At 54.9% G+C, this 209,748-nt stretch overlaps 74 non-coding genes across 74 annotated transcripts; all 74 read left to right on the forward strand.

Moving 5' to 3' along the window:
• The first annotated feature begins 1,458 nt into the window (after positions 1–1,458).
• Positions 1,459–1,551, forward strand: LOC137750977 (small nucleolar RNA SNORD116). The gene has a single exon (XR_011070665.1). It is a non-coding gene; the product is annotated as a small nucleolar RNA SNORD116 (small nucleolar RNA).
• A 2,660-nt stretch (positions 1,552–4,211) lies between these two features.
• LOC137754345 (small nucleolar RNA SNORD116) lies at positions 4,212–4,304 on the forward strand. The gene has a single exon (XR_011071818.1). It is a non-coding gene; the product is annotated as a small nucleolar RNA SNORD116 (small nucleolar RNA).
• A 2,690-nt stretch (positions 4,305–6,994) lies between these two features.
• On the forward strand, positions 6,995–7,087 carry LOC137751190 (small nucleolar RNA SNORD116). The gene has a single exon (XR_011070714.1). It is a non-coding gene; the product is annotated as a small nucleolar RNA SNORD116 (small nucleolar RNA).
• A 2,660-nt stretch (positions 7,088–9,747) lies between these two features.
• On the forward strand, positions 9,748–9,840 carry LOC137753880 (small nucleolar RNA SNORD116). Its single transcript, XR_011071615.1, has one exon. It is a non-coding gene; the product is annotated as a small nucleolar RNA SNORD116 (small nucleolar RNA).
• A 4,557-nt stretch (positions 9,841–14,397) lies between these two features.
• Positions 14,398–14,490, forward strand: LOC137776601 (small nucleolar RNA SNORD116). Its single transcript, XR_011076266.1, has one exon. It is a non-coding gene; the product is annotated as a small nucleolar RNA SNORD116 (small nucleolar RNA).
• Positions 14,491–17,180: 2,690 nt separating this feature from the next.
• LOC137751195 (small nucleolar RNA SNORD116) lies at positions 17,181–17,273 on the forward strand. The gene has a single exon (XR_011070715.1). It is a non-coding gene; the product is annotated as a small nucleolar RNA SNORD116 (small nucleolar RNA).
• A 2,660-nt stretch (positions 17,274–19,933) lies between these two features.
• Positions 19,934–20,026, forward strand: LOC137753883 (small nucleolar RNA SNORD116). Its single transcript, XR_011071616.1, has one exon. It is a non-coding gene; the product is annotated as a small nucleolar RNA SNORD116 (small nucleolar RNA).
• A 4,558-nt stretch (positions 20,027–24,584) lies between these two features.
• On the forward strand, positions 24,585–24,677 carry LOC137776605 (small nucleolar RNA SNORD116). Its single transcript, XR_011076267.1, has one exon. It is a non-coding gene; the product is annotated as a small nucleolar RNA SNORD116 (small nucleolar RNA).
• A 2,689-nt stretch (positions 24,678–27,366) lies between these two features.
• On the forward strand, positions 27,367–27,459 carry LOC137751200 (small nucleolar RNA SNORD116). Its single transcript, XR_011070716.1, has one exon. It is a non-coding gene; the product is annotated as a small nucleolar RNA SNORD116 (small nucleolar RNA).
• Positions 27,460–30,119: 2,660 nt separating this feature from the next.
• On the forward strand, positions 30,120–30,212 carry LOC137753873 (small nucleolar RNA SNORD116). Its single transcript, XR_011071612.1, has one exon. It is a non-coding gene; the product is annotated as a small nucleolar RNA SNORD116 (small nucleolar RNA).
• Positions 30,213–32,902: 2,690 nt separating this feature from the next.
• LOC137751133 (small nucleolar RNA SNORD116) lies at positions 32,903–32,995 on the forward strand. The gene has a single exon (XR_011070698.1). It is a non-coding gene; the product is annotated as a small nucleolar RNA SNORD116 (small nucleolar RNA).
• A 2,660-nt stretch (positions 32,996–35,655) lies between these two features.
• Positions 35,656–35,747, forward strand: LOC137778698 (small nucleolar RNA SNORD116). The gene has a single exon (XR_011076977.1). It is a non-coding gene; the product is annotated as a small nucleolar RNA SNORD116 (small nucleolar RNA).
• Positions 35,748–38,437: 2,690 nt separating this feature from the next.
• On the forward strand, positions 38,438–38,530 carry LOC137777575 (small nucleolar RNA SNORD116). Its single transcript, XR_011076564.1, has one exon. It is a non-coding gene; the product is annotated as a small nucleolar RNA SNORD116 (small nucleolar RNA).
• Positions 38,531–41,188: 2,658 nt separating this feature from the next.
• LOC137778703 (small nucleolar RNA SNORD116) lies at positions 41,189–41,280 on the forward strand. The gene has a single exon (XR_011076978.1). It is a non-coding gene; the product is annotated as a small nucleolar RNA SNORD116 (small nucleolar RNA).
• A 2,689-nt stretch (positions 41,281–43,969) lies between these two features.
• Positions 43,970–44,062, forward strand: LOC137778726 (small nucleolar RNA SNORD116). Its single transcript, XR_011076985.1, has one exon. It is a non-coding gene; the product is annotated as a small nucleolar RNA SNORD116 (small nucleolar RNA).
• Positions 44,063–46,724: 2,662 nt separating this feature from the next.
• LOC137753714 (small nucleolar RNA SNORD116) lies at positions 46,725–46,817 on the forward strand. Its single transcript, XR_011071557.1, has one exon. It is a non-coding gene; the product is annotated as a small nucleolar RNA SNORD116 (small nucleolar RNA).
• A 2,688-nt stretch (positions 46,818–49,505) lies between these two features.
• Positions 49,506–49,598, forward strand: LOC137778731 (small nucleolar RNA SNORD116). The gene has a single exon (XR_011076986.1). It is a non-coding gene; the product is annotated as a small nucleolar RNA SNORD116 (small nucleolar RNA).
• A 2,662-nt stretch (positions 49,599–52,260) lies between these two features.
• On the forward strand, positions 52,261–52,353 carry LOC137753397 (small nucleolar RNA SNORD116). Its single transcript, XR_011071471.1, has one exon. It is a non-coding gene; the product is annotated as a small nucleolar RNA SNORD116 (small nucleolar RNA).
• A 2,690-nt stretch (positions 52,354–55,043) lies between these two features.
• Positions 55,044–55,136, forward strand: LOC137778736 (small nucleolar RNA SNORD116). The gene has a single exon (XR_011076987.1). It is a non-coding gene; the product is annotated as a small nucleolar RNA SNORD116 (small nucleolar RNA).
• A 2,662-nt stretch (positions 55,137–57,798) lies between these two features.
• LOC137753403 (small nucleolar RNA SNORD116) lies at positions 57,799–57,891 on the forward strand. Its single transcript, XR_011071472.1, has one exon. It is a non-coding gene; the product is annotated as a small nucleolar RNA SNORD116 (small nucleolar RNA).
• Positions 57,892–60,580: 2,689 nt separating this feature from the next.
• Positions 60,581–60,673, forward strand: LOC137778738 (small nucleolar RNA SNORD116). Its single transcript, XR_011076989.1, has one exon. It is a non-coding gene; the product is annotated as a small nucleolar RNA SNORD116 (small nucleolar RNA).
• A 2,663-nt stretch (positions 60,674–63,336) lies between these two features.
• Positions 63,337–63,429, forward strand: LOC137753693 (small nucleolar RNA SNORD116). Its single transcript, XR_011071552.1, has one exon. It is a non-coding gene; the product is annotated as a small nucleolar RNA SNORD116 (small nucleolar RNA).
• A 2,690-nt stretch (positions 63,430–66,119) lies between these two features.
• LOC137778744 (small nucleolar RNA SNORD116) lies at positions 66,120–66,212 on the forward strand. The gene has a single exon (XR_011076991.1). It is a non-coding gene; the product is annotated as a small nucleolar RNA SNORD116 (small nucleolar RNA).
• A 2,662-nt stretch (positions 66,213–68,874) lies between these two features.
• Positions 68,875–68,967, forward strand: LOC137753408 (small nucleolar RNA SNORD116). Its single transcript, XR_011071473.1, has one exon. It is a non-coding gene; the product is annotated as a small nucleolar RNA SNORD116 (small nucleolar RNA).
• Positions 68,968–71,656: 2,689 nt separating this feature from the next.
• Positions 71,657–71,749, forward strand: LOC137778749 (small nucleolar RNA SNORD116). The gene has a single exon (XR_011076992.1). It is a non-coding gene; the product is annotated as a small nucleolar RNA SNORD116 (small nucleolar RNA).
• Positions 71,750–74,412: 2,663 nt separating this feature from the next.
• On the forward strand, positions 74,413–74,505 carry LOC137753700 (small nucleolar RNA SNORD116). Its single transcript, XR_011071553.1, has one exon. It is a non-coding gene; the product is annotated as a small nucleolar RNA SNORD116 (small nucleolar RNA).
• A 2,690-nt stretch (positions 74,506–77,195) lies between these two features.
• Positions 77,196–77,288, forward strand: LOC137778757 (small nucleolar RNA SNORD116). The gene has a single exon (XR_011076995.1). It is a non-coding gene; the product is annotated as a small nucleolar RNA SNORD116 (small nucleolar RNA).
• Positions 77,289–79,951: 2,663 nt separating this feature from the next.
• Positions 79,952–80,044, forward strand: LOC137753703 (small nucleolar RNA SNORD116). The gene has a single exon (XR_011071554.1). It is a non-coding gene; the product is annotated as a small nucleolar RNA SNORD116 (small nucleolar RNA).
• A 2,690-nt stretch (positions 80,045–82,734) lies between these two features.
• On the forward strand, positions 82,735–82,827 carry LOC137778764 (small nucleolar RNA SNORD116). The gene has a single exon (XR_011076997.1). It is a non-coding gene; the product is annotated as a small nucleolar RNA SNORD116 (small nucleolar RNA).
• Positions 82,828–85,490: 2,663 nt separating this feature from the next.
• On the forward strand, positions 85,491–85,583 carry LOC137753708 (small nucleolar RNA SNORD116). The gene has a single exon (XR_011071556.1). It is a non-coding gene; the product is annotated as a small nucleolar RNA SNORD116 (small nucleolar RNA).
• Positions 85,584–88,273: 2,690 nt separating this feature from the next.
• LOC137778770 (small nucleolar RNA SNORD116) lies at positions 88,274–88,366 on the forward strand. The gene has a single exon (XR_011076998.1). It is a non-coding gene; the product is annotated as a small nucleolar RNA SNORD116 (small nucleolar RNA).
• A 2,663-nt stretch (positions 88,367–91,029) lies between these two features.
• LOC137753412 (small nucleolar RNA SNORD116) lies at positions 91,030–91,122 on the forward strand. The gene has a single exon (XR_011071474.1). It is a non-coding gene; the product is annotated as a small nucleolar RNA SNORD116 (small nucleolar RNA).
• A 2,689-nt stretch (positions 91,123–93,811) lies between these two features.
• LOC137778776 (small nucleolar RNA SNORD116) lies at positions 93,812–93,904 on the forward strand. Its single transcript, XR_011076999.1, has one exon. It is a non-coding gene; the product is annotated as a small nucleolar RNA SNORD116 (small nucleolar RNA).
• A 2,663-nt stretch (positions 93,905–96,567) lies between these two features.
• On the forward strand, positions 96,568–96,660 carry LOC137753416 (small nucleolar RNA SNORD116). Its single transcript, XR_011071475.1, has one exon. It is a non-coding gene; the product is annotated as a small nucleolar RNA SNORD116 (small nucleolar RNA).
• Positions 96,661–99,350: 2,690 nt separating this feature from the next.
• LOC137778782 (small nucleolar RNA SNORD116) lies at positions 99,351–99,443 on the forward strand. Its single transcript, XR_011077000.1, has one exon. It is a non-coding gene; the product is annotated as a small nucleolar RNA SNORD116 (small nucleolar RNA).
• A 2,663-nt stretch (positions 99,444–102,106) lies between these two features.
• On the forward strand, positions 102,107–102,199 carry LOC137753421 (small nucleolar RNA SNORD116). The gene has a single exon (XR_011071476.1). It is a non-coding gene; the product is annotated as a small nucleolar RNA SNORD116 (small nucleolar RNA).
• A 2,689-nt stretch (positions 102,200–104,888) lies between these two features.
• LOC137778788 (small nucleolar RNA SNORD116) lies at positions 104,889–104,981 on the forward strand. Its single transcript, XR_011077001.1, has one exon. It is a non-coding gene; the product is annotated as a small nucleolar RNA SNORD116 (small nucleolar RNA).
• A 2,663-nt stretch (positions 104,982–107,644) lies between these two features.
• LOC137753425 (small nucleolar RNA SNORD116) lies at positions 107,645–107,737 on the forward strand. Its single transcript, XR_011071477.1, has one exon. It is a non-coding gene; the product is annotated as a small nucleolar RNA SNORD116 (small nucleolar RNA).
• Positions 107,738–110,426: 2,689 nt separating this feature from the next.
• LOC137778793 (small nucleolar RNA SNORD116) lies at positions 110,427–110,519 on the forward strand. Its single transcript, XR_011077002.1, has one exon. It is a non-coding gene; the product is annotated as a small nucleolar RNA SNORD116 (small nucleolar RNA).
• Positions 110,520–113,182: 2,663 nt separating this feature from the next.
• Positions 113,183–113,275, forward strand: LOC137753431 (small nucleolar RNA SNORD116). Its single transcript, XR_011071478.1, has one exon. It is a non-coding gene; the product is annotated as a small nucleolar RNA SNORD116 (small nucleolar RNA).
• A 2,689-nt stretch (positions 113,276–115,964) lies between these two features.
• On the forward strand, positions 115,965–116,057 carry LOC137778795 (small nucleolar RNA SNORD116). The gene has a single exon (XR_011077007.1). It is a non-coding gene; the product is annotated as a small nucleolar RNA SNORD116 (small nucleolar RNA).
• A 2,661-nt stretch (positions 116,058–118,718) lies between these two features.
• On the forward strand, positions 118,719–118,811 carry LOC137753443 (small nucleolar RNA SNORD116). The gene has a single exon (XR_011071480.1). It is a non-coding gene; the product is annotated as a small nucleolar RNA SNORD116 (small nucleolar RNA).
• Positions 118,812–121,500: 2,689 nt separating this feature from the next.
• Positions 121,501–121,593, forward strand: LOC137778801 (small nucleolar RNA SNORD116). Its single transcript, XR_011077010.1, has one exon. It is a non-coding gene; the product is annotated as a small nucleolar RNA SNORD116 (small nucleolar RNA).
• Positions 121,594–124,256: 2,663 nt separating this feature from the next.
• LOC137753451 (small nucleolar RNA SNORD116) lies at positions 124,257–124,349 on the forward strand. Its single transcript, XR_011071485.1, has one exon. It is a non-coding gene; the product is annotated as a small nucleolar RNA SNORD116 (small nucleolar RNA).
• A 2,689-nt stretch (positions 124,350–127,038) lies between these two features.
• LOC137750042 (small nucleolar RNA SNORD116) lies at positions 127,039–127,131 on the forward strand. Its single transcript, XR_011070352.1, has one exon. It is a non-coding gene; the product is annotated as a small nucleolar RNA SNORD116 (small nucleolar RNA).
• Positions 127,132–129,794: 2,663 nt separating this feature from the next.
• Positions 129,795–129,887, forward strand: LOC137753457 (small nucleolar RNA SNORD116). The gene has a single exon (XR_011071486.1). It is a non-coding gene; the product is annotated as a small nucleolar RNA SNORD116 (small nucleolar RNA).
• Positions 129,888–132,576: 2,689 nt separating this feature from the next.
• LOC137750045 (small nucleolar RNA SNORD116) lies at positions 132,577–132,669 on the forward strand. Its single transcript, XR_011070353.1, has one exon. It is a non-coding gene; the product is annotated as a small nucleolar RNA SNORD116 (small nucleolar RNA).
• A 2,662-nt stretch (positions 132,670–135,331) lies between these two features.
• LOC137753462 (small nucleolar RNA SNORD116) lies at positions 135,332–135,424 on the forward strand. The gene has a single exon (XR_011071487.1). It is a non-coding gene; the product is annotated as a small nucleolar RNA SNORD116 (small nucleolar RNA).
• A 2,689-nt stretch (positions 135,425–138,113) lies between these two features.
• Positions 138,114–138,206, forward strand: LOC137750049 (small nucleolar RNA SNORD116). The gene has a single exon (XR_011070354.1). It is a non-coding gene; the product is annotated as a small nucleolar RNA SNORD116 (small nucleolar RNA).
• A 2,662-nt stretch (positions 138,207–140,868) lies between these two features.
• Positions 140,869–140,961, forward strand: LOC137753468 (small nucleolar RNA SNORD116). Its single transcript, XR_011071488.1, has one exon. It is a non-coding gene; the product is annotated as a small nucleolar RNA SNORD116 (small nucleolar RNA).
• A 2,689-nt stretch (positions 140,962–143,650) lies between these two features.
• On the forward strand, positions 143,651–143,743 carry LOC137778807 (small nucleolar RNA SNORD116). The gene has a single exon (XR_011077011.1). It is a non-coding gene; the product is annotated as a small nucleolar RNA SNORD116 (small nucleolar RNA).
• A 2,662-nt stretch (positions 143,744–146,405) lies between these two features.
• Positions 146,406–146,498, forward strand: LOC137753470 (small nucleolar RNA SNORD116). Its single transcript, XR_011071489.1, has one exon. It is a non-coding gene; the product is annotated as a small nucleolar RNA SNORD116 (small nucleolar RNA).
• A 2,689-nt stretch (positions 146,499–149,187) lies between these two features.
• On the forward strand, positions 149,188–149,280 carry LOC137750035 (small nucleolar RNA SNORD116). The gene has a single exon (XR_011070351.1). It is a non-coding gene; the product is annotated as a small nucleolar RNA SNORD116 (small nucleolar RNA).
• A 2,662-nt stretch (positions 149,281–151,942) lies between these two features.
• On the forward strand, positions 151,943–152,035 carry LOC137753475 (small nucleolar RNA SNORD116). Its single transcript, XR_011071490.1, has one exon. It is a non-coding gene; the product is annotated as a small nucleolar RNA SNORD116 (small nucleolar RNA).
• Positions 152,036–154,724: 2,689 nt separating this feature from the next.
• On the forward strand, positions 154,725–154,817 carry LOC137750054 (small nucleolar RNA SNORD116). The gene has a single exon (XR_011070355.1). It is a non-coding gene; the product is annotated as a small nucleolar RNA SNORD116 (small nucleolar RNA).
• A 2,663-nt stretch (positions 154,818–157,480) lies between these two features.
• Positions 157,481–157,573, forward strand: LOC137753479 (small nucleolar RNA SNORD116). Its single transcript, XR_011071491.1, has one exon. It is a non-coding gene; the product is annotated as a small nucleolar RNA SNORD116 (small nucleolar RNA).
• Positions 157,574–160,262: 2,689 nt separating this feature from the next.
• On the forward strand, positions 160,263–160,355 carry LOC137778817 (small nucleolar RNA SNORD116). Its single transcript, XR_011077013.1, has one exon. It is a non-coding gene; the product is annotated as a small nucleolar RNA SNORD116 (small nucleolar RNA).
• Positions 160,356–163,017: 2,662 nt separating this feature from the next.
• LOC137753485 (small nucleolar RNA SNORD116) lies at positions 163,018–163,110 on the forward strand. Its single transcript, XR_011071493.1, has one exon. It is a non-coding gene; the product is annotated as a small nucleolar RNA SNORD116 (small nucleolar RNA).
• A 2,689-nt stretch (positions 163,111–165,799) lies between these two features.
• Positions 165,800–165,892, forward strand: LOC137750064 (small nucleolar RNA SNORD116). The gene has a single exon (XR_011070360.1). It is a non-coding gene; the product is annotated as a small nucleolar RNA SNORD116 (small nucleolar RNA).
• Positions 165,893–168,555: 2,663 nt separating this feature from the next.
• Positions 168,556–168,648, forward strand: LOC137753491 (small nucleolar RNA SNORD116). The gene has a single exon (XR_011071495.1). It is a non-coding gene; the product is annotated as a small nucleolar RNA SNORD116 (small nucleolar RNA).
• A 2,689-nt stretch (positions 168,649–171,337) lies between these two features.
• Positions 171,338–171,430, forward strand: LOC137750070 (small nucleolar RNA SNORD116). The gene has a single exon (XR_011070361.1). It is a non-coding gene; the product is annotated as a small nucleolar RNA SNORD116 (small nucleolar RNA).
• Positions 171,431–174,093: 2,663 nt separating this feature from the next.
• Positions 174,094–174,186, forward strand: LOC137753503 (small nucleolar RNA SNORD116). Its single transcript, XR_011071497.1, has one exon. It is a non-coding gene; the product is annotated as a small nucleolar RNA SNORD116 (small nucleolar RNA).
• Positions 174,187–176,875: 2,689 nt separating this feature from the next.
• LOC137750494 (small nucleolar RNA SNORD116) lies at positions 176,876–176,968 on the forward strand. The gene has a single exon (XR_011070464.1). It is a non-coding gene; the product is annotated as a small nucleolar RNA SNORD116 (small nucleolar RNA).
• Positions 176,969–179,631: 2,663 nt separating this feature from the next.
• Positions 179,632–179,724, forward strand: LOC137753506 (small nucleolar RNA SNORD116). Its single transcript, XR_011071498.1, has one exon. It is a non-coding gene; the product is annotated as a small nucleolar RNA SNORD116 (small nucleolar RNA).
• Positions 179,725–182,413: 2,689 nt separating this feature from the next.
• On the forward strand, positions 182,414–182,506 carry LOC137778823 (small nucleolar RNA SNORD116). Its single transcript, XR_011077014.1, has one exon. It is a non-coding gene; the product is annotated as a small nucleolar RNA SNORD116 (small nucleolar RNA).
• A 2,664-nt stretch (positions 182,507–185,170) lies between these two features.
• LOC137754054 (small nucleolar RNA SNORD116) lies at positions 185,171–185,263 on the forward strand. Its single transcript, XR_011071720.1, has one exon. It is a non-coding gene; the product is annotated as a small nucleolar RNA SNORD116 (small nucleolar RNA).
• A 2,688-nt stretch (positions 185,264–187,951) lies between these two features.
• LOC137750902 (small nucleolar RNA SNORD116) lies at positions 187,952–188,044 on the forward strand. The gene has a single exon (XR_011070635.1). It is a non-coding gene; the product is annotated as a small nucleolar RNA SNORD116 (small nucleolar RNA).
• Positions 188,045–190,708: 2,664 nt separating this feature from the next.
• LOC137753511 (small nucleolar RNA SNORD116) lies at positions 190,709–190,801 on the forward strand. Its single transcript, XR_011071500.1, has one exon. It is a non-coding gene; the product is annotated as a small nucleolar RNA SNORD116 (small nucleolar RNA).
• Positions 190,802–193,490: 2,689 nt separating this feature from the next.
• Positions 193,491–193,583, forward strand: LOC137778827 (small nucleolar RNA SNORD116). The gene has a single exon (XR_011077017.1). It is a non-coding gene; the product is annotated as a small nucleolar RNA SNORD116 (small nucleolar RNA).
• A 2,663-nt stretch (positions 193,584–196,246) lies between these two features.
• LOC137753391 (small nucleolar RNA SNORD116) lies at positions 196,247–196,339 on the forward strand. Its single transcript, XR_011071470.1, has one exon. It is a non-coding gene; the product is annotated as a small nucleolar RNA SNORD116 (small nucleolar RNA).
• Positions 196,340–199,028: 2,689 nt separating this feature from the next.
• LOC137778833 (small nucleolar RNA SNORD116) lies at positions 199,029–199,121 on the forward strand. The gene has a single exon (XR_011077018.1). It is a non-coding gene; the product is annotated as a small nucleolar RNA SNORD116 (small nucleolar RNA).
• A 2,664-nt stretch (positions 199,122–201,785) lies between these two features.
• On the forward strand, positions 201,786–201,878 carry LOC137753515 (small nucleolar RNA SNORD116). Its single transcript, XR_011071501.1, has one exon. It is a non-coding gene; the product is annotated as a small nucleolar RNA SNORD116 (small nucleolar RNA).
• Positions 201,879–204,567: 2,689 nt separating this feature from the next.
• Positions 204,568–204,660, forward strand: LOC137778839 (small nucleolar RNA SNORD116). The gene has a single exon (XR_011077019.1). It is a non-coding gene; the product is annotated as a small nucleolar RNA SNORD116 (small nucleolar RNA).
• Positions 204,661–207,324: 2,664 nt separating this feature from the next.
• Positions 207,325–207,417, forward strand: LOC137753521 (small nucleolar RNA SNORD116). Its single transcript, XR_011071502.1, has one exon. It is a non-coding gene; the product is annotated as a small nucleolar RNA SNORD116 (small nucleolar RNA).
• Positions 207,418–209,748: the final 2,331 nt, after the last annotated feature.

A 209,748-nucleotide genomic window follows, 5' to 3' on the forward strand; every position in this document is an offset into this window, starting at 1 on the left:
TCGCTAGTGTCACTGTGGCAGTGGAGAATTACCAGGATGCATGGGGTGGGATCAGCATCAAAGAAGGAGACAGGCTTGCGGTCCGTCTTCCCTGGTGTTCAGTGTTCCCGTGTTCTGAAGATGTTTGTGGTTTCCAGTAGGGTCGTGTCGCACTTTGGGCTGGAGGAGGGCACGTAGGACGAGGCTTTCAAGGGTTTGAGCGTTTCCTTAGGGGTCAGGGCCGTGAACATTCAAGATGGGAGCTGCCTGAGATGTGGCTGGGAATGTGGACTAGTTTCCACCTTGGGGATCCGACATGGGTCATGGTGGCTGAAGCCCACCACTTCCTGTGGTGTGCATTCCCACGGGTCAATGGAAAGTGATTAGGCCTAGTTGGCGAGAAGTGGCACGTCGGCCCACGTTCGTTAGCCCCTTGAGTAGTTTCAGGCTGCATCTTGGCAGTAGACAGCTGCCGGTCGGTGTCGGCCCAACCATGGGAGTTCCCTTGCTTCCGGAAGTGCTGCGAGTGACCCCAAATGCCCATCAGATATACTGGTAGCTGAGAGAGTCTCGAGGTGCACGTAGATGTCACAGCCAAGGCCCAGAGGCAGGTCTCGTCGAGAATTTGTGTTTTGGTCAGAAGGCGTGGCTGTGGGAGAGCGGGAGTCCGTGGACCCTTTCAACAGCCCCTGGGGTCAAAGTGTGCCCACGGCCTCTTGAAGCTGAAAGGGGTCTTTCTCCTTTCAGTTGGGGGTCTAACCAGGGTTCTGTGTATAAACTATTTCTTTTACTTTTGGACTCCTCTTCACAGGGCCATAGGGACACACAGAGACCAAGACGCGTATTCAGCGGCACACAGAGAAACCCACAAGCACGTCCGCAAGCCCAGTCACAGTCTCACACGCCCACACGCGTGAACACACACATACAGCCTCTCACACACCAGCCAACGTAGGTGCCTAACATCCTGCAGTCGTACTATCAGATATGCAGTCAATTCTCGGTAAGGGATAGAGGTCCTTGGGAAGCAGTTTCAGAGCTCAAGGCCAGGTAAATGTTTGTATGGATCATGTCCTCTGAGGACACCGGTCCACTTAGGAAGCCTCGGTGATTTCTGTCCACTTCTCAGGTGCAGTTGCTGGGAAAGGCTGGCCATCGGCACAAACAAGAAAACCTTCGTGTGCTCTGATGCCTGGAGGTGCTAAGAAGACCTGGAAAAAGTGAGGCGGGCCCATGTCCCCGAGCATGTTCGTGGATAACTCAGGACGGTAGGTATTCAAGCACCCCAAGATGTGCCATTAGATATTAGGTTTTCCTCAGACGGGCCCAAAGGCTGCAAGAGTGGATTGATTGTTCCTCTTGTTGACTGGCCTGAGGGCTGTGGATTCACCAGGCTTTTGGGGTAGCCCAGGCTCATGGCTCCTGTACAGAGCCCCGCGCACACCCCGGTTGTGTGCTGCAGCGTCCCAGCATGTGCTTGGATCGATGATGACACACTTGCATGCATTCCTTGGAAACTCTGAACCAAATGAGTGAGAACACTCTACCGTCTCCTCATCGAAACTGAGCTTCAGCACGTTTCCTCTCTCAGGGGGAGAGGACAGTTAGGAATGAGGGCCAGCGTCCCCCGCCGACATGCATGCATACACCACCAAGGGCTCCAGGATTGGAAGGGCTCCTGTCTGAGTGTTGACCGTGTCTGCACATAAGCTGTGTTATCTGTGAATCCCGGGTCCCTGCTGAATGGCTGTTGAGGGAATGCGAGGGGGCAGGCTCTCCTGCTGGTCTTAAGAGTCGGAGTGTGTGCTGGTCTAGGCCCAGTTAGCTTGCAGTTGGGAGGTGAGTTTTGGCCAGGTTCACGCTTCGTGCATGCCATTTTGGGTGTTGATTCTGGATGCCAAAATGAGCAAGCGTCCCTGGTTGGTGCCTGGAACCTCAGGCCAGGCCTGTGGCCCTCCCTGTTCTTGCGTTTTTCACGGTGAGGTTCTTGAGTGCCTAGGGAGGCTGGAGCAATGGGCTGGGCTGAGCTCGTTTGGGCATCGGCGGAAAGGGGCTGATGGATTAGGCCTCGCTGCTGCCCTTGTTGGCTTCTCTACTTTAACTCCCGGCACAGTGTTGATGCCAAGTGGGTCATCGTGGAGTGGGGAGAGGAACGAGTGCTGTATTTCAACCTGCGTGGATCACTGATGGCCCGCACAGGAAGGGAAGGGAAGATGAGGACATGTCCTTTGTGATGTCATGGAATAGGCTATCATAATTGGGTTGCAGGTGCAGGCCTCGGCTTCCCAAGGATGTGTCATGTTCGTGATTGGCTGGCATCAGCTGCCTATGGAGGGGATGGCTTTGGCAGTTGAAGTGGATGAGGTGAGGTAGGTAACCTGTGTAGAGTTGCGATCCCGTTGCCATAGGAAAGACTCCCAAAGGGTGTCTTGCGAGGGGTGGAGAAGATCGACACGGTGTCGCATCTGTGCCGGCCTCCTTGGAGGATGGTTAGTTATGCGAACATCCCCTTTGGCCGCTTTGTTCCCTTGTTTGGGAATGTGTAAAGCGAAAGGGCTTCTCCCGGGGGGGATGACTCGGCTTGCGAACAGCTAGAGGTGTATCTGGAGCAGTCCTTTGGCGGGACAGAGGTGGGGGCACTGTTGTGACGCCAGGTGCACTGACGTGGAGAGCCCCTGTGCCCTTTCAAGTTTCCAGGTCCCCTCGTGTGGCAAAGGTTTTCCATTGAAAGTCTGTCTGTGGTCCTCGGGGACAGTGCCTTTGATCACTGTGAGTTCCTCGGTAGTGTCGCTGTGGCAGTGGAGAATTGCCAGGATGCATGGGGTGGGGTGGGCATCATCCAAGCAGACAGGCTTGCGGTGTGTCTTCCCTGCTGTTCAGTGTCTCCGTGTTCGCATGATGTCTGTGGCTTCAAGTCGAATCGAGTTGCCCTGCAGGCAGGAGGAGGGCACTTAGGACGAGGCTGTGGAGCGTTTGAGCGTTTCCTCAGTGGTCAGGGCCGTAAACCCTACCAGTTGGATGCTTGCCTATACGTGGCCGGGAAGGTAGCCTAATTTACTCTGTGGGATTCCAACCTGTGTAATGGTTGCTGAAGCCCCACACTTCCTATTGAGGGCATTCCCATGGGGTCATGGAAAGTGATTTGGTCTAGTTGGCGAGATGAGGCACTTGGGCCGAAGTCCGATAACACCTTGAGAATTGCCAGGCTGCATCTTGCCTGTCGGCAACTGCAGGTCGGTGTCAGCCCGCCCATGGGAGGTTACCTTGCTTCCGGGAGCACTGGGAGTGACCCCAAGGGCACATCAGATGTGGTGGTAGGTGGCAGGATCTTCAGGTCCACATAGGTGTGACACCATCGGCCGGGAGGGAGGTCTCGTCCAGTATTTGTGCTTTGGTCAGAAGGCGTGGCTGTGGGAGAGCGGGAGTCTGTGGCCTATTTCGACAGCCCTGGGGGTCAAAGTTTGCATGCGGCCTCATGAAACTGACAGGGTCCTTTCGCCTTTCAGCTGGGGGTCCAACCAGGGTGCTGTGTATAAACTATGAGGTTTACTGTTGGAGGCATCTGCAAAGGGCCACATGGACACCCAGAGACCAAGACGCGTATTTAGCGGCACACACAGGAATCCACAAACGCATCCTCGTGCACAGTCACAGTCACACACGCCCACACGTGTGAATACACACATACAGCGTCTCACACACCGACCAACGTACGTGCGTAACTTCCTTCAGTCATGCTGTGAGACACACAATCAGTTTTCGGTAGGGGATAGTGGTACTTGGGAAGAAGGTTCCAGGCTCACGCCCAGGTTATGTGCTCATAAGAATTATGTTCTCTTAGGACCCTGGTGCAATTCAGAAACCTGCGTGATTTCTGTCGACTTCACAGGTGCAGTTGCAGGGTAAGGCTGGCTGTCGGCAAAGAGAAGAAGACCTTCGCATTGTCTGATGACTGGATGTGCTAAGGAGAACTGGAAAAAGTGGGGCGGGTGCAAGTTGCCGAGCATGTCTGTGGATATCTCAGGACGGTAGGCATTCACCCAATGTTCCATTGGATATTAGGTTTTCCACAGATGGGCCCAATGGTTGCAAGAATGGATTGATTGTTGGTCTTGCTGAGTGGCCTGAGGACTGTGGATTCCCCAGGCTGTTGGAGTACTTCCAGGTCATGGCTCCTCTGCAGAGCCCCACAGCCTTCCCTTTTGTGCTCTGCAGCATCCCCGCATGTGCTTGGATCAATGATGACACCCTTGTATGCATTCCTTGGAAAATCTGAACAAAATGAGTGAGAACGCTCTGCCGTCACCTCATCGAAACTGAGGTCCAGCACGTTTCCGGTCTCGGGGGTATGGGACAGTTAGGAATGAGGGCCAACTTCTCCTGCTGAGAGGCATGCAAACACCACTAAGGGCTCCAGCATTGGAGGGGCTCCTGTCTGAGGGTCGACCATATCTGCCCATAAGCTGGGTCATCTAGGAATCCCCGGTCCCTGCTAAAAGGCCGTTGAGGGAATGCAAGAGGGCAGGCTTTCCTGCTAGTCTTCAGGGTCGGAATGTGTTCTGGTGTAGACCCAGTAAGCTAGCAGCTTGGAGAGGTGATTTTTGGACAGGATCACGCTTTGTGCATGCCGCTTCCGAGGTTGATTATGGAAGCCAAAATGAGCAAGCTTCCTTGGTTGCAGCCTGGAGCCTCAGGCCAGGCTTTTGGCCCTCTCTGCTGTTGTGTTTCACGCGTTGAGGTTCTTGACTGCCCGGTGTGGCTGGAGCAGTGGGCGGGCGTGTGCTGGAGTTGGGCGATGGCGGAAGGGGGCTGAAGGTTTAGGCCTCAGTGCTGCCCCTGTCAGCTCCTCTGCTGAAGTTGCCAGCACACTGTTGGCGCTAAGTGGAGGTTCGTGGAGTGGGGTGTGGTTCGAGTGAAGCATTTCAACCTGGGTGGTGGCTGCTGGCCTGGAGAGAAAGGGAAGGTATCATGAGGAAAGGTCCTGTGTGATGTCGTGGGATGAGCTGTCACCATTGGGTTGCAGGCGCTGGCCTCGGCTTCCCAAGAATGTGTCTTGTTCGTGATGGGCTGGCATTAGCTGCCTATGGAGCAGATGGCTTTGGTAGTTCAAGTGGGTGAGTTGATGTAGGTAACCTGTGTAGAGTTGTGATCCCGTTGCCCGAGGAATGACATACAAAGGGTGTCTTGTGGGAAGTAGAGAAGATCGACATGGTGAGGCGTCTGTGCCGGCCTCCTTGGGGGTAGTTGAGTTATGCGAATATCCCCTTTGGCCGCTTTGTTCCCTTGTTTGGCAATGTGTAAAGCGAAAGTGTTTCTCCCGTGGGGCAATGACGCGACCGGCCAGTGTAGCACGCAGGCCTTTCGAACAGCCTGTGGTTTATCTGGAGCAATCCATTGGTGGGGCATAGATGGGGGTCCAATTGCCATGCCTGCTGTGCTGCTGTGACCAGCCACCGTTCCCTTTCAGGCTTCCAAGTCCCGTCGCATGGCAGAGGTCTTCCGTTGAAAGTCTGTCTGTGGTCCTCAGGGACCATGCCTTTGATCATTGTGAGTTACTCGCTAGTGTCACTGTGGCAGTGGAGAATTGCCAGGATGCATGGGGTGGGATCAGCATCAAAGAAGGAGACAGGCTTGCGGTCTGTCTTCCCTGGTGTTCAGTGTTCCCGTGTTCTGAAGATGTTTGTGGTTTCCAGTAGGGCCGTGTCGCCCTGTGGGCTGGAGAAGGGCACGTAGGACGCGGCTTTCAAGGGTTTGAGCGTTTCCTTAGGGATCAGGGCCGTGAACATTCAAGATGGGAGATGCCTGAGACGTGGCTGGGAATGTGGACTAGTTTCCGCCGTGGGGATCCGACATGGGTCATGGTGGCTGAAGCCCACCGCTTCCTGTGGAGGGCATACCCACGGGTCAATGGAAAGTGATTAGGCCTAGTTGGCGAGAAGTGGCACGTGGGCCCACGTTCCTTAGCCCCTTGAGTGGTTTCAGGCTGCATCTTGGCAGTAGACAGCTGCCGGTCGGTGTCGGCCCGACCATGGGATTTCCCTTGCTTCCGGAAATGCTGCGAGTAACCCCAAATGCCCATCAGATATACTGGTAGCTGACAGAGTCTCGAGCTGCAGGTAGATGTCACAGCCAAGGCCCAGAGGCAGGTCTCGTCGAGTCTTTGTGTTTTGGTCAGAAGGCGTGGCTGTGGGAGAGCGGGAGTCCGTGGACCCTTTCAACAGCCCCTGGGGGTCAAAGTGTGGCCGCGGCCTCTTGAAGCTGACAGGGTTCTTTCTCCTTTCAGTTGGGGGTCTAACAAGGGTGCTGTGTATAAACTAATTCTTTTACTGTTGGACTCCTCTTCACAGGGCCATAGGGATACACAGAGACCAAGACGCGTTTTCAGCGGCACACAGAGAAACCCACAAGCACGTGCGCAAGCCCAGTCACAGTCGCACACGCCCACACGTGTGAACACACACATACAGCCTCTCACACACCAGCCAACGTAGGTGCCTAACTTCCTGCAGTCGTACTATCAGACATGCAGTCAATTCTCGGTAAGGGATAGAGGTCCTTGGGAAGCAGTTTCAGAGCACAAGGCCAGGTAAATGTTTGTATGGATCATGTCCTCTGAGGACACCGGTCCACTTAGGAAGCCTCGGTGATTTCTGTCCACTTCTCAGGTGCAGTTGCTGGGAAAGGCTGGCCGTCGGCACAAACAAGAAAACCTTTGTGTCCTCTGATGCTTGGAGGTGCTAAGAAGACCTGGAAAAAGTGTGGCGGGCCCATGTCCCCGATCATGGTCGTGGATAACTCAGGACGGTAGGTATTCAAGTACCACAAGATGTGCCATTAGATATTAGGTTTTCCTCAGATGGGCCCAATGGCTGCAAGAGTGGATTGATTGTTCCTCTTGCTGAGTGGCCTGAGGGCTGTGGATTCTCCAGGCTTTTGGGGTAGCCCAGGCTCATGGCTCCCATAAAGAGCCCCGCACACACCCCGGTTGTGTGCTGCAGCGTCCCAGCATGTGCTTGGATCGATGATGACACGCTTGCATGCATTCCTTGGAAAATCTGAACCAAATGAGAGAGAACACTCTACCGTCTCCTCATCGAAACTGAGGTTCAGCAGGTTTGCTCTCTCAGGGGGAGAGAACAGTAAGGAATGAGGGCCAGCGTCCCCCGCCGACATGCATGCAAACACCACCAAGGACTCCAGGATTGGAGGGGCTCCTGTCTGAGGGTTGACCGTGTCTGCACATAAGCTGTGTTATCTGTGAATCCCGGGCCCCTGCTGAATGGCTGTTGAGGGAATGCGAGGGGGCAGGCTCTCCTGTTCGTCTTAAGAGTCGGAGTGTGTGCTGGTCTAGGCCCAGTTAGCTTGCAGTTGGGAGGTGAGTTTTGGCCAGGTTCACGCTTCGTGCATGCCACTTTGGGGGTTGATTCTGGAAGCCAAAATGAGCAAGCGTCCCTGGTTGGTGCCTGGAACCTCAGGCCAGGCCTGTGGCCCTCCCTGTTCTTGCGTGTTTCACGGTGAGGTTCTTGAGTGCATAATGAGGCTGGAGCAATGGGCTGGGCTGAGCTCGGTTGGGCATCGGCGGAAAGGGGCTGATGGATTAGGCCTCGCTGCTGCCCTTGTTGGCTTCTCTACTTTAACTCCTGGCACAGTGTTGATGCCAAGTGGGTCATCGTGGAGCGGGGAGAGGAACGAGTGCTGTATTTCAACCTGCGTGGATCACTGATGGCCCGCACAGGAAGGGAAGGGAAGATGAGGACATGTCCTTTGTGATGTCATGGAATAGGCTATTATAATTGGGTTGCAGGTGCTGGCCTCGGCTTCCCAAGGATGTGTCATGTTCGTGATTGGCTGGCATCAGCTGCCTATGGAGGGGATGGATTTGGCAGTTGAAGTGGATGAGGTGAGGTAGGTAACCTGTGGAGAGTTGTGATCCCGTTGCCAGAGGAAAGACTCCCAAAGGGTGTCTTGCGAGGGGTGAAGAAGATCGACATGGTGTCGCATCTGTGCCGGCCTCCTTGGAGCATGGTTAGTTATGCGAACATACCCTATGGCCGCTTTGTTCCCTTGTTTGGGAATGTGTAATGCGAAAGGGCTTCTCTCGGGGGGGATGACTCGGCTTGCGAACAGCTAGAGGTGTATCTGGAGCAGTCCGTTGGCGGGACAGAGGTGGGGGCACTGTTGTGACGCCAGGTGCACTGACGTGGACAGCCACTGTGCCCTTTCAAGTTTCCAGGTCCCCTCGTGTGGCAAAGGTTTTCCGTTGAAAGTCTGTCTGTGGTCCTCGGGGACAGTGTCTTTGATCACTGTGAGTTCCTCGGTAGTGTCGCTGTGGCAGTGGAGAATTGCCAGGATGCATGGGGTGGGGTGGGCATCATCGAAGCAGACAGGCTTGCGGTGTGTCTTCCCTGCTGTTCAGTGTCTCTGTGTTCGCATGATGTCTGTGGCTTCAAGTCGAATCGAGTCGCCCTGCAGGCAGGAGGAGGGCACTTAGGACGAGGCTGTGTAGCGTTTGAGCGTTTCCTCAGTGGTCAGGGCCGTAAACCCTACCAGTTGGATGCTTGCCTATACGTGGCCGGGAAGGTGGCCTAATTTCCTCTGTGGGATTCCAACCTGTGTCATGGTTGCTGAAGCCCCACACTTCCCATTGAGGGCATTCCCACGGGGTCATGGAAAGTGATTTGGTCTAGTTGGCGAGATGAGGCACTTGGGCCAAAATCCGTTAACCCCTTGAGAATTGCCAGGCTGCATCTTGCCTGTCGGCAACTGCAAGTCGGTGTCAGCCCGCCCATGGGAGGTTACCTTGCTTCCGGGAGCACTGGAAGTGACCCCAAGGACACATCAGATGTGGTGGTAGGTGGCAGGATCTCCAGGGCCACATAGGTGTGGCACCCACGGCCGGGAGGGAGGTCTCGTCCAGGCTTTGTGCTTTGGTCAGAAGGCGTGGCTGTGGGAGAGCGGGAGTCTGTGGCCTATTTCGACAGCCCTGGGGTCCAAAGTTTGCATGCGGCCTCATGAACCTGACAGGGTTCTTTCGCCTTTCAGTTGGGGGTCCAACCTGGGTGCTGTGTATAAACTATGACGTTTACTGTTGGAGGCATCTGCAAAGGGCCACAGGGACACCCAGAGACCAAGACGCGTATTTAGCGGCACACACAGGAATCCACACACGCATCCTCGTGCACAGTCACAGTCACACACGCCCACACGTGTGAATACACACATACAGCGTCTCACACACCGACCAACATACGTGCGTAAGTTCCTATAGTCGTGCTATGAGACACTCAATCAGTTTTCGGTAGGGGATAGTGGTACTTGGGAAGCAGCTTCCAGGCTCACGCCCATGTTATGTGCTCATAAGGATCATGTTCTCTGAGGACCCTTGTGCAATTCAGAAACCTGCATGATTTCTGTCCACTTCACAGGTGCAGTTGCAGGGTAAGGCTGGCTGTCGGCAAAGAGAAGAAGACCTTCGCATTGTCTGATGACTGGATGTGCTAAGGAGACGTGGAAAAAGTGGGGCGGGTGCAAGTTGCCATGCATGTCTGTGGATATCTCAGGACGGTAGGCATTCACCCAATGTGCCATTGGATATAAGGTTTTCCACAGATGGGCCCAATGGTTGCAAGAATGGATTGATTGTTGGTCTTGCTGAGTGGCCTGAGGACTGTGGATTCCCCAGGCTGTTGGAGTACTTCCAGGTCATGGCTTTTCTGCAGAGCCGCACAGCGTTCCCTTTTGTGTTCTGCAGCGTCCCAGCATGTGCTTGGATCGATGATGACACCCTTGTATGCATTCCTTGGAAAATCTGAACAAAATGAGTGAGAACGCTCTTCCGTCACCTCATCGAAACTGAGGTCCAGCACGTTTCCTGTCTCGGGGGTATGGGACAGTTAGGAATGAGGGCCAACTTCTCCTGCTGAGAGGCATGCAAACACCACTAAGGGCTCCAGCATTGGAGGGGCTCCTGTCTGAGGGTCGACCATATCTGCCCATAAGCTGGGTCATCTAGGAATCCCCGGTCCCTGCTAAAAGGCCGTTGAGGGAATGCAAGAGGGCAGGCTTTCCTGCTAGTCTTCAGGGTCGGAGTGTGTTCTGGTGTAGACCCAGTAAGCTTGCAGCTTGGAGAGGTGACTTTTGGACAGGATCACACTTTGTGCATGCCGCTTCCGAGGTTGATTATGGAAGCCAAAATGAGCAAGCTTCCTTGGTTGCAGCCTGGAGCCTCAGGCCAGGACTTTGGCCCTCTCTGCTGTTGTGTTTCGCGTGGTGAGGTTCTTGACTTCCCGGTGTGGCTGGAGCAGTTGGCGGGCGTGTGCTGGAGTTGGGCGATGGCGGAAGGGGGCTGAAGGTTTAGGCCTCAGTGCTGCCCCTGTGAGCTCCTCTGCTGAAGTTCCCGGCACACTGTTGGCACTAAGTGGAGGTTCGTGGAGTGGGGTGTGGATCGAGTGAAGCATTTCAACCTGGGTGGTGGCTGCTGGCCTGGAGAGAAAGGGAAGGTATCATGAGGAAAGGTCCTGTGTGATGTCGTGGGATGAGCTGTCACCATTGGGTTGCAGGCGCTGGCCTCGGCTTCCCAAGAATGTGTCTTGTTCGTGATGGGCAGGCATTAGCTGCCTATGGAGCAGATGGCTTTGGTAGTTCAAGCGGGTGAGTTGAGGTAGGTAACCTTTGTAGAGTTGTGATCCCGTTGCCCGAGGAATGACATACAAAGGGTGTCTTGTGGGAAGTAGAGAAGATCGACATGGTGAGGCGTCTGTGCCGGCCTCCTTGGGGGTAGTTGAGTTATGCGAATATCCCCTTTGGCCGCTTTGTTCCCTTCTTTGGCAATGTGTAAAGCGAAAGGGTTTCTCCCGTGGGGCAATGACGCGACCGGCCAGTGTCGCATGCAGGCCTTTCGAACAGCCACAGGTTTATCTGGAGCAATCCATTGGTGGGGCAGAGATGGGGGTCCAATTGCCATGCCTGCTGTGCTGCTGTGACCAGCCACCGTTCCCTTTCAGGCTTCCAAGTCCCGTCGCATGGCAGAGGTCTTCCGTTGAAAGTCTGTCTGTGGTCCTCAGGGACCATGCCTTTGATCACTGTGAGTTACTCGCTAGTGTCACTGTGGCAGTGGAGAATTGCCAGGATTCATTGGGTGGGATCAGCATCAAAGAAGGAGACAGGCTTGCGGTCTGTCTTCCCTGGTGTTCAGTGTTCCCGTGTTCTGAAGATGTTTGTGGTTTCCAGTAGGGTCGTGTCGCCATGTGGGTTGGAGGAGGGCATGTAGGACTAGGCTTTCAAGGGTTTGAGCGTTTCCTTAGTGGTCAGGGCCGTGAACATTCAAGATGGGAGCTGCCTGAGACGTGGCTGGGAATGTGGACTAGTTTCCGCCGTAGGGATCCGACATGGGTCATGGTGGCTGAAGCCCACAACTTCCTGTGGTGTGCATTCCCACGGGTCAATGGAAAGTGATTAGGCCTAGTTGGCGAGAAGTGGCACGTGGGCCCACGTTCGTTAGCCCCTTGAGTGGTTTCAGGCTGCATCTTGGCAGTAGACAGCTGCCGGTCGGTGTCGGCCCGACCATGGGAGTTCCCTTGCTTCTGGAAGTGCTGCGAGTGACCCCAAATGCCCATCAGATATACTGGTAGCTGACAGAGTCTCGATCTGCAGGTAGATGTCACAGCCAAGGCCCAGAGGCAGGTCTCGTCGAGTCTTTGTGTTTTGGTCAGAAGGCGTGGCTGTGGGAGAGCGGGAGTCCGTGGACCCATTCAACAGCCCCTGGGGGTCAAAGTGTGCCCACGGCCTCTTGAAGCTGACAGGGGTCTTTCTCCTTTCAGTTGGGGGTCTAACCAAGGACTCCAGTATTGGAGGGGCTTCTTTCTGAGTGTTGACTGTGTCTGCACATAAGCTGTGTTATCTGTGAATCCCGGGGCCCTGCTGAATGGCTGTTGAGGGAATGCGAGGGGGCAGGCTCTCCTGCTGGTCTTAAGAGTCGCAGTGTGTGCTGGTCTAGGCCCAGTTAGCTTGCAGTTGGGAGCTGAGTTTTGGCCAGGTTCTCGCTTCGTGCATGCCATTTTGGGGGTTGATTCTGGAAGCCAAAATGAGCAAGCGTCCCTGGTTGGTGCCTGGAACCTCAGGCCAGGCCTGTGGCCCTCCCTGTTCTTGCGTTTTTCACGGTGAGGTTTTTGAGTGCCTAGTGAGGCTGGAGCAATGGGCTGGGCTGAGCTCGGTTGGGCATCGGCGGAAAGGGGCTGATGGATTAGGCCTCGCTGCTGCCCTTGTTGGCTTCTCTACTTTAACTCCCGGCACAGTGTTGATGCCAAGTGGGTCATCGTGGAGTGGGGAGAGGAACGAGTGCTGTATTTCAACCTGCGTGGATCACTGATGGCCCGCACAGGAAGGGAAGGGAAGATGAGGACAGGTCCTTTGTGATGTCATGGAATAGGCTATCATAATTGGGTTGCCAGTGCGGGCCTTGGCTTCCCAAGGATGTGTCATGTTCGTGATTGGCTGGCATCAGCTGCCTATGGAGGGGATGGCTTTGGCAGTTGAAGTGGATGAGGTGAGGTAGGTAACTGTGTAGAGTTGCGAGCCCATTGCCAGAGGAAAGACTCCCAAAGGCTGTCTTGCGAGGGGTGGAGAAGATCGACACGGTGTCGCATCTGTGCCGGCCTCCTTGCAGGATGGTTAGTTATGCGAACATCCCCTTTGGCCGCTTTGTTCCCTTGTTTGGGAATGTGTAAAGTGAAAGGGCTTCTCCCGGGGGGGATGACTCGGCTTGCGAACAGCTAGAGGTGTATCTGGAGCAGTCCGTTGGCGGTACAGAGGTGGGGGCACTTTTGTGACGCCAGGTGCACTGACGTGGACAGCCACCGTGCCCTTTCAAGTTTCCAGGTCCCCTCGTGTGGCAAAGGTTTTCTGTTGAAAGTCTGTCTGTGGTCCTCGGGGACAGTGCCTTTGATCACTGTGAGTTCCTCGGTAGTGTCGCTGTGGCAGTGGAGAATTGCCAGGATGCATGGGGTGGGGTGGGCATCATCGAAGCAGACAGGCTTGCGGTGTGTCTTCCCTGCTGTTCAGTGTCTCTGTGTTCGCATGATGTCTGTGGCTTCAAGTCGAATCGAGTCGCCCTGCAGGCAGGAGGAGGGCACTTAGGACGAGGCTGTGTAGTGTTTGAGCGTTTCCTCAGTGGTCAGGGCCGTAAACCGTACCAGTTGGATGCTTGCCTATATGGGGCCGGGAAGGTGGCCTAATTTCCTCTGTGGGATTCCAACCTGTGTCATAGTTGCTGAAGCCCCACACTTCCCATTGAGCGCATTCCCACAGGGTCATGAAAAGCGATTTGGTCTAGTTGGCGAGATGAGGCACTTGGGCCGAAGTCCGTTAACCCCTTGAGAATTGCCAGGCTGCATCTTGCCTGTCGGCAACTGCAGGTCGGTGTCAGCCCGCCCATGGGAGGTTACCTTGCTTCCGGGAGCACTGGGAGTGACCCCAAGGGCACATCAGATGTGGTGGTAGGTGGCAGGATCTCCAGGTCCACATAGGTGTGACACCCAACCCCGGGAGGGAGATCTCGTCCAGGCTTTGTGCTTTGGTCAGAAGGCGTGGCTGTGGGAGAGCGGGAGTCTGTGGCCTATTTCGACAGCCCTGGGGGCCAAAGTTTGCATGCGGCCTCATGAACCTGACAGGGTTCTTTCGCCTTTCAGTTGGGGGTCCAACCTGGGTGCTGTGTATAAACTATGACGTTTACTGTTGGAGGCATCTGCAAAGGGCCACAGGGACACCCAGAGACCAAGACGCGTATTTAGAGGCACACACAGGAATCCACAAACGCATCCTCGTGCACAGTCACAGTCACACACGCCCACACGTGTGAATACACACATACAGCATCTCACACACGGACCAACGTACGTGCGTAACATCCTTCAGTCGTGCTGTGAGACACACAATCAGTTTTCGGTAGGGGATAGTGGTACTTGGGAAGCAGGTTCCAGGCTCACGCCCAGTTTATGTGTTCGTAAGAATCATGTTCTCTGAGGACCCTGGTGCAATTCAGAAACCTGCATGATTTCTGTCCACTTCACAGGTGCAGTTGCAGGGTAAGGCTGTCTGTCGTCAAAGAGAAGAAGAGCTTCGCATTTTCTGATGACTGGATGTGCTAAGGAGAACTGGAAAAAGTGGGTCGGGTGCAAGTTGCCGAGCATGTCTGTGGATATCTCAGGACGGTAGGCATTCACCCATACTTAGATGTGCCATTGGATATTAGGTTTTCCACCGATGGGCCCAGTGGTTGCAAGAGTGGATTGATTGTTGGTCTTGCTGACTGGCCTGAGGACTGTGGATTCCCCAGGCTGTTGGAGTACTTGCAGGTCATGGCTCCTCTGCAGAGCCCCACAGCCTTCCCTTTTGTGTTCTGCAGCGTCCCAGCATGTGCTTGGATCGACGATGACACACTTGTATGCATTCTTTGGAAAATCTGAACAAAATGAGTGAGAACGCTCTTCCGTCTACTCATCGAAACTGAGGTCCAGCACGTTTCCTGTCTCGGGGGTACGGGATAGTTAGGAATGAGGGCCAACGTCTCCTGCTGACAGGAATGCAAACACCACTAAGGGCTCCAGCATTGGAGGGACTCCTGTCTGAGGGTCGAGCATATCTGCCCATAAGCTGGGGCATCTAGGAATCCCCGGTCCCTGCTAAAAGGCCGTTGAGGGAATGCAAGAGGGCAGGCTTTCCTGCTAGTGTTCAGGGTCGGAGTGTGTTCTGGTGTAGACCCAGTAAGCTTGCAGCTTGGAGAGGTGATTTTTGGACAGGATCACGCTTTGTGCATGCCCCTTCCGAGGTTGATTATGGAAGCCAAAATGAGCAAGCTTCCTTGGTTGCAGCCTGGAGCCTCAGGCCAGGCCTTTGGCCCTCTCTGCTGTTGTGTTTCGCGCGGTGAGGTTCTTGACTTCCCGGTGTGGCTGGAGCAGTTGGCGGGCGTGTGCTGGAGTTGGGCGATGGCGGAAGGGGGCTGAAGGTTTAGGCCTCAGTGCTGCCCCTGTCAGCTCCCCTGCTGAAGTTGCCAGCACACTGTTGGCGCTAAGTGGAGGTTCGTGGAGTGGGGTGTGGTTCGAGTGAAGCATTTCAACCTGGGTGGTGGCTGCTGGCCTGGAGAGAAAGGGAAGGTATCATGAGGAAAGGTCCTGTGTGATGTCGTGGGATGAGCTGTCACCATTGGGTTGCAGGCGCTGGCCTCGGCTTCCCAAGAATGTGTCTTGTTCGTGATGGGCTGGCATTAGCTGCCTATGGAGCAGATGGCTTTGGTAGTTCAAGTGGGTGAGTTGATGTAGGTAACCTGTGTAGAGTTGTGATCCCGTTGCCCGAGGAATGACATACAAAGGGTGTCTTGTGGGAAGTAGAGAAGATCGACATGGTGAGGCGTCTGTGCCGGCCTCCTTGGGGGTAGTTGAGTTATGCGAATATCCCCTTTGGCCGCTTTGTTCCCTTGTTTGGCAATGTGTAAAGCGAAAGTGTTTCTCCCGTGGGGCAATGACGCGACCGGCCAGTGTAGCACGCAGGCCTTTCGAACAGCCAGAGGTTTATCTGGAGCAATCCATTGGTGGGGCATAGATGGGGGTCCAATTGCCATGCCTGCTGTGCTGCTGTGACCAGCCACCGTTCCCTTTCAGGCTTCCAAGTCCCGTCGCATGGCAGAGGTCTTCCGTTGAAAGTCTGTCTGTGGTCCTCAGGGACCATGCCTTTGATCACTGTGAGTTACTCGCTAGTGTCACTGTGGCAGTGGAGAATTGCCAGGATGCATGGGGTGGGATCAGCATCAAAGAAGGAGACAGGCTTGCGGTCTGTCTTCCCTGGTGTTCAGTGTTCCCGTGTTCTGAAGATGTTTGTGGTTTCCAGTAGGGCCGTGTCGCCCTGTGGGCTGGAGAAGGGCACGTAGGACGCGGCTTTCAAGGGTTTGAGCGTTTCCTTAGGGATCAGGGCCGTGAACATTCAAGATGGGAGATGCCTGAGACGTGGCTGGGAATGTGGACTAGTTTCCGCCGTGGGGATCCGACATGGGTCATGGTGGCTGAAGCCCACCGCTTCCTGTGGAGGGCATACCCACGGGTCAATGGAAAGTGATTAGGCCTAGTTGGCGAGAAGTGGCACGTGGGCCCACGTTCCTTACCCCCTTGAATGGTTTCAGGCTGCATCTTGGCAGTAGACAGCTGCCGGTCGGTGTCGGCCCGACCATGGGATTTCCCTTGCTTCCGGAAGTGCTGCGAGTAACCCCAAATGCCCATCAGATATACTGGTAGCTGACAGAGTCTCGAGCTGCAGGTAGATGTCACAGCCAAGGCCCAGAGGCAGGTCTCGTCGAGTCTTTGTGTTTTGGTCAGAAGGCGTGGCTGTGGGAGAGCGGGAGTCCGTGGACCCTTTCAACAGCCCCTGGGGGTCAAAGTGTGGCCGCGGCCTCTTGAAGCTGACAGGGTTCTTTCTCCTTTCAGTTGGGGGTCTAACAAGGGTGCTGTGTATAAACTAATTCTTTTACTGTTGGACTCCTCTTCACAGGGCCATAGGGATACACAGAGACCAAGACGCGTTTTCAGCGGCACACAGAGAAACCCACAAGCACGTGCGCAAGCCCAGTCACAGTCGCACACGCCCACACGTGTGAACACACACATACAGCCTCTCACACACCAGCCAACGTAGGTGCCTAACTTCCTGCAGTCGTACTATCAGACATGCAGTCAATTCTCGGTAAGGGATAGAGGTCCTTGGGAAGCAGTTTCAGAGCACAAGGCCAGGTAAATGTTTGTATGGATCATGTCCTCTGAGGACACCGGTCCACTTAGGAAGCCTCGGTGATTTCTGTCCACTTCTCAGGTGCAGTTGCTGGGAAAGGCTGGCCGTCGGCACAAACAAGAAAACCTTTGTGTCCTCTGATGCTTGGAGGTGCTAAGAAGACCTGGAAAAAGTGTGGCGGGCCCATGTCCCCGATCATGGTCGTGGATAACTCAGGACGGTAGGTATTCAAGCACCACAAGATGTGCCATTAGATATTAGGTTTTCCTCAGATGGGCCCAATGGCTGCAAGAGTGGATTGATTGTTCCTCTTGCTGAGTGGCCTGAGGGCTGTGGATTCTCCAGGCTTTTGGGGTAGCCCAGGCTCATGGCTCCCATAAAGAGCCCCGCACACACCCCGGTTGTGTGCTGCAGCGTCCCAGCATGTGCTTGGATCGATGATGACACGCTTGCATGCATTCCTTGGAAAATCTGAACCAAATGAGAGAGAACACTCTACCGTCTCCTCATCGAAACTGAGGTTCAGCAGGTTTGCTCTCTCAGGGGGAGAGAACAGTAAGGAATGAGGGCCAGCGTCCCCCGCCGACATGCATGCAAACACCACCAAGGACTCCAGGATTGGAGGGGCTCCTGTCTGAGGGTTGACCGTGTCTGCACATAAGCTGTGTTATCTGTGAATCCCGGGCCCCTGCTGAATGGCTGTTGAGGGAATGCGAGGGGGCAGGCTCTCCTGTTGGTCTTAAGAGTCGGAGTGTGTGCTGGTCTAGGCCCAGTTAGCTTGCAGTTGGGAGGTGAGTTTTGGCCAGGTTCACGCTTCGTGCATGCCACTTTGGGGGTTGATTCTGGAAGCCAAAATGAGCAAGCGTCCCTGGTTGGTGCCTGGAACCTCAGGCCAGGCCTGTGGCCCTCCCTGTTCTTGCGTGTTTCACGGTGAGGTTCTTGAGTGCATAATGAGGCTGGAGCAATGGGCTGGGCTGAGCTCGGTTGGGCATCGGCGGAAAGGGGCTGATGGATTAGGCCTCGCTGCTGCCCTTGTTGGCTTCTCTACTTTAACTCCTGGCACAGTGTTGATGCCAAGTGGGTCATCGTGGAGCGGGGAGAGGAACGAGTGCTGTATTTCAACCTGCGTGGATCACTGATGGCCCGCACAGGAAGGGAAGGGAAGATGAGGACATGTCCTTTGTGATGTCATGGAATAGGCTATTATAATTGGGTTGCAGGTGCTGGCCTCGGCTTCCCAAGGATGTGTCATGTTCGTGATTGGCTGGCATCAGCTGCCTATGGAGGGGATGGATTTGGCAGTTGAAGTGGATGAGGTGAGGTAGGTAACCTGTGGAGAGTTGTGATCCCGTTGCCAGAGGAAAGACTCCCAAAGGGTGTCTTGCGAGGGGTGAAGAAGATCGACATGGTGTCGCATCTGTGCCGGCCTCCTTGGAGCATGGTTAGTTATGCGAACATACCCTATGGCCGCTTTGTTCCCTTGTTTGGGAATGTGTAATGCGAAAGGGCTTCTCTCGGGGGGGATGACTCGGCTTGCGAACAGCTAGAGGTGTATCTGGAGCAGTCCGTTGGCGGGACAGAGGTGGGGGCACTGTTGTGACGCCAGGTGCACTGACGTGGACAGCCACTGTGCCCTTTCAAGTTTCCAGGTCCCCTCGTGTGGCAAAGGTTTTCCGTTGAAAGTCTGTCTGTGGTCCTCGGGGACAGTGTCTTTGATCACTGTGAGTTCCTCGGTAGTGTCGCTGTGGCAGTGGAGAATTGCCAGGATGCATGGGGTGGGGTGGGCATCATCGAAGCAGACAGGCTTGCGGTGTGTCTTCCCTGCTGTTCAGTGTCTCTGTGTTCGCATGATGTCTGTGGCTTCAAGTCGAATCGAGTCGCCCTGCAGGCAGGAGGAGGGCACTTAGGACGAGGCTGTGTAGCGTTTGAGCGTTTCCTCAGTGGTCAGGGCCGTAAACCCTACCAGTTGGATGCTTGCCTATACGTGGCCGGGAAGGTGGCCTAATTTCCTCTGTGGGATTCCAACCTGTGTCATGGTTGCTGAAGCCCCACACTTCCCATTGAGGGCATTCCCACGGGGTCATGGAAAGTGATTTGGTCTAGTTGGCGAGATGAGGCACTTGGGCCGAAATCCGTTAACCCCTTGAGAATTGCCAGGCTGCATCTTGCCTGTCGGCAACTGCAAGTCGGTGTTAGCCCGCCTATGGGAGGTTACCTTGCTTCCGGGAGCACTGGAAGTGACCCCAAGGACACATCAGATGTGGTGGTAGGTGGCAGGATCTCCAGGGCCACATAGGTGTGGCACCCACGGCCGGGAGGGAGGTCTCGTCCAGGCTTTGTGCTTTGGTCAGAAGGCGTGGCTGTGGGAGACCGGGAGTCTGTGGCCTATTTCGACAGCCCTGGGGTCCAAAGTTTGCATGCGGCCTCATGAACCTGACAGGGTTCTTTCGCCTTTCAGTTGGGGGTCCAACCTGGGTGCTGTGTATAAACTATGACGTTTACTGTTGGAGGCATCTGCAAAGGGCCACAGGGACACCCAGAGACCAAGACGCGTATTTAGCGGCACACACAGGAATCCACACACGCATCCTCGTGCACAGTCACAGTCACACACGCCCACACGTGTGGATACACACATACAGCGTCTCACACACCGACCAACATACGTGCGTAAGTTCCTATAGTCGTGCTATGAGACACTCAATCAGTTTTCGGTAGGGGATAGTGGTACTTGGGAAGCAGCTTCCAGGCTCACGCCCATGTTATGTGCTCATAAGGATCATGTTCTCTGAGGACCCTTGTGCAATTCAGAAACCTGCATGATTTCTGTCCACTTCACAGGTGCAGTTGCAGGGTAAGGCTGGCTGTCGGCAAAGAGAAGAAGACCTTCGCATTGTCTGATGACTGGATGTGCTAAGGAGACGTGGAAAAAGTGGGGCGGGTGCAAGTTGCCATGCATGTCTGTGGATATCTCAGGACGGTAGGCATTCACCCAATGTGCCATTGGATATAAGGTTTTCCACAGATGGGCCCAATGGTTGCAAGAATGGATTGATTGTTGGTCTTGCTGAGTGGCCTGAGGACTGTGGATTCCCCAGGCTGTTGGAGTACTTCCAGGTCATGGCTTTTCTGCAGAGCCGCACAGCGTTCCCTTTTGTGTTCTGCAGCGTCCCAGCATGTGCTTGGATCGATGATGACACCCTTGTATGCATTCCTTGGAAAATCTGAACAAAATGAGTGAGAACGCTCTTCCGTCACCTCATCGAAACTGAGGTCCAGCACGTTTCCTGTCTCGGGGGTATGGGGCAGTTAGGAATGAGGGCCAACTTCTCCTGCTGAGAGGCATGCAAACACCACTAAGGGCTCCAGCATTGGAGGGGCTCCTGTCTGAGGGTCGACCATATCTGCCCATAAGCTGGGTCATCTAGGAATCCCCGGTCCCTGCTAAAAGGCCGTTGAGGGAATGCAAGAGGGCAGGCTTTCCTGCTAGTCTTCAGGGTCGGAGTGTGTTCTGGTGTAGACCCAGTAAGCTTGCAGCTTGGAGAGGTGACTTTTGGACAGGATCACACTTTGTGCATGCCGCTTCCGAGGTTGATTATGGAAGCCAAAATGAGCAAGCTTCCTTGGTTGCAGCCTGGAGCCTCAGGCCAGGACTTTGGCCCTCTCTGCTGTTGTGTTTCGCGTGGTGAGGTTCTTGACTTCCCGGTGTGGCTGGAGCAGTTGGCGGGCGTGTGCTGGAGTTGGGCGATGGCGGAAGGGGGCTGAAGGTTTAGGCCTCAGTGCTGCCCCTGTGAGCTCCTCTGCTGAAGTTCCCGGCACACTGTTGGCACTAAGTGGAGGTTCGTGGAGTGGGGTGTGGATCGAGTGAAGCATTTCAACCTGGGTGGTGGCTGCTGGCCTGGAGAGAAAGGGAAGGTATCATGAGGAAAGGTCCTGTGTGATGTCGTGGGATGAGCTGTCACCATTGGGTTGCAGGCGCTGGCCTCGGCTTCCCAGGAATGTGTCTTGTTCGTGATGGGCAGGCATTAGCTGCCTATGGAGCAGATGGCTTTGGTAGTTCAAGCGGGTGAGTTGAGGTAGGTAACCTTTGTAGAGTTGTGATCCCGTTGCCCGAGGAATGACATACAAAGGGTGTCTTGTGGGAAGTAGAGAAGATCGACATGGTGAGGCGTCTGTGCCGGCCTCCTTGGGGGTAGTTGAGTTATGCGAATATCCCCTTTGGCCGCTTTGTTCCCTTCTTTGGCAATGTGTAAAGCAAAAGGGTTTCTCCCGTGGGGCAATGACGCGACCGGCCAGTGTCGCATGCAGGCCTTTCGAACAGCCACAGGTTTATCTGGAGCAATCCATTGGTGGGGCAGAGATGGGGGTCCAATTGCCATGCCTGCTGTGCTGCTGTGACCAGCCACCGTTCCCTTTCAGGCTTCCAAGTCCCGTCGCATGGCAGAGGTCTTCCGTTGAAAGTCTGTCTGTGGTCCTCAGGGACCATGCCTTTGATCACTGTGAGTTACTCGCTAGTGTCACTGTGGCAGTGGAGAATTGCCAGGATTCATTGGGTGGGATCAGCATCAAAGAAGGAGACAGGCTTGCGGTCTGTCTTCCCTGGTGTTCAGTGTTCCCGTGTTCTGAAGATGTTTGTGGTTTCCAGTAGGGTCGTGTCGCCATGTGGGTTGGAGGAGGGCATGTAGGACTAGGCTTTCAAGGGTTTGAGCGTTTCCTTAGTGGTCAGGGCCGTGAACATTCAAGATGGGAGCTGCCTGAGACGTGGCTGGGAATGTGGACTAGTTTCCGCCGTAGGGATCCGACATGGGTCATGGTGGCTGAAGCCCACAACTTCCTGTGGTGTGCATTCCCACGGGTCAATGGAAAGTGATTAGGCCTAGTTGGCGAGAAGTGGCACGTGGGCCCACGTTCGTTAGCCCCTTGAGTGGTTTCAGGCTGCATCTTGGCAGTAGACAGCTGCCGGTCGGTGTCGGCCCGACCATGGGAGTTCCCTTGCTTCTGGAAGTGCTGCGAGTGACCCCAAATGCCCATCAGATATACTGGTAGCTGACAGAGTCTCGATCTGCAGGTAGATGTCACAGCCAAGGCCCAGAGGCAGGTCTCGTCGAGTCTTTGTGTTTTGGTCAGAAGGCGTGGCTGTGGGAGAGCGGGAGTCCGTGGACCCATTCAACAGCCCCTGGGGGTCAAAGTGTGCCCACGGCCTCTTGAAGCTGACAGGGGTCTTTCTCCTTTCAGTTGGGGGTCTAACCAAGGACTCCAGTATTGGAGGGGCTTCTTTCTGAGTGTTGACTGTGTCTGCACATAAGCTGTGTTATCTGTGAATCCCGGGGCCCTGCTGAATGGCTGTTGAGGGAATGCGAGGGGGCAGGCTCTCCTGCTGGTCTTAAGAGTCGCAGTGTGTGCTGGTCTAGGCCCAGTTAGCTTGCAGTTGGGAGCTGAGTTTTGGCCAGGTTCTCGCTTCGTGCATGCCATTTTGGGGGTTGATTCTGGAAGCCAAAATGAGCAAGCGTCCCTGGTTGGTGCCTGGAACCTCAGGCCAGGCCTGTGGCCCTCCCTGTTCTTGCGTTTTTCACGGTGAGGTTCTTGAGTGCCTAGTGAGGCTGGAGCAATGGGCTGGGCTGAGCTCGGTTGGGCATCGGCGGAAAGGGGCTGATGGATTAGGCCTCGCTGCTGCCCTTGTTGGCTTCTCTACTTTAACTCCCGGCACAGTGTTGATGCCAAGTGGGTCATCGTGGAGTGGGGAGAGGAACGAGTGCTGTATTTCAACCTGCGTGGATCACTGATGGCCCGCACAGGAAGGGAAGGGAAGATGAGGACAGGTCCTTTGTGATGTCATGGAATAGGCTATCATAATTGGGTTGCCAGTGCGGGCCTCGGCTTCCCAAGGATGTGTCATGTTCGTGATTGGCTGGCATCAGCTGCCTATGGAGGGGATGGCTTTGGCAGTTGAAGTGGATGAGGTGAGGTAGGTAACTGTGTAGAGTTGCGAGCCCATTGCCAGAGGAAAGACTCCCAAAGGCTGTCTTGCGAGGGGTGGAGAAGATCGACACGGTGTCGCATCTGTGCCGGCCTCCTTGCAGGATGGTTAGTTATGCGAACATCCCCTTTGGCCGCTTTGTTCCCTTGTTTGGGAATGTGTAAAGTGAAAGGGCTTCTCCCGGGGGGGGATGACTCGGCTTGCGAACAGCTAGAGGTGTATCTGGAGCAGTCCGTTGGCGGTACAGAGGTGGGGGCACTTTTGTGACGCCAGGTGCACTGACGTGGACAGCCACCGTGCCCTTTCAAGTTTCCAGGTCCCCTCGTGTGGCAAAGGTTTTCTGTTGAAAGTCTGTCTGTGGTCCTCGGGGACAGTGCCTTTGATCACTGTGAGTTCCTCGGTAGTGTCGCTGTGGCAGTGGAGAATTGCCAGGATGCATGGGGTGGGGTGGGCATCATCCAAGCAGACAGGCTTGCGGTGTGTCTTCCCTGCTGTTCAGTGTCTCTGTGTTCGCATGATGTCTGTGGCTTCAAGTCGAATCGAGTCGCCCTGCAGGCAGGAGGAGGGCACTTAGGACGAGGCTGTGTAGTGTTTGAGCGTTTCCTCAGTGGTCAGGGCCGTAAACCGTACCAGTTGGATGCTTGCCTATATGGGGCCGGGAAGGTGGCCTAATTTCCTCTGTGGGATTCCAACCTGTGTCATAGTTGCTGAAGCCCCACACTTCCCATTGAGGGCATTCCCACGGGGTCATGAAAAGCGATTTGGTCTAGTTGGCGAGATGAGGCACTTGGGCCGAAGTCCGTTAACCCCTTGAGAATTGCCAGGCTGCATCTTGCCTGTCGGCAACTGCAGGTCGGTGTCAGCCCGCCCATGGGAGGTTACCTTGCTTCCGGGAGCACTGGGAGTGACCCCAAGGGCACATCAGATGTGGTGGTAGGTGGCAGGATCTCCAGGTCCACATAGGTGTGACACCCAACCCCGGGAGGGAGATCTCGTCCAGGCTTTGTGCTTTGGTCAGAAGGCGTGGCTGTGGGAGAGCGGGAGTCTGTGGCCTATTTCGACAGCCCTGGGGGCCAAAGTTTGCATGCGGCCTCATGAACCTGACAGGGTTCTTTCGCCTTTCAGTTGGGGGTCCAACCTGGGTGCTGTGTATAAACTATGACGTTTACTGTTGGAGGCATCTGCAAAGGGCCACAGGGACACCCAGAGACCAAGACGCGTATTTAGAGGCACACACAGGAATCCACAAACGCATCCTCGTGCACAGTCACAGTCACACACGCCCACACGTGTGAATACACACATACAGCATCTCACACACGGACCAACGTACGTGCGTAACATCCTTCAGTCGTGCTGTGAGACACACAATCAGTTTTCGGTAGGGGATAGTGGTACTTGGGAAGCAGGTTCCAGGCTCACGCCCAGTTTATGTGTTCGTAAGAATCATGTTCTCTGAGGACCCTGGTGCAATTCAGAAACCTGCATGATTTCTGTCCACTTCACAGGTGCAGTTGCAGGGTAAGGCTGTCTGTCGTCAAAGAGAAGAAGAGCTTCGCATTGTCTGATGACTGGATGTGCTAAGGAGAACTGGAAAAAGTGGGTCGGGTGCAAGTTGCCGAGCATGTCTGTGGATATCTCAGGACGGTAGGCATTCACCCATACTTAGATGTGCCATTGGATATTAGGTTTTCCACCGATGGGCCCAGTGGTTGCAAGAGTGGATTGATTGTTGGTCTTGCTGACTGGCCTGAGGACTGTGGATTCCCCAGGCTGTTGGAGTACTTGCAGGTCATGGCTCCTCTGCAGAGCCCCACAGCCTTCCCTTTTGTGTTCTGCAGCGTCCCAGCATGTGCTTGGATCGACGATGACACACTTGTATGCATTCTTTGGAAAATCTGAACAAAATGAGTGAGAACGCTCTTCCGTCTACTCATCGAAACTGAGGTCCAGCACGTTTCCTGTCTCGGGGGTACGGGATAGTTAGGAATGAGGGCCAACGTCTCCTGCTGACAGGAATGCAAACACCACTAAGGGCTCCAGCATTGGAGGGGCTCCTGTCTGAGGGTCGACCATATCTGCCCATAAGCTGGGTCATGAAGGAATCCCCAGTCCCTGCTGAAAGGCCGTTGAGGGAATGCAAGAGGCAGGCTTTCATGCTAGTCTGCAGGGTCGGAGTGTGTTCTGGTATAGACCCAGTAAGCTTGCAGCTTGGAGAGGTGATTTTTGGACAGGATCACGCTTTGTGCATGCCGCTTCCGAGGTTGATTATGGAAGCCAAAATGAGCAAGCTTCCTTGGTTGGAGCCTGGAGCCTCAGGCCAGGCCTTTGGCCCTATCTGCTGTTGTGCTTCGCGCGGTGAGGTTCTTGACTGCCCGGTGTGGCTGGAGCAGTGGGCGGGCGTGGGCTGGAGTTGGGTGATTGCGGAAGGGGGCTGAAGGCTTAGGCCTCAGTGCTGCCCCTGTCAGCTCCTCTGATGAAGTTGCCGGCACACTGTTGGCGCTGAGTGGAGGTTCTTGGAGTGGGGTGTGGATCGAGTGAAGCATTTCAGCCTGGGTGGTGGCTGCTGGCCTGGAGAGAAAGGGAAGGTATCATGAGGAAAGGTCCTGTGTGATGTCGTGGGATGGGCTGTCACCATTGGGTTGCAGGCGCTGGCCTCGGCTTCCCAAGAATGTGTCTCTTTCGTGATGGGCTGGCATAAGCTGCCTATGGAGCGGATGGCTTTGGTAGTTCAAGCGGGTGAGTTGAGGTAGGTAACCTGTGTAGAGTTGCGATCCCATTGCCCGAGGAATGACACCCAAAGGGTGTCTTGCGGGAAGTAGGGAAGATCGACATGGTGATGCGTCTGTGCCGGCCTCCTTGGGGGTAGTTGAGTTATGCGAATATCCCCTTTGTCCGCTTTTTTCCCTCGTTTGGCAATGTGTAAAGCGAAAGTGTTTCTCCCGTGGGGCAATGACGCAAACGGCCACTGTAGCAAGCAGGCCTTTCGAACAGCCAGAGGTTTATCTGGAGCAGTCCATTGGTGGGGCAGAGATGGGGGTCCAATTGCCATGCCTGCTGTGCTGCTGTGACCAGCCACCGTTCCCTTTCAGACTTCCAAGTCCCGTCGCATGGCAGAGGTCTTCCGTTGAAAGTCTTTCGGTGGTCCTCAGGGACCATGCCTTTGATCACTGTGAGTTATTCGCTAGTGTCACTGTGGCAGTGGAGAATTGCCAGGATGCATGGGGTGGGATCAGCACCAAAGAAGGAGACAGCCTTGCGGTCTGTCTTCCGTGGTGTTCAGTGTTCCCGTGTTCTGAAGATGTTTGTGGTTTCCAGTAGGGCCGTGTCGCCCTGTGGGCTGGAGAAGGGCACGTAGGACGCGGCTTTCAAGGGTTTGAGCGTTTCCTTGGGGAGCAGGGCCGTGAACATTCAAGATGGGAGATGCCTGAGACGTGGCTGGGAATGTGGACTAGTTTCCGCCGTGGGTATCCGACATGGGTCATGGTGGCTGAAGCCCACCGCTTCCTGTGGAGGGCATTCCCACGGGTCAATGGAAAGTGATTAGGCCTAATTGGCGAGAAGTGGCACATGGGCCCACGTTCGTTAGCCCCTTGAGTGGTTTCAGGCTGCATCTTGGCAGTAGACAGCTGCCGGTGGGTGTCGGCCCGACCATGGGAGTTCCCTTGCTTTTGGAAGTGCTGCGAGTGACCCCAAATGCCCATCAGATATACTGGTACCTGACAGAGTCTCGAGCTGCTGGTAGATGTCACAGCCAAGGCCCAGAGGCAGGTCTCGTCGAGTCTTTGTGTTTTGGTCAGAAGGCGTGGCTGTGGGAGAGCGGGAGTCCGTGGACCCTTTCAACAGCCCCTGGGGGTCAAAGTGTGGCCGCGGCCTCTTGAAGCTGACAGGGTTCTTTCTCCTTTCAGTTGGGGGTCTAACAAGGGTGCTGTGTATAAACTAATTCTTTTACTGTTGGACTCCTCTTCACAGGGCCATAGGGATACACAGAGACCAAGACGCGTTTTCAGCGGCACACAGAGAAACCCACAAGCACGTGCGCAAGCCCAGTCACAGTCGCACACGCCCACACGTGTGAACACACACATATAGCCTCTCACACACCAGCCAACGTAGGTGCCTAACTTCCTGCAGTCGTACTATCAGACATGCAGTCAATTCTCGGTAAGGGATAGAGGTCCTTGGGAAGCAGTTTCAGAGCTCAAGGCCAGGTAAATGTTTGTATGGATCATGTCCTCTGAGGACACCGGTCCACTTAGGAAGCCTCGGTGATTTCTGTCCACTTCTCAGGTGCAGTTGCTGGGAAAGGCTGGCCGTCGGCACAAACAAGAAAACCTTTGTGTCCTCTGATGCTTGGAGGTGCTAAGAAGACCTGGAAAAAGTGTGGCGGGCCCATGTCCCCGATCATGGTCATGGATAACTCAGGACGGTAGGTATTCAAGCACCACAAGATGTGCCATTAGATATTAGGTTTTCCTCAGATGGGCCCAATGGCTGCAAGAGTGGATTGATTGTTCCTCTTGCTGAGTGGCCTGAGGGCTGTGGATTCTCCAGGCTTTTGGGGTAGCCCAGGCTCATGGCTCCCGTACAGAGCCCCGCACACACCCCGGTTGTGTGCTGCAGTGTCCCAGCATGTGCTTGGATCGATGATGACACGCTTGCATGCATTCCTTGGAAAATCTGAACCAAATGAGAGAGAACACTCTACCGTCTCCTCATCGAAACTGAGGTTCAGCACGTTTGCTCTCTCAGGGGGAGAGAACAGTAAGGAATGAGGGCCAGCGTCCCCCGCCGACATGCATGCAAACACCACCAAGGACTCCAGGATTGGAGGGGCTCCTGTCTGAGGGTTGACCGTGTCTGCACATAAGCTGTGTTATCTGTGAATCCCGGGCCCCTGCTGAATGGCTGTTGAGGGAATGCGAGGGGGCAGGCTCTCCTGCTGGTCTTAAGAGTCGGAGTGTGTGCTGGTCTAGGCCCAGTTAGCTTGCAGTTGGGAGGTGAGTTTTGGCCAGGTTCACGCTTCGTGCATGCCATTTTGGGGGTTGATTCTGGAAGCCAAAATGAGCAAGCGTCCCTGGTTGGTGCCTGGAACCTCAGGCCAGGCCTGTGGCCCTCCCTGTTCTTGCGTTTTTCACGGTGAGGTTCTTGAGTGCATAATGAGGCTGGAGCAATGGGCTGGGCTGAGCTCGGTTGGGCATCGGCGGAAAGGGGCTGATGGATTAGGCCTCGCTGCTGCCCTTGTTGGCTTCTCTACTTTAACTCCTGGCACAGTGTTGATGCCAAGTGGGTCATCGTGGAGCGGGGAGAGGAACGAGTGCTGTATTTCAACCTGTGTGGATCACTGATGGCCCGCACAGGAAGGGAAGGGAAGATGAGGACATGTCCTTTGTGATGTCATGGAATAGGCTATTATAATTGGGTTGCAGGTGCTGGCCTCGGCTTCCCAAGGATGTGTCATGTTCGTGATTGGCTGGCATCAGCTGCCTATGGAGGGGATGGATTTGGCAGTTGAAGTGGATGAGGTGAGGTAGGTAACCTGTGGAGAGTTGTAATCCCGTTGCCAGAGGAAGGACTCCCAAAGGGTGTCTTGCGAGGGGTGAAGAAGATCGACATGGTGTCGCATCTGTGCCGGCCTCCTTGGAGGATGGTTAGTTATGCGAACATACCCTATGGCCGCTTTGTTCCCTTGTTTGGGAATGTGTAATGCGAAAGGGCTTCTCTCGGGGGGGATGACTCGGCTTGTGAACAGCTGGAGGTGTATCTGGAGCAGTCCGTTGGCGGGACAGAGGTGGGGGCACTGTTGTGACGCCAGGTCCACTGACGTGGACAGCCACTGTGCCCTTTCAAGTTTCCAGGTCCCCTCGTGTGGCAGAGGTTTTCCGTTGAAAGTCTGTCTGTGGTCCTCGGGGACAGTGTCTTTGATCACTGTGAGTTCCTCGGTAGTGTCGCTGTGGCAGTGGAGAATTGCCAGGATGCATGGGGTGGGGTGGGCATCATCGAAGCAGACAGGCTTGCGGTGTGTCTTCCCTGCTGTTCAGTGTCTCCGTGTTCGCATGATATCTGTGGCTTCAAGTCGAATCGAGTCGCCCTGCAGGCAGGAGGAGGGCACTTAGGACGAGGCTGTGTAGCGTTTGAGCGTTTCCTCAGTGGTCAGGGCCGTAAACCCTACCAGTTGGATGCTTGCCTATACGTGGCCGGGAAGGTGGCCTAATTTCCTCTGTGGGATTCCAACATGTGTCATGGTTGCTGAAGCCCCACACTTCCCATTGAGGGCATTCCCACGGGGTCATGGAAAGTGATTTGGTCTAGTTGGCGAGATGAGGCACTTGGGCCGAAATCCGTTAACCCCTTGAGAATTGCCAGGCTGCATCTTGCCTGTCGGCAACTGCAAGTCGGTGTCAGCCCACCCATGGGAGGTTACCTTGCTTCCGGGAGCACTGGAAGTGACCCCAAGGACACATCAGATGTGGTGGTAGGTGGCAGGATCTCCAGGTCCACATAGGTGTGGCACCCACGGCCGGGAGGGAGGTCTCGTCCAGGCTTTGTGCTTTGGTCAGAAGGCGTGGCTGTGGGAGACCGGGAGTCTGTGGCCTATTTCGACAGCCCTGGGGTCCAAAGTTTGCATGCGGCCTCATGAACCTGACAGGGTTCTTTCGCCTTTCAGTTGGGGGTCCAACCTGGGTGCTGTGTATAAACTATGACGTTTTCTGTTGGAGGCATCTGCAAAGGGCCACAGGGACACCCAGAGACCAAGACGCGTATTTAGCGGCACACACAGGAATCCACACACGCATCCTCGTGCACAGTCACAGTCACACACGCCCACACGTGTGAATACACACATACAGCGTCTCACACACCGACCAACATACGTGCGTAAGTTCCTATAGTCGTGCTATGAGACACACAATCAGTTTTCGGTAGGGGATAGTGGTACTTGGGAAGCAGCTTCCAGGCTCACGCCCATGTTATGTGCTCATAAGGATCATGTTCTCTGAAGACCCTTGTGCAATTCAGAAACCTGCATGATTTCTGTCCACTTCACAGGTGCAGTTGCAGGGTAAGGCTGGCTGTCGTCAAAGAGAAGAAGAGCTTCGCATTGTCTGATGACTGGATGTGCTAAGGAGAACTGGAAAAAGTGGGGCGGGTGCAAGTTGCCAAGCATGTCTGTGGATATCTCAGGACGGTAGGCATTCACCCAATGTGCCATTGGATATAAGGTTTTCCACAGATGGGCCCAATGTTTGCAAGAATGGATTGATTGTTGGTCTTGCTGAGTGGCCTGAGGACTGTGGATTCCCCAGGCTGTTGGGGTACTTCCAGGTCATGGCTTTTCTGCAGAGCCGCACAGCGTTCCCTTTTGTATTCTGCAGCGTCCCAGCATGTGCTTGGATCGATGATGACACCCTTGTATGCATTCCTTGGAAAATCTGAACAAAATGAGTGAGAACGCTCTGCCGTCACCTCATCGAAACTGAGGTCCAGCACGTTTCCTGTCTCGGGGGTATGGGACAGTTAGGAATGAGGGCCAACTTCTCCTGCTGAGAGGCATGCAAACACCACTAAGGGCTCCAGCATTGGAGGGGCTCCTGTCTGAGGGTCGAGCATATCTGCCCATAAGCTGGGGCATCTAGGAATCCCCGGTCCCTGCTAAAAGGCCGTTGAGGGAATGCAAGAGGGCAGGCTTTCCTGCTAGTGTTCAGGGTCGGAGTGTGTTCTGGTGTAGACCCAGTAAGCTTGCAGCTTGGAGAGGTGATTTTTGGACAGGATCACGCTTTGTGCATGCCCCTTCCGAGGTTGATTATGGAAGCCAAAATGAGCAAGCTTCCTTGGTTGCAGCCTGGAGCCTCAGGCCAGGCCTTTGGCCCTCTCTGCTGTTGTGTTTCGTGCGGTGAGGTTCTTGACTTCACGGTGTGGCTGGAGCAGTTGGCGGGCGTGTGCTGGAGTTGGGCGATGGCGGAAGGGGGCTGAAGGTTTAGGCCTCAGTGCTGCCCCTGTCAGCTCCTCTGCTGAAGTTGCCAGCACACTGTTGGCGCTAAGTGGAGGTTCGTGGAGTGGGGTGTGGTTCGAGTGAAGCATTTCAACCTGGGTGGTGGCTGCTGGCCTGGAGAGAAAGGGAAGGTATCATGAGGAAAGGTCCTGTGTGATGTCGTGGGATGAGCTGTCACCATTGGGTTGCAGGCGCTGGCCTCGGCTTCCCAAGAATGTGTCTTGTTCGTGATGGGCTGGCATTAGCTGCCTATGGAGCAGATGGCTTTGGTAGTTCAAGTGGGTGAGTTGATGTAGGTAACCTGTGTAGAGTTGTGATCCCGTTGCCCGAGGAATGACATACAAAGGGTGTCTTGTGGGAAGTAGAGAAGATCGACATGGTGAGGCGTCTGTGCCGGCCTCCTTGGGGGTAGTTGAGTTATGCGAATATCCCCTTTGGCCGCTTTGTTCCCTTGTTTGGCAATGTGTAAAGCGAAAGTGTTTCTCCCGTGGGGCAATGACGCGACCGGCCAGTGTAGCACGCAGGCCTTTCGAACAGCCAGAGGTTTATCTGGAGCAATCCATTGGTGGGGCATAGATGGGGGTCCAATTGCCATGCCTGCTGTGCTGCTGTGACCAGCCACCGTTCCCTTTCAGGCTTCCAAGTCCCGTCGCATGGCAGAGGTCTTCCGTTGAAAGTCTGTCTGTGGTCCTCAGGGACCATGCCTTTGATCACTGTGAGTTACTCGCTAGTGTCACTGTGGCAGTGGAGAATTGCCAGGATGCATGGGGTGGGATCAGCATCAAAGAAGGAGACAGGCTTGCGGTCTGTCTTCCCTGGTGTTCAGTGTTCCCGTGTTCTGAAGATGTTTGTGGTTTCCAGTAGGGCCGTGTCGCCCTGTGGGCTGGAGAAGGGCACGTAGGACGCGGCTTTCAAGGGTTTGAGCGTTTCCTTAGGGATCAGGGCCGTGAACATTCAAGATGGGAGATGCCTGAGACGTGGCTGGGAATGTGGACTAGTTTCCGCCGTGGGGATCCGACATGGGTCATGGTGGCTGAAGCCCACCGCTTCCTGTGGAGGGCATACCCACGGGTCAATGGAAAGTGATTAGGCCTAGTTGGCGAGAAGTGGCACGTGGGCCCACGTTCCTTACCCCCTTGAATGGTTTCAGGCTGCATCTTGGCAGTAGACAGCTGCCGGTCGGTGTCGGCCCGACCATGGGATTTCCCTTGCTTCCGGAAGTGCTGCGAGTAACCCCAAATGCCCATCAGATATACTGGTAGCTGACAGAGTCTCGAGCTGCAGGTAGATGTCACAGCCAAGGCCCAGAGGCAGGTCTCGTCGAGTCTTTGTGTTTTGGTCAGAAGGCGTGGCTGTGGGAGAGCGGGAGTCCGTGGACCCTTTCAACAGCCCCTGGGGGTCAAAGTGTGGCCGCGGCCTCTTGAAGCTGACAGGGTTCTTTCTCCTTTCAGTTGGGGGTCTAACCAGGGTGCTGTGTATAAACTATTTCTTTTATTGTTGGACTCCTCTTCACAGGGCCATTGGGACACACAGAGACCAAAACGCGTATTCAGCGGCACACAGAGAAACCCACAAGCACGTCCGCATGCCCAGTCACAGTCGCACATGCCCACACGTGTGAACACACACATACAGCCTCTCACACACCAGCCAACATATGTGCGTAACTTCCTGCCGTCGTACTATCAGACATGCAGTGAATTCTCGGTAAGGGATAGAGGTCCTTGGGAAGCAGTTTCAGAGCTTAAGGTCAGGTAAATGTTTGTATGGATCATGTCCTCTGAGGACACCGGTCCACGTAGGAAGCCTCGGTGATTTCTGTCCACTTATCAGGTGCAGTTGCTGCGAAAGGCTGGCCGTCGTCACAAACAAGAAAACCTTCGTGTGCTCTGATGCCTGGAGGTGCTAAGAAGACCTGGAAAAAGTGAGGCGGGCCCATGTCCCCGAGCATGGTCGTGGATAACTCAGGACGGTAGGTATTCAAGCACCCCAAGATGTGCCATTAGATATTAGGTTTTCCTCACACGGGCCCAATGGCTGCAAGAGTGGATTGATTGTTCCTCTTGCTGACTGGCCTGAGGGCTGTGGATTCACCAGGCTTTTGGGGTAGCCCAGGCTCATCGCTCCTGTACAGAGCCCCGCGCACTCCTCGAATTTGTGCTGCAGGGTCGCAGCATGTGCTTGGATCGATGATGACAACCTTGCATGCATTCTTTGGAAAATCTGAACCAAATGAGTGAGAACACTCTACCGTCTCCTCATCGAAACTGAGCTTCAGCACGTTTCCTCTCTCAGGGGGAGAGGACAGTTAGGAATGAGGGCCAGCGTCCCCCGCCGACATGCATGCATACACCACCAAGGGCTCCAGGATTGGAGGGGCTTCTTTCTGAGTGTTGACTGTGTCTGCACATAAGCTGTGTTATCTGTGAATCCCGGGTCCCTGCTGAATGGCTGTTGAGGGAATGCGAGGGGGCAGGCTCTCCTGCTGGTCTTAAGAGTCGGTGTGTGTGCTGGTCTAGGCCCAGTTAGCTGGCAGTTGGGAGGTGAGTTTTGGCCAGGTTCACGCTTCGTGCATGCCATTTTGGGGGTTGATTCTGGAAGCCAAAATGAGCAAGCGTCCCTGGTTGGTGCCTGGAACATCAGGCCAGGCCTGTGGCCCTCCCTGTTCTTGCGTTTTTCACGGTGAGGTTCTTGAGTGCCTAGTGAGGCTGGAGCAATGGGCTGGGCTGAGCACGGTTGGGCATCGGCGGAAAGGGGCTGATGGATTAGGCCTCGCTGCTGCCCTTGTTGGCTTCTCTACTTTAACTCCCGGCACAGTGTTGATGCCAAGTGGGTCATCGTGGAGTGGGGAGAGGAACGAGTGCTGTATTTCAACCTGCGTGGATCACTGATGGCCCACACAGGAAGGGAAGGGAAGATGAGGACGTGTCCTTTGTGATGTCGTGGAATAGGCTATCATAATTGGGTTGCAGGTGCAGGCCTCGGCTTCCCAAGGATGAGTCATGTTCGTGATTGGATGGCTTCAGCTGCCTATGGAGGGGATGGCTTTGGCAGTTGAAGTGGATGAGGTGAGGTAGGTAACCTGTGTAGAGTTGTGATCCCGTTGCCAGAGGAAAGACTCCCAAAGGGTGTCTTGCGAGGGGTGGAGAAGATCGACATGGTGTCGCATCCGTGCCGGCCTCCTTGGAGGATGGTTAGTTATGCGAACATCCCCTTTGGCCGCTTTATTCCCTTGTTTGGGAATGTGTAAAGCGAAAGGGCTTCTCCCGGGGCGGATGACTCGCCTTGCGAACAGCTAGAGGTGTATCTGGAGCAGTCCGTTGGCGGGACAGAGGTGGGGGCACTGTTGTGACGCCAGGTGCACTGACGTGGTCAGCCACTGTGCCCTTTCAAGTTTCCAGGTCCCCTCGTGTGGCAAAGGTTTTCCGTTGAAAGTCTGTCTGTGGTCCTCGGGGACAGTGCCTTTGATCACTGTGAGTTCCTCGGTAGTGTCGCTGTGGCAGTGGAGAATTGCCAGGATGCATGGGGTGGGGTGGGCATCATCGAAGCAGACAGGCTTGCGGTGTGTCTTCCCTGCTGTTCAGTGTCTCCGTGTTCGCATGATGTCTGTGGCTTCAAGTCGAATCGAGTCGCCCTGCAGGCAGGAGGAGGGCACTTAGGACGAGGCTGTGTAGCGTTTGAGCGTTTCCTCAGTGGTCAGGGCCGCGAACCCTACCAGTTGGAAGCTTGCCTATACGTGGCCGGGAAGGTGGCCTAATTTCCTCTGTGGGATTCCAACCTGTGTCATGGATGCTGAAGCCCCACACTTCCCATTGAGGGCATTCCCATGGGGTCATGGAAAGCGATTTGGTCTAGTTGGCGAGATGAGGCACTTCGGCCGAAGTCCGTTAACCCCTTGAGAATTGCCAGGCTGCATCTTGCCTGTCGGCAACTGCAGGTCGGTGTCAGCCCGCCCATGGGAGTTTACCTTACTTCCGGGAGCACTGGGAGTGACCCCAAGGGCACATCAGATGTGCTGGTAGGTGGCAGGATCTCCAGGTCCACATAGGTGTGACACCCACGGCCGGGAGGGAGGTCTCGTCCAGTCTTTGTGCTTTGGTCAGAAGGCGTGGCTGTGGGAGAGCGGGAGTCTGTGGCCTATTTCGACAGCCCTGGGGGTCAAAGTTTGCATGCGGCCTCATGAATCTGACAGGGTCCTTTCGCCTTTCACCTGGGGGTCAAACCAGGGTGCTATGTATAAACTATGAGGTTTACTGTTGGAGGCATCTGCAAAGGGCCACAGGGAAACCCAGAGACCAAGACGCGTATTTAGCGGCACACACAGGAATCCACAAATGCATCCTCGTGCACAGTCACAGGCACACACCCCCACACGTGTGAATACACACATAGAGTGTCTCACACACCGACCACCGTACGTGCGTAACTTCCTTCAGTCGTGCTGTGAGACACACAATCAGTTTTCGGTAGGGGATAGTGGTACTTGGGAAGCAGCTTCCAGGCTCACGCCCAGGTTATGTGCTCATAAGAATCATGTTCTCTGAGGACCCTGGTGCAATTCAGAAACCTGCGTGATTTCTGTCCACTTCACAGGTGCAGTTGCAGGGTAAGGCTGGCTGTCGGCAAAGAGAAGAAGACCTTCGCATTGTCTGATGACTGGATGTGCTAAGGAGAACTGGAAAAAGTGGGGCGGGTGCAAGTTGACGAGCATGTCTGTGGATATCTCAGGACGGTAGGCATTCACCCAATGTGCCATTGGATATTAGGTTTTCCACAGATGGGCCCAATGGTTGCAAGAATGGATTCATTGTTGGTCTTGCTGAGTGGCCTGAGGACTGTGGATTCCCCAGGCTGTTGGAGTACTTCCAGGTCATGGCTCCTCTGCAGAGCCCCACAACCTTCCCTTTTGTGTTCTGCAGCGTCCCAGCATGTGCTTGGATCGATGATGACACCCTTGTTTGCATTCCTTGGAAAATCTGAACAAAATGGTGAGAACGCTTTTCCGTCACCTCATCGAAACTGAGGTCCAGCACGTTTCCTGTCTCGGGGGTATGGGACAGTTAGGAATGAGGGCCAACGTCTCTTGCTGATAGGCAAGCAAACACCACTAAGGGCTCCAGCATTGGAGGGGCTCCTGTCTGAGGGTCGACCATATCTGCCCATAAGCTGGGTCATCTAGGAATCCCCGGTCCCTGCTAAAAGGCCGTTGAGGGAATGCAAGAGGGCAGGCTTTCCTGCTAGTCTTCAGGGTCGGAGTGTGTTCTGGTGTAGACCCAGTAAGCTTGCGGCTTGGAGAGGTGATTTTTGGACAGGATCACGCTTTGTGCATGCAGCTTCCGAAGTTGATTATGGAAGCCAAAATGAGCAAGCTTCCTTGTTTGTAGCCTGGAGCCTCAGGCCAGGCCTTTGGCCCTCTCTGCTGTTGTGTTTCACGCGGTGAGGTTCTTGAATGCCCGGTGTGGCTGGAGCAGTGGGCGGGCGTGGGCTGGTGTTGGGCGATGGCGGAAGGGGGCTGAAGGTTTAGGCCTCAGTGCTGCCCCTGTGAGCTCCTCTGCTGAAGTTGCCGGCACACTGTTGGCGCTAAGTGGAGGTTCGTGGAGTGGGGTGTGGATTGAGTGAAGCATTTCAGCCTGGGTGGTGGCTGCTGGCCTGGAGAGAAAGGGAAGTTATCATGAGGAAAGGTCCTGTGTGATGTCATGGGATGGGCTGTCACCATTGGGTTGCAGGCGCTGGCCTCGGCTTCCCAAGAATGTGTCTTGTTCGTGATGGGTTGTCATAAGCTGCCTATGGAGCGGATGGCTTTGGTAGTTCAAGTGGGTGAGATGAGGTAGGTAACTTGTGTAGGGTTGCGATCCCGTTGCCCGAGGAATGACATCCAAAGTGTGTCTTGTGGGAAGTAGAGAAGATCGACATGGTGAGGTGTCTGTGCCGGCCTCCTTGGGGGTAGTTGAGTTATGCGAATATCCCCTTTGGCCACTATGTTCCCTTGTTTGGCAATGTGTAAAGCGAAAGTTTTTCTCCCGTGGGGCAATTACACGACCGGCCAGTGTAGCACGCAGGCCTTTCGAACAGCCAGAGGTTTATCTGGAGCTGTCCATTGGTGGGGCCGAGATGGGGGTCCAATTGTCATGCCTGCTGTGCTGCTGTGACCAGCCACCGTTCCCTTTCAGGCTTCCAAGTCCCGTCGCATGGCAAAGGCCTTCCGTTTAAAGTCTGTCTGTGGTCCTCAGGGACCATGCCTTTGATCACTGTGAGTTCCTCGCTAGTGTCACTGTGGCAGTGGAGAATTGCCAGGATGCATGGGGTGGGATCAGCATCAAAGAAGGAGACAGGCTTGTGGTCTGTCTTCCCTGGTGTTCAGTGTTCCCGTGTTCTGAAGATGTTTGTGGTTTCCAGTAGGGTCGTGTCGCCGTGTGGGCTGGAGGAGGGCACGTAGGACGAGGCTTTCAAGGGTTTGAGCGTTTCCTTAGGGGTCAGGGCCGTGAACATTCAAGATGGGAACTGCCTGAGACGTGGCTGAGAATGTGGACTAGTTTCCGCCGTGGGGATCCGACATGGGTCATGGTGGCTGAAGCCCACCACTTCCTGTGGTGTGCATTCCCACGGGTCAATGGAAAGTGATTAGGCCTAGTTGGCGACAAGTGGCACGTGGGCCAACGTTCGTTAGCCCCTTGAGTGGTTTCAGGCTGCATCTTGGCAGTAGACAGCTGCCGGTCGGTGTCGGCCCAACCATGGGAGTTCCCTTGCTTCCGGAAGTGCTGCGAATAACCCCAAATGCCCATCAGATATACTGGTAGCTGACAGAGTCTCGAGCAGCAGGTAGATGTCACAGCCAAGGCCCAGAGGCAGGTCTCGTCGAGTCTTTGTGTTTTGGTCAGAAAGCGTGGCTGTGGGAGAGCGGGAGTCCATGGACTATTTCAACAGCCCCTGGGGGTCAAAGTGTGCCCGCGGCCTCTTGAAGCTGACAGGGGTCTTTCTCCTTTCAGTAGGGGGTCTAACCAGGGTGCTGTGTATAAACTATTTCTTTTACTGTTGGACTCCTCTTCACAGGGCCATAGGGACACACAGAGACCAAGACGCATATTCAGCGGCACACAGAGAAACCCACAAGCACGTCCGCATGCCCAGTCACAGTCGCACATGCCCACACGTGTGAACACACACATACAGCCTCTCACACACCAGCCAACATATGTGCCTAACTTCCTGCCGTCGTACTATCAGACATGCAGTCAATTCTCGGTAAGGGATAGAGGTCCTTGGGAAGCAGTTTCAGAGCTTAAGGTCAGGTAAATGTTTGTATGGATCATGTCCTCTGAGGACACCGGTCCACTTAGGAAGCCTCGGGGATTTCTGTCCACTTATCAGGTGCAGTTGCTGCGAAAGGCTGGCCGTCGGCACAAACAAGAAAACCTTCGTGTGCTCTGATGCCTGGAGGTGCTAAGAAGACCTGGAAAAAGTGAGGCGGGCCCATGTCCCCGAGCATGGTCGTGGATAACTCAGGACGGTAGGTATTCAAGCACCCCAAGATGTGCCATTAGATATTAGGTTTTCCTCACACGGGCCCAATGGCTGCAAGAGTGGATTGATTGTTCCTCTTGCTGACTGGCCTGAGGGCTGTGGATTCACCAGGCTTTTGGGGTAGCCCAGGCTCATCGCTCCTGTACAGAGCCCCGCGCACTCCTCGAATGTGTGCTGCAGCGTCCCAGCATGTGCTTGGATCGATGATGACACCCTTGCATGCATTCTTTGGAAAATCTGAACCAAATGAGTGAGAACACTCTACCGTCTCCTCATCGAAACTGAGGTTCAGCACGTTTCCTCTCTCAGGGGAGAGGACAGTTAGGAATGAGGGCCAGCGTCCCCCGCCGACATGCATGCATACACCACCAAGGGCTCCAGGATTGGAGGGGCTTCTTTCTGAGTGTTGACTGTGTCTGCACATAAGCTGTGTTATTTGTGAATCCCGGGTCCCTGCTGAATGGCTGTTGAGGGAATGCGAGGGGGCAGGCTCTCCTGCTGGTCTTAAGAGTCGGAGTGTGTGCTGGTCTAGGCCCAGTTAGCTGGCAGTTGGGAGGTGAGTTTTGGCCAGGTTCACGCTTCGTGCATGCCATTTTGGGGGTTGATTCTGGAAGCCAAAATGAGCAAGCGTCCCTGGTTGGTGCCTGGAACATCAGGCCAGGCCTGTGGCCCTCCCTGTTCTTGCGTTTTTCACGGTGAGGTTCTTGAGTGCCTAGTGAGGCTGGAGCAATGGGCTGGGCTGAGCTCGGTTAGGCATCGGCGGAAAGGGGCTGATGGATTAGGCCTCGCTGCTGCCCTTGTTGGCTTCTCTACTTTAACTCCCGGCACAGTGTTGATGCCAAGTGGGTCATCGTGGAGTGGGGAGAGGAACGAGTGCTGTATTTCAACCTGCGTGGATCACTGATGGCCCACTCAGGAAGGGAAGGGAAGATGAGGACGTGTCCTTTGTGATGTCGTGGAATAGGCTATCATAATTGAGTTGCAGGTGCAGGCCTCGGCTTCCCAAGGATGAGTCATGTTCGTGATTGGCTGGCATCAGCTGCCTATGGAGGGGATGGCTTTGGCAGTTGAAGTGGATGAAGTGAGGTAGGTAACCTGTGTAGAGTTGTGATCCCGTTGCCAGAGGAAAGACTCCCAAAGGGTGTCTTGCGAGGGGTGGAGAAGATCGACATGGTGTCGCATCCGTGCTGGCCTCCTTGGAGGATGGTTAGTTATGCGAACATCCCCTTTGGCCGCTTTATTCCCTTGTTTGGGAATGTGTAAAGCGAAAGGGCTTCTCCCGGGGCGGATGACTCGCCTGCGAACAGCTAGAGGTGTATCTGGAGCAGTCCGTTGGCGGGACAGTGGTGGGGGCACTGTTGTGACGCCAGGTGCACTGACGTGGTCAGCCACTGTGCCCTTTCAAGTTTCCAGGTCCCCTCGTGTGGCAAAGGTTTTCCGTTGAAAGTCTGTCTGTGGTCCTCGGGGACAGTGCCTTTGATCACTGTGAGTTCCTCGGTAGTGTCGCTGTGGCAGTGGAGAATTGCCAGGATCCATGGGGCGGGGTGGGCATCATCGAAGCAGACAGGCTTGCGGTGTGTCTTCCCTGCTGTTCAGTGTCTCCGTGTTCGCATGATGTCTGTGGCTTCAAGTCGAATCGAGTCGCCCTGCAGGCAGGAGGAGGGCACTTAGGACGAGGCTGTGTAGCGTTTGAGCGTTTCCTCAGTGGTCAGGGCCGCGAACCCTACCAGTTGGAAGCTTGCCTATACGTGGCCGGGAAGGTGGCCTAATTTCCTCTGTGGGATTCCAAACTGTGTCATGGTTGCTGAAGCCCCACACTTCCCATTGAGGGCATTCCCATGAGGTCATGGAAAGCGATTTGGTCTAGTTGGCGAGATGAGGCACTTCGGCCGAAGTCCGTTAACCCCTTGAGAATTGCCAGGCTGCATCTTGCCTGTCGGCAACTGCAGGTCGGTGTCAGCCCGCCCATGGGAGGTTACCTTGCTTCCGGGAGCACTGGGAGTGACCCCAAGGGCACATCAGATGTGGTGGTAGGTGGCAGGATCTCCAGGTCCACATAGGTGTGACACCAACGGCCGGAAGGGAGGTCTCGTCCAGTCTTTGTGCTTTGGTCAGAAGGCGTGGCTGTGGGAGAGCGGGAGTCTGTGGACTATTTCGACAGCCCTGGGGGTCAAAGTTTGCATGCGGCCTCATGAATCTGACAGGGTCCTTTCGCCTTTCAGCTGGGGGTCAAACCAGGGTGCTGTGTATAATCTATGAGGTTTACTGTTGGAGGCATCTGCAAAGGGCCACAGGGACACCCAGAGACCAAGACGCGTATTTAGCGGCACACACAGGAATCCACAAACGCATCCTCGTGCACAGTCACAGTCACACACCCCCACACGTGTGAATACACACATAGAGCGTCTCACACACCGACCACCGTACGTGCGTAACTTCCTTCAGTCGTGCTGTGAGACACACAATCAGTTTTCGGTAGGGGATAGTGGTACTTGGGAAGCAGCTTCCAGGCTCACGCCCAGGTTATGTGCTCATAAGAATCATGTTCTCTGAGGACCCTGGTGCAATTCAGAAACCTGCGTGATTTCTGTCCACTTCACAGGTGCAGTTGCAGGGTAAGGCTGGCGGTCGGCAAAGAGAAGAAGACCTTCGCATTGTCTGATGACTGGATGTGCTAAGGAGAACTGGAAAAAGTGGGGCGGGTGCAAGTTGCCGAGCATGTCTGTGGATATCTCAGGACGGTAGGCATTCACCCAATGTGCCATTGGATATTAGGTTTTCCACAGATGGGCCCAATGGTTGCAAGAATGGATTCATTGTTGGTCTTGCTGAGTGGCCTGAGGACTGTGGATTCCCCAGGCTGTTGGAATACTTCCAGGTCATGGCTCCTCTGCAGAGCCCCACAACCTTCCCTTTTGTGTTCTGCAGCGTCCCAGCATGTGCTTGGATCGATGATGACACCCTTGTTTGCATTCCTTGGAAAATCTGAACAAAATGGTGAGAACGCTTTTCCGTCACCTCATCGAAACTGAGGTCCAGCACGTTTCCTGTCTCGGGGGTATGGGACAGTTAGGAATGAGGGCCAACGTCTCTTGCTGATAGGCAAGCAAACACCACTAAGGGCTCCAGCATTGGAGGGGCTCCTGTCTGAGGGTCGACCATATCTGCCCATAAGCTGGGTCATCTAGGAATCCCCGGTCCCTGCTAAAAGGCCGTTGAGGGAATGCAAGAGGGCAGGCTTTCCTGCTAGTGTTCAGGGTCGGAGTGTGTTCTGGTGTAGACCCAGTAAGCTTGCAGCTTGGAGAGGTGATTTTTGGACAGGATCACGCTTTGTGCATGCAGCTTCCGAAGTTGATTATGGAAGCCAAAATGAGCAAGCTTCCTTGTTTGTAGCCTGGAGCCTCAGGCCAGGCCTTTGGCCCTCTCTGCTGTTGTGTTTCGCGCGGTGAGGTTCTTGAATGCCCGGTGTGGCTGGAGCAGTGGGCGGGCGTGGGCAGGTTTTGGGCGATGGCGGAAGGGGGCTGAAGGTTTAGGCCTCAGTGCTGCCCCTGTGAGCTCCTCTGCTGAAGTTGCCGGCACACTGTTGGCGCTAAGTGGAGGTTCGTGGAGTGCGGTGTGGATCGAGTGAAGCATTTCAGCTTGGGTGGTGGCTGCTGGCCTGGAGAGAAAGGGAAGGTATCATGAGGAAAGGTCCTGTGTGATGTCGTGGGATGGGCTGTCACCATTGGTTTGCAGGCGCTGGCCTCGGCTTCCCAAGAATGTGTCTTGTTCGTGATGGGCTGTCATAAGCTGCCTATGGAGCGGATGGCTTTGGTATTTCAAGTGGGTGAGTTGAGGTAGGTAACTTGTGTAGAGTTGCGATCCCGTTGCCCGAGGAATGACATCCAAAGGGTGTCTTGTGGGAAGTAGAGAAGATCGACATGGTGAGGTGTCTGTGCCGGCCTCCTTGGGGGAAGTTGAGTTATGCGAATATCCCCTTTGGCCACTTTGTTCCCTTGTTTGGCAATGTGTAAAGCGAAAGTGTTTCTCCCGTGGGGCAATGACACGACCGGCCAGTGTAGCACGCAGGCCTTTCGAACAGCCAGAGGTTTATCTGGAGCTGTCCATTGGTGGGGCCGAGATGGGGGTCCAATTGCCATGCCTGCTGTGCTGCTGTGACCAGCCACCGTTCCCTTTCAGGCTTCCAAGTCCCGTCGCATGGCAGAGGCCTTCCGTTTAAAGTCTATCTGTGGTCCTCAGGGACCATGACTTTGATCACTGTGAGTTACTCGCTAGTGTCACTGTGGCAGTGGAGAATTGCCAGGATGCATGGGGTGGGATCAGCATCAAAGAAGGAGACAGGCTTGTGGTCTGTCTTCCCTGGTGTTCAGTGTTCCCATGTTCTGAAGATGTTTGTGGTTTCCAGTAGGGTCGTGTCGCCGTGTGGGCTGGAGGAGGGCACGTAGGACGAGGCTTTCAAGGGTTTGAGCGTTTCCTTAGGGGTCAGGGCCGTGAACATTCAAGATGGGAGCTGCCTGAGACGTGGCTGAGAAGGTGGAGTAGTCTCCGCCGTGGGGATCCGACATGGGTCATGGTGGCTGAGGCCCACCACTTCCTGTGGTGGGCATTCCCACGGGTCAATGGAAAGTGATTAGGCCTAGTTGGCGAGAAGTGGCACGTGGGCCCACGTTCGTTAGCCCCTTGAGTGGTTTCAGGCTGCATCTTGGCAGTAGACAGCTGCCGGTCGGTGTCGGCCCGACCATGGGAGTTCCCTTGCTTCCGGAAATGCTGCGAGTGACCCCAAATGCCCATCAGATATACTGGTAGCTGACAATGTCTCGAGGTGCACGTAGATGTCACAGCCAAGGCCCGAAGACAGGTCTCGTCGAGGCTGTGTGTTTTTGTCAGAAGGCGTGGCTGTGGGAGAGCGGGAGTCCATGGACTATTTCAACAGCCCCTGGGGGTCAAAGTGTGCCTGCGGCCTCTTTAAGCTGACAGGGGTCTTTCTCCTTTCAGTTGGGGGTCTAACCAGGGTGCTGTGTATAAACTATTTCTTTTATTGTTGGACTCCTCTTCACAGGGCCATAGGGACACACAGAGACCAAGATGCGTATTCAGCGGCACACAGAGAAACCCACAAGCACGTCCGCATGCGCAGTCACAGTCACACATGCCCAAACGCGTGAACACACACATACAGCCTCTCACACACCGGCCAACATATGTGCCTAACTTCCTGCAGTCGTACTATCAGACAGGCAGTCAATTCTCGGTAAGGGATAGAGGTCCTTGGGAAGCAGTTTCAGAGCTCAAGGCCAGGTAAATGTTTGTATGGATCATGTCCTCTGAGGACACCGGTCCACTTATGAAGCCTCGCTGATTTCTGTCCACTTCTCAGGTGCAGGTGCTGGGAAAGGCTGGCCGTCGGCACAAAGAAGAAGACCTTCGTGTGCTCTGATGACTGGACGTGCTAAGAAGAATTGGAAAAAGTGAGGCGGGCCCATGTCCCCGAGCATGGTCGTGGATAACTCAGGATGGTAGGTATTCAAGCACCCCAAATGTGCCATTAGGTATTAGGTTTTCCTCAGACGGGCCCAATGGCTTCAAGAGTGGATTGATTGTTCCTCTTGCTGAGTGACCTGAGGGCTGTGGATTCTCCAGGCTTTTGAGGTAGCCCAGGCTCATGGCTCCTGTACAGAGCCCCACGCACACCCCGGTTGTGTTCTGAAGCGTCCCAGCATGTGCTTGGATCGATGATGACACCCTTGCATGCATTTCTTGGAAAATCTGAACCAAATGAGTGAGAACACTCTACCGTCTCCTCATCGAAACTGAGGTTCAGCACGTTTCCTCTCTCAGGGGGAGAGGACAGTTTGGAATGAGGGCCAGCGTCCCCCGCCGACATGCATGCAAACACCACCAAGGACTCCAGTATTGGAGGGGCTCCTGTCTGAGGGTTGACCGTGTCTGCACATAAGCTGTGTTATCTGTGAATCCAGGGTCCCTGCTGAATGGCTGTTGAGGGAATGCGAGGGGGCAGGCTCTCCTGCTGGTTTTAAGAGTCGGAGTGTGTGCTGGTCTAGGCCCTGTTAGCTTGCAGGTGGGAGGTGAGTTTTGGCCAGGATCACGCATCGTGCATGCCATTTTGGGGGTTGATTCTGGAAGCCAAAATGAGCAAGCTTCCGTGGTTGGTGCCTTGAACCTCAGGCCAGGCCTGTGGATGTCCCTGTTCTTGCGTTTTTCACGGTGAGGTTCTCGAGTGCCTAGTGAGGCTGGAGCAATGGGCGGTGGTGAGCTCGGTTGGGCATCGGAGGAAAGCGGCTGAAGGATTAGGCCTCGCTGCTGCCCTTGTTTGCTTCTCTACTTTAACTCCCGGCACAGTGTTGATGCCAAGTGGGTCATCTTGGCGTGGGGACAGGAACGAGTGCTGAATTTAAACCTGCGTGGATCACTGATGGCCCGCACAGGAAGGTAAGGGAAGATGTGGACATGTCCTTTGTGATGTCGTGGAATAGGCTATCATAATTGGGTTGCAGGTGCTGGCCTCGGCTTCCCAAGGATGTGTCATGTTCGTGATTGGCTGGCATCAGCTGCCTATGGAGGGGATGGCTTTGGCAGTTCAGGTGGATGAGGTGAGGTAGGTAACTGTGTAGATTTGGAATCCCATTGCCAGAGGAAAGACACCCAAAGGTTGTCTTGCGAGACGTAAAGAAGATTGACATGGTGACGCGTCTGTGCTGGCCTCCTTGGAGGATGTTTAGTTATGCGAACATCCCCTTTGGCCGCCTTGTTCCCTTGTTTGGGAATGTGCAAAGCGAAAGTGCTTCTCCCGGGGGGGCATGACTCGGCTTGCGAACAGCCATAGGTTTATCTGGAGCAGTCCATTGGGGGTCAGAGGTGGGGGCACTGTTGCGACACCAGGCGAACTGTCGTGGACAGCCACTGTGCCCATTCAAGTTTCCAGGTCCCCTCGTGTGGCAAAGGTTTTCCGTTGAAAGTCTGTCTGTGGTCCTCGGGGACAGTGCCTTTGATCACTGTGAGTTCCTCGGTTGTGTCGCTGTGGCAGTGGAGAATTGCCAGGATGCATGGGGTGGGGTGGGCATCATCAAAGCAGACAGGCTTGCGGTGTGTCTTCCCTGCTGTTCAGTGTCTCCGTGTTCGCATGATGTCTGTGGCTTCAAGTAGAGTCGAGTCGCCCTGCAAGCAGGAGGAGGGCACTTAGGACGAGGCTGTGTAGCGTTTGAGTGTTTCCTCAGTGGTCAGGGCCACGAACCCTACCAGTTGGAAGCTTGCCTATACGTGGCCGGGAAGGTGGCCTAATTTCCGCTGTGGGGTTCCAACCTGTGTCATGGTTGCTGAAGCCCAACACTTCCCATTGAGGGCTTCCCACAGGGTCATGGAAAGTGATTTGGTCTAGTTGGCGAGATGAGGCACTTGGGCCGAAGTCCATTAACGCCTTGAGAAGTGCCAGGCTGCATCGTGCTTTTTGGCAACTGCAGGTAAGTGTCAGCCCGCCCATGGGAGGTTACCTTGCTTCCGGGAGCACTGGGAGTGACCCCAAGGGCACATCAGATGTGCTGGTAGGTGGCAGGATCTCCAGGTCCACATAGGTGTGACACCCACGGCCGGGAGGGAGGTCTCGTCCAGTCTTTGTGCTTTGGTCAGAAGGCATAGCTGTGGGAGAGCGGGAGTCTGTGGCCTACTTCGACAGCCTTGGGGTCAAAGTTCGCATGCGGCCTCATGAAGCTGACAGGGGTCTTTCTCCTTTCAGTTGGGGGTCCAACCAGGGTGCTGTGTATAAACTATGACGTTTACTGTTAGAGGCGTCTGCAGAGGGCCACAGGGACACCTAGAGACCAAGACGCATATTTAGCTGCACACACAGGAATCCACAAACGCATCCTCGTGCAGAGTCACAGTCACACACGCCCACACGTGTGAATACACAAATACAGCGTCTCACACACCGAGCAACGTACGTGCGTAACTTCCTTCAGTCGTGCTGTGAGACACACAATCAGTTTTCGGTAAGGGATAGTGGTACTTGGGAAGGAGGTTCCAGGCTCACGCCCAGATTATGTGTTCACAAAAATCATGTTCTCTGAGGACCCTGGTGCTATTTAGAAACCTGCGTGATTTCTGTCCACTTCTTAGGTGCAGTTGCAGCGTAAGGCTGGCTGTTGGCAGAGAAGAAGACCTTCGCATTGTCTGATGTCTGGATGTGCTAAGGAGAACTGGAAAAAGAGGGGCTGGTGCATGTTGCCGAGCATGGCTGTGGATATCTAAGGACGGTAGGCATTCACCCATACTAAGATGTGCCATTGGATATTAGGATTTCCACAGATGGACCCAATGGTTGCAAGAGTGGATTGATTGTTGGTCCTGCTGAGTGGCCTGAGGACTGTGGATTCCCCAGGCAGTTGGAGTATTTCCAGGTCATGGCTCCTCTGCAGAGACCCACGGCCTTCCCTTTTGTGTTCTGCAGCGTCCCAGCATGTGTTTGGATCGATGATGACACCCTTATATTCATTCCTTGGAAAATCTGAACAAAATGAGTGAGAACGCTCTACCGTCTCCTCATCGAAACTGAGGTCCAGCACGTTTCCTCTCTCGGGAGTACGGGACAGTTAGGAGTGAGGGCCAACGTCCCCTGCTGACAGGCATGCAAACACCACTAAGGGCTCCAGCATTGGAGGGGCTCCTGTCTGAGGGTCGACCATGTCTGCCCATAAGCTGGGTCATCTATGAATCCCCGGTCCCTGCTAAAAGGCCGTTGAGGGAATGCAAGAGGGCAGGCTTTCCTGCTAGTCTTCAGGGTCGGAGTGTGTTCTGGTATAGACCCAGTAAGATTGCAGCTTGGAGAGGTGAATTTTGGACAGGATCACGCTTTGTGCATGCCGCTTCCGAGGTTGATTATGGAAGCCAAAATGAGCAAGCTTCCGTGGTTGGAGCCTGGAGCCTCAGGCCAGGCCTGTGGCCCTCTCTGATGTTGTGTTTCACGCAGTGAGGTTCTTGACTGCCCGGTGTGGCTGGAGCAGTGGGCGGGCGTGGGCGGGAGTTGGGCGATGGCGGAAGGGGGCTGAAGGTTTAGGCCTCAGTGCTGCCCCTGTCAGCTCCTCTGATGAAGTTACCGGCACACTGTTGGCGCTAAGTGGATGTTCGTGGAGTGGGGTGTGGGTCGAGTGAAGCATTTCAGTCTGGGTGGTGGCTGCTGGCCTGGAGAGAAAGGTAAGGTATCATGAGGAAAGGTCCTTGTGATGTTGTAGGATGGGCTGTCATCATTGGGTTGAAGGCGCTGGCCTCGGCTTCCCAAGAATGTGTCTTGTTCGTGATGGGCTGGCATAAGCTGCCTATGGAGCGGATGGCTTTGGCAGTTCAAGTGGGTGAGTTGAGGTAGGTAACTTGTGTAGAGTTGCAATCCCGTTGCCCGAGGAATGACACCCAAAGGGTGTCTTGCGGGAAGTAGGGAAGATCGACATGCTGAGGCGTCTGTGCCGGCCTCCTTGGAGGTAGTTGAGTTATGTGAACATCCCCTTTGGCCGCTTTGTTCCCTTGTTTGGCAATGTGTAAAGCGAAAGTGTTTCTCCCGTGGGGGAATGACGCGACCGGCCAGTGTAGCACGCAGGCCTTTCGAACAGCCAGAGGTTTATCTGGAGCAGTCCATTGGTGGGGCAGAGATGGGGGCCCCATTGCCATGCCTGCTGTGCTGCCGTGGCCAGACACTGTTCCCTTTCAGGTTTCCAAGTCCCCTCGCATGGCAGAGGTCTTCCGTTGAAAGTCTGTCTGTGGTCCTCGGGGACCATGCCTTTGATCACTGTGAGTTACTCGGTAGTGTCACTGTGGCAGTGGAGAATTTCCAGGATGCATGGGGTGGGATCAGCATCAACGAAGGAGACAGGCTTGTGGTCTGTCTTCCCTGGTGTTCAGTGTTCCCGTATTCTGAAGACGTTTGTGGTTTCCAGTAGGGTCGTGTCGCCCTGTGGGCTGGAGGAGGGCACGTAGGACGAGGCTTTCAAGGGTTTGAGAGTTTCCTTAGGGGTCAGGGCCGTGAACATTCAAGATGGGAGCTGCTTGAGACGTGGCTGGGCATGTGGAGTAGTCTCCGCCGTGGGGATCCGACATGGGTCATGGTGGCTGAGGCCCACCACTTCCTGTGGTGGGCATTCCCACGGGTCAATGGAAAGTGATTAGGCCTAGTTGGCGAGAAGTGGCACGTTGGCCCACGTTCGTTAGCCCCTTGAGTGGTTTCAGGCTGCATCTTGGCAGTAGACAGCTGCCGGTCGGTGTCGGCCCGACCATGGGAGTTCCCTTGCTTCCGGAAGTGCTGCGAGTGACCCCAAATGCCCATGAGATATACTGGTAGCTGACAGAGTCTCGAGGTGCACGTAGATGTCACAGCCAAGGCCCGGAGGCAGGTCTCGTCCAGGCTGTGTGTTTTTGTCAGAAGGCGTGGCTGTGGGAGAGCGGGAGTCCATGGACTATTTCAACAGCCCCTGGGGGTCAAAGTGTGCCTGCGGCCTCTTGAAGCTGACAGGGGTCTTTCTCCTTTCAGTTGGGGGTCTAACCAGGGTGCTGTGTATAAACTATTTCTTTTATTGTTGGACTCCTCTTCACAGGGCCATAGGGACACACAGAGACCAAGACGCGTATTCAGCGGCACACAGAGAAACCCACAAGCACGTCCGCATGCGCAGTCACAGTCACACATGCCCAAACGCGTGAACACACACATACAGCCTCTCACACACCGGCCAACGTATGTGCCTAACTTCCTGCAGTCGTACTATCAGACAGGCAGTCAATTCTCGGTAAGGGATAGAGGTCCTTGGGAAGCAGTTTCAGAGCTCAAGGTCAGGTAAATGTTTGTATGGATCATGTCCTCTGAGGACACCGGTCCACTTATGAAGCCTCGGTGATTTCTGTCCACTTCTCAGGTGCAGGTGCTGGGAAAGGCTGGCCGTCGGCACAAAGAAGAAGACCTTCGTGTGCTCTGATGACTGGACGTGCTAAGAAGAACTGGAAAAAGTGAGGCGGGCCCATGTCCCCGAGCATGGTCGTGGATAACTCAGGATGGTAGGTATTCAAGCACCCCAAATGTGCCATTAGGTATTAGGTTTTCCTCAGACGGGCCCAATGGCTTCAAGAGTGGATTGATTGTTCCTCTTGCTGAGTGACCTGAGGGCTGTGGATTCTCCAGGCTTTTGAGGTAGCCCAGGATAATGGCTCCTGTACAGAGCCCCACGCACACCCCGGTTGTGTTCTGCAGCGTCCCAGCATGTGCTTGGATCGATGATGACACCCTTGCATGCATTTCTTGGAAAATCTGAACCAAATGAGTGAGAACACTCTACCGTCTCCTCATCGAAACTGAGGTTCAGCACGCTTCCTCTCTCAGGGGGAGAGGACAGTTCGGAATGAGGGCCAGCGTCCCCCGCCGACATGCATGCAAACAGCACCAAGGACTCCAGTATTGGAGGGGCTCCTGTCTGAGGGTTGACCGTGTCTGCACATAAGCTGTGTTATCTGTGAATCCCGGGTCCCTGCTGAATGGCTGTTGAGGGAATGCGAGGGGGCAGGCTCTCCTGCTGGTTTTAAGAGTCGGAGTGTGTGCTGGTCTAGGCCCAGTTAGCTTGCAGGTGGGAGGTGAGTTTTGGCCAGGATCACGCATCGTGCATGCCATTTTGGGGGTTGATTCTGGAAGCCAAAATGAGCAAGCGTCCGTGGTTGGTGCCTTGAACCTCAGGCCAGGCCTGTGGATCTCCCTGTTCTTGCGTTTTTCACGGTGAGGTTCACGAGTGCCTAGTGAGGCTGGAGCAATGGGCGGTGGTGAGCTCGGTTGGGCATCGGAGGAAAGCGGCTGAAGGATTAGGCCTCGCTGCTGCCCTTGTTTGCATCTCTACTTTAACTCCCGGCACAGTGTTGATGCCAATTGGGTCATCTTGGAGTGGGGACAGGAACGAGTGCTGAATTTAAACCTGCGTGGATCACTGATGGCCCGCACAGTAAGGTAAGGGAAGATGTGGACATGTCCTTTGTGATGTCGTGGAATAGGCTATCATAATTGGGTTGCAGGTGCTGGCCTCGGCTTCCCAAGGATGTGTCATGTTCGTGATTGGCTGGCATCAGCTGCCTATGGAGGGGATGGCTTTGGCAGTTCAGGTGGATGAGGTGAGGTAGGTAACTGTGTAGATTTGGAATCCCATTGCCAGAGGAAAGACACCCAAAGGGTGTCTTGCGAGACGTAAAGAAGATAGACATGGTGACGCGTCTGTGCTGGCCTCCTTGGAGGATGTTTAGTTATGCGAACATCCCCTTTGGCCGCCTTGTTCCCTTGTTTGGGAATGTGCAAAGCGAAAGTGCTTCTCCCGGGGGGGCATGACTCGGCTTGCGAACAGCCATAGGTTTATCTGGAGCAGTCCATTGGGGGTCAGAGGTGGGGGCACTGTTGCGACACCAGGCGAACTGTCGTGGACAGCCACTGTGCCCTTTCAAGGTTCCAGGTCCCCTCGTGTGGCAAAGGATTTCCGTTGAAAGTCTGTCTGTGGTCCTCGGGGACAGTGCCTTTGATCACTGTGAGTTCCTCGGTTGTGTCGCTGTGGCAGTGGAGAATTGCCAGGATGCATGGGGTGGGGTGGGCATCATCAAAGCAGACAGGCTTGCGGTGTGTCTTCCCTGCTGTTCAGTGTCTCCGTGTTCGCATGATGTCTGTGGCTTCAAGTAGAGTCGAGTCGCCCTGCAAGCAGGAGGAGGGCACTTAGGACGAGGCTGTGTAGCGTTTGAGTGTTTCCTCAGTGGTCAGGGCCACGAACCCTACCAGTTGGAAGCTTGCCTATACGTGGCCGGGAAGGTGGCCTAATTTCCGCTGTGGGGTTCCAACCTGTGTCATGGTTGCTGAAGCCCAACACTTCCCATTGAGGGCTTCCCACGGGGTCATGGAAAGTGATTTGGTCTAGTTGGCGAGATGAGGCACTTGGGCCGAAGTCCATTAACGCCTTGAGAAGTGCCAGGCTGCATCGTGCTTTTTGGCAACTGCAGGTCAGTGTCAGCCCGCCCATGGGAGGTTACCTTGCTTCCGGGAGCACTGGGAGTGACCCCAAGGGCACATCAGATGTGCTGGTAGGTGGCAGGATCTCCAGGTCCACATAGGTGTGACACCCACGGCCGGGAGGGAGGTCTCGTCCAGTCTTTGTGCTTTGGTCAGAAGGCGTGGCTGTGGGAGAGCGGGAGTCTGTGGCCTATTTCGATAGCCTTGGGGTCAAAGTTCGCATGCGGCCTCATGAAGCTGACAGGGGTCTTTCTCCTTTCAGTTGGGGGTCCAACCAGGGTGCTGTGTATAAACTATGACGTTTACTGTTAGAGGCGTCTGCAGAGGGCCACAGGGACACCTAGAGACCAAGACGCATATTTAGCTGCACACACAGGAATCCACAAACGCATCCTCGTGCAGAGTCACAGTCACACACGCCCACACGTGTGAATACACAAATACAGCGTCTCACACACCGAGCAACGTACGTGCGTAACTTCCTTCAGTCGTGCTGTGAGACACACAATCAGTTTTCGGTAAGGGATAGTGGTACTTGGGAAGGAGGTTCCAGGCTCACGCCCAGATTATGTGTTCACAAAAATCATGTTCTCTGAGGACCCTGGTGCAATTTAGAAACCTGCGTGATTTCTGTCCACTTCTCAGGTGCAGTTGCAGCGTAAGGCTGGCTGTTGGCAGAGAAGAAGACCTTCGCATTGTCTGATGTCTGGACGTGCTAGGGAGAACTGGAAAAAGAGGGGCTGGTGCATGTTGCCGAGCATGCCTGTGGATATCTAAGGACGGTAGGCATTCACCCATACTAAGATGTGTCATTGGATATTAGGATTTGCACAGATGGACCCAATGGTTGCAAGAGTGGATTGATTGTTGGTCCTGCTGAGTGGCCTGAGGACTGTGGATTCCCCAGGCAGTTGGAGTATTTCCAGGTCATGGCTCCTCTGCAGAGACCCACGGCCTTCCCTTTTGTGTTCTGCAGCGTCCCAGCATGTGTTTGGATCGATGATGACACCCTTATATGCATTCCTTGGAAAATCTGAACAAAATGAGTGAGAACGCTCTACCGTCTCCTCATCGAAACTGAGGTCCAGCACGTTTCCTCTCTCGGGAGTACGGGACAGTTAGGAGTGAGGGCCAACGTCCCCTGCTGACAGGCATGCAAACACCACTAAGGGCTCCAGCATTGGAGGGGCTCCTGTCTGAGGGTCGACCATGTCTGCCCATAAGCTGGGTCATCTATGAATCCCCGGTCCCTGCTAAAAGGCCGTTGAGGGAATGCAAGAGGGCAGGCTTTCCTGCTAGTCTTCAGGGTCGGAGTGTGTTCTGGTATAGACCCAGTAAGATTGCAGCTTGGAGAGGTGATTTTTGGACAGGATCACGCTTTGTGCATGCCGCTTCCGAGATTGATTATGGAAGCCAAAATGAGCAAGTTTCCGTGGTTGGAGCCTGGAGCCTCAGGCCAGGCCTGTGGCCCTCTCTGTTGTTGTGTTTCACGCAGTGAGGTTCTTGACTGCCCGGTGTGGCTGGAGCAGTGGGCGGGCGTGGGCGGGAGTTGGGCGATGGCGGAAGGGGGCTGAAGGTTTAGGCCTCAGTGCTGCCCCTGTCAGCTGCTCTGATGAAGTTGCCGGCACAATGTTGGCGCTAAGTGGATGTTCGTGGAGTGGGGTGTGGGTCGAGTGAAGCATTTCAGTCTGGGTGGTGGCTGCTGGCCTGGAGAGAAAGGTAAGGTATCATGAGGAAAGGTCCTGTGTGATGAGGTAGGATGGGCTGTCATCATTGGGTTGAAGGCGCTGGCCTCGGCTTCCCAAGAATGTGTCTTGTTCGTGATGGGCTGGCATAAGCTGCCTATGGAGCGGATGGCTTTGGCAGTTCAAGTGGGTGAGTTGAGGTAGGTAACTTGTGTAGAGTTGCAATCCCGTTGCCCGAGGAATGACACCCAAAGGGTGTCTTGCGGGAAGTAGGGAAGATCGACATGCTGAGGCGTCTGTGCCGGCCTCCTTGGAGGTAGTTGAGTTATGTGAACATCCCCTTAGGCCGCTTTGTTCCCTTGTTTGGCAATGTGTAAAGCGAAAGTGTTTCTCCCGTGGGGGAATGACGCGACCGGCCAGTGTAGCACGCAGGCCTTTCGAACAGCCAGAGGTTTATCTGGAGCAGTCCATTGGTGGGGCAGAGATGGGGGCCCCATTGCCATGCCTGCTGTGCTGCCGTGGCCAGACACTGTTCCCTTTCAGGTTTCCAAGTCCCCTCGCATGGCAGAGGTCTTCCGTTGAAAGTCTGTCTGTGGTCCTCGGGGACCATGCTTTTTATGACTGTGAGTTACTCGCTAGTGTCACTGTGGCAATGGAGAATTGCCAGAATGCATTGGGTGGGATCAGCATCAACGAAGGAGAACGGCTTGTGGTCTGTCTTCCCTGGTGTTCCGTGTTCCCGTGTTCTGAAGATGTTTGTGGTTTCCAGTAGGGTCGTGTCGCTCTGTGGGCTGGAGGAGGGTACGTAGGACGAGGTTTTAAAGGGTTTGAGAGTTTCCTTAGGGGTCAGGGCCGTGAACATTCAAGATGGGAGCTGCCTGAGATGTGGTTGGGAATGTGGACTAGTTTCCGCCGTGGGGATCCGACATGGGTCATGGTGGCTGAAGCCCACCACTTCCTGTGCTGGGCATTCCCACGGGTGAATGGAAAGTGATTAGGCCTACTTGGCGAGAAGTGGCACGTTGGCGCACGTTCGTTAGCCCCTTGAGTGGTTTCAGGCTGCATCTTGGCAGTAGACGGCTGCCAGTCGGTGTCGGCCCGACCATGGGAATTCCCTTGCTTCCGGAATTGTTGCGAGTGACCCCAAATGCCCATCAGATATACTGGTAGCTAGACAGAGTCTCGAGGTGCACGTAGATGTCACAGCCAAGGCCCGGAGGCAGGTCTCGTCCAGGCTGTGTGTTTTTGTCAGAAGGCGTGGCTGTGGGAGAGCGGGAGTCCATGGACTATTTCAACAGCCCCTGGGGGTCAAAGTGTGCCTGCGGCCTCTTGAAGCTGACAGGGGTCTTTCTCCTTTCAGTTGGGGGTCTAACCAGGGTGCTGTGTATAAACTATTTCTTTTATTGTTGGACTCCTCTTCACAGGGCCATAGGGACACACAGAGACCAAGACGCGTATTCAGCGGCAAACAGAGAAACCCACAAGCACGTCCGCATGCGCAGTCACAGTCACACATGCCCAAACGCGTGAACACACACGTACAGCCTCTCACACACCGGCCAACGTATGTGCCTAACTTCCTGCAGTCGTACTATCAGACAGGCAGTCAATTCTCGGTAAGGGATAGAGGTCCTTGGGAAGCAGTTTCAGAGCTCAAGGCCAGGTAAATGTTTGTATGGATCATGTCCTCTGAGGACACCGGCCCACTTATGAAGCCTCGGTGATTTCTGTCCACTTCTCAGGTGCAGGTCCTGGGAAAGGCTGGCCGTCGGCACAAAGAAGAAGACCTTCGTGTGCTCTGATGACTGGACGTGCTAAGAAGAACTGGAAAAAGTGAGGCGGGCCCATGTCCCCGAGCATGGTCGTAGATAACTCAGGATGGTAGGTATTCAAGCACCCCAAATGTGCCATTAGGTATTAGGTTTTCCTCAGACGGGCCCAATGGCTGCAAGAGTGGATTGATTGTTCCTCTTGCTGAGTGACCTGAGGGCTGTGGATTCTCCAGGCTTTTGAGGTAGCCCAGGTTCATGGCTCCTGTACAGAGCCCTGCGCACACCCCGGTTGTGTTCTGCAGCGTCCCAGCATGTGCTTGGATCGATGATGACACCCTTGCATGCATTTCTTGGAAAATCTGAACCAAATGAGTGAGAACACTCTACCGTCTCCTCATCGAAACTGAGGTTCAGCACGTTTCCTCTCTCAGGGGGAGAGGACAGTTAGGAATGAGGGCCAGCGTCCCACGCCGACATGCATGCAAACACCACCAAGGGCTCCAGGACTGGAAGGGCTCCTGTCTGAGTGTTGACCTTGTCTGCACATAAGCTGTGTTATCTGTGAATCCAGGGTCCCTGCTGAATGGCTGTTGAGGGAATGCGAGGGGGCAGGCTCTCCTGCTGGTCTTAAGAGTCGGAGTGTGTGCTGGTCTAGGCCCAGTTAGCTTGCAGTTGGGAGGTGAGTTTTGGCCAGGATCACGCATCGTGCATGCCATTTTGGGGGTTGATTCTGGAAGCCAAAATGAGCAAGCGTCCGTGGTTGGTGCCTTGAACCTCAGGCCAGGCCTGTGGATCTCCCTGTTCTTGCGTTTTTCACGGTGAGGTTCTTGAGTGCCTAGTGAGGCTGGAGCAATGGGCGGGGGTGAGCTCGGTTGGGCATCAGAGGAAAGCGGCTGAAGGATTAGGCCTCGCTGCTGCCCTTGTTTGCTTCTCTACTTTAACTCCCGGCACAGTGTTGATGCCAAGTGGGTCATCGTGGAGTGGGGACAGGAACGAGTGCTGAATTTAAACCTGCGTGGATCACTGATGGCCCGCACAGGAAGGTAAGGGAAGATGTGGACATGTCCTTTGTGATGTCGTGGAATAGGCTATCATAATTGGGTTGCAGGTGCTGGCCTCGGCTTCCCAAGGATGTGTCATGTTCGTGATTGGCTGGCATCAGCTGCCTATGGAGGGGATGGCTTTGGCAGTTCAGGTGGATGAGGTGAGGTAGGTAACTGTGTAGATTTGGAATCCCATTGCCAGAGGAAAGACACCCAAAGGGTGTCTTGCGAGACGTAAAGAAGATTGACATGGTGACGCGTCTGTGCTGGCCTCCTTGGAGGATGTTTAGTTATGCGAACATCCCCTTTGGCCGCCTTGTTCCCTTGTTTGGGAATGTGCAAAGCGAAAGTGCTTCTCCCGGGGAGGCATGACTCGGCTTGCGAACAGCCATAGGTTTATCTGGAGCAGTCCATTGGGGGGACAGAGGTGGGGGCACTGTTGCGACACCAGGCGAACTGTCGTGGACAGCCACTGTGCCCTTTCAAGGTTCCAGGTCCCCTCGTGTGTCAAAGGTTTTCCGTTGGAAGTCTGTCTGTGGTCCTCGGGGACAGTGCCTTTGATCACTGTGAGTTCCTCGGTTGTGTCGCTGTGGCAGTGGAGAATGCCAGGATGCATGGGGTGGGGTGGGCATCATCAAAGCAGACAGGCTTGCGGTGTGTCTTCCCTGCTGTTCAGTGTCTCCGTGTTCGCATGATGTGTGTGGCTTCAAGTAGAGTCGAGTCGCCCTGCAGGCAGGAGGAGGGCACTTAGGACCAGGCTGTGTAGCGTTTGAGTGTTTCCTCAGTGGTCAGGGCCGCGAACCCTACCAGTTGGAAGCTTGCCTATACGTGGCCGGGAAGGTGGCCTAATTTCCGCTGTGGGGTTCCAACCTGTGTCATGGTTGCTGAAGCCCAACACTTCCCATTGAGGGCTTCCCACGGGGTCATGGAAAGTGATTTGGTCTAGTTGGCGAGATGAGGCACTTGGGCCGAAGTCCATTAACGCCTTGAGAAGTGCCAGGCTGCATCGTGCTTTTTGGCAACTGCAGGTCAGTGTCAGCCCGCCCATGGGAGGTTACCTTGCTTCCGGGAGCACTGGGAGAGACCCCAAGGGCACATCAGATGTGCTGGTAGGTGGCAGGATCTCCAGGTCCACATAGGTGTGACACCCACGGCCGGGAGGGAGGTCTCGTCCAGTCTTTGTGCTTTGGTCAGAAGGCGTGGCTGTGGGAGAGCGGGAGTCTGTGGCCTATTTCGACAGCCTTGGGGTCAAAGTTCGCATGCGGCCTCATGAAGCTGACAGGGGTCTTTCTCCTTTCAGTTGGGGGTCCAACCAGGGTGCTGTGTATAAACTATGACGTTTACTGTTAGAGGCGTCTGCAGAGGGCCACAGGGACACCCAGAGACCAAGACGCGTATTTAGCGGCACACACAGGAATCCACAAACGCATCCTCGTGCAGAGTCACAGTCACACACGCCCACACGTGTGAATACACAAATACAGCGTCTCACACACCGAGCAACGTATGTGCGTAACTTCCTTCAGTCGTGCTGTGAGACACACAATCAGTTTTCGGTAAGGGATAGTGGTACTTGGGAAGGAGGTTCCAGGCTCACGCCCAGATTATGTGTTCACAAAAATCATGTTCTCTGAGGACCCTGGTGCAATTTAGAAACCTGCGTGATTTCTGTCCACTTCTCAGGTGCAGTTGCAGCGTAAGGCTGGCTGTTGGCAGAGAAGAAGACCTTCGCATTGTCTGATGTCTGGATGTGCTAAGGAGAACTGGAAAAAGAGGGGCTGGTGCATGTTGCCGAGCATGGCTGTGGATATCTAAGGACGGTAGGCATTCACCCATACTAAGATGTGCCATTGGATATTAGGATTTCCACAGATGGACCCAATGGTTGCAAGAGTGGATTGATTGTTGGTCCTGCTGAGTGGCCTGAGGACTGTGGATTCCCCAGGCAGTTGGAGTATTTCCAGGTCATGGCTCCTCTGCAGAGACCCACGGCCTTCCCTTTTGTGTTCTGCAGCGTCCCAGCATGTGTTTGGATCGATGATGACACCCTTATATGCATTCCTTGGAAAATCTGAACAAAATGAGTGAGAACGCTCTACCGTCTCCTCATCGAAACTGAGGTCCAGCACGTTTCCTCTCTCGGGAGTACGGGACAGTTAGGAGTGAGGGCCAACGTCCCCTGTTGACAGGCATGCAAACACCACTAAGGGCTCCAGCATTGGAGGGGCTCCTGTCTGAGGGTCGACCATGTCTGCCCATAAGCTGGGTCATCTATGAATCCCCGGTCCCTGCTAAAAGGCAGTTGAAGGAATGCAAGAGGGCAGGCTTTCCTGCTAGTCTTCAGGGTCGGAGTGTGTTCTGGTATAGACCCAGTAAGATTGCAGCTTGGAGAGGTGATTTTTGGACAGGTTCACGCTTTGTGCATGCCGCTTCCGAGGTTGATTATGGAAGCCAAAATGAGCAAGCTTCCGTGGTTGGAGCCTGGAGCCTCAGGCCAGGCCTGTGGCCCTCTCTGTTGTTGTGTTTCACGCAGTGAGGTTCTTGACTGCCCGGTGTGGCTGGAGCAGTGGGCAGGCGTGGGCGGGAGTTGGGCGATGGCGGAAGGGGGCTGAAGGTTTAGGCCTCAGTGCTGCCCCTGTCAGCTCCTCTGCTGAAGTTGCCGGCACACTGTTGGCGCTAATTGGATGTTCGTGGAGTGGGGTGTGGGTCGAGTGAAGCATTTCAGTCTGGGTGGTGGCTGCTGGCCTGGAGAGAAAGGTAAGGTATCATGAGGAAAGGTCCTGTGTGATGTTGTAGGATGGGCTGTCATCATTGGGTTGCAGGCGCTGGCCTCGGCTTCCCAAGAATGTGTCTTGTTCGTGATGGGCTGGCATAAGCTGCCTATGGAGCGGATGGCTTTGGCAGTTCAAGTGGGTGAGTTGAGGTAGGTAACTTGTGTAGAGTTGCAATCCCGTTGCCCGAGGAATGACACCCAAAGGGTGTCTTGCGGGAAGTAGGGAAGATCGACATGCTGAGGCGTCTGTGCCGGCCTCCTTGGAGGTAGTTGAGTTATGCGAACATCCCCTTTGGCCGCTTTGTTCCCTTGTTTGGCAATGTGTAAAGCGAAAGTGTTTCTCCCGTGGGGGAATGACGCGACCGGCCAGTGTAGCACGCAGGCCTTTCGAACAGCCTGCGGTTTATCTGGAGCAGTCCATTGGTGGGGCAGAGATGGGGGCCCCATTGCCATGCCTGCTGTGCTGCCGTGGCCAGACACTGTTCCCTTTCAGGTTTCCAAGTCCCCTCGCATGGCAGAGGTCTTCCGTTGAATGTCTGTCTGTGGTCCTCGGGGACCATGCCTTTGATCACTGTGAGTTACTCGGTAGTGTCACTGTGGCAGTGGAGAATTTCCAGGATGCATGGGGTGGGATCAGCATCAACGAAGGAGACAGGCTTGTGGTCTGTCTTCCCTGGTGTTCAGTGTTCCCGTATTCTGAAGACGTTTGTGGTTTCCAGTAGGGTCGTGTCGCCCTGTGGGCTGGAGGAGGGCACGTAGGACGAGGCTTTCAAGGGTTTGAGAGTTTCCTTAGGGGTCAGGGCCGTGAACATTCAAGATGGGAGCTGCCTGAGACGTGGCTGGGCATGTGGAGTAGTCTCCGCCGTGGGGATCCGACATGGGTCATGGTGGCTGAGGCCCACCACTTCCTGTGGTGGGCATTCCCATGGGTCAATGGAAAGTGATTAGGCCTAGTTGGCGAGAAGTGGCACGTGGGCCCACGTTCGTTAGCCCCTTGAGTGGTTTCAGGCTGCATCTTGGCAGTAGACAGCTGCCGGTCGGTGTCGGCCCGACCATGGGAGTTCCCTTGCTTCCGGAAGTGCTGCGAGTGACCCCAAATGCCCATGAGATATACTGGTAGCTGACAGAGTCTCGAGGTGCACGTAGATGTCACAGCCAAGGCCCGGAGGCAGGTCTCGTCCAGGCTGTGTGTTTTTGTCAGAAGGCGTGGCTGTGGGAGAGCGGGAGTCCATGGACTATTTCAACAGCCCCTGGGGGTCAAAGTGTGCCTGCGGCCTCTTGAAGCTGACAGGGGTCTTTCTCCTTTCAGTTGGGGGTCTAACCAGGGTGCTGTGTATAAACTATTTCTTTTATTGTTGGACTCCTCTTCACAGGGCCATACGGACACACAGAGACCAAGACGCGTATTCAGCGGCACACAGAGAAACCCACAAGCACGTCCGCATGCGCAGTCACAGTCACACATGCCCAAACGCGTGAACACACACATACAGCCTCTCACACACCGGCCAACGTATGTGCCTAACTTCCTGCAGTCGTACTATCAGACAGGCAGTCAATTCTCGGTAAGGGATAGAGGTCCTTGGGAAGCAGTTTCAGAGCTCGAGGCCAGGTAAATGTTTGTATGGATCATGTCCTCTGAGGACACCGGCCCACTTATGAAGCCTCGGTGATTTCTGTCCACTTCTCAGGTGCAGGTGCTGGGAAAGGCTGGCCGTCGGCACAAAGAAGAAGACCTTCGTGTGCTCTGATGACTGGACGTGCTAAGAAGAACTGGAAAAAGTGAGGCGGGCCCATGTCCCCGAGCATGGTCGTGGATAACTCAGGATGGTAGGTATTCAAGCACCCCAAATGTGCCATTAGGTATTAGGTTTTCCTCAGACGGGCCCAATGGCTTCAAGAGTGGATTGATTGTTCCTCTTGCTGAGTGACCTGAGGGCTGTGGATTCTCCAGGCTTTTGAGGTAGCCCAGGCTCATGGCTCCTGTACAGAGCCCCGCGCACACCCCGGTTGTGTTCTGCAGCGTCCCAGCATGTGCTTGGATCGATGATGACACCCTTGCATGCATTTCTTGGAAAATCTGAACCAAATGAGTGAGAACACTCTACCGTCTCCTCATCGAAACTGAGGTTCAGCACGTTTCCTCTCTCAGGGGGAGAGGACAGTTAGGAATGAGGGCCAGTGTCCCCCGCCGACATGCATGCAAACACCACCAAAGGCTCCAGGATTGGAGGGGCTCCTGTCTGAGGGTTGACCGTGTCTGCACATAAGCTGTGTTATCTGTGAATCCAGGGTCCCTGCTGAATGGCTGTTGAGGGAATGCGAGGGGGCAGGCTCTCCTGCTGGTCTTAAGAGTCGGAGTGTGTGCTGGTCTAGGCCCAGTTAGCTTGCAGTTGGGAGGTGAGTTTTGGCCAGGATCACGCATCGTGCATGGCATTTTGGGGGTTGATTCTGGAAGCCAAAATGAGCAAGCGTCCGTGGTTGGTGCCTTGAACCTCAGGCCAGGCCTGTGGATCTCCCTGTTCTTGCGTTTTTCACGGTGAGGTTCTCGAGTGCCTAGTGAGGCTGGAGCAATGGGCGGGGGTGAGCTCGGTTGGGCATCGGAGGAAAGCGGCTGAAGGATTAGGCCTCGCTGCTGCCCTTGTTTGCTTCTCTACTTTAACTCCCGGCACAGTGTTGATGCCAAGCGGGTCATCGTGGAGTGGGGACAGGAACGAGTGCTGAATTTAAACCTGCGTGGATCACTGATGGCCCGCACAGGAAGGTAAGGGAAGATGTGGACATGTCCTTTGTGATGTCGTGGAATAGGCTATCATAATTGGGTTGCAGGTGCTGGCCTCGGCTTCCCAAGGATGTGTCATGTTCGTGATTGGCTGGCATCAGCTGCCTATGGAGGGGATGGCTTTGGCAGTTCAGGTGGATGAGGTGAGGTAGGTAACTGTGTAGATTTGGAATCCCATTGCCAGAGGAAAGACACCCAAAGGGTGTCTTGCGAGACGTAAAGAAGATTGACATGGTGACGCGTCTGTGCTGGCCTCCTTGGAGGATGTTTAGTTATGCGAACATCCCCTTTGGCCGCCTTGTTCCCTTGTTTGGGAATGTGCAAAGCGAAAGTGCTTCTCCCGGGGGGGCATGACTCGGCTTGCGAACAGCCATAGTTTTATCTGGAGCAGTCCATTGGGGGGACAGAGGTGGGGGCACTGTTGCGACACCAGGCGAACTGTCGTGGACAGCCACTGTGCCCTTTCAAGGTTCCAGGTCCCCTCGTGTGGCAAAGGTTTTCCGTTGAAAGTCTGTCTGTGGTCCTCGGGGACAGTGCCTTTGATCACTGTGAGTTCCTCGGTTGTGTCGCTGTGGCAGTGGAGAATTGCCAGGATGCATGGGGTGGGGTGGGCATCATCAAAGCAGACAGGCTTGCGGTGTGTCTTCCCTGCTGTTCAGTGTCTCCGTGTTCGCATGATGTCTGTGGCTTCAAGTAGAGTCGAGTCGCCCTGCAGGCAGGAGGAGCGCACTTAGGACGAGGCTGTGTAGCGTATGAGTGTTTCCTCAGTGGTCAGGGCCGCGAACCCTACCAGTTGGAAGCTTGCCTCTACGTGGCCGGGAAGGTGGCCTAATTTCCACTGTGGGGTTCCAACCTGTGTCATGGTTGCTGAAGCCCAACACTTCCCATTGAGGGCTTCCCACGGGGTCATGGAAAGTGATTTGGTCTAGTTGGCGAGATGAGGCACTTGGGCCGAAGTCCATTAACGCCTTGAGAAGTGCCAGGCTGCATCGTGCTTTTTGGCAACTGCAGGTCAGTGTCAGCCCGCCCATGGGAGGTTACCTTGCTTCCGGGAGCACTGGGAGAGACCCCAAGGGCACATCAGATGTGCTGGTAGGTGGCAGGATCTCCAGGTCCACATAGGTGTGACACCCACGGCCGGGAGGGAGGTCTCGTCCAGTCTTTGTGCTTTGGTCAGAAGGCGTGGCTGTGGGAGAGCGGGAGTCTGTGGCCTATTTCGACAGCCTTGGGGTCAAAGTTCGCATGCGGCCTCATGAAGCTGACAGGGGTCTTTCTCCTTTCAGTTGGGGGTCCAACCAGGGTGCTGTGTATAAACTATGACGTTTACTGTTAGAGGCGTCTGCAGAGGGCCACAGGGACACCCAGAGACCAAGACGCGTATTTTGCGGCACACACAGGAATCCACAAACGCATCCTCGTGCAGAGTCACAGTCACACACGCCCACACGTGTGAATACAGAAATACAGCGTCTCACACACCGAGCAACGTACGTGCGTAACTTCCTTCAGTCGTGCTGTGAGACACACAATCAGTTTTCGGTAAGGGATAGTGGTACTTGGGAAGGAGGTTCCAGGCTCACGCCCAGATTATGTGTTCACAAAAATCATGTTCTCTGAGGACCCTGGTGCAATTTAGAAACCTGCGTGATTTCTGTCCACTTCTCAGGTGCAGTTGCAGCGTAAGGCTGGCTGTTGGCAGAGAAGAAGACCTTCGCATTGTCTGATGTCTGGATGTGCTAAGGAGAACTGGAAAAAGAGGGGCTGGTGCATGTTGCCGAGCATGGCTGTGGATATCTAAGGACGGTAGGCATTCACCCATACTAAGATGTGCCATTGGATATTAGGATTTCCACAGATGGACCCAATGGTTGCAAGAGTGGATTGATTGTTGGTCCTGCTGAGTGGCCTGAGGACTGTGGATTCCCCAGGCAGTTGGAGTATTTCCAGGTCATGGCTCCTCTGCAGAGACCCACGGCCTTCCCTTTTGTGTTCTGCAGCGTCCCAGCATGTGTTTGGATCGATGATGACACCCTTATATGCATTCCTTGGAAAATCTGAACAAAATGAGTGAGAATGCTCTACCGTCTCCTCATCGAAACTGAGGTCCAGCACGTTTCCTCTCTCGGGAGTACGGGACAGTTAGGAGTGAGGGCCAACGTCCCCTGCTGACAGGCATGCAAACACCACTAAGGGCTCCAGCATTGGAGGGGCTCCTGTCTGAGGGTCGACCATGTCTGCCCATAAGCTGGGTCATCTATGAATCCCCGGTCCCTGCTAAAAGGCCGTTGAGGGAATGCAAGAGGGCAGGCTTTCCTGCTAGTCTTCAGGGTCGGAGTGTGTTCTGGTATAGACCCAGTAAGATTGCAGCTTGGAGAGGTGATTTTTGGACAGGATCACGCTTTGTGCATGCCTGCTTCCGAGGTTGATTATGGAAGCCAAAATGAGCAAGCTTCCGTGGTTGGAGCCTGGAGCCTCAGGCCAGGCCTGTGGCCCTCTCTGTTGTTGTGTTTCACGCAGTGAGGTTCTTGACTGCCCGGTGTGGCTGGAGCAGTGGGCGGGCGTGGGCGGGAGTTGGGCGATGGCGGAAGGGGGCTGAAGGTTTAGACCTCAGTGCTGCCCCTGTCAGCTCCTCTGCTGAAGTTGCCGGCACACTGTTGGCGCTAAGTGGATGTTCGTGGAGTGGGGTGTGGGTCGAGTGAAGCATTTCAGTCTGGGTGGTGGCTGCTGGCCTGGAGAGAAAGGTAAGGTATCATGAGGAAAGGTCCTGTGTGATGTTGTAGGATGGGCTGTCATCATTGGGTTGCAGGCGCTGGCCTCGGCTTCCCAAGAATGTGTCTTGTTCGTGATGGGCTGGCATAAGTTGCCTATGGAGCGGATGGCTTTGGCAGTTCAAGTGGGTGAGTTGAGGTAGGTAACTTGTGTAGAGTTGCAATCCCGTTGCCCGAGGAATGACACCCAAAGGGTGTCTTGCGGGAAGTAGGGAAGATCGACATGCTGAGGCGTCTGTGCCGGCCTCCTTGGAGGTAGTTGAGTTATGCGAACATCCCCTTTGGCCGCTTTGTTCCCTTGTTTGGCAATGTGTAAAGCGAAAGTGTTTCTCACGTGGGGGAATGACGCGACCGGCCAGTGTAGCACGCAGGCCTTTCGAACAGCCAGAGGTTTATCTGGAGCAGTCCATTGGTGGGGCAGAGATGGGGGCCCCATTGCCATGCCTGCTGTGCTGCCGTGGCCAGACACTGTTCCCTTTCAGGTTTCCAAGTCCCCTCGCATGGCAGAGGTCTTCCGTTGAATGTCTGTCTGTGGTCCTCGGGGACCATGCCTTTGATCACTGTGAGTTATTCGGTAGTGTCACTGTGGCAGTGGAGAATTTCCAGGATGCATGGGGTGGGATCAGCATCAGCGAAGGAGACAGGCTTGTGGTCTGTCTTCCCTGGTGTTCAGTGTTCCCGTATTCTGAAGACGTTTGTGGTTTCCAGTAGGGTCGTGTCGCCCTGTGGGCTAGAGGAGGGCACGTAGGACGAGGCTTTCAAGGGTTTGAGAGTTTCCTTAGGGGTCAGGGCCGTGAACATTCAAGATGGGAGCTGCCTGAGACGTGGCTGGGCATGTGGAGTAGTCTCCGCCGTGGGGATCCGACATGGGTCATGGTGGCTGAGGCCCACCACTTCCTGTGGTGGGCATTCCCACGGGTCAATGGAAAGTGATTAGGCCTAGTTGGCGAGAAGTGGCACGTGGGCCCACGTTCGTTAGCCCCTTGAGTGGTTTCAGGCTGCATCTTGGCAGTAGACAGCTGCCGGTCGGTGTCGGCCCGACCATGGGAGTTCCCTTGCTTCCGGAAGTGCTGCGAGTGACCCCAAATGCCCATGAGATATACTGGTAGCTGACAGAGTCTCGAGGTGCACGTAGATGTCACAGCCAAGGCCCGGAGGCAGGTCTCGTCCAGGCTGTGTGTTTTTGTCAGAAGGCGTGGCTGTGGGAGAGCGGGAGTCCATGGACTATTTCAACAGCCCCTGGGGGTCAAAGTGTGCCTGCGGCCTCTTGAAGCTGACAGGGGTCTTTCTCCTTTCAGTTGGGGGTCTAACCAGGGTGCTGTGTATAAACTATTTCTTTTATTGTTGGACTCCTCTTCACAGGGCCATACGGACACACAGAGACCAAGACGCGTATTCAGCGGCACACAGAGAAACCCACAAGCACGTCCGCATGCGCAGTCACAGTCACACATGCCCAAACGCGTGAACACACACATACAGCCTCTCACACACCGGCCAACGTATGTGCCTAACTTCCTGCAGTCGTACTATCAGACAGGCAGTCAATTCTCGGTAAGGGATAGAGGTCCTTGGGAAGCAGTTTCAGAGCTCGAGGCCAGGTAAATGTTTGTATGGATCATGTCCTCTGAGGACACCGGCCCACTTATGAAGCCTCGGTGATTTCTGTCCACTTCTCAGGTGCAGGTGCTGGGGAAGGCTGGCCGTCGGCACAAAGAAGAAGACCTTCGTGTGCTCTGATGACTGGACGTGCTAAGAAGAACTGGAAAAAGTGAGGCGGGCCCATGTCCCCGAGCATGGTCGTGGATAACTCAGGATGGTAGGTATTCAAGCACCCCAAATGTGCCATTAGGTATTAGGTTTTCCTCAGACGGGCCCAATGGCTTCAAGAGTGGATTGATTGTTCCTCTTGCTGAGTGACCTGAGGGCTGTGGATTCTCCAGGCTTTTGAGGTAGCCCAGGCTCATGGCTCCTGTACAGAGCCCCGCGCACACCCCGGTTGTGTTCTGCAGCGTCCCAGCATGTGCTTGGATCGATGATGACACCCTTGCATGCATTTCTTGGAAAATCTGAACCAAATGAGTGAGAACACTCTACCGTCTCCTCATCGAAACTGAGGTTCAGCACGTTTCCTCTCTCAGGGGGAGAGGACAGTTAGGAATGAGGGCCAGCGTCCCCCGCCGACATGCATGCAAACACCACCAAAGGCTCCAGGATTGGAGGGGCTCCTGTCTGAGGGTTGACCGTGTCTGCACATAAGCTGTGTTATCTGTGAATCCAGGGTCCCTGCTGAATGGCTGTTGAGGGAATGCGAGGGGGCAGGCTCTCCTGCTGGTCTTAAGAGTCGGAGTGTGTGCTGGTCTAGGCCCAGTTAGCTTGCAGTTGGGAGGTGAGTTTTGGCCAGGATCACGCATCGTGCATGGCATTTTGGGGGTTGATTCTGGAAGCCAAAATGAGCAAGCGTACGTGGTTGGTGCCTTGAACCTCAGGCCAGGCCTGTGGATCTCCCTGTTCTTGCGTTTTTCACGGTGAGGTTCTCGAGTGCCTAGTGAGGCTGGAGCAATGGGCGGGGGTGAGCTCGGTTGGGCATCGGAGGAAAGCGGCTGAAGGATTAGGCCTCGCTGCTGCCCTTGTTTGCTTCTCTACTTTAACTCCCGGCACAGTGTTGATGCCAAGCGGGTCATCGTGGAGTGGGGACAGGAACGAGTGCTGAATTTAAACCTGCGTGGATCACTGATGGCCCGCACAGGAAGGTAAGGGAAGATGTGGACATGTCCTTTGTGATGTCGTGGAATAGGCTATCATAATTGGGTTGCAGGTGCTGGCCTCGGCTTCCCAAGGATGTGTCATGTTCGTGATTGGCTGGCATCAGCTGCCTATGGAGGGGATGGCTTTGGCAGTTCAGGTGGATGAGGTGAGGTAGGTAACTGTGTAGATTTGGAATCCCATTGCCAGAGGAAAGACACCCAAATGGTGTCTTGCGAGACGTAAAGAAGATTGACATGGTGACGCGTCTGTGCTGGCCTCCTTGGAGGATGTTTAGTTATGCGAACATCCCCTTTGGCCGCCTTGTTCCCTTGTTTGGGAATGTGCAAAGCGAAAGTGCTTCTCCCGGGGGGGCATGACTCGGCTTGCGAACAGCCATAGGTTTATCTGGAGCAGTCCATTGGGGGGACAGAGGTGGGGGCACTGTTGCGACACCAGGCGAACTGTCGTGGACAGCCACTGTGCCCTTTCAAGGTTCCAGGTCCCCTCGTGTGTCAAAGGTTTTCCGTTGGAAGTCTGTCTGTGGTCCTCGGGGACAGTGCCTTTGATCACTGTGAGTTCCTCGGTTGTGTCGCTGTGGCAGTGGAGAATGCCAGGATGCATGGGGTGGGGTGGGCATCATCAAAGCAGACAGGCTTGCGGTGTGTCTTCCCTGCTGTTCAGTGTCTCCGTGTTCGCATGATGTGTGTGGCTTCAAGTAGAGTCGAGTCGCCCTGCAGGCAGGAGGAGGGCACTTAGGACCAGGCTGTGTAGCGTTTGAGTGTTTCCTCAGTGGTCAGGGCCGCGAACCCTACCAGTTGGAAGCTTGCCTCTACGTGGCCGGGAAGGTGGCCTAATTTCCGCTGTGGGGTTCCAACCTGTGTCATGGTTGCTGAAGCCCAACACTTCCCATTGAGGGCTTCCCACGGGGTCATGGAAAGTGATTTGGTCTAGTTGGCGAGATGAGGCACTTGGGCCGAAGTCCATTAACGCCTTGAGAAGTGCCAGGCTGCATCGTGCTTTTTGGCAACTGCAGGTCAGTGTCAGCCTGCCCATGGGAGGTTACCTTGCTTCCGGGAGCACTGGGAGAGACCCCAAGGGCACATCAGATGTGCTGGTAGGTGGCAGGATCTCCAGGTCCACATAGGTGTGACACCCACGGCCGGGAGGGAGGTCTCGTCCAGTCTTTGTGCTTTGGTCAGAAGGCGTGGCTGTGGGAGAGCGGGAGTCTGTGGCCTATTTCGACAGCCTTGGGGTCAAAGTTCGCATGCGGCCTCATGAAGCTGACAGGGGTCTTTCTCCTTTCAGTTGGGGGTCCAACCAGGGTGCTGTGTATAAACTATGACGTTTACTGTTAGAGGCGTCTGCAGAGGGCCACAGGGACACCCAGAGACCAAGACGCGTATTTTGCGGCACACACAGGAATCCACAAACGCATCCTCGTGCAGAGTCACAGTCACACACGCCCACACGTGTGAATACACAAATACAGCGTCTCACACACCGAGCAACGTATGTGCGTAACTTCCTTCAGTCGTGCTGTGAGACACACAATCAGTTTTCGGTAAGGGATAGTGGTACTTGGGAAGGAGGTTCCAGGCTCACGCCCAGATTATGTGTTCACAAAAATCATGTTCTCTGAGGACCCTGGTGCAATTTAGAAACCTGCGTGATTTCTGTCCACTTCTCAGGTGCAGTTGCAGCGTAAGGCTGGCTGTTGGCAGAGAAGAAGACCTTCGCATTGTCTGATGTCTGGATGTGCTAAGGAGAACTGGAAAAAGAGGGGCTGGTGCATGTTGCCGAGCATGGCTGTGGATATCTAAGGACGGTAGGCATTCACCCATACTAAGATGTGCCATTGGATATTAGGATTTCCACAGATGGACCCAATGGTTGCAAGAGTGGATTGATTGTTGGTCCTGCTGAGTGGCCTGAGGACTGTGGATTCCCCAGGCAGTTGGAGTATTTCCAGGTCATGGCTCCTCTGCAGAGACCCACGGCCTTCCCTTTTGTGTTCTGCAGCGTCCCAGCATGTGTTTGGATCGATGATGACACCCTTATATGCATTCCTTGGAAAATCTGAACAAAATGAGTGAGAACGCTCTACCGTCTCCTCATCGAAACTGAGGTCCAGCACGTTTCCTCTCTCGGGAGTACGGGACAGTTAGGAGTGAGGGCCAACGTCCCCTGTTGACAGGCATGCAAACACCACTAAGGGCTCCAGCATTGGAGGGGCTCCTGTCTGAGGGTCGACCATGTCTGCCCATAAGCTGGGTCATCTATGAATCCCCGGTCCCTGCTAAAAGGCCGTTGAGGGAATGCAAGAGGGCAGGCTTTCCTGCTAGTCTTCAGGGTCGGAGTGTGTTCTGGTATAGACCCAGTAAGATTGCAGGTTGGAGAGGTGATTTTTGGACAGGTTCACGCTTTGTGCATGCCGCTTCCGAGGTTGATTATGGAAGCCAAAATGAGCAAGCTTCCGTGGTTGGAGCCTGGAGCCTCAGGCCAGGCCTGTGGCCCTCTCTGTTGTTGTGTTTCACGCAGTGAGGTTCTTGACTGCCCGGTGTGGCTGGAGCAGTGGGCAGGCGTGGGCGGGAGTTGGGCGATGGCGGAAGGGGGCTGAAGGTTTAGGCCTCAGTGCTGCCCCTGTCAGCTCCTCTGCTGAAGTTGCCGGCACACTGTTGGCGCTAATTGGATGTTCGTGGAGTGGGGTGTGGGTCGAGTGAAGCATTTCAGTCTGGGTGGTGGCTGCTGGCCTGGAGAGAAAGGTAAGGTATCATGAGGAAAGGTCCTGTGTGATGTTGTAGGATGGGCTGTCATCATTGGTTTGCAGGCGCTGGCCTCGGCTTCCCAAGAATGTGTCTTGTTCGTGATGGGCTGGCATAAGCTGCCTATGGAGCGGATGGCTTTGGCAGTTCAAGTGGGTGAGTTGAGGTAGGTAACTTGTGTAGAGTTGCAATCCCGTTGCCCGAGGAATGACACCCAAAGGGTGTCTTGCGGGAAGTAGGGAAGATCGACATGCTGAGGCGTCTGTGCCGGCCTCCTTGGAGGTAGTTGAGTTATGCGAACATCCCCTTTGGCCGCTTTGTTCCCTTGTTTGGCAATGTGTAAAGCGAAAGTGTTTCTCCCGTGGGGGAATGACGCGACCGGCCAGTGTAGCACGCAGGCCTTTCGAACAGCCAGCGGTTTATCTGGAGCAGTCCATTGGTGGGGCAGAGATGGGGGCCCCATTGCCATGCCTGCTGTGCTGCCGTGGCCAGACACTGTTCCCTTTCAGGTTTCCAAGTCCCCTCGCATGGCAGAGGTCTTCCGTTGAATGTCTGTCTGTGGTCCTCGGGGACCATGCCTTTGATCACTGTGAGTTACTCGGTAGTGTCACTGTGGCAGTGGAGAATTTCCAGGATGCATGGGGTGGGATCAGCATCAACGAAGGAGACAGGCTTGTGGTCTGTCTTCCCTGGTGTTCAGTGTTCCCGTATTCTGAAGACGTTTGTGGTTTCCAGTAGGGTCGTGTCGCCCTGTGGGCTGGAGGAGGGCACGTAGGACGAGGCTTTCAAGGGTTTGAGAGTTTCCTTAGGGGTCAGGGCCGTGAACATTCAAGATGGGAGCTGCCTGAGACGTGGCTGGGCATGTGGAGTAGTCTCCGCCGTGGGGATCCGACATGGGTCATGGTGGCTGAGGCCCACCACTTACTGTGGTGGGCATTCCCACGGGTCAATGGAAAGTGATTAGGCCTAGTTGGCGAGAAGTGGCACGTGGGCCCACGTTCGTTAGCCCCTTGAGTGGTTTCAGGCTGCATCTTGGCAGTAGACAGCTGCCGGTCGGTGTCGGCCCGACCATGGGAGTTCCCTTGCTTCCGGAAGTGCTGCGAGTGACCCCAAATGCCCATGAGATATACTGGTAGCTGACAGAGTCTCGAGGTGCACGTAGATGTCACAGCCAAGGCCCGGAGGCAGGTCTCGTCCAGGCTGTGTGTTTTTGTCAGAAGGCGTGGCTGTGGGAGAGCGGGAGTCCATGGACTATTTCAACAGCCCCTGGGGGTCAAAGTGTGCCTGCGGCCTCTTGAAGCTGACAGGGGTCTTTCTCCTTTCAGTTGGGGGTCTAACCAGGGTGCTGTGTATAAACTATTTCTTTTATTGTTGGACTCCTCTTCACAGGGCCATACGGACACACAGAGACCAAGACGCGTATTCAGCGGCACACAGAGAAACCCACAAGCACGTCCGCATGCGCAGTCACAGTCACACATGCCCAAACGCGTGAACACACACATACAGCCTCTCACACACCGGCCAACGTATGTGCCTAACTTCCTGCAGTCGTACTATCAGACAGGCAGTCAATTCTCGGTAAGGGATAGAGGTCCTTGGGAAGCAGTTTCAGAGCTCGAGGCCAGGTAAATGTTTGTATGGATCATGTCCTCTGAGGACACCGGCCCACTTATGAAGCCTCGGTGATTTCTGTCCACTTCTCAGGTGCAGGTGCTGGGAAAGGCTGGCCGTCGGCACAAAGAAGAAGACCTTCGTGTGCTCTGATGACTGGACGTGCTAAGAAGAACTGGAAAAAGTGAGGCGGGCCCATGTCCCCGAGCATGGTCGTGGATAACTCAGGATGGTAGGTATTCAAGCACCCCAAATGTGCCATTAGGTATTAGGTTTTCCTCAGACGGGCCCAATGGCTTCAAGAGTGGATTGATTGTTCCTCTTGCTGAGTGACCTGAGGGCTGTGGATTCTCCAGGCTTTTGAGGTAGCCCAGGCTCATGGCTCCTGTACAGAGCCCCGCGCACACCCCGGTTGTGTTCTGCAGCGTCCCAGCATGTGCTTGGATCGATGATGACACCCTTGCATGCATTTCTTGGAAAATCTGAACCAAATGAGTGAGAACACTCTACCGTCTCCTCATCGAAACTGAGGTTCAGCACGTTTCCTCTCTCAGGGGGAGAGGACAGTTAGGAATGAGGGCCAGTGTCCCCCGCCGACATGCATGCAAACACCACCAAAGGCTCCAGGATTGGAGGGGCTCCTGTCTGAGGGTTGACCGTGTCTGCACATAAGCTGTGTTATCTGTGAATCCAGGGTCCCTGCTGAATGGCTGTTGAGGGAATGCGAGGGGGCAGGCTCTCCTGCTGGTCTTAAGAGTCGGAGTGTGTGCTGGTCTAGGCCCAGTTAGCTTGCAGTTGGGAGGTGAGTTTTGGCCAGGATCACGCATCGTGCATGGCATTTTGGGGGTTGATTCTGGAAGCCAAAATGAGCAAGCGTCCGTGGTTGGTGCCTTGAACCTCAGGCCAGGCCTGTGGATCTCCCTGTTCTTGCGTTTTTCACGGTGAGGTTCTCGAGTGCCTAGTGAGGCTGGAGCAATGGGCGGGGGTGAGCTCGGTTGGGCATCGGAGGAAAGCGGCTGAAGGATTAGGCCTCGCTGCTGCCCTTGTTTGCTTCTCTACTTTAACTCCCGGCACAGTGTTGATGCCAAGCGGGTCATCGTGGAGTGGGGACAGGAACGAGTGCTGAATTTAAACCTGCGTGGATCACTGATGGCCCGCACAGGAAGGTAAGGGAAGATGTGGACATGTCCTTTGTGATGTCGTGGAATAGGCTATCATAATTGGGTTGCAGGTGCTGGCCTCGGCTTCCCAAGGATGTGTCATGTTCGTGATTGGCTGGCATCAGCTGCCTATGGAGGGGATGGCTTTGGCAGTTCAGGTGGATGAGGTGAGGTAGGTAACTGTGTAGATTTGGAATCCCATTGCCAGAGGAAAGACACCCAAAGGGTGTCTTGCGAGACGTAAAGAAGATTGACATGGTGACGCGTCTGTGCTGGCCTCCTTGGAGGATGTTTAGTTATGCGAACATCCCCTTTGGCCGCCTTGTTCCCTTGTTTGGGAATGTGCAAAGCGAAAGTGCTTCTCCCGGGGGGGCATGACTCGGCTTGCGAACAGCCATAGGTTTATCTGGAGCAGTCCATTGGGGGGACAGAGGTGGGGGCACTGTTGCGACACCAGGCGAACTGTCGTGGACAGCCACTGTGCCCTTTCAAGGTTCCAGGTCCCCTCGTGTGGCAAAGGTTTTCCGTTGAAAGTCTGTCTGTGGTCCTCGGGGACAGTGCCTTTGATCACTGTGAGTTCCTCGGTTGTGTCGCTGTGGCAGTGGAGAATTGCCAGGATGCATGGGGTGGGGTGGGCATCATCAAAGCAGACAGGCTTGCGGTGTGTCTTCCCTGCTGTTCAGTGTCTCCGTGTTCGCATGATGTCTGTGGCTTCAAGTAGAGTCGAGTCGCCCTGCAGGCAGGAGGAGCGCACTTAGGACGAGGCTGTGTAGCGTATGAGTGTTTCCTCAGTGGTCAGGGCCGCGAACCCTACCAGTTGGAAGCTTGCCTCTACGTGGCCGGGAAGGTGGCCTAATTTCCACTGTGGGGTTCCAACCTGTGTCATGGTTGCTGAAGCCCAACACTTCCCATTGAGGGCTTCCCACGGGGTCATGGAAAGTGATTTGGTCTAGTTGGCGAGATGAGGCACTTGGGCCGAAGTCCATTAACGCCTTGAGAAGTGCCAGGCTGCATCGTGCTTTTTGGCAACTGCAGGTCAGTGTCAGCCCGCCCATGGGAGGTTACCTTGCTTCCGGGAGCACTGGGAGAGACCCCAAGGGCACATCAGATGTGCTGGTAGGTGGCAGGATCTCCAGGTCCACATAGGTGTGACACCCACGGCCGGGAGGGAGGTCTCGTCCAGTCTTTGTGCTTTGGTCAGAAGGCGTGGCTGTGGGAGAGCGGGAGTCTGTGGCCTATTTCGACAGCCTTGGGGTCAAAGTTCGCATGCGGCCTCATGAAGCTGACAGGGGTCTTTCTCCTTTCAGTTGGGGGTCCAACCAGGGTGCTGTGTATAAACTATGACGTTTACTGTTAGAGGCGTCTGCAGAGGGCCACAGGGACACCCAGAGACCAAGACGCGTATTTTGCGGCACACACAGGAATCCACAAACGCATCCTCGTGCAGAGTCACAGTCACACACGCCCACACGTGTGAATACACAAATACAGCGTCTCACACACCGAGCAACGTACGTGCGTAACTTCCTTCAGTCGTGCTGTGAGACACACAATCAGTTTTCGGTAAGGGATAGTGGTACTTGGGAAGGAGGTTCCAGGCTCACGCCCAGATTATGTGTTCACAAAAATCATGTTCTCTGAGGACCCTGGTGCAATTTAGAAACCTGCGTGATTTCTGTCCACTTCTCAGGTGCAGTTGCAGCGTAAGGCTGGCTGTTGGCAGAGAAGAAGACCTTCGCATTGTCTGATGTCTGGATGTGCTAAGGAGAACTGGAAAAAGAGGGGCTCGTGCATGTTGCCGAGCATGGCTGTGGATATCTAAGGACGGTAGGCATTCACCCATACTAAGATGTGCCATTGGATATTAGGATTTCCACAGATGGACCCAATGGTTGCAAGAGTGGATTGATTGTTGGTCCTGCTGAGTGGCCTGAGGACTGTGGATTCCCCAGGCAGTTGGAGTATTTCCAGGTCATGGCTCCTCTGCAGAGACCCACGGCCTTCCCTTTTGTGTTCTGCAGCGTCCCAGCATGTGTTTGGATCGATGATGACACCCTTATATGCATTCCTTGGAAAATCTGAACAAAATGAGTGAGAATGCTCTACCGTCTCCTCATCGAAACTGAGGTCCAGCACGTTTCCTCTCTCGGGAGTACGGGACAGTTAGGAGTGAGGGCCAACGTCCCCTGCTGACAGGCATGCAAACACCACTAAGGGCTCCAGCATTGGAGGGGCTCCTGTCTGAGGGTCGACCATGTCTGCCCATAAGCTGGGTCATCTATGAATCCCCGGTCCCTGCTAAAAGGCCGTTGAGGGAATGCAAGAGGGCAGGCTTTCCTGCTAGTCTTCAGGGTCGGAGTGTGTTCTGGTATAGACCCAGTAAGATTGCAGCTTGGAGAGGTGATTTTTGGACAGGATCACGCTTTGTGCATGCCTGCTTCCGAGGTTGATTATGGAAGCCAAAATGAGCAAGCTTCCGTGGTTGGAGCCTGGAGCCTCAGGCCAGGCCTGTGGCCCTCTCTGTTGTTGTGTTTCACGCAGTGAGGTTCTTGACTGCCCGGTGTGGCTGGAGCAGTGGGCAGGCGTGGGCGGGAGTTGGGCGATGGCGGAAGGGGGCTGAAGGTTTAGGCCTCAGTGCTGCCCCTGTCAGCTCCTCTGCTGAAGTTGCCGGCACACTGTTGGCGCTAATTGGATGTTCGTGGAGTGGGGTGTGGGTCGAGTGAAGCATTTCAGTCTGGGTGGTGGCTGCTGGCCTGGAGAGAAAGGTAAGGTATCATGAGGAAAGGTCCTGTGTGATGTTGTAGGATGGGCTGTCATCATTGGTTTGCAGGCGCTGGCCTCGGCTTCCCAAGAATGTGTCTTGTTCGTGATGGGCTGGCATAAGCTGCCTATGGAGCGGATGGCTTTGGCAGTTCAAGTGGGTGAGTTGAGGTAGGTAACTTGTGTAGAGTTGCAATCCCGTTGCCCGAGGAATGACACCCAAAGGGTGTCTTGCGGGAAGTAGGGAAGATCGACATGCTGAGGCGTCTGTGCCGGCCTCCTTGGAGGTAGTTGAGTTATGCGAACATCCCCTTTGGCCGCTTTGTTCCCTTGTTTGGCAATGTGTAAAGCGAAAGTGTTTCTCCCGTGGGGGAATGACGCGACCGGCCAGTGTAGCACGCAGGCCTTTCGAACAGCCAGCGGTTTATCTGGAGCAGTCCATTGGTGGGGCAGAGATGGGGGCCCCATTGCCATGCCTGCTGTGCTGCCGTGGCCAGACACTGTTCCCTTTCAGGTTTCCAAGTCCCCTCGCATGGCAGAGGTCTTCCGTTGAATGTCTGTCTGTGGTCCTCGGGGACCATGCCTTTGATCACTGTGAGTTACTCGGTAGTGTCACTGTGGCAGTGGAGAATTTCCAGGATGCATGGGGTGGGATCAGCATCAACGAAGGAGACAGGCTTGTGGTCTGTCTTCCCTGGTGTTCAGTGTTCCCGTATTCTGAAGACGTTTGTGGTTTCCAGTAGGGTCGTGTCGCCCTGTGGGCTGGAGGAGGGCACGTAGGACGAGGCTTTCAAGGGTTTGAGAGTTTCCTTAGGGGTCAGGGCCGTGAACATTCAAGATGGGAGCTGCCTGAGACGTGGCTGGGCATGTGGAGTAGTCTCCGCCGTGGGGATCCGACATGGGTCATGGTGGCTGAGGCCCACCACTTACTGTGGTGGGCATTCCCACGGGTCAATGGAAAGTGATTAGGCCTAGTTGGCGAGAAGTGGCACGTGGGCCCACGTTCGTTAGCCCCTTGAGTGGTTTCAGGCTGCATCTTGGCAGTAGACAGCTGCCGGTCGGTGTCGGCCCGACCATGGGAGTTCCCTTGCTTCCGGAAGTGCTGCGAGTGACCCCAAATGCCCATGAGATATACTGGTAGCTGACAGAGTCTCGAGGTGCACGTAGATGTCACAGCCAAGGCCCGGAGGCAGGTCTCGTCCAGGCTGTGTGTTTTTGTCAGAAGGCGTGGCTGTGGGAGAGCGGGAGTCCATGGACTATTTCAACAGCCCCTGGGGGTCAAAGTGTGCCTGCGGCCTCTTGAAGCTGACAGGGGTCTTTCTCCTTTCAGTTGGGGGTCTAACCAGGGTGCTGTGTATAAACTATTTCTTTTATTGTTGGACTCCTCTTCACAGGGCCATACGGACACACAGAGACCAAGACGCGTATTCAGCGGCACACAGAGAAACCCACAAGCACGTCCGCATGCGCAGTCACAGTCACACATGCCCAAACGCGTGAACACACACATACAGCCTCTCACACACCGGCCAACGTATGTGCCTAACTTCCTGCAGTCGTACTATCAGACAGGCAGTCAATTCTCGCTAAGGGATAGAGGTCCTTGGGAAGCAGTTTCAGAGCTCGAGGCCAGGTAAATGTTTGTATGGATCATGTCCTCTGAGGACACCGGCCCACTTATGAAGCCTCGGTGATTTCTGTCCACTTCTCAGGTGCAGGTGCTGGGAAAGGCTGGCCGTCGGCACAAAGAAGAAGACCTTCGTGTGCTCTGATGACTGGACGTGCTAAGAAGAACTGGAAAAAGTGAGGCGGGCCCATGTCCCCGAGCATGGTCGTGGATAACTCAGGATGGTAGGTATTCAAGCACCCCAAATGTGCCATTAGGTATTAGGTTTTCCTCAGACGGGCCCAATGGCTTCAAGAGTGGATTGATTGTTCCTCTTGCTGAGTGACCTGAGGGCTGTGGATTCTCCAGGCTTTTGAGGTAGCCCAGGCTCATGGCTCCTGTACAGAGCCCCGCGCACACCCCGGTTGTGTTCTGCAGCGTCCCAGCATGTGCTTGGATCGATGATGACACCCTTGCATGCATTTCTTGGAAAATCTGAACCAAATGAGTGAGAACACTCTACCGTCTCCTCATCGAAACTGAGGTTCAGCACGTTTCCTCTCTCAGGGGGAGAGGACAGTTAGGAATGAGGGCCAGTGTCCCCCGCCGACATGCATGCAAACACCACCAAAGGCTCCAGGATTGGAGGGGCTCCTGTCTGAGGGTTGACCGTGTCTGCACATAAGCTGTGTTATCTGTGAATCCAGGGTCCCTGCTGAATGGCTGTTGAGGGAATGCGAGGGGGCAGGCTCTCCTGCTGGTCTTAAGAGTCGGAGTGTGTGCTGGTCTAGGCCCAGTTAGCTTGCAGTTGGGAGGTGAGTTTTGGCCAGGATCACGCATCGTGCATGGCATTTTGGGGGTTGATTCTGGAAGCCAAAATGAGCAAGCGTCCGTGGTTGGTGCCTTGAACCTCAGGCCAGGCCTGTGGATCTCCCTGTTCTTGCGTTTTTCACGGTGAGGTTCTCGAGTGCCTAGTGAGGCTGGAGCAATGGGCGGGGGTGAGCTCGGTTGGGCATCGGAGGAAAGCGGCTGAAGGATTAGGCCTCGCTGCTGCCCTTGTTTGCTTCTCTACTTTAACTCCCGGCACAGTGTTGATGCCAAGCGGGTCATCGTGGAGTGGGGACAGGAACGAGTGCTGAATTTAAACCTGCGTGGATCACTGATGGCCCGCACAGGAAGGTAAGGGAAGATGTGGACATGTCCTTTGTGATGTCGTGGAATAGGCTATCATAATTGGGTTGCAGGTGCTGGCCTCGGCTTCCCAAGGATGTGTCATGTTCGTGATTGGCTGGCATCAGCTGCCTATGGAGGGGATGGCTTTGGCAGTTCAGGTGGATGAGGTGAGGTAGGTAACTGTGTAGATTTGGAATCCCATTGCCAGAGGAAAGACACCCAAAGGGTGTCTTGCGAGACGTAAAGAAGATTGACATGGTGACGCGTCTGTGCTGGCCTCCTTGGAGGATGTTTAGTTATGCGAACATCCCCTTTGGCCGCCTTGTTCCCTTGTTTGGGAATGTGCAAAGCGAAAGTGCTTCTCCCGGGGGGGCATGACTCGGCTTGCGAACAGCCATAGGTTTATCTGGAGCAGTCCATTGGGGGGACAGAGGTGGGGGCACTGTTGCGACACCAGGCGAACTGTCGTGGACAGCCACTGTGCCCATTCAAGGTTCCAGGTCCCCTCGTGTGGCAAAGGTTTTCCGTTGAAAGTCTGTCTGTGGTCCTCGGGGACAGTGCCTTTGATCACTGTGAGTTCCTCGGTTGTGTCGCTGTGGCAGTGGAGAATTGCCAGGATGCATGGGGTGGGGTGGGCATCATCAAAGCAGACAGGCTTGCGGTGTGTCTTCCCTGCTGTTCAGTGTCTCCGTGTTCGCATGATGTCTGTGGCTTCAAGTAGAGTCGAGTCGCCCTGCAGGCAGGAGGAGCGCACTTAGGACGAGGCTGTGTAGCGTATGAGTGTTTCCTCAGTGGTCAGGGCCGCGAACCCTACCAGTTGGAAGCTTGCCTCTACGTGGCCGGGAAGGTGGCCTAATTTCCACTGTGGGGTTCCAACCTGTGTCATGGTTGCTGAAGCCCAACACTTCCCATTGAGGGCTTCCCACGGGGTCATGGAAAGTGATTTGGTCTAGTTGGCGAGATGAGGCACTTGGGCCGAAGTCCATTAACGCCTTGAGAAGTGCCAGGCTGCATCGTGCTTTTTGGCAACTGCAGGTCAGTGTCAGCCCGCCCATGGGAGGTTACCTTGCTTCCGGGAGCACTGGGAGAGACCCCAAGGGCACATCAGATGTGCTGGTAGGTGGCAGGATCTCCAGGTCCACATAGGTGTGACACCCACGGCCGGGAGGGAGGTCTCGTCCAGTCTTTGTGCTTTGGTCAGAAGGCGTGGCTGTGGGAGAGCGGGAGTCTGTGGCCTATTTCGACAGCCTTGGGGTCAAAGTTCGCATGCGGCCTCATGAAGCTGACAGGGGTCTTTCTCCTTTCAGTTGGGGGTCCAACCAGGGTGCTGTGTATAAACTATGACGTTTACTGTTAGAGGCGTCTGCAGAGGGCCACAGGGACACCCAGAGACCAAGACGCGTATTTTGCGGCACACACAGGAATCCACAAACGCATCCTCGTGCAGAGTCACAGTCACACACGCCCACACGTGTGAATACACAAATACAGCGTCTCACACACCGAGCAACGTACGTGCGTAACTTCCTTCAGTCGTGCTGTGAGACACACAATCAGTTTTCGGTAAGGGATAGTGGTACTTGGGAAGGAGGTTCCAGGCTCACGCCCAGATTATGTGTTCACAAAAATCATGTTCTCTGAGGACCCTGGTGCAATTTAGAAACCTGCGTGATTTCTGTCCACTTCTCAGGTGCAGTTGCAGCGTAAGGCTGGCTGTTGGCAGAGAAGAAGACCTTCGCATTGTCTGATGTCTGGATGTGCTAAGGAGAACTGGAAAAAGAGGGGCTCGTGCATGTTGCCGAGCATGGCTGTGGATATCTAAGGACGGTAGGCATTCACCCATACTAAGATGTGCCATTGGATATTAGGATTTCCACAGATGGACCCAATGGTTGCAAGAGTGGATTGATTGTTGGTCCTGCTGAGTGGCCTGAGGACTGTGGATTCCCCAGGCAGTTGGAGTATTTCCAGGTCATGGCTCCTCTGCAGAGACCCACGGCCTTCCCTTTTGTGTTCTGCAGCGTCCCAGCATGTGTTTGGATCGATGATGACACCCTTATATGCATTCCTTGGAAAATCTGAACAAAATGAGTGAGAATGCTCTACCGTCTCCTCATCGAAACTGAGGTCCAGCACGTTTCCTCTCTCGGGAGTACGGGACAGTTAGGAGTGAGGGCCAACGTCCCCTGCTGACAGGCATGCAAACACCACTAAGGGCTCCAGCATTGGAGGGGCTCCTGTCTGAGGGTCGACCATGTCTGCCCATAAGCTGGGTCATCTATGAATCCCCGGTCCCTGCTAAAAGGCCGTTGAGGGAATGCAAGAGGGCAGGCTTTCCTGCTAGTCTTCAGGGTCGGAGTGTGTTCTGGTATAGACCCAGTAAGATTGCAGCTTGGAGAGGTGATTTTTGGACAGGATCACGCTTTGTGCATGCCTGCTTCCGAGGTTGATTATGGAAGCCAAAATGAGCAAGCTTCCGTGGTTGGAGCCTGGAGCCTCAGGCCAGGCCTGTGGCCCTCTCTGTTGTTGTGTTTCACGCAGTGAGGTTCTTGACTGCCCGGTGTGGCTGGAGCAGTGGGCGGGCGTGGGCGGGAGTTGGGCGATGGCGGAAGGGGGCTGAAGGTTTAGACCTCAGTGCTGCCCCTGTCAGCTCCTCTGCTGAAGTTGCCGGCACACTGTTGGCGCTAAGTGGATGTTCGTGGAGTGGGGTGTGGGTCGAGTGAAGCATTTCAGTCTGGGTGGTGGCTGCTGGCCTGGAGAGAAAGGTAAGGTATCATGAGGAAAGGTCCTGTGTGATGTTGTAGGATGGGCTGTCATCATTGGGTTGCAGGCGCTGGCCTCGGCTTCCCAAGAATGTGTCTTGTTCGTGATGGGCTGGCATAAGCTGCCTATGGAGCGGATGGCTTTGGCAGTTCAAGTGGGTGAGTTGAGGTAGGTAACTTGTGTAGAGTTGCAATCCCGTTGCCCGAGGAATGACACCCAAAGGGTGTCTTGCGGGAAGTAGGGAAGATCGACATGCTGAGGCGTCTGTGCCGGCCTCCTTGGAGGTAGTTGAGTTATGCGAACATCCCCTTTGGCCGCTTTGTTCCCTTGTTTGGCAATGTGTAAAGCGAAAGTGTTTCTCACGTGGGGGAATGACGCGACCGGCCAGTGTAGCACGCAGGCCTTTCGAACAGCCAGAGGTTTATCTGGAGCAGTCCATTGGTGGGGCAGAGATGGGGGCCCCATTGCCATGCCTGCTGTGCTGCCGTGGCCAGACACTGTTCCCTTTCAGGTTTCCAAGTCCCCTCGCATGGCAGAGGTCTTCCGTTGAATGTCTGTCTGTGGTCCTCGGGGACCATGCCTTTGATCACTGTGAGTTACTCGGTAGTGTCACTGTGGCAGTGGAGAATTTCCAGGATGCATGGGGTGGGATCAGCATCAGCGAAGGAGACAGGCTTGTGGTCTGTCTTCCCTGGTGTTCAGTGTTCCCGTATTCTGAAGAAGTTTGTGGTTTCCAGTAGGGTCGTGTCGACCTGTGGGCTGGAGGAGGGCACGTAGGACGAGGCTTTCAAGGGTTTGAGAGTTTCCTTAGGGGTCAGGGCCGTGAACATTCAAGATGGGAGCTGCCTGAGACGTGGCTGGGCATGTGGAGTAGTCTCCGCCGTGGGGATCCGACATGGGTCATGGTGGCTGAGGCCCACCACTTCCTGTGGTGGGCAGTCCCACGGGTCAATGGAAAGTGATTAGGCCTAGTTGGCGAGAAGTGGCACGTGGGCCCACGTTCGTTAGCCCCTTGTGTGGTTTCAGGCCTCATCTTGGCAGTAGACAGCTGCCGGTCGGTGTCGGCCAGACCATGGGAGTTCCCTTGCTTCCGGAAGTGCTGCGAGTGACCCCAAATGCCCATGAGATACACTGGTAGCTGACAGAGTCTCGAGGTGCACGTAGATGTCACAGCCAAGGCCCGGAGGCAGGTCTCGTCCAGGCTGTGTGTTTTTGTCAGAAGGCGTGGCTGTGGGAGAGCGGGAGTCCATGGACTATTTCAACAGCCCCTGGGGGTCAAAGTGTGCCTGCGGCCTCTTGAAGCTGACAGGGGTCTTTCTCCTTTCAGTTGGGGGTCTAACCAGGGTGCTGTGTATAAACTATTTCTTTTATTGTTGGACTCCTCTTCACAGGGCCATAGGGACACACAGAGACCAAGACGCGTATTCAGCGGCACACAGAGAAACCCACAAGCACGTCCGCATGCGCAGTCACAGTCACACATGCCCAAACGCGCGAACACACACGTACAGCCTCTCACACACCGGCCAACGTATGTGCCTAACTTCCTGCAGTCGTACTATCAGACAGGCAGTCAATTCTCGCTAAGGGATAGAGGTCCTTGGGAAGCAGTTTCAGAGCTCGAGGCCAGGTAAATGTTTGTATGGATCATGTCCTCTGAGGACACCGGCCCACTTATGAAGCCTCGGTGATTTCTGTCCACTTCTCAGGTGCAGGTGCTGGGAAAGGCTGGCCGTCGGCACAAAGAAGAAGACCTTCGTGTGCTCTGATGACTGGACGTGCTAAGAAGAACTGGAAAAAGTGAGGCGGGCCCATGTCCCCGAGCATGGTCGTGGATAACTCAGGATGGTAGGTATTCAAGCACCCCAAATGTGCCATTAGGTATTAGGTTTTCCTCAGACGGGCCCAATGGCTTCAAGAGTGGATTGATTGTTCCTCTTGCTGAGTGACCTGAGGGCTGTGGATTCTCCAGGCTTTTGAGGTAGCCCAGGCTCATGGCTCCTGTACAGAGCCCCGCGCACACCCCGGTTGTGTTCTGCAGCGTCCCAGCATGTGCTTGGATCGATGATGACACCCTTGCATGCATTTCTTGGAAAATCTGAACCAAATGAGTGAGAACACTCTACCGTCTCCTCATCGAAACTGAGGTTCAGCACGTTTCCTCTCTCAGGGGGAGAGGACAGTTAGGAATGAGGGCCAGCGTCCCCCGCCGACATGCATGCAAACACCACCAAGGGCTCCAGGATTGGAGGGGCTCCTGTCTGAGGGTTGACCTTGTCTGCACATAAGCTGTGTTATCTGTGAATCCAGGGTCCCTGCTGAATGGCTGTTGAGGGAATGCGAGGGGGCAGGCTCTCCTGCTGGTCTTAAGAGTCGGAGTGTGTGCTGGTCTAGGCCCAGTTAGCTTGCAGTTGGGAGGTGAGTTTTGGCCAGGATCACGCATCGTGCATGGCATTTTGGGGGTTGATTCTGGAAGCCAAAATGAGCAAGCGTCCGTGGTTGGTGCCTTGAACCTCAGGCCAGGCCTGTGGATCTCCCTGTTCTTGCGTTTTTCACGGTGAGGTTCTCGAGTGCCTAGTGAGGCTGGAGCAATGGGCGGGGGTGAGCTCGGTTGGGCATCGGAGGAAAGCGGCTGAAGGATTAGGCCTCGCTGCTGCCCTTGTTTGCTTCTCTACTTTAACTCCCGGCACAGTGTTGATGCCAAGCGGGTCATCGTGGAGTGGGGACAGGAACGAGTGCTGAATTTAAACCTGCGTGGATCACTGATGGCCCGCACAGGAAGGTAAGGGAAGATGTGGACATGTCCTTTGTGATGTCGTGGAATAGGCTATCATAATTGGGTTGCAGGTGCTGGCCTCGGCTTCCCAAGGATGTGTCATGTTCGTGATTGGCTGGCATCAGCTGCCTATGGAGGGGATGGCTTTGGCAGTTCAGGTGGATGAGGTGAGGTAGGTAACTGTGTAGATTTGGAATCCCATTGCCAGAGGAAAGACACCCAAAGGGTGTCTTGCGAGACGTAAAGAAGATTGACATGGTGACGCGTCTGTGCTGGCCTCCTTGGAGGATGTTTAGTTATGCGAACATCCCCTTTGGCCGCCTTGTTCCCTTGTTTGGGAATGTGCAAAGCGAAAGTGCTTCTCCCGGGGGGGCATGACTCGGCTTGCGAACAGCCATAGGTTTATCTGGAGCAGTCCATTGGGGGGACAGAGGTGGGGGCACTGTTGCGACACCAGGCGAACTGTCGTGGACAGCCACTGTGCCCTTTCAAGGTTCCAGGTCCCCTCGTGTGGCAAAGGTTTTCCGTTGAAAGTCTGTCTGTGGTCCTCGGGGACAGTGCCTTTGATCACTGTGAGTTCCTCGGTTGTGTCGCTGTGGCAGTGGAGAATTGCCAGGATGCATGGGGTGGGGTGGGCATCATCAAAGCAGACAGGCTTGCGGTGTGTCTTCCCTGCTGTTCAGTGTCTCCGTGTTCGCATGATGTCTGTGGCTTCAAGTAGAGTCGAGTCGCCCTGCAGGCAGGAGGAGCGCACTTAGGACGAGGCTGTGTAGCGTATGAGTGTTTCCTCAGTGGTCAGGGCCGCGAACCCTACCAGTTGGAAGCTTGCCTCTACGTGGCCGGGAAGGTGGCCTAATTTCCACTGTGGGGTTCCAACCTGTGTCATGGTTGCTGAAGCCCAACACTTCCCATTGAGGGCTTCCCACGGGGTCATGGAAAGTGATTTGGTCTAGTTGGCGAGATGAGGCACTTGGGCCGAAGTCCATTAACGCCTTGAGAAGTGCCAGGCTGCATCGTGCTTTTTGGCAACTGCAGGTCAGTGTCAGCCCGCCCATGGGAGGTTACCTTGCTTCCGGGAGCACTGGGAGAGACCCCAAGGGCACATCAGATGTGCTGGTAGGTGGCAGGATCTCCAGGTCCACATAGGTGTGACACCCACGGCCGGGAGGGAGGTCTCGTCCAGTCTTTGTGCTTTGGTCAGAAGGCGTGGCTGTGGGAGAGCGGGAGTCTGTGGCCTATTTCGACAGCCTTGGGGTCAAAGTTCGCATGCGGCCTCATGAAGCTGACAGGGGTCTTTCTCCTTTCAGTTGGGGGTCCAACCAGGGTGCTGTGTATAAACTATGACGTTTACTGTTAGAGGCGTCTGCAGAGGGCCACAGGGACACCCAGAGACCAAGACGCGTATTTTGCGGCACACACAGGAATCCACAAACGCATCCTCGTGCAGAGTCACAGTCACACACGCCCACACGTGTGAATACACAAATACAGCGTCTCACACACCGAGCAACGTACGTGCGTAACTTCCTTCAGTCGTGCTGTGAGACACACAATCAGTTTTCGGTAAGGGATAGTGGTACTTGGGAAGGAGGTTCCAGGCTCACGCCCAGATTATGTGTTCACAAAAATCATGTTCTCTGAGGACCCTGGTGCAATTTAGAAACCTGCGTGATTTCTGTCCACTTCTCAGGTGCAGTTGCAGCGTAAGGCTGGCTGTTGGCAGAGAAGAAGACCTTCGCATTGTCTGATGTCTGGATGTGCTAAGGAGAACTGGAAAAAGAGGGGCTGGTGCATGTTGCCGAGCATGGCTGTGGATATCTAAGGACGGTAGGCATTCACCCATACTAAGATGTGCCATTGGATATTAGGATTTCCACAGATGGACCCAATGGTTGCAAGAGTGGATTGATTGTTGGTCCTGCTGAGTGGCCTGAGGACTGTGGATTCCCCAGGCAGTTGGAGTATTTCCAGGTCATGGCTCCTCTGCAGAGACCCACGGCCTTCCCTTTTGTGTTCTGCAGCGTCCCAGCATGTGTTTGGATCGATGATGACACCCTTATATGCATTCCTTGGAAAATCTGAACAAAATGAGTGAGAATGCTCTACCGTCTCCTCATCGAAACTGAGGTCCAGCACGTTTCCTCTCTCGGGAGTACGGGACAGTTAGGAGTGAGGGCCAACGTCCCCTGCTGACAGGAATGCAAACACCACTAAGGGCTCCAGCATTGGAGGGGCTCCTGTCTGAGGGTCGACCATGTCTGCCCATAAGCTGGGTCATCTATGAATCCCCGGTCCCTGCTAAAAGGCCGTTGAGGGAATGCAAGAGGGCAGGCTTTCCTGCTAGTCTTCAGGGTCGGAGTGTGTTCTGGTATAGACCCAGTAAGATTGCAGCTTGGAGAGGTGATTTTTGGACAGGATCACGCTTTGTGCATGCCTGCTTCCGAGGTTGATTATGGAAGCCAAAATGAGCAAGCTTCCGTGGTTGGAGCCTGGAGCCTCAGGCCAGGCCTGTGGCCCTCTCTGTTGTTGTGTTTCACGCAGTGAGGTTCTTGACTGCCCGGTGTGGCTGGAGCAGTGGGCAGGCGTGGGCGGGAGTTGGGCGATGGCGGAAGGGGGCTGAAGGTTTAGACCTCAGTGCTGCCCCTGTCAGCTCCTCTGCTGAAGTTGCCGGCACACTGTTGGCGCTAAGTGGATGTTCGTGGAGTGGGGTGTGGGTCGAGTGAAGCATTTCAGTCTGGGTGGTGGCTGCTGGCCTGGAGAGAAAGGTAAGGTATCATGAGGAAAGGTCCTGTGTGATGTTGTAGGATGGGCTGTCATCATTGGGTTGCAGGCGCTGGCCTCGGCTTCCCAAGAATGTGTCTTGTTCGTGATGGGCTGGCATAAGCTGCCTATGGAGCGGATGGCTTTGGCAGTTCAAGTGGGTGAGTTGAGGTAGGTAACTTGTGTAGAGTTGCAATCCCGTTGCCCGAGGAATGACACCCAAAGGGTGTCTTGCGGGAAGTAGGGAAGATCGACATGCTGAGGCGTCTGTGCCGGCCTCCTTGGAGGTAGTTGAGTTATGCGAACATCCCCTTTGGCCGCTTTGTTCCCTTGTTTGGCAATGTGTAAAGCGAAAGTGTTTCTCACGTGGGGGAATGACGCGACCGGCCAGTGTAGCACGCAGGCCTTTCGAACAGCCAGAGGTTTATCTGGAGCAGTCCATTGGTGGGGCAGAGATGGGGGCCCCATTGCCATGCCTGCTGTGCTGCCGTGGCCAGACACTGTTCCCTTTCAGGTTTCCAAGTCCCCTCGCATGGCAGAGGTCTTCCGTTGAATGTCTGTCTGTGGTCCTCGGGGACCATGCCTTTGATCACTGTGAGTTACTCGGTAGTGTCACTGTGGCAGTGGAGAATTTCCAGGATGCATGGGGTGGGATCAGCATCAGCGAAGGAGACAGGCTTGTGGTCTGTCTTCCCTGGTGTTCAGTGTTCCCGTATTCTGAAGACGTTTGTGGTTTCCAGTAGGGTCGTGTCGACCTGTGGGCTGGAGGAGGGCACGTAGGACGAGGCTTTCAAGGGTTTGAGAGTTTCCTTAGGGGTCAGGGCCGTGAACATTCAAGATGGGAGCTGCCTGAGACGTGGCTGGGCATGTGGAGTAGTCTCCGCCGTGGGGATCCGACATGGGTCATGGTGGCTGAGGCCCACCACTTCCTGTGGTGGGCAGTCCCACGGGTCAATGGAAAGTGATTAGGCCTAGTTGGCGAGAAGTGGCACGTGGGCCCACGTTCGTTAGCCCCTTGTGTGGTTTCAGGCCTCATCTTGGCAGTAGACAGCTGCCGGTCCGTGTCGGCCAGACCATGGGAGTTCCCTTGCTTCCGGAAGTGCTGCGAGTGACCCCAAATGCCCATGAGATACACTGGTAGCTGACAGAGTCTCGAGGTGCACGTAGATGTCACAGCCAAGGCCCGGAGGCAGGTCTCGTCCAGGCTGTGTGTTTTTGTCAGAAGGCGTGGCTGTGGGAGAGCGGGAGTCCATGGACTATTTCAACAGCCCCTGGGGGTCAAAGTGTGCCTGCGGCCTCTTGAAGCTGACAGGGGTCTTTCTCCTTTCAGTTGGGGGTCTAACCAGGGTGCTGTGTATAAACTATTTCTTTTATTGTTGGACTCCTCTTCACAGGGCCATAGGGACACACAGAGACCAAGACGCGTATTCAGCGGCACACAGAGAAACCCACAAGCACGTCCGCATGCGCAGTCACAGTCACACATGCCCAAACGCGTGAACACACACGTACAGCCTCTCACACACCGGCCAACGTATGTGCCTAACTTCCTGCAGTCGTACTATCAGACAGGCAGTCAATTCTCGGTAAGGGATAGAGGTCCTTGGGAAGCAGTTTCAGAGCTCGAGGCCAGGTAAATGTTTGTATGGATCATGTCCTCTGAGGACACCGGCCCACTTATGAAGCCTCGGTGATTTCTGTCCACTTCTCAGGTGCAGGTGCTGGGAAAGGCTGGCCGTCGGCACAAAGAAGAAGACCTTCGTGTGCTCTGATGACTGGACGTGCTAAGAAGAACTGGAAAAAGTGAGGCGGGCCCATGTCCCCGAGCATGGTCGTGGATAACTCAGGATGGTAGGTATTCAAGCACCCCAAATGTGCCATTAGGTATTAGGTTTTCCTCAGACGGGCCCAATGGCTTCAAGAGTGGATTGATTGTTCCTCTTGCTGAGTGACCTGAGGGCTGTGGATTCTCCAGGCTTTTGAGGTAGCCCAGGCTCATGGCTCCTGTACAGAGCCCCGCGCACACCCCGGTTGTGTTCTGCAGCGTCCCAGCATGTGCTTGGATCGATGATGACACCCTTGCATGCATTTCTTGGAAAATCTGAACCAAATGAGTGAGAACACTCTACCGTCTCCTCATCGAAACTGAGGTTCAGCACGTTTCCTCTCTCAGGGGTAGAGGACAGTTAGGAATGAGGGCCAGCGTCCCCCGCCGACATGCATGCAAACACCACCAAGGGCTCCAGGATTGGAGGGGCTCCTGTCTGAGGGTTGACCGTGTCTGCACATAAGCTGTGTTATCTGTGAATCCAGGGTCCCTGCTGAATGGCTGTTGAGGGAATGCGAGGGGGCAGGCTCTCCTGCTGGTCTTAAGAGTCGGAGTGTGTGCTGGTCTAGGCCCAGTTAGCTTGCAGTTGGGAGGTGAGTTTTGGCCAGGATCACGCATCGTGCATGCCATTTTGGGGGTTGATTCTGGAAGCCAAAATGAGCAAGCGTCCGTGGTTGGTGCCTTGAACCTCAGGCCAGGCCTGTGGATCTCCCTGTTCTTGCGTTTTTCACGGTGAGGTTCTCGAGTGCCTAGTGAGGCTGGAGCAATGGGCGGGGGTGAGCTCGGTTGGGCATCGGAGGAAAGCGGCTGAAGGATTAGGCCTCGCTGCTGCCCTTGTTTGCTTCTCTACTTTAACTCCCGGCACAGTGTTGATGCCAAGCGGGTCATCGTGGAGTGGGGACAGGAACGAGTGCTGAATTTAAACCTGCGTGGATCACTGATGGCCCGCACAGGAAGGTAAGGGAAGATGTGGACATGTCCTTTGTGATGTCGTGGAATAGGCTATCATAATTGGGTTGCAGGTGCTGGCCTCGGCTTCCCAAGGATGTGTCATGTTCGTGATTGGCTGGCATCAGCTGCCTATGGAGGGGATGGCTTTGGCAGTTCAGGTGGATGAGGTGAGGTAGGTAACTGTGTAGATTTGGAATCCCATTGCCAGAGGAAAGACACCCAAAGGGTGTCTTGCGAGACGTAAAGAAGATTGACATGGTGACGCGTCTGTGCTGGCCTCCTTGGAGGATGTTTAGTTATGCGAACATCCCCTTTGGCCGCCTTGTTCCCTTGTTTGGGAATGTGCAAAGCGAAAATGCTTCTCCCGGGGGGGCATGACTCGGCTTGCGAACAGCCATAGGTTTATCTGGAGCAGTCCATTGGGGGGACAGAGGTGGGGGCACTGTTGCGACACCAGGCGAACTGTCGTGGACAGCGACTGTGCCCTTTCAAGGTTCCAGGTCCCCTCGTGTGGCAAAGGTTTTCCGTTGAAAGTCTGTCTGTGGTCCTCGGGGACAGTGCCTTTGATCACTGTGAGTTCCTCGGTTGTGTCGCTGTGGCAGTGGAGAATTGCCAGGATGCATGGGGTGGGGTGGGCATCATCAAAGCAGACAGGCTTGCGGTGTGTCTTCCCTGCTGTTCAGTGTCTCCGTGTTCGCATGATGTCTGTGGCTTCAAGTAGAGTCGAGTCGCCCTGCAGGCAGGAGGAGGTCACATAGGACCAGGCTGTGTAGCGTTTGAGTGTTTCCTCAGTGGTCAGGGCCGCGAACCCTACCAGTTGGAAGCTTGCCTCTACGTGGCCGGGAAGGTGGCCTAATTTCCGCTGTGGGGTTCCAACCTGTGTCATGGTTGCTGAAGCCCAACACTTCCCATTGAGGGCTTCCCACGGGGTCATGGAAAGTGATTTGGTCTAGTTGGCGAGATGAGGCACTTGGGCCGAAGTCCATTAACGCCTTGAGAAGTGCCAGGCTGCATCGTGCTTTTTGGCAACTGCAGGTCAGTGTCAGCCCGCCCATGGGAGGTTACCTTGCTTCCGGGAGCACTGGGAGAGACCCCAAGGGCACATCAGATGTGCTGGTAGGTGGCAGGATCTCCAGGTCCACATAGGTGTGACACCCACGGCCGGGAGGGAGGTCTCGTCCAGTCTTTGTGCTTTGGTCAGAAGGCGTGGCTGTGGGAGAGCGGGAGTCTGTGGCCTATTTCGACAGCCTTGGGGTCAAAGTTCGCATGCGGCCTCATGAAGCTGACAGGGGTCTTTCTCCTTTCAGTTGGGGGTCCAACCAGGGTGCTGTGTATAAACTATGACGTTTACTGTTAGAGGCGTCTGCAGAGGGCCACAGGGACACCCAGAGACCAAGACGCGTATTTAGCGGCACACACAGGAATCCACAAACGCATCCTCGTGCAGAGTCACAGTCACACACGCCCACACGTGTGAATACACAAATACAGCGTCTCACACACCGAGCAACGTACGTGCGTAACTTCCTTCAGTCGTGCTGTGAGACACACAATCAGTTTTCGGTAAGGGATAGTGGTACTTGGGAAGGAGGTTCCAGGCTCACGCCCAGATTATGTGTTCACAAAAATCATGTTCTCTGAGGACCCTGGTGCAATTTAGAAACCTGCGTGATTTCTGTCCACTTCTCAGGTGCAGTTGCAGCGTAAGGCTGGCTGTTGGCAGAGAAGAAGACCTTCGCATTGTCTGATGTCTGGATGTGCTAAGGAGAACTGGAAAAAGAGGGGCTGGTGCATGTTGCCGAGCATGGCTGTAGATATCTAAGGACGGTAGGCATTCACCCATACTAAGATGTGCCATTGGATATTAGGATTTCCACAGATGGACCCAATGGTTGCAAGAGTGGATTGATTGTTGGTCCTGCTGAGTGGCCTGAGGACTGTGGATTCCCCAGGCAGTTGGAGTATTTCCAGGTCATGGCTCCTCTGCAGAGACCCACGGCCTTCCCTTTTGTGTTCTGCAGCGTCCCAGCATGTGTTTGGATCGATGATGACACCCTTATATGCATTCCTTGGAAAATCTGAACAAAATGAGTGAGAACGCTCTACCGTCTCCTCATCGAAACTGAGGTCCAGCACGTTTCCTCTCTCGGGAGTACGGGACAGTTAGGAGTGAGGGCCAACGTCCCCTGCTGACAGGCATGCAAACACCACTAAGGGCTCCAGCATTGGAGGGGCTCCTGTCTGAGGGTCGACCATGTCTGCCCATAAGCTGGGTCATCTATGAATCCCCGGTCCCTGCTAAAAGGCCGTTGAGGGAATGCAAGAGGGCAGGCTTTCCTGCTAGTCTTCAGGGTCGGAGTGTGTTCTGGTATAGACCCAGTAAGATTGCAGCTTGGAGAGGTGATTTTTGGACAGGATCACGCTTTGTGCATGCCACTTCCGAGGTTGATTATGGAAGCCAAAATGAGCAAGCTTCCGTGGTTGGAGCCTGGAGCCTCAGGCCAGGCCTGTGGCCCTCTCTGTTGTTGTGTTTCACGCAGTGAGGTTCTTGACTGCCCGGTGTGGCTGGAGCAGTGGGCGGGCGTGGGCGGGAGTTGGGCGATGGCGGAAGGGGGCTGAAGGTTTAGGCCTCAGTGCTGCCCCTGTCAGCTCCTCTGCTGAAGTTACCGGCACACTGTTGGCGCTAAGTGGATGTTCGTGGAGTGGGGTGTGGGTCGAGTGAAGCATTTCAGTCTGGGTGGTGGCTGCTGGCCTGGAGAGAAAGGTAAGGTATCATGAGGAAAGGTCCTGTGTGATGTTGTAGGATGGGCTGTCATCATTGGGTTGCAGGCGCTGGCCTCGGCTTCCCAAGAATGTGTCTTGTTCGTGATGGGCTGGCATAAGCTGCCTATGGAGCGGATGGCTTTGGCAGTTCAAGTGGGTGAGTTGAGGTAGGTAACTCGTGTAGAGTTGCAATCCCGTTGCCCGAGGAATGACACCCAAAGGGTGTCTTGCGGGAAGTAGGGAAGATCGACATGCTGAGGCGTCTGTGCCGGCCTCCTTGGAGGTAGTTGAGTTATGCGAACATCCCCTTTGGCCGCTTTGTTCCCTTGTTTGGCAATGTGTAAAGCGAAAGTGTTTCTCCCGTGGGGGAATGACGCGACCGGCCAGTGTAGCACACAGGCCTTTCGAACAGCCAGAGGTTTATCTGGAGCAGTCCATTGGTGGGGCAGAGATGGGGGCCCCATTGCCATGCCTGCTGTGCTGCCGTGGCCAGACACTGTTCCCTTTCAGGTTTCCAAGTCCCCTCGCATGGCAGAGGTCTTCCGTTGAATGTCTGTCTGTGGTCCTCGGGGACCATGCCTTTGATCACTGTGAGTTACTCGGTAGTGTCACTGTGGCAGTGGAGAATTTCCAGGATGCATGGGGTGGGATCAGCATCAGCGAAGGAGACAGGCTTGTGGTCTGTCTTCCCTGGTGTTCAGTGTTCCCGTATTCTGAAGACGTTTGTGGTTTCCAGTAGGGTCGTGTCGACCTGTGGGCTGGAGGAGGGCACGTAGGACGAGGCTTTCAAGGGTTTGAGAGTTTCCTTAGGGGTCAGGGCCGTGAACATTCAAGATGGGAGCTGCCTGAGACGTGGCTGGGCATGTGGAGTAGTCTCCGCCGTGGGGATCCGACATGGGTCATGGTGGCTGAGGCCCACCACTTCCTGTGGTGGGCAGTCCCACGGGTCAATGGAAAGTGATTAGGCCTAGTTGGCGAGAAGTGGCACGTGGGCCCACGTTCGTTAGCCCCTTGTGTGGTTTCAGGCCTCATCTTGGCAGTAGACAGCTGCCGGTCGGTGTCGGCCAGACCATGGGAGTTCCCTTGCTTCCGGAAGTGCTGCGAGTGACCCCAAATGCCCATGAGATACACTGGTAGCTGACAGAGTCTCGAGGTGCACGTAGATGTCACAGCCAAGGCCCGGAGGCAGGTCTCGTCCAGGCTGTGTGTTTTTGTCAGAAGGCGTGGCTGTGGGAGAGCGGGAGTCCATGGACTATTTCAACAGCCCCTGGGGGTCAAAGTGTGCCTGCGGCCTCTTGAAGCTGACAGGGGTCTTTCTCCTTTCAGTTGGGGGTCTAACCAGGGTGCTGTGTATAAACTATTTCTTTTATTGTTGGACTCCTCTTCACAGGGCCATAGGGACACACAGAGACCAAGACGCGTATTCAGCGGCACACAGAGAAACCCACAAGCACGTCCGCATGCGCAGTCACAGTCACACATGCCCAAACGCGTGAACACACACGTACAGCCTCTCACACACCGGCCAACGTATGTGCCTAACTTCCTGCAGTCGTACTATCAGACAGGCAGTCAATTCTCGGTAAGGGATAGAGGTCCTTGGGAAGCAGTTTCAGAGCTCGAGGCCAGGTAAATGTTTGTATGGATCATGTCCTCTGAGGACACCGGCCCACTTATGAAGCCTCGGTGATTTCTGTCCACTTCTCAGGTGCAGGTGCTGGGAAAGGCTGGCCGTCGGCACAAAGAAGAAGACCTTCGTGTGCTCTGATGACTGGACGTGCTAAGAAGAACTGGAAAAAGTGAGGCGGGCCCATGTCCCCGAGCATGGTCGTGGATAACTCAGGATGGTAGGTATTCAAGCACCCCAAATGTGCCATTAGGTATTAGGTTTTCCTCAGACGGGCCCAATGGCTTCAAGAGTGGATTGATTGTTCCTCTTGCTGAGTGACCTGAGGGCTGTGGATTCTCCAGGCTTTTGAGGTAGCCCAGGCTCATGGCTCCTGTACAGAGCCCCGCGCACACCCCGGTTGTGTTCTGCAGCGTCCCAGCATGTGCTTGGATCGATGATGACACCCTTGCATGCATTTCTTGGAAAATCTGAACCAAATGAGTGAGAACACTCTACCGTCTCCTCATCGAAACTGAGGTTCAGCACGTTTCCTCTCTCAGGGGGAGAGGACAGTTAGGAATGAGGGCCAGCGTCCCCCGCCGACATGCATGCAAACACCACCAAGGGCTCCAGGATTGGAGGGGCTCCTGTCTGAGGGTTGACCGTGTCTGCACATAAGCTGTGTTATCTGTGAATCCAGGGTCCCTGCTGAATGGCTGTTGAGGGAATGCGAGGGGGCAGGCTCTCCTGCTGGTCTTAAGAGTCGGAGTGTGTGCTGGTCTAGGCCCAGTTAGCTTGCAGTTGGGAGGTGAGTTTTGGCCAGGATCACGCATCGTGCATGCCATTTTGGGGGTTGATTCTGGAAGCCAAAATGAGCAAGCGTCCGTGGTTGGTGCCTTGAACCTCAGGCCAGGCCTGTGGATCTCCCTGTTCTTGCGTTTTTCACGGTGAGGTTCTCGAGTGCCTAGTGAGGCTGGAGCAATGGGCGGGGGTGAGCTCGGTTGGGCATCGGAGGAAAGCGGCTGAAGGATTAGGCCTCGCTGCTGCCCTTGTTTGCTTCTCTACTTTAACTCCCGGCACAGTGTTGATGCCAAGCGGGTCATCGTGGAGTGGGGACAGGAACGAGTGCTGAATTTAAACCTGCGTGGATCACTGATGGCCCGCACAGGAAGGTAAGGGAAGATGTGGACATGTCCTTTGTGATGTCGTGGAATAGGCTATCATAATTGGGTTGCAGGTGCTGGCCTCGGCTTCCCAAGGATGTGTCATGTTCGTGATTGGCTGGCATCAGCTGCCTATGGAGGGGATGGCTTTGGCAGTTCAGGTGGATGAGGTGAGGTAGGTAACTGTGTAGATTTGGAATCCCATTGCCAGAGGAAAGACACCCAAAGGGTGTCTTGCGAGACGTAAAGAAGATTGACATGGTGACGCGTCTGTGCTGGCCTCCTTGGAGGATGTTTAGTTATGCGAACATCCCCTTTGGCCGCCTTGTTCCCTTGTTTGGGAATGTGCAAAGCGAAAATGCTTCTCCCGGGGGGGCATGACTCGGCTTGCGAACAGCCATAGGTTTATCTGGAGCAGTCCATTGGGGGGACAGAGGTGGGGGCACTGTTGCGACACCAGGCGAACTGTCGTGGACAGCCACTGTGCCCTTTCAAGGTTCCAGGTCCCCTCGTGTGGCAAAGGTTTTCCGTTGAAAGTCTGTCTGTGGTCCTCGGGGACAGTGCCTTTGATCACTGTGAGTTCCTCGGTTGTGTCGCTGTGGCAGTGGAGAATTGCCAGGATGCATGGGGTGGGGTGGGCATCATCAAAGCAGACAGGCTTGCGGTGTGTCTTCCCTGCTGTTCAGTGTCTCCGTGTTCGCATGATGTCTGTGGCTTCAAGTAGAGTCGAGTCGCCCTGCAGGCAGGAGGAGGGCACATAGGACCAGGCTGTGTAGCGTTTGAGTGTTTCCTCAGTGGTCAGGGCCGCGAACCCTACCAGTTGGAAGCTTGCCTCTACGTGGCCGGGAAGGTGGCCTAATTTCCGCTGTGGGGTTCCAACCTGTGTCATGGTTGCTGAAGCCCAACACTTCCCATTGAGGGCTTCCCACGGGGTCATGGAAAGTGATTTGGTCTAGTTGGCGAGATGAGGCACTTGGGCCGAAGTCCATTAACGCCTTGAGAAGTGCCAGGCTGCATCGTGCTTTTTGGCAACTGCAGGTCAGTGTCAGCCCGCCCATGGGAGGTTACCTTGCTTCCGGGAGCACTGGGAGAGACCCCAAGGGCACATCAGATGTGCTGGTAGGTGGCAGGATCTCCAGGTCCACATAGGTGTGACACCCACGGCCGGGAGGGAGGTCTCGTCCAGTCTTTGTGCTTTGGTCAGAAGGCGTGGCTGTGGGAGAGCGGGAGTCTGTGGCCTATTTCGACAGCCTTGGGGTCAAAGTTCGCATGCGGCCTCATGAAGCTGACAGGGGTCTTTCTCCTTTCAGTTGGGGGTCCAACCAGGGTGCTGTGTATAAACTATGACGTTTACTGTTAGAGGCGTCTGCAGAGGGCCACAGGGACACCCAGAGACCAAGACGCGTATTTAGCGGCACACACAGGAATCCACAAACGCATCCTCGTGCAGAGTCACAGTCACACACGCCCACACGTGTGAATACACAAATACAGCGTCTCACACACCGAGCAACGTACGTGCGTAACTTCCTTCAGTCGTGCTGTGAGACACACAATCAGTTTTCGGTAAGGGATAGTGGTACTTGGGAAGGAGGTTCCAGGCTCACGCCCAGATTATGTGTTCACAAAAATCATGTTCTCTGAGGACCCTGGTGCAATTTAGAAACCTGCGTGATTTCTGTCCACTTCTCAGGTGCAGTTGCAGCGTAAGGCTGGCTGTTGGCAGAGAAGAAGACCTTCGCATTGTCTGATGTCTGGATGTGCTAAGGAGAACTGGAAAAAGAGGGGCTGGTGCATGTTGCCGAGCATGGCTGTAGATATCTAAGGACGGTAGGCATTCACCCATACTAAGATGTGCCATTGGATATTAGGATTTCCACAGATGGACCCAATGGTTGCAAGAGTGGATTGATTGTTGGTCCTGCTGAGTGGCCTGAGGACTGTGGATTCCCCAGGCAGTTGGAGTATTTCCAGGTCATGGCTCCTCTGCAGAGACCCACGGCCTTCCCTTTTGTGTTCTGCAGCGTCCCAGCATGTGTTTGGATCGATGATGACACCCTTATATGCATTCCTTGGAAAATCTGAACAAAATGAGTGAGAACGCTCTACCGTCTCCTCATCGAAACTGAGGTCCAGCACGTTTCCTCTCTCGGGAGTACGGGACAGTTAGGAGTGAGGGCCAACGTCCCCTGCTGACAGGCATGCAAACACCACTAAGGGCTCCAGCATTGGAGGGGCTCCTGTCTGAGGGTCGACCATGTCTGCCCATAAGCTGGGTCATCTATGAATCCCCGGTCCCTGCTAAAAGGCCGTTGAGGGAATGCAAGAGGGCAGGCTTTCCTGCTAGTCTTCAGGGTCGGAGTGTGTTCTGGTATAGACCCAGTAAGATTGCAGCTTGGAGAGGTGATTTTTGGACAGGATCACGCTTTGTGCATGCCACTTCCGAGGTTGATTATGGAAGCCAAAATGAGCAAGCTTCCGTGGTTGGAGCCTGGAGCCTCAGGCCAGGCCTGTGGCCCTCTCTGTTGTTGTGTTTCACGCAGTGAGGTTCTTGACTGCCCGGTGTGGCTGGAGCAGTGGGCGGGCGTGGGCGGGAGTTGGGCGATGGCGGAAGGGGGCTGAAGGTTTAGGCCTCAGTGCTGCCCCTGTCAGCTCCTCTGCTGAAGTTTTCCGGCACACTGTTGGCGCTAAGTGGATGTTCGTGGAGTGGGGTGTGGGTCGAGTGAAGCATTTCAGTCTGGGTGGTGGCTGCTGGCCTGGAGAGAAAGGTAAGGTATCATGAGGAAAGGTCCTGTGTGATGTTGTAGGATGGGCTGTCATCATTGGGTTGCAGGCGCTGGCCTCGGCTTCCCAAGAATGTGTCTTGTTCGTGATGGGCTGGCATAAGCTGCCTATGGAGCGGATGGCTTTGGCAGTTCAAGTGGGTGAGTTGAGGTAGGTAACTCGTGTAGAGTTGCAATCCCGTTGCCCGAGGAATGACACCCAAAGGGTGTCTTGCGGGAAGTAGGGAAGATCGACATGCTGAGGCGTCTGTGCCGGCCTCCTTGGAGGTAGTTGAGTTATGCGAACATCCCCTTTGGCCGCTTTGTTCCCTTGTTTGGCAATGTGTAAAGCGAAAGTGTTTCTCCCGTGGGGGAATGACGCGACCGGCCAGTGTAGCACACAGGCCTTTCGAACAGCCAGAGGTTTATCTGGAGCAGTCCATTGGTGGGGCAGAGATGGGGGCCCCATTGCCATGCCTGCTGTGCTGCCGTGGCCAGACACTGTTCCCTTTCAGGTTTCCAAGTCCCCTCGCATGGCAGAGGTCTTCCGTTGAATGTCTGTCTGTGGTCCTCGGGGACCATGCCTTTGATCACTGTGAGTTACTCGGTAGTGTCACTGTGGCAGTGGAGAATTTCCAGGATGCATGGGGTGGGATCAGCATCAGCGAAGGAGACAGGCTTGTGGTCTGTCTTCCCTGGTGTTCAGTGTTCCCGTATTCTGAAGACGTTTGTGGTTTCCAGTAGGGTCGTGTCGACCTGTGGGCTGGAGGAGGGCACGTAGGACGAGGCTTTCAAGGGTTTGAGAGTTTCCTTAGGGGTCAGGGCCGTGAACATTCAAGATGGGAGCTGCCTGAGACGTGGCTGGGCATGTGGAGTAGTCTCCGCCGTGGGGATCCGACATGGGTCATGGTGGCTGAGGCCCACCACTTCCTGTGGTGGGCAGTCCCACGGGTCAATGGAAAGTGATTAGGCCTAGTTGGCGAGAAGTGGCACGTGGGCCCACGTTCGTTAGCCCCTTGTGTGGTTTCAGGCCTCATCTTGGCAGTAGACAGCTGCCGGTCGGTGTCGGCCAGACCATGGGAGTTCCCTTGCTTCCGGAAGTGCTGCGAGTGACCCCAAATGCCCATGAGATACACTGGTAGCTGACAGAGTCTCGAGGTGCACGTAGATGTCACAGCCAAGGCCCGGAGGCAGGTCTCGTCCAGGCTGTGTGTTTTTGTCAGAAGGCGTGGCTGTGGGAGAGCGGGAGTCCATGGACTATTTCAACAGCCCCTGGGGGTCAAAGTGTGCCTGCGGCCTCTTGAAGCTGACAGGGGTCTTTCTCCTTTCAGTTGGGGGTCTAACCAGGGTGCTGTGTATAAACTATTTCTTTTATTGTTGGACTCCTCTTCACAGGGCCATAGGGACACACAGAGACCAAGACGCGTATTCAGCGGCACACAGAGAAACCCACAAGCACGTCCGCATGCGCAGTCACAGTCACACATGCCCAAATGCGTGAACACACACGTACAGCCTCTCACACACCGGCCAACGTATGTGCCTAACTTCCTGCAGTCGTACTATCAGACAGGCAGTCAATTCTCGGTAAGGGATAGAGGTCCTTGGGAAGCAGTTTCAGAGCTCGAGGCCAGGTAAATGTTTGTATGGATCATGTCCTCTGAGGACACCGGCCCACTTATGAAGCCTCGGTGATTTCTGTCCACTTCTCAGGTGCAGGTCCTGGGAAAGGCTGGCCGTCGGCACAAAGAAGAAGACCTTCGTGTGCTCTGATGACTGGACGTGCTAAGAAGAACTGGAAAAAGTGAGGCGGGCCCATGTCCCCGAGCATGGTCGTGGATAACTCAGGATGGTAGGTATTCAAGCACCCCAAATGTGCCATTAGGTATTAGGTTTTCCTCAGACGGGCCCAATGGCTTCAAGAGTGGATTGATTGTTCCTCTTGCTGAGTGACCTGAGGGCTGTGGATTCTCCAGGCTTTTGAGGTAGCCCAGGCTCATGGCTCCTGTACAGAGCCCCGCGCACACCCCGGTTGTGTTCTGCAGCGTCCCAGCATGTGCTTGGATCGATGATGACACCCTTGCATGCATTTCTTGGAAAATCTGAACCAAATGAGTGAGAACACTCTACCGTCTCCTCATCGAAACTGAGGTTCAGCACGTTTCCTCTCTCAGGGGGAGAGGACAGTTAGGAATGAGGGCCAGCGTCCCCCGCCGACATGCATGCAAACACCACCAAGGGCTCCAGGATTGGAGGGGCTCCTGTCTGAGGGTTGACCGTGTCTGCACATAAGCTGTGTTATCTGTGAATCCAGGGTCCCTGCTGAATGGCTGTTGAGGGAATGCGAGGGGGCAGGCTCTCCTGCTGGTCTTAAGAGTCGGAGTGTGTGCTGGTCTAGGCCCAGTTAGCTTGCAGTTGGGAGGTGAGTTTTGGCCAGGATCACGCATCGTGCATGCCATTTTGGGGGTTGATTCTGGAAGCCAAAATGAGCAAGCGTCCGTGGTTGGTGCCTTGAACCTCAGGCCAGGCCTGTGGATCTCCCTGTTCTTGCGTTTTTCACGGTGAGGTTCTCGAGTGCCTAGTGAGGCTGGAGCAATGGGCGGGGGTGAGCTCGGTTGGGCATCGGAGGAAAGCGGCTGAAGGATTAGGCCTCGCTGCTGCCCTTGTTTGCTTCTCTACTTTAACTCCCGGCACAGTGTTGATGCCAAGCGGGTCATCGTGGAGTGGGGACAGGAACGAGTGCTGAATTTAAACCTGCGTGGATCACTGATGGCCCGCACAGGAAGGTAAGGGAAGATGTGGACATGTCCTTTGTGATGTCGTGGAATAGGCTATCATAATTGGGTTGCAGGTGCTGGCCTCGGCTTCCCAAGGATGTGTCATGTTCGTGATTGGCTGGCATCAGCTGCCTATGGAGGGGATGGCTTTGGCAGTTCAGGTGGATGAGGTGAGGTAGGTAACTGTGTAGATTTGGAATCCCATTGCCAGAGGAAAGACACCCAAAGGGTGTCTTGCGAGACGTAAAGAAGATTGACATGGTGACGCGTCTGTGCTGGCCTCCTTGGAGGATGTTTAGTTATGCGAACATCCCCTTTGGCCGCCTTGTTCCCTTGTTTGGGAATGTGCAAAGCGAAAATGCTTCTCCCGGGGGGGCATGACTCGGCTTGCGAACAGCCATAGGTTTATCTGGAGCAGTCCATTGGGGGGACAGAGGTGGGGGCACTGTTGCGACACCAGGCGAACTGTCGTGGACAGCCACTGTGCCCTTTCAAGGTTCCAGGTCCCCTCGTGTGGCAAAGGTTTTCCGTTGAAAGTCTGTCTGTGGTCCTCGGGGACAGTGCCTTTGATCACTGTGAGTTCCTCGGTTGTGTCGCTGTGGCAGTGGAGAATTGCCAGGATGCATGGGGTGGGGTGGGCATCATCAAAGCAGACAGGCTTGCGGTGTGTCTTCCCTGCTGTTCAGTGTCTCCGTGTTCGCATGATGTCTGTGGCTTCAAGTAGAGTCGAGTCGCCCTGCAGGCAGGAGGAGGGCACATAGGACCAGGCTGTGTAGCGTTTGAGTGTTTCCTCAGTGGTCAGGGCCGCGAACCCTACCAGTTGGAAGCTTGCCTCTACGTGGCCGGGAAGGTGGCCTAATTTCCGCTGTGGGGTTCCAACCTGTGTCATGGTTGCTGAAGCCCAACACTTCCCATTGAGGGCTTCCCACGGGGTCATGGAAAGTGATTTGGTCTAGTTGGCGAGATGAGGCACTTGGGCCGAAGTCCATTAACGCCTTGAGAAGTGCCAGGCTGCATCGTGCTTTTTGGCAACTGCAGGTCAGTGTCAGCCCGCCCATGGGAGGTTACCTTGCTTCCGGGAGCACTGGGAGAGACCCCAAGGGCACATCAGATGTGCTGGTAGGTGGCAGGATCTCCAGGTCCACATAGGTGTGACACCCACGGCCGGGAGGGAGGTCTCGTCCAGTCTTTGTGCTTTGGTCAGAAGGCGTGGCTGTGGGAGAGCGGGAGTCTGTGGCCTATTTCGACAGCCTTGGGGTCAAAGTTCGCATGCGGCCTCATGAAGCTGACAGGGGTCTTTCTCCTTTCAGTTGGGGGTCCAACCAGGGTGCTGTGTATAAACTATGACGTTTACTGTTAGAGGCGTCTGCAGAGGGCCACAGGGACACCCAGAGACCAAGACGCGTATTTAGCGGCACACACAGGAATCCACAAACGCATCCTCGTGCAGAGTCACAGTCACACACGCCCACACGTGTGAATACACAAATACAGCGTCTCACACACCGAGCAACGTACGTGCGTAACTTCCTTCAGTCGTGCTGTGAGACACACAATCAGTTTTCGGTAAGGGATAGTGGTACTTGGGAAGGAGGTTCCAGGCTCACGCCCAGATTATGTGTTCACAAAAATCATGTTCTCTGAGGACCCTGGTGCAATTTAGAAACCTGCGTGATTTCTGTCCACTTCTCAGGTGCAGTTGCAGCGTAAGGCTGGCTGTTGGCAGAGAAGAAGACCTTCGCATTGTCTGATGTCTGGATGTGCTAAGGAGAACTGGAAAAAGAGGGGCTGGTGCATGTTGCCGAGCATGGCTGTAGATATCTAAGGACGGTAGGCATTCACCCATACTAAGATGTGCCATTGGATATTAGGATTTCCACAGATGGACCCAATGGTTGCAAGAGTGGATTGATTGTTGGTCCTGCTGAGTGGCCTGAGGACTGTGGATTCCCCAGGCAGTTGGAGTATTTCCAGGTCATGGCTCCTCTGCAGAGACCCACGGCCTTCCCTTTTGTGTTCTGCAGCGTCCCAGCATGTGTTTGGATCGATGATGACACCCTTATATGCATTCCTTGGAAAATCTGAACAAAATGAGTGAGAACGCTCTACCGTCTCCTCATCGAAACTGAGGTCCAGCACGTTTCCTCTCTCGGGAGTACGGGACAGTTAGGAGTGAGGGCCAACGTCCCCTGCTGACAGGCATGCAAACACCACTAAGGGCTCCAGCATTGGAGGGGCTCCTGTCTGAGGGTCGACCATGTCTGCCCATAAGCTGGGTCATCTATGAATCCCCGGTCCCTGCTAAAAGGCCGTTGAGGGAATGCAAGAGGGCAGGCTTTCCTGCTAGTCTTCAGGGTCGGAGTGTGTTCTGGTATAGACCCAGTAAGATTGCAGCTTGGAGAGGTGATTTTTGGACAGGATCACGCTTTGTGCATGCCACTTCCGAGGTTGATTATGGAAGCCAAAATGAGCAAGCTTCCGTGGTTGGAGCCTGGAGCCTCAGGCCAGGCCTGTGGCCCTCTCTGTTGTTGTGTTTCACGCAGTGAGGTTCTTGACTGCCCGGTGTGGCTGGAGCAGTGGGCGGGCGTGGGCGGGAGTTGGGCGATGGCGGAAGGGGGCTGAAGGTTTAGGCCTCAGTGCTGCCCCTGTCAGCTCCTCTGCTGAAGTTACCGGCACACTGTTGGCGCTAAGTGGATGTTCGTGGAGTGGGGTGTGGGTCGAGTGAAGCATTTCAGTCTGGGTGGTGGCTGCTGGCCTGGAGAGAAAGGTAAGGTATCATGAGGAAAGGTCCTGTGTGATGTTGTAGGATGGGCTGTCATCATTGGGTTGCAGGCGCTGGCCTCGGCTTCCCAAGAATGTGTCTTGTTCGTGATGGGCTGGCATAAGCTGCCTATGGAGCGGATGGCTTTGGCAGTTCAAGTGGGTGAGTTGAGGTAGGTAACTCGTGTAGAGTTGCAATCCCGTTGCCCGAGGAATGACACCCAAAGGGTGTCTTGCGGGAAGTAGGGAAGATCGACATGCTGAGGCGTCTGTGCCGGCCTCCTTGGAGGTAGTTGAGTTATGCGAACATCCCCTTTGGCCGCTTTGTTCCCTTGTTTGGCAATGTGTAAAGCGAAAGTGTTTCTCCCGTGGGGGAATGACGCGACCGGCCAGTGTAGCACACAGGCCTTTCGAACAGCCAGAGGTTTATCTGGAGCAGTCCATTGGTGGGGCAGAGATGGGGGCCCCATTGCCATGCCTGCTGTGCTGCCGTGGCCAGACACTGTTCCCTTTCAGGTTTCCAAGTCCCCTCGCATGGCAGAGGTCTTCCGTTGAATGTCTGTCTGTGGTCCTCGGGGACCATGCCTTTGATCACTGTGAGTTACTCGGTAGTGTCACTGTGGCAGTGGAGAATTTCCAGGATGCATGGGGTGGGATCAGCATCAGCGAAGGAGACAGGCTTGTGGTCTGTCTTCCCTGGTGTTCAGTGTTCCCGTATTCTGAAGACGTTTGTGGTTTCCAGTAGGGTCGTGTCGCCCTGTGGGCTGGAGGAGGGCACGTAGGACGAGGCTTTCAAGGGTTTGAGAGTTTCCTTAGGGGTCAGGGCCGTGAACATTCAAGATGGGAGCTGCCTGAGACGTGGCTGGGCATGTGGAGTAGTCTCCGCCGTGGGGATCCGACATGGGTCATGGTGGCTGAGGCCCACCACTTCCTGTGGTGGGCATTCCCACGGGTCAATGGAAAGTGATTAGGCCTAGTTGGCGAGAAGTGGCACGTGGGCCCACGTTCGTTAGCCCCTTGTGTGGTTTCAGGCCTCATCTTGGCAGTAGACAGCTGCCGGTCGGTGTCGGCCAGACCATGGGAGTTCCCTTGCTTCTGGAAGTGCTGCGAGTGACCCCAAATGCCCATGAGATACACTGGTAGCTGACAGAGTCTCGAGGTGCACGTAGATGTCACAGCCAAGGCCCGGAGGCAGGTCTCGTCCAGGCTGTGTGTTTTTGTCAGAAGGCGTGGCTGTGGGAGAGCGGGAGTCCATGGACTATTTCAACAGCCCCTGGGGGTCAAAGTGTGCCTGCGGCCTCTTGAAGCTGACAGGGGTCTTTCTCCTTTCAGTTGGGGGTCTAACCAGGGTGCTGTGTATAAACTATTTCTTTTATTGTTGGACTCCTCTTCACAGGGCCATAGGGACACACAGAGACCAAGACGCGTATTCAGCGGCACACAGAGAAACCCACAAGCACGTCCGCATGCGCAGTCACAGTCACACATGCCCAAACGCGTGAACACACACGTACAGCCTCTCACACACCGGCCAACGTATGTGCCTAACTTCCTGCAGTCGTACTATCAGACAGGCAGTCAATTCTCGGTAAGGGATAGAGGTCCTTGGGAAGCAGTTTCAGAGCTCGAGGCCAGGTAAATGTTTGTATGGATCATGTCCTCTGAGGACACCGGCCCACTTATGAAGCCTCGGTGATTTCTGTCCACTTCTCAGGTGCAGGTGCTGGGAAAGGCTGGCCGTCGGCACAAAGAAGAAGACCTTCGTGTGCTCTGATGACTGGACGTGCTAAGAAGAACTGGAAAAAGTGAGGCGGGCCCATGTCCCCGAGCATGGTCGTGGATAACTCAGGATGGTAGGTATTCAAGCACCCCAAATGTGCCATTAGGTATTAGGTTTTCCTCAGACGGGCCCAATGGCTTCAAGAGTGGATTGATTGTTCCTCTTGCTGAGTGACCTGAGGGCTGTGGATTCTCCAGGCTTTTGAGGTAGCCCAGGCTCATGGCTCCTGTACAGAGCCCCGCGCACACCCCGGTTGTGTTCTGCAGCGTCCCAGCATGTGCTTGGATCGATGATGACACCCTTGCATGCATTTCTTGGAAAATCTGAACCAAATGAGTGAGAACACTCTACCGTCTCCTCATCGAAACTGAGGTTCAGCACGTTTCCTCTCTCAGGGGGAGAGGACAGTTAGGAATGAGGGCCAGCGTCCCCCGCCGACATGCATGCAAACACCACCAAGGGCTCCAGGATTGGAGGGGCTCCTGTCTGAGGGTTGACCTTGTCTGCACATAAGCTGTGTTATCTGTGAATCCAGGGTCCCTGCTGAATGGCTGTTGAGGGAATGCGAGGGGGCAGGCTCTCCTGCTGGTCTTAAGAGTCGGAGTGTGTGCTGGTCTAGGCCCAGTTAGCTTGCAGTTGGGAGGTGAGTTTTGGCCAGGATCACGCATCGTGCATGCCATTTTGGGGGTTGATTCTGGAAGCCAAAATGAGCAAGCGTCCGTGGTTGGTGCCTTGAACCTCAGGCCAGGCCTGTGGATCTCCCTGTTCTTGCGTTTTTCACGGTGAGGTTCTCGAGTGCCTAGTGAGGCTGGAGCAATGGGCGGGGGTGAGCTCGGTTGGGCATCGGAGGAAAGCGGCTGAAGGATTAGGCCTCGCTGCTGCCCTTGTTTGCTTCTCTACTTTAACTCCCGGCACAGTGTTGATGCCAAGCGGGTCATCGTGGAGTGGGGACAGGAACGAGTGCTGAATTTAAACCTGCGTGGATCACTGATGGCCCGCACAGGAAGGTAAGGGAAGATGTGGACATGTCCTTTGTGATGTCGTGGAATAGGCTATCATAATTGGGTTGCAGGTGCTGGCCTCGGCTTCCCAAGGATGTGTCATGTTCGTGATTGGCTGGCATCAGCTGCCTATGGAGGGGATGGCTTTGGCAGTTCAGGTGGATGAGGTGAGGTAGGTAACTGTGTAGATTTGGAATCCCATTGCCAGAGGAAAGACACCCAAAGGGTGTCTTGCGAGACGTAAAGAAGATTGACATGGTGACGCGTCTGTGCTGGCCTCCTTGGAGGATGTTTAGTTATGCGAACATCCCCTTTGGCCGCCTTGTTCCCTTGTTTGGGAATGTGCAAAGCGAAAATGCTTCTCCCGGGGGGGCATGACTCGGCTTGCGAACAGCCATAGGTTTATCTGGAGCAGTCCATTGGGGGGACAGAGGTGGGGGCACTGTTGCGACACCAGGCGAACTGTCGTGGACAGCCACTGTGCCCTTTCAAGGTTCCAGGTCCCCTCGTGTGGCAAAGGTTTTCCGTTGAAAGTCTGTCTGTGGTCCTCGGGGACAGTGCCTTTGATCACTGTGAGTTCCTCGGTTGTGTCGCTGTGGCAGTGGAGAATTGCCAGGATGCATGGGGTGGGGTGGGCATCATCAAAGCAGACAGGCTTGCGGTGTGTCTTCCCTGCTGTTCAGTGTCTCCGTGTTCGCATGATGTCTGTGGCTTCAAGTAGAGTCGAGTCGCCCTGCAGGCAGGAGGAGGGCACATAGGACCAGGCTGTGTAGCGTTTGAGTGTTTCCTCAGTGGTCAGGGCCGCGAACCCTACCAGTTGGAAGCTTGCCTCTACGTGGCCGGGAAGGTGGCCTAATTTCCGCTGTGGGGTTCCAACCTGTGTCATGGTTGCTGAAGCCCAACACTTCCCATTGAGGGCTTCCCACGGGGTCATGGAAAGTGATTTGGTCTAGTTGGCGAGATGAGGCACTTGGGCCGAAGTCCATTAACGCCTTGAGAAGTGCCAGGCTGCATCGTGCTTTTTGGCAACTGCAGGTCAGTGTCAGCCCGCCCATGGGAGGTTACCTTGCTTCCGGGAGCACTGGGAGAGACCCCAAGGGCACATCAGATGTGCTGGTAGGTGGCAGGATCTCCAGGTCCACATAGGTGTGACACCCACGGCCGGGAGGGAGGTCTCGTCCAGTCTTTGTGCTTTGGTCAGAAGGCGTGGCTGTGGGAGAGCGGGAGTCTGTGGCCTATTTCGACAGCCTTGGGGTCAAAGTTCGCATGCGGCCTCATGAAGCTGACAGGGGTCTTTCTCCTTTCAGTTGGGGGTCCAACCAGGGTGCTGTGTATAAACTATGACGTTTACTGTTAGAGGCGTCTGCAGAGGGCCACAGGGACACCCAGAGACCAAGACGCGTATTTAGCGGCACACACAGGAATCCACAAACGCATCCTCGTGCAGAGTCACAGTCACACACGCCCACACGTGTGAATACACAAATACAGCGTCTCACACACCGAGCAACGTACGTGCGTAACTTCCTTCAGTCGTGCTGTGAGACACACAATCAGTTTTCGGTAAGGGATAGTGGTACTTGGGAAGGAGGTTCCAGGCTCACGCCCAGATTATGTGTTCACAAAAATCATGTTCTCTGAGGACCCTGGTGCAATTTAGAAACCTGCGTGATTTCTGTCCACTTCTCAGGTGCAGTTGCAGCGTAAGGCTGGCTGTTGGCAGAGAAGAAGACCTTCGCATTGTCTGATGTCTGGATGTGCTAAGGAGAACTGGAAAAAGAGGGGCTGGTGCATGTTGCCGAGCATGGCTGTGGATATCTAAGGACGGTAGGCATTCACCCATACTAAGATGTGCCATTGGATATTAGGATTTCCACAGATGGACCCAATGGTTGCAAGAGTGGATTGATTGTTGGTCCTGCTGAGTGGCCTGAGGACTGTGGATTCCCCAGGCAGTTGGAGTATTTCCAGGTCATGGCTCCTCTGCAGAGACCCACGGCCTTCCCTTTTGTGTTCTGCAGCGTCCCAGCATGTGTTTGGATCGATGATGACACCCTTATATGCATTCCTTGGAAAATCTGAACAAAATGAGTGAGAACGCTCTACCGTCTCCTCATCGAAACTGAGGTCCAGCACGTTTCCTCTCTCGGGAGTACGGGACAGTTAGGAGTGAGGGCCAACGTCCCCTGCTGACAGGCATGCAAACACCACTAAGGGCTCCAGCATTGGAGGGGCTCCTGTCTGAGGGTCGACCATGTCTGCCCATAAGCTGGGTCATCTATGAATCCCCGGTCCCTGCTAAAAGGCCGTTGAGGGAATGCAAGAGGGCAGGCTTTCCTGCTAGTCTTCAGGGTCGGAGTGTGTTCTGGTATAGACCCAGTAAGATTGCAGCTTGGAGAGGTGATTTTTGGACAGGATCACGCTTTGTGCATGCCACTTCCGAGGTTGATTATGGAAGCCAAAATGAGCAAGCTTCCGTGGTTGGAGCCTGGAGCCTCAGGCCAGGCCTGTGGCCCTCTCTGTTGTTGTGTTTCACGCAGTGAGGTTCTTGACTGCCCGGTGTGGCTGGAGCAGTGGGCGGGCGTGGGCGGGAGTTGGGCGATGGCGGAAGGGGGCTGAAGGTTTAGGCCTCAGTGCTGCCCCTGTCAGCTCCTCTGCTGAAGTTACCGGCACACTGTTGGCGCTAAGTGGATGTTCGTGGAGTGGGGTGTGGGTCGAGTGAAGCATTTCAGTCTGGGTGGTGGCTGCTGGCCTGGAGAGAAAGGTAAGGTATCATGAGGAAAGGTCCTGTGTGATGTTGTAGGATGGGCTGTCATCATTGGGTTGCAGGCGCTGGCCTCGGCTTCCCAAGAATGTGTCTTGTTCGTGATGGGCTGGCATAAGCTGCCTATGGAGCGGATGGCTTTGGCAGTTCAAGTGGGTGAGTTGAGGTAGGTAACTCGTGTAGAGTTGCAATCCCGTTGCCCGAGGAATGACACCCAAAGGGTGTCTTGCGGGAAGTAGGGAAGATCGACATGCTGAGGCGTCTGTGCCGGCCTCCTTGGAGGTAGTTGAGTTATGCGAACATCCCCTTTGGCCGCTTTGTTCCCTTGTTTGGCAATGTGTAAAGCGAAAGTGTTTCTCCCGTGGGGGAATGACGCGACCGGCCAGTGTAGCACACAGGCCTTTCGAACAGCCAGAGGTTTATCTGGAGCAGTCCATTGGTGGGGCAGAGATGGGGGCCCCATTGCCATGCCTGCTGTGCTGCCGTGGCCAGACACTGTTCCCTTTCAGGTTTCCAAGTCCCCTCGCATGGCAGAGGTCTTCCGTTGAATGTCTGTCTGTGGTCCTCGGGGACCATGCCTTTGATCACTGTGAGTTACTCGGTAGTGTCACTGTGGCAGTGGAGAATTTCCAGGATGCATGGGGTGGGATCAGCATCAGCGAAGGAGACAGGCTTGTGGTCTGTCTTCCCTGGTGTTCAGTGTTCCCGTATTCTGAAGACGTTTGTGGTTTCCAGTAGGGTCGTGTCGACCTGTGGGCTGGAGGAGGGCACGTAGGACGAGGCTTTCAAGGGTTTGAGAGTTTCCTTAGGGGTCAGGGCCGTGAACATTCAAGATGGGAGCTGCCTGAGACGTGGCTGGGCATGTGGAGTAGTCTCCGCCGTGGGGATCCGACATGGGTCATGGTGGCTGAGGCCCACCACTTCCTGTGGTGGGCAGTCCCACGGGTCAATGGAAAGTGATTAGGCCTAGTTGGCGAGAAGTGGCACGTGGGCCCACGTTCGTTAGCCCCTTGTGTGGTTTCAGGCCTCATCTTGGCAGTAGACAGCTGCCGGTCGGTGTCGGCCAGACCATGGGAGTTCCCTTGCTTCCGGAAGTGCTGCGAGTGACCCCAAATGCCCATGAGATACACTGGTAGCTGACAGAGTCTCGAGGTGCACGTAGATGTCACAGCCAAGGCCCGGAGGCAGGTCTCGTCCAGGCTGTGTGTTTTTGTCAGAAGGCGTGGCTGTGGGAGAGCGGGAGTCCATGGACTATTTCAACAGCCCCTGGGGGTCAAAGTGTGCCTGCGGCCTCTTGAAGCTGACAGGGGTCTTTCTCCTTTCAGTTGGGGGTCTAACCAGGGTGCTGTGTATAAACTATTTCTTTTATTGTTGGACTCCTCTTCACAGGGCCATAGGGACACACAGAGACCAAGACGCGTATTCAGCGGCACACAGAGAAACCCACAAGCACGTCCGCATGCGCAGTCACAGTCACACATGCCCAAACGCGTGAACACACACGTACAGCCTCTCACACACCGGCCAACGTATGTGCCTAACTTCCTGCAGTCGTACTATCAGACAGGCAGTCAATTCTCGGTAAGGGATAGAGGTCCTTGGGAAGCAGTTTCAGAGCTCGAGGCCAGGTAAATGTTTGTATGGATCATGTCCTCTGAGGACACCGGCCCACTTATGAAGCCTCGGTGATTTCTGTCCACTTCTCAGGTGCAGGTGCTGGGAAAGGCTGGCCGTCGGCACAAAGAAGAAGACCTTCGTGTGCTCTGATGACTGGACGTGCTAAGAAGAACTGGAAAAAGTGAGGCGGGCCCATGTCCCCGAGCATGGTCGTGGATAACTCAGGATGGTAGGTATTCAAGCACCCCAAATGTGCCATTAGGTATTAGGTTTTCCTCAGACGGGCCCAATGGCTTCAAGAGTGGATTGATTGTTCCTCTTGCTGAGTGACCTGAGGGCTGTGGATTCTCCAGGCTTTTGAGGTAGCCCAGGCTCATGGCTCCTGTACAGAGCCCCGCGCACACCCCGGTTGTGTTCTGCAGCGTCCCAGCATGTGCTTGGATCGATGATGACACCCTTGCATGCATTTCTTGGAAAATCTGAACCAAATGAGTGAGAACACTCTACCGTCTCCTCATCGAAACTGAGGTTCAGCACGTTTCCTCTCTCAGGGGGAGAGGACAGTTAGGAATGAGGGCCAGCGTCCCCTGCCGACATGCATGCAAACACCACCAAGGGCTCCAGGATTGGAGGGGCTCCTGTCTGAGGGTTGACCTTGTCTGCACATAAGCTGTGTTATCTGTGAATCCAGGGTCCCTGCTGAATGGCTGTTGAGGGAATGCGAGGGGGCAGGCTCTCCTGCTGGTCTTAAGAGTCGGAGTGTGTGCTGGTCTAGGCCCAGTTAGCTTGCAGTTGGGAGGTGAGTTTTGGCCAGGATCACGCATCGTGCATGCCATTTTGGGGGTTGATTCTGGAAGCCAAAATGAGCAAGCGTCCGTGGTTGGTGCCTTGAACCTCAGGCCAGGCCTGTGGATCTCCCTGTTCTTGCGTTTTTCACGGTGAGGTTCTCGAGTGCCTAGTGAGGCTGGAGCAATGGGCGGGGGTGAGCTCGGTTGGGCATCGGAGGAAAGCGGCTGAAGGATTAGGCCTCGCTGCTGCCCTTGTTTGCTTCTCTACTTTAACTCCCGGCACAGTGTTGATGCCAAGCGGGTCATCGTGGAGTGGGGACAGGAACGAGTGCTGAATTTAAACCTGCGTGGATCACTGATGGCCCGCACAGGAAGGTAAGGGAAGATGTGGACATGTCCTTTGTGATGTCGTGGAATAGGCTATCATAATTGGGTTGCAGGTGCTGGCCTCGGCTTCCCAAGGATGTGTCATGTTCGTGATTGGCTGGCATCAGCTGCCTATGGAGGGGATGGCTTTGGCAGTTCAGGTGGATGAGGTGAGGTAGGTAACTGTGTAGATTTGGAATCCCATTGCCAGAGGAAAGACACCCAAAGGGTGTCTTGCGAGACGTAAAGAAGATTGACATGGTGACGCGTCTGTGCTGGCCTCCTTGGAGGATGTTTAGTTATGCGAACATCCCCTTTGGCCGCCTTGTTCCCTTGTTTGGGAATGTGCAAAGCGAAAATGCTTCTCCCGGGGGGGCATGACTCGGCTTGCGAACAGCCATAGGTTTATCTGGAGCAGTCCATTGGGGGGACAGAGGTGGGGGCACTGTTGCGACACCAGGCGAACTGTCGTGGACAGCGACTGTGCCCTTTCAAGGTTCCAGGTCCCCTCGTGTGGCAAAGGTTTTCCGTTGAAAGTCTGTCTGTGGTCCTCGGGGACAGTGCCTTTGATCACTGTGAGTTCCTCGGTTGTGTCGCTGTGGCAGTGGAGAATTGCCAGGATGCATGGGGTGGGGTGGGCATCATCAAAGCAGACAGGCTTGCGGTGTGTCTTCCCTGCTGTTCAGTGTCTCCGTGTTCGCATGATGTCTGTGGCTTCAAGTAGAGTCGAGTCGCCCTGCAGGCAGGAGGAGGGCACATAGGACCAGGCTGTGTAGCGTTTGAGTGTTTCCTCAGTGGTCAGGGCCGCGAACCCTACCAGTTGGAAGCTTGCCTCTACGTGGCCGGGAAGGTGGCCTAATTTCCGCTGTGGGGTTCCAACCTGTGTCATGGTTGCTGAAGCCCAACACTTCCCATTGAGGGCTTCCCACGGGGTCATGGAAAGTGATTTGGTCTAGTTGGCGAGATGAGGCACTTGGGCCGAAGTCCATTAACGCCTTGAGAAGTGCCAGGCTGCATCGTGCTTTTTGGCAACTGCAGGTCAGTGTCAGCCCGCCCATGGGAGGTTACCTTGCTTCCGGGAGCACTGGGAGAGACCCCAAGGGCACATCAGATGTGCTGGTAGGTGGCAGGATCTCCAGGTCCACATAGGTGTGACACCCACGGCCGGGAGGGAGGTCTCGTCCAGTCTTTGTGCTTTGGTCAGAAGGCGTGGCTGTGGGAGAGCGGGAGTCTGTGGCCTATTTCGACAGCCTTGGGGTCAAAGTTCGCATGCGGCCTCATGAAGCTGACAGGGGTCTTTCTCCTTTCAGTTGGGGGTCCAACCAGGGTGCTGTGTATAAACTATGACGTTTACTGTTAGAGGCGTCTGCAGAGGGCCACAGGGACACCCAGAGACCAAGACGCGTATTTAGCGGCACACACAGGAATCCACAAACGCATCCTCGTGCAGAGTCACAGTCACACACGCCCACACGTGTGAATACACAAATACAGCGTCTCACACACCGAGCAACGTACGTGCGTAACTTCCTTCAGTCGTGCTGTGAGACACACAATCAGTTTTCGGTAAGGGATAGTGGTACTTGGGAAGGAGGTTCCAGGCTCACGCCCAGATTATGTGTTCACAAAAATCATGTTCTCTGAGGACCCTGGTGCAATTTAGAAACCTGCGTGATTTCTGTCCACTTCTCAGGTGCAGTTGCAGCGTAAGGCTGGCTGTTGGCAGAGAAGAAGACCTTCGCATTGTCTGATGTCTGGATGTGCTAAGGAGAACTGGAAAAAGAGGGGCTGGTGCATGTTGCCGAGCATGGCTGTAGATATCTAAGGACGGTAGGCATTCACCCATACTAAGATGTGCCATTGGATATTAGGATTTCCACAGATGGACCCAATGGTTGCAAGAGTGGATTGATTGTTGGTCCTGCTGAGTGGCCTGAGGACTGTGGATTCCCCAGGCAGTTGGAGTATTTCCAGGTCATGGCTCCTCTGCAGAGACCCACGGCCTTCCCTTTTGTGTTCTGCAGCGTCCCAGCATGTGTTTGGATCGATGATGACACCCTTATATGCATTCCTTGGAAAATCTGAACAAAATGAGTGAGAACGCTCTACCGTCTCCTCATCGAAACTGAGGTCCAGCACGTTTCCTCTCTCGGGAGTACGGGACAGTTAGGAGTGAGGGCCAACGTCCCCTGCTGACAGGCATGCAAACACCACTAAGGGCTCCAGCATTGGAGGGGCTCCTGTCTGAGGGTCGACCATGTCTGCCCATAAGCTGGGTCATCTATGAATCCCCGGTCCCTGCTAAAAGGCCGTTGAGGGAATGCAAGAGGGCAGGCTTTCCTGCTAGTCTTCAGGGTCGGAGTGTGTTCTGGTATAGACCCAGTAAGATTGCAGCTTGGAGAGGTGATTTTTGGACAGGATCACGCTTTGTGCATGCCACTTCCGAGGTTGATTATGGAAGCCAAAATGAGCAAGCTTCCGTGGTTGGAGCCTGGAGCCTCAGGCCAGGCCTGTGGCCCTCTCTGTTGTTGTGTTTCACGCAGTGAGGTTCTTGACTGCCCGGTGTGGCTGGAGCAGTGGGCGGGCGTGGGCGGGAGTTGGGCGATGGCGGAAGGGGGCTGAAGGTTTAGGCCTCAGTGCTGCCCCTGTCAGCTCCTCTGCTGAAGTTACCGGCACACTGTTGGCGCTAAGTGGATGTTCGTGGAGTGGGGTGTGGGTCGAGTGAAGCATTTCAGTCTGGGTGGTGGCTGCTGGCCTGGAGAGAAAGGTAAGGTATCATGAGGAAAGGTCCTGTGTGATGTTGTAGGATGGGCTGTCATCATTGGGTTGCAGGCGCTGGCCTCGGCTTCCCAAGAATGTGTCTTGTTCGTGATGGGCTGGCATAAGCTGCCTATGGAGCGGATGGCTTTGGCAGTTCAAGTGGGTGAGTTGAGGTAGGTAACTCGTGTAGAGTTGCAATCCCGTTGCCCGAGGAATGACACCCAAAGGGTGTCTTGCGGGAAGTAGGGAAGATCGACATGCTGAGGCGTCTGTGCCGGCCTCCTTGGAGGTAGTTGAGTTATGCGAACATCCCCTTTGGCCGCTTTGTTCCCTTGTTTGGCAATGTGTAAAGCGAAAGTGTTTCTCCCGTGGGGGAATGACGCGACCGGCCAGTGTAGCACACAGGCCTTTCGAACAGCCAGAGGTTTATCTGGAGCAGTCCATTGGTGGGGCAGAGATGGGGGCCCCATTGCCATGCCTGCTGTGCTGCCGTGGCCAGACACTGTTCCCTTTCAGGTTTCCAAGTCCCCTCGCATGGCAGAGGTCTTCCGTTGAATGTCTGTCTGTGGTCCTCGGGGACCATGCCTTTGATCACTGTGAGTTACTCGGTAGTGTCACTGTGGCAGTGGAGAATTTCCAGGATGCATGGGGTGGGATCAGCATCAGCGAAGGAGACAGGCTTGTGGTCTGTCTTCCCTGGTGTTCAGTGTTCCCGTATTCTGAAGACGTTTGTGGTTTCCAGTAGGGTCGTGTCGACCTGTGGGCTGGAGGAGGGCACGTAGGACGAGGCTTTCAAGGGTTTGAGAGTTTCCTTAGGGGTCAGGGCCGTGAACATTCAAGATGGGAGCTGCCTGAGACGTGGCTGGGCATGTGGAGTAGTCTCCGCCGTGGGGATCCGACATGGGTCATGGTGGCTGAGGCCCACCACTTCCTGTGGTGGGCAGTCCCACGGGTCAATGGAAAGTGATTAGGCCTAGTTGGCGAGAAGTGGCACGTGGGCCCACGTTCGTTAGCCCCTTGTGTGGTTTCAGGCCTCATCTTGGCAGTAGACAGCTGCCGGTCGGTGTCGGCCAGACCATGGGAGTTCCCTTGCTTCCGGAAGTGCTGCGAGTGACCCCAAATGCCCATGAGATACACTGGTAGCTGACAGAGTCTCGAGGTGCACGTAGATGTCACAGCCAAGGCCCGGAGGCAGGTCTCGTCCAGGCTGTGTGTTTTTGTCAGAAGGCGTGGCTGTGGGAGAGCGGGAGTCCATGGACTATTTCAACAGCCCCTGGGGGTCAAAGTGTGCCTGCGGCCTCTTGAAGCTGACAGGGGTCTTTCTCCTTTCAGTTGGGGGTCTAACCAGGGTGCTGTGTATAAACTATTTCTTTTATTGTTGGACTCCTCTTCACAGGGCCATAGGGACACACAGAGACCAAGACGCGTATTCAGCGGCACACAGAGAAACCCACAAGCACGTCCGCATGCGCAGTCACAGTCACACATGCCCAAACGCGTGAACACACACGTACAGCCTCTCACACACCGGCCAACGTATGTGCCTAACTTCCTGCAGTCGTACTATCAGACAGGCAGTCAATTCTCGGTAAGGGATAGAGGTCCTTGGGAAGCAGTTTCAGAGCTCGAGGCCAGGTAAATGTTTGTATGGATCATGTCCTCTGAGGACACCGGCCCACTTATGAAGCCTCGGTGATTTCTGTCCACTTCTCAGGTGCAGGTGCTGGGAAAGGCTGGCCGTCGGCACAAAGAAGAAGACCTTCGTGTGCTCTGATTACTGGACGTGCTAAGAAGAACTGGAAAAAGTGAGGCGGGCCCATGTCCCCGAGCATGGTCGTGGATAACTCAGGATGGTAGGTATTCAAGCACCCCAAATGTGCCATTAGGTATTAGGTTTTCCTCAGACGGGCCCAATGGCTTCAAGAGTGGATTGATTGTTCCTCTTGCTGAGTGACCTGAGGGCTGTGGATTCTCCAGGCTTTTGAGGTAGCCCAGGCTCATGGCTCCTGTACAGAGCCCCGCGCACACCCCGGTTGTGTTCTGCAGCGTCCCAGCATGTGCTTGGATCGATGATGACACCCTTGCATGCATTTCTTGGAAAATCTGAACCAAATGAGTGAGAACACTCTACCGTCTCCTCATCGAAACTGAGGTTCAGCACGTTTCCTCTCTCAGGGGGAGAGGACAGTTAGGAATGAGGGCCAGCGTCCCCCGCCGACATGCATGCAAACACCACCAAGGGCTCCAGGATTGGAGGGGCTCCTGTCTGAGGGTTGACCTTGTCTGCACATAAGCTGTGTTATCTGTGAATCCAGGGTCCCTGCTGAATGGCTGTTGAGGGAATGCGAGGGGGCAGGCTCTCCTGCTGGTCTTAAGAGTCGGAGTGTGTGCTGGTCTAGGCCCAGTTAGCTTGCAGTTGGGAGGTGAGTTTTGGCCAGGATCACGCATCGTGCATGCCATTTTGGGGGTTGATTCTGGAAGCCAAAATGAGCAAGCGTCCGTGGTTGGTGCCTTGAACCTCAGGCCAGGCCTGTGGATCTCCCTGTTCTTGCGTTTTTCACGGTGAGGTTCTCGAGTGCCTAGTGAGGCTGGAGCAATGGGCGGGGGTGAGCTCGGTTGGGCATCGGAGGAAAGCGGCTGAAGGATTAGGCCTCGCTGCTGCCCTTGTTTGCTTCTCTACTTTAACTCCCGGCACAGTGTTGATGCCAAGCGGGTCATCGTGGAGTGGGGACAGGAACGAGTGCTGAATTTAAACCTGCGTGGATCACTGATGGCCCGCACAGGAAGGTAAGGGAAGATGTGGACATGTCCTTTGTGATGTCGTGGAATAGGCTATCATAATTGGGTTGCAGGTGCTGGCCTCGGCTTCCCAAGGATGTGTCATGTTCGTGATTGGCTGGCATCAGCTGCCTATGGAGGGGATGGCTTTGGCAGTTCAGGTGGATGAGGTGAGGTAGGTAACTGTGTAGATTTGGAATCCCATTGCCAGAGGAAAGACACCCAAAGGGTGTCTTGCGAGACGTAAAGAAGATTGACATGGTGACGCGTCTGTGCTGGCCTCCTTGGAGGATGTTTAGTTATGCGAACATCCCTTTGGCCGCCTTGTTCCCTTGTTTGGGAATGTGCAAAGCGAAAATGCTTCTCCCGGGGGGGCATGACTCGGCTTGCGAACAGCCATAGGTTTATCTGGAGCAGTCAATTGGGGGGACAGAGGTGGGGGCACTGTTGCGACACCAGGCGAACTGTCGTGGACAGCCACTGTGCCCTTTCAAGGTTCCAGGTCCCCTCGTCTGTCAAAGGTTTTCCGTTGGAAGTCTGTCTGTGGTCCTCGGGGACAGTGCCTTTGATCACTGTGAGTTCCTCGGTTGTGTCGCTGTGGCAGTGGAGAATTGCCAGGATGCATGGGGTGGGGTGGGCATCATCAAAGCAGACAGGCTTGCGGTGTGTCTTCCCTGCTGTTCAGTGTCTCCGTGTTCGCATGATGTGTGTGGCTTCAAGTAGAGTCGAGTCGCCCTGCAGGCAGGAGGAGGGCACTTAGGACCAGGCTGTGTAGCGTTTGAGTGTTTCCTCAGTGGTCAGGGCCGCGAACCCTACCAGTTGGAAGCTTGCCTCTACGTGGCCGGGAAGGTGGCCTAATTTTCGCTGTGGGGTTCCAACCTGTGTCATGGTTGCTGAAGCCCAACACTTCCCATTGAGGGCTTCCCACGGGGTCATGGAAAGTGATTTGGTCTAGTTGGCGAGATGAGGCACTTGGGCCGAAGTCCATTAACGCCTTGAGAAGTGCCAGGCTGCATCGTGCTTTTTGGCAACTGCAGGTCAGTGTCAGCCCGCCCATGGGAGGTTACCTTGCTTCCGGGAGCACTGGGAGAGACCCCAAGGGCACATCAGATGTGCTGGTAGGTGGCAGGATCTCCAGGTCCACATAGGTGTGACACCCACGGCCGGGAGGGAGGTCTCGTCCAGTCTTTGTGCTTTGGTCAGAAGGCGTGGCTGTGGGAGAGCGGGAGTCTGTGGCCTATTTCGACAGCCTTGGGGTCAAAGTTCGCATGCGGCCTCATGAAGCTGACAGGGGTCTTTCTCCTTTCAGTTGGGGTCCAACCAGGGTGCTGTGTATAAACTATGACGTTTACTGTTAGAGGCGTCTGCAGAGGGCCACAGGGACACCCAGAGACCAAGACGCGTATTTAGCGGCACACACAGGAATCCACAAACGCATCCTCGTGCAGAGTCACAGTCACACACGCCCACATGTGTGAATACACACATACAGCGTCTCACACACCGAGCAACGTATGTGCGTAACTTCCTTCAGTCGTGCTGTGAGACACACAATCAGTTTTCGGTAAGGGATAGTGGTACTTGGGAAGGAGGTTCCAGGCTCACGCCCAGATTATGTGTTCACAAAAATCATGTTCTCTGAGGACCCTGGTGCAATTTAGAAACCTGCGTGATTTCTGTCCACTTCTTAGGTGCAGTTGCAGCGTAAGGCTGGCTGTTGGCAGAGAAGAAGACCTTCGCATTGTCTGATGTCTGGATGTGCTAAGGAGAACTGGAAAAAGAGGGGCTGGTGCATGTTGCCGAGCATGGCTGTGGATATCTAAGGACGGTAGGCATTCACCCATACTAAGATGTGCCATTGGATATTAGGATTTCCACAGATGGACCCAATGGTTGCAAGAGTGGATTGATTGTTGGTCCTGCTGAGTGGCCTGAGGACTGTGGATTCCCCAGGCAGTTGGAGTATTTCCAGGTCATGGCTCTTCTGCAGAGACCCACGTCCTTCCCTTTTGTGTTCTGCAGCGTCCCAGCATGTGTTTGGATCGATGATGACACCCTTATATGCATTCCTTGGAAAATCTGAACAAAATGAGTGAGAACGCTCTACCGTCTCCTCATCGAAACTGAGGTCCAGCACGTTTCCTCTCTCGGGAGTACGGGACAGTTAGGAGTGAGGGCCAACGTCCCCTGCTGACAGGCATGCAAACACCACTAAGGGCTCCAGCATTGGAGGGGCTCCTGTCTGAGGGTCGACCATGTCTGCCCATAAGCTGGGTCATCTATGAATCCCCGGTCCCTGCTAAAAGGCCGTTGAGGGAATGCAAGAGGGCAGGCTTTCCTGCTAGTCTTCAGGGTCGGAGTGTGTTCTGGTATAGACCCAGTAAGATTGCAGCTTGGAGAGGTGATTTTTGGACAGGATCACGCTTTGTGCATGCCGCTTCCGAGGTTGATTATGGAAGCCAAAATGAGCAAGCTTCCGTGGTTGGAGCCTGGAGCCTCAGGCCAGGCCTGTGGCCCTCTCTGTTGTTGTGTTTCACGCAGTGAGGTTCTTGACTGCCCGGTGTGGCTGGAGCAGTGGGCGGGCGTGGGCGGGTGTTGGGCGATGGCGGAAGGGGGCTGAAGGTTTAGACCTCAGTGCTGCCCCTGTCAGCTCCTCTGCTGAAGTTGCCGGCACACTGTTGGCGCTAAGTGGATGTTCGTGGAGTGGGGTGTGGGTCGAGTGAAGCATTTCAGTCTGGGTGGTGGCTGCTGGCCTGGAGAGAAAGGTAAGGTATCATGAGGAAAGGTCCTGTGTGATGTTGTAGGATGGGCTGTCATCATTGGGTTGCAGGCGCTGGCCTCGGCTTCCCAAGAATGTGTCTTGTTCGTGATGGGCTGGCATAAGCTGCCTATGGAGCGGATGGCTTTGGCAGTTCAAGTGGGTGAGTTGAGGTAGGTAACTTGTGTAGAGTTGCAATCCCGTTGCCCGAGGAATGACACCCAAAGGGTGTCTTGCGGGAAGTAGGGAAGATCGACATGCTGAGGCGTCTGTGCCGGCCTCCTTGGAGGTAGTTGAGTTATGCGAACATCCCCTTTGGCCGCTTTGTTCCCTTGTTTGGCAATGTGTAAAGCGAAAGTGTTTCTCCCGTGGGGGAATGACGCGACCGGCCAGTGTAGCACGCCGGCCTTTCGAACAGCCAGAGGTTTATCTGGAGCAGTCCATTGGTGGGGCAGAGATGGGGGCCCCATTGCCATGCCTGCTGTGCTGCCGTGGCCAGACACTGTTCCCTTTCAGGTTTCCAAGTCCCCTCGCATGGCAGAGGTCTTCCGTTGAATGTCTGTCTGTGGTCCTCGGGGACCATGCCTTTGATCACTGTGAGTTATTCGGTAGTGTCACTGTGGCAGTGGAGAATTTCCAGGATGCATGGGGTGGGATCAGCATCAGCGAAGGAGACAGGCTTGTGGTCTGTCTTCCCTGGTGTTCAGTGTTCCCGTATTCTGAAGACGTTTGTGGTTTCCAGTAGGGTCGTGTCGCCCTGTGGGCTGGAGGAGGGCACGTAGGACGAGGCTTTCAAGGGTTTGAGAGTTTCCTTAGGGGTCAGGGCCGTGAACATTCAAGATGGGAGCTGCCTGAGACGTGGCTGGGCATGTGGAGTAGTCTCCGCCGTGGGGATCCGACATGGGTCATGGTGGCTGAGGCCCACCACTTCCTGTGGTGGGCATTCCCACGGGTCAATGGAAAGTGATTAGGCCTAGTTGGCGAGAAGTGGCACGTGGGCCCACGTTCGTTAGCCCCTTGTGTGGTTTCAGGCCTCATCTTGGCAGTAGACAGCTGCCGGTCGGTGTCGGCCAGACCATGGGAGTTCCCTTGCTTCCGGAAGTGCTGCGAGTGACCCCAAATGCCCATGAGATACACTGGTAGCTGACAGAGTCTCGAGGTGCACGTAGATGTCACAGCCAAGGCCCGGAGGCAGGTCTCGTCCAGGTTGTGTGTTTTTGTCAGAAGGCGTGGCTGTGGGAGAGCGGGAGTCCATGGACTATTTCAACAGCCCCTGGGGGTCAAAGTGTGCCTGCGGCCTCTTGAAGGTGACAGGGGTCTTTCTCCTTTCAGTTGGGGGTCTAACCAGGGTGCTGTGTATAAACTATTTCTTTTATTGTTGGACTCCTCTTCACAGGGCCATAGGGACACACAGAGACCAAGACGCGTATTCAGCGGCACACAGAGAAACCCACAAGCACGTCCGCATGCGCAGTCACAGTCACACATGCCCAAACGCGTGAACACACACATACAGCCTCTCACACACCGGCCAACGTATGTGCCTAACTTCCTGCAGTCGTACTATCAGACAGGCAGTCAATTCTCGGTAAGGGATAGAGGTCCTTGGGAAGCAGTTTCAGAGCTCGAGGCCAGGTAAATGTTTGTATGGATCATGTCCTCTGAGGACACCGGCCCACTTATGAAGCCTCGGTGATTTCTGTCCACTTCTCAGGTGCAGGTGCTGGGAAAGGCTGGCCGTCGGCACAAAGAAGAAGACCTTCGTGTGCTCTGATGACTGGACGTGCTAAGAAGAACTGGAAAAAGTGAGGAGGGCCCATGTCCCCGAGCATGGTCGTGGATAACTCAGGATGGTAGGTATTCAAGCACCCCAAATGTGCCATTAGGTATTAGGTTTTCCTCAGACGGTCCCAATGGCTTCAAGAGTGGATTGATTGTTCCTCTTGCTGAGTGACCTGAGGGCTGTGGATTCTCCAGGCTTTTGAGGTAGCCCAGGCTCATGGCTCCTGTACAGAGCCCCGCGCACACCCCGGTTGTGTTCTGCAGCGTCCCAGCATGTGCTTGGATCGATGATGACACCCTTGCATGCATTTCTTGGAAAATCTGAACCAAATGAGTGAGAACACTCTACCGTCTCCTCATCGAAACTGAGGTTCAGCACGTTTCCTCTCTCAGGGGGAGAGGACAGTTAGGAATGAGGGCCAGCGTCCCCCGCCGACATGCATGCAAACACCACCAAGGGCTCCAGGATTGGAGGGGCTCCTGTCTGAGGGTTGACCGTGTCTGCACATAAGCTGTGTTATCTGTGAATCCAGGGTCCCTGCTGAATGGCTGTTGAGGGAATGCGAGGGGGCAGGCTCTCCTGCTGGTCTTAAGAGTCGGAGTGTGTGCTGGTCTAGGCCCAGTTAGCTTGCAGTTGGGAGGTGAGTTTTGGCCAGGATCACGCATCGTGCATGCCATTTTGGGGGTTGATTCTGGAAGCCAAAATGAGCAAGCGTCCGTGGTTGGTGCCTTGAACCTCAGGCCAGGCCTGTGGATCTCCCTGTTCTTGCGTTTTTCACGGTGAGGTTCTCGAGTGCCTAGTGAGGCTGGAGCAATGGGCGGGGGTGAGCTCGGTTGGGCATCGGAGGAAAGCGGCTGAAGGATTAGGCCTCGCTGCTGCCCTTGTTTGCTTCTCTACTTTAACTCCCGGCACAGTGTTGATGCCAAGCGGGTCATCGTGGAGTGGGGACAGGAACGAGTGCTGAATTTAAACCTGCGTGGATCACTGATGGCCCGCACAGGAAGGTAAGGGAAGATGTGGACATGTCCTTTGTGATGTCGTGGAATAGGCTATCATAATTGGGTTGCAGGTGCTGGCCTCGGCTTCCCAAGGATGTGTCATGTTCGTGATTGGCTGGCATCAGCTGCCTATGGAGGGGATGGCTTTGGCAGTTCAGGTGGATGAGGTGAGGTAGGTAACTGTGTAGATTTGGAATCCCATTGCCAGAGGAAAGACACCCAAAGGGTGTCTTGCGAGACGTAAAGAAGATTGACATGGTGACGCGTCTGTGCTGGCCTCCTTGGAGGATGTTTAGTTATGCGAACATCCCCTTTGGCCGCCTTGTTCCCTTGTTTGGGAATGTGCAAAGCGAAAATGCTTCTCCCGGGGGGGCATGACTCGGCTTACGAACAGCCATAGGTTTATCTGGAGCAGTCCATTGGGGGGACAGAGGTGGGGGCACTGTTGCGACACCAGGCGAACTGTCGTGGACAGCCACTGTGCCCTTTCAAGGTTCCAGGTCCCCTCGTGTGTCAAAGGTTTTCCGTTGGAAGTCTGTCTGTGGTCCTCGGGGACAGTGCCTTTGATCACTGTGAGTTCCTCGGTTGTGTCGCTGTGGCAGTGGAGAATTGCCAGGATGCATGGGGTGGGGTGGGCATCATCAAAGCAGACAGGCTTGCGGTGTGTCTTCCCTGGTGTTCAGTGTCTCCGTGTTCGCATGATGTCTGTGGCTTCAAGTAGAGTCGAGTCGCCCTGCAGGCAGGAGGAGGGCACATAGGACCAGGCTGTGTAGCGTTTGAGTGTTTCCTCAGTGGTCAGGGCTGCGAACCCTACCAGTTGGAAGCTTGCCTCTACGTGGCCGGGAAGGTGGCCTAATTTCCGCTGTGGGGTTCCAACCTGTGTCATGGTTGCTGAAGCCCAACACTTCCCATTGAGGGCTTCCCACGGGGTCATGGAAAGTGATTTGGTCTAGTTGGCGAGATGAGGCACTTGGGCCGAAGTCCATTAACGCCTTGAGAAGTGCCAGGCTGCATCGTGCTTTTTGGCAACTGCAGGTCAGTGTCAGCCCGCCCATGGGAGGTTACCTTGCTTCCGGGAGCACTGGGAGAGACCCCAAGGGCACATCAGATGTGCTGGTAGGTGGCAGGATCTCCAGGTCCACATAGGTGTGACACCCACGGCCGGGAGGGAGGTCTCGTCCAGTCTTTGTGCTTTTGTCAGAAGGCGTGGCTGTGGGAGAGCGGGAGTCTGTGGCCTATTTCGACAGCCTTGGGGTCAAAGTTCGCATGCGGCCTCATGAAGCTGACAGGGGTCTTTCTCCTTTCAGTTGGGGGTCCAACCAGGGTGCTGTGTATAAACTATGACGTTTACTGTTAGAGGCGTCTGCAGAGGGCCACAGGGACACCCAGAGACCAAGACGCGTATTTAGCGGCACACACAGGAATCCACAAACGCATCCTCGTGCAGAGTCACAGTCACACACGCCCACACGTGTGAATACACAAATACAGCGTCTCACACACCGAGCAACGTACGTGCGTAACTTCCTTCAGTCGTGCTGTGAGACACACAATCAGTTTTCGGTAAGGGATAGTGGTACTTGGGAAGGAGGTTCCAGGCTCACGCCCAGATTATGTGTTCACAAAAATCATGTTCTCTGAGGACCCTGGTGCAATTTAGAAACCTGCGTGATTTCTGTCCACTTCTCAGGTGCAGTTGCAGCGTAAGGCTGGCTGTTGGCAGAGAAGAAGACCTTCGCATTGTCTGATGTCTGGATGTGCTAAGGAGAACTGGAAAAAGAGGGGCTGGTGCATGTTGCCGAGCATGGCTGTAGATATCTAAGGACGGTAGGCATTCACCCATACTAAGATGTGCCATTGGATATTAGGATTTCCACAGATGGACCCAATGGTTGCAAGAGTGGATTGATTGTTGGTCCTGCTGAGTGGCCTGAGGACTGTGGATTCCCCAGGCAGTTGGAGTATTTCCAGGTCATGGCTCCTCTGCAGAGACCCACGTCCTTCCCTTTTGTGTTCTGCAGCGTCCCAGCATGTGTTTGGATCGATGATGACACCCTTATATGCATTCCTTGGAAAATCTGAACAAAATGAGTGAGAACGCTCTACCGTCTCCTCATCGAAACTGAGGTCCAGCACGTTTCCTCTCTCGGGAGTACGGGACAGTTAGGAGTGAGGGCCAACGTCCCCTGCTGACAGGCATGCAAACACCACTAAGGGCTCCAGCATTGGAGGGGCTCCTGTCTGAGGGTCGACCATGTCTGCCCATAAGCTGGGTCATCTATGAATCCCCGGTCCCTGCTAAAAGGCCGTTGAGGGAATGCAAGAGGGCAGGCTTTCCTGCTAGTCTTCAGGGTCGGAGTGTGTTCTGGTATAGACCCAGTAAGATTGCAGCTTGGAGAGGTGATTTTTGGACAGGATCACGCTTTGTGCATGCCGCTTCCGAGGTTGATTATGGAAGCCAAAATGAGCAAGCTTCCGTGGTTGGAGCCTGGAGCCTCAGGCCAGGCCTGTGGCCCTCTCTGTTGTTGTGTTTCACGCAGTGAGGTTCTTGACTGCCCGGTGTGGCTGGAGCAGTGGGCGGGCGTGGGCGGGAGTTGGGCGATGGCGGAAGGGGGCTGAAGCTTTAGGCCTCAGTGCTGCCCCTGTCAGCTCCTCTGCTGAAGTTACCGGCACACTGTTGGCGCTAAGTGGATGTTCGTGGAGTGGGGTGTGGGTCGAGTGAAGCATTTCAGTCTGGGTGGTGGCTGCTGGCCTGGAGAGAAAGGTAAGGTATCATGAGGAAAGGTCCTGTGTGATGTTGTAGGATGGGCTGTCATCATTGGGTTGCAGGCGCTGGCCTCGGCTTCCCAAGAATGTGTCTTGATCGTGATGGGCTGGCATAAGCTGCCTATGGAGCGGATGGCTTTGGCAGTTCAAGTGGGTGAGTTGAGGTAGGTAACTCGTGTAGAGTTGCAATCCCGTTGCCCGAGGAATGACACCCAAAGGGTGTCTTGCGGGAAGTAGGGAAGATCGACATGCTGAGGCGTCTGTGCCGGCCTCCTTGGAGGTAGTTGAGTTATGCGAACATCCCCTTTGGCCGCTTTGTTCCCTTGTTTGGCAATGTGTAAAGCGAAAGTGTTTCTCCCGTGGGGGAATGACGCGACCGGCCAGTGTAGCACGCAGGCCTTTCGAACAGCCAGAGGTTTATCTGGAGCAGTCCATTGGTGGGTCAGAGATGGGGGCCCCATTGCCATGCCTGCTGTGCTGCCGTGGCCAGACACTGTTCCCTTTCAGGTTTCCAAGTCCCCTCGCATGGCAGAGGTCTTCCGTTGAATGTCTGTCTGTGGTCCTCGGGGACCATGCCTTTGATCACTGTGAGTTATTCGGTAGTGTCACTGTGGCAGTGGAGAATTTCCAGGATGCATGGGGTGGGATCAGCATCAGCGAAGGAGACAGGCTTGTGGTCTGTCTTCCCTGGTGTTCAGTGTTCCCGTATTCTGAAGACGTTTGTGGTTTCCAGTAGGGTCGTGTCGCCCTGTGGGCTGGAGGAGGGCACATAGGACGAGGCTTTCAAGGGTTTGAGAGTTTCCTTAGGGGTCAAGGCCGTGAACATTCAAGATGGGAGCTGCCTGAGACGTGGCTGGGCATGTGGAGTAGTCTCCGCCGTGGGAATCCGACATGGGTCATGGTGGCTGAGGCCCACCACTTCCTGTGGTGGGCATTCCCACGGGTCAATGGAAAGTGATTAGGCCTAGTTGGCGAGAAGTGGCACGTGGGCCCACGTTCGTTAGCCCCTTGAGTGGTTTCAGGCCTCATCTTGGCAGTAGACAGCTGCCGGTCGGTGTCGGCCAGACCATGGGAGTTCCCTTGCTTCCGGAAGTGCTGCGAGTGACCCCAAATGCCCATGAGATACACTGGTAGCTGACAGAGTCTCGAGGTGCACGTAGATGTCACAGCCAAGGCCCGGAGGCAGGTCTCGTCCAGGCTGTGTGTTTTTGTCAGAAGGCGTGGTTTTGGGAGAGCGGGAGTCCATGGACTATTTCAACAGCCCCTGGGGGTCAAAGTGTGCCTGCGGCCTCTTGAAGCTAACAGGGGTCTTTCTCCTTTCAGTTGGGGGTCTAACCAGGGTGCTGTGTATAAACTATTTCTTTTATTGTTGGACTCCTCTTCACAGGGCCATAGGGACACACAGAGACCAAGACGCGTATTCAGCGGCACACAGAGAAACCCACAAGCACGTCCGCATGCGCAGTCACAGTCACACATGCCCAAACGCGTGAACACACACATACAGCCTCTCACACGCCGGCCAACGTATGTGCCTAACTTCCTGCAGTCGTACTATCAGACAGGCAGTCAATTCTCGGTAAGGGATAGAGGTCCTTGGGAAGCAGTTTCAGAGCTCGAGGCCAGGTAAATGTTTGTATGGATCATGTCCTCTGAGGACACCGGCCCACTTATGAAGCCTCGGTGATTTCTGTCCACTTCTCAGGTGCAGGTGCTGGGGAAGGCTGGCCGTCGGCACAAAGAAGAAGACCTTCGTGTGCTCTGATGACTGGACGTGCTAAGAAGAACTGGAAAAAGTGAGGCGGGCCCATGTCCCCGAGCATGGTCGTGGATAACTCAGGATGGTAGGTATTCAAGCACCCCAAATGTGCCATTAGGTATTAGGTTTTCCTCAGACGGGCCCAATGGCTTCAAGAGTGGATTGATTGTTCCTCTTGCTGAGTGACCTGAGGGCTGTGGATTCTCCAGGCTTTTGAGGTAGCCCAGGCTCATGGCTCCTGTACAGAGCCCCGCGCACACCCCGGTTGTGTTCTGCAGCGTCCCAGCATGTGCTTGGATCGATGATGACACCCTTGCATGCATTTCTTGGAAAATCTGAACCAAATGAGTGAGAACACTCTACCGTCTCCTCATCAAAACTGAGGTTCAGCACGTTTCCTCTCTCAGGGGGAGAGGACAGTTAGGAATGAGGGCCAGCGTCCCCCGCCGACATGCGTGCAAACACCACCAAGGGCTCCAGGATTGGAGGGGCTCCTGTCTGAGGGTTGACCGTGTCTGCACATAAGCTGTGTTATCTGTGAATCCAGGGTCCCTGCTGAATGGCTGTTGAGGGAATGCGAGGGGGCAGGCTCTCCTGCTGGTCTTAAGAGTCGGAGTGTGTGCTGGTCTAGGCCCAGTTAGCTTGCAGTTGGGAGGTGAGTTTTGGCCAGGATCACGCATCGTGCATGCCATTTTGGGGGTTGATTCTGGAAGCCAAAATGAGCAAGCGTCCGTGGTTGGTGCCTTGAACCTCAGGCCAGGCCTGTGGATCTCCCTGTTCTTGCGTTTTTCACGGTGAGGTTCTCGAGTGCCTAGTGAGGCTGGAGCAATGGGCGGGGGTGAGCTCGGTTGGGCATCGGAGGAAAGCGGCTGAAGGATTAGGCCTCGCTGCTGCCCTTGTTTGCTTCTCTACTTTAACTCCCGGCACAGTGTTGATGCCAAGCGGGTCATCGTGGAGTGGGGACAGGAACGAGTGCTGAATTTAAACCTGCGTGGATCACTGATGGCCCGCACAGGAAGGTAAGGGAAGATGTGGACATGTCCTTTGTGATGTCGTGGAATAGGCTATCATAATTGGGTTGCAGGTGCTGGCCTCGGCTTCCCAAGGATGTGTCATGTTCGTGATTGGCTGGCATCAGCTGCCTATGGAGAGAATGGCTTTGGCAGTTCAGGTGGATGAGGTGAGGTAGGTAACTGTGTAGATTTGGAATCCCATTGCCAGAGGAAAGACACCCAAAGGGTGTCTTGCGAGACGTAAAGAAGATTGACATGGTGACGCGTCTGTGCTGGCCTCCTTGGAGGATGTTTAGTTATGCGAACATCCCCTTTGGCCTCCTTGTTCCCTTGTTTGGGAATGTGCAAAGCGAAAGTGCTTCTCCCGGGGGGGGCATGACTCGGCTTGCGAACAGCCATAGGTTTATCTGGAGCAGTCCATTGGGGGGACAGAGGTGGGGGCACTGTTGCGACACCAGGCGAACTGTCGTGGACAGCCACTGTGCCCTTTCAAGGTTCCAGGTCCCCTCGTGTGGCAAAGGTTTTCCGTTGGAAGTCTGTCTGTGGTCCTCGGGGACAGTGCCTTTGATCACTGTGAGTTCCTCGGTTGTGTTGCTGTGGCAGTGGAGAATTGCCAGGATGCATGGGGTGGGGTGGGCATCATCAAAGCAGACAGGCTTGCGGTGTGTCTTCCCTGCTGTTCAGTGTCTCCGTGTTCGCATGATGTGTGTGGCTTCAAGTAGAGTCGAGTCGCCCTGCAGGCAGGAGGAGGGCACTTAGGACCAGGCTGTGTAGCGTTTGAGTGTTTCCTCAGTGGTCAGGGCTGCGAACCCTACCAGTTGGAAGCTTGCCTCTACGTGGCCGGGAAGGTGGCCTAATTTCCGCTGTGGGGTTCCAACCTGTGTCATGGTTGCTGAAGCCCAACACTTCCCATTGAGGGCTTCCCACGGGGTCATGGAAAGTGATTTGGTCTAGTTGGCGAGATGAGGCACTTGGGCCGAAGTCCATTAACGCCTTGAGAAGTGCCAGGCTGCATCGTGCTTTTTGGCAACTGCAGGTCAGTGTCAGCCCGCCCATGGGAGGTTACCTTGCTTCCGGGAGCACTGGGAGAGACCCCAAGGGCACATCAGATGTGCTGGTAGGTGGCAGGATCTCCAGGTCCACATAGGTGTGACACCCACGGCCGGGAGGGAGGTCTCGTCCAGTCTTTGTGCTTTGGTCAGAAGGCGTGGCTGTGGGAGAGCGGGAGTCTGTGGCCTATTTCGACAGCCTTGGGGTCAAAGTTCGCATGCGGCCTCATGAAGCTGACAGGGGTCTTTCTCCTTTCAGTTGGGGTCCAACCAGGGTGCTGTGTATAAACTATGACGTTTACTGTTAGAGGCGTCTGCAGAGGGCCACAGGGACACCCAGAGACCAAGACGCGTATTTAGCGGCACACACAGGAATCCACAAACGCATCCTCGTGCAGAGTCACAGTCACACACGCCCACACGTGTGAATACACAAATACAGCGTCTCACACACCGAGCAACGTACGTGCGTAACTTCCTTCAGTCGTGCTGTGAGACACACAATCAGTTTTCGGTAAGGGATAGTGGTACTTGGGAAGGAGGTTCCAGGCTCACGCCCAGATTATGTGTTCACAAAAATCATGTTCTCTGAGGACCCTGGTGCAATTTAGAATCCAGCGTGATTTCTGTCCACTTCTCAGGTGCAGTTGCAGCGTAAGGCTGGCTGTTGGCAGAGAAGAAGACCTTCGCATTGTCTGATGTCTGGATGTGCTAAGGAGAACTGGAAAAAGAGGGGCTGGTGCATGTTGCCGAGCATGGCTGTGGATATCTAAGGACGGTAGGCATTCACCCATACTAAGATGTGCCATTGGATATTAGGATTTCCACAGATGGACCCAATGGTTGCAAGAGTGGATTGATTGTTGGTCCTGCTGAGTGGCCTGAGGACTGTGGATTCCCCAGGCAGTTGGAGTATTTCCAGGTCATGGCTCCTCTGCAGAGACCCACGGCCTTCCCTTTTGTGTTCTGCAGCGTCCCAGCATGTGTTTGGATCGATGATGACACCCTTATATGCATTCCTTGGAAAATCTGAACAAAATGAGTGAGAACGCTCTACCGTCTCCTCATCGAAACTGAGGTCCAGCACGTTTCCTCTCTCGGGAGTACGGGACAGTTAGGAGTGAGGGCCAACGTCCCCTGCTGACAGGCATGCAAACACCACTAAGGGCTCCAGCATTGGAGGGGCTCCTGTCTGAGGGTCGACCATGTCTGCCCATAAGCTGGGTCATCTATGAATCCCCGGTCCCTGCTAAAAGGCTGTTGAGGGAATGCAAGAGGGCAGGCTTTCCTGCTAGTCTTCAGGGTCGGAGTGTGTTCTGGTATAGACCCAGTAAGATTGCAGCTTGGAGAGGTGATTTTTGGACAGGATCACGCTTTGTGCATGCCGCTTCCGAGGTTGATTATGGAAGCCAAAATGAGCAAGCTTCCGTGGTTGGAGCCTGGAGCCTCAGGCCAGGCCTGTGGCCCTCTCTGTTGTTGTGTTTCACGCAGTGAGGTTCTTGACTGCCCGGTGTGGCTGGAGCAGTGGGGGGGCGTGGGCGGGAGTTGGGCGATGGCGGAAGGGGGCTGAAGGTTTAGGCCTCAGTGCTGCCCCTGTCAGCTCCTCTGCTGAAGTTGCCGGCACATTGTTGGCGCTAAGTGGATGTTCGTGGAGTGGGGTGTGGGTCGAGTGAAGCATTTCAGTCTGGGTGGTGGCTGCTGGCCTGGAGAGAAAGGTAAGGTATCATGAGGAAAGGTCCTGTGTGATGTTGTAGGATGGGCTGTCATCATTGGGTTGCAGGCGCTGGCCTCGGCTTCCCAAGAATGTGTCTTGTTCGTGATGGGCTGGCATAAGCTGCCTATGGAGCGGATGGCTTTGGCAGTTCAAGTGGGTGAGTTGAGGTAGGTAACTCGTGTAGATTTGCAATCCTGTTGCCCGAGGAATGACACCCAAAGGGTGTCTTGCGGGAAGTAGGGAAGATCGACATGCTGAGGCGTCTGTGCCGGCCTCCTTGGAGGTAGTTGAGTTATGCGAACATCCCCTTTGGCCGCTTTGTTCCCTTGTTTGGCAATGTGTAAAGCGAAAGTGTTTCTCCCGTGGGGGAATGACGCGACCGGCCAGTGTAGCACGCAGGCCTTTCGAACAGCCAGAGGTTTATCTGGAGCAGTCCATTGGTGGGGCAGAGATGGGGGACCCATTGCCATGCCTGCTGTGCTGCCGTGGCCAGACACTGTTCCCTTTCAGGTTTCCAAGTCCCCTCGCATGGCAGAGGTCTTCCGTTGAATGTCTGTCTGTGGTCCTCGGGGACCATGCCTTTGATCACTGTGAGTTATTCGGTAGTGTCACTGTGGCAGTGGAGAATTTCCAGGATGCATGGGGTGGGATCAGCATCAGCGAAGGAGACAGGCTTGTGGTCTGTCTTCCCTGGTGTTCAGTGTTCCCGTATTCTGAAGACGTTTGTGGTTTCCAGTAGGGTCGTGTCGCCCTGTGGGCTGGAGGAGGGCACGTAGGACGAGGCTTTCAAGGGTTTGAGAGTTTCCTTAGGGGTCAGGGCCGTGAACATTCAAGATGGGAGCTGCCTGAGACGTGGCTGGGCATGTGGAGTAGTCTCCGCCGTGGGGATCCGACATGGGTCATGGTGGCTGAGGCCCACCACTTCCTGTGGTGGGCATTCCCACGGGTCAATGGAAAGTGATTAGGCCTAGTTGGCGAGAAGTGGCACGTGGGCCCACGTTCGTTAGCCCCTTGAGTGGTTTCAGGCTGCATCTTGGCAGTAGACAGCTGCCGGTCGGTGTCGGCCCGACCATGGGAGTTCCCTTGCTTCCGGAAGTGCTGAGAGTGACCCCAAATGCCCATGAGATATACTGGTAGCTGACAGAGTCTCGAGGTGCACGTAGATGTCACAGCCAAGGCCCGGAGGCAGGTCTCGTCCAGGCTGTGTGTTTTTGTCAGAAGGCGTGGCTGTGGGAGAGCGGGAGTCCAAGGACTATTTCAACAGCCCCTGGGCGTCAAAGTGTGCCTGTGGCCTCTTGAAGCTGACAGGTGTCTTTCTCATTTCAGTTGGGGGTCTAACCAGGGTGCTGTGTATAAACTATTTCTTTTATTGTTGGACTCCTCTTCACAGGGCCATAGGGACACACAGAGACCAAGACGCGTATTCAGCGGCACACAGAGAAACCCACAAGCACGTCCGCATGCGCAGTCACAGTCACACATGCCCAAACGCGTGAACACACACATACAGCCTCTCACACACCGGCCAACGTATGTGCCTAACTTCCTGCAGTCGTACTATCAGACAGGCAGTCAATTCTCGGTAAGGGATAGAGGTCCTTGGGAAGCAGTTTCAGAGCTCGAGGCCAGGTAAATGTTTGTATGGATCATGTCCTCTGAGGACACCGGCCCACTTATGAAGCCTCGGTGATTTCTGTCCACTTCTCAGGTGCAGGTGCTGGGGAAGGCTGGCCGTCGGCACAAAGAAGAAGACCTTCGTGTGCTCTGATGACTGGACGTGCTAAGAAGAACTGGAAAAAGTGAGGCGGGCCCATGTCCCCGAGCATGGTCGTGGATAACTCAGGATGGTAGGTATTCAAGCACCCCAAATGTGCCATTAGGTATTAGGTTTTCCTCAGACGGGCCCAATGGCTTCAAGAGTGGATTGATTGTTCCTCTTGCTGAGTGACCTGAGGGCTGTGGATTCTCCAGGCTTTTGAGGTAGCCCAGGCTCATGGCTCCTGTACAGAGCCCCGCGCTCACCCCGGTTGTGTTCTGCAGCGTCCCAGCATGTGCTTGGATCGATGATGACACCCTTGCATGCATTTCTTGGAAAATCTGAACCAAATGAGTGAGAACACTCTACCGTCTCCTCATCAAAACTGAGGTTCAGCACGTTTCCTCTCTCAGGGGGAGAGGACAGTTAGGAATGAGGGCCAGCGTCCCCCGCCGACATGCGTGCAAACACCACCAAGGGCTCCAGGATTGGAGGGGCTCCTGTCTGAGGGTTGACCGTGTCTGCACATAAGCTGTGTTATCTGTGAATCCAGGGTCCCTGCTGAATGGCTGTTGAGGGAATGCGAGGGGGCAGGCTCTCCTGCTGGTCTTAAGAGTCGGAGTGTGTGCTGGTCTAGGCCCAGTTAGCTTGCAGTTGGGAGGTGAGTTTTGGCCAGGATCACGCATCGTGCATGCCATTTTGGGGGTTGATTCTGGAAGCCAAAATGAGCAAGCGTCCGTGGTTGGTGCCTTGAACCTCAGGCCAGGCCTGTGGATCTCCCTGTTCTTGCGTTTTTCACGGTGAGGTTCTCGAGTGCCTAGTGAGGCTGGAGCAATGGGCGGGGGTGAGCTCGGTTGGGCATCGGAGGAAAGCGGCTGAAGGATTAGGCCTCGCTGCTGCCCTTGTTTGCTTCTCTACTTTAACTCCCGGCACAGTGTTGATGCCAAGCGGGTCATCGTGGAGTGGGGACAGGAACGAGTGCTGAATTTAAACCTGCGTGGATCACTGATGGCCCGCACAGGAAGGTAAGGGAAGATGTGGACATGTCCTTTGTGATGTCGTGGAATAGGCTATCATAATTGGGTTGCAGGTGCTGGCCTCGGCTTCCCAAGGATGTGTCATGTTCGTGATTGGCTGGCATCAGCTGCCTATGGAGGGGATGGCTTTGGCAGTTCAGGTGGATGAGGTGAGGTAGGTAACTGTGTAGATTTGGAATCCCATTGCCAGAGGAAAGACACCCAAAGGGTGTCTTGCGAGACGTAAAGAAGATTGACATGGTGACGCGTCTGTGCTGGCCTCCTTGGAGGATGTTTAGTTATGCGAACATCCCCTTTGGCCTCCTTGTTCCCTTGTTTGGGAATGTGCAAAGCGAAAGTGCTTCTCCCGGGGGGGCATGACTCGGCTTGCGAACAGCCATAGGTTTATCTGGAGCAGTCCATTGGGGGGACAGAGGTGGGGGCACTGTTGCGACACCAGGCGAACTGTCGTGGACAGCCACTGTGCCCTTTCAAGGTTCCAGGTCCCCTCGTGTGTCAAAGGTTTTCCGTTGGAAGTCTGTCTGTGGTCCTCGGGGACAGTGCCTTTGATCACTGTGAGTTCCTCGGTTGTGTTGCTGTGGCAGTGGAGAATTGCCAGGATGCATGGGGTGGGGTGGGCATCATCAAAGCAGACAGGCTTGCGGTGTGTCTTCCCTGCTGTTCAGTGTCTCCGTGTTCGCATGATGTGTGTGGCTTCAAGTAGAGTCGAGTCGCCCTGCAGGCAGGAGGAGGGCACTTAGGACCAGGCTGTGTAGCGTTTGAGTGTTTCCTCAGTGGTCAGGGCTGCGAACCCTACCAGTTGGAAGCTTGCCTCTACGTGGCCGGGAAGGTGGCCTAATTTCCGCTGTGGGGTTCCAACCTGTGTCATGGTTGCTGAAGCCCAACACTTCCCATTGAGGGCTTCCCACGGGGTCATGGAAAGTGATTTGGTCTAGTTGGCGAGATGAGGCACTTGGGCCGAAGTCCATTAACGCCTTGAGAAGTGCCAGGCTGCATCGTGCTTTTTGGCAACTGCAGGTCAGTGTCAGCCCGCCCATGGGAGGTTACCTTGCTTCCGGGAGCACTGGGAGAGACCCCAAGGGCACATCAGATGTGCTGGTAGGTGGCAGGATCTCCAGGTCCACATAGGTGTGACACCCACGGCCGGGAGGGAGGTCTCGTCCAGTCTTTGTGCTTTGGTCAGAAGGCGTGGCTGTGGGAGAGCGGGAGTCTGTGGCCTATTTCGACAGCCTTGGGGTCAAAGTTCGCATGCGGCCTCATGAAGCTGACAGGGGTCTTTCTCCTTTCAGTTGGGGTCCAACCAGGGTGCTGTGTATAAACTATGACGTTTACTGTTAGAGGCGTCTGCAGAGGGCCACAGGGACACCCAGAGACCAAGACGCGTATTTAGCGGCACACACAGGAATCCACAAACGCATCCTCGTGCAGAGTCACAGTCACACACGCCCACACGTGTGAATACACAAATACAGCGTCTCACACACCGAGCAACGTACGTGCGTAACTTCCTTCAGTCGTGCTGTGAGACACACAATCAGTTTTCGGTAAGGGATAGTGGTACTTGGGAAGGAGGTTCCAGGCTCACGCCCAGATTATGTGTTCACAAAAATCATGTTCTCTGAGGACCCTGGTGCAATTTAGAAACCTGCGTGATTTCTGTCCACTTCTCAGGTGCAGTTGCAGCGTAAGGCTGGCTGTTGGCAGAGAAGAAGACCTTCGCATTGTCTGATGTCTGGATGTGCTAAGGAGAACTGGAAAAAGAGGGGCTGGTGCATGTTGCCGAGCATGGCTGTGGATATCTAAGGACGGTAGGCATTCACCCATACTAAGATGTGCCATTGGATATTAGGATTTCCACAGATGGACCCAATGGTTGCAAGAGTGGATTGATTGTTGGTCCTGCTGAGTGGCCTGAGGACTGTGGATTCCCCAGGCAGTTGGAGTATTTCCAGGTCATGGCTCCTCTGCAGAGACCCACGGCCTTCCCTTTTGTGTTCTGCAGCGTCCCAGCATGTGTTTGGATCGATGATGACACCCTTATATGCATTCCTTGGAAAATCTGAACAAAATGAGTGAGAACGCTCTACCGTCTCCTCATCGAAACTGAGGTCCAGCACGTTTCCTCTCTCGGGAGTACGGGACAGTTAGGAGTGAGGGCCAACGTCCCCTGCTGACAGGCATGCAAACACCACTAAGGGCTCCAGCATTGGAGGGGCTCCTGTCTGAGGGTCGACCATGTCTGCCCATAAGCTGGGTCATCTATGAATCCCCGGTCCCTGCTAAAAGGCTGTTGAGGGAATGCAAGAGGGCAGGCTTTCCTGCTAGTCTTCAGGGTCGGAGTGTGTTCTGGTATAGACCCAGTAAGATTGCAGCTTGGAGAGGTGATTTTTGGACAGGATCACGCTTTGTGCATGCCGCTTCCGAGGTTGATTATGGAAGCCAAAATGAGCAAGCTTCCGTGGTTGGAGCCTGGAGCCTCAGGCCAGGCCTGTGGCCCTCTCTGTTGTTGTGTTTCACGCAGTGAGGTTCTTGACTGCCCGGTGTGGCTGGAGCAGTGGGGGGGCGTGGGCGGGAGTTGGGCGATGGCGGAAGGGGGCTGAAGGTTTAGGCCTCAGTGCTGCCCCTGTCAGCTCCTCTGCTGAAGTTGCCGGCACACTGTTGGCGCTAAGTGGATGTTCGTGGAGTGGGGTGTGGGTCGAGTGAAGCATTTCAGTCTGGGTGGTGGCTGCTGGCCTGGAGAGAAAGGTAAGGTATCATGAGGAAAGGTCCTGTGTGATGTTGTAGGATGGGCTGTCATCATTGGGTTGCAGGCGCTGGCCTCGGCTTCCCAAGAATGTGTCTTGTTCGTGATGGGCTGGCATAAGCTGCCTATGGAGCGGATGGCTTTGGCAGTTCAAGTGGGTGAGTTGAGGTAGGTAACTCGTGTAGATTTGCAATCCTGTTGCCCGAGGAATGACACCCAAAGGGTGTCTTGCGGGAAGTAGGGAAGATCGACATGCTGAGGCGTCTGTGCCGGCCTCCTTGGAGGTAGTTGAGTTATGCGAACATCCCCTTTGGCCGCTTTGTTCCCTTGTTTGGCAATGTGTAAAGCGAAAATGTTTCTCCCGTGGGGGAATGACGCGACCGGCCAGTGTAGCACGCAGGCCTTTCGAACAGCCAGAGGTTTATCTGGAGCAGTCCATTGGTGGGGCAGAGATGGGGGCCCCATTGCCATGCCTGCTGTGCTGCCGTGGCCAGACACTGTTCCCTTTCAGGTTTCCAAGTCCCCTCGCATGGCAGAGGTCTTCCGTTGAATGTCTGTCTGTGGTCCTCGGGGACCATGCCTTTGATCACTGTGAGTTATTCGGTAGTGTCACTGTGGCAGTGGAGAATTTCCAGGATGCATGGGGTGGGATCAGCATCAGCGAAGGAGACAGGCTTGTGGTCTGTCTTCCCTGGTGTTCAGTGTTCCCGTATTCTGAAGACGTTTGTGGTTTCCAGTAGGGTCGTGTCGCCCTGTGGGCTGGAGGAGGGCACGTAGGACGAGGCTTTCAAGGGTTTGAGAGTTTCCTTAGGGGTCAGGGCCGTGAACATTCAAGATGGGAGCTGCCTGAGACGTGGCTGGGCATGTGGAGTAGTCTCCGCCGTGGGGATCCGACATGGGTCATGGTGGCTGAGGCCCACCACTTCCTGTGGTGGGCATTCCCACGGGTCAATGGAAAGTGATTAGGCCTAGTTGGCGAGAAGTGGCACGTGGGCCCACGTTCGTTAGCCCCTTGAGTGGTTTCAGGCTGCATCTTGGCAGTAGACAGCTGCCGGTCGGTGTCGGCCCGACCATGGGAGTTCCCTTGCTTCCGGAAGTGCTGCGAGTGACCCCAAATGCCCATGAGATATACTGGTAGCTGACAGAGTCTCGAGGTGCACGTAGATGTCACAGCCAAGGCCCGGAGGCAGGTCTCGTCCAGGCTGTGTGTTTTTGTCAGAAGGCGTGGCTGTGGGAGAGCGGGAGTCCAAGGACTATTTCAACAGCCCCTGGGCGTCAAAGTGTGCCTGTGGCCTCTTGAAGCTGACAGGTGTCTTTCTCATTTCAGTTGGGGGTCTAACCAGGGTGCTGTGTATAAACTATTTCTTTTATTGTTGGACTCCTCTTCACAGGGCCATAGGGACACACAGAGACCAAGACGCGTATTCAGCGGCACACAGAGAAACCCACAAGCACGTCCGCATGCGCAGTCACAGTCACACATGCCCAAACGCGTGAACACACACATACAGCCTCTCACACACCGGCCAACGTATGTGCCTAACTTCCTGCAGTCGTACTATCAGACAGGCAGTCAATTCTCGGTAAGGGATAGAGGTCCTTGGGAAGCAGTTTCAGAGCTCGAGGCCAGGTAAATGTTTGTATGGATCATGTCCTCTGAGGACACCGGCCCACTTATGAAGCCTCGGTGATTTCTGTCCACTTCTCAGGTGCAGGTGCTGGGGAAGGCTGGCCGTCGGCACAAAGAAGAAGACCTTCGTGTGCTCTGATGACTGGACGTGCTAAGAAGAACTGGAAAAAGTGAGGCGGGCCCATGTCCCCGAGCATGGTCGTGGATAACTCAGGATGGTAGGTATTCAAGCACCCCAAATGTGCCATTAGGTATTAGGTTTTCCTCAGACGGGCCCAATGGCTTCAAGAGTGGATTGATTGTTCCTCTTGCTGAGTGACCTGAGGGCTGTGGATTCTCCAGGCTTTTGAGGTAGCCCAGGCTCATGGCTCCTGTACAGAGCCCCGCGCTCACCCCGGTTGTGTTCTGCAGCGTCCCAGCATGTGCTTGGATCGATGATGACACCCTTGCATGCATTTCTTGGAAAATCTGAACCAAATGAGTGAGAACACTCTACCGTCTCCTCATCAAAACTGAGGTTCAGCACGTTTCCTCTCTCAGGGGGAGAGGACAGTTAGGAATGAGGGCCAGCGTCCCCCGCCGACATGCATGCAAACACCACCAAGGGCTCCAGGATTGGAGGGGCTCCTGTATGAGGGTTGACCGTGTCTGCACATAAGCTGTGTTATCTGTGAATCCAGGGTCCCTGCTGAATGGCTGTTGAGGGAATGCGAGGGGGCAGGCTCTCCTGCTGGTCTTAAGAGTCGGAGTGTGTGCTGGTCTAGGCCCAGTTAGCTTGCAGTTGGGAGGTGAGTTTTGGCCAGGATCACGCATCGTGCATGCCATTTTGGGGGTTGATTCTGGAAGCCAAAATGCGCAAGCGTCCGTGGTTGGTGCCTTGAACCTCAGGCCAGGCCTGTGGATCTCCCTGTTCTTGCGTTTTTCACGGTGAGGTTCTCGAGTGCCTAGTGAGGCTGGAGCAATGGGCGGGGGTGAGCTCGTTTGGGCATCGGAGGAAAGCGGCTGAAGGATTAGGCCTCGCTGCTGCCCTTGTTTGCTTCTCTACTTTAACTCCCGGCACAGTGTTGATGCCAAGTGGGTCATCGTGGAGTGGGGACAGGAACGAGTGCTGAATTTAAACCTGCGTGGATCACTGATGGCCCGCACAGGAAGGTAAGGGAAGATGTGGACATGTCCTTTGTGATGTCGTGGAATAGGCTATCATAATTGGGTTGCAGGTGCTGGCCTCGGCTTCCCAAGGATGTGTCATGTTCGTGATTGGCTGGCATCAGCTGCCTATGGAGGGGATGGCTTTGGCAGTTCAGATGGATGAGGTGAGGTAGGTAACTGTGTAGATTTGGAATCCCATTGCCAGAGGAAAGACACCCAAAGGGTGTCTTGCGAGACGTAAAGAAGATTGACATGGTGACGCGTCTGTGCTGGCCTCCTTGGAGGATGTTTAGTTATGCGAACATCCCCTTTGGCCGCCTTGTTCCCTTGTTTGGGAATGTGCAAAGCGAAAGTGCTTCTCCTGGGGTGGCATGACTCGGCTTGCGAACAGCCATAGTTTTATCTGGAGCAGTCCATTGGGGGGACAGAGGTGGGGGCACTGTTGCGCCACCAGGCGAACTGTCGTGGATAGCCACTGTGCCCTTTCAAGGTTCCAGGTCCCCTCGTGTGGCAAAGGTTTTCCGTTGAAAGTCTGTCTGTGGTCCTCGGGGACAGTGCCTTTGGTCACTGTGAGTTCCTCGGTTGTGTCGCTGTGGCAGTGGAGAATTGCCAGGATGCATGGGGTGGGGTGGGCATCATCAAAGCAGACAGGCTTGCGGTGTGTCTTCCCTGCTGTTCAGTGTCTCCGTGTTCGCATGATGTCTGTGGCTTCAAGTAGAGTCGAGTCGCCCTGCAGGCAGGAGGAGGGCACTTAGGACGAGGCTGTGTAGCGTTTGAGTGTTTCCTCAGTGGTCAGGGCCGCGAACCCTACCAGTTGGAAGCTTGCCTCTACGTGGCCGGGAAGGTGGCCTAATTTCCGCTGTGGGGTTCCAACCTGTGTCATGGTTGCTGAAGCCCAACACTTCCCATTGAGGGCTTCCCACGGGGTCATGGAAAGTGATTTGGTCTAGTTGGCGAGATGAGGCACTTGGGCCGAAGTCCATTAACGCCTTGAGAAGTGCCAGGCTGCATCGTGCTTTTTGGCAACTGCAGGTCAGTGTCAGCCCGCCCATGGGAGGTTACCTTGCTTCCGGGAGCACTGGGAGTGACCCCAAGGGCACATCAGATGTGCTGGTAGGTGGCAGGATCTCCAGGTCCACATAGGTGTGACACCCACGGCCGGGAGGGAGGTCTCGTCCAGTCTTTGTGCTTTGGTCAGAAGGCGTGGCTGTGGGAGAGCGGGAGTCTGTGGCCTATTTCGACAGCCTTGGGGTCAAAGTTCGCATGCGGCCTCATGAAGCTGACAGGGGTCTTTCTCCTTTCAGTTGGGGTCCAACCAGGGTGCTGTGTATAAACTATGACGTTTACTGTTAGAGGCGTCTGCAGAGGGCCACAGGGACACCCAGAGACCAAGACGCGTATTTAGCGGCACACACAGGAATCCACAAACGCATCCTCGTGCAGAGTCACAGTCACACACGCCCACACGTGTGAATACACAAATACAGCGTCTCACACACCGAGCAACGTACGTGCGTAACTTCCTTAAGTCGTGCTGTGAGACACACAATCAGTTTTCGGTAAGGGATAGTGGTACTTGGGAAGGAGGTTTCAGGCTCACGCCCAGATTATGTGTTCACAAAAATCATGTTCTCTGAGGACCCTGGTGCAATTTAGAAACCTGCGTGATTTCTGTCCACTTCTCAGGTGCAGTTGCAGCGTAAGGCTGGCTGTTGGCAGAGAAGAAGACCTTCGCATTGTCTGATGTCTGGATGTGCTAAGGAGAACTGGAAAAAGAGGGGCTGGTGCATGTTGCCGAGCATGGCTGTGGATATCTAAGGACGGTAGGCATTCACCCATACTAAGATGTGCCATTGGATATTAGGATTTCCACAGATAGACCCAATATTTGCAAGAGTGGATTGATTCTTTTTCCTGCTGAGTGGCCTGAGGACTGTGGATTCCCCAGGCAGTTGGAGTATTTCCAGGTCATGGCTCCTCTGCAGAGAGCCACGGCCTTCCCTTTTGTGTTCTGCAGCGTCCCAGCATGTGTTTGGATCGATGATGACACCCTTATATGCATTCCTTGGAAAATCTGAACAAAATGAGTGAGAACGCTCTACCGTCTCCTCATCGAAACTGAGGTCCAGCACGTTTCCTCTCTCGGGAGTACGGGACAGTTAGGAGTGAGGGCCAACGTCCCCTGCTGACAGGCATGCAAACACCACTAAGGGCTCCAGCATTGGAGGGGCTCCTGTCTGAGGGTCGACCATGTCTGCCCATAAGCTGGGTCATCTATGAATCCCCGGTCCCTGCTAAAAGGCCGTTGAGGGAATGCAAGAGGGCAGGCTTTCCTGCTAGTCTTCAGGGTCGGAGTGTGTTCTGGTATAGACCCAGTAAGATTGCAGCTTGGAGAGGTGATTTTTGGACAGGATCACGCTTTGTGCATGCCGCTTCCGAGGTTGATTATGGAAGCCAAAATGAGCAAGCTTCCGTGGTTGGAGCCTGGAGCCTCAGGCCAGGCCTGTGGCCCTCTCTGTTGTTGTGTTTCACGCAGTGAGGTTCTTGACTGCCCGGTGTGGCTGGAGCAGTGAGCGGGCGTGGGCGGGAGTTGGGCGATGGCGGAAGGGGGCTGAAGGTTTAGGCCTCAGTGCTGCCCCTGTCAGCTCCTCTGCTGAAGTTGCCGGCACACTGTTGGCGCTAAGTGGATGTTCGTGGAGTGGGGTGTGGGTCGAGTGAAGCATTTCAGTCTGGGTGGTGGCTGCTGGCCTGGAGAGAAAGGTAAGGTATCATGAGGAAGGGTCCTGTGTGATGTTGTAGGATGGGCTGTCATCATTGGGTTGCAGGCGCTGGCCTCGGCTTCCCAAGAATGTGTCTTGTTCGTGATGGGCTGGCATAAGCTGCCTATGGAGGGGATGGCTTTGGCAGTTCAAGTGGGTGAGTTGAGGTAGGTAACTCGTGTAGAGTTGCAATCCCGTTGCCCGAGGAATGACACCCAAAGGGTGTCTTGCGGGAAGTAGGGAAGATCGACATGCTGAGGCGTCTGTGCCGGCCTCCTTGGAGGTAGTTGAGTTATGCGAACATCCCCTTTGGCCGCTTTGTTCCCTTGTTTGGCAATGTGTAAAGCGAAAGTGTTTCTCCCGTGGGGGAATGACGCGACCGGCCAGTGTAGCACGCAGGCCTTTCGAACAGCCAGAGGTTTATCTGGAGCAGTCCATTGGTGGGGCAGAGATGGGGGCCCCATTGCCATGCCTGCTGTGCTGCCGTGGCCAGACACTGTTCCCTTTCAGGTTTCCAAGTCCCCTCGCATGGCAGAGGTCTTCCGTTGAATGTCTGTCTGTGGTCCTCGGGGACCATGCCTTTGATCACTGTGAGTTATTCGGTAGTGTCACTGTGGCAGTGGAGAATTTCCAGGATGCATGGGGTGGGATCAGCATCAGCGAAGGAGACAGGCTTGTGGTCTGTCTTCCCTGGTGTTCAGTGTTCCCGTATTCTGAAGACGTTTGTGGTTTCCAGTAGGGTCGTGTCGCCCTGTGGGCTGGAGGAGGGCACGTAGGACGAGGCTTTCAAGGGTTTGAGAGTTTCCTTAGGGGTCAGGGCCGTGAACATTCAAGATGGGAGCTGCCTGAGACGTGGCTGGGCATGTGGAGTAGTCTCCGCCGTGGGGATCCGACATGGGTCATGGTGGCTGAGGCCCACCACTTCCTGTGGTGGGCATTCCCACGGGTCAATGGAAAGTGATTAGGCCTAGTTGGCGAGAAGTGGCACGTGGGCCCACGTTCGTTAGCCCCTTGAGTGGTTTCAGGCTGCATCTTGGCAGTAAACAGCTGCCGGTCGGTGTCGGCCCGACCATGGGAGTTCCCTTGCTTCCGGAAGTGCTGCGAGTGACCCTAAATGCCCATGAGATATACTGGTAGCTGACAGAGTCTCGAGGTGCACGTAGATGTCACAGCCAAGGCCCGGAGGCAGGTCTCGTCCAGGCTGTGTGTTTTTGTCAGAAGGCGTGGCTGTGGGAGAGCGGGAGTCCAAGGACTATTTCAACAGCCCCTGGGGGTCAAAGTGTGCCTGTGGCCTCTTGAAGCTGACAGGGGTCTTTCTCCCTTCAGTTGGGGGTCTAACCAGGGTGCTGTGTATAAACTATTTCTTTTATTGTTGGACTCCTCTTCACAGGGCCATAGGGACACACAGAGACCAAGACGCGTATTCAGCGGCACACAGAGAAACCCACAAGCACGTCCGCATGCGCAGTCACAGTCACACATGCCCAAACGCGTGAACACACACATACAGCCTCTCACACACCGGCCAACGTATGTGCCTAACTTCCTGCAGTCGTACTATCAGACAGGCAGTCAATTCTCGGTAAGGGATAGAGGTCCTTGGGAAGCAGTTTCAGAGCTCGAGGCCAGGTAAATGTTTGTATGGATCATGTCCTCTGAGGACACCGGCCCACTTATGAAGCCTCGGTGATTTCTGTCCACTTCTCAGGTGCAGGTGCTGGGGAAGGCTGGCCGTCGGCACAAAGAAGAAGACCTTCGTGTGCTCTGATGACTGGACGTGCTAAGAAGAACTGGAAAAAGTGAGGAGGGCCCATGTCCCCGAGCATGGTCGTGGATAACTCAGGATGGTAGGTATTCAAGCACCCCAAATGTGCCATTAGGTATTAGGTTTTCCTCAGACGGGCCCAATGGCTTCAAGAGTGGATTGATTGTTCCTCTTGCTGAGTGACCTGAGGGCTGTGGATTCTCCAGGCTTTTGAGGTAGCCCAGGCTCATGGCTCCTGTACAGAGCCCCGCGCACACCCCGGTTGTGTTCTGCAGCGTCCCAGCATGTGCTTGGATCGATGATGACACCCTTGCATGCATTTCTTGGAAAATCTGAACCAAATGAGTGAGAACACTCTACCGTCTCCTCATCGAAACTGAGGTTCAGCACGTTTCCTCCCTCAGGGGGAGAGGACAGTTAGGAATGAGGGCCAGCGTCCCCCGCCGACATGCATGCAATCACCACCAAGGGCTCCAGGATTGGAGGGGCTCCTGTCTGAGTGTTGACCTTGTCTGCACATAAGCTGTGTTATCTGTGAATCCCGGGTCCCTGCTGAATGGCTGATGAGGGAATGCGAGGGGGCAGGCTCTCCTGCTGGTCTTAAGAGTCGGAGTGTGTGCTGGTCTAGGCCCAGTTAGCTTGCAGTTGGGAGGTGAGTTTTGGCCAGGATCACGCATCGTGCATGCCATTTTGGGGGTTGATTCTAGAAGCCAAAATGAGCAAGCGTCCGTGGTTGGTGCCTTGAACATCAGGCCAGGCCTGTGGATCTCCCTGTTCTTGCGTTTTTCACGGTGAGGTTCTCGAGTGCCTAGTGAGGCTGGAGCAATGGGCGGGGGTGAGCTCGGTTGGGCATCGGAGGAAAGCGGCTGAAGGATTAGGCCTCGCTGCTGCCCTTGTTTGCTTCTCTACTTTAACTCCCGGCACAGTGTTGATGCCAAGCGGGTCATCGTGGAGTGGGGACAGGAACGAGTGCTGAATTTAAACCTGCGTGGATCACTGATGGCCCGCACAGGAAGGTAAGGGAAGATGTGGACATGTCCTTTGTGATGTCGTGGAATAGGCTATCATAATTGGGTTGCAGGTGCTGGCCTCGGCTTCCCAAGGATGTGTCATGTTCGTGATTGGCTGGCATCAGCTGCCTATGGAGGGGATGGCTTTGGCAGTTCAGGTGGATGAGGTGAGGTAGGTAACTGTGTAGATTTGGAATCCCATTGCCAGAGGAAAGACACCCAAAGGGTGTCTTGCGAGACGTAAAGAAGATTGACATGGTGACGCGTCTGTGCTGGCCTCCTTGGAGGATGTTTAGTTATGCGAACATCCCCTTTGGCCGCCTTGTTCCCTTGTTTGGGAATGTGCAAAGCGAAAGTGCTTCTCCCGGGGTGGCATGACTCGGCTTGCGAACAGCCATAGTTTTATCTGGAGCAGTCCATTGGGGGGACAGAGGTGGGGGCACTGTTGCGACACCAGGCAAACTGTCGTGGACAGCCACTGTGCCCTTTCAAGGTTCCAGGTCCCCTCGTGTGGCAAAGGTTTTCCGTTGAAAGTCTGTCTGTGGCCCTCGGGGACAGTGCCTTTGGTCACTGTGAGTTCCTCGGTTGTGTCGCTGTGGCAGTGGAGAATTGCCAGGATGCATGGGGTGGGGTGGGCATCATCAAAGCAGACAGGCTTGCGGTGTGTCTTCCCTGCTGTTCAGTGTCTCCGTGTTCGCATGATGTCTGTGGCTTCAAGTAGAGTCGAGTCGCCCTGCAGGCAGGAGGAGGGCACTTAGGACGAGGCTGTGTAGCTTTTGAGTGTTTCCTCAGTGGTCAGGGCCGCGAACCCTACCAGTTGGAAGCTTGCCTATACGTGACCGGGAAGGTGGCCTAATTTCCGCTGTGGGGTTCCAACCTGTGTCATGGTTGCTGAAGCCCAACACTTCCCATTGAGGGCTTTCCACGGGGTCATGGAAAGTGATTTGGTCTAGTTGGCGAGATGAGGCACTTGGGCCAAAGTCCATTAACGCCTTGAGAAGTGCCAGGCTGCATCGTGCTTTTTGGCAACTGCAGGTCAGTGTCAGCCCGCCCATGGGAGGTTACCTTGCTTCCGGGAGCACTGGGAGTGACCTCAAGGGCACATCAGATGTGCTGGTAGGTGGCAGGATCTCCAGGTCCACATAGGTGTGACACCCACGGCCGGGAGGGAGGTCTCGTCCAGTCTTTGTGCTTTGGTCAGAAGGCGTGGCTGTGGGAGAGCGGGAGTCTGTGGCCTATTTCGACAGCCTTGGGGTCAAAGTTCGCATGCGGCCTCATGAAGCTGACAGGGGTCTTTCTCCTTTCAGTTGGGGTCCAACCAGGGTGCTGTGTATAAACTATGACGTTTACTGTTAGAGGCGTCTGCAGAGGGCCACAGGGACACCCAGAGACCAAGACGCGTATTTAGCGGCACACACAGGAATCCACAAATGCATCCTCGTGCAGAGTCACAGTCACACACGCCCACACGTGTGAATACACAAATACAGCGTCTCACACACCGAGCAACGTACGTGCGTAACTTCCTTCAGTCGTGCTGTGAGACACACAATCAGTTTTCGGTAAGGGATAGTGGTACTTGGGAAGGAGGTTCCAGGCTCACGCCCAGATTATGTGTTCACAAAAATCATGTTCTCTGAGGACCCTGGTGCAATTTAGAAACCTGCGTGATTTCTGTCCACTTCTCAGGTGCAGTTGCAGCGTAAGGCTGGCTGTTGGCAGAGAAGAAGACCTTCGCATTGTCTGATGTCTGGATGTGCTAAGGAGAACTGGAAAAAGAGGGGCTGGTGCATGTTGCCGAGCATGGCTGTGGATATCTAAGGACGGTAGGCGTTCACCCATACTAAGATGTGCCATTGGATATTAGGATTTCCACAGATGGACCCAATGGTTGCAAGAGTGGATTGATTGTTGGTCCTGCTGAGTGGCCTGAGGACTGTGGATTCCCCAGGCAGTTGGAGTATTTCCAGGTCATGGCTCCTCTGCAGAGACCCACGTCCTTCCCTTTTGTGTTCTGCAGCGTCCCAGCATGTGTTTGGATCGATGATGACACCCTTATATGCATTCCTTGGAAAATCTGAACAAAATGAGTGAGAACGCTCTACCGTCTCCTCATCGAAACTGAGGTCCAGCACGTTTCCTCTCTCGGGAGTACGGGACAGTTAGGAGTGAGGGCCAACGTCCCCTGCTGACAGGCATGCAAACACCACTAAGGGCTCCAGCATTGGAGGGGCTCCTGTCTGAGGGTCGACCATGTCTGCCCATAAGCTGGGTCATCTATGAATACCCGGTCCCTGCTAAAAGGCCGTTGAGGGAATGCAAGAGGGCAGGCTTTCCTGCTAGTCTTCAGGGTCGGAGTGTGTTCTGGTATAGACCCAGTAAGATTGCAGCTTGGAGAGGTGATTTTTGGACAGGATCACGCTTTGTGCATGCCGCTTCCGAGGTTGATTATGGAAGCCAAAATGAGCAAGCTTCCGTGGTTGGAGCCTGGAGCCTCAGGCCAGGCCTGTGGCCCTCTCTGTTGTTGTGTTTCACGCAGTGAGGTTCTTGACTGCCCGGTGTGGCTGGAGCAGTGGGCGGGCGTGGGCGGGAGTTGGGCGATGGCGGAAGGGGGCTGAAGGTTTAGGCCTCAGTGCTGCCCCTGTCAGCTCCTCTGCTGAAGTTGCCGGCACACTGTTGGCGCTAAGTGGATGTTCGTGGAGTGGGGTGTGGGTCGAGTGAAGCATTTCAGTCTGGGTGGTGGCTGCTGGCCTGGAGAGAAAGGTAAGGTATCATGAGGAAAGGTCCTGTGTGATGTTGTAGGATGGGCTGTCATCATTGGGTTGCAGGCGCTGGCCTCGGCTTCCCAAGAATGTGTCTTGTTCGTGATGGGCTGGCATAAGCTGCCTATGGAGCGGATGGCTTTGGCAGTTCAAGTGGGTGAGTTGAGGTAGGTAACTCGTGTAGAGTTGCAATCCCGTTGCCCGAGGAATGACACCCAAAGGGTGTCTTGCGGGAAGTAGGGAAGATCGACATGCTGAGGCGTCTGTGCCGGCCTCCTTGGAGGTAGTTGAGTTATGCGAACATCCCCTTTGGCCGCTTTGTTCCCTTGTTTGGCAATGTGTAAAGCGAAAGTGTTTCTCCCGTGGGGGAATGACGCGACCGGCCAGTGTAGCACGCAGGCCTTTCGAACAGCCAGAGGTTTATCTGGAGCAGTCCATTGGTGGGGCAGAGATGGGGGCCCCATTGCCATGCCTGCTGTGCTGCCGTGGCCAGACACTGTTCCCTTTCAGGTTTCCAAGTCCCCTCGCATGGCAGAGGTCTTCCGTTGAATGTCTGTCTGTGGTCCTCGGGGACCATGCCTTTGATCACTGTGAGTTATTCGGTAGTGTCACTGTGGCAGTGGAGAATTTCCAGGATGCATGGGGTGGGATCAGCATCAGCGAAGGAGACAGGCTTGTGGTCTGTCTTCCCTGGTGTTCAGTGTTCCCGTATTCTGAAGACGTTTGTGGTTTCCAGTAGGGTCGTGTCGCCCTGTGGGCTGGAGGAGGGCACGTAGGACGAGGCTTTCAAGGGTTTGAGAGTTTCCTTAGGGGTCAGGGCCGTGAACATTCAAGATGGGAGCTGCCTGAGACGTGGCTGGGCATGTGGAGTAGTCTCCGCCGTGGGGATCCGACATGGGTCATGGTGGCTGAGGCCCACCACTTCCTGTGGTGGGCATTCCCACGGGTCAATGGAAAGTGATTAGGCCTAGTTGGCGAGAAGTGGCACGTGGGCCCACGTTCGTTAGCCCCTTGAGTGGTTTCAGGCTGCATCTTGGCAGTAGACAGCTGCCGGTCGGTGTCGGCCCGACCATGGGAGTTCCCTTGCTTCCGGAAGTGCTGCGAGTGACCCCAAATGCCCATGAGATATACTGGTAGCTGACAGAGTCTCGAGGTGCACGTAGATGTCACAGCCAAGGCCCGGAGGCAGGTCTCATCCAGGCTGTGTGTTTTTGTCAGAAGGCGTGGCTGTGGGAGAGCGGGAGTCCAAGGACTATTTCAACAGCCCCTGGGGGTCAAAGAGTGCCTGCGGCCTCTTGAAGCTGACAGGTGTCTTTCTCCTTTCAGTTGGGGGTCTAACCAGGGTGCTGTGTATAAACTATTTCTTTTATTGTTGGACTCCTCTTCACAGGGCCATAGGGACACACAGAGACCAAGACGCGTATTCAGCGGCACACAGAGAAACCCACAAGCACGTCCGCATGCGCAGTCACAGTCACACATGCCCAAACGCGTGAACACACACATACAGCCTCTCACACACCGGCCAACGTATGTGCCTAACTTCCTGCAGTCGTACTATCAGACAGGCAGTCAATTCTCGGTAAGGGATAGAGGTCCTTGGGAAGCAGTTTCAGAGCTCGAGGCCAGGTAAATGTTTGTATGGATCATGTCCTCTGAGGACACCGGCCCACTTATGAAGCCTCGGTGATTTCTGTCCACTTCTCAGGTGCAGGTGCTGGGGAAGGCTGGCCGTCGGCACAAAGAAGAAGACCTTCGTGTGCTCTGATGACTGGACGTGCTAAGAAGAACTGGAAAAAGTGAGGCGGGCCCATGTCCCCGAGCATGGTCGTGGATAACTCAGGATGGTAGGTATTCAAGCACCCCAAATGTGCCATTAGGTATTAGGTTTTCCTCAGACGGGCCCAATGGCTTCAAGAGTGGATTGATTGTTCCTCTTGCTGAGTGACCTGAGGGCTGTGGATTCTCCAGGCTTTTGAGGTAGCCCAGGCTCATGGCTCCTGTACAGAGCCCCGCGCACACCCCGGTTGTGTTCTGCAGCGTCCCAGCATGTGCTTGGATCGATGATGACACCCTTGCATACATTTCTTGGAAAATCTGAACCAAATGAGTGAGAACACTCTACCGTCTCCTCATCAAAACTGAGGTTCAGCACGTTTCCTCTCTCAGGGGGAGAGGACAGTTAGGAATGAGGGCCAGCGTCCCCCGCCGACATGCATGCAAACACCACCAAAGGCTCCAGGATTGGAGGGGCTCCTGTAAGAGGGTTGACCGTGTCTGCACATAAGCTGTGTTATCTGTGAATCCAGGGTCCCTGCTGAATGGCTGTTGAGGGAATGCGAGGGGGCAGGCTCTCCTGCTGGTCTTAAGAGTCGGAGTGTGTGCTGGTATAGGCCCAGTTAGCTTGCAGTTGGGAGGTGAGTTTTGGCCAGGATCACGCATCGTGCATGCCATTTTGGGGGTTGATTCTGGAAGCCAAAATGCGCAAGCGTCCGTGGTTGGTGCCTTGAACCTCAGGCCAGGCCTGTGGATCTCCCTGTTCTTGCGTTTTTCACGGTGAGGTTCTCGAGTGCCTAGTGAGGCTGGAGCAATGGGCGGTGGTGAGCTCGGTTGGGCATCGGAGGAAAGCGGCTGAAGGATTAGGCCTCGCTGCTGCCCTTGTTTGCTTCTCTACTTTAACTCCCGGCACAGTGTTGATGCCAAGTGGGTCATCGTGGAGTGGGGACAGGAACGAGTGCTGAATTTAAACCTGCGTGGATCACTGATGGCCCGCACAGGAAGGTAAGGGAAGATGTGGACATGTCCTTTGTGATGTCGTGGAATAGGCTATCATAATTGGGTTGCAGGTGCTGGCCTCGGCTTCCCAAGGATGTGTCATGTTCGTGATTGGCTGGCATCAGCTGCCTATGGAGGGGATGGCTTTGGCAGTTCAGGTGGATGAGGTGAGGTAGGTAACTGTGTAGATTTGGAATCCCATTGCCAGAGGAAAGACACCCAAAGGGTGTCTTGCGAGACGTAAAGAAGATTGACATGGTGACGCGACTGTGCTGGCCTGCTTGGAGGATGTTTAGTTATGCGAACATCCCCTTTGGCCGCCTTGTTCCCTTGTTTCGGAATGTGCAAAGCGAAAGTGCTTCTCCCGGGGGGGCATGACTCGGCTTGCGAACAGCCATAGGTTTATCTGGAGCAGTCCATTGGGGGGACAGAGGTGGGGGCACTGTTGCGACACCAGGCGAACTGTCGTGGACAGCCACTCTGCCCATTCAAGGTTCCAGGTCCCCTCGTGTGGCAAAGGTTTTCCGTTGAAAGTCTGTCTGTGGTCCTCGGGGACAGTGCCTTTGATCACTGTGAGTTCCTCGGTTGTGTCGCTGTGGCAGTGGAGAATTGCCAGGATGCATGGGGTGGGGTGGGCATCATCCAAGCAGACAGGCTTGCGGTGTGTCTTCCCTGCTGTTCAGTGTCTCCGTGTTCGCATGATGTCTGTGGCTTCAAGTGGAGTCGAGTCGCCCTGCAGGCAGGAGGAGGGCACTTAGGACCAGGCTGTGTAGCGTTTGAGTGTTTCCTCAGTGGTCAGGGCCGCGAACCCTACCAGTTGGAAGCTTGCCTCTACGTGGCCGGGAAGGTGGCCTAATTTCCGCTGTGGGGTTCCAACCTGTGTCATGGTTGCTGAAGCCCAACACTTCCCATTGAGGGCTTCCCACGGGGTCATGGAAAGTGATTTGGTCTAGTTGGCGAGATGAGGCACTTGGGCCGAAGTCCATTAACGCCTTGAGAAGTGCCAGGCTGCATCGTGCTTTTTGGCAACTGCAGGTCAGTGTCAGCCCGCCCATGGGAGGTTACCTTGCTTCCGGGAGCACTGGGAGTGACCCCAAGGGCACATCAGATGTGCTGGTAGGTGGCAGGTTCTCCAGGTCCACATAGGTGTGACACCCACGGCCCGAGGGAGGTCTCGTCCAGTCTTTGTGCTTTGGTCAGAAGGCGTGGCTGTGGGAGAGCGGGAGTCTGTGGCCTATTTCGACAGCCTTGGGGTCAAAGTTCGCATGCGGCCTCATGAAGCTGACAGGGGTCTTTCTCCTTTCAGTTGGGGGTCCAACCAGGGTGCTGTGTATAAACTATGACGTTTACTGTTAGAGGCGTCTGCAGAGGGCCACAGGGACACCCAGAGACCAAGACACGTATTTAGCGGCACACACAGGAATCCACAAACGCATCCTCGTGCAGAGTCACAGTCACACACGCCCACACGTGTGAATACACAAATACAGCGTCTCACACACCGAGCAACGTACGTGCGTAACTTCCTTCAGTCGTGCTGTGAGACACACAATCAGTTTTCGGTAAGGGATAGTGGTACTTGGGAAGGAGGTTCCAGGCTCACGCCCAGATTATGTGTTCACAAAAATCATGTTCTCTGAGGACCCTGGTGCAATTTAGAACCCTGCGTGATTTCTGTCCACTTCTCAGGTGCAGTTGCAGCGTAAGGCTGGCTGTTGGCAGAGAAGAAGACCTTCGCATTGTCTGATGTCTGGATGTGCTAAGGAGAACTGGAAAAAGAGGGGCTGGTGCATGTTGCCGAGCATGGCTGTGGATATCTAAGGACGGTAGGCGTTCACCCATACTAAGATGTGCCATTGGATATTAGGATTTCCACAGATGGACCCAATGGTTGCAAGAGTGGATTGATTGTTGGTCCTGCTGAGTGGCCTGAGGACTGTGGATTCCCCAGGCAGTTGGAGTATTTCCAGGTCATGGCTCCTCTGCAGAGACCCACGTCCTTCCCTTTTGTGTTCTGCAGCGTCCCAGCATGTGTTTGGATCGATGATGACACCCTTATATGCATTCCTTGGAAAATCTGAACAAAATGAGTGAGAACGCTCTACCGTCTCCTCATCGAAACTGAGGTCCAGCACGTTTCCTCTCTCGGGAGTACGGGACAGTTAGGAGTGAGGGCCAACGTCCCCTGCTGACAGGCATGCAAACACCACTAAGGGCTCCAGCATTGGAGGGGCTCCTGTCTGAGGGTCGACCATGTCTGCCCATAAGCTGGGTCATCTATGAATCCCCGGTCCCTGCTAAAAGGCCGTTGAGGGAATGCAAGAGGGCAGGCTTTCCTGCTAGTCTTCAGGGTCGGAGTGTGTTCTGGTATAGACCCAGTAAGATTGCAGCTTGGAGAGGTGATTTTTGGACAGGATCACGCTTTGTGCATGCCGCTTCCGAGGTTGATTATGGAAGCCAAAATGAGCAAGCTTCCGTGGTTGGAGCCTGGAGCCTCAGGCCAGGCCTGTGGCCCTCTCTGTTGTTGTGTTTCACGCAGTGAGGTTCTTGACTGCCCGGTGTGGCTGGAGCAGTGGGCGGGCGTGGGCGGGAGTTGGGCGATGGCGGAAGGGGGCTGAAGGTTTAGGCCTCAGTGCTGCCCCTGTCAGCTCCTCTGCTGAAGTTGCCGGCACACTGTTGGCGCTAAGTGGATGTTCGTGGAGTGGGGTGTGGGTCGAGTGAAGCATTTCAGTCTGGGTGGTGGCTGCTGGCCTGGAGAGAAAGGTAAGGTATCATGAGGAAAGGTCCTGTGTGATGTTGTAGGATGGGCTGTCATCATTGGGTTGCAGGCGCTGGCCTCGGCTTCCCAAGAATGTGTCTTGTTCGTGATGGGCTGGCATAAGCTGCCTATGGAGCGGATGGCTTTGGCAGTTCAAGTGGGTGAGTTGAGGTAGGTAACTCGTGTAGAGTTGCAATCCCGTTGCCCGAGGAATGACACCCAAAGGGTGTCTTGCGGGAAGTAGGGAAGATCGACATGCTGAGGCGTCTGTGCCGGCCTCCTTGGAGGTAGTTGAGTTATGCGAACATCCCCTTTGGCCGCTTTGTTCCCTTGTTTGGCAATGTGTAAAGCGAAAGTGTTTCTCCCGTGGGGGAATGACGCGACCGGCCAGTGTAGCACGCAGGCCTTTCGAACAGCCAGAGGTTTATCTGGAGCAGTCCATTGGTGGGGCAGAGATGGGGGCCCCATTGCCATGCCTGCTGTGCTGCCGTGGCCAGACACTGTTCCCTTTCAGGTTTCCAAGTCCCCTCGCATGGCAGAGGTCTTCCGTTGAATGTCTGTCTGTGGTCCTCGGGGACCATGCCTTTGATCACTGTGAGTTATTCGGTAGTGTCACTGTGGCAGTGGAGAATTTCCAGGATGCATGGGGTGGGATCAGCATCAGCGAAGGAGACAGGCTTGTGGTCTGTCTTCCCTGGTGTTCAGTGTTCCCGTATTCTGAAGACGTTTGTGGTTTCCAGTAGGGTCGTGTCGCCCTGTGGGCTGGAGGAGGGCACGTAGGACGAGGCTTTCAAGGGTTTGAGAGTTTCCTTAGGGGTCAGGGCCGTGAACATTCAAGATGGGAGCTGCCTGAGACGTGGCTGGGCATGTGGAGTAGTCTCCGCCGTGGGGATCCGACATGGGTCATGGTGGCTGAGGCCCACCACTTCCTGTGGTGGGCATTCCCACGGGTCAATGGAAAGTGATTAGGCCTAGTTGACGAGAAGTGGCACGTGGGCCCACGTTCGTTAGCCCCTTGAGTGGTTTCAGGCTGCATCTTGGCAGTAGACAGCTGCCGGTCGGTGTCGGCCCGACCATGGGAGTTCCCTTGCTTCCGGAAGTGCTGCGAGTGACCCCAAATGCCCATGAGATATACTGGTAGCTGACAGAGTCTCGAGGTGCACGTAGATGTCACAGCCAAGGCCCGGAGGCAGGTCTCGTCCAGGCTGTGTGTTTTTGTCAGAAGGCGTGGCTGTGGGAGAGCGGGAGTCCAAGGACTATTTCAACAGCCCCTGGGGGTCAAAGTGTGCCTGTGGCCTCTTGAAGCTGACAGGTGTCTTTCTCCTTTCAGTTGGGGGTCTAACCAGGGTGCTGTGTATAAACTATTTCTTTTATTGTTGGACTCCTCTTCACAGGGCCATAGGGACACACAGAGACCAAGATGCGTATTCAGCGGCACACAGAGAAACCCACAAGCACGTCCGCATGCGCAGTCACAGTCACACATGCCCAAACGCGTGAACACACACATACAGCCTCTCACACACCGGCCAACGTATGTGCCTAACTTCCTGCAGTCGTACTATCAGACAGGCAGTCAATTCTCGGTAAGGGATAGAGGTCCTGGGGAAGCAGTTTCAGAGCTCGAGGCCAGGTAAATGTTTGTATGGATCATGTCCTCTGAGGACACCGGCCCACTTATGAAGCCTCGGTGATTTCTGTCCACTTCTCAGGTGCAGGTGCTGGGGAAGGCTGGCCGTCGGCACAAAGAAGAAGACCTTCGTGTGCTCTGAAGACTGGACGTGCTAAGAAGAACTGGAAAAAGTGAGGCGGGCCCATGTCCCCGAGCATGGTCGTGGATAACTCAGGATGGTAGGTATTCAAGCACCCCAAATGTGCCATTAGGTATTAGGTTTTCCTCAGACGGGCCCAATGGCTTCAAGAGTGGATTGATTGTTCCTCTTGCTGAGTGACCTGAGGGCTGTGGATTCTCCAGGCTTTTGAGGTAGCCCAGGCTCATGGCTCCTCTACAGAGCCCCGTGCACACCCCGGTTGTGTTCTGCAGCGTCCCAGCATGTGCTTGGATCGATGATGACACCCTTGCATGCATTTCTTGGAAAATCTGAACCAAATGAGTGAGAACACTCTACCGTCTCCTCATCAAAACTGAGGTTCAGCACGTTTCCTCTCTCAGGGGGAGAGGACAGTTAGGAATGAGGGCCAGCGTCCCCCGCCGACATGCATGCAAACACCACCAAAGGCTCCAGGATTGGAGGGGCTCCTGTAAGAGGGTTGACCGTGTCTGCACATAAGCTGTGTTATCTGTGAATCCAGGGTCCCTGCTGAATGGCTGTTGAGGGAATGCGAGGGGGCAGGCTCTCCTGCTGGTCTTAAGAGTCGGAGTGTGTGCTGGTTTAGGCCCAGTTAGCTTGCAGTTGGGAGGTGAGTTTTGGCCAGGATCACGCATCGTGCATGCCATTTTGGGGGTTGATTCTGGAAGCCAAAATGCGCAAGCGTCCGTGGTTGGTGCCTTGAACCTCAGGCCAGGCCTGTGGATTTCCCTGTTCTTGCGTTTTTCACGGTGAGGTTCTCGAGTGCCTAGTGAGGCTGGAGCAATGGGCGGTGGTGAGCTCGGTTGGGCATCGGAGGAAAGCGGCTGAAGGATTCGGCCTCGCTGCTGCCCTTGTTTGCTTCTCTACTTTAACTCCCGGCACAGTGTTGATGCCAAGTGGGTCATCGTGGAGTGGGGACAGGAACGAGTGCTGAATTTAAACCTGCGTGGATCACTGATGGGCCGCACAGGAAGGTAAGGGAAGATGTGGACATGTCCTTTGTGATGTCGTGGAATAGGCTATCATAATTGGGTTGCAGGTGCTGGCCTCGGCTTCCCAAGGATGTGTCATGTTCGTGATTGGCTGGCATCAGCTGCCTATGGAGGGGATGGCTTTGGCAGTTCAGGTGGATGAGGTGAGGTAGGTAACTGTGTAGATTTGGAATCCCATTGCCAGAGGAAAGACACCCAAAGGGTGTCTTGCGAGACGTAAAGAAGATTGACATGGTGACGCGACTGTGCTGGCCTGCTTGGAGGATGTTTAGTTATGCGAACATCCCCTTTGGCCGCCTTGTTCCCTTGTTTCGGAATGTGCAAATCGAAAGTGCTTCTCCCGGGGGGGCATGACTCGGCTTGCGAACAGCCATAGGTTTATCTGGAGCAGTCCATTGGGGGGACAGAGGTGGGGGCACTGTTGCGACACCAGGCGAACTGTCGTGGACAGCCACTGTGCCCTTTCAAGGTTCCAGGTCCCCTCGTGTGGCAAAGGTTTTCCGTTGAAAGTCTGTCTGTGGTCCTCGGGGACAGTGCCTTTGATCACTGTGAGTTCCTCGGTTGTGTCGCTGTGGCAGTGGAGAATTGCCAGGATGCATGGGGTGGGGTGGGCATCATCCAAGCAGACAGGCTTGCGGTGTGTCTTCCCTGCTGTTCAGTGTCTCCGTGTTCGCATGATGTCTGTGGCTTCAAGTAGAGTCGAGTCGCCCTGCAGGCAGGAGGAGGGCACTTAGGACGAGGCTGTGTAGCGTTTGAGTGTTTCCTCAGTGGTCAGGGCCGCGAACCCTACCAGTTGGAAGCTTGCCTCTACGTGGCCGGGAAGGTGGCCTAATTTCCGCTGTGGGGTTCCAACCTGTGTCATGGTTGCTGAAGCCCAACACTTCCCATTGAGGGCTTCCCACGGGGTCATGGAAAGTGATTTGGTCTAGTTGGCGAGATGAGGCACTTGGGCCGAAGTCCATTAACGCCTTGAGAAGTGCCAGGCTGCATCGTGCTTTTTGGCAACTGCAGGTCAGTGTCAGCCCGCCCATGGGAGGTTACCTTGCTTCCGGGAGCACTGGGAGTGACCCCAAGGGCACATCAGATGTGCTGGTAGGTGGCAGGTTCTCCAGGTCCACATAGGTGTGACACCCACGGCCGGGAGGGAGGTCTCGTCCAGTCTTTGTGCTTTGGTCAGAAGGCGTGGCTGTGGGAGAGCGGGAGTCTGTGGCCTATTTCGACAGCCTTGGGGTCAAAGTTCGCATGCGGCCTCATGAAGCTGACAGGGGTCTTTCTCCTTTCAGTTGGGGGTCCAACCAGGGTGCTGTGTATAAACTATGACGTTTACTGTTAGAGGCGTCTGCAGAGGGCCACAGGGACACCCAGAGACCAAGACGCGTATTTAGCGGCACACACAGGAATCCACAAACGCATCCTCGTGCAGAGTCACAGTCACACACGCCCACACGTGTGAATACACAAATACAGCGTCTCACACACCGAGCAACGTACGTGCGTAACTTCCTTCAGTCGTGCTGTGAGACACACAATCAGTTTTCGGTAAGGGATAGTGGTACTTGGGAAGGAGGTTCCAGGCTCACGCCCAGATTATGTGTTCACAAAAATCATGTTCTCTGAGGACCCTGGTGCAATTTAGAAACCTGCGTGATTTCTGTCCACTTCTCAGGTGCAGTTGCAGCGTAAGGCTGGCTGTTGGCAGAGAAGAAGACCTTCGCATTGTCTGATGTCTGGATGTGCTAAGGAGAACTGGAAAAAGAGGGGCTGGTGCATGTTGCCGAGCATGGCTGTGGATATCTAAGGACGGTAGGCATTCACCCATACTAAGATGTGCCATTGGATATTAGGATTTCCACAGATAGACCCAATATTTGCAAGAGTGGATTGATTCTTTTTCCTGCTGAGTGGCCTGAGGACTGTGGATTCCCCAGGCAGTTGGAGTATTTCCAGGTCATGGCTCCTCTGCAGAGACCCACGGCCTTCCCTTTTGTGTTCTGCAGCGTCCCAGCATGTGTTTGGATCGATGATGACACCCTTATATGCATTCCTTGGAAAATCTGAACAAAATGAGTGAGAACGCTCTACCGTCTCCTCATCGAAACTGAGGTCCAGCACGTTTCCTCTCTCGGGAGTACGGGACAGTTAGGAGTGAGGGCCAACGTCCCCTGCTGACAGGCATGCAAACACCACTAAGGGCTCCAGCATTGGAGGGGCTCCTGTCTGAGGGTCGACCATGTCTGCCCATAAGCTGGGTCATCTATGAATCCCCGGTCCCTGCTAAAAGGCCGTTGAGGGAATGCAAGAGGGCAGGCTTTCCTGCTAGTCTTCAGGGTCGGAGTGTGTTCTGGTATAGACCCAGTAAGATTGCAGCTTGGAGAGGTGATTTTTGGACAGGATCACGCTTTGTGCATGCCGCTTCCGAGGTTGATTATGGAAGCCAAAATGAGCAAGCTTCCGTGGTTGGAGCCTGGAGCCTCAGGCCAGGCCTGTGGCCCTCTCTGTTGTTGTGTTTCACGCAGTGAGGTTCTTGACTGCCCGGTGTGGCTGGAGCAGTGGGGGGGCGTGGGCGGGAGTTGGGCGATGGCGGAAGGGGGCTGAAGGTTTAGGCCTCAGTGCTGCCCCTGTCAGCTCCTCTGCTGAAGTTGCCGGCACACTGTTGGCGCTAAGTGGATGTTCGTGGAGTGGGGTGTGGGTCGAGTGAAGCATTTCAGTCTGGGTGGTGGCTGCTGGCCTGGAGAGAAAGGTAAGGTATCATGAGGAAAGGTCCTGTGTGATGTTGTAGGATGGGCTGTCATCATTGGGTTGCAGGCGCTGGCCTCGGCTTCCCAAGAATGTGTCTTGTTCGTGATGGGCTGGCATAAGCTGCCTATGGAGCGGATGGCTTTGGCAGTTCAAGTGGGTGAGTTGAGGTAGGTAACTCGTGTAGAGTTGCAATCCCGTTGCCCGAGGAATGACACCCAAAGGGTGTCTTGCGGGAAGTAGGGAAGATCGACATGCTGAGGCGTCTGTGCCGGCCTCCTTGGAGGTAGTTGAGTTATGCGAACATCCCCTTTGGCCGCTTTGTTCCCTTGTTTGGCAATGTGTAAAGCGAAAGTGTTTCTCCCGTGGGGGAATGACGCGACCGGCCAGTGTAGCACGCAGGCCTTTCGAACAGCCAGAGGTTTATCTGGAGCAGTCCATTGGTGGGGCAGAGATGGGGGCCCCATTGCCATGCCTGCTGTGCTGCCGTGGCCAGACACTGTTCCCTTTCAGGTTTCCAAGTCCCCTCGCATGGCAGAGGTCTTCCGTTGAATGTCTGTCTGTGGTCCTCGGGGACCATGCCTTTGATCACTGTGAGTTATTCGGTAGTGTCACTGTGGCAGTGGAGAATTTCCAGGATGCATGGGGTGGGATCAGCATCAGCGAAGGAGACAGGCTTGTGGTCTGTCTTCCCTGGTGTTCAGTGTTCCCGTATTCTGAAGACGTTTGTGGTTTCCAGTAGGGTCGTGTCGCCCTGTGGGCTGGAGGAGGGCACGTAGGACGAGGCTTTCAAGGGTTTGAGAGTTTCCTTAGGGGTCAGGGCCGTGAACATTCAAGATGGGAGCTGCCTGAGACGTGGCTGGGCATGTGGAGTAGTCTCCGCCGTGGGGATCCGACATGGGTCATGGTGGCTGAGGCCCACCACTTCCTGTGGTGGGCATTCCCACGGGTCAATGGAAAGTGATTAGGCCTAGTTGGCGAGAAGTGGCACGTGGGCCCACGTTCGTTAGCCCCTTGAGTGGTTTCAGGCTGCATCTTGGCAGTAAACAGCTGCCGGTCGGTGTCGGCCCGACCATGGGAGTTCCCTTGCTTCCGGAAGTGCTGCGAGTGACCCTAAATGCCCATGAGATATACTGGTAGCTGACAGAGTCTCGAGGTGCACGTAGATGTCACAGCCAAGGCCCGGAGGCAGGTCTCGTCCAGGCTGTGTGTTTTTGTCAGAAGGCGTGGCTGTGGGAGAGCGGGAGTCCAAGGACTATTTCAACAGCCCCTGGGGGTCAAAGTGTGCCTGTGGCCTCTTGAAGCTGACAGGGGTCTTTCTCCCTTCAGTTGGGGGTCTAACCAGGGTGCTGTGTATAAACTATTTCTTTTATTGTTGGACTCCTCTTCACAGGGCCATAGGGACACACAGAGACCAAGACGCGTATTCAGCGGCACACAGAGAAACCCACAAGCACGTCCGCATGCGCAGTCACAGTCACACATGCCCAAACGCGTGAACACACACATACAGCCTCTCACACACCGGCCAACGTATGTGCCTAACTTCCTGCAGTCGTACTATCAGACAGGCAGTCAATTCTCGGTAAGGGATAGAGGTCCTGGGGAAGCAGTTTCAGAGCTCGAGGCCAGGTAAATGTTTGTATGGATCATGTCCTCTGAGGACACCGGCCCACTTATGAAGCCTCGGTGATTTCTGTCCACTTCTCAGGTGCAGGTGCTGGGGAAGGCTGGCCGTCGGCACAAAGAAGAAGACCTTCGTGTGCTCTGATGACTGGACGTGCTAAGAAGAACTGGAAAAAGTGAGGAGGGCCCATGTCCCCGAGCATGGTCGTGGATAACTCAGGATGGTAGGTATTCAAGCACCCCAAATGTGCCATTAGGTATTAGGTTTTCCTCAGACGGGCCCAATGGCTTCAAGAGTGGATTGATTGTTCCTCTTGCTGAGTGACCTGAGGGCTGTGGATTCTCCAGGCTTTTGAGGTAGCCCAGGCTCATGGCTCCTGTACAGAGCCCCGCGCACACCCCGGTTGTGTTCTGCAGCGTCCCAGCATGTGCTTGGATCGATGATGACACCCTTGCATGCATTTCTTGGAAAATCTGAACCAAATGAGTGAGAACACTCTACCGTCTCCTCATCGAAACTGAGGTTCAGCACGTTTCCTCTCTCAGGGGGAGAGGACAGTTAGGAATGAGGGCCAGCGTCCCCCGCCGACATGCATGCAATCACCACCAAGGGCTCCAGGATTGGAGGGGCTCCTGTCTGAGTGTTGACCTTGTCTGCACATAAGCTGTGTTATCTGTGAATCCCGGGTCCCTGCTGAATGGCTGTTGAGGGAATGCGAGGGGGCAGGCTCTCCTGCTGGTCTTAAGAGTCGGAGTGTGTGCTGGTCTAGGCCCAGTTAGCTTGCAGTTGGGAGGTGAGTTTTGGCCAGGATCACGCATCGTGCATGCCATTTTGGGGGTTGATTCTAGAAGCCAAAATGAGCAAGCGTCCGTGGTTGGTGCCTTGAACCTCAGGCCAGGCCTGTGGATCTCCCTGTTCTTGCGTTTTTCACGGTGAGGTTCTCGAGTGCCTAGTGAGGCTGGAGCAATGGGCCGGGGTGAGCTCGGTTGGGCATCGGAGGAAAGCGGCTGAAGGATTAGGCCTCGCTGCTGCCCTTGTTTGCTTCTCTACTTTAACTCCCGGCACAGTGTTGATGCCAAGCGGGTCATCGTGGAGTGGGGACAGGAACGAGTGCTGAATTTAAACCTGCGTGGATCACTGATGGCCCGCACAGGAAGGTAAGGGAAGATGTGGACATGTCCTTTGTGATGTCGTGGAATAGGCTATCATAATTGGGTTGCAGGTGCTGGCCTCGGCTTCCCAAGGATGTGTCATGTTCGTGATTGGCTGGCATCAGCTGCCTATGGAGGGGATGGCTTTGGCAGTTCAGGTGGATGAGGTGAGGTAGGTAACTGTGTAGATTTGGAATCCCATTGCCAGAGGAAAGACACCCAAAGGGTGTCTTGCGAGACGTAAAGAAGATTGACATGGTGACGCGTCTGTGCTGGCCTCCTTGGAGGATGTTTAGTTATGCGAACATCCCCTTTGGCCGCCTTGTTCCCTTGTTTGGGAATGTGCAAAGCGAAAGTGCTTCTCCCGGGGTGGCATGACTCGGCTTGCGAACAGCCATAGTTTTATCTGGAGCAGTCCATTGGGGGGACAGAGGTGGGGGCACTGTTGCGACACCAGGCAAACTGTCGTGGACAGCCACTGTGCCCTTTCAAGGTTCCAGGTCCCCTCGTGTGGCAAAGGTTTTCCGTTGAAAGTCTGTCTGTGGCCCTCGGGGACAGTGCCTTTGGTCACTGTGAGTTCCTCGGTTGTGTCGCTGTGGCAGTGGAGAATTGCCAGGATGCATGGGGTGGGGTGGGCATCATCAAAGCAGACAGGCTTGCGGTGTGTCTTCCCTGCTGTTCAGTGTCTCCGTGTTCGCATGATGTCTGTGGCTTCAAGTAGAGTCGAGTCGCCCTGCAGGCAGGAGGAGGGCACTTAGGACGAGGCTGTGTAGCTTTTGAGTGTTTCCTCAGTGGTCAGGGCCGCGAACCCTACCAGTTGGAAGCTTGCCTATACGTGACCGGGAAGGTGGCCTAATTTCCGCTGTGGGGTTCCAACCTGTGTCATGGTTGCTGAAGCCCAACACTTCCCATTGAGGGCTTTCCACGGGGTCATGGAAAGTGATTTGGTCTAGTTGGCGAGATGAGGCACTTGGGCCAAAGTCCATTAACGCCTTGAGAAGTGCCAGGCTGCATCGTGCTTTTTGGCAACTGCAGGTCAGTGTCAGCCCGCCCATGGGAGGTTACCTTGCTTCCGGGAGCACTGGGAGTGACCTCAAGGGCACATCAGATGTGCTGGTAGGTGGCAGGATCTCCGGGTCCACATAGGTGTGACACCCACGGCCGGGAGGGAGGTCTCGTCCAGTCTTTGTGCTTTGGTCAGAAGGCGTGGCTGTGGGAGAGCGGGAGTCTGTGGCCTATTTCGACAGCCTTGGGGTCAAAGTTCGCATGCGGCCTCATGAAGCTGACAGGGGTCTTTCTCCTTTCAGTTGGGGTCCAACCAGGGTGCTGTGTATAAACTATGACGTTTACTGTTAGAGGCGTCTGCAGAGGGCCACAGGGACACCCAGAGACCAAGACGCGTATTTAGCGGCACACACAGGAATCCACAAACGCATCCTCGTGCAGAGTCACAGTCACACACGCCCACACGTGTGAATACACAAATACAGCGTCTCACACACCGAGCAACGTACGTGCGTAACTTCCTTCAGTCGTGCTGTGAGACACACAATCAGTTTTCGGTAAGGGATAGTGGTACTTGGGAAGGAGGTTCCAGGCTCACGCCCAGATTATGTGTTCACAAAAATCATGTTCTCTGAGGACCCTGGTGCAATTTAGAAACCTGCGTGATTTCTGTCCACTTCTCAGGTGCAGTTGCAGCGTAAGGCTGGCTGTTGGCAGAGAAGAAGACCTTCGCATTGTCTGATGTCTGGATGTGCTAAGGAGAACTGGAAAAAGAGGGGCTGGTGCATGTTGCCGAGCATGGCTGTGGATATCTAAGGACGGTAGGCGTTCACCCATACTAAGATGTGCCATTGGATATTAGGATTTCCACAGATGGACCCAATGGTTGCAAGAGTGGATTGATTGTTGGTCCTGCTGAGTGGCCTGAGGACTGTGGATTCCCCAGGCAGTTGGAGTATTTCCAGGTCATGGCTCCTCTGCAGAGACCCACGTCCTTCCCTTTTGTGTTCTGCAGCGTCCCAGCATGTGTTTGGATCGATGATGACACCCTTATATGCATTCCTTGGAAAATCTGAACAAAATGAGTGAGAACGCTCTACCGTCTCCTCATCGAAACTGAGGTCCAGCACGTTTCCTCTCTCGGGAGTACGGGACAGTTAGGAGTGAGGGCCAACGTCCCCTGCTGACAGGCATGCAAACACCACTAAGGGCTCCAGCATTGGAGGGGCTCCTGTCTGAGGGTCGACCATGTCTGCCCATAAGCTGGGTCATCTATGAATCCCCGGTCCCTGCTAAAAGGCCGTTGAGGGAATGCAAGAGGGCAGGCTTTCCTGCTAGTCTTCAGGGTCGGAGTGTGTTCTGGTATAGACCCAGTAAGATTGCAGCTTGGAGAGGTGATTTTTGGACAGGATCACGCTTTGTGCATGCCGCTTCCGAGGTTGATTATGGAAGCCAAAATGAGCAAGCTTCCGTGGTTGGAGCCTGGAGCCTCAGGCCAGGCCTGTGGCCCTCTCTGTTGTTGTGTTTCACGCAGTGAGGTTCTTGACTGCCCGGTGTGGCTGGAGCAGTGGGCGGGCGTGGGCGGGAGTTGGGCGATGGCGGAAGGGGGCTGAAGGTTTAGGCCTCAGTGCTGCCCCTGTCAGCTCCTCTGCTGAAGTTGCCGGCACACTGTTGGCGCTAAGTGGATGTTCGTGGAGTGGGGTGTGGGTCGAGTGAAGCATTTCAGTCTGGGTGGTGGCTGCTGGCCTGGAGAGAAAGGTAAGGTATCATGAGGAAAGGTCCTGTGTGATGTTGTAGGATGGGCTGTCATCATTGGGTTGCAGGCGCTGGCCTCGGCTTCCCAAGAATGTGTCTTGTTCGTGATGGGCTGGCATAAGCTGCCTATGGAGCGGATGGCTTTGGCAGTTCAAGTGGGTGAGTTGAGGTAGGTAACTCGTGTAGAGTTGCAATCCCGTTGCCCGAGGAATGACACCCAAAGGGTGTCTTGCGGGAAGTAGGGAAGATCGACATGCTGAGGCGTCTGTGCCGGCCTCCTTGGAGGTAGTTGAGTTATGCGAACATCCCCTTTGGCCGCTTTGTTCCCTTGTTTGGCAATGTGTAAAGCGAAAGTGTTTCTCCCGTGGGGGAATGACGCGACCGGCCAGTGTAGCACGCAGGCCTTTCGAACAGCCAGAGGTTTATCTGGAGCAGTCCATTGGTGGGGCAGAGATGGGGGCCCCATTGCCATGCCTGCTGTGCTGCCGTGGCCAGACACTGTTCCCTTTCAGGTTTCCAAGTCCCCTCGCATGGCAGAGGTCTTCCGTTGAATGTCTGTCTGTGGTCCTCGGGGACCATGCCTTTGATCACTGTGAGTTATTCGGTAGTGTCACTGTGGCAGTGGAGAATTTCCAGGATGCATGGGGTGGGATCAGCATCAGCGAAGGAGACAGGCTTGTGGTCTGTCTTCCCTGGTGTTCAGTGTTCCCGTATTCTGAAGACGTTTGTGGTTTCCAGTAGGGTCGTGTCGCCCTGTGGGCTGGAGGAGGGCACGTAGGACGAGGCTTTCAAGGGTTTGAGAGTTTCCTTAGGGGTCAGGGCCGTGAACATTCAAGATGGGAGCTGCCTGAGACGTGGCTGGGCATGTGGAGTAGTCTCCGCCGTGGGGATCCGACATGGGTCATGGTGGCTGAGGCCCACCACTTCCTGTGGTGGGCATTCCCACGGGTCAATGGAAAGTGATTAGGCCTAGTTGGCGAGAAGTGGCACGTGGGCCCACGTTCGTTAGCCCCTTGAGTGGTTTCAGGCTGCATCTTGGCAGTCGACAGCTGCCGGTCGGTGTCGGCCCGACCATGGGAGTTCCCTTGCTTCCGGAAGTGCTGCGAGTGACCCCAAATGCCCATCAGATATACTGGTAGCTGACAGAGTCTCGAGGTGCACGTAGATGTCACAGCCAAGGCCCGGAGGCAGGTCTCGTCCAGGCTGTGTGTTTTTGTCAGAAGGCGTGGCTGTGGGAGAGCGGGAGTCCAAGGACTATTTCAACAGCCCCTGGGGGTCAAAGTGTGCCTGTGGCCTCTTGAAGCTGACAGGTGTCTTTCTCCTTTCAGTTGGGGGTCTAACCAGGGTGCTGTGTATAAACTATTACTTTTATTGTTGGACTCCTCTTCACAGGGCCATAGGGACACACAGAGACCAAGATGCGTATTCAGCGGCACACAGAGAAACCCACAAGCACGTCCGCATGCGCAGTCACAGTCACACATGCCCAAACGCGTGAACACACACATACAGCCTCTCACACACCGGCCAACGTATGTGCCTAACTTCCTGCAGTCGTACTATCAGACAGGCAGTCAATTCTCGGTAAGGGATAGAGGTCCTGGGGAAGCAGTTTCAGAGCTCGAGGCCAGGTAAATGTTTGTATGGATCATGTCCTCTGAGGACACCGGCCCACTTATGAAGCCTCGGTGATTTCTGTCCACTTCTCAGGTGCAGGTGCTGGGGAAGGCTGGCCGTCGGCACAAAGAAGAAGACCTTCGTGTGCTCTGATGACTGGACGTGCTAAGAAGAACTGGAAAAAGTGAGGCGGGCCCATGTCCCCGAGCATGGTCGTGGATAACTCAGGATGGTAGGTATTCAAGCACCCCAAATGTGCCATTAGGTATTAGGTTTTCCTCAGACGGGCCCAATGGCTTCAAGAGTGGATTGATTGTTCCTCTTGCTGAGTGACCTGAGGGCTGTGGATTCTCCAGGCTTTTGAGGTAGCCCAGGCTCATGGCTCCTGTACAGAGCCCCGCGCACACCCCGGTTGTGTTCTGCAGCGTCCCAGCATGTGCTTGGATCGATGATGACACCCTTGCATGCATTTCTTGGAAAATCTGAACCAAATGAGTGAGAACACTCTACCGTCTCCTCATCAAAACTGAGGTTCAGCACGTTTCCTCTCTCAGGGGGAGAGGACAGTTAGGAATGAGGGCCAGCGTCCCCCGCCGACATGCATGCAAACACCACCAAAGGCTCCAGGATTAGAGGGGCTCCTGTAAGAGGGTTGACCGTGTCTGCACATAAGCTGTGTTATCTGTGAATCCAGGGTCCCTGCTGAATGGCTGTTGAGGGAATGCGAGGGGGCAGGCTCTCCTGCTGGTCTTAAGAGTCGGAGTGTGTGCTGGTCTAGGCCCAGTTAGCTTGCAGTTGGGAGGTGAGTTTTGGCCAGGATCACGCATCGTGCATGCCATTTTGGGGGTTGATTCTGGAAGCCAAAATGCGCAAGCGTCCGTGGTTGGTGCCTTGAACCTCAGGCCAGGCCTGTGGATGTCCCTGTTCTTGCGTTTTTCACGGTGAGGTTCTCGAGTGCCTAGTGAGGCTGGAGCAATGGGCGGTGGTGAGCTCGGTTGGGCATCGGAGGAAAGCGGCTGAAGGATTCGGCCTCACTGCTGCCCTTGTTTGCTTCTCTACTTTAACTCCCGGCACAGTGTTGATGCCAAGTGGGTCATCGTGGAGTGGGGACAGGAACGAGTGCTGAATTTAAACCTGCGTGGATCACTGATGGCCCGCACAGGAAGGTAACGGAAGATGTGGACATGTCCTTTGTGATGTCGTGGAATAGGCTATCATAATTGGGTTGCAGGTGCTGGCCTCGGCTTCCCAAGGATGTGTCATGTTCGTGATTGGCTGGCATCAGCTGCCTATGGAGGGGATGGCTTTGGCAGTTCAGGTGGATGAGGTGAGGTAGGTAACTGTGTAGATTTGGAATCCCATTGCCAGAGGAAAGACACCCAAAGGGTGTCTTGCGAGACGTAAAGAAGATTGACATGGTGACGCGACTGTGCTGGCCTGCTTGGAGGATGTTTAGTTATGCGAACATCCCCTTTGGCCGCCTTGTTCCCTTGTTTCGGAATGTGCAAAGCGAAAGTGCTTCTCCCGGGGGGGCATGACTCGGCTTGCGAACAGCCATAGGTTTATCTGGAGCAGTCCATTGGGGGGACAGAGGTGGGGGCACTGTTGCGACACCAGGCGAACTGTCGTGGACAGCCACTGTGCCCATTCAAGGTTCCAGGTCCCCTCGTGTGGCAAAGGTTTTCCGTTGAAAGTCTGTCTGTGGTCCTCGGGGACAGTGCCTTTGATCACTGTGAGTTCCTCGGTTGTGTCGCTGTGGCAGTGGAGAATTGCCAGGATGCATGGGGTGGGGTGGGCATCATCCAAGCAGACAGGCTTGCGGTGTGTCTTCCCTGCTGTTCAGTGTCTCCGTGTTCGCATGATGTCTGTGGCTTCAAGTGGAGTCGAGTCGCCCTGCAGGCAGGAGGAGGGCACTTAGGACCAGGCTGTGTAGCGTTTGAGTGTTTCCTCAGTGGTCAGGGCCGCGAACCCTACCAGTTGGAAGCTTGCCTCTACGTGGCCGGGAAGGTGGCCTAATTTCCGCTGTGGGGTTCCAACCTGTGTCATGGTTGCTGAAGCCCAACACTTCCCATTGAGGGCTTCCCACGGGGTCATGGAAAGTGATTTGGTCTAGTTGGCGAGATGAGGCACTTGGGCCGAAGTCCATTAACGCCTTGAGAAGTGCCAGGCTGCATCGTGCTTTTTGGCAACTGCAGGTCAGTGTCAGCCCGCCCATGGGAGGTTACCTTGCTTCCGGGAGCACTGGGAGTGACCCCAAGGGCACATCAGATGTGCTGGTAGGTGGCAGGTTCTCCAGGTCCACATAGGTGTGACACCCACGGCCGGGAGGGAGGTCTCGTCCAGTCTTTGTGCTTTGGTCAGAAGGCGTGGCTGTGGGAGAGCGGGAGTCTGTGGCCTATTTCGACAGCCTTGGGGTCAAAGTTCGCATGCGGCCTCATGAAGCTGACAGGGGTCTTTCTCCTTTCAGTTGGGGGTCCAACCAGGGTGCTGTGTATAAACTATGACGTTTACTGTTAGAGGCGTCTGCAGAGGGCCACAGGGACACCCAGAGACCAAGACGCGTATTTAGCGGCACACACAGGAATCCACAAACGCATCCTCGTGCAGAGTCACAGTCACACACGCCCACACGTGTGAATACACAAATACAGCGTCTCACACACCGAGCAACGTACGTGCGTAACTTCCTTCAGTCGTGCTGTGAGACACACAATCAGTTTTCGGTAAGGGATAGTGGTACTTGGGAAGGAGGTTCCAGGCTCACGCCCAGATTATGTGTTCACAAAAATCATGTTCTCTGAGGACCCTGGTGCAATTTAGAACCCTGCGTGATTTCTGTCCACTTCTCAGGTGCAGTTGCAGCGTAAGGCTGGCTGTTGGCAGAGAAGAAGACCTTCGCATTGTCTGATGTCTGGATGTGCTAAGGAGAACTGGAAAAAGAGGGGCTGGTGCATGTTGCCGAGCATGGCTGTGGATATCTAAGGACGGTAGGCGTTCACCCATACTAAGATGTGCCATTGGATATTAGGATTTCCACAGATGGACCCAATGGTTGCAAGAGTGGATTGATTGTTGGTCCTGCTGAGTGGCCTGAGGACTGTGGATTCCCCAGGCAGTTGGAGTATTTCCAGGTCATGGCTCCTCTGCAGAGACCCACGTCCTTCCCTTTTGTGTTCTGCAGCGTCCCAGCATGTGTTTGGATCGATGATGACACCCTTATATGCATTCCTTGGAAAATCTGAACAAAATGAGTGAGAACGCTCTACCGTCTCCTCATCGAAACTGAGGTCCAGCACGTTTCCTCTCTCGGGAGTACGGGACAGTTAGGAGTGAGGGCCAACGTCCCCTGCTGACAGGCATGCAAACACCACTAAGGGCTCCAGCATTGGAGGGGCTCCTGTCTGAGGGTCGACCATGTCTGCCCATAAGCTGGGTCATCTATGAATCCCCGGTCCCTGCTAAAAGGCCGTTGAGGGAATGCAAGAGGGCAGGCTTTCCTGCTAGTCTTCAGGGTCGGAGTGTGTTCTGGTATAGACCCAGTAAGATTGCAGCTTGGAGAGGTGATTTTTGGACAGGATCACGCTTTGTGCATGCCGCTTCCGAGGTTGATTATGGAAGCCAAAATGAGCAAGCTTCCGTGGTTGGAGCCTGGAGCCTCAGGCCAGGCCTGTGGCCCTCTCTGTTGTTGTGTTTCACGCAGTGAGGTTCTTGACTGCCCGGTGTGGCTGGAGCAGTGGGCGGGCGTGGGCGGGAGTTGGGCGATGGCGGAAGGGGGCTGAAGGTTTAGGCCTCAGTGCTGCCCCTGTCAGCTCCTCTGCTGAAGTTGCCGGCACACTGTTGGCGCTAAGTGGATGTTCGTGGAGTGGGGTGTGGGTCGAGTGAAGCATTTCAGTCTGGGTGGTGGCTGCTGGCCTGGAGAGAAAGGTAAGGTATCATGAGGAAAGGTCCTGTGTGATGTTGTAGGATGGGCTGTCATCATTGGGTTGCAGGCGCTGGCCTCGGCTTCCCAAGAATGTGTCTTGTTCGTGATGGGCTGGCATAAGCTGCCTATGGAGCGGATGGCTTTGGCAGTTCAAGTGGGTGAGTTGAGGTAGGTAACTCGTGTAGAGTTGCAATCCCGTTGCCCGAGGAATGACACCCAAAGGGTGTCTTGCGGGAAGTAGGGAAGATCGACATGCTGAGGCGTCTGTGCCGGCCTCCTTGGAGGTAGTTGAGTTATGCGAACATCCCCTTTGGCCGCTTTGTTCCCTTGTTTGGCAATGTGTAAAGCGAAAGTGTTTCTCCCGTGGGGGAATGACGCGACCGGCCAGTGTAGCACGCAGGCCTTTCGAACAGCCAGAGGTTTATCTGGAGCAGTCCATTGGTGGGGCAGAGATGGGGGCCCCATTGCCATGCCTGCTGTGCTGCCGTGGCCAGACACTGTTCCCTTTCAGGTTTCCAAGTCCCCTCGCATGGCAGAGGTCTTCCGTTGAATGTCTGTCTGTGGTCCTCGGGGACCATGCCTTTGATCACTGTGAGTTATTCGGTAGTGTCACTGTGGCAGTGGAGAATTTCCAGGATGCATGGGGTGGGATCAGCATCAGCGAAGGAGACAGGCTTGTGGTCTGTCTTCCCTGGTGTTCAGTGTTCCCGTATTCTGAAGACGTTTGTGGTTTCCAGTAGGGTCGTGTCGCCCTGTGGGCTGGAGGAGGGCACGTAGGACGAGGCTTTCAAGGGTTTGAGAGTTTCCTTAGGGGTCAGGGCCGTGAACATTCAAGATGGGAGCTGCCTGAGACGTGGCTGGGCATGTGGAGTAGTCTCCGCCGTGGGGATCCGACATGGGTCATGGTGGCTGAGGCCCACCACTTCCTGTGGTGGGCATTCCCACGGGTCAATGGAAAGTGATTAGGCCTAGTTGGCGAGAAGTGGCACGTGGGCCCACGTTCGTTAGCCCCTTGAGTGGTTTCAGGCTGCATCTTGGCAGTCGACAGCTGCCGGTCGGTGTCGGCCCGACCATGGGAGTTCCCTTGCTTCCGGAAGTGCTGCGAGTGACCCCAAATGCCCATCAGATATACTGGTAGCTGACAGAGTCTCGAGGTGCACGTAGATGTCACAGCCAAGGCCCGGAGGCAGGTCTCGTCCAGGCTGTGTGTTTTTGTCAGAAGGCGTGGCTGTGGGAGAGCGGGAGTCCAAGGACTATTTCAACAGCCCCTGGGGGTCAAAGTGTGCCTGTGGCCTCTTGAAGCTGACAGGTGTCTTTCTCCTTTCAGTTGGGGGTCTAACCAGGGTGCTGTGTATAAACTATTACTTTTATTGTTGGACTCCTCTTCACAGGGCCATAGGGACACACAGAGACCAAGATGCGTATTCAGCGGCACACAGAGAAACCCACAAGCACGTCCGCATGCGCAGTCACAGTCACACATGCCCAAACGCGTGAACACACACATACAGCCTCTCACACACCGGCCAACGTATGTGCCTAACTTCCTGCAGTCGTACTATCAGACAGGCAGTCAATTCTCGGTAAGGGATAGAGGTCCTGGGGAAGCAGTTTCAGAGCTCGAGGCCAGGTAAATGTTTGTATGGATCATGTCCTCTGAGGACACCGGCCCACTTATGAAGCCTCGGTGATTTCTGTCCACTTCTCAGGTGCAGGTGCTGGGGAAGGCTGGCCGTCGGCACAAAGAAGAAGACCTTCGTGTGCTCTGATGACTGGACGTGCTAAGAAGAACTGGAAAAAGTGAGGCGGGCCCATGTCCCCGAGCATGGTCGTGGATAACTCAGGATGGTAGGTATTCAAGCACCCCAAATGTGCCATTAGGTATTAGGTTTTCCTCAGACGGGCCCAATGGCTTCAAGAGTGGATTGATTGTTCCTCTTGCTGAGTGACCTGAGGGCTGTGGATTCTCCAGGCTTTTGAGGTAGCCCAGGCTCATGGCTCCTGTACAGAGCCCCGCGCACACCCCGGTTGTGTTCTGCAGCGTCCCAGCATGTGCTTGGATCGATGATGACACCCTTGCATGCATTTCTTGGAAAATCTGAACCAAATGAGTGAGAACACTCTACCGTCTCCTCATCAAAACTGAGGTTCAGCACGTTTCCTCTCTCAGGGGGAGAGGACAGTTAGGAATGAGGGCCAGCGTCCCCCGCCGACATGCATGCAAACACCACCAAAGGCTCCAGGATTGGAGGGGCTCCTGTAAGAGGGTTGACCGTGTCTGCACATAAGCTGTGTTATCTGTGAATCCAGGGTCCCTGCTGAATGGCTGTTGAGGGAATGCGAGGGGGCAGGCTCTCCTGCTGGTCTTAAGAGTCGGAGTGTGTGCTGGTCTAGGCCCAGTTAGCTTGCAGTTGGGAGGTGAGTTTTGGCCAGGATCACGCATCGTGCATGCCATTTTGGGGGTTGATTCTGGAAGCCAAAATGCGCAAGCGTCCGTGGTTGGTGCCTTGAACCTCAGGCCAGGCCTGTGGATTTCCCTGTTCTTGCGTTTTTCACGGTGAGGTTCTCGAGTGCCTAGTGAGGCTGGAGCAATGGGCGGGGGTGAGCTCGGTTGGGCATCGGAGGAAAGCGGCTGAAGGATTCGGCCTCGCTGCTGCCCTTGTTTGCTTCTCTACTTTAACTCCCGGCACAGTGTTGATGCCAAGTGGGTCATCGTGGAGTGGGGACAGGAACGAGTGCTGAATTTAAACCTGCGTGGATCACTGATGGCCCGCACAGGAAGGTAAGGGAAGATGTGGACATGTCCTTTGTGATGTCGTGGAATAGGCTATCATAATTGGGTTGCAGGTGCTGGCCTCGGCTTCCCAAGGATGTGTCATGTTCGTGATTGGCTGGCATCAGCTGCCTATGGAGGGGATGGCTTTGGCAGTTCAGGTGGATGAGGTGAGGTAGGTAACTGTGCAGATTTGGAATCCCATTGCCAGAGGAAAGACACCCAAAGGGTGTCTTGCGAGACGTAAAGAAGATTGACATGGTGACGCGACTGTGCTGGCCTGCTTGGAGGATGTTTAGTTATGCGAACATCCCCTTTGGCCGCCTTGTTCCCTTGTTTCGGAATGTGCAAAGCGAAAGTGCTTCTCCCGGGGGGGCATGACTCGGCTTGCGAACAGCCATAGGTTTATCTGGAGCAGTCCATTGGGGGGACAGAGGTGGGGGCACTGTTGCGACACCAGGCGAACTGTCGTGGACAGCCACTGTGCCCTTTCAAGGTTCCAGGTCCCCTCGTGTGGCAAAGGTTTTCCGTTGAAAGTCTGTCTGTGGTCCTCGGGGACAGTGCCTTTGATCACTGTGAGTTCCTCGGTTGTGTCGCTGTGGCAGTGGAGAATTGCCAGGATGCATGGGGTGGGGTGGGCATCATCCAAGCAGACAGGCTTGCGGTGTGTCTTCCCTGCTGTTCAGTGTCTCCGTGTTCGCATGATGTCTGTGGCTTCAAGTAGAGTCGAGTCGCCCTGCAGGCAGGAGGAGGGCACTTAGGACGAGGCTGTGTAGCGTTTGAGTGTTTCCTCAGTGGTCAGGGCCGCGAACCCTACCAGTTGGAAGCTTGCCTCTACGTGGCCGGGAAGGTGGCCTAATTTCCGCTGTGGGGTTCCAACCTGTGTCATGGTTGCTGAAGCCCAACACTTCCCATTGAGGGCTTCCCACGGGGTCATGGAAAGTGATTTGGTCTAGTTGGCGAGATGAGGCACTTGGGCCGAAGTCCATTAACGCCTTGAGAAGTGCCAGGCTGCATCGTGCTTTTTGGCAACTGCAGGTCAGTGTCAGCCCGCCCATGGGAGGTTACCTTGCTTCCGGGAGCACTGGGAGTGACCCCAAGGGCACATCAGATGTGCTGGTAGGTGGCAGGTTCTCCAGGTCCACATAGGTGTGACACCCACGGCCGGGAGGGAGGTCTCGTCCAGTCTTTGTGCTTTGGTCAGAAGGCGTGGCTGTGGGAGAGCGGGAGTCTGTGGCCTATTTCGACAGCCTTGGGGTCAAAGTTCGCATGCGGCCTCATGAAGCTGACAGGGGTCTTTCTCCTTTCAGTTGGGGGTCCAACCAGGGTGCTGTGTATAAACTATGACGTTTACTGTTAGAGGCGTCTGCAGAGGGCCACAGGGACACCCAGAGACCAAGACGCGTATTTAGCGGCACACACAGGAATCCACAAACGCATCCTCGTGCAGAGTCACAGTCACACACGCCCACACGTGTGAATACACAAATACAGCGTCTCACACACCGAGCAACGTACGTGCGTAACTTCCTTCAGTCGTGCTGTGAGACACACAATCAGTTTTCGGTAAGGGATAGTGGTACTTGGGAAGGAGGTTCCAGGCTCACGCCCAGATTATGTGTTCACAAAAATCATGTTCTCTGAGGACCCTGGTGCAATTTAGAAACCTGCGTGATTTCTGTCCACTTCTCAGGTGCAGTTGCAGCGTAAGGCTGGCTGTTGGCAGAGAAGAAGACCTTCGCATTGTCTGATGTCTGGATGTGCTAAGGAGAACTGGAAAAAGAGGGGCTGGTGCATGTTGCCGAGCATGGCTGTGGATATCTAAGGACGGTAGGCGTTCACCCATACTAAGATGTGCCATTGGATATTAGGATTTCCACAGATGGACCCAATGGTTGCAAGAGTGGATTGATTGTTGGTCCTGCTGAGTGGCCTGAGGACTGTGGATTCCCCAGGCAGTTGGAGTATTTCCAGGTCATGGCTCCTCTGCAGAGACCCACGGCCTTCCCTTTTGTGTTCTGCAGCGTCCCAGCATGTGTTTGGATCGATGATGACACCCTTATATGCATTCCTTGGAAAATCTGAACAAAATGAGTGAGAACGCTCTACCGTCTCCTCATCGAAACTGAGGTCCAGCACGTTTCCTCTCTCGGGAGTACGGGACAGTTAGGAGTGAGGGCCAACGTCCCCTGCTGACAGGCATGCAAACACCACTAAGGGCTCCAGCATTGGAGGGGCTCCTGTCTGAGGGTCGACCATGTCTGCCCATAAGCTGGGTCATCTATGAATACCCGGTCCCTGCTAAAAGGCCGTTGAGGGAATGCAAGAGGGCAGGCTTTCCTGCTAGTCTTCAGGGTCGGAGTGTGTTCTGGTATAGACCCAGTAAGATTGCAGCTTGGAGAGGTGATTTTTGGACAGGATCACGCTTTGTGCATGCCGCTTCCGAGGTTGATTATGGAAGCCAAAATGAGCAAGCTTCCGTGGTTGGAGCCTGGAGCCTCAGGCCAGGCCTGTGGCCCTCTCTGTTGTTGTGTTTCACGCAGTGAGGTTCTTGACTGCCCGGTGTGGCTGGAGCAGTGGGCGGGCGTGGGCGGGAGTTGGGCGATGGCGGAAGGGGGCTGAAGGTTTAGGCCTCAGTGCTGCCCCTGTCAGCTCCTCTGCTGAAGTTGCCGGCACACTGTTGGCGCTAAGTGGATGTTCGTGGAGTGGGGTGTGGGTCGAGTGAAGCATTTCAGTCTGGGTGGTGGCTGCTGGCCTGGAGAGAAAGGTAAGGTATCATGAGGAAAGGTCCTGTGTGATGTTGTAGGATGGGCTGTCATCATTGGGTTGCAGGCGCTGGCCTCGGCTTCCCAAGAATGTGTCTTGTTCGTGATGGGCTGGCATAAGCTGCCTATGGAGCGGATGGCTTTGGCAGTTCAAGTGGGTGAGTTGAGGTAGGTAACTTGTGTAGAGTTGCAATCCCGTTGCCCGAGGAATGACACCCAAAGGGTGTCTTGCGGGAAGTAGGGAAGATCGACATGCTGAGGCGTCTGTGCCGGCCTCCTTGGAGGTAGTTGAGTTATGCGAACATCCCCTTTGGCCGCTTTGTTCCCTTTTTTGGCAATGTGTAAAGCGAAAGTGTTTCTCCCGTGGGGGAATGACGCGACCGGCCAGTGTAGCACGCAGGCCTTTCGAACAGCCAGAGGTTTATCTGGAGCAGTCCATTGGTGGGGCAGAGATGGGGGCCCCATTGCCATGCCTGCTGTGCTGCCGTGGCCAGACACTGTTCCCTTTCAGGTTTCCAAGTCCCCTCGCATGGCAGAGGTCTTCCGTTGAATGTCTGTCTGTGGTCCTCGGGGACCATGCCTTTGATCACTGTGAGTTATTCGGTAGTGTCACTGTGGCAGTGGAGAATTTCCAGGATGCATGGGGTGGGATCAGCATCAGCGAAGGAGACAGGCTTGTGGTCTGTCTTCCCTGGTGTTCAGTGTTCCCGTATTCTGAAGACGTTTGTGGTTTCCAGTAGGGTCGTGTCGCCCTGTGGGCTGGAGGAGGGCACGTAGGACGAGGCTTTCAAGGGTTTGAGAGTTTCCTTAGGGGTCAGGGCCGTGAACATTCAAGATGGGAGCTGCCTGAGACGTGGCTGGGCATGTGGAGTAGTCTCCGCCGTGGGGATCCGACATGGGTCATGGTGGCTGAGGCCCACCACTTCCTGTGGTGGGCATTCCCACGGGTCAATGGAAAGTGATTAGGCCTAGTTGGCGAGAAGTGGCACGTGGGCCCACGTTCGTTAGCCCCTTGAGTGGTTTCAGGCTGCATCTTGGCAGTAGACAGCTGCCGGTCGGTGTCGGCCCGACCATGGGAGTTCCCTTGCTTCCGGAAGTGCTGCGAGTGACCCCAAATGCCCATGAGATTTACTGGTAGCTGACAGAGTCTCGAGGTGCACGTAGATGTCACAGCCAAGGCCCGGAGGCAGGTCTCGTCCAGGCTGTGTGTTTTTGTCAGAAGGCGTGGCTGTGGGAGAGCGGGAGTCCAAGGACTATTTCAACAGCCCCTGGGGGTCAAAGTGTGCCTGTGGCCTCTTGAAGCTGACAGGTGTCTTTCTCCTTTCAGTTGGGGGTCTAACCAGGGTGCTGTGTATAAACTATTTCTTTTATTGTTGGACTCCTCTTCACAGGGCCATAGGGACACACAGAGACCAAGACGCGTATTCAGCGGCACACAGAGAAACCCACAAGCACGTCCGCATGCGCAGTCACAGTCACACATGCCCAAACGCGTGAACACACACATACAGCCTCTCACACACCGGCCAACGTATGTGCCTAACTTCCTGCAGTCGTACTATCAGACAGGCAGTCAATTCTCGGTAAGGGATCGAGGTCCTGGGGAAGCAGTTTCAGAGCTCGAGGCCAGGTAAATGTTTGTATGGATCATGTCCTCTGAGGACACCGGCCCACTTATGAAGCCTCGGTGATTTCTGTCCACTTCTCAGGTGCAGGTGCTGGGGAAGGCTGGCCGTCGGCACAAAGAAGAAGACCTTCGTGTGCTCTGATGACTGGACATGCTAAGAAGAACTGGAAAAAGTGAGGCGGGCCCATGTCCCCGAGCATGGTCGTGGATAACTCAGGATGGTAGGTATTCAAGCACCCCAAATGTGCCATTAGGTATTAGGTTTTCCTCAGACGGGCCCAATGGCTTCAAGAGTGGATTGATTGTTCCTCTTGCTGAGTGACCTGAGGGCTGTGGATTCTCCAGGCTTTTGAGGTAGCCCAGGCTCATGGCTCCTGTACAGAGCCCCGCGCACACCCCGGTTGTGTTCTGCAGCGTCCCAGCATGTGCTTGGATCGATGATGACACACTTGCATGCATTTCTTGGAAAATCTGAACCAAATGAGTGAGAACACTCTACCGTCTCCTCATCAAAACTGAGGTTCAGCACGTTTCCTCTCTCAGGGGGAGAGGACAGTTAGGAATGAGGGCCAGCGTCCCCCGCCGACATGCATGCAAACACCACCAAAGGCTCCAGGATTGGAGGGGCTCCTGTAAGAGGGTTGACCGTGTCTGCACATAAGCTGTGTTATCTGTGAATCCAGGGTCCCTGCTGAATGGCTGTTGAGGGAATGCGAGGGGGCAGGCTCTCCTGCTGGTCTTAAGAGTCGGAGTGTGTGCTGGTCTAGGCCCAGTTAGCTTGCAGTTGGGAGGTGAGTTTTGGCCAGGATCACGCATCGTGCATGCCATTTTGGGGGTTGATTCTGGAAGCCAAAATGCGCAAGCGTCCGTGGTTGGTGCCTTGAACCTCAGGCCAGGCCTGTGGATCTCCCTGTTCTTGCGTTTTTCACGGTGAGGTTCTCGAGTGCCTAGTGAGGCTGGAGCAATGGGCGGTGGTGAGCTCGGTTGGGCATCGGAGGAAAGCGGCTGAAGGATTAGGCCTCGCTGCTGCCCTTGTTTGCTTCTCTACTTTAACTCCCGGCACAGTGTTGATGCCAAGTGGGTCATCGTGGAGTGGGGACAGGAACGAGTGCTGAATTTAAACCTGCGTGGATCACTGATGGCCCGCACAGGAAGGTAAGGGAAGATGTGGACATGTCCTTTGTGATGTCGTGGAATAGGCTATCATAATTGGGTTGCAGGTGCTGGCCTCGGCTTCCCAAGGATGTGTCATGTTCGTGATTGGCTGGCATCAGCTGCCTATGGAGGGGATGGCTTTGGCAGTTCAGGTGGATGAGGTGAGGTAGGTAATTGTGTAGATTTGGAATCCCATTGCCAGAGGAAAGACACCCAAAGGGTGTCTTGCGAGACGTAAAGAAGATTGACATGGTGACGCGACTTTGCTGGCCTGGTTGGAGGATGTTTAGTTATGCGAACATCCCCTTTGGCCGCCTTGTTCCCTTGTTTGGGAATGTGCAAAGCGAAAGTGCTTCTCCCGGGGGGGCATGACTCGGCTTGCGAACAGCCATAGGTTTATCTGGAGCAGTCCATTGGGGGGACAGAGGTGGGGGCACTGTTGCGACACCAGGCGAACTGTCGTGGACAGCCACTGTGCCCTTTCAAGGTTCCAGGTCCCCTCGTGTGGCAAAGGTTTTCCGTTGAAAGTCTGTCTGTGGTCCTCGGGGACAGTGCCTTTGATCACTGTGAGTTCCTCGGTTGTGTCGCTGTGGCAGTGGAGAATTGCCAGGATGCATGGGGTGGGGTGGGCATCATCAAAGCAGACAGGCTTGCGGTGTGTCTTCCCTGCTGTTCAGTGTCTCCGTGTTCGCATGATGTCTGTGGCTTCAAGTAGAGTCGAGTCGCCCTGCAGGGAGGAGGAGGGCACTTAGGACGAGGCTGTGTAGCGTTTGAGTGTTTCCTCAGTGGTCAGGGCCGCGAACCCTACCAGTTGGAAGCTTGCCTCTACGTGGCCGGGAAGGTGGCCTAATTTCCGCTGTGGGGTTCCAACCTGTGTCATGGTTGCTGAAGCCCAACACTTCCCATTGAGGGCTTCCCACTGGGTCATGGAAAGTGATTTGGTCTAGTTGGCGAGATGAGGCACTTGGGCCGAAGTCCATTAACGCCTTGAGAAGTGCCAGGCTGCATCGTGCTTTTTGGCAACTGCAGGTCAGTGTCAGCCCGCCCATGGGAGGTTACCTTGCTTCCGGGAGCAATGGGAGTGACCCCAAGGGCACATCAGATGTGCTGGTAGGTGGCAGGATCTCCAGGTCCACATAGATGTGACACCCACGGCTGGGAGGGAGGTCTCGTCCAGTCTTTGTGCTTTGGTCAGAAGGCGTGGCTGTGGGAGAGCGGGAGTCTGTGGCCTATTTCGACAGCCTTGGGGTCAAAGTTCGCATGCGGCCTCATGAAGCTGACAGGGGTCTTTCTCCTTTCAGTTGGGGGTCCAACCAGGGTGCTGTGTATAAACTATGACGTTTACTGTTAGAGGCGTCTACAGAGGGCCACAGGGACACCCAGAGACCAAGACGCGTATTTTGCGGCACACACAGGAATCCACAAGCGCATCCTCGTGCAGAGTCACAGTCACACACGCCCACACGTGTGAATACACAAATACAGCGTCTCACACACCGGGCAACGTACGTGCGTAACTTCCTTCAGTCGTGCTGTGAGACACACAATCAGTTTTCGGTAAGGGATAGTGGTACTTGGGAAGGAGGTTCCAGGCTCACGCCCAGATTATGTGTTCACAAAAATCATGTTCTCTGAGGACCCTGGTGCAATTTAGAAACCTGCGTGATTTCTGTCCACTTCTCAGGTGCAGTTGCAGCGTAAGGCTGGCTGTTGGCAGAGAAGAAGACCTTCGCATTGTCTGATGTCTGGATGTGCTAAGGAGAACTGGAAAAAGAGGGGCTGGTGCATGTTGCCGAGCATGGCTGTGGATATCTAAGGACGGTAGGCATTCACCCATACTAAGATGTGCCATTGGATATTAGGATTTCCACAGATGGACCCAATGGTTGCAAGAGTGGATTGATTGTTGGTCCTGCTGAGTGGCCTGAGGACTGTGGATTCCCCAGGCAGTTGGAGTATTTCCAGGTCATGGCTCCTCTGCAGAGACCCACGGCCTTCCCTTTTGTGTTCTGCAGCGTCCCAGCATGTGTTTGGATCGATGATGACACCCTTATATGCATTCCTTGGAAAATCTGAACAAAATGAGTGAGAACGCTCTACCGTCTCCTCATCGAAACTGAGGTCCAGCACGTTTCGTCTCTCGGGAGTACGGGACAGTTAGGAGTGAGGGCCAACGTCCCCTGCTGACAGGCATGCAAACACCACTAAGGGCTCCAGCATTGGAGGGGCTCCTGTCTGAGGGTCGACCATGTCTGCCCATAAGCTGGGTCATCTATGAATCCCCGGTCCCTGCTAAAAGGCCGTTGAGGGAATGCAAGAGGGCAGGCTTTCCTGCTAGTCTTCAGGGTCGGAGTGTGTTCTGGTATAGACCCAGTAAGATTGCAGCTTGGAGAGGTGATTTTTGGACAGGATCAGGCTTTGTGCATGCCGCTTCCGAGGTTGATTATGGAAGCCAAAATGAGCAAGCTTCCGTGGTTGGAGCCTGGAGCCTCAGGCCAGGCCTGTGGCCCTCTCTGTTGTTGTGTTTCACGCAGTGAGGTTCTTGACTGCCCGGTGTGGCTGGAGCAGTGGGCGGGCGTGGGCGGGAGTTGGGCGATGGCGGAAGGGGGCTGAAGGTTTAGGCCTCAGTGCTGCCCCTGTCAGCTCCTCTGCTGAAGTTGCCGGCACACTGTTGGCGCTAAGTGGATGTTCGTGGAGTGGGGTGTGGGTCGAGTGAAGCATTTCAGTCTGGGTGGTGGCTGCTGGCCTGGAGAGAAAGGTAAGGTATCATGAGGAAGGGTCCTGTGTGATGTTGTAGGATGGGCTGTCATCATTGGGTTGCAGGCGCTGGCCTCGGCTTCCCAAAAATGTGTCTTGTTCGTGATGGGCTGGCATAAGCTGCCTATGGAGCGGATGGCTTTGGCAGTTCAAGTGGGTGAGTTGAGGTAGGTAACTTGTGTAGAGTTGCAATCCCGTTGCCCGAGGAATGACACCCAAAGGGTGTCTTGCGGGAAGTAGGGAAGATCGACATGCTGAGGCGTCTGTGCCGGCCTCCTTGGAGGTAGTTGAGTTATGCGAACATCCCCTTTGGCCGCTTTGTTCCCTTGTTTGGCAATGTGTAAAGCGAAAGTGTTTCTCCCGTGGGGGAATGACGCGACCGGCCAGTGTAGCACGCAGGCCTTTCGAACAGCCAGAGGTTTATCTGGAGCAGTCCATTGGTGGGGCAGAGATGGGGGCCCCATTGCCTTGCCTGCTGTGCTGCCGTGGCCAGACACTGTTCCCTTTCAGGTTTCCAAGTCCCCTCGCATGGCAGAGGTCTTCCGTTGAATGTCTGTCTGTGGTCCTCGGGGACCATGCCTTTGATCACTGTGAGTTATTCGGTAGTGTCACTGTGGCAGTGGAGAATTTCCAGGATGCATGGGGTGGGATCAGCATCAGCGAAGGGGACAGGCTTGTGGTCTGTCTTCCCTGGTGTTCAGTGTTCCCGTGTTCTGAAGATGTTTGTGGTTTCCAGTAGGGTCGTGTCGCCCTGTGGGTTGGAGGAGGGCACGTAGGACGAGGCTTTCAAGGGTTTGAGAGTTTCCTTAGGGGTCAGGGCCGTGAACATTCAAGATGGGAGCTGCCTGAGACGTGGCTGGGCATGTGGAGTAGTCTCCGCCGTGGGGATCCGACATGGGTCATGGTGGCTGAGGCCCACCACTTCCTGTGGTGGGCATTCCCACGGGTCAATGGAAAGTGATTAGGCCTAGTTGGCGAGAAGTGGCACGTGGGCCCACGTTCGTTAGCCCCTTGAGTGGTTTCAGGCTGCATCTTGGCAGTAGACAGCTGCCGGTCGGTGTCGGCCCGACCATGGGAGTTCCCTTGCTTCCGGAAGTGCTGCGAGTGACCCCAAATGCCCATGAGATATACTGGTAGCTGACAGAGTCTCGAGGTGCACGTAGATGTCACAGCCAAGGCCCGGAGGCAGGTCTCGTCCAGGCTGTGTGTTTTTGTCAGAAGGCGTGGCTGTGGGAGAGCGGGAGTCCATGGACTATTTCAACAGCCCCTGGGGGTCATAGTGTGCCTGCGGCCTCTTGAAGCTGACAGGGGTCTTTCTCCTTTCAGTTGGGGGTCTAACCAGGGTGCTGTGTATAAACTATTTCTTTTATTGTTGGACTCCTCTTCACAGGGCCATAGGGACACACAGAGACCAAGACGCGTATTCAGCGGCACACAGAGAAACCCACAAGCACGTCCGCATGCGCAGTCACAGTCACACATGCCCAAACGCGTGAACACACACATACAGCCTCTCACACACCGGCCAACGTATGTGCCTAACTTCCTGCAGTCGTACTATCAGACAGGCAGTCAATTCTCGCTAAGGGATAGAGGTCCTTGGGAAGCAGTTTCAGAGCTCGAGGCCAGGTAAATGTTTGTATGGATCATGTCCTCTGAGGACACCGGCCCACTTATGAAGCCTCGGTGATTTCTGTCCACTTCTCAGGTGCAGGTGCTGGGGAAGGCTGGCCGTCGGCACAAAGAAGAAGACCTTCGTGTGCTCTGATGACTGGACGTGCTAAGAAGAACTGGAAAAAGTGAGGCGGGCCCATGTCCCCGAGCATGGTCGTGGATAACTCAGGATGGTAGGTATTCAAGCACCCCAAATGTGCCATTAGGTATTAGGTTTTCCTCAGACGGGCCCAATGGCTTCAAGAGTGGATTGATTGTTCCTCTTGCTGAGTGACCTGAGGGCTGTGGATTCTCCAGGCTTTTGAGGTAGCCCAGGCTCATGGCTCCTGTACAGAGCCCCGCGCACACCCCGGTTGTGTTCTGCAGCGTCCCAGCATGTGCTTGGATCGATGATGACACCCTTGCATGCATTTCTTGGAAAATCTGAACCAAATGAGTGAGAACACTCTACCGTCTCCTCATCGAAACTGAGGTTCAGCACGTTTCCTCTCTCAGGGGGAGAGGACAGTTAGGAATGAGGGCCAGCGTCCCCCGCCGACATGCATGCAAACACCACCAAGGGCTCCAGGATTGGAGGGGCTCCTGTCTGAGGGTTGACCGTGTCTGCACATAAGCTGTGTTATCTGTGAATCCCGGGTCCCTGCTGAATGGCTGTTGAGGGAATGCGAGGGGGCAGGCTCTCCTGCTGGTCTTAAGAGTCGGAGTGTGTGCTGGTATAGGCCCAGTTAGCTTGCAGTTGGGAGGTGAGTTTTGGCCAGGATCACGCATCGTGCATGCCATTTTGGCGGTTGATTCTGGAAGCCAAAATGAGCAAGCGTCCGTGGTTGGTGCCTTGAACCTCAGGCCAGGCCTGTGGATCTCCCTGTTCTTGCGTTTTTCACGGTGAGGTTCTCGAGTGCCTAGTGAGGCTGGAGCAATGGGCTGTGGTGAGCTCGGTTGGGCATCGGAGGAAAGCGGCTGAAGGATTAGGCCTCGCTGCTGCCCTTGTTTGCTTCTCTACTTTAACTCCCGGCACAGTGTTGATGCCAAGTGGGTCATCGTGGAGTGGGGACAGGAACGAGTGCTGAATTTAAACCTGCGTGGATCACTGATGGCCCGCACAGGAAGGTAAGGGAAGATGTGGACATGTCCTTTGTGATGTCGTGGAATAGGCTATCATAATTGGGTTGCAGGTGCTGGCCTCGGCTTCCCAAGGATGTGTCATGTTCGTGATTGGCTGGCATCAGCTGCCTATGGAGGGGATGGCTTTGGCAGTTCAGGTGGATGAGGTGAGGTAGGTAACTGTGTAGATTTGGAATCCCATTGCCAGAGGAAAGACACCCAAAGGTTGTCTTGCGAGACGTAAAGAAGATTGACATGGTGACGCGTCTGTGCTGGCCTCCTTGGAGGATGTTTAGTTATGCGAACATCCCCTTTGGCCGCCTTGTTCCCTTGTTTGGGAATGTGCAAAGCGAAAGTGCTTCTCCCGGGGGGGGCATGACTCGGCTTGCGAACAGCCATAGGTTTATCTGGAGCAGTCCATTGGGGGGACAGAGGTGGGGGCACTGTTGCGACACCAGGCGAACTGTCGTGGACAGCCACTGTGCCCTTTCAAGGTTCCAGGTCCCCTCGTGTGGCAAAGGTTTTCCGTTGAAAGTCTGTCTGTGGTCCTCGGGGACAGTGCCTTTGATCACTGTGAGTTCCTCGGTTGTGTCGCTGTGGCAGTGGAGAATTGCCAGGATGCATGGGGTGGGGTGGGCATCATCAAAGCAGACAGGCTTGCGGTGTGTCTTCCCTGCTGTTCAGTGTCTCCGTGTGAGCATGATGTCTGTGGCTTCAAGTAGAGTCGAGTCGCCCTGCAGGCAGGAGGAGGGCACTTAGGACGAGGCTGTGTAGCGTTTGAGTGTTTCCTCAGTAGTCAGGGCCGCGAACCCTACCAGTTGGAAGCTTGCCTATACGTGGCCGGGAAGGTGGCCTAATTTCCGCTGTGGGGTTCCAACCTGTGTCATGTTTGCTGAAGCCCAACACTTCCCATTGAGGGCTTCCCACGGGGTCATGGAAAGTGATTTGGTCTAGTTGGCGAGATGAGGCACTTGGGCCGAAGTCCATTAACGCCTTGAGAAGTGCCAGGCTGCATCGTGCTTTTTGGCAACTGCAGGTCAGTGTCAGCCCGCCCATGGGAGGTTACCTTGCTTCCGGGAGCACTGGGAGTGACCCCAAGGGCACATCAGATGTGCTGGTAGGTGGCAGGATCTCCAGGTCCACATAGGTGTGACACCCACGGCCGGGAGGGAGGTCTCGTCCAGTCTTTGTGCTTTGGTCAGAAGGCGTGGCTGTGGGAGAGCGGGAGTCTGTGGCCTATTTCGACAGCCTTGGGGTCAAAGTTCGCATGCGGCCTCATGAAGCTGACAGGGGTCTTTCTCCTTTCAGTTGGGGGTCCAACCAGGGTGCTGTGTATAAACTATGACGTTTACTGTTAGAGGCGTCTGCAGAGGGCCACAGGGACACCCAGAGACCAAGACGCGTATTTAGCGGCACACACAGGAATCCACAAACGCATCCTCGTGCAGAGTCACAGTCACACACGCCCACACGTGTGAATACACAAATACAGCGTCTCACACACCGAGCAACGTACGTGCGTAACTTCCTTCAGTCGTGCTGTTAGACACACAATCAGTTTTCGGTAAGGGATAGTGGTACTTGGGAAGGAGGTTCCAGGCTCACGCCCAGATTATGTGTTCACAAAAATCATGTTCTCTGAGGACCCTGGTGCAATTTAGAAACCTGCGTGATTTCTGTCCACTTCTCAGGTGCAGTTGCAGCGTAAGGCTGGCTGTTGGCAGAGAAGAAGACCTTCGCATTGTCTGATGTCTGGATGTGCTAAGGAGAACTGGAAAAAGAGGGGCTGGTGCATGTTGCCGAGCATGGCTGTGGATATCTAAGGATGGTAGGCATTCACCCATACTAAGATGTGCCATTGGATATTAGGATTTCCACAGATGGACCCAATGGTTGCAAGAGTGGATTGATTGTTGGTCCTGCTGAGTGGCCTGAGGACTGCGGATTCCCCAGGCAGTTGGAATATTTCCAGGTCATGGCTCCTCTGCAGAGAGCCACGGCCTTCCCTTTTGTGTTCTGCAGCGTCCCAGCATGTGTTTGGATCGATGATGACACCCTTATATGTATTCCTTGGAAAATCTGAACAAAATGAGTGAGAACGCTCTACCGTCTCCTCATCGAAACTGAGGTCCAGCACGTTTCCTCTCTCGGGAGTACGGGACAGTTAGGAGTGAGGGCCAACGTCCCCTGCTGACAGGCATGCAAACACCACTAAGGGCTCCAGCATTGGAGGGGCTCCTGTCTGAGGGTCGACCATGTCTGCCCATAAGCTGGGTCATCTATGAATCCCCGGTCCCTGCTAAAAGGCCGTTGAGGGAATGCAAGAGGGCAGGCTTTCCTGCTAGTCTTCAGGGTCGGAGTGTGTTCTGGTATAGACCCAGTAAGATTGCAGCTTGGAGAGGTGATTTTTGGACAGGATCACGCTTTGTGCATGCCGCTTCCGAGGTTGATTATGGAAGCCAAAATGAGCAAGCTTCCGTGGTTGGAGCCTGGAGCCTCAGGCCAGGCCTGTGGCCCTCTCTGTTGTTGTGTTTCACGCAGTGAGGTTCTTGACTGCCCGGTGTGGCTGGAGCAGTGGGCGGGCGTGGGCGGGAGTTGGGCGATGGCGGAAGGGGGCTGAAGGTTTAGGCCTCAGTGCTGCCCCTGTCAGCTCCTCTGCTGAAGTTGCCGGCACACTGTTGGCGCTAAGTGGATGTTCGTGGAGTGGGGTGTGGGTCGAGTGAAGCATTTCAGTCTGGGTGGTGGCTGCTGGCCTGGAGAGAAAGGTAAGGTATCATGAGGAAGGGTCCTGTGTGATGTTGTAGGATGGGCTGTCATCATTGGGTTGCAGGCGCTGGCCTCGGCTTCCCAAGAATGTGTCTTGTTCGTGATGGGCTGGCATAAGCTGCCTATGGAGCGGATGGCTTTGGCAGTTCAAGTGGGTGAGTTGAGGTAGGTAACTTGTGTAGAGTTGCAATCCCGTTGCCCGAGGAATGACACCCAAAGGGTGTCTTGCGGGAAGTAGGGAAGATCGACATGCTGAGGCGTCTGTGCCGGCCTCCTTGGAGGTAGTTGAGTTATGCGAACATCCCCTTTGGCCGCTTTGTTCCCTTGTTTGGCAATGTGTAAAGCGAAAGTGTTTCTCCCGTGGGGGAATGACGCGACCGGCCAGTGTAGCACGCAGGCCTTTCGAACAGCCAGAGGTTTATCTGGAGCAGTCCATTGGTGGGGCAGAGATGGGGGCCCCATTGCCATGCCTGCTGTGCTGCCGTGGCCAGACACTGTTCCCTTTCAGGTTTCCAAGTCCCCTCGCATGGCAGAGGTCTTCCGTTGAATGTCTGTCTGTGGTCCTCGGGGACCATGCCTTTGATCACTGTGAGTTATTCGGTAGTGTCACTGTGGCAGTGGAGAATTTCCAGGATGCATGGGGTGGGGTCAGCATCAGCGAAGGGACAGGCTTGTCGTCTGTCTTCCCTGGTGTTCAGTGTTCCCGTATTCTGAAGACGTTTGTGGTTTCCAGTAGGGTCGTGTCGCCCTGTGGGCTGGAGGAGGGCACGTAGGACGAGGCTTTCAAGGGTTTGAGAGTTTCCTTAGGGGTCAGGGCCGTGAACATTCAAGATGGGAGCTGCCTGAGACGTGGCTGGGCATGTGGAGTAGTCTCCGCCGTGGGGATCCGACATGGGTCATGGTGGCTGAGGCCCACCACTTCCTGTGGTGGGCATTCCCACGGGTCAATGGAAAGTGATTAGGCCTAGTTGGCGAGAAGTGGCACGTGGGCCCACGTTCGTTAGCCCCTTGAGTGGTTTCAGGCTGCATCTTGGCAGTAGACAGCTGCCGGTCGGTGTCGGCCCGACCATGGGAGTTCCCTTGCTTCCGGAAGTGCTGCGAGTGACCCCAAATGCCCATGAGATATACTGGTAGCTGACAGAGTCTCGAGGTGCACGTAGATGTCACAGCCAAGGCCCGGAGGCAGGTCTCGTCCAGGCTGTGTGTTTTTGTCAGAAGGCGTGGCTGTGGGAGAGCGGGAGTCCATGGACTATTTCAACAGCCCCTGGGGGTCAAAGTGTGCCTGCGGCCTCTTGAAGCTGACAGGGGTCTTTCTCCTTTCAGTTGGGGGTCTAACCAGGGTGCTGTGTATAAACTATTTCTTTTATTGTTGGACTCCTCTTCACAGGGCCATAGGGACACACAGAGACCAAGACGCGTATTCAGCGGCACACAGAGAAACCCACAAGCACGTCCGCATGCGCAGTCACAGTCACACATGCCCAAACGCGTGAACACACACATACAGCCTCTCACACACCGGCCAACGTATGTGCCTAACTTCCTGCAGTCGTACTATCAGACAGGCAGTCAATTCTCGGTAAGGGATAGAGGTCCTTGGGAAGCAGTTTCAGAGCTCGAGGCCAGGTAAATGTTTGTATGGATCATGTCCTCTGAGGACACCGGCCCACTTATGAAGCCTCGGTGATTTCTGTCCACTTCTCAGGTGCAGGTGCTGGGGAAGGCTGGCCGTCGGCACAAAGAAGAAGACCTTCGTGTGCTCTGATGACTGGACGTGCTAAGAAGAACTGGAAAAAGTGAGGCGGGCCCATGTCCCCGAGCATGGTCGTGGATAACTCAAGATGGTAGGTATTCAAGCACCCCAAATGTGCCATTAGGTATTAGGTTTTCCTCAGACGGGCCCAATGGCTTCAAGAGTGGATTGATTGTTCCTCTTGCTGAGTGACCTGAGGGCTGTGGATTCTCCAGGCTTTTGAGGTAGCCCAGGCTCATGGCTCCTGTACAGAGCCCCGCGCACACCCCGGTTGTGTTCTGCAGCGTCCCAGCATGTGCTTGGATCGATGATGACACCCTTGCATGCATTTCTTGGAAAATCTGAACCAAAAGAGTGAGAACACTCTACCGTCTCCTCATCGAAACTGAGGTTCAGCACGTTTCCTCTCTCAGGGGGAGAGGACAGTTAGGAATGAGGGCCAGCGTCCCCCGCCGACATGCATGCAAACCCCACCAAGGGCTCCAGGATTGGAGGGGCTCCTGTCTGAGGGTTGACCGTGTCTGCACATAAGCTGTGTTATCTGTGAATCCCGGGTCCCTGCTGAATGGCTGTTGAGGGAATGCGAGGGGGCAGGCTCTCCTGCCGGTCTTAAGAGTCGGAGTGTGTGCTGGTCTAGGCCCAGTTAGCTTGCAGTTGGGAGGTGAGTTTTGGCCAGGATCACGCATCGTGCATGCCATTTTGGGGGTTGATTCTGGAAGCCAAAATGAGCAAGCGTCCGTGGTTGGTGCCTTGAACCTCAGGCCAGGCCTGTGGATCTCCCTGTTCTTGCGTTTTTCACGGTGAGGTTCTCGAGTGCCTAGTGAGGCTGGAGCAATGGGCGGGGGTGAGCTCGGTTGGGCATCGGAGGAAAGCGGCTGAAGGATTAGGCCTCGCTGCTGCCCTTGTTTGCTTCTCTACTTTAACTCCCGGCACAGTGTTGATGCCAAGTGGGTCATCGTGGAGTGGGCACAGGAACGAGTGCTGAATTTAAACCTGCGTGGATCACTGATGGCCCGCACAGGAAGGTAAGGGAAGATGTGGACATGTCCTTTGTGATGTCGTGGAATAGGCTATCATAATTGGGTTGCAGGTGCTGGCCTCGGCTTCCCAAGGATGTGTCATGTTCGTGATTGGCTGGCATCAGCTGCCTATGGAGGGGATGGCTTTGGCAGTTCAGGTGGATGAGGTGAGGTAGGTAACTGTGTAGATTTGGAATCCCATTGCCAGAGGAAAGACACCCAAAGGGTGTCTTGCGAGACGTAAAGAAGATTGACATGGTGACGCGTCTGTGCTGGCCTCCTTGGAGGATGTTTAGTTATGCGAACATCCCCTTTGGCCGCCTTGTTCCCTTATTTGGGAATGTGCAAAGCGAAAGTGCTTCTCCCGGGGGGGGCATGACTCGGCTTGCGAACAGCCATAGGTTTATCTGGAGCAGTCCATTGGGGGGACAGAGGTGGGGGCACTGTTGCGACACCAGGCGAACTGTCGTGGACAGCCACTGTGCCCTTTCAAGGTTCCAGGTCCCCTCGTGTGGCAAAGGTTTTCCGTTGGAAGTCTGTCTGTGGTCCTCGGGGACAGTGCCTTTGATCACTGTGAGTTCCTCGGTTGTGTCGCTGTGGCAGTGGAGAATTGCCAGGATGCATGGGGTGGGGTGGGCATCATCAAAGCAGACAGGCTTGCGGTGTGTCTTCCCTGCTGTTCAGTGTCTCCGTGTTCGCATGATGTCTGTGGCTTCAAGTAGAGTCGAGTCGCCCTGCAGGCAGGAGGAGGGCACTTAGGACCAGGCTGTGTAGCGTTTGAGTGTTTCCTCAGTGGTCAGGGCCGCGAACCCTACCAGTTGGAAGCTTGCCTATACGTGGCCGGGAAGGTGGCCTAATTTCCGCTGTGGGGTTCCAACCTGTGTCATGGTTGCTGAAGCCCAACACTTCCCATTGAGGGCTTCCCACGGGGTCATGGAAAGTGATTTGGTCTAGTTGGCGAGATGAGGCACTTGGGCCGAAGTCCATTAACGCCTTGAGAAGTGCCAGGCTGCATCGTGCTTTTTGGCAACTGCAGGTCAGTGTCAGCCCGCCCATGGGAGGTTACCTTGCTTCCGGGAGCACTGGGAGTGACCCCAAGGGCACATCAGATGTGCTGGTAGGTGGCAGGCTCTCCAGGTCCACATAGGTGTGACACCCACGGCCGGGAGGGAGGTCTCGTCCAGTCTTTGTGCTTTGGTCAGAAGGCGTGGCTGTGGGAGAGCGGGAGTCTGTGGCCTATTTCGACAGCCTTGGGGTCAAAGTTCGCATGCGGCCTCATGAAGCTGACAGGGGTCTTTCTCCTTTCAGTTGGGGGTCCAACCAGGGTGCTGTGTATAAACTATGACGTTTACTGTTAGAGGCGTCTGCAGAGGGCCACAGGGACACCCAGAGACCAAGACGCGTATTTAGCGGCACACACAGGAATCCACAAACGCATCCTCGTGCAGAGTCACAGTCACACACGCCCACACGTGTGAATACACAAATACAGCGTCTCACACACCGAGCAACGTACGTGCGTAACTTCCTTCAGTCGTGCTGTGAGACACACAATCAGTTTTCGGTAAGGGATACTGGTACTTGGGAAGGAGGTTCCAGGCTCACGCCCAGATTATGTGTTCACAAAAATCATGTTCTCTGAGGACCCTGGTGCAATTTAGAAACCTGCGTGATTTCTGTCCACTTCTCAGGTGCAGTTGCAGCGTAAGGCTGGCTGTTGGCAGAGAAGAAGACCTTCGCATTGTCTGATGTCTGGATGTGCTAAGGAGAACTGGAAAAAGAGGGGCTGGTGCATGTTGCCGAGCATGGCTGTGGATATCTAAGGACGGTAGGCATTCACCCATACTAAGATGTGCCATTGGATATTAGGATTTCCACAGATGGACCCAATGGTTGCAAGAGTGGATTGATTGTTGGTCCTGCTGAGTGGCCTGAGGACTGTGGATTCCCCAGGCAGTTGGAGTATTTCCAGGTCATGGCTCCTCTGCAGAGACCCACGGCCTTCCCTTTTGTGTTCTGCAGCGTCCCAGCATGTGTTTGGATCGATGATGACACCCTTATATGCATTCCTTGGAAAATCTGAACAAAATGAGTGAGAACGCTCTACCGTCTCCTCATCGAAACTGAGGTCCAGCACGTTTCCTCTCTCGGGAGTACGGGACAGTTAGGAGTGAGGGCCAACGTCCCCTGCTGACAGGCATGCAAACACCACTAAGGGCTCCAGCATTGGAGGGGCTCCTGTCTGAGGGTCGACCATGTCTGCCCATAAGCTGGGTCATCTATGAATCCCCGGTCCCTGCTAAAAGGCCGCTGAGGGAATGCAAGAGGGCAGGCTTTCCTGCTAGTCTTCAGGGTCAGAGTGTGTTCTGGTATAGACCCAGTAAGATTGCAGCTTGGAGAGGTGATTTTTGGACAGGATCACGCTTTGTGCATGCCGCTTCCGAGGTTGATTATGGAAGCCAAAATGAGCAAGCTTCCGTGGTTGGAGCCTGGAGCCTCAGGCCAGGCCTGTGGCCCTCTCTGTTGTTGTGTTTCACGCAGTGAGGTTCTTGACTGCCCGGTGTGGCTGGAGCAGTGGGCGGGCGTGGGCGGGAGTTGGGCGATGGCGTAAGGGGGCTGAAGGTTTAGGCCTCAGTGATGCCCCTGTCAGCTCCTCTGCTGAAGTTGCCGGCACACTGTTGGCGCTAAGTGGATGTTCGTGGAGTGGGGTGTGGGTCGAGTGAAGCATTTCAGTCTGGGTGGTGGCTGCTGGCCTGGAGAGAAAGGTAAGGTATCATGAGGAAAGGTCCTGTGTGATGTTGTAGGATGGGCTGTCATCATTGGGTTGCAGGCGCTGTCCTCGGCTTCCCAAGAATGTGTCTTGTTCGTGATGGGCTAGCATAAGCTGCCTATGGAGCGGATGGCTTTGGCAGTTCAAGTGGGTGAGTTGAGGTAGGTAACTTGTGTAGAGTTGCAATCCCGTTGCCCGAGGAATGACACCCAAAGGGTGTCTTGCGGGAAGTAGGGAAGATCGACATGCTGAGGCGTCTGTGCCGGCCTCCTTGGAGGTAGTTGAGTTATGCGAACATCCCCTTTGGCCGCTTTGTTCCCTTGTTTGGCAATGTGTAAAGCGAAAGTGTTTCTCCCGTGGGGGAATGACGCGACCGGCCAGTGTAGCACGCAGGCCTTTCGAACAGCCAGAGGTTTATCTGGAGCAGTCCATTGGTGGGGCAGAGATGGGGGCCCCATTGCCATGCCTGCTGTGCTGCCGTGGCCAGACACTGTTCCCTTTCAGGTTTCCAAGTCCCCTCGCATGGCAGAGGTCTTCCGTTGAATGTCTGTCTGTGGTCCTCGGGGACCATGCCTTTGATCACTGTGAGTTACTCGGTAGTGTCACTGTGGCAGTGGAGAATTTCCAGGATGCATGGGGTGGGATCAGCATCAGCGAAGGAGACAGGCTTGTGGTCTGTCTTCCCTGGTGTTCAGTGTTCCCGTATTCTGAAGACGTTTGTGGTTTCCAGTAGGGTCGTGTCGCCCTGTGGGCTGGAGGAGGGCACGTAGGACGAGGCTTTCAAGGGTTTGAGAGTTTCCTTAGGGATCAGGGCCGTGAACATTCAAGATGGGAGCTGACTGAGACGTGGCTGGGCATGTGGAGTAGTCTCCGCCGTGGGGATCCGACATGGGTCATGGTGGCTGAGGCCCACCACTTCCTGTGGTGGGCATTCCCACGGGTCAATGGAAAGTGATTAGGCCTAGTTGGCGAGAAGTGGCACGTGGGCCCACGTTCGTTAGCCCCTTGAGTGGTTTCAGGCTGCATCTTGGCAGTAGACAGCTGCCGGTCGGTGTCGGCCCGACCATGGGAGTTCCCTTGCTTCCGGAAGTGCTGCGAGTGACCCCAAACGCCCATCAGATATATTGGTAGCTGACAGAGTCTCGAGGTGCACGTAGATGTCACAGCCAAGGCCCGGAGGCAGGTCTCGTCCAGGCTGTGTGTTTTTGTCAGAAGGCGTTGCTGTGGGAGAGCGGGAGTCCAAGGACTATTTCAACAGCCCCTGGGGGTCAAAGTGTGCCTGTGGCCTCTTGAAGCTGACAGGTGTCTTTCTCCTTTCAGTTGGGGGTCTAACCAGGGTGCTGTGTATAAACTATTTCTTTTATTGTTGGACTCCTCTTCACAGGGCCATAGGGACACACAGAGACCAAGACGCGTATTCAGCGGCACACAGAGAAACCCACAAGCACGTCCGCATGCGCAGTCACAGTCACACATGCCCAAACGCGTGAACACACACATACAGCCTCTCACACACCGGCCAACGTATGTGCCTAACTTCCTGCAGTCGTACTATCAGACAGGCAGTCAATTCTCGGTAAGGGATAGAGGTCCTTGGGAAGCAGTTTCAGAGCTCGAGGCCAGGTAAATGTTTGTATGGATCATGTCCTCTGAGGACACCGGCCCACTTATGAAGCCTCGGTGATTTCTGTCCACTTCTCAGGTGCAGGTGCTGGGGAAGGCTGGCCGTCGGCACAAAGAAGAAGACCTTCGTGTGCTCTGATGACTGGACGTGCTAAGAAGAACTGGAAAAAGTGAGGCGGGCCCATGTCCCCGAGCATGGTCGTGGATAACTCAGGATGGTAGGTATTCAAGCACCCCAAATGTGCCATTAGGTATTAGGTTTTCCTCAGACGGGCCCAATGGCTTAAAGAGTGGATTGATTGTTCCTCTTGCTGAGTGACCTGAGGGCTGTGGATTCTCCAGGCTTTTGAGGTAGCCCAGGCTCATGGCTCCTGTACAGAGCCCCGCACACACCCCGGTTGTGTTCTGCAGCGTCCCAGCATGTGCTTGGATCGATGATGACACCCTTGCATGCATTTCTTGGAAAATCTGAACCAAATGAGTGAGAACACTCTACCGTCTCCTCATCGAAACTGAGGTTCAGCACGTTTCCTCTCTCAGGGGGAGAGGACAGTTAGGAATGAGGGCCAGCGTCCCCCGCCGACATGCATGCAAACACCACCAAGGGCTCCAGGATTGGAGGGGCTCCTGTCTGAGGGTTGACCTTGTCTGCACATAAGCTGTGTTATCTGTGAATCCAGGGTCCTTGCTGAATGGCTGTTGAGGGAATGCGAGTGGGCAGGCTCTCCTGCTGGTCTTAAGAGTCGGAGTGTGTGCTGGTCTAGGCCCAGTTAGCTTGCAGTTGGGAGGTGAGTTTTGGCCAGGATCACGCATCGTGCATGCCATTTTGGGGGTTGATTCTGGAAGCCAAAATGCGCAAGCGTCCGTGGTTGGTGCCTTGAACCTCAGGCCAGGCCTGTGGATCTCCCTGTTCTTGCGTTTTTCACGGTGAGGTTCTTGAGTGCCTAGTGAGGCTGGAGCAATGGGCGGGGGTGAGCTCGGTTGGGCATCGGAGGAAAGCGGCTGAAGGATTAGGCCTCGCTGCTGCCCTTGTTTGCTTCTCTACTTTAACTCCCGGCACAGTGTTGATGCCAAGTGGGTCATCGTGGAGTGGGGACAGGAACGAGTGCTGAATTTAAACCTGCGTGGATCACTGATGGCCCGCACAGGAAGGTAAGGGAAGATGTGGACATGTCCTTTGTGATGTCGTGGAATAGGCTATCATAATTGGGTTGCAGGTGCTGGCCTCGGCTTCCCAAGGATGTGTCATGTTCGTGATTGGCTGGCATCAGCTGCCTATGGAGGGGATGGCTTTGGCAGTTCAGGTGGATGAGGTGAGGTAGGTAACTGTGTAGATTTGGAATCCCATTGCCAGAGGAAAGACACCCAAAGGGTGTCTTGCGAGACGTAAAGAAGATTGACATGGGGACGCGTCTGTGCTGGCCTCCTTGGAGGATGTTTAGTTATGCGAACATCCCCTTTGGCCGCCTTGTTCCCTTGTTTGGGAATGTGCAAAGCGAAAGTGCTTCTCCCGGGGGGGCATGACTCGGCTTGCGAACAGCCATAGGTTTATCTGGAGCAGTCCATTGGGGGGACAGAGGTGGGGGCACTGTTGCGACACCAAGCGAACTGTCGTGGACAGCCACTGTGCCCTTTCAAGGTTCCAGGTCCCCTCGTGTGGCAAAGGTTTTCCGTTGAAAGTCTGTCTGTGGTCCTCGGGGACAGTGCCTTTGATCACTGTGAGTTCCTCGGTTGTGTCGCTGTGGCAGTGGAGAATTGCCAGGATGCATGGGGTGGGGTGGGCATCATCAAAGCAGACAGGCTTGCGGTGTGTCTTCCCTGCTGTTCAGTGTCTCGGTGTTCGCATGATGTCTGTGGCTTCAAGTAGAGTCGAGTCGCCCTGCAGGCAGGAGGAGGGCACTTAGGACGAGGCTGTGTAGCGTTTGAGTGTTTCCTCAGTGGTCAGGGCCGCGAACCCTACCAGTTGGAAGCTTGCCTATACGTGGCCGGGAAGGTGGCCTAATTTCCGCTGTGGGGTTCCAACCTGTGTCATGGTTGCTGAAGCCCAACACTTCCCATTGAGGGCTTCCCACGGGGTCATGGAAAGTGATTTGGTCTAGTTGGCGAGATGAGGCACTTGGGCCGAAGTCCATTAACGCCTTGAGAAGTGCCAGGCTGCATCGTGCTTTTTGGCAACTGCAGGTCAGTGTCAGCCCGCCCATGGGAGGTTACCTTGCTTCCGGGAGCACTGGGAGTGACCCCAAGGGCACATCAGATGTGCTGGTAGGTGGCAGGATCTCCAGGTCCACATAGGTGTGACACCCACGGCCGGGAGGGAGGTCTCGTCCAGTCTTTGTGCTTTGGTCAGAAGGCGTGGCTGTGGGAGAGCGGGAGTCTGTGGCCTATTTCGACAGCCTTGGGGTCAAAGTTCGCATGCGGCCTCATGAAGCTGACAGGGGTCTTTCTCCTTTCAGTTGGGGGTCCAACCAGGGTGCTGTGTATAAACTATGACGTTTACTGTTAGAGGCGTCTGCAGAGGGCCACAGGGACACCCAGAGACCAAGACGCGTATTTAGCGGCACACACAGGAATCCACAAACGCATCCTCGTGCAGAGTCACAGTCACACACGCCCACACGTGTGAATACACAAATACAGCGTCTCACACACCGAGCAACGTACGTGCGTAACTTCCTTCAGTCGTGCTGTGAGACACACAATCAGTTTTCGGTAAGGGATTGTGGTACTTGGGGAGGAGGTTCCAGGCTCACGCCCAGATTATGTGTTCACAAAAATCATGTTCTCTGAGGACCCTGGTGCTATTTAGAAACCTGCGTGATTTCTGTCCACTTCTCAGGTGCAGTTGCAGCGTAAGGCTGGCTGTTGGCAGAGAAGAAGACCTTCGCATTGTCTGATGTCTGGATGTGCTAAGGAGAACTGGAAAAAGAGGGGCTGGTGCATGTTGCCGAGCATGGCTGTGGATATCTAAGGACGGTAGGCATTCACCCATACTAAGATGTGCCATTGGATATTAGGATTTCCACAGATGGACCCAATGGTTGCAAGAGTGGATTGATTGTTGGTCCTGCTGAGTGGCCTGAGGACTGTGGATTCCCCAGGCAGTTGGAGTATTTCCAGGTCATGGCTCCTCTGCAGAGACCCACGGCCTTCCCTTTTGTGTTCTGCAGCGTCCCAGCATGTGTTTGGATCGATGATGACACCCTTATATACATTCCTTGGAAAATCTGAACAAAATGAGTGAGAACGCTCTACCGTCTCCTCATCGAAACTGAGGTCCAGCACGTTTCCTCTCTCGGGAGTACGGGACAGTTAGGAGTGAGGGCCAACGTCCCCTGCTGACAGGCATGCAAACACCACTAAGGGCTCCAGCATTGGAGGGGCTCCTGTCTGAGGGTCGACCATGTCTGCCCATAAGCTGGGTCATCTATGAATCCCCAGTCCCTGCTAAAAGGCCGCTGAGGGAATGCAAGAGGGCAGGCTTTCCTGCTAGTCTTCAGGGTCGGAGTGTGTTCTGGTATAGACCCAGTAAGATTGCAGCTTGGAGAGGTGATTTTTGGACAGGATCACGCTTTGTGCATGCCGCTTCCGAGGTTGATTATGGAAGCCAAAATGAGCAAGCTTCCGTGGTTGGAGCCTGGAGCCTCAGGCCACGCCTGTGGCCCTCTCTGTTGTTGTGTTTCACGCAGTGAGGTTCTTGACTGCCCGGTGTGGCTGGAGCAGTGGGCGGGCGTGGGCGGGAGTTGGGCGATGGCGGAAGGGGGCTGAAGGTTTAGGCCTCAGTGCTGCCCCTGTCAGCTCCTCTGCTGAAGTTGCCGGCACACTGTTGGCGCTAAGTGGATGTTCGTGGAGTGGGGTGTGGGTCGAGTGAAGCATTTCAGTCTGGGTGGTGGCTGCTGGCCTGGAGAGAAAGGTAAGGTATCATGAGGAAAGGTCCTGTGTGATGTTGTAGGATGGGCTGTCATCATTGGGTTGCAGGCGCTGGCCTCGGCTTCCCAAGAATGTGTCTTGTTCGTGATGGGCTGGCATAAGCTGCCTATGGAGCGGATGGCTTTGGCAGTTCAAGTGGGTGAGTTGAGGTAGGTAACTCGTGTAGAGTTGCAATCCCGTTGCCCGAGGAATGACACCCAAAGGGTGTCTTGCGGGAAGTAGGGAAGATCGACATGCTGAGGCGTCTGTGCCGGCCTCCTTGGAGGTAGTTGAGTTATGCGAACATCCCCTTTGGCCGCTTTGTTCCCTTGTTTGGCAATGTGTAAAGCGAAAGTGTTTCTCCCGTGGGGGAATGACGCGACCGGCCAGTGTAGCACGCAGGCCTTTCGAACAGCCAGAGGTTTATCTGGAGCAGTCCATTGGTGGGGCAGAGATGGGGGCCCCATTGCCATGCCTGCTGTGTTGCCGTGGCCAGACACTGTTCCCTTTCAGGTTTCCAAGTCCCCTCGCATGGCAGAGGTCTTCCGTTGAATGTCTGTCTGTGGTCCTCGGGGACCATGCCTTTGATCACTGTGAGTTATTCGGTAGTGTCACTGTGGCAGTGGAGAATTTCCAGGATGCATGGGGTGGGATCAGCATCAGCGAAGGGGACAGGCTTGTGGTCTGTCTTCCCTGATGTTCAGTGTTCCCGTATTCTGAAGACGTTTGTGGTTTCCAGTAGGGTCGTGTCGCCCTGTGGGCTGGAGGAGGGCACGTAGGACGAGGCTTTCAAGGGTTTGAGAGTTTCCTTAGGGGTCAGGGCCGTGAACATTCAAGATGGGAGCTGCCTGAGACGTGGCTGGGCATGTGGAGTAGTCTCCGCCGTGGGGATCCGACATGGGTCATGGTGGCTGAGGCCCACCACTTCCTGTGGTGGGCATTCCCACGGGTCAATGGAAAGTGATTAGGCCTAGTTGGCGAGAAGTGGCACGTGGGCCCACGTTCGTTAGCCCCTTGAGTGGTTTCAGGCTGCATCTTGGCAGTAGACAGCTGCCGGTCGGTGTCGGCCCGACCATGGGAGTTCCCTTGCTTCCGGAAGTGCTGCGAGTGACCCCAAATGCCCATGAGATATACTGGTAGCTGACAGAGTCTCGAGGTGCACGTAGATGTCACAGCCAAGGCCCGGAGGCAGGTCTCGTCCAGGCTGTGTGTTTTTGTCAGAAGGCGTGGCTGTGGGAGAGCAGGAGTCCATGGACTATTTCAACAGCCCCTGGGGGTCAAAGTGTGCCTGCGGCCTCTTGAAGCTGACAGGGGTCTTTCTCCTTTCAGTTGGGGGTCTAACCAGGGTGCTGTGTATAAACTATTTCTTTTATTGTTGGACTCCTCTTCACAGGGCCATAGGGACACAGAGAGACCAAGACGCGTATTCAGCGGCACAGAGAGAAACCCACAAGCACGTCCGCATGCGCAGTCACAGTCACACATGCCCAAACGCGTGAACACACACGTACAGCCTCTCACACACCGGCCAACGTATGTGCCTAACTTCCTGCAGTCGTACTATCAGACAGGCAGTCAATTCTCGCTAAGGGATAGAGGTCCTTGGGAAGCAGTTTCAGAGCTCGAGGCCAGGTAAATGTTTGTATGGATCATGTCCTCTGAGGACACCGGCCCACTTATGAAGCCTCGGTGATTTCTGTCCACTTCTCAGGTGCAGGTGCTGGGGAAGGCTGGCCGTCGGCACAAAGAAGAAGACCTTCGTGTGCTCTGATGACTGGACGTGCTAAGAAGAACTGGAAAAAGTGAGGCGGGCCCATGTCCCCGAGCATGGTCGTGGATAACTCAGGATGGTAGGTATTCAAGCACCCCAAATGTGCCATTAGGTATTAGGTTTTCCTCAGACGGGCCCAATGGCTTCAAGAGTGGATTGATTGTTCCTCTTGCTGAGTGACCTGAGGGCTGTGGATTCTCCAGGCTTCTGAGGTAGCCCAGGCTCATGGCTCCTGTACAGAGCCCCGCGCACACCCCGGTTGTGTTCTGCAGCGTCCCAGCATGTGCTTGGATCGATGATGACACCCTTGCATGCATTTCTTGGAAAATCTGAACCAAATGAGTGAGAACACTCTACCGTCTCCTCATCGAAACTGAGGTTCAGCACGTTTCCTCTCTCAGGGGGAGAGGACAGTTCGGAATGAGGGCCAGCGTCCCCCGCCGACATGCATGCAAACACCACCAAGGGCTCCAGGATTGGAGGGGCTCCTGTCTGAGGGTTGACCGTGTCTGCACATAAGCTGTGTTATCTGTGAATCCCGGGTCCCTGCTGAATGGCTGTTGAGGGAATGCGATGGGGCAGGCTCTCCTGCTGGTCTTAAGAGTCGGAGTGTGTGCTGGTCTAGGCCCAGTTAGCTTGCAGTTGGGAGGTGAGTTTTGGCCAGGATCACGCATCGTGCATGCCATTTTGGGGGTTGATTCTGGAAGCCAAAATGCGCAAGCGTCCGTGGTTGGTGCCTTGAACCTCAGGCCAGGCCTGTGGATCTCCCTGTTCTTGCGTTTTTCACGGTGAGGTTCTCGAGTGCCTAGTGAGGCTGGAGCAATGGGCGGGGGTGAGCTCGGTTGGGCATCGGAGGAAAGCGGCTGAAGGATTAGGCCTCGCTGCTGCCCTTGTTTGCTTCTCTACTTTAACTCCCGGCACAGTGTTGATGCCAAGCGGGTCATCGTGGAGTGGGGACAGGAACGAGTGCTGAATTTAAACCTGCGTGGATCACTGATGGCCCGCACAGGAAGGTAAGGGAAGATGTGGACATGTCCTTTGTGATGTCGTGGAATAGGCTATCATAATTGGGTTGCAGGTGCTGGCCTCGGCTTCCCAAGGATGTGTCATGTTCGTGATTGGCTGGCATCAGCTGCCTATGGAGGGGATGGCTTTGGCAGTTCAGGTGGATGAGGTGAGGTAGGTAACTGTGTAGATTTGGAATCCCATTGCCAGAGGAAAGACACCCAAAGGGTGTCTTGCGAGACGTAAAGAAGATTGACATGGGGACGCGTCTGTGCTGGCCTCCTTGGAGGATGTTTAGTTATGCGAACATCCCCTTTGGCCGCCTTGTTCCCTTGTTTGGGAATGTGCAAAGCGAAAGTGCTTCTCCCGGGGGGGGCATGACTCGGCTTGCGAACAGCCATAGGTTTATCTGGAGCAGTCCATTGGGGGGACAGAGGTGGGGGCACTGTTGCGACACCAGGCGAACTGTCGTGGACAGCCACTGTGCCCTTTCAAGGTTCCAGGTCCCCTCGTGTGGCAAAGGTTTTCCGTTGAAAGTCTGTCTGTGGTCCTCGGGGACAGTGCCTTTGATCACTGTGAGTTCCTCGGTTGTGTCGCTGTGGCAGTGGAGAATTGCCAGGATGCATGGGGTGGGGTGGGCATCATCCAAGCAGACAGGCTTGCGGTGTGTCTTCCCTGCTGTTCAGTGTCTCCGTGTTCGCATGATGTCTGTGGCTTCAAGTAGAGTCGAGTCGCCCTGCAGGCAGGAGGAGGGCACTTAGGACGAGGCTGTGTAGCGTTTGAGTGTTTCCTCAGTGGTCAGGGCCGCGAACCCTACCAGTTGGAAGCTTGCCTCTACGTGGCCGGGAAGGTGGCCTAATTTCCGCTGTGGGGTTCCAACCTGTGTCATGGTTGCTGAAGCCCAACACTTCCCATTGAGGGCTTCCCACGGGGTCATGGAAAGTGATTTGGTCTAGTTGGCGAGATGAGGCACTTGGGCCGAAGTCCATTAACGCCTTGAGAAGTGCCAGGCTGCATCGTGCTTTTTGGCAACTGCAGGTCAGTGTCAGCCCGCCCATGGGAGGTTACCTTGCTTCCGGGAGCACTGGGAGTGACCCCAAGGGCACATCAGATGTGCTGGTAGGTGGCAGGATCTCCAGGTCCACATAGGTCTGACACCCACGGCCGGGAGGGAGGTCTCGTCCAGTCTTTGTGCTTTGGTCAGAAGGCGTGGCTGTGGGAGAGCGGGAGTCTGTGGCCTATTTCGACAGCCTTGGGGTCAAAGTTCGCATGCGGCCTCATGAAGCTGACAGGGGTCTTTCTCCTTTCAGTTGGGGGTCCAACCAGGGTGCTGTGTATAAACTATGACGTTTACTGTTAGAGGCGTCTGCAGAGGGCCACAGGGACACCCAGAGACCAAGACGCGTATTTAGCGGCACACACAGGAATCCACAAACGCATCCTCGTGCAGAGTCACAGTCACACACGCCCACACGTGTGAATACACAAATACAGCGTCTCACACACCGAGCAACGTACGTGCGTAACTTCCTTCAGTCGTGCTGTGAGACACACAATCAGTTTTCGGTAAGGGATAGTGGTACTTGGGAAGGAGGTTCCAGGCTCACGCCCAGATTATGTGTTCACAAAAATCATGTTCTCTGAGGACCCTGGTGCAATTTAGAAACCTGCGTGATTTCTGTCCACTTCTCAGGTGCAGTTGCAGCGTAAGGCTGGCTGTTGGCAGAGAAGAAGACCTTCGCATTGTCTGATGTCTGGATGTGCTAAGGAGAACTGGAAAAAGAGGGGCTGGTGCATGTTGCCGAGCATGGCTGTGGATATCTAAGGACGGTAGGCATTCACCCATACTAAGATGTGCCATTGGATATTAGGATTTCCACAGATGGACCCAATGGTTGCAAGAGTGGATTGATTGTTGGTCCTGCTGAGTGGCCTGAGGACTGTGGATTCCCCAGGCAGTTGGAGTATTTCCAGGTCATGGCTCCTCTGCAGAGACCCACGGCCTTCCCTTTTGTGTTCTGCAGCGTCCCAGCATGTGTTTGGATCGATGATGACACCCTTATATGCATTCCTTGGAAAATCTGAACAAAATGAGTGAGAACGCTCTACCGTCTCCTCATCGAAACTGAGGTCCAGCACGTTTCCTCTCTCGGGAGTACGGGACAGTTAGGAGTGAGGGCCAACGTCCCCTGCTGACAGGCATGCAAACACCACTAAGGGCTCCAGCATTGGAGGGGCTCCTGTCTGAGGGTCGACCATGTCTGCCCATAAGCTGGGTCATCTATGAATCCCCGGTCCCTGCTAAAAGGCCGTTGAGGGAATGCAAGAGGGCAGGCTTTCCTGCTAGTCTTCAGGGTCGGAGTGTGTTCTGGTATAGACCCAGTAAGATTGCAGCTTGGAGAGGTGATTTTTGGACAGGATCACGCTTTGTGCATGCCGCTTCCGAGGTTGATTATGGAAGCCAAAATGAGCAAGCTTCCGTGGTTGGAGCCTGGAGCCTCAGGCCACGCCTGTGGCCCTCTCTGTTGTTGTGTTTCACGCAGTGAGGTTCTTGACTGCCCGGTGTGGCTGGAGCAGTGGGCGGGCGTGGGCGGGAGTTGGGCGATGGCAGAAGGGGGCTGAAGGTTTAGGCCTCAGTGCTGCCCCTGTCAGCTCCTCTGCTGAAGTTGCCGGCACACTGTTGGCGCTAAGTGGATGTTCGTGGAGTGGGGTGTGGGTCGAGTGAAGCATTTCAGTCTGGGTGGTGGCTGCTGGCCTGGAGAGAAAGGTAAGGTATCATGAGGAAAGGTCCTGTGTGATGTTGTAGGATGGGCTGTCATCATTGGGTTGCAGGCGCTGGCCTCGGCTTCCCAAGAATGTGTCTTGTTCGTGATGGGCTGGCATAAGCTGCCTATGGAGCGGATGGCTTTGGCAGTTCAAGTGGGTGAGTTGAGGTAGGTAACTTGTGTAGAGTTGCAATCCCGTTGCCCGAGGAATGACACCCAAAGGGTGTCTTGCGGGAAGTAGGGAAGATCGACATGCTGAGGCGTCTGTGCCGGCCTCCTTGGAGGTAGTTGAGTTATGCGAACATCCCCTTTGGCCGCTTTGTTCCCTTGTTTGGCAATGTGTAAAGCGAAAGTGTTTCTCCCGTGGGGGAATGACGCGACCGGCCAGTGTAGCACGCAGGCCTTTCGAACAGCCAGAGGTTTATCTGGAGCAGTCCGTTGGTGGGGCAGAGATGGGGGCCCCATTGCCATGCCTGCTGTGCTGCCGTGGCCAGACACTGTTCCCTTTCAGGTTTCCAAGTCCCCCCGCATGGCAGAGGTCTTCCGTTGAATGTCTGTCTGTGGTCCTCGGGGACCATGCCTTTGATCACTGTGAGTTATTCGGTAGTGTCACTGTGGCAGTGGAGAATTTCCAGGATGCATGGGGTGGGATCAGCATCAGCGAAGGAGACAGGCTTGTGGTCTGTCTTCCCTGGTGTTCAGTGTTCCCGTATTCTGAAGACGTTTGTGGTTTCCTGTAGGGTTGTGTCGCCCTGTGGGCTGGAGGAGGGCACGTAGGACGAGGCTTTCAAGGGTTTGAGAGTTTCCTTAGGGGTCAGGGCCGTGAGCATTCAAGATGGGAGCTGCCTGAGACGTGGCTGGGCATGTGGAGTAGTCTCCGCCGTGGGGATCCGACATGGGTCATGGTGGCTGAGGCCCACCACTTCCTGTGGTGGGCATTCCCACGGGTCAATGGAAAGTGATTAGGCCTAGTTGGCGAGAAGTGGCACGTGGGCCCACGTTCGTTAGCCCCTTGTGTGGTTTCAGGCCTCATCTTGGCAGTAGACAGCTGCCGGTCGGTGTCGGCCAGACCATGAGAGTTCCCTTGCTTCCGGAAGTGCTGCGAGTGACCCCAAATGCCCATGAGATACACTGGTAGCTGACAGAGTCTCGAGGTGCACGTAGATGTCACAGCCAAGGCCCGGAGGCAGGTCTCGTCCAGGCTGTGTGTTTTTGTCAGAAGGCGTGGCTGTGGGAGAGCGGGAGTCCATGGACTCTTTCAACAGCCCCTGGGGGTCAAAGTGTGCCTGCGGCCTCTTGAAGCTGACAGGGGTCTTTCTCCTTTCAGTTGGGGGTCTAACCAGGGTGCTGTGTATAAACTATTTCTTTTATTGTTGGACTCCTCTTCACAGGGCCATAGGGACACACAGAGACCAAGACGCGTATTCAGCGGCACACAGAGAAACCCACAAGCACGTCCTTATGCACAGTCACAGTCACACATGCCCAAACGCGTGAACACACACATACAGCCTCTCACACACCGGCCAACGTATGTGCCTAACTTCCTGCAGTCGTACTATCAGACAGGCAGTCAATTCTCGGTAAGGGATAGAGGTCCTTGGGAAGCAGTTTCAGAGCTCGAGGCCAGGTAAATGTTTGTATGGATCATGTCCTCTGAGGACACCGGCCCACTTATGAAGCCTCGGTGATTTCTGTCCACTTCTCAGGTGCAGGTGCTGGGGAAGGCTGGCCGTCGGCACAAAGAAGAAGACCTTCGTGTGCTCTGATGACTGGACGTGCTAAGAAGAACTGGAAAAAGTGAGGCGGGCCCATGTCCCCGAGCATGGTCGTGGATAACTCAAGATGGTAGGTATTCAAGCACCCCAAATGTGCCATTAGGTATTAGGTTTTCCTCAGACGGGCCCAATGGCTTCAAGAGTGGATTGATTGTTCCTCTTGCTGAGAGACCTGAGGGCTGTGGATTCTCCAGGCTTTTGAGGTAGCCCAGGCTCATGGCTCCTGTACAGAGCCCCGCGCACACCCCGGTTGTGTTCTGCAGCGTCCCAGCATGTGCTTGGATCGATGATGACACCCTTGCATGCATTTCTTGGAAAATCTGAACCAAATGAGTGAGAACACTCTACCGTCTCCTCATCGAAACTGAGGTTCAGCACGTTTCCTCTCTCAGGGGGAGAGGACAGTTAGGAATGAGGGCCAGCGTCCCCCGCCTACATGCATGCAAACACCACCAAGGGCTCCAGGATTGGAGGGGCTCCTGTCTGAGGGTTGACCGTGTCTGCACATAAGCTGTGTTATCTGTGAATCCAGGGTCCCTGCTGAATGGCTGTTGAGGGAATGCGAGGGGGCAGGCTCTCCTGCTGGTCTTAAGAGTCGGAGTGTGTGCTGGTCTAGGCCCAGTTAGCTTGCAGTTGGGAGGTGAGTTTTGGCCAGGATCACGCATCGTGCATGCCATTTTGGGGGTTGATTCTGGAAGCCAAAATGAGCAAGCGTCCGTGGTTGGTGCCTTGAACCTCAGGCCAGGCCTGTGGATCTCCCTGTTCTTGCGTTTTTCACGGTGAGGTTCTCGAGTGCCTAGTGAGGCTGGAGCAATGGGCGGGGGTGAGCTCGGTTGGGCATCGGAGGAAAGCGGCTGAAGGATTAGGCCTCGCTGCTGCCCTTGTTTGCTTCTCTACTTTAACTCCCGGCACAGTGTTGATGCCAAGTGGGTCATCGTGGAGTGGGGACAGGAACGAGTGCTGAATTTAAACCTGCGTGGATCACTGATGGCCCGCACAGGAAGGTAAGGGAAGATGTGGACATGTCCTTTGTGATGTCGTGGAATAGGCTATCATAATTGGGTTGCAGGTGCTGGCCTCGGCTTCCCAAGGATGTGTCATGTTCGTGATTGGCTGGCATCAGCTGCCTATGGAGGGGATGGCTTTGGCAGTTCAGGTGGATGAGGTGAGGTAGGTAACTGTGTAGATTTGGAATCCCATTGCCAGAGGAAAGACACCCAAAGGGTGTCTTGCGAGACGTAAAGAAGATTGACATGGTGACGCGTCTGTGCTGGCCTCCTTGGAGGATGTTTAGTTATGCGAACATCCCCTTTGGCCGCCTTGTTCCCTTGTTTGGGAATGTGCAAAGCGAAAGTGCTTCTCCGGGGGGGGGCATGACTCGGCTTGCGAACAGCCATAGGTTTATCTGGAGCAGTCCATTGGGGGGACAGAGGTGGGGGCACTGTTGCGACACCAGGCGAACTGTCGTGGACAGCCACTGTGCCCTTTCAAGGTTCCAGGTCCCCTCGTGTGGCAAAGGTTTTCCGTTGAAAGTCTGTCTGTGGTCCTCGGGGACAGTGCCTTTGATCACTGTGAGTTCCTCGGTTGTGTCGCTGTGGCAGTGGAGAATTGCCAGGATGCATGGGGTGGGGTGGGCATCATCCAAGCAGACAGGCTTGCGGTGTGTCTTCCCTGCTGTTCAGTGTCTCCGTGTTCGCATGATGTCTGTGGCTTCAAGTAGAGTCGAGTCGCCCTGCAGGCAGGAGGAGGGCACTTAGGACCAGGCTGTGTAGCGTTTGAGTGTTTCCTCAGTGGTCAGGGCCGCAAACCCTACCAGTTGGAAGCTTGCCTATACGTGGCCGGGAAGGTGGCCTAATTTCCGCTGTGGGGTTCCAACCTGTGTCATGGTTGCTGAAGCCCAACACTTCCCATTGAGGGCTTCCCACGGGGTCATGGAAAGTGATTTGGTCTAGTTGGCGAGATGAGGCACTTGGGCCGAAGTCCATTAACGCCTTGAGAAGTGCCAGGCTGCATCGTGCTTTTTGGCAACTGCAGGTCAGTGTCAGCCCGCCCATGGGAGGTTACCTTGCTTCCGGGAGCACTGGGAGTGACCCCAAGGGCACATCAGATGTGCTGGTAGGTGGCAGGATCTCCAGGTCCACATAGGTGTGACACCCACGGCCGGGAGGGAGGTCTCGTCCAGTCTTTGTGCTTTGGTCAGAAGGCGTGGCTGTGGGAGAGCGGGAGTCTGTGGCCTATTTCGACAGCCTTGGGGTCAAAGTTCGCATGCGGCCTCATGAAGCTGACAGGGGTCTTTCTCCTTTCAGTTGGGGGTCCAAACAGGGTGCTGTGTATAAACTATGACGTTTACTTTTAGAGGCGTCTGCAGAGGGCCACAGGGACACCCAGAGACCAAGACGCATATTTAGCGGCACACACAGGAATCCACAAACGCATCCTCGTGCAGAGTCACAGTCACACACGCCCACACGTGTGAATACACAAATACAGCGTCTCACACACCGAGCAACGTACGTGCGTAACTTCCTTCAGTCGTGCTGTGAGACACACAATCAGTTTTCGGTAAGGGATAGTGGTACTTGGGAAGGAGGTTCCAGGCTCACGCCCAGATTATGTGTTCACAAAAATCATGTTCTCTGAGGACCCTGGTGCAATTTAGAAACCTGCGTGATTTCTGTCCACTTCTTAGGTGCAGTTGCAGCGTAAGGCTGGCTGTTGGCAGAGAAGAAGACCTTCGCATTGTCTGATGTCTGGATGTGCTAAGGAGAACTGGAAAAAGAGGGGCTGGTGCATGTTGCCGAGCATGGCTGTGGATATCTAAGGACGGTAGGCATTCACCCATACTAAGATGTGCCATTGGATATTAGGATTTCCACAGATGGACCCAATGGTTGCAAGAGTGGATTGATTGTTGGTCCTGCTGAGTGGCCTGAGGACTGTGGATTCCCCAGGCAGTTGAAGTATTTCCAGGTCATGGCTCCTCTGCAGAGACCCACGGCCTTCCCTTTTGTGTTCTGCAGCGTCCCAGCATGTGTTTGGATCGATGATGACACCCTTATATGCATTCCTTGGAAAATCTGAACAAAATGAGTGAGAACGCTCTACCGTCTCCTCATCGAAACTGAGGTCCAGCACGTTTCCTCTCTCGGGAGTACGGGACAGTTAGGAGTGAGGGCCAACGTCCCCTGCTGACAGGCATGCAAACACCACTAAGGGCTCCAGCATTGGAGGGGCTCCTGTCTGAGGGTCGACCATGTCTGCCCATAAGCTGGGTCATCTATGAATCCCCGGTCCCTGCTAAAAGGCCGTTGAGGGAATGCAAGAGGGCAGGCTTTCCTGCTAGTCTTCAGGGTCGGAGTGTGTTCTGGTATAGACCCAGTAAGATTGCAGCTTGGAGAGGTGATTTTTGGACAGGATCACGCTTTGTGCATGCCGCTTCCGAGGTTGATTATGGAAGCCAAAATGAGCAAGCTTCCGTGGTTGGAGCCTGGAGCCTCAGGCCAGGCCTGTGGCCCTCTCTGTTGTTGTGTTTCACGCAGTGAGGTTCTTGACTGCCCGGTGTGGCTGGAGCAGTGGGCGGGCGTGGGCGGGAGTTGGGCGATGGCGGAAGGGGGCTGAAGGTTTAGGCCTCAGTGCTGCCCCTGTCAGCTCCTCTGCTGAAGTTGCCGGCACACTGTTGGCGCTAAGTGGATGTTCGTGGAGTGGGGTGTGGGTCGAGTGAAGCATTTCAGTCTGGGTGGTGGCTGCTGGCCTGGAGAGAAAGGTAAGGTATCATGAGGAAAGGTCCTGTGTGATGTTGTAGGATGGGCTGTCATCATTGGGTTGCAGGCGCTGGCCTCGGCTTCCCAAGAATGTGTCTTGTTCGTGATGGGCTGGCATAAGCTGCCTATGGAGCGGATGGCTTTGGCAGTTCAAGTGGGTGAGTTGAGGTAGGTAACTTGTGTAGAGTTGCAATCCCGTTGCCCGAGGAATGACAACCAAAGGGCGTCTTGCGGGAAGTAGGGAAGATCGACATGCTGAGGCGTCTGTGCCGGCCTCCTTGGAGGTAGTTGAGTTATGCGAACATCCCCTTTGGCCGCTTTGTTCCCTTGTTTGGCAATGTGTAAAGCGAAAGTGTTTCTCCCGTGGGGGAATGACGCGACCTGCCAGTGTAGCACGCAGGCCTTTCGAACAGCCAGAGGTTTATCTGGAGCAGTCCATTGGTGGGGCAGAGATGGGGGCCCCATTGCCATGCCTGCTGTGCTGCCGTGGCCAGACACTGTTCCCTTTCAGGTTTCCAAGTCCCCTCGCATGGCAGAGGTCTTCCGTTGAATGTCTGTCTGTGGTCCTCGGGGACCATGCCTTTGATCACTGTGAGTTATTCGGTAGTGTCACTGTGGCAGTGGAGAATTTTCAAGATGCATGGGGTGGGATCAGCATCAGCGAAGGAGACAGGCTTGTGGTCTGTCTTCCCTGGTGTTCAGTGTTCCCGTATTCTGAAGACGTTTGTGGTTTCCAGTAGGGTCGTGTCGCCCTGTGGGCTGGAGGAGGGCACGTAGGACGAGGCTTTCAAGGGTTTGAGAGTTTCCTTAGGGGTCAGGGCCGTGAACATTCAAGATGGGAGCTGCCTGAGACGTGGCTGGGCATGTGGAGTAGTCTCCGCCGTGGGGATCCGACATGGGTCATGGTGGCTGAGGCCCACCACTTCCTGTGGTGGGCATTCCCACGGGTCAATGGAAAGTGATTAGGCCTAGTTGGCGAGAAGTGGCACGTGGGCCCACGTTCGTTAGCCCCTTGAGTGGTTTCAGGCTGCATCTTGGCAGTAGACAGCTGCCGGTCGGTGTCGGCCCGACCATGGGAGTTCCCTTGCTTCCGGAAGTGCTGCGAGTGACCCCAAATGCCCATCAGATATACTGGTAGCTGACAGAGTCTCGAGGTGCACGTAGATGTCACAGCCAAGGCCCGGAGGCAGGTCTCGTCCAGGCTGTGTGTTTTTGTCAGAAGGCGTGGCTGTGGGAGAGCGGGAGTCCAAGGACTATTTCAACAGCCCCTGGGGGTCAAAGTGTGCCTGCGGCCTCTTGAAGCTGACAGGGGTCTTTCTCCTTTCAGTTGGGGGTCTAACCAGGGTGCTGTGTATAAACTATTTCTTTTATTGTTGGACTCCTCTTCACAGGGCCATAGGGACACACAGAGACCAAGACGCGTATTCAGCGGCACACAGAGAAACCCACAAGCACGTCCGCATGCGCAGTCACAGTCACACATGCCCAAACGCGTGAACACACACATACAGCCTCTCACACACCGGCCAACGTATGTGCCTAACTTCCTGCAGTCGTACTATCAGACAGGCAGTCAATTCTCGGTAAGGGATAGAGGTCCTTGGGAAGCAGTTTCAGAGCTCGAGGCCAGGTAAATGTTTGTATGGATCATGTCCTCTGAGGACACCGGCACACTTATGAAGCCTCGGTGATTTCTGTCC

The sequence above is a fragment of the Eschrichtius robustus genome, chromosome 1 (assembly GCF_028021215.1).
Source record: "Eschrichtius robustus isolate mEscRob2 chromosome 1, mEscRob2.pri, whole genome shotgun sequence".
NCBI classification, from domain to species: domain Eukaryota; kingdom Metazoa; phylum Chordata; class Mammalia; order Artiodactyla; family Eschrichtiidae; genus Eschrichtius; species Eschrichtius robustus.